General features: G+C 39.0%; 5 protein-coding genes across 20 annotated transcripts; 4 read left to right on the forward strand and 1 right to left on the reverse strand.

The window, feature by feature from the left end:
* The first annotated feature begins 14,863 nt into the window (after positions 1 to 14,863).
* On the forward strand, positions 14,864 to 50,103 carry TUT7 (terminal uridylyl transferase 7). Of its 2 annotated transcripts, none has more exons than XM_059873179.1 (29): positions 14,864 to 14,965; positions 16,841 to 17,367; positions 21,446 to 21,621; positions 22,165 to 22,281; positions 23,086 to 23,263; positions 23,756 to 23,844; positions 24,753 to 24,804; positions 26,493 to 26,562; positions 27,419 to 27,545; positions 28,271 to 28,390; positions 30,336 to 30,467; positions 31,243 to 31,423; positions 31,774 to 32,921; positions 33,031 to 33,181; positions 33,869 to 33,955; positions 36,392 to 36,492; positions 37,011 to 37,068; positions 37,780 to 37,883; positions 39,007 to 39,096; positions 39,186 to 39,299; positions 39,408 to 39,485; positions 40,720 to 40,897; positions 41,415 to 41,462; positions 41,580 to 41,671; positions 42,135 to 42,250; positions 44,983 to 45,302; positions 47,074 to 47,150; positions 47,320 to 47,383; positions 49,074 to 50,103. In XM_059873179.1, the coding sequence occupies exons 2-29, from the start codon at positions 16,872 to 16,874 to the stop codon at positions 49,139 to 49,141; spliced, it is 4,632 nt and encodes a 1,543-aa protein (XP_059729162.1). In that variant the 5' UTR covers positions 14,864 to 14,965; positions 16,841 to 16,871; the 3' UTR covers positions 49,142 to 50,103. The 2 variants fall into 2 exon arrangements, with proteins under 2 accessions (XP_059729162.1, XP_059729161.1); XM_059873178.1 differs by lacking the exon at positions 14,864 to 14,965 and adding an exon at positions 15,355 to 15,488.
* Positions 50,104 to 53,581: 3,478 nt separating this feature from the next.
* On the forward strand, positions 53,582 to 60,616 carry ISCA1 (iron-sulfur cluster assembly 1). The gene is made up of 4 exons (XM_059873706.1): positions 53,582 to 53,720; positions 55,848 to 55,901; positions 57,586 to 57,691; positions 58,156 to 60,616. Exons 1-4 carry the CDS (start codon positions 53,640 to 53,642, stop codon positions 58,302 to 58,304), a joined length of 390 nt encoding a protein of 129 aa, XP_059729689.1. The 5' UTR covers positions 53,582 to 53,639; the 3' UTR covers positions 58,305 to 60,616.
* Positions 60,617 to 80,500: 19,884 nt separating this feature from the next.
* On the forward strand, positions 80,501 to 116,613 carry GOLM1 (golgi membrane protein 1). 3 transcript variants are annotated; one of them, XM_059836789.1, is made up of 10 exons: positions 80,502 to 80,716; positions 86,846 to 87,019; positions 89,540 to 89,719; positions 99,092 to 99,146; positions 100,132 to 100,234; positions 107,216 to 107,342; positions 111,083 to 111,212; positions 112,459 to 112,566; positions 114,749 to 114,862; positions 115,201 to 116,613. In XM_059836789.1, the coding sequence occupies exons 2-10, from the start codon at positions 86,891 to 86,893 to the stop codon at positions 115,263 to 115,265; spliced, it is 1,011 nt and encodes a 336-aa protein (XP_059692772.1). In that variant the 5' UTR covers positions 80,502 to 80,716; positions 86,846 to 86,890; the 3' UTR covers positions 115,266 to 116,613. The 3 variants fall into 3 exon arrangements, with proteins under 3 accessions (XP_059692773.1, XP_059692772.1, XP_059692771.1); XM_059836788.1 differs by having other exon boundaries at positions 80,503 to 80,716; positions 112,459 to 112,746; XM_059836790.1 differs by lacking the exon at positions 112,459 to 112,566 and having other exon boundaries at positions 80,501 to 80,716.
* Positions 116,614 to 119,148: 2,535 nt separating this feature from the next.
* Positions 119,149 to 144,373, reverse strand: NAA35 (N-alpha-acetyltransferase 35, NatC auxiliary subunit). Of its 2 annotated transcripts, none has more exons than XM_059836785.1 (23): positions 144,237 to 144,373; positions 142,882 to 143,025; positions 140,084 to 140,117; positions 138,548 to 138,662; positions 137,383 to 137,457; positions 136,044 to 136,211; positions 135,119 to 135,185; positions 134,364 to 134,407; positions 133,725 to 133,775; positions 132,918 to 133,001; positions 131,998 to 132,112; positions 131,334 to 131,512; positions 130,192 to 130,251; positions 128,876 to 128,982; positions 128,589 to 128,655; positions 127,244 to 127,342; positions 125,810 to 125,988; positions 124,054 to 124,190; positions 123,012 to 123,079; positions 122,633 to 122,773; positions 121,070 to 121,192; positions 119,905 to 119,985; positions 119,149 to 119,419 (listed from the first exon to the last, which is right to left on the reverse strand). In XM_059836785.1, exons 2-23 carry the CDS (start codon positions 143,003 to 143,005, stop codon positions 119,360 to 119,362), a joined length of 2,178 nt encoding a protein of 725 aa, XP_059692768.1. In that variant the 5' UTR covers positions 143,006 to 143,025; positions 144,237 to 144,373; the 3' UTR covers positions 119,149 to 119,359. The 2 variants fall into 2 exon arrangements, with proteins under 2 accessions (XP_059692768.1, XP_059692770.1); XM_059836787.1 differs by lacking the exon at positions 144,237 to 144,373 and adding an exon at positions 143,547 to 143,686.
* Positions 144,374 to 147,410: 3,037 nt separating this feature from the next.
* Positions 147,411 to 218,925, forward strand: AGTPBP1 (ATP/GTP binding carboxypeptidase 1). 12 transcript variants are annotated; one of them, XM_059873123.1, is made up of 29 exons: positions 147,411 to 147,429; positions 161,633 to 161,763; positions 162,813 to 162,883; positions 170,028 to 170,158; positions 170,697 to 170,764; positions 171,186 to 171,249; positions 171,608 to 171,754; positions 172,020 to 172,151; positions 173,999 to 174,092; positions 175,716 to 175,753; positions 177,293 to 177,501; positions 177,909 to 178,086; positions 179,508 to 179,605; positions 180,642 to 180,758; positions 181,347 to 182,059; positions 185,135 to 185,218; positions 185,474 to 185,560; positions 185,647 to 185,795; positions 188,701 to 188,788; positions 189,509 to 189,653; positions 192,364 to 192,517; positions 193,272 to 193,452; positions 194,810 to 194,939; positions 195,301 to 195,432; positions 197,107 to 197,283; positions 202,480 to 202,640; positions 204,635 to 204,758; positions 208,638 to 208,692; positions 215,451 to 218,925. In XM_059873123.1, exons 3-29 carry the CDS (start codon positions 162,852 to 162,854, stop codon positions 215,540 to 215,542), a joined length of 3,780 nt encoding a protein of 1,259 aa, XP_059729106.1. In that variant the 5' UTR covers positions 147,411 to 147,429; positions 161,633 to 161,763; positions 162,813 to 162,851; the 3' UTR covers positions 215,543 to 218,925. The 12 variants fall into 12 exon arrangements, 11 of the variants coding, with proteins under 11 accessions (XP_059729106.1, XP_059729103.1, XP_059729107.1 ...); XM_059873120.1 differs by lacking the exon at positions 147,411 to 147,429 and adding an exon at positions 152,563 to 152,679; XM_059873124.1 differs by lacking the exon at positions 147,411 to 147,429 and adding an exon at positions 152,819 to 152,969 and having other exon boundaries at positions 162,793 to 162,883.
* Positions 218,926 to 288,358: the final 69,433 nt, after the last annotated feature.

Here is a 288,358-nt window from a genome sequence, read left to right on the forward strand (position 1 = left end):
TGAAGTGTTGACATCCATTAGTACTGGTCACTTCTTAAACATCACTTCTTTTAAGAGTCATTCCCAACTGTCACCAGTCAAGCTAAAGAGGGAGAAAACCAGCTTGGCTAAGCAAGAATGGTCTCTTGGGAATAAGGCAAAAAAGGAAATATGCCCAGTGGAAGCAAGGTCAGGTAACATAGGAAGAACAGAGTGGCTGCTTGCCACTGCAGGGAGAAAATTCATGCGGCCAAAAATCAGCTGGAGTTGAACCTGCCAAAACTGTGGGGAACAGTAAAAAGAGTTTCTTTCAAATATATTAGTGGCAATAAGCAGTATAAAAAAGCATCAGCCCATTACAGGATGAGGATGGTCACCTCACAAACAGGGACATGGACAATGCAAGAGTATGTAATGCATTCTTTGCCTCTTGTCTTCGACACAGATGGACTGTTCTGGATTAGGTTTCTCAGGGAATTTCTTCCCATTTGTTGTCAGAGAAATGGTGAATGAATAGCGTTTAAGAGACAAAACAAGTAGCCTTGACACACTGCTGAAATGGCTCTAGAGAGGGAGGGAATGGGGGTTTGGCAGTTCTCTGCTGGGGGGAGGCAGTATTTGCCCAGCTTGGAGGGGTGATGGTTGTGGTTCTGGGTGCTCAACTGCTTCTGCTCAGGGGCTCGGTGCTGCTGGGGAATTCTCCTTGCTGCCTGTCCATGAGACCACTGTTTGCAGGAGCTGCTAGTTGACTGGGGCCTGCCATTGCCAGGAGACGCTCACCATCTGTGTGAGTGTTTCAGTGGAAGACTGGACCCTCCCCTTCCTCTCTCTGTCCAGAGACAGGGTCCCTGCTGCTGGCCGACTGGGATGCCAGTGGCTGCCTTTGCTACGATACCCACACTGTACACATGGGAATTTCTGTCATTGCTTTGTTGTTGTTGTTGCTTGCTCTGTCTTCTTACATACATATATATATTTTTAGTAAAGAACTGCTATTCCTTTTCCCATATTTTTTACCTGGAAGCTCCATAATTTTGAAATTATAATAATAACTTGGAGGGAGGGGATCATCTTTCAATTCCAAGAAGGTTCCTGCCTTCCTTGGCAGATACCTGTCTTTCAAACCAAGACACAGACCAAGAGAGGTCTCAGTGCCCTGAGATGGAGGACCATAACTGCAAGAATGATGAACTCCTAGTCAACCCTGAAATTCTGCAGGGAGTCCTACTCCAGTTGTATCCCTACAAATCTATGGGGACTGTTGAAATTCATCCAAGAGTCCTCAAAGAGCTGGCTGATGCAATTACAAAATCTCTCTGGATGATTTTTGAGTGGTCTTGGGAAACCAGAGGGGTCCCAAATGACTGGAAGCTGGAGAACACTGCTCTGATTTTCAAGAAGGGCAAGGAAACGACAGGCCTGTCAGTCTCACTCATGTGCCTGACAAAGTTATGGAGAAGTTTATTCTGGGGGTACTGAAAAATCCCTGAAAGACAACACAGTTATCAGTCACAGCCAGCACAGCTTCATGAGAGGGAAGTCCTTCTTATAACCTGGTTTCCTTTCATGACTACGTAGCCCACCCAGATGGCCAAGGAAAGCCAGTAAAGTTTTTGATACTGTCTCACAGGATCCTTCTGGACCTAATGTGCAGCCCACAGCTGGATAAACACATCATGGGGTGGGTGAGCAGCTGGCTCATGGGCCAGGCACAAAGGTTACAGTGAATGGGGTGACATCAGACTGGGAACCTGTCACTGGAGGGGTTCCACAGGACCCCATCCTCAGCCCTCTGCTCTTCAGCAGCTTCATAAATGACCTGGACACAGGACTGGAAGGGATACTGAGCAAGTTTGCAGATGATACAAAACTGGGAGGAGCTGTTGACTCCCTCCAAGGCAGGGAGAGGCCCTGCAGAGAGACCTCCACAAATCAGAGGTCTGGGCAATCACCAGCCATATGAAGCTCAGCAGGGGAAAGTGCTGGATTCTGCATCTGGGATAGGGCAACCCTGGATGTATGGACAGACTGGGAATGAGATGCTGTAAGCAGTGCCATGGAAAGGGACCTGGGGGTCCTGGCAAGTTAAACATGGGTCAGCAGTGCCCTGGCAGCCAGGAGGGCCAATCCTGTCCTGGGGTGCACCGGGCACAGCATCGCCAGCTGGGCAAGGGAGGGGATTGTCCTGCTCTGCTCTGAGCTGGGGCAGCCTCACCTCCAGGGCTGGGGGCAGTTCTGGGCACCACAATATGAGAAAGATAGTAAACTGTTAGAGGGTGTCCAAAAGAGGGCAACAAACATGGTGAAAGGCCTTGAGAGGAAGCCAAGGCCACTTGATCTGTTCAGCCTGGAGAAGAGGAGACTGAGGATAGACTCTTTGCAGTTGCAATTTCCTCAGGAGGGAAAGAGGAGGGGCAGATACTGATCTCTCCTCTGTGTTGATCAGTGACAGGACCCAAGAGAGTGGCCCGAAACTGTATTTGGGGAGGTTTAGGTTGGATATCAGAAAAAGGTTCTTCACCCAGAGGGTGGCTGTGCACTGGAACAGGCTCCCCGGGGAAGTGGTCACAGCACCAGCCTGACAGAGTTCAAGAAGAATTCAGAAAATGTTACCAGGCACATGGTGTGACTCTTGGAGATGGTGCAGTGCAGGGCCAGGAGCTGGACTTGATGATTCTTGTGGGACCCTTCCAATTCAGCTTATTCTGTAATTCTGTAAAAAGGACTTGTGACCTCCAAAACACGCTTTCTTCAATTTTCTTAGCTATGTCCTCTTGCCCAATCTGAAATCTTTTTGGGGAAGAGTTGGGGGATTTTGCATATTTACATTACATTTTCAGGCATCCAAGAGCCTCAGCAGAAAGCAGTGCTTGTTCACACTGGACACTACTGAAAACCCCCGACATCCCATGAGGGCACAAGGAGGGCATCCATCCTCCAAGAGGTCTGCAGCAAAAATCCCATCTTTCCCTCTTTTTCCAGAGTGGCCAGAGACAGAAGCTACACCTGTAGGGGCACAGGGAGTGTGCTGTCCCACAGAGGCTGAGTGCAACATGACAAAGCACAGGTCCTTCTGTGATCCCATGGGCATCACTTCCAACACAGCTCTGTTCATATACACCTGCACTGTGCAGCTACACGACATACTAACGATACTGTCTAGAACTGGGTAATTTTCTGGGTCTTGTCCTACCGTGTAACTGTCATTGTCAGTGCTTCGAAAGTGACTTTGGAGGTAAAACATGGGAAACTTTCCTCCAGAAAGAATATTATAAAATCATATTCTCTCTCATCTGCCTGTAGCTTTTCACTTTTAACAACTCATATTACAAAAGCACAACTGTAACTAGTTTACCTTAAAAGTTAAGCAAACATTTTCAGTTTAAATACAAAAAGATAACACATGGGTCTAAAGATAACACATAGGCAGCCTGATTTTAGGCTGAATCCCAGAATCCCATCACTGAATTGCAGAAGTACTGAATTAAAGGAAGATCAATATTTCTGATTACACAGAGTGCACAACTTTGAATTTTACTGCCCAGTTGTTACAGGCAAGCAACTTGAGAAAATCTTGGTGTAAAAGGGACTTTGGCCCATGCTGTTTGCTGTATCATGGCTGTTTACTATTTTTAAAGTCAATAGAAACACACCTGTTCTAAAGAACTGAGTATCTGACTCCTCATGTTTACATATTCATATATATACACAGACATGCAAGTACATGTACGTAGGCTGTATTTACTGAAAGCATTTAATTCTTTTTACAAAGTAATGCTTCCTATGCACAGTAAATTAGATAAGTCAATACTATCTATACAACAAGAAATTTGCACAATGAGCAATTTGTCATGTTCTGTACTTATAATTTATTATAATATTCAAAAAATCCATTAACCTGGGAACTAAAACACATGACGGGGTTGTAAAACTACTACTTAATAAAAGACTTATAATGTTTTTAGCTAACTGAGGAACTGGGATTTAGGTTGATGGAAAGGATTATTGCTTAATATTTTCCGTAACGTCAGCGATCTTTTCAAAATCCCGTGGTTGCTCTGAGAGTAGGAGACATCTGTTTTACGGGGTGAGCACATATCCGGGAATGTCTGCCATCAGACAGCATCACAAACAGCCTTCATTATCCCTTCACATCTTGAGCCTGGTTTACACTTCACAATGGCATGGAAAAATCACATAGTCTGCTTATGCCAGCAGAAGCTTTGTTGTAGACACAGTCTTACAGATTACTAAGTCCCCTTGCCAGTATCCTTTAACTTATATGGTGAAAAATTGCAGGCTGTACCAGCACATGAACCATTTTGCCTTTCCATGCACTACATGGTTTGACATAGGTTTGACATGTAACTTCCATCAGGAGGAAATGTGTAGCTGTCTGTGTAGCTGTCTCTCCTGTTCTAGCTTGAAAGTTGTAATCAGTGGTGCAGTCCAGTTGTCAGGCCCTATGGTTTCATATGGGAGCCACTACTGTTTGATATTGTCACAAATGACTGGGACACTGGTATACAGTGTGCCCTCACCAAGTCTGCAGACAGTATAAAGCTGTGAGGAGAGGCTAATATGCCAGAAGGTCTTGGACAGCCTGGAGAAACTGGGTCACAGGAACCTCAATAAGTTCAACAAACAAAGTGCAAAGTCTTTACCCTGGGGAGAAACAACATCAGGGGCAGGTACATGCCAGGTTCTAAACTGGCGGAAAACCAGGTCTGCAGAAAAGGGACTGGTGGTCTTACACACACCAAATTGACTACGAACCAACAATTTGAAGAAAAACATGTCAGCAGCTTCTGGAAAGGACATTGCATGCAGGCTGAGGGGTGTGATCCTTTCCCTCTACTGAGGCTTGGTGAGATATATCAAGGTTTGGCCCAGTTCTGGGCTTCTCAAAACAAAAAGAAGCATGAGCAGATTGAAGCCAGTCCTACAAAGGGACATAAAGATGATGAAGGCACTGCAGCATCTTTCATACAGGAAGAGGGTGAGAGAGCTGGCCTCCTCATCTGTGGAAGACTCAAGGGTATTTCATCAGTGTACATAAGTACACAATGTGAGAGTGCAGAGATGACAGAGCCAGGCTCTACTCAGTGATGCCCACCAAGAGGACAAGGACATGAGCAAAAATCAAAATACTAATTTCCATCTGAAAGCATTTTTTACTGTGAAGACAGTTAAAGTCTGACAAGACAGATTGCCCAGAGAGGCCACAGCATCTCAATCCTTTGAGATATTCAAAATCCAACTGGATGTGTTCCTCTGTAACTTGCTCCAGTTTACTCTGTTTGACAGAGGTTTATAGACTAGGAAATCTCAAGATGTCCCCTCCAAACTCAGCCCTTTTGCAATTCTGCAATAGTAGTATTGACAAACCTTTGGAACTATACTGAAGTTTACAGATCCATGTTCCTGGACAGAGATGTCTTCTAACTCTACCCACATGAAGGTAGAAGGTATTACCCATTCAATTTATGAGATTTTTCATCAGGACTTTTATTTCTCAAATTCTTAATTTTATAACAGATATAGGCATGTGTTCTGTCTGAGGGAAGTAACTCACTTCTGAGGAAAAGATCAGATATCTAGATCTAGTCTTCTAGAGCTTTTGAAGATCATGATAGTTAGCTAAATATGTTTCACCTGCCTCTCATACAGTCTCCATAATTCAGAGTAAAGAAATTATTCAGGTGAAACACCATTAGAATGAGAAAGTCTTTCACAAATGGAATATATTCTCTTAGATTCTACTGACATGGAGCTCTTGAATGTGGCACATGCTAGCTGTAATCTAGTGATCCAGAGGAATGGCAGAAATCTCAGCCTGGAAGGGCAGGCAAAGCAGAGATTGCACAGAAATTGTGGCAAGACTCTACTTACTGGACCAGTCTGAAGCCTGTGCTTCCATTTTCCCCAGTCATGCACTGTCCTTATCCAGACCAGCTAAATTTTTAGTCATGTTTTATTATTGCACTTTTATTTCACTGCAAAAGCATGTCTTTACGTATTCATGAGTGGTTTGAGCTGTAATTTTTCAGCAATGTTTTCGAATCTGCTGCCATCTAGCGAGCAGATATCAATTTGAAATGCGTGGGCTTTGCAGACAGCAGTGGTTTTAACTTCTAGGACATGCAGGATTTTGTTCTGCTCTCCCTCCATATTAAGGTGTAGCTTGACCAACCTGATCTCCTTCTATGAAGAGGTGATGCACTTAAGATGAGGGAAGAGCTGCGGCTATCTATGGACTTTACTAAAGACTTTAACACCATTTCCCAAAGCATTCTGGCTGATGTCTTAGTGCACTGTTCTCTGCATTAAAAACTGCCCGGGCCCACAGGGTGTTTGTGAGTAGAGTCATATTCAGCTGGTATCCTGTCACTGTTGGGCTCCTCAAGGCTCAGCATCAGGGTCAGTCCTATTTAATGTTTTAGTCAATTATTTGGATGAGGAGATTAGGTGCACCCTCAGTCAGTTCCCAGATGACACCAAGGGGGGTGGGGCAGCTGACCTGCTGAAAGGGTGGAAGTATCTGGATAGGCTGGATCATGGGCTGAGGTAAACTGTATGAGGTTCAATAACGCAAAGTATCAGGTCACAACAACTGTATTCACTGCTACAGGCTTGGGGCAGAAAGGCTTGAAAGCTGCCTGGTGGAAAAGAATCTAGGGCTCCTGGTCAACAGCTGGCTAAACATGAGCCAGCCCATGCCCAGGTGGGTAAGAAGTAATGGTACCATTGGCCAAGAAGGCCAATGGTACCATGACTTGCATCAGGAATAGGGTGGCCAGCAAGACCAAGGCAGTTATTGTCCCTCTGTACTGACACTGGTGATGCTGCACCTTGGGTACTCTGTTCACTTTTGGGCCCCTCACTGCAAGAAAGATATTGAGGAGCTGCAACTTGTCCAGAGAAGGGCAAAGGAGCTTATGAAGGGTCCATAGCACAAGTCCTATGAGGACCTGAGCAGCTGAGGGAGCTGGGGTTCTTTAGCTTGGAGAAAAGGAGGGTCAAAGTAGACCTTATGACTCTCTACATCTGCCTGAGAGGAGGGAGTAGCCAGATAAAAGTTGGTCTTCTTTCCCAGGTAACAATGGGATAGGATAAGAGGAAATGGATTCAAGTTGCACCAGAAGAGGTTTAGATTGGATAGCAGGAAAAATTGCTTCACTGAAAGGGTGGTCAAGCATTGGAATGGGCTGCCCAGGGAAGTGGTGGAGTGACCATCCCCAGAAATATCTAAAATACATGTAGACGTGACATGACTTAGTGGTGAGCACAGTGGTACTGGGTTAACAATTGGACTTGATGATCTGAAAGGTATTTTCCAAATACAAGGATCTATGGATTCTGAGATTCTTTTCTTGTGCAAGGGAGAAGGTGTGGTGATGTACTCACATCATAAACACAAAGCGCGCAACCCTGTAGATCTTCCTGCATGATAAAGAGAGAGGACATGTGGAAGTGAGATACCAAACCTACTTGGAGACTAGGGGTACTGGAAGGAAAAGCAACAGCCAAAAAGCATTCGCCCAGAACAATTACTATACCTGTGTCTGTTGAGCCAAGTAGAAGGGTTGATGGTACTTTTGACCCTGATTAAGGGACTTCCACTTTGCAGTTCCAAAAATCAAGCAATAAAGACCCCAGCCAGGAATAGAGGGGCCTTGCCTTCAGCCAGACTGAGGACAACTGTTTTTACTGGACTGTATGCATTCAATGGCCTGTAACATCAGCCCCACAGGAGTCTAAAGCTCTAGTGGACACTGGTGCACAGTATACACCAAAACCACCAGTTACAAAGAGGCAGAACCCATTTCTGCTTCTGGAGTGATGCATGAGAACTGTCCATGCTGGAGGCTGAGGTAACCCTATCTTACAAACATCAACTGTGACAAGCCCAGAGATCCATGTGTCCTTGTCATAGAATAATGCAGGAGAGAATATTTAAGGACCCAAAAAGGTACCAGCGAGCTTTTGGTATAGCTGCTTTGAGTACAGAGAGGATTAAACAGCTGTCTAGTTTGCCTGGTCATTCAGACGATCCTTCCACTGTGGGATTGCTGTAGGTTAGAGAACAGCAGGTGTTAGGGCAATGCATCAGCTAAAGTACAGAACCAATAGAGATTCTGTGGTTCCCATACATAACCCAATCCAGTGACTGGAGAGTCAAGGAATCATCAGTAAGACTCATTCACCTTTTAATAAGTCCCTCTAGGTCAGAGCAAAAATGTAACAGAAAGTAGAGGCTAACAGTGGACTGCCCTGTCTTAAATGATGCCACCCTGCCACTGTGTGGTGTCCTATCAGACAGACTAGAATTCCAATGGGAACTGGGGCCAAAGGCAGCCAAATGGTTTGCAACCACTGATATCACTAATCCATTTTGCTTGATCCTTTTGACAGCAGAGTGCAGGCCACAGGTTTTTTTCACAGGGAGGACTATCTAATACATTTAGAATCAACTGCTCCAAGGGTAGAAACATAGGCCTACCAGTTGATACAGACAGATCCAGCCTGGACTCAAACAAAGTGAGGCTCCTGAAGACTTGCAATATATTAGTGATGTAATTGTGTGAGGCAACACAGACGAGGAAAAGCATGAGAAGGAGAAAACATAAATGCCAATTCTCTTGAAAGCAGGTTTTGCTATGAAACAAGGTACAGTCAAACTACTTGCACAGAAAATCTAGTTTGCAGGACTAAAATGGCAAGATAGGCATTCTCATGTCTCAATGGATGTGATCAATAACATAACAGCTATGTTTTCATCAACTAACAAAAAAGAAACACAAGCTCTTGGGTGTTGGAGGTTTCTGGAGAATGCATATTCTGGGTTACAGTCTGATTACAAGCCTCTCTATCACATGACCCATAAGAAAAACAACTTTGAATGGTGTCCTGGGTAGCAGTAAGCCTTTGAACAAATCCAGTAGGAGACAGTTCATGCATTAGCACTTGGGCCAGTCTGAAGAGAACAAGATGTTAAAAACAGGCTTTATACCTCAGCCATGACTAATGGCCGTACGTGGAGGCTCTGGCAGAAAGCTCTCAGAGAGACTCAGAGTTGACCCCTAGGGTTTTGAAGCCAGGGATATAGAGGATGTGAAGGCCATTGCACTCCAGCTGAAAAAGAAATACCAGCAGTCTGTAAAGCAATTTGAGCCTCCAGTTACTAAAGAAGTACAGTACCTTCTAGTGCAATTTTGATAGCCCATGCTCTTCTGAATGTTCAAAAGAAGCTCTACACATCATGCAACTGATGTGATGACTAAGTAGGTCACACTGATAATCCAATGAGTTCACATGGGAAGCCTTAACCAGCCAGGAATCCTGGAAGTGTCCATGGAATGCACAGAGGGACAAAATTTTGCAGGGTCACTAGAGGAGGTGACTCATGCTTAAGAGACCCCACTGTATAAGAAGTTGTCAGAAAATGAACTAATATGCCTTGTTTACAGACAGATCCTGTCATGTTATGGGAAAGTAGTAAAGGTGGAAAGCTGCTGTGCTATATATTAAGTTGCAGAAACTGCTGATGGACAAGGTAAACTGAGTCAGTCTGCAGAAGAGAAAGCTGGCTTTAGACACTGCTGAAAGAAAAACGACCAGTACTTTATCTCTGCACTGACTCATGGATTGTGGCAAATGCTCCATGGGTGGCTATAGCAATTCTGCTCTGCCACCAGAGCAGGTGGCAGAGCAGAATTAAACCCATCTGGGCTGTTGAATTGCAGTGAGTTATTGCTGCTCATGTGGTGAGCCTGGTTGTAAAAGTAGATCACATAAGGATTTACATAGCAAAGAGTCTGCCGCTGAAGAACATCAAAACAATGAGCAGGTGGACCAAGCTGCTAAAATGGAAGTAACTCAGGTGTATCTGGACTGGGAATATAAGGGTGAACTATCACATATATCTGCTATGATATATCAAAACATGTACAAAGAGCGAGAACATACAAATGGGCCCATGATCAAGGAATGGATTTGATCAATGATGCTATAGCAGAGGCTATCAATGAATGCAAAGAGCGTGCCATAATTAAACAGGGCAGGAGCTAAAAACTTTTTGATATTAGACGGCTGAAATATCAATACAGGGAAGACTATCAGACTACCATAAACCTACTATGGAAAGCACCATCTGCTTACAGTGATGAAAGTGACTATTGAATTGTTAGAAAAATACCCCACGATCCATGCCACTGCCGGGATTATAGTTTCAGGCCTTAAAGAGCAACTTTGGTGGTAACTGAAATAATTCAATCAGACAAAAGGACTCATTCCGAAGCAAACTCGTAGCCTAGTCAAGAGGCATGACATCAACCAGGTGATCACGTTCCCATTTATGCACCAGCCTCCAAGAAAGCTGAATGGCAGTTAAAAACTACACTGAGAGTAATAGGTGCTGGGACATTGGGCTGGTATGAAAGCAAACCAGTGGGAGAAATCAAGACCACCCAATTACCTTAAGAGAGATTTCAAGTCAGAGTTACAATTTAATAGAAAGATTACAGTAATGCAATAATACACATTAAAACTGGCTTAGGCCCATAAAGTTAGACTACAACCTGGAATCCTTTTGGCCAAGGTAGTGATCGCAGTCCTATCAAGTGGTGATTGCAGTCCTGTTGAAGTGATGGCTGCAGTCAAAAGTGGTGGTCCTCCTTGGGATCCATCCACGACCCCCAGTGGTCCCAAGTCCCCAAACACCAAAATTATACATAGCCAGGTTCAGATGGGAATGCTCAGTACCTCCCCCAGAGCAGGCAGCTTCACAATGGAATGATGTAATACTTTGAGTCATTGCAGCTGCCTATTCTGCTAGTGCCATTGAGTCCACTATGGGCCATTGGCAGAGATGACCCCTTCAGGATCAGTGGGACAGTGCTGGTATTTCCCCAGAAGGAGTTAGCACTGCAGAGTCATATGTGAAGAAAAAGAAACACTCCCCTTCTCACAGAGTTTAGCTCTTCCCCCTTACCTCATTTAATACCCATCTTGTAACCTGAGGTGTCAGCTGGGCATCTACTGGACATCTACTGCAAATGACCCATCACTAACAGTTTGTCAGAAATGGTGTAGAGGGCAGTAGAATACTCAGTTTGGTAACACCCATATAGTGCTGAATTGGAATTCTTCTCCAGTAACCAGGACATTCATTCAAGCATTGTGAAATACATTTAGCAGAAACCACTTGGCTAGTTAACATAAGAGCATCTGCCACTTGACCTGGCCCTGCTGAATCAAGGTCTCTGCACACTGAGGAAGAAGAAAAGATCAAACTGTTCATGGGATGGTTTTTGCTCAGGGACCTGGCTGGACTCGGTAGAAGCATCAGATGGGTAAGTGCAATGTGCACCTCAAGGTGATTTAATCCTGAGTGGAAATAATTCACCATTTGAGTAGTAAGATGGCAGTGTTACTCAACACTGTATATCATCACTGCTATGGCTGCAACCTATTGAAGATATTATAGCACAAACCTCTTGCTGCTAGCAAAGCTAGAGACAAGAGCAGGAATTCATTATCTTTACAGCCTAGTACAAAGGGACCAGGGCTGGAGAATGTAATGGATGTACTTTTAAATTTTTGTAAAATGTGATTTGAGCTGGGTGTTACAGAAAGCCCTACAGCAGAAACTACTCAAAGGATGATGAAGGAATGAAAACAACGAAGGATGAACATTATAAGAAGTAGTTGACAGGAAAAGATATGTGCTAATATCTTTACAAATAATTTGATGGCTGAGGATATGGTTGTTAATGTCTTTGAAATGGGTCTCAATGTCTCTACCATTATCTGTCAAGCAGCGGGCTTGTTGCATAACCCAGACTGACTCTTGAATTTTAGGGTAACAGACAAATAGGTCCGGACCAAGTGTACTGCAGAACCCAGAAAACTTGAAATTCTGAATTTTGGAGGAAAATCACAGGTTCAAGGGGGGGAATATGTGGTAAGTGGTTCAGGAAACCTGTTCCTCAGCCAATGGGGATGGGAAGAGGGCAACATGCAGATGGAAATTTAGGATAAAAGGAGGCTTCATCCCCTAAAACCTCTAGAGAGAAATCTGATGGGGGTATGCCTCAGTAGACCCTTTCCCTTTATAAAATAAAGTTGCAGGACTCCTCTTTCTCCTTTGTGGACACTGGCTTTCCATAGTGTGATTTTCCACACACAGTGTGAGTGTAGCAGTGACGTGACCAGAGCTGCCTTCGGTGCCAAATGACTCCATGCCACACACTACTTCTCCCATCCTGAGTGACCACCATAACAGATGGAGCACAAAGTCAAACAACAAATAAACACAGCGAGCATTTTGCAGATAATTATGGACATTTCACAAACATTTTAAGGGGAAGCAAGTATTTGATAAGATGGGATCTTAACATGACATAAATGATATGGAATAACTAGTGGAGAATGTTCTAGTTTGGGCTGGGATAGAGTTAGATTTTTTCATGGTAGCTGTTATGGGGTCAATGTTTTAGATATATGCTGGAAAAAGTTTTGGTAGTACAGAGATCTTTTAGTTACTGCTGAATAACACTTAGCATCAAGGCCTTTTCTGCTCCTCATACTATGCCACCAGCAAGTAGTCTGGAGACACACAAGGAAATGGACACCGTATTTGGCCAAGTTCTTTCTGGGTGTAAATGGCCATATCCACTGTCTTCCAGAAAATCTCACCATAAAATATCTAGCAGAGAGGTTTTCTGATTTATCTGCAAGTGACACAATCAATCACTGATGATGACAAAGAGCAATATTGTCAGTGCTTCTAGTAGCTTAGTAGCTTTTCAAGATGGACAGCATTCCAAAATGAAATGCTGAGGTGACAAAGCAGATATGGGGTGAGGCTCTAAGAGCTGTCTGAGTCACAGTCAAAAGAGGAGCCTACCTCTGCTTCCTACCAGCTCTGTGCCCAGGCAATCCCATCCACAATAGCACAAGTATGGCAAAAGTATAATCCCAAACTGGCCCAGTTTGTCTCACAAAGCCACACAAAAATGCAATTCTTTATTCCCTGGTGAACAAGCTTTCATAAAGGAAAACAGTATCTTCTCTACAACAGCAAAATAAAACCTATTTAAAGGATATATTAAATACTTGCTTTCTCAAACTGTAGAACAAAATGTCTGCAGCAGATTCAAGATCAGTACTCAAAAAATTCCAGAGACTACATTTCTTAAAAAAAAAATTTTGATGCCCAATTCTATGTTTGTTCTTTAAGCTCAGTCTTATAATGTATATGCATCTGGCTGATCTTACTTGATCTAGTGAGTTGTACTCTTTTACTATTGCTCAATTTCTCTCTCTTATTTTATTACTGATGAATTTCGAAAGAGCTGTTGGTTATCTTTCTCATTTCAGTATATTTATATTTCGCATGCTAAGTTTACTTTTTCTCACAAAAACTGACTAATTGCATCTTCATGCTACCTATTTAGTAAAAAATCTCAGTGGATCAAAATTTAGGCTGTCCAAGCAAGCAGCATGTGTGTTTAGGACATATGACACTTTTAGCACATTTCCTCTTATTTTTGTCTGACCATAGAAAATGCTAGTACTTGAGTATACAATAATCCATCTAATTGAAATTTAAATGCGAATCACTGACTTTTATAAAAACCATAGGAATTTTAGTTTCATTAAAATGACAGAAATTTTAGACAGTCTTGCATGGCTGCATTTGGGAGAAGCTTTCATCAGACCACTATGATATGACACAGGCTGAGCCTGCAGCCACTGAACAAGTTTACAAAAGAAGGAGGCAAGACAGGGTTCAGAAATGTTTTCATGTTTGGTATCCCAGCCACACCTGCTTACAGCAATTGTTTTGGTAAGATATGCTATCCTTCCATGCCAGGCCCTTTCCAAAAAGCATCTTACCAGGAAAGGGTAATAGAAGGGAAGTCAAAAGTATATTTTGACTGTTAATGCAAAGCACTAGGCTGCAAGTTCCTGTCTTGGAAAGGTACATAAATTATTCTGGAAAGTCTCTGCTGCTTACCTATCTTCAAAACCTATATGCTTGTACATATTTTGCTAAGGAAATTTGAATTGGAATGGGAAGGTGAATTCTCAGGGGGACCACCTCATCAGGCTTCTTAAGAGTCCCTCTTTTCCATAAATATGAAAGCAAAAGCATAGTAGAAAGAGACCCTTCTCAACAAGCCAGTAAATCAGGTAGTTGTTTTCTGGGAGATAACTGCAATGCACATTATTCACCTCTTCAATCACCAGGAAGATCAATGGCTTCCCGGTCTGGATCAGGAATAGCGCGGCCAGCAGGACCAGGGCAGTGATTGTCCCCCTGTACTCTGCACTGGTGAGACCACCCCTCAAATCTTGCGTTGATATCTGAGCTCCTCACTGCAAGGGCATTGAGGCACAGGAGCCTGTCCAGAGAAGGGCAATGGAGCTGGTCAGGCCGGAGGCAGCAGGGTCTGGAGCACAAGTCCTGTGAGGAACGGCTGAGGGAGCTGTGGGTGTTTAGCCTGGAGCAGGCTCAGGGGAGACCTGTTTGGAGTCTACAACTGCCTGAAAGGAGGGTGCAGCCAGATGGGGGTCGGCGTCTTTCCACAGGCACCAGATGACAGGACAAGAGGGCAGAGCCCCAGGCTGAGGTAGGGGAGGCTCAGCTTGTACATCAGCAGTTATTTCTTCACAGAAAGGGTAATTAGACGTGGCAACGGCCTGGGAGGTGGTGGAGTCACCATGACAAGAGGTTCGAAGAAAGACCGGACGCAACACGGCCAGGCACGCTTTCGATGCCCACCGGACCAGCCCTACCTCCGCGCCCTGCCCGGCCCTGCCCGGTCCCGCTCCGCTCCGCTCCGCCCCGCCGGGCGCGGAGGGCGGGCCCTCACTACCGGAAGACACACGCGTATCGGGCGCGCCGAGGGAGCAGCGCCGCTTCCGTCGCGCCACAATGGCGAGCTTTGGGCGGCGGGCGGGCCGGCGGTAGCGGGCGGTGAGTGCCCTTCTCTTGGAGGCCGGTGGCAGGGCGAGGCCTTTCCCGGCGGCGGGGGGTGTCCACCGGCGGCCTGTGCCCCTCGCCCGCCCCTTTGCCTCTCTCTCTCCCTCCCTACATCTCTCGGTCCCCCGTGCCTGGCCTGCCGCGGCCCCTCTGCTCGCGGGCTGTGTCCGGCTGTGGCGGCAGGTTTGGGTTATGCTGCGCCACAGTCCCTCCACCGGAGTCGGGGGTCGACAGGAGGGGGCTGGGGACCTTCGTTGGCCTGTGGGAGGCCGAGGAGGAGCGAGCCGGGAGCTGCAGCGTGGCGGCAAGGGAGCCCTGGCCCACCTTGTGTGTTGTCTGCGCCGGTGTCTTAACACCTGCGCCTGGGTCCCGCTGGCAACTCGGGCGGCGCTACCTGACGCTGCAGGCCCCGCAGGCAGCTGTGTCCTGCCCATCTGCGGCGCCGCTGGGCCCCAGGGCAGCCCCCTGCCCTCACCCAGCTCGCATCTTCAGTTGTGGTCGGGAGCCGGAGGCGAACGTAAACTTTGACTTTTCTTTTTCCTTTCCATGCAGGGAGGTGTCGCCGTCCAGCCTGGCGGCAGGGTGTGGGCGTTGCTTGTGGGGATGACTAAAACAGGCTGGGTTTAGGTCACTCTGAAATTCGGGTTTGACAGCGTTTCTTGCCTGAAATGGGAAGCAAGTGCACTTCGTGCATTTGAAACTTTTCTTTCCGCTCTTAGCTGGAGCAGCTGCATTTCCAGAGATGTACATAACTGGGTAAAATACTGTTCTTTAGGGCAGGAATCCTATTTGTTTTGTTGCTTGTGTGGGACCAAAAAAACCTCTTCATTTTAAGAGGAATATAAACACTAAAAGCCTCAGGCTTGTAAAATGCAGACACTGAGATTCTTAAGAGTGCGTTTGTGGCCTGCAGAACTTAAAAAGAAATGAAAAAGTGAAAAGTCACCCTACTTCCATATTAATGGCAACAGGCAGGCATTCTGTGATGTTTAGGTGTTTGAAAATGCTCTTTACATCTTTTTACAATTTTATCTGCATCCTTAAGCATCTACATGTATTTTGATAGAGAAAATCTTTTTTGTTTGGTCGTATGTGTCTATATTTAAATCATAAAATATTCAGTGTTGAGGAGACCACTGGCACTTAACATGTTTTACACAGTCTCTTCATGTAGTTACCCTTTCACAGTCCACATGGCTTGTTGACAACATTGGAGTTAGAGCTCTGTGGAACTATTTTACATTATGAAAATGGAGGTAACCAAAGAAAAGGGAATGGATGTGCAAGTAATTCAGTGGTCTAGATGTTTTAGACAATGCTAAAATAATATGAAATAGGAGTGCTTAATACTGAGTGGTGGTCTGGCTGAAATGTGCAGGGAGCACCTTGTTTCTAAGTCACTATGTCATATAGCCTGATAGCTAGATTGCAGCTTAGCTTCTTCATCTCTCTGTCCTCTGATGATCAGGGTTTTCATTCTTAACAAGGTGAACAGTGTCTACTGTGGGCAAAGAGGAATATTCTGATGTGTAGAATGGCCTTGGGGTCATCCTTACCTCCTTTTTTTGCCTCCTTCAGCCATTCTTCCAAAGCTTTTCTACTGAGCTGAGACTGATGTAGACTCTTAAAATTTTCTATCTGTCCTAAAGACCTTAGGGCCTGGAAAAGCCATAGGCCATCTCTGCGTTTTATAAACCACCCATAGGTGTTAAGACATACTAAGAGAAGAGACCTAGCTGAGTTTTGGCTGCCTTTTCTTGCCTTGGTTTAAGCAAGGGCTTTGATTGTTGAGATTTCCATAGCAGTTAATACCCAGTGTTCATTCCTTGATTGATTTTAAAATACCACTTTTAACTTTTTGATTTCTAGGTAGGAATCGCTAAATTGAACAGCAATAACCATGGGAGATGCTGCAAAACCTTGCTTTGCCAAACAAAATAAGGATCAGGAAGTTTTGCATCCAGAAGAATTAAAAGAAAGTTCCTTGCAGATAGACTACCAAGTCATGGATGAATATGGAAGTGGCTGTAGCAATAAAAGAGATACCAGCCTGCAAAAGAAAAAGGGAGCTCCAGGTCATTACGGAAGCAGTCCCAGGCGAGGGCCTCGAAGTGTTTTGAGTAGCCCAAATTCACTTAAAAACACAGCTTGCAGTCAAGGGTCAAAGTTAAATGATATTCAAAGAGACCAAATGAAGAAGTGGGTATCTGATGATCACCATGGTATTTCTGACACCTGGAGAGAGTACCGCTCTGCTGCCTGGATTCCTGGGCATGGCAGGACAAGAAAGGATTCTTTTCACGAGCTGGAGGGTACTGGAAACAGAAATGTAAGACGACAACTTCAGGAAGATTTAATGAGCAAAGATGTGCCAGACATGCAGAAAGGAAGTTCTGGTAATCACATGTTTCTTTGTTTTTGCATAGCTATCCAGTAAATTAGCTTACTACATGTGTTACTGAAAAGTAAAATTTCAAGATTCACTATTAAAGCAAAAAAAGTAGTTTTGTTCTCTCATGTATTGCAAACTGTTGACTGCTCTGTATTTGTAGCACTTCAGACAAATGGTTACAGCAAATAATACAGAACTTGCTTTATAGATTGTGTTGTCTTTGTAGTTTAGCCTGTGAGTGATAGGAGTAAGTAGGTTGCAGTGTCTGTGTAGTCCTGTTTGTTGTTTTCCCTGTACAATTTGATGGAATCTGTCAAGGATGGTAAGAGATCTTTCAATTAAGCTGATAACACGTTAAGATTTTTGGAGCTACCAATGAGATCTTTAACAATGTGTCTTAATGAAGGTTGAAAGCAATGCCGTGTCAGTATTGTGAGAACTAGTACAGCAATAACACAAGTCTAGTTCTTCATACATATTTTACTTCCCTGTTGGCAGTTGGTACTAGTAATCAGAGTACAAGCCCAAAGCATTGAAATGTCAGGAACAACAGCCAAAGGCAGGGTGAAGTGATCAATACAATAGTATTTTCATTGAATGCAAGTAGAAAAAGGAAGCTTAAAAGAATATAGAGAATATAACTTGTGTGTGATGCTGCTAACACGGAATGCCAGTTGACAAGAAACATGTCTTATTTTATTTAAGAGTGGGAGCGAAAGACAGTAGTGATATGCTGAGAAGAAGAGCTATTGCTGGTTGACACTAGAAGTCCAGCAATTAAATGTCCTTTCCCGTGATACTAGCTGTCACTAAACAGAAAAACTGCAAACAGGTGCCTTTGTTAAAAGTAAGCTGCACACTGCTCAAACTCACATGAGGAGAGAGCAGAGTGTTTTCACAAGTTTTTTCTTCAGTTATAGTTTACTTTAGTTTCTTCTTTTACTTGATGTGATGAACTTTTTTCTGTGAAACTTCAGGAACTCACTGAAATAGATTTTTCGAACCACTGGCAGTCATACTTGAGAACTTAAGGGAAGTGAGCTACTGATTACAGGAATGGGCAAGTGTCTCTTAAAAGAGGAATTAAAATAATTCGTGTGCAGCTTAAATCTTGGCTGTCAGTTTTGGAGCAAATCATATACTGTAAATATTTGAAAGGTAACAAAGTAGTAGTAAGTATGCATTTGTTAAGGAGAAAGTATGCCAAGCCCTAATTGATTTATTTAAAATAGGCATCAGTCCCCTATGGACATGGGAAAGGCAGTTGGTAGGTATTGCTTTTACTAGTACTGTACTATTTTGGATACTCTTATGTGACAGTTCTGTAAGTAAACTAGTGGAAAATTGTCTGGATTAAATTAATGTATGAGACTCGCAGAGCTACTTAGGTAACTATACTCAGAAACTAGTAAAGATTTTGTCAGTTAAAGAAAGTAGTGAGTGAACATCTAGTGAGTGAGGATTCTATTCCATTCAGTGTTTGTTATACTACTCTGATGATGAATGAAGACAGCAGACCTATTAATTGTGTGCTCTGAAAATTGAATGTGCTGTGGAGCTGGTAGGAATGGAATGCAGAAAAGCAGGAAGGTCAATTAAAATAACTTTGCACAGTTGGAGAAATGACCTACATGTAGGATGGAATACAAAGGCTATGTAAATGCCATTGTTTATGGAGGAATATCAGCTCTGCAAATAAAGTTACTATAATTTTTTTTTTTTTTTGAGAAGGATCTGAAATTATAATGAATCAGAAGATGATAATGAGTAGTCATTATCATGGGTTTGTGAGGCATGAAAAAAGACTCACAGTCTGAAGTACCCCTTTTTCTGAGTAGTACTCTGTCCAGTTTTGGCACCCCACTTGTATGAATAAAGTGGAGGCTGTGCAAAGAAAAGAAAGAAGGTTGTCAAGATATGTAGGAAACAAAAGCTATTCAAACTGTAAACAATGCCCAAAATTTCTGCAAAAGGAAGAGGGTAGGGAGGCATAGTAACAATCTTCTGTGTAGCAAGCTGTAAAAAGCTGATGTAGTAAACAATATTGTTTCTTTCCAATAGATGGGACACAAAGCAGTGGATGTAAAATTAAGCAAGAAAGATTCAGATGAGGAATAAAGGTCTAGTTTCTAAAGGTAAAGCTAGGGAGGTTCTGGAGAAGTTGTCTGGGCAGCTCATGGAAAAGGTACTTGAAGGCCTTTAAGAACAGCTGAGCATTGCTCAGATTTGACAGAGTTCATTTCATCCTGCTTTGAAGCACAGGCGTAGCATAACTCACCTCTTGAGGTCCCTTCAGAAGTGCTGTGTCGAGTAGCAAAATTATTAGAAATGTTTCTTCTAGCATTTACTTGAAATATTTTGTGCAGTTGTCCTTTTCATTGCCTTCATGTCTTTTTTATTGTAGCTCATAAGGAAGTTTACCAAATCTCTGAGACACTGTTCTTTAGTACGTTATTTAATTATTAACCTATAATTAGATTGTCACTGTTGTACCTATGAAATATTAGAAGTATTTATTTAGTTTGAAAAATTTTTTTAAGTTTCTTGTTGGCTACTGAAACAATTGAGTAGGTAGTTGTCACAGGCTTTTCTGTGAAAACATTGATATTCCTCCAGGTTCTATCCATACTGATTAGTTTAAAAATGTAGTGAAACAGATGTGGCACTTCTTAGGAATTTGAGCAGAAGTGTTGATGCAAAAATGAAGGATGTGAAGAAGGTTCAGAAGCTCAGACTTCTATTTCTGCTCCCTGGAGATCCTTTGGAGTACTGCTTCTACAGCCTGTTAGGACTAAATTCTCTTTATTGTGGCTTAAACTTGTGCTGCTGCTGAAAGAAAGGAATTATATTACCATCTTTGCCCTGATACTCTTTACACCACTAATACATGCATGCTGTGTAGTGGACTGAACCAAATAACTGGTCACAAATACGCAACTCTGTTGCTACCCTTTTGCCAATTGTTAGAGGCAAAAATGTGGTCATGGGAAAGAAATTTTTTAAATGTATTTGTAAGAGGAGTTTATCTGGTTGTGGGGTTTTTTTGCCTTTTTAATTACTACAAATTAAAGCTCCATGCTATGATAAAAGTTTGGGAGTCTGAGGAAGTTGCATAAACTTTCTTAAAAGAAGGGAACTTCAGAAATTCCAGGCATTGTGGCATCCTGTATAGCTGTACAAGTGAAAGGCAAGGTGTGAAAATCTGATGTGTATATTTATTCCTGAGATGATTTTTTACATGTATTGGCTTTGGGCCAATAGCAGCTTCTCCTTCAAAATGATGATAAAATTAGCTTAAAACTAGTAGTGGTATTTAGATTAATTTGTTCCAGAGCTTTTGCTGTAAACGCAACAAGCTTTTTAAGCATTATTATTACTATTATTATTTTTACAGTTTTACAGCTTTATTAAAGCAATGTGCACATACTTAGCACATACTTAGCAAGTCCATTCTTTAGTCTCTCTAGCCAGCAGTGGTGCTTACTTTTGTTTATTTAATATTGTGAAGGTAGTACTGATCCATATACTTTTTTAGCTGAAAGGCAAATTACATTATCACTGGTAGTAATCCTTGGTTAATAAATTGTCATATATGAGCTAAACCACAACAGTGCCATATCAGAGTGCTGCTAGGTCTTATAAATCACTCAGATTGGACTATGCTTTTTAATTCTGTCATGTAGTCTAGCTTATTTGTCTACCAAAACTTAGCCAGGCATCCCAAAATCTTTGGACATATTCTGTATTTTTGGCATAATGAAATACAGGTATATCTATTGCATTTAGTTCTATTTTTTTTGGCCAGTTTTAAAAAAGGTATCTAAATCAGGTAATTTTCTTCAGTGGAACAAATTAATTGATTTATTTGTAGTTTGGGCAAAGGCACTGTAGGTTGTGATACTAATATACACTAATTATTATCCAACTTGCACAGGACAAATTGTTAAACCAAACCAGGTAGGTGAATTTTGTTTTCTTTAACTCTTATGTAAGTAGAATGTTAATTAAAGAAAAAAAAAATTTAAATTCTGTGTGGCACTCTGCAGCTATTTGACGTGTTTGCTCTCATAATTCTTTATAAGAAATGAAGAAGCTTAGAAAACCCAAAAGACTGAAAAGAAGTAGAAAAGATGAGTGTGATCATGATGAAGTGGAAGGTCCAGTCATAGATGAATCTGTGCTGTCAGCAAAAGAACTTCTGGGACTGCAGCAAGCTGAAGAACGATTGAAGCGAGACTACATTTATAGACTGAAGAAGGTGCCACTGTCTTTACTCTTATAGACTTCTCCTATTTTTGTGCATATAAATATATTCTAGATGGTACACTTTGAGCTATATCTGTGATTGTAGCTAGAAAGTTTAGTTACAGAATTTAAGTAACGTTATTGCTGTTAATGAATGGTAAAAAGAAGAGGGTTTATCTTTTGGGGTTTTTTGCTACAACATTGATAACAGTTCAAGCTCAAAAAAATTGCTCTCCTTCTTGGAATAACAACAGATCTTAATTAAAATGCTGGAGTAGTTATGGAGTAGTTATTTCTTCAATTAATGTATTCTTCCATGGGCATTGGGTATTTACTCCTCTAAAAGATAAGGTGTTGGGTGTGATTGACATGGTATCATTCTTCTGACATTATATTTGATGTGCAAACTTTTTGATGGCAAATAAGAGGTGAAGGAAGCTAAAGTGAGTGGGTGTAGGTTTCAGAGTTAGTCCATTGAACTTAGCAAGAGTACTGAATGAAGTGAAAATAATACTTTTATATATTTTAAGGGGTGTTTTTACTATCTTTATTTTAGCAACCTCGAAACTACCCATCAGCAAAATATACCTGCAAGTTGTGTGATGTTCTGATTGAGTCAGTGGCTTTTGCTCATAAGCATATTAAAGAAAAAAGACACAAGAAAAGCTTAAAGGTGAGTTTAGCACAAGAAAAAAGTATAAACTGTAGTTTAATGAAATCTTCCTTACCCCCCTAAAAATTATGAAACTGCACTGCTTTGAAAACCATTCCACATTTAGTTTTTACCATGATTCAATATTTTTTAAAACTGTTGCATAGTGATACTAATGAAAACAGTAATCTTGCAACCTGGACTTTGCAATAAGCAGTAGGAATAAGCAAAAACAGTTGGTATGGCAGTATTAGAAGTTATAACCTGCATATCAGAATGAATATTTCAGGTCAGAAATACTGCAAAAATTAAACACCTGTGGAGTATTACAGATTTATTTATATGTAAAGGAAATAGGTTTATTTTGAGCATAAGCATTAAAATAACTTCCAGCATAGCATCAATTTTACTTAAACATCTTCTACTTTCTCTGCTTGAAGTGGACAAAAATATGTCTTATGCAGATTTTCTGTTTCTTCCTCTTTAACTCCTGCCTTTTCACACTCCATAGGTGATGAAAGAATTGGTGGTGTTTTTTTTTTGGTTTGTTTTTTTTTTTGTTTGTTTGTTTTTTTTTTTTTTTTTTTGGTTTTTTTTTGCATGCCAAATACATGTGTATATATCTCAGAATGTTACTTCAGTAACATTCTGGCGTTACTGAAGTAACTCCTCCTGGAGTATCAGATTCTTTATTGCTTCGAATTATCTGTATTACCTGGAAAATTTGTGGTGGTGATGGTATTACATGGGATGAGTTGTTTGCATTGATTTTAGCATATAAAGCAACTCAAGAAACATATTAAAACATTGGTCTTGTCTTGAAAGGAAAAGCAAGAAGAGCAACTGCTGACTGCTCTTCCTCCTCCAACGCCTTCCCAGATACAAGCTATCGGTGTTGCTATTGAAAATGTTGTGCAGGAGTTTGGCTTAAATAATGAAGATCTAGAAGAAAGGCTTAACATTAAAGCAATGATGGAAAACTTGCTGCGTCAAAAATTGCCAGGTAATATTTGCAATTTAAGTGCTAGCTATGTCAACTTATTAAAAACAAAATAACAACAAAAACTGAACAAACAGAAAAAGAAATCAATCAAAAAAAAAAATTCCCAACAGCTTATGAAATGAAAACTGAATTAAAAATCTTGGCTCTCTAAATTCTAAACAGCATGTGTAGTTACTAGCCTGTTGAACTTGATGTAGCAATATAAACCTGTTCCAGAATTAAAGTACAATGGTGTTTATGACCCAAAGAGGCCCGTAATAAAAAGTGAAGATAAAAAGGATGTGGGAAGAATTTGACTTTCATGATAAGCCTTTACCAACAACAGCATGTGAGGCAGGATTTAGTAACAATTCTGAGCTGTTGAAGACCTTTTTTCTTTTCCTGTGCTTACCAAAACCAGGTGTAGGTATAAGATCTATTAACAATGCTGTAAGTAGCTACAGACTTAGAGTTAGGCATAGTGTAAATGAAGCATAATTTTTTTTGTTGCAGAGTGTTCATTAAGATTGTATGGCTCCTCCTATAGCAGATTTGGCTTCAAAACTTCAGACTTAAACATAGATACCCAGTTTCCTGCCAATGTAAGTAAGGCCACTTTATTAAGTATGTGTTAGTGGTTTTGAATGTGGTTTTTTTGGTTTTTTGCATCTTCATGTGTAGATTATATTGTAAATATATTCTATAATGTGGTAGTAACACTTTTTACAAAAGTCCATTGGGTAAAACAGAGGCAGTCTGGTCTTAAAATAACATTTTTCATGGAACTGTAGTCATCAGGCAGTGTAATACATCTTTGTTTTGTTGAAACTTCTTCTGAAAACACTTAAAACATCTGTACTCTAGCAGTCCTCTGAGACAGATGATTATTTATATTCTCTAACAGCTGGAATAAATGACACTTCTGTGATCTTGTTTCAGTACTGATCCTCTTAGTGTATTAATATATTCTGACAAGTAGGTTATATTTGAGCTGTGAAACCTCATGGTTATATGTGGAGTAATTTAAGGTCTTTATTTGTCATGCTAATTGTTTTTATGCTTCTTTGTGCTTGAACATTGAAAAGGAATTAAGGACGTGATTCCATACTTTAATTTACTTCTTCTGTAGCTGATTTGGCAGTCACATTGTTAGAATTTAACATTTCTTTTAGGAAACCAAGAATGATCTAAGTTCATAAAGTGCATAGAATTTTAAAAAGCCATAATTCCAGTCTTTAACATGATGTAAGTCCACTGTGTCAGAACGCAGTCATATTTAAGCACACTTAAACAATAATTCTGTTGGTGGGGTTTTTCTTACCATAACCAAGTTTTTGACAGAGGTAAAAATAACTTCAGGTACAATTTCCTTCAAAGCAAGCAGAGCTCCTGTTCCTTTTGAAGCAACTTAATAATAGTGAAGTACACATAGAGGTGGTTTTGAGTTGTAGAAAATCACTTTCCTGACAGGTGGTTGATACAAAAACAGCTTTATTCCTTTTATTGACAGATGACTCAACCAGATGTTCTATTACTTGTGCAAGAAAGTCTCCAGAACAGTGGTAAGAAAAAATTTCTGCCTTCTCAATTTCATTAAACTATTACTGCTTAGTATTGTTGAATTTCAGTTCTGCTGAACAGGTACATCACATGCTATTCTTTTTTTAGAAACATATGACACTGAATAATACTGCAGTAAAGAATACATTAGGAAAACTACTTTTGGATTGGCATTCAGTGTTACAAGGGCTGAAGTCCTCTTATTTTTGATGATTTGAGAAATTCCTAGTGGGATGCTTTTTTCTACATTATGAGTGAAGATGTCATTACACATCAGGTAGACTCTGCTGCCCTCCCCAGCCTGTTCTGTTAGCCATGCATAGTACAGAAAGCAGCCTAAGTTCTTTATCATGTAACAGAAACCCAGTAATGTACTTTCACATTTTGGTCTCTTATCCTGTTATTACCTGCACATGTCTGTCTGTGCAGGTGATGGCCGTGATGACTGGATACAGGCACATGGGGTATTTTACAGATAATTTAGCTCTGTGCATTAATACAAGTTTAAGACCCTTTAAAAGGCTGCACGTACTCAAATCAATTCAAGCATATGCAGACAAGAAAAAATGAAAATATTGGGCAGGGCACATGGGAACTCAATTCTTTTTCATGCAAATTGCAAAATGTTGCTTCCCTGTTTTCTTGCCTTGCTTTATGCCCACAGTTTGGGAACGACACCATGTAGTTCAAAACATGTATGTTTACTGACCTAAATTTTCTCTGTGATGGCACCCCCACCATCATTGTATTTGCGTTTTATTGTTTGTACCATTATGGTCTTTGAGAATGGGGTTATTTTTAAGTTAGATTAGAGGAAGAAGACCCAGATCTTGTAAGAAGGTAGGATTGCCATTGTATCACAAAAGCAAGTAATATTTGCATTAACATGTTGTGCAGAGTCTTCTCTGTGAGTGAGAAGATCCAGGGATAGAGTATTAAGTGTTTGAGGTACCTCAGTGGCAAAAGCAAGATAATTTTCGGTGAAATTAGGTATCAAGTTGGCTAAGTAACATCACAAAAATCTTGTCTTTTCAGAATTTTTGAGTAAAGTATCTAAAATTGTTCGACAGTTTCCTCCCCTCCTGGCCCAGTGAAACTGTAGTTTTCAAAAGGTATCAAAAAATAAGTCTAGTTTGGATCAAATCAGCACCGCTAACAGAAGGGACTAGGGTGGCTGACAGCTGAATGATATAAAGAATAAGAAGAAAAAGAAGAGAAAAAGCATAGCAAAAGGACATGATGTAGGCAAGCCAGTTCTATATTTACATAAAAGATTGTCAGACAACCAGGGGAAAAAGTTTCTTTCTGTATAGTAGTGATATAACACTCTGGTATTTTTATTTTTCACACTAATATTGTTCCATAGGTGTTGTAGGTCTCTCTGCATGCCTCAAATACTGAAGCCAGCTCTTAAAAAAATATACCTCCTTAATTTTACCTACTGTTTATATATGAATTTTGAAAAGTTCTGGTTTTTCTCAGTATTTTCCTAACAGTCCTTATTGTATAGACCATATTCTTCCTATCACATGTGAAACGCATAAATCACATATACTTTATTTTTCTCAATATTAGTCATTATATTGGAAGCTGAAATTCTAGCTGCATTCTTCTAGTTGCCTCCAGGTCAACATATATTTTATCAACATCATGCTTAATGTGGCTTCTTCTTTTTCTTTTTCCCACTTAGAATCTTTTACGGAAGTTGATGCAGATTTCCATGCTAGAGTACCAGTGGTGGTGTGCAGAGAAAAGCAAAGGTCTCGGTTGTCACTTTGTGTGTTCTAATAGTATATATATAGCAATGTAAACTATATTACCACCTGATAAATGACGTTTCTGTACTAAATTATTACAGTTCCATGGATCTTGAAACACAAACTAACACTCATGGGCAAGTCATTCCTAGCCTAGAATAAGAGGGTAAGGGTTGTTCTGTCCTCAGCTGTATATTTCCCAACCCCTTCAACCATTATGGCTTCCAGCATGTACCCTTACCCTTCCATTTGGGATTATTGCTTAAGCAGAAAGTTTCCTTTCTTATAGGTAGTGTACATACCATATTAAATTCTAGATTTCTGTAAGGATAAGAACAGTGCTTAGCTTCGCTTGTATTTTGAGAAAAGTGGAAAATATTTTATTTTGCCCATTTGATGAATGTCAGTTAAGATTCATGAAACATTCTATAAACAGCTACTGATAAAGATATTACCAGTTATTTGGTGCTACCTTGATTTTTCACTGTTTAAAAATATTTTATGTTGTGTGAAAACAGCATAGAAACTGTTTGATGGTGGGTGTGGTGCGGGAAGACATTTTTGTTTCGTGAAGGAAATTAATACTGTAACTTTTTCAATTCGGTAAATTAATATTAGAAAAAAGACTTAAATTTGAATTGTATCTTAAAACACTTGTACAGAAAATTAAAATGCATATGTTCTCAACCTAACTATAAATCAAATAAGTATTGCATGCTGCTTTTCATGCAGAGATACTGTCTTTGAGAGGCTGCTGAGTCTTTCCTTACAGCCTTCTGCTACACTATTCTGTGAGGTGTTATCTGACCTATGGATGTTACAAAACCTTCAAGATCTTTCATTTCTTTTCGGATTTTAGTGGCCTTATTTGTAAAGTGAGTGCAGGGAATGAGAATGCTTGTCTGACAACAAACCATTTGGCTACACTTGGAAAGCTGGAACCTACTATCGTACCTTTAGTGATTGCCTTCAGGTACTGGGCAAAGGTGAGAGCTATTTGTATTCCCTTATCTGTGAATAAATCTTGAATTAACTTTGATATTATGCCTGTAGTTATGGTTTAGGAAATGGTTGTTGAAACAGCCCTTGGAAAAAGAGTTGAAATAAGGACATAAGTTTTTATAAATTGTACATTTATAAATTATATTATTATCATTTGTGTGTGATAATGTTCCTCTGAATGTCAAAAGTGGAATTTTAAGCTTCATTCTGTGGAATGCATGCTGTAAGTATCCTGCTCTGTTACCAAACTAGTCAGAGGAATGTATATGAGATGGAATTGCTAATTTCTCGTAAACTTAATCCATCATGAAAAAAAATGAAAAACTGTTTGTCCTTATTGTAGATGAAAACAATCTTGGAAATAACCGTGTAAAATTTGTGTCTGCAATTAAAATATTAATTAAAAATTGAAAAAGTCTGACTTGTACTGTATCTATGCAAAAGGAGTTATCATTTTTTGCAAATATGATCTATGCTGTCTGTTTTACCAGTCTGTGTCCTATGGTTTTTACACTGAAAATGTTATAGTAGTATGGTAGTAACTGCATTAAATATGCAGGCCTTGAGAAAATATTGCATCTGGTAAGAGCTCAAAGATATCTGAGTTTCTGTAGTATTCAAAGTGATGTCTGAACAGTAATTTAATTTAAAACAATATTTTTCATAGTATCACCTGAAGCTTTAATGGCTGCACAATTTATTTTTACAGTTATGCTGTGTTGATCGTCCTGAAGAGGGAGGCTTGTCACCTTATGTGTTCGCTTTAATGGTTGTTTTCTTTCTACAACAGAGGAAAGAGCCCTTTCTGCCAGTCTATTTGGGATCATGGGTATGTGTATTAATACACAGCGTAGTTTAAATGAGAGGACCAGTTCCTTGTGGTGGTATATAATCTGTCAGATTATGCTACTCTGAGCAAGCCATAAGTGAGCCATTTCTGCAGGAATTAAGAATGTGAATTCATTATCATTCCATGGCTACACTTAACGTTAGTATGCCTAGCTGCCTACTAAAGGTGGTATTTCAAAATCCTAGTCACTGAATTTAGTGCTCTGTTGCGCCTTCAGTGAATAAGGGGAGGTGGGCATTGAATAATGCATTTTGCAACAATTTACTTCCTCATTTTTTTCAGCCTTTCCTCCAGACTGTTGAGAACTCAATCCACATGGCTACATCCCAAAACAACATCTTTGAATTTGCCATCTAATTCTGGAAAAAATAGACTATGGTTGGGGAGCACACTGGTGCACTGATACCATCATGAGGGATCACATCAGGAGTTTACAGCACATATTTCTTTGGTTTAGAAACCAAAATGCATCTTGATATAAGGAGTTGTATGATGGATGCCAGTCAAGAATCCAGTTCTGGATTGGCATGCATAATGCAACTCAGTTAGTTCAATTCCAGTTCAATTATATTCATTGCACCCATTTTTGTACTTACAGTCTGTTATGTTTAGCACACATTCCAGTTCCTAATTAATTCTTGTAACTAATTACAAGAACCTTGCAGTTAGCAATTTTTTCTACTACATTGCTGACTCATTCGAAAGCACATGCACTTTCTGAACTGGATGAGAAAAATGTCCTGTTGTATATGGCCATGTAATTATAAGATAAATATTTATGCTTGTCTAATGTGCAAAGAAAAGGTTGCATGACAGACACTGCATTACAGAATTTTCTGGGCAATCAGTTTCAATGTTTGGTCACCCTCACAGTATATTGACAAAATTCTTCCTCATACTCAGGTGGGACATCTTGCATCAGTTTCTGCCCATTGCCTCTTGTCCTATTGCTCAGCACCACCTGGATCCATCCTCTTGATACCCTTCCTTCAGATATTCAAACATTGATGAGATCCTCTCTCAGTTGCCTCTACTCAAGGCTGAACAAGCCCAGTTTCCTCAGCCATTCCTCATAAGTGATGTGCTCCAGTTGTTTAACTATCTTTGTAGCCCTTTGCTTTATACACTTCAGGAGCTCCATGTCTCTCTCATCCTGAGGAGCCCAGAACAGGAGGCAGCACTCCAGATGTGCCTCACCAGGGCTGAGTAGAAAGACAGGATCACTCCCCACACCCTGCTGGCAATGCTCTTCCCAATGCACCTCAGGACAACTTTCTTGGCCACCATGGCACACTGCTGGCTCATGGACAGCTTGTTGTTCACTAGGATCCCAAGCTCCTTCTCCACAGGGCTGCTTTCCAGCAGATCCACCCCCAGCCTGTGCTGGTGCCTGGGCTTATTCCTCCCCAGAGCAGGACCCTGCTTTTGCCTTTGTTGAATTTCAGACCGTTCTTTTCTGCCCATCTCTCCATCCTGTCAAGGCTGCACTCTGGGGTATTCGCTGCTGCTCCCAGCTTTGTGTAATCATGACCTGCTGAGGAGGCCTCTGTCTCTTTGTCCAAATCACTGCTGAACAAATTAAACAACACTGGGCCCTGTATTGACCACCCAGTATTGACCCTTGTGGGACACTCCTAATGATGAGCCTATGTTTAGACCCCGTGCCACTGATGACAACCCTCTGGGATCTGCCATTCATCCAGTACCTCACTGTCTCTGTTTCCTTAGTGTGGACACCAGGACACCCTTCCAAGAGCACTTGGGAGTTTTTTGTAGAGACCTATTGAGACAAGAGAGAAAAAGGTTGGGGCATATTCTAGATGTGGAACAGCTGTTTTTAAACTTTGGTCTACTGCAGTGTGGGGACTAAAATTTAAAGTTCACATGATGTTTAGCTCTATGTTTCTTTTTTTGTTTCCTCTAGATTGGAGGATTCTCATTAAACAAATTAACTAATTTTCATCTGAGAGAAGTCAAGAACGATGCTGTGGTTTGGGAACATAACCCCACTGATGATTCTGATTTGCCCCAAGAAACTTCCCCTAGAAGGGGCAAGGTCTGAACTTTTAAATTTTTTTCGTAGTAGTCTAGCAGACATTGCTGTTCTCAAAATAAAACAATCTTCTATTTCAGTTTTGTGCTTATGTTTCAAAACCATGAGCTGATCTAAGAGATTGCGCAACTGCTTGCTTTAAGGTCTGTTGTGCTCAGGTCTTGGTGCTAGGGAGCTGGCAGGAAAATAGGTATAATTTCAAACTCTTTGATAAGACCCTGAATTTTAATCTGTCTGGGATAGTATAGTTTACAGAGTTGGAGCAGTTTTATCTTGGAATTAGATTAAGCCATATGAAAAATATTTTGTATTTGCTTTGAACTGTTCTTACAAATTATTCCTATTATAAAAACTTTGTAAGAATCACTATCACAATGTGATTGCATGTTGTGGAAGTTAACAATTCAGCCTAGACTTTGGTAAAAAATTGGCTGTATAATCCATTCTGTCCTGTGACATGAGATATGCATTTTTTCTTTGAAATTTTTAAATTACAGCATAAACCCTTAAAGAAGCAATTGTTATTAATCACTAATGCTACTCTTTACCATTGCTGCATTCTTTCACTTTGAAGCTTTATAGTATGTCTTCCAACTTTTTAATTGCAGTTTTTATTGCAATTGCAGGACTTGAGAACCAATGATAAATTCTGCCACAGTAGATTACAGATGACATAAAGGAAGCATAGCAGTAAAACAATTAAACACTAAATACTAAATATTATTTAAGGTTTTCTAAGTACTAAATATTATTTAAGGTTTTCTTCTGTAACTGACAGGTTCCCTTAGTATTTGGTGAAGGTCAGCAGTGTTCAGCACCTGTTGGTCAGCTCTGGCTTGAACTGCTTCGTTTCTATGCTTTGGAGTTCAATATGGCTGATTTGGTTATTAGCATACGACTCAAGGAACCAGTGTCTCGTGAATTAAAGGACTGGCCTAAAAAGCGCATTGCTGTGGAAGGTATATAAATATCTCTCAACAAACTTCAAAGAACTGCAACTTTTTAATTTTTATAAGGTGCTGACTTGGCTGCTAATATTGGGTGTTACAACTTAGAAATTTTTGATATTAGACAAGTAATAGTAGAATATTTTTTTAAAAATCAATTTGATATTTCTATTGGGTATTATTGTAAACATTGTCAGAAATAATTAGATGAACTAAAAAATTGGTTTCAGCACAATTTGTAGATCTAGTCTCTACACAATGTTTAAGAGTTCCTAGCAATTCAGATTCTGTAAGGATGTAAGTGTATTCTTTTTTTAAGAAATTAACTCTTTCACTGCTGGCTCACTTCTTCTTTCTACTAGACCCATATTCAATCAAAAGGAATGTGGCAAGAACTCTGAACAGCCAGCTTGTGTATGTGTATGTTCTTCACTGTCTGAGAGCAACTTATAAGTATTTTGCCTTGCCTCACAAAAAAAATGCAAAATGGAGCAAAATACCCTCTTCAAATGCAAATGAGGAGAAATCCCAAATGCTGGACGATGGAAGAGATGGTATAAAGCATGAAGATTCTGACTTGCAAAACTCGGATGGTAGAACAAACACAGCCATAGTAGATGATAGCATAACAGAGGATACATGTATTGCCAAGGAACATAAAATTGTTCCTTCAAAACTGTATGATGGCTCAGAAAGTTTCACAGAAGAAGAATTGGCTGATGATATAAATCATCTGGGAATTACCCATGAAGACTCAGACTGCATAATTGAGGAAGTTATTTCTGGAGATAATGAGGATTTTAAACCTAGTTGTGAAGAGACAGAGAGTGAAAATGAAGAGGAAGAAGAGGAAGAAGAGGAAGAACATGAACAACAACAAAGACAATGGGATACTATTTTGGCTGCTGAGCAGACAATCGATGAAGACAGTGACAGTGGAGAACTCCCTGTTATGGTGAATGAGCATGAAGTAGAGACATGTAGGATTTCAGACTTAGAAGGTTTTCAACACACTGCACTTACAGAGAGTGATGAATTTGGCTTGGAGTGCAGTGGTATAACAGATGATAAGATCGACATTGATGAGTATAGTAGCACTGAAGGTACTGATGAATTGGATGAATCCCCACAAAAATTCCTATGTTCAGCACAGACTCAGATATCCCAAATGATTAACTCAGATGATGAAGAGGAAGAAGAGGAAGCACCAGCTCTTCTAAATCAGAGAGAATGCAATGCAACCATCAGAGCTGGAGGTGAACTAGATAACACATGTACTGGATCTGGAGATGATGATACACTGTCAGAGGAAGAAGATGATTTTTCAATCCCCAGTAAATATGAAAAAAAACAATTCAAAGAAAGTGTAGGTGGACCTCTGAGGAACAATTTGAGTCAAGAATATCTTACTGAGAAGGGAAGCCATTCTGAAGAGACCACAGCAGTAGAACAATGCTTAGAATCTGAACTTCTTTATGAATTCAGTAAACAAGCATTTACAAAGGGCAAGGTAAGTAAGCTGTATCAGAACATAAACAGATTGCTTGTGTTCTGTTAGAAGTTAGATTAAAGTGTTGCTCCAGTTTATTTAAAAGTAATCTTGCTTTTTGTTCATGCAGTCTCCTACAGTAGTATGTAGCTTGTGCAAACGGGAAGGTCATTTAAAGAATGATTGTCCAGAAGACTTCAAGAAAATTGAGCTTGACCCACTGCCACCACTGCCACCCAAGTTTTCAGTTATTCTAGATCAAGTTTGTGTCCAGTGTTACCGTAAGTTTTTTCCTTTGAATATTGTGCCATAGAAAAAGAATCTGAAAAAAATCCCATAATACCAACAGACTAATGGTGTTATAAGGTGACAGTTTATTTCCTACATTGCCTCCAACTCTTAGATACAATTCTACGATTTGGCTTAATGGTAATGGCTCTTATAGAACTGCTGAGTAGTTTTTATCTAGAAAGCTAGAAAGTGTAGATTATTCTTCCAACTGGCTGATTGATTACTCATACAGGAAAATACATTTTCTGAGAATCTAATTTTGGGTGGAGTTTTTGACTGATGCTTCTGCAGTTGTCTGATTTGAATTATGCTAACTGTTCTTTAACTTGTAGTTTTCATTAAAAAAAAGCTTCAGTATTCTAGAAAAAATAGTGAAAAAATGTCGTTTTGTAACATTTCTCCACTTTTGTTCTTTTCAGAGTGACCCAACTTTCCTCCTTTCTCTCTCGCCATTTCTGACCAGACAAAATGCATTATTTGTCTAATTAATGTTTTTCTTTGAGCAGGTATTTCTCTTCTACTTCATCCTTGCCTTCTTTCCTTCACATGTGAATTTTCTCTTTCCCTTCCCCTGCCCCACTGTAAACTCCTCTCTATTTTTACTTGAATCTTTGCTCTTTGCTCTTCCTAAAGAATAGTTGCCTAAATTGTTGTCTTTTTTTCTTCTTTTTTTAAAGATGATTTTGCTCCAAATATAGTAGAAGATCATGCTCGGGAACATATAAGACAAAGCTTGGAAATCTTCATTAGACAGGATTTCCCAGGTAATTAGGCCATTCTAACTACATATTTATATTTTTGATTGTTCATACTTGAGTGTTTTCCAAGAAAACATAAATTCAGTATAATAAACACTTTCGTTTTGAATATTTAGCCCATATTGTTGCTCAGCATTGGAATACTTCCTTACATTAATTTTTGTTCTAAATCTTTTCAGGCTTTTTTAAATTTGGAATTTTTTATTTATTCATAAATAGTGCACATTAGTAGGAAGGAACAATGGCAAGTTAAGGAAGAAACAATCAAAGCAGAATTGGAATAGTTTTACATTTGTTATTTTAACTTTATTAATCAGACTAATTTTTGTAACTGCTCTTACAAATAACAAGGTTTTTTTAGTACTTCCTACTGAAACTTACTGGGCTTGGAATATCTTAAAATATAGGCACAAGTTATGGTCTATTCACAGAACCTAGGCATTTGATTTTTTTTTTTCCTTTTTTGTTTCTGGAGTTCTTACCTGCAATAGATGGACTTCAGTTCATGGTCTTTTAAAATTAGAAAAAATTTTTTTTGGCTGGAGCCACGTATATCCCTTACCCCAAGAATCTCTGTACAAAGCATTTTTCAGTCAGATGTCAGCTTGAACCTACATGCTGATTATTTAATTAAATCAAATCTATAAATCCATGGGACCAGATGGGATCCATCCTAGGGTGATGAGGGAACTTGCAGATGAGCTTGCGAAGCTGCTCTCCATCATTTATCAAGAGTCGTGGCTCACTGGTGAGCTTCCAGATGATTGGAAAATGGCCATTGTGACACCCATTCACACAAAAGATAGGAAGGAGGATCCTGGTAATTACAGGCCAGTTAGCCTGACCTCAGAACCAGGTAAGATAATGGAGCACTTCATACTGAGTGCTATCACACAGCATCTTCAGGATGGCCAGGGTATCAGACCCAGTCAGCACGGGTTTACAAAGGGTAGGTCATATCTGACCTACCCTGCCAATCTGGTCTCCTTTTATGACCAGGTGACCCATCTGGTGGACACAGGAAAGGCTGTCCATGTTGTCTGTTTAGATTTCAGCAAGGCCTTTGACACTGTCTCCCACAGCACATTCCTGGAAAAGTTGGCAGCCCATGGCTTGGACAGGAGCACCCTTTGCTGGGTTCAGAACTGGCTGGATGGCCGGGCCCAGAGAGTGGTGGTGAACAGTGCTGCATCCAGCTGGGGGCCAGTCATCAGTGGTGTCCCTCAGGGGTCTGTGTTGGGACCAGTTCTATTTAATATTTTTAGAGATGACATGGATGAGGGCATCGAGTCTTTCATTAGTAAATTTGCAGACAACACTAAGATGGGAGCTTGTGTTGATCTATTGGAAGGAAGGAGGGCTCTGCAGAGAGACTTAGATTGGTTGTATGGATGGGCAGAGTCCAACAGCATGAAGTTTAATAACTCCAAGTGCTGTGTTCTACATTTTGGCCACAGAAATCCCCTAAAACATTACAATCTGGGGACAGTGTGGCTGGACAGTGCCCAGGCAGAAAGGGACCTGGGGGTGCTGGTCCACAGCCTGTTGAATATGAGCCAGCAATGTGCCCTGGTGGCCAAGAAGACCAATGGTATCCTGGTCTGCGTTAGGAATTGTGTGGCCACCAGGAGCAAGGAGGTCATTCTTCCCCTGTACTCAGCACTGGTGAGGCCACACCTTGAGTGCTGTGTCCCGTTCTGGCCCTCAGTTTGGGAAGGACGTTGAGATGCTTGAGCGCATCCAGAGGAGTGCAAGAAGGCTGGTGAGGGGCTTGGAACACAAGCCCTATGAGGAATGTCTGAAGGAGTTGGGGCTGTTTAGCCTGGAGAAGTGACCTTAGAAGTGACCCTTAGAAGTGACCTTATTGCTCTCTACAACTTCTTGAAGGGAGGTTGTAGACAGGTGGGGGTCGGTCTCTTCCACCAGGCAGCAACTGACAGAAGACGACACAGTCTCAAGCTACATCAGGGAAGGTATATGTTGGATATTAGGAAGAAATTTTTCACTGAAAGAATAAAAAAGCACTGGAATGCTCTTCCCAGGGAGGTGGTAGAATCACCATCTCTGGATGTGTTTAAAAAAAGACTGGACATGGCACTTGCTGCTGGAGTCTAGTTGAGGTGTTAGGGCATAGGTTGGACTCGATGATCTTAGAGGTCTCTTCCAACCTCATTATTATGTGATTCTGTGTAATTGCTGGAAAACCTAACTTGTTTCTGGATTTGTCAGACTGCTTGTTTGAATCAATAATAGTAGAGATTCTTTTCTCATAAGCAAAGTTGATCAGAAAATTTCATGTACTACAGAAATGCAATCATGTTTTCCTGCCTGTATTAGAAGACATGCAGTGGTTTGCAGCTACATACAATTTGAGATTCTATGTTATATATAATTTGGTAATTTTTGTTGATATATGGCTGTGATACAACCCATGCCTTACAGGAACGAAGCTGGATTTGTTTGGCTCCTCAAAAAATGGCTTTGGCTTCAAACAAAGTGATCTTGATATCTGTATGACAATAGATGGTCTGGAAACTGCTGAGGTAGGTTGAGAAGTTTTTGGTTTTGTGGTTAAATAAATGCAGAATTTTCTTACATTCTGTATCTAGCATAACAAATTCATTATTTTATAAAAGTTTTTAATATTAGAAGGAAATACTAACGTGCCACTGAGGCAGATTGTTTTGGAGGTGTTTACTGTTGCCCTAGGGATGAGTATAAGAATGAAGTAGCCAGTTTTCTCACAAATTCTGCATTTCTAGCTTTATTTGTGCAGATAAGTAACATTCTTGATTGCATAAATAACAGGGAATGGGAAACAATGGAAAAGAATATCTGTCTCCTTTTATGCGTAATATCAGCTTTTAAAAAGTTTCCATTATTACATTATCAGCTCTTGATTTTACATAAGCCATTTTGAAAGAATTTCCTGTATTCGCATAATTCTGTATAACATGAAACATTTGATAATACGGCTTTAAGCTTAAGGGCACATAGTAAAAAGTTTGTGTAAAATATTTGCACCAGATACATCTTTCAGCTTTTTTTCTTAATGTCTTAGGGACTTGATTGCATCAGAATCATTGAAGATTTAGCAAAAGTTCTCAAGAAACAGTCAGGTAATTTTTTGGAAAATTAAAATAAGTCATTCTGATTTTGTTACTTTGTTTGCTGTAGTGACGGTGTTCTGCGGCACTGTAAGCGAAAATCATTAAGATACAACTAACATAAAAGAGCTTATGTTAGTAAGGGTGAGGTGGAATATTGTGAATGTTTGGATTTATTTTTGTTTGTATATATAGGTATTCAAGGTTATAATGTTATTGGACCACATCTGATCTGGACAGATAGTATATTTATAACTTACACGCATAAAAACAATGATTTAAGACTCGAGGCTTCAGTTTAATAATTATGTACTTGTATATGAAGTTGATAGTAAAAAATACTCTGATACAAGTCTGCAATGTGAATCCTGGTTTTTTCTACAAGAAATCATGAATTTTATAGTGCTCGTTTTGGTGTATCTCCAATGAGTTGTAATGAACTGTCATTTATGTCTTAAGCTTATTTCTCTATAAAGAAATTCTATACTCTTATTTAGACTGCTATTTATTTTTTGAGGGGGCTAAACATGCATTTATATAAACTATGTTTATCAGTTTGATCATGTTTGACAAATTCCTAAAATTGGTGTTAAAATGTAACTGAAATACAAATTTGCTGTCAACTAAGATTTTATTTTGTAGCCTTTTGGCTACAGTTGGAAGTTAAGTGATACTGTGTAGGACTGTATTGTAGCCATTCAGTAATAAAACATTTCATCCTAGGTTTAAGAAATGTCTTGCCTATAACAACTGCTAAAGTCCCAATTGTCAAATTTTTCCATGTCAGAAGTGGTCTTGAAGTAGACATCAGTTTATATAATACTCTGGTAAGGTTATCTCCTTTTTTATTTTATGTTTTGTAACAAAAAAACTGAGAATCTGTTTCTTGAGACTGAAGTGATTGTTTAGATGAGGTTCAAAAAGTAACTGTTTCCAATTACCTGTTGCAGTTTTATGTTTCAAAGAAACCTTTTTGGTTTTGTTTGTTTGACTATGAGTGATTCATCTGCGCAGTTGTGACTTCAGAGTTGTCCTTCCTAAGAGTTGTCATTCCTAAGAAAATCTATTAGTTTTTCAGTAATGGTAAGAAACAGTGGTTTAAGCATTGTAAGTCTTTCTCAAATGAGAGTCAAAATAAATTAACTTAAGATTTTTTTAGACTCCTCTTAGTATCATGTCTGTTGCCTGGCCTTGAGACCTGAAATAGAGATTTTGAACCCAGCTTGCCTGAACTGTAACATATTAGAAAGTAAAAAAACCAAAGCAAACAAACAATAAAAAAAAAAAAAACACACACACACACAAAAAAACCCCAAAAAAAACCAAAAAGAAAAAAACAACCCCCCCCCCAAAAAAAACCAAAACCCCCTAAAAAACCAATCCATGTGTTCTTGGCCAAACTTCTTAAAAACAGTTTTAGTTTATTTTCAATGTTTCTAATTTTCAAAACCTTGTTCCTTGAAACAGCAGAGGAAAGTTAAGTTGTAGAGACAATTTTTAAGCTTTCTGAAGGTTTATTATGAGCTCAGGGGGTCTTGAGGAAGATACCTCAACCACTAAGTGTGAAAGTGTTCACCTTGAAGTTATGCTTTCATATGTATCCATTGGTAGCTCTTACAGATCCGGACTGAAATCTCTGGGTTCAAGTAGTTACCTTCTACCAAATATTTTGAAACTGTAGTACAAGATTAATGCTTCTTGTTTTGAAGTATTGTTCTGTGAATGCTGCTTTGTACTACTTCCATACAGATTAAGAATGTTGATTGGCTTTTAAAAGAGCAGGTGATAACCTCATTGTTGAGTGCTTCCTTTCTCAATGTATATTCCTACTACACAGGGCTTCACATATGTATTTCTTGAGGACACAACTTAGAGTTTTTCTTTTTCATGTTTTCAGCTTATTTCCTTCAGAGCTTCTTTATTTTCTACATTAATTTCTTATTTTTGTAGGCCTTGCATAACACCAGACTTCTGTCATCATACGCAGCTATCGATCCTAGAGTAAAATATCTATGTTACACAATGAAAGTCTTTACAAAGGTAAGTATGTTTCAGGCATTCTAGAAGCTGTAGTTCCTTCAGCAAGGGATGATCACCATGAAAGACAAAAATCATGTTTCTTTTTCTAGATATGTGACATTGGAGATGCGTCTCGAGGTAGCCTGTCATCTTATGCATATACTCTTATGGTGCTTTATTTCCTTCAACAGAGAAATCCACCAGTCATCCCTGTTCTTCAAGAGGTATGGTATATCGGAAAGAAATTAGTAACTGTACACGCTATTGATCAGAAGAATGTCAGTGCTGAATGTGAAAGGCTCTTCTAATGAATTTTAATACTACTCTTTCAGATCTACAAAGAACCGAAAAAGCCTGAAATTTTGGTTGATGGCTGGAATGTATATTTCTTTGATAAGCTAGAGGAGTTGGTGAGTAAATCAGGCTAATTGGAAATGTTATCTGTGGCTTGGCAAATGAATAGAAATTCCTTTTAAAGACAGTGTTCCCAAATATAGAGGTTGAATATTGTGGTTTAACCCCAGCTGGCAATTAAGCACCACACTGCCATTCTTGCATTCCCCCAGCCCCCTCCCTGGTGGGAAAGCTAGTTTAAAAAAAAAGTAAAATTTGGGGTAGGAATAAAAACACTTTATTAATTGGAAAAAAAAATAATAATCCTCATACTTTTAATTGTTACAATGACGTTAATAATAATAGTAGTAGCAGTAGTAGTAATAATGGTAGTAATTAAAAGAGAGAGAATGGACTAAAATGCAGAAGAAACAAGAGACGCTCAATACAACTGCTCAGCAGCTGCTGACTGATGTCCAGCCCGTCCCTCAGCAGCACTCCCCCTGAGTTCATGTACATATGGAATATCCCTTTAGCCAATTTGGGTCAGCTGTCCTGATAGTGCTCCCTCTTGGCTTTTTGTGCACCTGCTGGCTGGCAGAGCATGGGAAACTGGAAAGGCCTTGACTTAGGGTAGGTATACTGAGCTGCGACTAAAATATTAGTGGGTTATCAATGTTATCAACATTATTCTTATGCTAAATGCACAACACAGACTATATTGAGAACAGCTATTGAGAACAAAATTAATTCTATCCAGAACAAATGCAGGAGTGGAAGTGAAGTAGCTCCTGTTTTGAAAATCCCATTCCTGTGTTGTAAAGCGTTTAGAATATGGTCGGTTGTAATTAATCTGTGAAAAAATAAACTCCAAAATCTGACAAAATAGATCACAAAATTATTTTAACCGGTAATGATGATTAATTGTTCTTTATCTCTTTGGATGAAGATAACTACTACCACCTGTATATCTGGTCATATTTGGTTAATTCCCTTGAATAATTCTGTTTTATACAGACTCAGAAAGTGAATTGATAAATTCAGAGGTGAATTGATAAATTAAACTCAGAAAGTGAATTGATAAATTAAGAGGTAAAACCTAGTACCAGAAGTTCTCTTAATTGTCCTCTTTGGTTGTTAATAGACAAAAAAATATACTGTTTAAAATCAATATTGGATTATCAATATAAATTATTAAAGGAAGTATTCTAGTGTAACTCCATTGTTTTTCTGTATAAAATAAATGGAGAAAATATATAATGAAAATGCTTAATGTAATCACTGAATGTAACAATATTTTTGCCATTTTAGTCAGCTGTTTGGCCAGACTATGGGAAAAACACTGAATCTGCTGGGCAGCTGTGGCTGGGACTTCTCCGATTCTACACAGAAGAATTTGATTTTAAAGAGCATGTCATCTGCATCAGGAGAAAAAATCTGCTTACAACTTTCAAGAAGCAGTGGACTTCCAAATATATAGTAATTGAAGGTAAAACCATATAAAATACAGGAATATACAGAACTTCTTTAACATGAAAATTTTGCTTTTTTCACAAGACTTATTTATTTTTCTAGTACTAGATTATAAATTGTTAAATGCCCATGTTTTGAAAGAGTCTCAAAATTGCCATTGTGTTTCAATAGTGTTAACATTATTTTTAAGGGGTTTTTTGGCTGTAGAAAAGTTGCAAAGCAAACTTCACACTTTTCATTATGAAGTAAATGGCAGAAAAATAGATTTAACAAATCCTTTGGCAAAGAAATTCGGTATAATGCTATTGAGGTGTTCTCAAAAATACTAGGTTTTGCTGAGCCCGTATTTACTTAAATGATTGAACTCTGCATGATTACTGATTATTATCACTGTGATCTCAGACAGAGAAAATGCAGTGGCATATTTTAGAAATAATCTGTAACCTGTTTTCTGGCCCATTTCATTTTCGTGGAAAGAATTTCTACTCTTTTGTTTGCACATTGAGGAATGCCTATCATGTTATTTTCTACAGATCCCTTTGATTTGAACCACAATCTTGGAGCTGGATTGTCAAGAAAGAGTAAGTCTTCTCTTAACAATTTCAGTTACAAAGTGAAGATCTTGTCTTGGATATTATTTGACATTCTAATTTGATATTTAAATGATGACTTTGGTTTGGGTTTTTTTTCTTCCACAGTGACAAATTTTATAATGAAGGCTTTTATCAATGGCAGAAGGGTATTTGGTACCCCTATAAAAATATTTCCTAAAGAATACCCATCAAAAATGGTGAGTTACTTCTAAGAGGAGTATGTGTGAGCTCTTTGGCATACAACTTAGCCTTTGCAGGATTATGGCTACACTCACTCACTCACTGTAAACTCTTTCTCTTAAATTTCCACACTGCTCTAAAAATCGTGAGAGTTACCACTGAATACTGTTTTGATGTTACTTGCATGTGAAATATTTTGGTGTGCAGGATACTAGTCAAGACAGAGTTTCATTGTACAGATTTATGTATTTTAATCCAAACCAAAACCTCCTTAGTATTTCTTAAAACTGCAGTTTTATAACAGTGCGCAGACCTGGTGGTGAGTATGCTGTCTGTCAAATTCATTAGGTCTTTCAGGGTTCAGCTACAGACCCCAAGAGTATTCCTTTCTGTAACTCTTACTGCTGTTTAAACACTTTTGTATCTGTCTTGGTTCCAGGTGTTTGGATTTTCATTTTAAATATATGATTTCTTTTACAGGAATACTTTTTTGATCCTGAGGTTCTAACAGAAGGAGAATTGGCACCAAATGACAGATGCTGCAGAACTTGTGGTAAAATTGGCCATTTCATGAAAGATTGTCCCATGAGACGAAAGTGAGTATAGTATTGGCGTCTGTGTGTAACTTCTTTCCTTAGGTTTGTTTAGAAAAGATTTGGATAGTAATACTAAACAAAACATGTACCTGCTGCAGATTATTTCATAACCTGAATTAAATTCAAAATGTGTCAGTACCTCTTTTTGCAATGGTGGATATTGTTGCTGCAGAACTGTTAAAGTATCAATACTGACTTTCCACTTTGTTATAAAGGAAAGGAGTAGTCAAAGAGAATCTAAATATTCAGCAAGCTGAATAACTGTGTGCTGTGAAAAGTATACTCATGTATACATTCTATATTTTTATTTATTTAATATCTTCTACTAACAGAATTTTGCTGCTCCTAGCAAGGCATTATTTTGTCAAGTTCACAGAATCATGCAATTCCTATCAAAAGCAAGGCAAGAATGTCACAGCATTACTTTTCATAAGCACACATGTATGAGAACAATGTCCTGTTTTACATGCAGGAGAATGCTTCCTGTCCCTGAGTAGCCAAGTCCAATATTCTGGCAACAGATGAATGGCTACGCGGCTTTTGTCACTCTTCCTCTTATGAAATGCCTAAACTTAAAACTCATCCTTTAATTCTGATTTTAGTTAAGACAAAGCTCTTTAAAGACTTCATGTCTAAAAAACAGTGAAATCTTAAAAACCTTTATGCTCACTTGTAAGGTGGATGGAAAAATCTAACCATTGTTTAGAATCTATTTATGTTAAAAGCCATCATTAGAAATCATTTGCACTTTCCTGTAACTAAGTTTAAAAAAAAAAAAGCTACTAACATCATGTTGGATGAAGTGGCTGTTCCAATACACGTTAGAGATTTGTGAACTTACATTGTTGATGCTGTTAATTTACTCCGCTTTAGCAATTGCAAGCGCAGTAGCTGATGATAGTTTGAAATTAAAGAATGCTGAAGGTGGTATGAAAGTCTCCTCAGCATCCAAACTGCTGTCTAAGATCTATTCATTTTTAATCTTGCATTCTGAAGTGAAACACCAGTTCATTGCACATACTCAGCTACGTTCTATACAACATTAGAGGAAAAGTAAATGGGATTGTGTATCTAAGAACAGAAATGCCCTGTGGGATAAGACCACGGATACATTTGAATCCTCTGTTCAGCCATTTATTGCTAAAGGGAGTGCTGTCTGTGAAGGGTAAACTAGTTGTTTTCTGTAGTTTCTTCTCATGCATTCCCTCAGCATCTGCAATTGCTGTATAAGAGAGGTTAGAGCACATACCTGCCTTGCTTTGCTAATGCTCATTTGTAGACTGGACTTGTTTATGATTTTGTCCTTTTAGTTTTGGGGTCTTTTTCCCTGAATCTGATTCTCTTGGTGTCCTTAGCAGTCTTCTGTGGCATCCAGTTCCATAAGTGTTCTGACTGATATGTAAAACAGTGCTTTCCTGTATCTGTTTAAAGCTAATCCTAGTCATCCAATAACTTGTTGAGTGTGCACTTAAATCTGTTTGCCTATGTCCCTAACAAAGATGTTAAATAATATTGGTCCCAATACAGACCCCTGGAGAACACCATTCATCTCTGGTGTTGACACAGACATCAAGACATTGACCACAATGCTTGAAGTGAAACTATCCAGCAGATTCCATATCCACTGAGTGGTCCACCTATCAAATCCATGTCTTTCCATTTTATAGACAAAGATTTTGTGTAAGACAGTGTCAGATGCTTTGCAGAAGTCCAGGTACATGATGTCAGTCACTTTCTTTACCCACCATTTCAGTAACCCTTATTTATAGAAAGCTGCCAGATTTGTGAGGCATGATTTGCTCTTAGCAAAGTCATGCTGGCTGTCACCAGTTGCCTCTCTGTTTTTCACATGCTTTAGCATAGTTTTCAGGAGGATCTGCTCCATGATCTTACCAGGCAGAGGTGAGACTGAGCAGCCTGTAGTTCCCCAGACCTTCTTTTATGACTTTTTTTTTTTTTTTTAAAAGAAAAGAAGCTCACCTTGAAGCTCATGCCATTCTTTTGCCTTTGACTCAGTTTTGTGAAGTATTTTCTAGCCATTAGCAGTACATCCAACTTGCCAAAGGAGCCTGGTACCATCTTCAGATTTGGAGATTTCACTCCTGTCTCCTTCTCTAGTCATGTATGAAGTTGTTAGATGAAACAAGTCTGATAGTGGTAGTGTTTCTTCACTACTAGACCTTTAAGTCACATAGAATGTGAGAAGCTTCTCTCAACAGTAGAGACTTTTAGAGTGAATATGTAGTTTCAGAAGGAAAGAACTGAGTTCCTGTTTAGTCGTACAAACAGAAAAAAGTCCAGAACTGTAGCCCTGTTTTTTTTTTACTTCTTTAGCATTTTGATTGCTGTTTCTTCTCTTCCACTGTATGCAACTTGGGCAGCCAGATTTTCCATTGTTCTTATATTTTTTTTAGTTACCATTATTAGGATTTAGGACTGTATTATCATCTAATTGAAAATAATTTGCTTTTAATAATTTAATTTACAACTTTAATTGTAAATAATTTAAATTTAATAATTTAAATTATTAAATACATGTAACTTCATGAGTGATTAAATGGAGCACTGTTTGGTGGAAGAGTCAAAGGAAGAGTATGGCAATTCACTTTATTTATCCTACTGAAGAATTATTTTGTCAAAGGACAGCACATGCATTTTCTGTTTGGTTTTTTATTGACTCTGTGTGTAAATATAAGGCCTCTGAATTCTGCAGCACTTTTCTGCTCCTGCAGACTAAGACGGCGTCATGATTATGAAGGTACACAAAGGTATGGAGAAATCAAGGAGAAAAAAAGCAAAGAGGACAAAGAAATGCAGAATAAACCAACAGAAAAGGAGAACTTAATCAAGGAGGGAAAGTCGCACCTGTGTACACCTCAGAAGAGGAAACTAGCAAGGGTAATAGTGGAAACTGGGAGAGAGAAACCTCCCAGGCAATTGGCAGAGAAATGGAAGCGCCTGGAAGACAGAGATGTAAGAGAAAAACGTTGTTTTATCTGTGGAAGAGAAGGTCATATTAAAAAGGAATGCCCACAATATAAAGGAGTTGCAGGTATGAAACTGATCAAGCTGAGTAGTTTAAATAGCACTTATGGGGTTTTTTTTGTATTTTTAACATGATTGACTAACAGATAAGTTTTTTGCATCATGTAAATGTGGGCTTTTTTTTTAATGGAGTTACATTTAACCATTTTCCCTTCATCCTCACCTTCCTTTCAGAAATGTGCTGTATCCTGGGAGATTTGGCATAGTTTCTCTTAACAGATAAGATATTTGGAATAAAAAGGGTATGAGTATCAAATATGTTGAAATTGCTTTCATTGTCATCACAATATATGAGCCTGCCAACATTTCAAATTACTGAAGCTTCTCTTCCAGTTCATCATAATTGCAACAAAAGCTAGCGTTACAGCTGTTCACATTACCTAAACCAGAATGATTCTATACGACCCTGAAGTCAGTATGAAAAGAGATTTGCTCAGATTGAGTTTTGTAAGTAAAATAAAATGTTTTTGACAACTCAGCAGTTGAAGGGATACAGAAGTTCATCTTAGAGATCCTGACTGACAGACCTGAATGAAATACTGCTATGCAAAAGTATATACATCATCTAAGTCATCTTTCAAACACGATGAAGCGCAACACACATCATTTGTGTTGTGAAGGAATATCTTTCTAAGATAAAACTGAGACTTAAGACAGTAGGTGGTATTTGTAATTAGCTGCCAGAGGAGCAAAGTATCACTGTTTCCCTGTAGGTAAACCTGAGTGCACTTAAGTTCAGGCTGGAAAAAATTTGTTTTACAAATTAGTCATTACTTGACCTCTTAAAGGAACAGATTGGAGTCTTTTATATAAACATATTTTTCAAACCAGCTTTTCTCTACTTGCAAAAATATCCATCTGCCTTAGATCAGGAAACTCTTCATAGTCAGATGCATTTAGTGGAAGAGAGAGCATAAGACTGTGTTAAAATACTGGAAGAGGGAGGAAAATGGCACAAGAATATTGAAAATTGTGAATATATTTAGAAGTATTCTTACTTTGATAGACTACTAGAAGTACTAGAGGGACAGAAAAGTTGATTAAAAATTGAAACCATGCTTCATTCAGCTTCTGACCTTTTGAAGGTGTATATCAAGTCTAAATTTAACTTTTGAGTTTGTTCATCTTTGACCTTGTCTCACTAAACTTCTCTTCCAGCCATTCTGTTTGCTGTGATACTGAGTCTGCTAAGGTGGAGGGGAATATATCTGACTGTTTCATAGTCAATCATATTTAGCATTCATCACATGAGAACTATACTTAGGCTATACAGTATATATACTAAAATAGTATGTTCTGCAAGAGGTGTTTTTATCTATTATCTGTATTTTGGGAATTAATATGTTTCAATTTGAAAGAATTGCTGTAGGTTGGGCTTTGTCTTTTATTGCTTGCTTAGTGCCTCAAGTGTTCTCTCTAGTTGAATCAAGTACTACAAACAAATGGATCAAAGAGTTCAGACTTCACTCTTTGCATTGCTGCATTTCGTGAGACAACAGACACTTCACTTACCACCTTACCTTCATTAATTCTAAGTTCCCTGTCTCACGTTGATTCTGGAGGAGGATACAAAGATTAATTTATTGTAGGTTCCTAGCTTCAGTTTATGTCCCCACATTATGCAAGTTTTCCATGTGATAAAATTGAGGAAAATAACAATATCCTACATTCTCCATTTTCTGATTCTAGATAGAAAATGTTTTGGTGGTTTTCTGTTTTATGATAACTGAAATGGAAACTTGTTTCCAATTAGCAACTCCTTTTTATGATTTTTCCAGATGGCTCAAAGCCAGAAGTGTTGTGTGGGTCCCCTTCTTTACCTACTGCTGTCAAACATGCTGGTAGATTAAATCAGGTAAACACCAAGTTCCAGTTTGGTTTCATCTTTTACTTTTTATATGTTTTAAAGTCCATATAAAGTAATTAAGAAAAACTTTACCTAAGCTTTCAAAGAAAAACTTTTATGTTGTGAAATTAAATAATTCAGTTTTGTTGGTTTATTGATATGTTTCTGTTTTTTATAGGGAGTGCTTATGCATGAAGAAAAAAAGAAACAAAAAGGAAAAGTATTTTTGAGTCCCCAGTCAGGTTTGTATATCTTCAGTTCAATTCAGAAACTATGTGTAAAAGCCTGGCCAGCAGGGTAGGGGAGGGGATTCTGTCCTACTTGCTCTGCTCTGGTGAGACCCCACCTGGAGTCCTGCATCCAGCTCTGGGGTTCCCAGCACAGGAAGGACATGGACTGTGGGAGTGAGTCCAGAAGAGACTCACCAAGATGAGCAGAGGGATGGAGCACTTCTCCTAGGGAGAGGCTGAGAGAGTTGGGGTTGTTCAGGGTAGAGAAAAGGCTTCAAGGAAGGCTATTGTGGCCTTTCAGTTGTAAAAAGGGACCTTTAAGAAAGGCGGGAAGAAACTCTTTAGCAGGGATTGTTGCGATAGTAAGGGTAATGGTTAAAACCAGAAAGAGGGTCAATTTACATTACAATAAAGAAAAAAGTTTTTTACAACCAGGATGGTGAAACACAGGCACAGATTGCCCAGAGAGATGGTGGATGCTTCAGCCCTGAAAACATCCAAGGTCAGACTGGATGGGGCTCTGAGCAACTTGATATAGTTGAAGATGTCCCTGCGCACAGCAGCAGGAGGGTTGGACTAAAACCCAAACCCAACCCAGGAGGGTTGGACCTTTAACCCAAATCGTTCTGTAATTGTATGATTCTTCATCAGTCCTTATAGAAACTCTAGCTAACTTGCTGAACACAGTGGCAGCTTGAACAGGCTGAAGCCACCTATTTTTTTAGTCTGGAGAAGTGTACAAATTTTGAGTTTTGTGTTGAAAGCAAAACTTGGGCATAACAATTCTGTGCCTTTATATCACTGACTCTGGTGGATTTATTTTGCAGCAGGGTATGGTGGAGTTGTATCAATCTCTCCCGTTTTAGCTTAAATGGGGTAGGTTCTCTGATTCTTCAGGGACAAAACATGGAATGCTTTCCTGTGAAGGTTTCTTGCAGTAATTGTCTAGAATTATACATGATAAACTAACTTAGAGATTGTCAAACCACATCCTTGGTCTGAGCTGCTAAAATGCAAACAAGTTAAAATTACATTTAGAAGTAGCAGTAAGATTTTATTATAAAGGCCTTTATGTATTCTTTCTGAATCAGAAATTATTTGCTTTAAATGCATGATTAACAGTGTAGCTTCCTTACAGCAATTTCACACACTTATTAGCAAGTACAATGAAGATTTTAAGAATGGCTGCTTTTGTTTTAAATACAATTTCTAGTACAACTCTGCAAACCTTTCAGCACCCTGGGTATATAATACACTAATCTCTCTGCAGTTGGAGGGGGACCTAATTAGTTTTCTGAAGCGTGTGAAGACTTGACTGCAATTAAGAATCTCAAATTAAATTATCGGGTTTGTTGGGAGGACACATTGGATTTTTTTGTCTTCACTGGAAGGCTTTTTCAAATCTAAATTTGGGGATTTTGTAACCCAAAGTGGTTTGTCATTAGGTGTTTAGTTCAAGAAAATGCTAGTTCTCAATTTTGTGTCTAATTATTTCCTACTGTTCTTTAGCAAGTAATGCTCTTAAGTTGATCTGTGTGTCCTTTCATTGTAGTTTGACTTGACAGTAATTTTCTTCTGTCTTATTGTTCAGTTGATTTATGTCTTTCTGGGTTTTTTGTAGGTTTGTTTTTGTTTGGTTTTGTTTTTTAAAAACCAATAAATAATACCTTTAAAGCGTTATGCTTTTTTCCTCCCAATTTAGGCAGCCTTTCCAATAAATACATGACTCAGGGAAAAGCCTCACAGAAGAGGACCCAGCAAGAATCATGAGGGATATTAAGCACTGATAAATTGCAACACAGGCCCGTCGTTCACTTAAAGAAATTCTTTGGCTAAAGCCTCTGAATTCACAGGACAGCAGCACAGACAACCTACAGCTTAAGTTCAATGAAAATATGGGTGTTTTCTTTTAGATTGCTAGTACAAGCAACTGTGGATTTAATACAGACCCCTGCTCTTTATAATAAATTGTTTGAGCATTTTAATAGAAAGCCATGATGTTTTGTATTTGTTTACTAGGTAATGCATTTAGAAAAGGGTAGGTACTAAAAATGAATTGTTTTCAGGATTTTGTTTCTCCACCTGACCATTTTAAACTGCACTAAAACTATGTGCTAGCCAAATAAATTATATTTTCTTCAAAAATGAATCTTTTGAAGGAGCAAATGATATTTATTAATGTTGATTGTTTACTGAATCCTTGTGTAAGTGTTTGAGATGTTTGTAGACTGCTATATTCTTTTTTATTTTTCCAGAGAACTAAAAACATAGACACTAGTCATCATATGTTAAACAATCTCTGGACAAACAGTGCCACTGAGATTTTGTGGGGTTGTTTTCTGTTCTGTGATTTAATGGGAGTTTATTTGCTGCTGTGCTCGTGTTCAAGAAAAAAAGAAAGAAAGACTAGGTAACAGGTCAGTCCTGTTTTGTTGCTGCTAAGAATTTTTTAAAGGCCTTGGGGATACAGACAAAAATGCTTTAAGAAATAGAGGTATTATATTTGGCAACTAGGGAAAAATACATGTCCGTTTTCATAGAATATGAAGAGGATCCTTGTACCAGTCGAGAATTTACATTCATTAGTAGTACAAACTTGAGTTTTACTTGAAGTCCTTCCAGAGGTGGTAATGTACCATCTTACCTTGTTCAGAAGAAAATTAGTTATGTGTTAAAATTGAAACCACTGTTAATTTATGAATCTGAAATAAATTTTAAAAAAAAAGTGAAAATCAGACTTAAGTTTCTCTTTTTTTCTGAGGTTGTAGTTTTCAATATATCTGACATAAATGTAGAATTAATGCTAATTTATTATAATTATCTAGATTTAGAACCATCACGTTCAATTTTTTTCCCCTACCTATTTTTATGGAAGTTGAAAGATAGAATTTCAAAGGGGTCTTCAGGAATAAGCATCCTTAGTCTTGTTTTGGTTTTCACCTCTCTGAAGCCAGCTATCTATGAACTCCCAGATGTGTTGCTTCCGCAAATAATTTCTTCTGTGTTCTTTCCTAAACACATTTTCAAACATATTACTTTTTTGCTTTATTTAGTTTTCTGTTCAGAGCTACTTCCAAATTTGCTGGTTGGAATGACGTGTATAAATCTCTTCTGAACCAGGTGCATCCTTCTGTCCTTCTTAATGATATGGAGGAACAGGCAGTTGTTTATTTATGCTGCCTTTTTTTATTGGGAAAAAAATGCTGTCATCATATTTCACAGGAATTTCAAATGCTTTTGATGTTTCCAAAGCTGGAATATATTTTATGCTGTGAATAGTAAGTTATCAGTGCTGAGAAATTTAGAAATATGAAGGTTTTTCAGGTTTGCAACACAGTTAACTGTCTTAAACAGGTAAGTCAGTGTCATCTATCTGTTTAACTACTAGGTCACACACATCCGTTTTCCCTAATGTAATTGTTTTGGTAAGGTTTGTTTCCTAGCTATATTTAAAACTGTTTCCCCGTCTGTTAAAATTTTACTTAAAGTTTCCAGGGCTTGAAATAGCTGCTTAGAATGGGAGTTTTCTAGAATGGAAAGCTGTTGACTTTTTCTTCCACACTCATAACTTAGCAATATTTCTTGTTACTCACTTGAAATAGTTAAAATTTAAAACTGATTTTTGCATTTATCTTTTTCTGAGAGAAGGCTGTTTTTCTAGCCCAGGCGCAGTCTTCCATGTGGAGATTGATTCAGCAGGCAAGGGACTAAGGATTGATGATTGGAAGCATCCTGAGGAAAATTGTGCCTGCATGGTCAAGTGCAAATGATGAAGGAGGTATTAGCTGCATTTGTACACAAGCTTCCCCCCTTCAAGTGTACTGACTTCAGCTTTCAGCCCAGTAGTGCATTAACACCCCCCTCCACCACACTCCTAAGGAGGAGTAGTTTAGTTGAGATGCATGCTCAAGGTCCATGAATTACGTGTGAAAAGACACGCTCTTTGTAGCTAAAGAAAATACAACTTCTTTTACACCTGCTATCTTTATATTTGAAGTAGTAGTACTGTGCCTCAGTAAAGAGCATAATTATGTATGTAAAAAACATGTAAAACATCTTACGTACTACCAAGCTCTTCAGAACTAGAACTACTAAGCCCAGAATAAGGGAAGTGAGGTGATGACACCCAAATGTGTTTCTTGTCCTTGGACTTCATTAACGGGGATTTAAAGTATTATCTAGCATATTTAAGGATGCTGGAATGTGGAAATTAAAAATGAGTACTTGTTTACATTCTGGCATAGCCATCATTCAATTTAAAATAATGGCATGGGTCTCCCTTTACCAAGGCTGTTGGGGTTTCTTCAAAGTCAAATTGCTGCAGCCACCAAGAGTTGGGGAATGGCAGCTCAGTTCATCCAGCAGCTTTCACAGTCTCCTCCCGCAATGCCTCTGCACCAGGCAGGGATCAAGAAGGGCAGCTGGGCCCTGACCCCTGCAAGGCCATTCTCTCACTTGGCCCCAGACCAGCATGAACCCAGAGGAAAGGGGCAGGATCCTGCTCAGCAGGAGGGCAGACGCAATGTGTTGTCTGTGATGGATCATAGCAGTCACTGGTTCCAGGTCTTCTGCACTTTGCTCATATATTTGTCCAAACTGAATTGCTCTACAGATGGGTTTTGCCTTCTGAGACAAAGCTTCCTTTTGAATAGCCATATGCATTATTTTAAAATGCTTGTCAGTATGACAATAAATATTCACATTCTGTGCCTGTATTTTGTAGGTGGGAAACTATGCACTCATGGGCCTCCGTTGTTCTCTGGTGTGGGAAAATGTCTGGGGGTAAAAAGATAATGGTACGGAAAAAGTAGAGGAAAATAGGATTGCTACTCCCTGGATGGAATGTGGCCAGCATACCTGACTTCCTACTCTCTGTACATGCTAAAAGTGGGTGCAGTAGAGAACACTCTAGCCAGGCTCTTGCAGAGGCTTGAACTTAGTGGTCCTCTCTGGCTGATAAGCCACACAGCAGCTGAAAACCAAGGGAGATAAAGGAAGATGTCCTGTTTGATGAATCAGCAATTGTGGTGGAATCATTCTCCTTAAGCTGATGCACTATACATTCTGAGATACCCTGTGGGGAATGGTTGTACTTTGGGAGTGGGTAAGCTCTATGACTACAGCCATTCAAGCTCCATCTAAACATAAGAAAATAGTACAAAAGTGAATTCAGAAGGGTGAGAAGTTAGGAAAGACTCCATTGTAACTTCTGGAATCAGCTGACAGGCTCAACCTGTCCTTGTCTCTGTGGGGACAACTATGAGGTAAGAACAGTGCTCTGTGAATGGTAAATTATTGTCTGAGCGGACTTTTGTTAGGGATTAGAGTTTTGTAGTACATTGCTTTGAATAAATATATTGCTCTGATTATGTTTTTGCTGTCAGGTACGGTCACCAGCAATCCTTGAACCATAACATGTCAGAATTCTATGCTGCGTCCAAAGCAGCAGGACCAGGGAGGGGATTCTGTCCCTCCTCCTTGCCTCTTGTGAGACACCAGTTGCAATGCTGCATCCAGCTCTGGGGCCCCAGCTTCAGAACTGTTCAAGTGTGTGGCCTCTGCAGTAAGCTGATAAAAGGACTGCAGCCACCTCCCTTATGAAGACAGGCTCAGGAGGCTGGGGCTGTCACTTGAAGAGAAAGTTAATTGGAGACTTTATGGCAACCTTCCTGTATCTGCAGGGGACTCTTTGTCAGGACCTGTAGTGATAAGACAAGGGGGAGATTTAAATGATGTATTAGAAGAAATTGTTACTGTGAGGCAAGTGAGGAACTGGATGGGAAGTTCTGGACAAGGCCTTGACCAACCTAGTCTAGTGGGAGGTGTCCCTGCCCACGGCAAAAGGGTTGGGACTAGATGATCTTTAAGCTCCATTACAACCCCCTAGCACTCTAAACTAATAAAGATTGTTATTCCGTAACCTGTTAACTTGAACCTTCAACGGAGCTGACAGACTAATGAATCATTAAAGGGTTTCAGGAAAAACCTCCCTTTCCACGTGACACCTGGGCGGCTGTTTTTCCGCGGCCTCCGCCAGGGCAGCTGAAGGGCAGGGCGTCCTGGCCCTCGTCGCCGCTTATCGCGCCGCGCAGCCCCGCTGCCTGCGGTGCCCCGCCCTCCTGCAGCCGGAGCCGCAGCCGCAGCCGGAGCGGGAGCGGGCGCCGCTCCGGGGGGTGGAGCCGCCGCCGCCGCCCGTCCCGCCCGCGGCCCGTGCGCGGTGGCGTCACAGCGTGCGGGCGGCGCTGCCCGTGGCCGAGGGCGCCGGGCCATGGCCTCGTCCGTGGTGCGCGCCACGGTGCGCGCCGTCAGCAAGCGCAGGATCCAGGCGACCCGCGCCGCCCTCACGCTGGTCAGTGCCGCGGGCGGGCAGCGGGCGGGACGCGGGGACCGCGGCACCTCGCGAGTGCGGGAGCTGCGCCACGGGCAGTGAGGCGGCCCTTGGCGACAGCGGGGCGGGCACAAGGACGGGGACGGGCCGCCGCGCCGAGCTGTGCCCGCTCGGCCACGGGCAGCCCCGGGCAGCCCCGGGCTGGCGTCGGTAGCCCCAGCGGGGCGGCTGCGGCGGGCGGGCTGCAGGGGGCTCTTCTTCCCCCTGCCGAGTTGGGAGGCCGCGGCTCCGCGCCAGTCCCGCTGAGAGGAGGCCCCGCGCTCCGCCACTCCGTCGGCGGAACCGCAGAGTTCCGGGGCTGCACCGGGGCGGCCCCTGCGGGCGCGAGGCCCTGTCGCATTGACACCCCAAAAACAAGTATTTGGTTAAATTTTTTTGGAAGAGGGTAATACGTTACCTACCGAGGCTGACGAGTAGGTTCTTTCCAAGTTGGCTTTACATCCCGTTGTTGGTAATAGAGTGCGTACATTCTGTACTAGCGGCCGTGCTGGAGAGGCCAAACTTCAAAACATGGTGTTTGGTCGTAGGGTGGACTCGGTGATCTCAGAGGTCTTTTCCAACCTCTGATTCTGAGACCACTGCAGAGAAGTACAGTCAGTTCCCCGCAGGAACAGAGGCAGATCGAGTGCACAGAGCTCAGTCGTTTGTCAGAGCAGGTAATTCCTGCTCAGTAGTGGGTCTCTAACAAGAGTGGTAGTGGTAATTAGAAAGGATTTTCTACTTCAAGTCTACTTGAAGCTTGCTTTGTGTGTTTAATTCAGCTCATGGTAAGAATTTAACATTACTAATGCTTTTCTCAGTGTCTTAGAAACTTGTGGGAATGTAATGGAAATTTTGACGTTTGCATTTTGTTCTTGGATATCTGCATCAACTAGAGCTGTATGAATGGTGAATTTTATCTGCTGTTAAGTCACGGGTTCCCTTAAGGTTAATGGGGAGAGAGAAGTAAGCTATAAGCCCTCTATATCTAACTGATTTTTGTCTGTAATGGGTATGTGACAAAATTTTTACAAAAAAGAGCTACTTCATTGAATTATGGTAGTGATTTTGGAGGAAAAAGTTGCAAGTAAATAATATGGATCTTGACAGGCTTGAGAGGTGGACTGATACAAACTTCATAAAGTTCACCTGGGTTGAAACTTCATAAACACCTGGGTTGGAGCAGTCCCAGGCACACCAACAGATTAGGTGGAGAATGGATTGACAGCAGCCGTATCAAGAAGGACTTGGGTGTGATGGTTGATGAGAGGCTGGATGTGACCCAGCAATGAGCACTTGTAGTCCAGAAAGCCAAACATGTCCTGGGCTGTACCCAAAGCAGTGTGGGCAGCAGGGCCAGGGAGGAGATTCTGCCCCTCTGCTCTGCTCTGGTCAGAGCCCGCCTGGAACCCTGCATCCAGCTCTGGGGTCCCAGCACAGGAAGGAATGGAGCAAGTCAACAGGAGGCCAGAAAGTTGCTAAGAGGACTCCTTTGTGAAGACAGGTTGAGAACATTGGGTCTGTCCAGCTTGAAGAAAAGGTTGTCTGGAGACCTCAAGGCAAACTTCCAGTATCTGCAGGAGGCCTGCAGGGAAGCTGGAGAGGGACTTTTCATCAGGAACTTTAGTGATAAGACAAGGGGGAGATTTAAATCAGGTATTAGGAAGAAATTAGTTACTGTGAGGGAGGTGTGACAATGGAATGGGTTGCCCAGGGAAGTTCTGGGTGTGTTCAAGCCAAATTTGAGCTTGAACCTACCTGGCCTATGTCCAAGGCCTTGACCAACCTGGCCTACTGTCCCTACTATGGCAGGGGTGTTGGAACTAGGTTATCTTTAAGGTTCTCTTCCAACCCAAGCCATTCTGATATTCTAACAGCCAAAACCCCCAGTGTTAAGGATTAAGGATTGAATTTTTGAGGTATCTGTTTGTTGGCAGTGCAGATGAGGAGAGAAGAGGTGGTGTGCTCTGTGTCAATTAGGCTGACGAGACATCTGTTTTACAGCAGTGTGTATCTTACAGGCATCAGCTTTAATACATGCAAGCATTCATTCCAAATATACAAATAAACAAAAAAAGTCAAATTTATATGTGTTCTTTTGTCTTTCAGACCCCTTCTGCTGTCCAGAAGATAAAAGAGCTTCTGAAAGATAAACCTGACCATGTAAGTGTAGATAGGGTCAGTCTGTAGGGTATGCTAACGTATTAGCACAGCTCATGATTGTGAAGCATTTCTGGCTAACTTAGAAGTTTGAACTGAACACTAAGGTGTTTGTTAGAGATGTTGACATACTTTTTTGGTGGAAAATGCATAAGCTTATTTGTATATCCAGCTTTGTTTTGTTATAAAATGAAATGCAGGAAACAACTGACTGTAATGACAATTCACTGTACAGTTACTGTTGAGATTAATAAAGTTGGAAAAACTTTAAGCTTCAGATATTTTTGAGCTACATTTTAATGAAACCCTTTAGTATGGCGTAATAATGATTTCTGATGGGGAGAGAACTCTTCAGCTGTTATTATTTAAGTTCTTGTAGGAATTCTCATTGTAAAGAATGCAGTAATAAAGTTATATGCATTGGAGAATATCTAATTCTTAGGAAACTTGCCAGACAATGTGTTTTTTTTAAGTAACCAGTGTTTCATCAAATGATGAGTTTGTCATCTTTTGTTCTTGAGGGAAAGACACAGAGGCTTCTTTTATAATCATTGTAAAAACAAACATTAGCTTTTTTTTTTACAGTAAGTATTGTTCCAAGAAGAATATTGCTTTTATTAACCAAGACCATTGTTTGTTTTGTTTCCTGCATATCTGCAACTAACTAGACTTATTTTTCTAATATTTTAAACCACCCTAAGGAAGCCCTGGGCCTACACTTTATATGGTCAGTCGTTTCCTGGCTTTAAATGGTGTTTGCATTTTCCAACCCATTATTTGTCGCAGTTCCTGTAGAGAAAGGTATTTCATTTGAAGGGATCAGATGCAGTTTGTCTTGAGAGCCCATTTGATGAGAAGTGTTACATTTTGATACATTTTTGTCACAACATATGGACATAGATAATAAAATTTGGCTCTTCAGTTGTGAAGCACTGTTGCATAGAAGGTAATATAGATATTTCTTTAAGATTCTTACGCACAAATAGTTTTCTACTTTGTTAAAACTTCTTGATTTTCTCCTTACATGGATGCTCTTCTTGTCAGACTTGTTGAATGCTGTGAATGTTACAAACAGTGACTAAGTTGCCTTTTAAGGCCAGTTAAGCCAGTACACATATACATTCACTTGATTTAGGGAGGGGTTTGCTTCTTGGCAATAGAGGTAATGAAAAATCAAAGCATGTTTTCCAGAACTTTGGTTTAAAGTAAGTTTTCTGATGGTGTCATTACAAGAGTTCTGTGATAATCTAGTAACTGCCCTTACTTTGGCCTCACAGCTTCATGATTATGTTACTGTCATACTACCTGAATTAGCATCTGAGTAAACTGTAATTTGAAGTCACAAAATTCCTGCCTTTGAAATTTGACTGTCTTTTTGAGACCTGGTTCCTATAGGAGTGCCCATGGTTTATTACTTCAAAAATTTAACATACTGTAGGGCATGATCCACTCCAGCAAGGGTCAGATGGGTTTTTTACCTTGGCAGTCAAATTTATAAAACTAAAAAAAAAAAAAAAAAACATTACCTCTTATCTGTTGCAGTAATTCACTTTTGCATTTAGGCAGTGGAGAAAAATAAATGGCAGCACTTCATTGTTCTGCATACTTTTTAACTTGATGTTCTGAATAAGTTTTAAAAAGGAAGTTGTGCATGTGGTGATGTTTTTTGTTCTTTCTTTTTCTTTAGGTAGGTGTGAAAGTAGGTGTTCGTACAAGGGGATGCAATGGACTTTCTTACACATTAGAATACACAAAATCGAAAGGAGACTCTGATGAAGAAGTAGTTCAAGATGGTGAGTTTCTGGTGCAATGGCACAAGCTTCTGTTGGGAGGGGTATAAAACCTCGTCATTTTGAGAGAAGAAATCTATGTTGTCAAAGTTTTGTGTCTTGTTAGATTTATTGACTTTAGGAAGGGTATGAAATGGGTTACCGTCTGCTATCCGTGGGAATTGTGTACTCAAGCTGAGATTTGTTGCCAAGTTCTACACCTTATTCCCTCAGCATCATTTTTTTGTCCCCTGTCAAAAAAAAAGACATTCATGTGCACACATAAGTAACAGTTCCAGACTTCTGCCAGACTTCTAATGGTAGAAAGAAAACAGTGATTGAAGTGCCCCACATTAGGCCAGGGAAACAAAGTTGTACTGGTAGTCTTTACACTTAGCTTCCTCTTTTTTTATTACTGGTCAAAAGAGAATTTCAAAGTGAGTGATGGTTTTGCTGTAAGTTATTTCTGGTTTTCTGTTCTTTTCAAGGGGTTAGAGTGTTTATTGAAAAGAAGGCACAGCTGACACTTCTAGGAACTGAAATGGACTATGTAGAAGACAAACTGTCCAGTGAATTTGTCTTCAATAATCCAAACATCAAAGGAACATGTGGCTGTGGAGAAAGCTTTAACATCTGAAATCTCAGGATTACTTCTTTGACTTTGAGCAGCCCACAACACTTACTATTACGACTTTCAGAAGCAAATGCATTTTCTTCAGGTTTGTAGGCTGCGTAAAGTGGGGATACTATTAAGAAAAATAAAGTTACATATTTGAAAATATAAGCTGTGTGTTAAATTCCACCCTGATGTAGTTACACTGTAGTTTCTGATGAATTGGGATCTAACAGGTAAGAACAGTAAGTGCTACAGTAATATATCTCTGTACTTCCACTTGCCAATGAAATAAAATTCCACTGTTCTTTTCCTCTGTCATTTTCTTTGTCAATCCTACTCATACTTCCCCATTCAAAACCCATTTGAAAGAATACATTGTGTTCTACTTTGATTTGGGGAAAACAAAACAATTAACAAAAAATCATAACCATTTCTGTGTAAGTATTTATAAAGATCTATAAATACAAGCACACAGTCCTTGCTTACTTTGTACTTTCCAATGCTTTCATGTTTTTACAAGTGCATTTTCTGGTGGTTTATTTTCCCTTAAATTCAGGGAAATAAAAATGTTCATGTATTAATATAGTGATAGGCTGTTGTAGCGCCTGTTGTAGAAATGTTTGGAAGAGGGCTAGCCAAATTTTAATTATTTTTCTTTCTTTGTTGAAGGCAAAGAAAGAGTCCCTGCTGTTCTTGGTCATTTTCAAAGCATGAAGTATCTGGGTATTGGAGGGCTAAAAAGTGATACACAGGCCTTGTTTTTCACATTTCAGTTTTTTATCGCCTCAGTTAATTTGCAAAGGTGGTAAAACGGCTTCCACATTCTTATTCCCCATGTTCAGAGAATGTGCTGTGTTTGCACCAAAATTTATGAAAATTTATTGAGTGACAAATCTCAGATTTCTCGTTACTTGGTTTTTTTCTGTAATCATGTATGCTACTAATTTTGTTAGAGTTCAAACTCTTTTTCATAACTCTTAAGTAGTAGAATTTTTTCACCAAAGTTTGTGGTCCCCTGTGTTTAACTCCTGTCTTGGATTTAACTTGATAACAGGAGAAAAATAATTTTTAATAAGAAAAAACCCTTAGTATTTCATACTACTTTTAAATTAATCTAGGCAATAATTAAAATACTATGAGGCCATTTTTTCTTTGAAATTTACTTAATCAGAATTTTGGTTTTGTAAACAAGTGTCTTTCAAGCTTATACAGTCAGTAGCAGTTCTTCACTGGTGCTGTTACAGAAGTGTAAATGTCTCTCGAGACCTTCCCAAAACCTGGTATGAGAGAGAAACTGTTCCACCCTTTTATCTCCTCATTGTCCAGAGATGACATTGTGCAGCTCAGGTGCTCACTTGTGCAGAATAGAATGTAACATGTCTGCTTGAGCAACAGATTTGAACAGTTGGTGGAAATGGTGCAAATAAAAAGTAGGGGGACAGCAGGAGTCTTGTAGGTGTTGAGATGGGAATGATCTGAGAGCCTTAAGGCTGCATGTTGAAAATCCAGAGGTTATCTTGATGTGGACAGTTGTATCCCACATACCTGTTACCAACTGCTGTAGATGTAGGATTGCACCTACATTTTGGTTCTTCCCTCTGCACCTTTTCCCAGGGTAAAGAGAAGAATGAAAATGAAAAAATAAAAAATTACACTTCATCTGCTTTATGTAGTGCACCGGAACAGAAGATCAGAATTACTTACAGTCTAATAGTAAATACTTGAATTTTGGTTGTATATCACCTTTTGATGTAAAGACACTATTTCCTTCAACAGTCAACTGTTGCACACAGTTATTTAATATAGTGATTCAGGAATTAGTGGTAATACACTGGTGAAGTGCTTCTGTAGTAACTCCTTCACTCTTGCCAAACAAAAAATGGAGTTCATGTGACATAGTTGCATTACATCTAAAACTCCAAGCTAAGGGCATTTCTTCAGATTTCATTTCTCTGCTTCTTGCTAGAGATAAGACTTTGAAAGTGGTAAGACTGGTGGTTGCTAAGAGTGCTGGTACTTACTCATTTAACTTGTTTTGGGGTGGAGAGCATTGGTTTGAGGTTTATTTAGACCTGTGGCATGTCTAGTAATCCTTTTTGTGTTTGTGTATATCTTGAATGAAAGTTTGCACTTTTGTACTGCTGTGAAGTAATCATCTGAAGTTGTCACCTTACTAAGACAACTAATGCACAATGTGTTAAACTTCTGCTAAAGTGCTATTTACAGTTGCATACAAACTATATGGTTTTGTTGATTGGTCCATTATAATTTTGTGCAACAATGTATGTAGAGTCCTCAATTATAATAAATATAGCCTGTTGCTAACCATGAAATATTACTATCTTGAATGATTTTTTAAAGTAATAAAAAAGCACTGGAGGAAAGAACAGGTTTGTGTGCTGGGGTTACAAAGTAGATACAATGCTATTGTTACCTGATTTAGTATTTCCCCAAATTATTAAACATTTCCAGTGATGAACAGCTTTGAAATAGCATAGAAACATATGGCAAAAAAATTGTTTAACTATGTACACAAGATATTTATGTATCAGGGAGAGTGTGCTGTTAATGCATAGCCTTCTATTAAAATTCATTACACACTATTCTCAGGGTGAAAATTCTAGCAGAGAAGATGAATATATCTTGAAGGCTTTCACATACCAAAAATCATTATGGTATGTTTCAATGCAGGATAATGATTTTGATTAAAGTAACTGTTGGCATAAAATGTTTTTAAAACTGGCTAGGCGTTTCCAAGATGAGAGTCAAAGGGTATTCTTCACTGTTCCACTTCAGTGCTGTATCATGGCAATCATATGCTGTAGCATGCTATGTCCGCAACACATTTGTGGTTTTCTCTTAGATTCAGTCTTTGCACATCTAAAGGTTCCTTTTGCTGTTAGGTGAAGATTCTGAACAATAGAAGGTGAAGTAATGAATTCTGGAAAAATGTGAGAGGTCATTGATACAATTGCATATTCATGATTCCAGAGAGAGGAAATCCTTTATACAGTCAGGAGTCTGGAAAGTCTTTCTGTTGGGAGTTCTTACAGAACTTGTGAAAAACCATTTGCTTGTTCAACCAGGTTGGTATCCCTGTTCAATCAAGTTTTATAGCTCTTTTTGGATGGCTCAGGAAGAATTTGTTTAGGAAAAACTGAGTAGCTCAATATGCAAGTCAGCTGGACAAGAGGTGATGGAACAAAATTAATAGGAGCTACAAAATAAAGCAGGGACTGACTTTTTCATGCAAAAGAAACTTCTTCCTTTTTTTTAACTGAATTACTATATGCTGTATGTTGCTTCTATTGGTTTTGTTGAGGATTTTTTTGTTGTTTTGGGGGGGTTTTTTAATAATTGTAATTATTATTAGCCCTGTTTCTTTAAATCAGTACCTTCACTGGTGGAAAAAATCTCCACCTATACCACTATTGTGCTTAACACTGACTGCCTGGCTGTTCATGACCCAAATTTTTTATGATGCTAAAATTTTGCAGTTTCTTACGGAAGAATTCCGTACTTTTCTGATGTGTCAGAGTGTGCACCTCAGTCTTCAACCCAAAATAACCCTCAAAAGAGTGCTTAAATTTTAAAATAAAAGCACACTTTGAAATTACTTTTTCTCATGACCCATACAGCTTTTTGTCTGTGAAGTAATCTGCCAGAGTAATCTCCACAGTTCGGACTGCTGTGCATGTTACTGCCACTTTTAACACCTAAGAGATATCCTGCTTCAACATGGTGAGGAAAATATATGTACTTAGTGCAATTCCACATGCATTTGGGCTTGAACAACATTTGAATAGCAAAATATGTATGCAATGTCTGGCATTTTTCTTAAAGAGAGGTACAGCAAGGGAAGGTTAACCACTCAATTTTAGCAGGGTTTTAATCTCACTTTTTATGCTCCCTTTCAGTGGGCTGTGCCTCATTCTGTCCGTGCCTTAGCCAGCAGCTGTGCACCCCAAGATCCTCACATGAGACCCCAGGGGTCCCAGTCCCTGTCTGTCTAGGGACAGGGTGGAATTCCAAGATCTAGTTCATGGAAACAGATACCTACTGACACTGGGTGGCAGCAAGTTTCCAGGCCACACATTTCAAGAGGCAAATCGCCTCTTTTCTTATGTCTGTGTTCCAAGATTCCTACTTGATTTCCCAAATACCAGAGTACTTCTGCTGATACAGGTGGCAAGCATCAGCTTGCTCAGCTCTGCTGTTTGTCTTTCTTGCATTCTGTTCTGTCCTTTATATCTGTTCCTGACACCTGGCAAATGATCACAGAAATCCAAATTGCCAAACCATTTCCAAGATGGAAAGAAAAGCAGAGGAGCTTTCTGACTAGCTTTAGCTTTTGAAGCATTGGGTTTTTTCACCATTCATCCTCATTTTCACAACTTCCTACTAAGAGATAGGTTGACATTTGGCCGACTTTGGGTTCTGGACATAAACTCAGCAGAGATATACACACTGTTACATCTTCCTGAAGCTCGCTCTCTTCTTCTTAGTGATCTGTTTTATACATGTACTGTAACACAGAGTTCCAGGCAAACTACATTTTTAAACTACTTTTGGGCAATTTTATTAACCAAGGCATAATGCAGATTTTTTTTTTTTTTCCATGGGGCAGTTGACATCTGCAGTCTATTACAAATATTTTAAGATATGCATATTACATGTAAGTTCAAAGGAAATGTACTTGTCATTATTGTGGACTGTTTGGAAACATGGTTTGGGAACATGTCTCTTCTGTGATTTATTTTCATACTCAGCCTGTGATTTTTTTTTATACTCCGTTTAGATTTTACAGGGTTTTTTTCCAAAGATTATTTGTTTGTGTTGTATGATGATCAGTTGCTACTGAACTGCAACTTTTATAAAACTTTTAGTCCTCAAAAAATTTAAGCAACAACAGAAAAATTCAAAGTCATCCAAGTAATATATTTTTACAGTCCTGCACCACCAATGTGAAGATTTTCCAATATGCTTTTCAAGAACTGACATCATCCCTCACAAATGCTAAAAATCAGCAGCAAGGTACCCAAGTTTTCTGGGGCAAGCACACATCTCTCTTCTATGCTATGCTGTTAGCACTAAGATCTAACAATTGGAATGCTACAGCATGTAACAAATACAGTTTGCTTTCTAATGAGCCTATTATTAGCAACTGTTCACACATTGATGCTGAAGAGCAGAATGCTGAATCAATGAGATCCATAAGAGCAGGAATAAGAATCTCACACTGTTCCATATTTGAAGGTGTCAATCATTTCTCTAAATCAAAGTGAAAAGTACCTGTTGCTGGAGGACATAGAGAGGTTGGTCTGTGAGCCATTGCAAAAACTTATCCTTCCTTATGTGTTACTGTCAGTTTCTTTGACCCAAGAAAGGTATTTCAGGGGAAGAGAAGGGAAAGAAATGTTGTGCAAAATAAAACACTTTAGGAAAGAGAAAAGGCTCCAGTCAGCATTCAAGACTTCATCCATGTCTACATTACACAATTCTGATGCTGAGCAGTCTGTATTGACAATTATTTATGGATGTTTCAGAGTACTACAAATTGAATTATTCAGGAACCACAGAATGAAAATTAAAAGAAGGAAAAGTCTGAATTCCAAGAGCCAGTTGCTGGATATAGGAATTCAGACATTAGACTCCAAAACAATTTGTAAGTAATAGAAGCATGAATACCTGGGATATGAACAAAGATATTTGTCAAAGCAGAAGTAGGCAATCTGTCACGTTTATTTACACAAACCAAGATTTTTCCATAAAATCATGACAAATATTAAAAACATATACAAGCCCTGCAGGCATTTGGGAGCACTTTCAGATCCATGTGCATAGAGGTTGTTGATTTCTACAAAAAAAGCTTGTTACAAGCTTGTGAGTTGCTCCTGATGTTGAATTCAGTGGGAAACCTGTGTTGGCTTTTGGTGCGATTTGGATTAACCTACACAATTTTCTCCTCTTAAAATCATGACACAGTACACCTAGTCTAAAATGTATTAACAGGCTGGTTTTTATGAATCTGCTATAGCTAATCACTTGCATATACTGTGACCATTTTGTGCAGAGGTTACCATACCAGTGCATCTTTAGTTCTACTTGAAAAACAAAGGGAGAATCAGAGCCAAAACAATACTTTCCATATATTTTCCCTCCTCTCCACCTTCATTACTTCAAAGTACTTCAGGGTTGCATATGAATTTTTCATCTATTACCCTCTCTGTGTGTGTATGTCTGTGTGCATGCATGTCTAAGCAAAACACCATGGGCCTGAGTGGCTTTCCTGCATCGCTTGGGAAAAACTAAACTGTTTTAGGTCTTGGCTTCTCAGCTACAACATCAAATCTTCAAGGAATGATTTGGTGGAGGCTGTATATTTTCCACTGTTGCAATATATTTGTGTAGGTGAGTCACCACCTGAAGACTGCCATAGCACCCACTTCCTTACATCTCCCAAGGAGCTGACAACTGTTCATGTAGCTGGTTTCAGTTGGTTCTCACACTGTCTCTGCCTAGATGTTCCTCAGAGGCCAACAGCAGCAAAATCAATACCTAGATGACAAAGAGGGCTTTAACATGGGGATAGACTGAAACAAGTTGAAATAAGATCTGGTTTTTGCTTCAAATAGCCCATGCAACATAGGCAGCATCAGTTCAAATCTGTCTTCTTGGACCTGTCAGCAACACACTCTTGTAGGAGCATGCAGTTGTCAAGTCCTGACATCTAGCCATTGGCTTTGTGACTGAGACTGGCAAGATGAGTCCCAAGCAGTAAAATAATAAATACATCCCAAGCATGTATTAATTATTTTACATAATGACTTTATAATCAGTAAAAATCACTCCATTCACTCCAGCGAGAGCAGAAGTAGGACTGCTTTTTCTTTTCTTTTTTTTTCTTCGGTTTTTTCCTTCTAAAAAATAACAATAATGAGCAATGTAGGCATTTATCAAGTGTAGATATCTCACTGAAAGTGTTGGGTCCTGAGCACTGGTTTAAATTTTAACATACAGAGGTCAGTGTTCTGCCTTGTTACAATGTATTCCCATTTATTCTAGGGAAAATGTTGTACTATATGTATGTGTTAAAATAATTTTTTTTTTTTGCCAATGTCAGAAATACTTATGTGATCTTCCACAGTCTGAGGAGATTGCAGGAGATTCAATCATTTTTTCTGTTCATCCTTCATATCCTTTTCTGCATCATGGATTTAAATGCAAAATACTGCAGTTCAGCAGAGAAATCAAATAAAGCTGAAGTGGTGGAGGCAATTTATAAAGTTACCATTATTTTTAACTATTCTTCAGACTGGAGTAGTAGCTGGAAATTGAGTGGGAAGCATGACCTTCTCATGCTATACAAACACAGCAGAATAATATGACTCTCCCAAGTGTTTTAGTGTTCCTCAATGTGGAGCAGCTGGAGGGAAACATAAGCCTTCAGAAAAACAATATGTTTATACTTCTTTGTCTCTGCTGGAAAATAGTATAAATAAAATGTCGTATGTCTTTTTCTGTTCAATGTAATTCCTAGTCTAGAGAGACTAGCTCAGTTCACTGCTGTCTCAGATGCGGTCCTGAGAGTAGGCGTGTTCTACAGCAACCATCCCACTTAACTAAATAGGTTGTGCCCTGCCCAGACTAAGGAACTCAAGTCTGCCCTTCCTCTTCTCTCATCTTTTCATTTCTCTCTCTTCTTACATTTTTATATTCAGCTCTCTCTGTGTATTTATCCATTGTCTTCTACCCTCTTCACAGACAATGTCTTAGTCTTTTTTTGATCACTCTTCCTGTCAGTCTACTCTTACCGGTCATGAAGAAGTCCTTGTGTTCAATGCCCAGGGAACAGTCCTTTTCTTTTTTTCGGGAGTACATATTCCAGTTGTATTCCTCCTTTCTCTTCAATTTTCCTTTAACTCATCAGATTCTCCTGTTTTATGACAGAATTCTCTCAGTCCTGATTACAAAGGAGGTCTCTCTGTCTGATCCACAATATGTCTCCAAGTTTAGCAACACCTTTGGATTTCCTGGTTGCCACAGCTAATCAATGTGTCCAGTAGTGTTGCCTCAGCAGACTCTCTTCTTGCTAGAAACAACTTCAGGCTACCGGAAGGTTGATCCATTGCTGGGAGCTTCCTGGTAAAGAGCTTCCTGTGCTCTTTATCTGTCTACACCATGCAAACAAAATTTTCCTTGGAGGCATATATGCAGACTGTTCAGCACAGTGGTGAAAGCAGTTATTACAGCAAGCATGGTCCTGCTGGTGTTTATGGAGATACCTGAGAAAAGAATGCTGAGCTGCCTTAGCTGCCATCACTAGCTGTTGTCTCAGAAATCCCACTTGGTGAGAGCTGTGTAGGAACTTCTCCAGAGAATTACTATAAAGCTGTAAAGCATTCTTCTCAGATGCATAAGTGGTGTGGTACAAAGCAGAGTGAAAACCTCAGCTGGTTCTACTTTGCTCAATTTCAATTCTATCCCCACACAGAGACTGGCAGCTAGGTGGTGAAGTGTTGCTTTTGATATTTTTGTTTAGGTTTTTTTTTTTCTTATTAATGATCAGATCTCAGACTCCTAAAAGTTGATGAAAGCCCCAAGGCTTCTGTGAACTTTAGGATTATGACCATGAAGTGTGGAATTCCTTCTGACCTAGAAGTGAGTAACTATTCAGTGAGTATTCTGGCTATTTTCTGATAATAGTTGTTTTACAATTATAGTTTGTAAGGACACATAGCTTTATTTGCCAGATATGTGTCCTCGCCAGAGATGAGAAGGAGCTTCCTGCAAAAAAATAAATGTACAAGAGAGTTCTAGCTGCAAGACAGTTATATACATTTGCTGTACAAAATACTTATTTTAAAGAAGGAGGTGTTTTATTGCTGCCCAAAGGAAAGGCTGTTCCTTAGCTTCTGCAGACTCGTCTCTCCCTGATATTGGTGTAACACTGGAGAGTACTTCCCTTGTAAAGCAATCTAGTGAATCATAAAGCAAAAAACTTCTGCTTCCTTCTGTACATAAAGCCACACTCAAAACATGAATCTTACATCTCTTTACATGGATTCATACTGCTGGACTGAAATATGTAACACAAATTAAAGTTTGTGTAGATCTTTGAGACAAGTGCTTATAAAACAAAAGAAAACCAGTGCTTGTGGTTCAGTGGTAGCACTCTCATACTTGATTACAGTCTGTAATTTGTAGGAAAGCCTTCCTAGTATAAAACTGAGATTGTGTAACTTCCAGGAGATCAGCTTAAACTGTCTTTGTTAATTATGTTTAAAATTCACAGACAAGCTAAACAAAATAAGTCTTTGGAGAAGCTCCTGGAGGGAAAACAAATGAGAATTAGGAATGCACTCTAACTGTGCTTTGTATGAATGTTTTCATTCATGTAGTAGTTCTTATAGTAAGGAATTTAATACAAATTATTATAACATTTTTGCTGAAACTGAGGAATTAAAATTTTGTAGGAGAAATACAGTCTATTTTCAAATTTTCAGTATCTACTACATATTGAGGAACAATAAGAGCTATTACTCCTCACCTTAGCTACCTTTGTTAACAGACGTGAGACTTCAACTTTCAGTGATGGTTGTGATGCTCAACGTTTAATTCTGAAGTGCTTTATACCACACAGGGTATTGGATCTGGCTGAATGCACTCTGCCTATTCACTGCAGAGAAATCTTTCTGTCTAACGTGAGTCTGAATTCTGCTATGCAGCAAGATGATTAAAGATGATGTCTTAAATCTCTCCCCTCTGTTCCCTCTCCTCCTGCAACTAGCTCCAGTCAGGTTTTCTTTTGCTTTCTAAAATTTCAAGAGACTCACAAGGGTGTGAGTCTCATGAAACAAATAGATTCTGTTAAAAAAAGGGGTGTGTGGAGGGGAGGTGGTTTCTGTCCTTTTATGGCTGCCACTATCTCTAATCCAACAATGCAGTCACACCAGTTTTATTTGCTTTGTGATCAGTACCGTAACAACTTGAGTTGCTAGAAATGGCTGGGTTTCAGTGGGTTGTTTTTTCTCTCATCCGAAGCGCAGCTTCACTGTGCAATTACCATGGAGTGAACTGACCAGGCTCTTTTGTGAATTATTTATAAAACACAAAGAATCACGGGCATTTCTTACATTAGAAAAAAGTGGTCCATCCCCACCAGGAGTTTATAATCCTCACTGATGTCTTTCTTTATCATTATGTTTTAAGAGTAAGGTGTAGCAATGGTGTGATGCAGCTGGAGTTTCACTCTGCACAGACCAGAGCAATGGAGCCAATGGAGGGTCTGGAGCACAAGTCTGATGAGGAGCAGGTGAGGGAACTGTGGTTGTTTAGCCTGGAAAAAAGAAGGCTCAGGGATGACTTTATGACTTTTTACAACCACCTGTAAGGAGGGTGTAGCCAAATGGGGATTGACCTCTTATTCCAAGCAGCAAGTGGCAGGGCATGAGGAAATAGCCTCAGGCTGCACCAGGAGAGGTTCAGGCTGAACATCAGGAGGAATTCCTTCATAAATGAGATTGTTAAGCATTGAAATGGGCTGCTGAGGGAGGTGGTGGAGTCACCATCCCTGGAGATGTACAAGAAATGACTGGACTTAGTGCCATGGTATAGTTGACAAGGTGCTGATCAGTCAAAAGTTAGTTGTGATGATCTTAGAGGCCTTTTCCAGCTTAAAAGATTCTGCAATTCTGTGATTTTTATGTGGTGGAATAATTATTTGCCTAGTACAGATTTGCTAAAATGTCTATCAAGTTACAGTATGCAACGATTTGTCCTAACATATAACAAATTTCTACTTTTTGTCAGTTTGTGTGCCTGGTTCTAAGGTAAGGCTTGGCTATGGCAGTGCCTAACAGTGTTCCCATACATTCATGCATGGATTTAGAAATCTGAGTGGGTGGTTCACTGGCTGTCCCCAAGCTCTTGAAAACAGACACTTGGTGACTCAAGCTGTCATCATGAAAAGGGCAGAGTAAGAGAAAGTTTCAAAAATTTTTACAAGGTAATATCTCTTTGTTGTTGTTGTTATTGTTTTTTGTTGTTGTTGTTGTTTTTATTTTCCCACTCAACATTCCTGTCTTGTTCTTTTAAGCTTGTGAATTTGGGGTTTCTTCTAGGATGTAGCTTGATGTTTCTGTTGTGTCATATGTTTAGTGTACATACACACACTGGACAACTACCAGTTTAAAAGGATCAGAGCCATTGTAAGGAAAAAATACATGCATGGAAGCTCAAATATAGATACTGCTATCCTGAAGTCATATAGATGAAGTAACACAGCTGGAAATAACATTCAAGAGCTATTAGCTTTAGTCTCTTTATTTTTGCCTTGTAAATAATTCATGCATAGTTCCAAAGGAAACACAAATTTTCCTTCTCCTGTATTTTGATTCTGAAGTCCCTGTGCATTGCCAAAGTAGCAGGAGCAGAACTATATGTAAATGACTGTCAGAATTCACAGTTGTAAATTCTATGTAATGCAGGTGCCAGACCTTGACTGTGGTTTCCCAAGGTACTGCAGAGAACAGATTGAGGGTGCAGCCTGTTTAAAGAAGCATGAAGAAAAAGTCAGGACTTGGAGATGTGGCATAAACTACAGCAGATACACTGAGATGTGACAAAGCACAACTGCTAGGCAAGCACTTCAAATTGCTTCATGGGGTTTATCTAGAGTGGACTGACTAAATTTGATTCAAGAGACCTCAAGACAGTCTGTATTTTCCTTCCCATGTCAAATGGCAATCTCTCAGTAAGCAGACACAGAAAAATGTTACAAGTCTGTCTAGGAAATACCTATTTTCTCTAAAGTTTGCGATTTTTTTTTTTTTCCTGACAAGGTGGTTTTGTTATAAGAGAAGATTGTGAAAATATCCTTCTTTCTGTGATGGCAATGTAATATTAGCAGCATGAATAGCACACAGATCCTGCTAAGCAGTAAGGCCGAAGGCTTGGAGTACTGCTGAGCAGCCATTGTGGGGGGAGTGGGGGAAAAGTGAGAACCTGTTTGTGCTCTCCCTTTGTCCCAGAGTATACTGGAACAGGCAAAATTCTGTTGGCAGCAACAGCTTGGGAAATGGTTCTCAAGTCTGTAATTGCTTGTACATGCAGCTGATACCAGGGTCTTAAAAATCAAATTCACACAATTAGGGAAGAGAAACAATCAAGGCAATTAGTTCCTGCTTACTGTTCCTCAGGCAGCAAAAGAAACTGTCTGTACTGAGCTATGCTCCAGTGGGTTGTCACAGTCTTAGTTGAAGTATATTATTCCAAACACATTATTTTTAGACCCTTCAAGTCTATAAAGGCCTATGGATGTTGTCTCAGAGCCAAGTCTGACTGCACTTCTAAAAGTGGTATCCACAAAGAGCTATTCAGGGTAGCACAGTGGGTGACATGCAGATCTGATGCAGCTCTAGTCTATTTTGGGCCAGCTGTGCTTTTCTGTGCTGCAGAGCTGCTAGCTCATGAAAGGTGCTTGTTTATTGCTGGACCTAAGGCAGTCCATGGCTGTCCAGAGGACTGTGAATTTACTTCAGGAATTATCCTTGGCATGCCATAAACAGGCAAAAGGTTAGAGATCATGTACACATAGTTATGTTTCAAAAGTTGCACAGATTTCTCTTCCAATATACAGCAGCAGGATTGCATCACTGTGCCATGGGTGATAAAATTATGTCACTGCTGCTCCAAATAGTCTTTTGCTGTCTGTTTCCTATACAAATTCAATAATGGGATTACCACCGCTAGCATTACACTTTCCACTACTTCTACTGTCTGTATAATTAGTCCCCGTGAAATAATTTACTCTTCTAGAAATATGATGGAACATAATACTAAAGAGGACATCTTCTCCAGGAAAATGGCAGCCACCAGTGAAGAGGAAGGTGCAGATACCTGTTAATTTCTGTCATCACAAGGAAGGTTGTAGAAGCAGGAGCAAAGGATTATCTGTAATAAAGTTACATCTTTCCAGCTCTCAAAAAACAACAAAGCAATCCAGACAGAACATTATTTAATGTAGAGGCTTTGATGAGATCTTGTTATGGTGGATGCATACTTGCCCAACAGATCTGCTGGCTGCCTCTGGAGCATCAAGGGAGGAGGTACAAAAAAGACATCCAAAAGAGCATAAGGACCAAAAAAGAACTTGGCAACAGTAAATTTGAAACAATTTATCCATATATAAATATAACCCCAAACTGTTGTTTTCACATGTTTTAAAAGCAAAGGATCCAAAACCATATCCCATGGTTCTGATACAAAGTTTTTTAGAGGCCAGACACAGCTGGAAAGTGAAGTAGCATTAATATCCTTTGTGCAGAGATGACAGATGATATTGCAAGCTCTACAAAACCTATCATCCTCTTTCCTGTCAATATCTCAATTCTTGAATCAGAGAGTTCTACAAACAAAATAGTAGTAATTTTGTGGTGGTGATGGCATAGACTGGAGTGGGGTTTTCTTGTTTGTTTTGGTTTTTGTTTGTTGGTTTGGTATTTTTGCTTTGGTTTGCTTGTGTGTTTGTTTGTTCACATCTGGTGGTGATAACCCCAGCAGATGTAAGCTTTGGCACTTCACCCAGAAACAAAAGGCAAAGGAAGCTCCCAAAAGGCCTCAAACAATCTCCCTTATACATACACTCAGCTTTGGAAAGACTGGTTTCCTAAATGTTATGTTGTCTTTATGTCTAGGGAGATTGTGACCACAGATGTATCATGCAGTCCCTATAGCTGTGTGAATCAGGGTCAGAAGAAATGCAATGAACTACCATTTTTGATCAGGAGGTCAGTGTTTATTTTTCTATGAGAAAGGGTAAATTTTTATATTTTTCTAGAACAGTCTAGAGCCTAGGGTCTCACTGCTACTTTGGTGAACAGATGGTATTAGCATAGAGTAGTGTTTGAAGATCCTGAAAAGGTTTTTTTTCATTGTACATTATTCACTTCTATGACCTTTATGCAGAAGCTGTTAGGCAGTTTAGTAAGCACTGGAGTCTTCTTGACTTTAGACTGAGGACAAAATTTGACAATTCAACAACCAGTTGTCTGAAGACTACTGTCAATCATTCTGCTGAATTTTGCAATCATTTTTTGTCTCACTGGTTTGTCAGAAGGGACACTAAGGATATGGTCTGTTAACAGTAGCAAAGTAACCATGAAGAATATAACTAAATGGTGGGTTTTGATGTAGACAATTTTGAATGGTTGCTCAAAATTTCATTTGTATTTTTATAGATCAGCTTGTTGAACTCAAATGTTTAAACAAGTACATGAGTGTTTTCTCTTTCAAGAAATTCAGTATAATTTAAAACATCTGACAGATATCTACACTACGTGTTTGCTACCATCTTGTGGCTATCTCCACACACTGTATTTTTATTTGCTAATTGTTTCTGTCTCTACAGGTAACAGTAGCGCAAAATTTATTTTTAATGTGCCTATTGTACAGTAATACTTGTGTGTTTGCACAAGGAAAAGACTGTCACAGAGGCTGTGTCTAATCTGAAACTTCAGGATTTGCTGTGGTACCCATATTTTTGGGTGCAAAAGGTGCAAATGCTGTTGATGTGATGTATTTCAGAGGTGACCTACTCTTATTCCTGCTTCTTATTCCTGTTGGAAGTATAGAAACACCACTTGTTCAATTGCAGTGGCATCCTGTACATACCATCTTTGAAGTGCTGACAAAAGGAGATTTGACACAGGTAACCAGGGAGTTAAAGCTGGCAGCAGTCTCGGCCCAAGAGTGATCAATTAGCTAGCAGCCCTGGTGGAAATACATTGCTTTGTCTTGGTGCTAAATCACTGGTAAGGCTGTCACTCAGTACTACCTTCCTGTTGTGACCCATAAGGTGACAGATCTGTTTCACACACAGACACTTGTGGCTCTCCGGCACCAGTCCCAGAAAACACAGCATTACCTTCACATAAACAAATACCACTGTATGAAGTTATGCTTTGAGCCTCTATAAATTCAACAGGTTATGTCCCCCATTCCAGGCTGCAGGGCGGTCTAAGAAATGTTTGTTAGGCTTCAGCCTTGGAAACAGCACCTGGGCTCAGCTCTTCCTGAGCTTACCAGAAACATGGTCTGCTCCAGGAACTGTTGTCTAAGAAGCTCCTTTTTTCCTTATGAATAATCTTGGAATGTATTTTTCTTGCCTCAATGGCACAACATTCCTGTTCTCATACATTCAAAGAAAGAGCCGATCCAAACTGTGGCCAGGATGAAAGGTTATGACTAAAGCCTACTGTCTTAAGACTATAAACAGCAGTCAAAACGAAACCCTTTGAGCTCTCCTGGACCTCACTGGGCTGTGACCAGCAGTCTCCCTCTGAGAGGGACGTCTTTCTGAGACAGCAAATCTCAAGTTTGCTATACTTGGAGGATCGCCGAACAGCAACAGTGGGGTCTGATGCCCCCACTCCTCGAGGCCTGCTCCTTCACCTGTTAGGAAATGCAAAAGCATGTCAAGTGAGTTTTTCACTGATCTCCAAGGGGAATTTTTCACAGGTACCTTGCTTGCACTGACTCTTTCTGCCTATGTTGCATGCATGTGCACATATGCATCATCTAGCATCATATATATGCATAATATATATAATATATACCATATATTATCTATATATGCTATATATCTATTATCTATATTATATATATTTTTTTATATATATCACATATATACATCATATAGCACATCTGAGAGAAATGATGGTTTCTTAGATGTTTAAGTACCTTGTAAGTTAGGCCTGTAAGTAAGCTTGTGACTTAAGACTTAACCTTACTTAAATGCTGCTAAGTGTTGTTCTTTTGCTAAGTTGCTAAGTATAACTTTGAAGCTATAAATTAGGTTAAATGCTGCTAAGACCTATTCCTCTGTTAAATTCTTAAGGTTACATTATGAATTAAGTTTAAGGTATTATTTAAGTCAGGTATAATTGAAGTGTTGTTCCTTTGTTAAATTATTAAGTTTAAGATATAAGTTAAGTTAAATTACTTTTAAGTTTGAATGCTGTTAAGGTTTTTGGCTGTGTACCTTTTTATCCTTGCCCTCACTGTCCTTTATCACACAGATCTAAACACACCCACACACCCACCCCCACACACACCTACACACCCACCCCCCTGCCCACATATACACCCTTGGACAGTTCTCCATTCATTTCTCTTTTGATTTTGGATTTTGTATGGTTTTGCTGTTGCTTGTTTTTCCTTGCTGTGCCTTAACTATCCTGTAAGTAGTAGAGTGAATCTTGCCAATGAACTTTGTCATGATGTCACTTAATATTAAATCTGGCTTTTGATGATACCCTCGCCAATGATTTTTTAAGTGATCTCAAACATTTGTTTGTAACAACACCAGTGCCCTGTACCAAGGTGCACCACTGGAGCTAGAATACTGTGGCTCTCAGGTAATTTCACATACAGTCTATCATTACACCACCATATCCTCTTATATAATGTGAACTCTGGCACTAAGAAGTTAAAAAATAATCTTTATATGCTTTAACTTCCTATAAGCTAAGTGAGGCGAGTTAGGCAAAATTGCATTCAGTTACCATGTCAGTTAACACTACCCTTTGCTGCAGAATTGCAGTTTTGTATCACTGACAGTTTTTCTAGAAAATACCACTGTTTCCTGGGTAGACATTCAAGACCCAGAGAGAATTTTTTCATCCTTTTGAACCCCATTTTATGTATTGGACTAGCCGTGTGCTATCCCTAATAATTTAAGCCTCTCAGTGCCGTCATTAGGTAAAAACAACATTATTGTTCTGACTCACTGAAGAAAAGAGAAGACTGATTTGCTCTGTAATTGCACAGCAGAGGTCAGGCTATATCCTTCACCTTATGAATTCCAGTCAAATAGTCCTAAGTTTTAAGAATATCAGCCCATGTTCTAGGAAAACCAGGTTTAGCCTATAACCTGTGCATGGGACTGTACACATAAACACAAGGTTGCAGCAAATGCTTGCAAATCTGGCATCCTTAATTGCATACGCAACTGATATCACAGAAGGCTGTCCACCAATATAACAACTAGAGAAAATAATGTGCTCCATTCCTCTTACTGGCTTACCCATATGGAAGGCAAAAGAGCTTGAAGATAAGGGTCTCACTCTTTCATTTATCATTTTTGAAGAGAAAAGAATGACTTAATTCTGAATCCATAGGCATTCAAGGTGAACCACCAAGAGTGAATACAGCCATTTCCTGCAGGCAATACTTTTCCGAAGAAAATGGCATCAACCAATACAGAAGTTTAACATCAATCAGCAAACATCGTAAAGCAACATTTAGAGGCATCTTATGAATGAAAAGCCTATTTCCCAGAATAGGACAAGTAAGAATACCAAAGATACAGGGAAGCAAAAGAAGAAAAAGAAGCCAATCAGCGAAGCTGACAGGTCATCTGGTAAAGATCCAGCTCTCCAAGTCAACATGTTCTTTCCTAAGGTGGTGTTTTATTGCTCTTACAGTAGACGTTGATTTTGTCCTAGCAAGACCAGCCTGCCTAACTGTAACTCCTACAGCTGGTCTGGATTTTTCATGAAGCTCTTTGTTCGCACATCAGAGCACATTGGGCATTTTCTCTGAATGAGGCAGTGTGATTAAGCAAGAGAACTGACACTTTGAGGCAGACCTGAAGACCTGAAGAAGACATTCTGCAGACCTGAAGAAGCCAGAAAAATGTTGCCATTTGCACAAGTTAAGCCCAGGGGCACCACTGAGAATTGCTCAGAAAAAGCACACAGAATCTGTGACAGGAAAAGAAAACCCCTTATCATTGTCTGGGCTTCAGTAACATATGACTAGAGTAAGATTCCATTTGACAGCTTTTTATTCAGTGTTTCAACCTCCACTCATTTTACTTCAAGATTTTTTTTGAGATATATTTTCAAGGCCAAATGACATCACTAAGGTGCACATCCTGAAAAATGTAGGCCATAATTTGACATCCAGTAGGTGGGTGGCCTATAAGGTTTTTTTTTAATGATAGGTCAGACTCTGAATGTGCACAGAAGTCACCACACACTTACTAAAAATAGGTATGCACACACGTTGTGCTGAAGAAGAAAAATCCCATATATTACTTTTTGTCTGCTATTGAAAAAGTTGTTGCAGACGTGATCTTTCAGATCCTGTAATATGCTCAGTACCTCTGAAGAATGTAACATGGATTTCATGGATTTCCTTTGAAAGTAGAAGACAGGAGGCAGAAGATATCATCCATCTTTCAGCTGTTGTCTTCAGCATCTCAGCCCTCTTTTTTTTGGCGTTTAGCTCTGACTTAGTGAAATTTGAAAAAATCCAAAACACTGAAAAATCTCCACTGTCATTCTTTCATGATAATTCAAAGGCAGGATCCTCAAACTCTACAATGTATGACATTGCATGGATAAAGCAGGTCAACAGTAGACAAAGATGTATGGCAATTTAAGTTAATGGTATGTAGAAAAAAGCAAATATGTTAAACATTGAACTTCATTTTGCACTGTGGGAAGTTAGACTCCTGTTTCTTGGGCTCTTTAGAAGTAACAGTATAGTAAAGCACTTGACCATACTCTCACTGGCACATGACTAATGTCTTTCCTGAATAATTTGAATTTTTGTTCCTCTGGTATCTGAAAATGATTTTCTGAAATTAATTTTTACATGGGTGTCCGGAGGGTAATCTCACAACTGAAGAAGGCAGAAGCAGAGGCATAGTGCAGATCAATGTCTGGCTTCATGGTTGGTGCTATCAAGAAGGCTTTGGCTTTTTCAGCAATGGATTGAACTTCAATGACTGTAGCCTGCTAGGGAGAGGTGAGATCCACTTATCTAAAAAGGGAGAGAAAATCTTTGGCAGCAGACTGGTCAGTTTGGTGAGATGAGCCTTGCCCTGAATGGCTTGTGGGGTTCAAACTGGCAATGCTTATGCCTTTGCTTCTTCCTGGAGAGCAGGCCATGCCAACCAGTGCTAACTTGGCCTCCTCTCAAATGGGAATCACAGGGCTATCCACATCAAGGATGTGCATTGTTATGGGGAATCCTGTTACACCTCTTCTAGTGAAGCTGGATGCTAGATTACCTCCCTGATGTGCCTGTACACAAATGCAGAGAGCATGGGGAATAAGCAAGAACTAGAAATCACTGGAAATGTGTGGCAGCAGCTCTCTGGCCACAGAGAGCAACACACAACTTTCCCAGGCATTGTCCTGGGAAAGGCTGTGAGAAGATCAGAGAAATGAATTACAAACAATTCTTATCTTCACTTGTTGCACCTGTTGTTGCAAACATGTGAATGTGTTATGGAGATTTCTTTACCAAAGTGTGGTTTCTTAATTGGCCTATGGTGATGGTGTTTAGATTGAAGGATCAATAGGGTCCACTTAATTGTATTGTGACTGTCTGTAAGGGTGAGGGTTTCTTAATAAGTGTAGTATAATAAAATGATTGATCAGCCTTCTGAGAATCATGGAGTCAATGCTAATAATTACCTGGCTGGGGGCCTGAGGCAATGGGCATGTGCCAATGTAGAGCCATTATATCATTGCATTTACAGAGATACCGTGGGACAGCTCATGTGACTAGAATGTTGCTTAGATGCCTGTGTACTTTTTAGAAAGGAGAGGTCAGCGAGATGAGGTGGTGGAGTCATTCTTTGTGTGAGAGAGAAACTGGAATGTATTGAGGTTGACTCAGGGACATATAAACTATTTGAGAGCTTAAGGATAAAATTTAAGGACAGGCTAAAATGGATGACACAAGTATTATCAGCAGCAAAATGAAGACTGGGAAAATTTGGGGCCACTGCTGAATCAGATGGGTGTCCTGGTGATGGAAGACACAGAGAAGGCAGAATTATTGAATGCCTTTGTCTCAGTCTTTACTGGTGAGGCCAACCCTGAGGAGTCAGAGGCAAGAGAAGAAGGCTGGAGGAAGGAAGACTTTGCCCCGGTCACAGAGAGTTGGGTTAGAGATCAGCCAGAGACTTAACACACATAAATCCATGCTCTGATGGGATGCACCCATGGGAGCCCAGGGAGCTGGCAGATGTTGATAAGCCAGCCTCCATTATCTGTGCAAAAGCATGGAGAACAGCAGAGGTGCCCAATGACTGGAGCAAAGTCAACATTACTGCCTTCTCCAAAAAGGACAAGGAGGAGGACCTGGGAAGGTGCGTCCTGTCAGCCCCACCTCCATGCCTGAAAAGGGAACGGAACAGCCCATTCTGGAGGTCATGCCCAGGCATGTAGAGGACAATAAGGTCACTGGGAGTGGTCACCATATCTTAAAGGCAGATGTCAAGAGGATAGTGCCAGACTCTTTTCAGTGGTGCCCAGAGACAGGAGAAGTAATGGCCATAAACTAAAACACAAGAAGTTCCACCTTAACATGAGGAAAAACTTCTTTTACATTGAGTGTGGTAGAGCATCGGAACAGGCTGCCCAGGGATCTCATGGATTCTCCCTCTCTGGAGACACACAAAACCCACTTGAATGAGTTCTTTTGTAACTTGCTCTAGGTGATCCTGTCTTGTGCAGAGTTTGGGTTGAACTGGATGATATCCAGAGCTCTCATGATTCCGTGGTTCTGTGAACTGTTCTGACTATTATATTCTACCAGAAAGATGTCAGTAGTTTTGAGGGAAAATAAGAAGTACTGGATTTTCTAGTTAGATATGCTATTCAGTGAAGGAGTAACAAGAATTTAATTTGTTTAGCTTACCATTTTGAAAAAAAAAAAAAAAAGGCAGCATGTTATTAAATAAAATATAGTTCAAGGTAATCTATTTTTTCCACAAACTTTTGAGAGTTGCCCCTTCTCTTTCAGATATAAATTACTCAGGAGATACACCTCCATAAGACTTCTGCAAATTATTTTACTTTTAGAGTTTTCAGGCAGTAGTACATTGCTTCTAGTACTGGTTCCAAGAGATCGTGCTAAGATCCTCAATTTTTCTGCAGGGTAACATATGTAGATGTGCCCTTGTGTTTTTGTTAGTTCTTTGTTAAAATGCACAGCTATTTATTTTTTAAGATAATGATACCTTTTTTATTAATATTGCTGATCCCACTTGGAAATCAATTAATTCCCTAACTAGTGGCATGTGATCCATTGCGTACTTGAAAGAAAATTTTCCAGTTCTGGTCTAGACAAAGCTATTGTATGAGTTGTTTTAAAAAATAAATATATAATAACAAATATTCGTTCTGTCCCATGAAAAGGTTAAAGTACAGGTGTTACACTGATCAATTTTTAAACAGTCTCCAAAGATGGGAAGAAAATCTCTTCTTTGGCATTATGTTTTGACATGTGGAAGGTTGCTTTTGTTAAGTTTGTGGTCTTTGTTCACGTAGAAATTTACATATATATGTAAAGAAATTATTTTGCTTTTTTTAGCACCTACAATTGCTGCTTCACTAGATTTTCTATGCTGCTTTGATTCTGTTTTTTAAATTTCCACTTGCAAAAGCTAAAATGCAGAAACAACACGCAGTTGGATTGAAAAAGTTGGGGCTGTTCAGCCTGCAGGAAAAAAGAAAAAATTATATGGATGTCATAGCAGCCTTCCAGTATCCGAAGGAGGCCTACAGGGAAGCTGGAGAGGGTCTCCTCATTAGAAACTACATTGATGTGACAAAGAGGAATGGTTTCAAACTGAAAGAGGGGAAAATCAGAAAGGAAATCTTTACAAATCATAAAATTCTGAAAGAAATTATTTACTGTGGAGAGTGGTGAGGCACTGGAACAGGTTGCCCAAAGAAGTTGTGGATGCCCCACCCCTGCCAGTGTTCAAGGCTGTTTTGGAACATGGCTTCGCGCAACCTCGCCTAGCAGAAGATGTTCTAGGCCCACGGTCTAGAACTAGATCGTCTTTAAGGCTCCTAAACAATTCTATGATTCCATCTAGATGGTGGAAACTCCAGCTGAGTTAATGACAACCATGGAATAAACAGGTTGAATAACTTTTCTTTTTTTTAAATGAAGAAAATACCGGCATCATCCATTTGGCTGTCAAAAACAGGTATTGAAACAGCCTTCCTGAGTTTTCTGTCGCTCCGTCTCTGATTTCGGACACTCAGCTTCGCCTACGTGCCGCTTTCCAGAAACCGAAGCGCCTGTGGTCAAGACAGGAAATCTGCAACTCAGCAGAAATTCTGGTGAAGGAATGACTCTGCCGGCGCGGCTCGGGGGGAGGGTCAAGGTGGCACACGGCGGCGCACACAGTACTCCGCTCAGCCCAGGGCGTTTCTCGGCCAGAGACGCCAGCGGGCCGGCGAGGGGCTGGGAGGCGCGGGGCGGGATCTTCCCTGCGCCCCCGCCCTGCCCGCCTCCTGCCGCCGCTCTTCTTTGCCGCGGGCTACGGGGGCAACGAGAGGCGACTCGCCGGCCCTCGCTCTTCCTCTCGGCGGGGCTGCAGCCGGCGGCACGGTGAGGTGAGGCCGCCGGGCGGGGCGCGAGGGTGGCCGGGCCGCGGCTCTGCCGGCTGTGCTCCTCCGGGCTCGGCTCAGCCAGCGGCGGCGGGGGACGAGCGGCGGCCCCGGCGCGGGGCGTGCGCGGCGGGCGGTAGCCGTCCGTGAGGGCGTGAGGGGCGGCCCCGCGCGGGCTCCGTGCCGCGGGCACTTGCCGCTCGCCGCCGGGAGTGCTCGCGGAGGTACCGGGCCGGCGTGCCAGGGCTTCACTGGCGTGCTTGCCGGACACTGATAGCTTTTCCTTGTTTCTTCAGGCAGCCTTCCCTCTTAATGGTCTTGAGCCGGAAACATCTTTGAATATTCGCAGCGGAGGTAGAAATAATAATGTTAGAAATTACTGAAGGTGTGGGATACCTCCTCCCGACTACCTTTGCCGGGAAGGGTCGGACTAGGTGGCCTCCCCTTTTTTGTTGCAGCCGGGCTGGTGACCTGAGAGTGTTGACCATCCTCCTCTTCCTTCCGAGCTAGCCCTGCGGCAGTCTGATCCCCGCTTTGCTTCCCCGCGGGCAGAGCTGCGGAGGCCTTACCGCTGCTCCGGGGACTGATGGCTTTTCAAAAGTTCTTTACTCCAGAGGCCTTTCCGGCTCTGCTTGGGAAAGTGTTACCCCTGCCTCTTCAGAAATTTTGGTTCGGGTGTTGAGTGGGCGCTGTGTTTATCGCCTACACGCAGGAAGTTTGATTTGTTTTACTTCAATGGATTCCCTTGTCACCATGAAGATAGAAGGACTTGATCAGGTTTTTAGAAAATCTTGCTCTTGAATTGACTTTTTTTGAATGGCCTTTCATCTTACATCTTAACAGCACGTTGCTTTTAAAGAACTATTTATATAGTTGAAGGGTTTTTTTCACTCCTAGTGGGGGGATCTGCATGTTTTGCAGTCAAACTATATGTGTAGTTTTGTAGTGGTGGGGAAATGGTAGCAGTTTACTGAGTTTTTCATCACATTCTAAACTTACTGTAAGTCTGTTTCATAATCTTAATTTAAGATAAGTGGGTGTCCTATTAATTGTGATCTTAAGAGGCTGGTTCATGTTGTATGGGAAAAATACCAGCAACAAAATATATGCATAAGTGAGTGGTCTGACTTACTCTTATTTTAAGTTAACCATCTTCTGTCTTTGGGATAGATACCTACTTTAAATCTCTAGCTTCTGTTTTGCTACATACCTGTTTGGGAATTCTCTTTAATCAGATAAAGGGCTTTGAGGGTGTTTGATTGTTAGCTTCTTGTAAAGTAGTCATTTGAAAGACGAGAGACTTCTTGAGCTGGAGTACAATTAGTGAACAAGTGCTAACAGTGACCCACCCTGTCCTTGGACAGGTAGTGTATTTTTAGGGTTCTCATAGTTTTCAGATCTGTTACTTCTATTTTAAAATGTGTTAGGAAAGGAAGACCTGATGCCTGAATTGACTGTCAAATAAATGGTTATTCCTGAGCAGGATGAGAGTGGAGTTGCAGAATGTGTTGTGGTGAAAATGCCCTTCCCTTCCTGAACAGAATGTAGCTTGATAATTTTGGTAAATAGTGACTCTGTGACATTCATCCAAAGTATAAAAGTTTGGGTAGTGGCTATTGCTGAATGTTTCAGAAAGTTTTTTCTTTTCTTTTATCCCTGCAGTTTGTAAATCCTTGTGAAAGGCATATAGGAAGTTTGTGGTCAGCAGGCTTGAGTTCAGTGCACAAACTTTAAATCTCTGATAGAAAAATGTTTGTTTGACCTTTTTTGACTTGTAAATTTGAAAGGGAGAACCATCCTCAGTATTGCTGCAGAGGATGATAAAAAATCTGTATGCTCTGTTTTGTGACATTATACCTTGAGCCCTGTGTACAGTCTGCAACTTTGAGAGCATAAAGGTTGCTGCTGGCTATAGCTGGTTCTCACCATGGGGCTGTGAATAGTGGTACTTGTAAGTAAGATCCTGCTGTGAGTAAGAACCAACTGGATTTATCTTTCAAAGATAATCACTACTGTGTATTAACCATTTATAAAATGAAAACTGAAAAGTTTTGACTCGTTTTTTTCTGCACTACATTTCTGCCCACGCAAAAAATGGTCACCTTTATTTTTGGAAGACTAGGCACACAAATGTTTGCTCTCTGATTTGCTATTTTAAGAATTACTTATTTTTCCAATTTCATTTAATTATTTTTTAAAATAAAACTCAAGTTCTAGTACATTTTAGTCTGATTTAATTGTATCTTGGTGTACCTAACTAGCTTGTCAATGGAAGAAGTTTTGATTAACTTGTTTGGTTAATATACCGTGCTTTAATTCAAGCAGTCAGACATAGGAATTTCATGATAATATCTGAAAAAAAAAGCCCAGTGATTTCTTCCAGAAGCTCACTGTGAGGTTGGAAAAGAATCTGCAATAGGTGAGGAAAGCACCACTGTCTGAGGGACTGCTTTGATGGAGGAGGTTTCCCCATTCTGGCCCAGTTTGGTTGGGATGGGATTATGTGACCTCTGTGCTGTGCGTTAGCCCTTAGGTCCTTGTTGGGACTTTTTGATTTTTCTTTTTTTTGTCTCTTGTCTCTGGTTTTTGTAGGGGTTTTAGTAAGGCTTTGTCCTTACTCAAAGTTGCAAGTACTCAGACCTCCAAGAAGCTGTGCCTTCAATTTTCAGTGGCTGCTTCAGCTGTGGCCTGTCTTTAGATGCTGCTCTGGCTTATGCTGGTTTTGTAGCACGCGGTGGCTGAGTGGTGGAGGAGGTGGTTGGTAGGCAGGTATGCTGGCGAGGGATAAGGACACATTTTTCCTACACTTTCTGGTGTGTGTCTATTGAATTTTTCACCTTTTCTGGTTTTTTCTGCTCAGCAGGTCTTAAGGAAGTGCACAGAGCTGAACCCTATGAGCAGAGAGACTTAGTTTTCCTTCTGGGAGTCTGAAATGAACCATTTTGTTTTGTCTTTACAACTAGTGTATTGGTCTTGAGGCTTGGTTGGCAACGTTGTTGCTTATCTGTAGTGAAAGATTGCTGGATACCAGATATCCAACTTCAGCTGAGTACAGTAAAAACAAAGAATTACTTACTGTGGGAAGTAAACTATGCTGTGTGTCAATTTGCTTGAATATCTCAGTCTAAAACATCTCCTTCTCAATGAAGCACCACTAGGTTGGAAGAACAGAAGGATGAAATCTTCTGTTCAGAAGTCAGGAATTTTATGACTATGCGTATTCTTACATCTGCCATGGACATTGCTGAATTTCATCTTCAGTAAAATTACTTTCTTACCCATAAAATCAGAAACTTATTTTAAATCTGATTCAAATAACTATGCCAGACCAGATGTTTCCTGGAAAACAGCATGTGCAAACAGATTTTCATGTAAATGTGCTTATTGAGCTGATTTGCTTATCTCTCCTCCAAAATATGTGAGTATGTATATCCATGGAAGAAAGTTAAAAACACTAACATTTTTATTTTTTAAGCTAACAAGAGAGGGAATATCAATATTGCTGCTGAGGTAGAGTTTTGGCTCCGCAGTGGGAAACAGAAGAGACTTCTGTGTCTTTCATACCTTTCCTCTTCCTTTTGCTTTTCCTTCTGTTCAGTAGAAAAATATATTCCTAATTGATATAAATGATTTACAGGTAAACAATACTGCTCTTTTCTAGAAAGAGCAATGTACTGAAGTTGAACATGCTTTAGTGAAATCAGCACTTATTTGCCTGTTGGTTTTTAACAGGTGAAAACAACAGAAAAGCTGCTGATGCTGCCAGATTTGTCTGCTATCTAGGTGTATTGCAATTTTTTAGCATGGTTTTGTGCCTATGTTTTAACTTGCATGGTGAACTAATCATTCTTTCTTTGAACAATATAGTGGCTTTTCCTCTGAAAATTTTTGAGCTAAACAGCTAATCCCATATATTTATCTAGTAGATAAATTACAGTGCAAGCTGTTACTGCTGATAATGTGAACTGTTTTCTCTATTTCTGACAGCTATGAGGAAAATACCAGTTATTTTATTCAAGTCACACTTAGAATGAATCACTACATCATGCAGTGCTCTTCATAGTTTTTCCATGTGTCAAGTGTGCATACTATTACAACAAAGAACAAGATACAGATGACTTCATACTGGGTTCCAGCAGACCTTGTTTGAAATACAGTATTGTATTCTGGTATGCAAAAGTAAATAGATTCTCTTGTGCTTTGCTGAGATGGCAGTGCCAACTCCATCGAGCCCTTTGTGCTCTCATTTTGGCTACTCTGGGGATCAGGGGTTCTTGGTTTTCAGGGATCATGTGTAAGACATGGTCGCTCTGTTTCTCAGGTGCTCCTTTTAGGACGACACAGTAGGATGATAGTCTGTGCAAGATGTATGTGTTTCTGCAGTTCATAGCTTTCTACTGGAAATTTATGCCCTTCTCTGTGTGTGTTTTATTCTACTGCATGTTAATTTTTTGCATTACAAGAAAAAAACCCAAAAAAACATGGTTCCTTTCCTTGCCTTTGCTTCTTAGTGTTGACCTTACTTCATCTGTATATGGCCCTGTGGGTGTCAGCTGGAGCTGTGCTGCATGTGTCCCTTTGCACCTTAGCTGAGGTTTCCTTTAGGCAAGAAACTCAAGTATCAGGTGTTACACACACCACAAAACAATCCAAAGAAGTCTATGTTTATGAAGAGGCAACATTTTCAGGAAGCTACATTTTACTCTTATATCCTCTGTATGTTCAAATACAAATTAGGAAACTTTTCAAATGAACACATGGATTTGAAACTGTTGTGTATCTGGCAGTATTGTGCACTGTCTGCTGAGAAATGAGAAGTTATAATCTATCTTGACTGCAGAGGGGGAATTTTGCAGAGAATGCATGTGGACACTGAGGTATAGGTGAGCTGCTGAAAGACTTAAGTGCTGGTCGTACAGTAGAATTTGCATTTCTGGTGCCTGCGAAATGTTGGCATCACATTCTTCCCCTGTGTTTACCGTGTACATGCACAAGTAAATCCTTTGAGAGTTACTACCATTTATTATTTTTTAAAACATTGCCACCTGTGTATTGCAACAGTAGGGAAGAGGTTGCTTTGCTTAAAAACATGTATCTTGAGAGCATGTACAATGTATTACTAGTAAATGTACCCATTCTAGATTTAACTAGTGTTTTGAGCTGCATATATATTTGCTGCCTGCCTGGTCTTCTGTGCTTATTTTTGCTGTCTTTTGTCTGCAGGAGTGCAGAAAGAATAAAAGTTATTCTCAGTTTACAAGGGACCAATCTTCTACAAACGGCAGCCAAGATTCCCTGGAGTTTGAGGATTCATAAAGCTAGGTGCCATTAGGCTTATTAAGACCGGATTTCACCACACCATAAAATCAATGCAGCTTATTTCAAAGAGAATTGCAGCTACCCTTTGCCTCTGCCTATCTTTTAAGATAGTCTGTTTCACAGAAATAACGCAAATCTCAATAACAACCACTGGTGTCCCTGGTACTGCTGATTTGTTATTTATTTTGTGTGGGAGCAGAGAAAGCAGCTGAGGATCAAAATGGAGAACACTTAATGCAATGTAGCATGGAAATCAGTGGAGTGTCTGCTCATATTTATATTAATTGTTATTTTTAGATTCTCCTTTAAACAGTTTGGTTCAGTCTTATTTATGTATTTATTTACAAGCTTGGGAACAAGAAGTTAGAATAGTAGTGTCAGATGGAATAAGTTGAAACTGTCAAATTTTGGAAAGCAAAGTGTGAATTACTCCTCAAACAGCAAGACTAAATTAATTTTCTGTGTAAATCAGGCAAAGAAGCAATCTATTCTCTAGCCCAGTGATTTTTAAGTGGGTGTATGATAAAAGAATGGCTGATTCTGTTTATTGCAGATTTTCATTATATTGTTAGGAGTATTCAAGATGCCCTCCTCAAGAGCATATGAAGCTTTATGTACAAGCTAATAGTGTGTAATGACCTTTCTTTGTCTTTCAGGTGGAAATATCTAGACAGGTCAACACTAATACATTTACCGTCCTGGCAGGGTGTAAGCCTATCAGCTGATAGCTACTGTGTTACTCAAGGAAAGTTTTATTATATCTATAAAATAGCTGTAGTTGGGGATGCAGTATAATGTGCCCTTTTTAATTTGCAGGTTTCCATACTTGCTGTGATTCTTCAGATTTGTTCTTTTCTTGAAATGGTTGGACTAGGAAACAGCTGTCGCGGGATGAAGTCTCCACCACTCCTCGTGGCTGCGCTCGTGGCGTGCATAATTGTTTTGGGTTTCAATTACTGGGTTGCAAGTTCTCGCAGCATGGATCTACAGGTAATGTTCCTTTTGCTCTACATGTCGCTTTGTACTTCTGCAAGTAGTAAACATTGTTCACAAGAAGGATGATTCTCCTTCATGTGGCAAGTCAGGAACCTTGGCTTGTTGTAGGAACTTCCATAAAATTTACAGTCGTTGCTTATCAGTAGTGGGGGAATGGGATGAGTGCCTATTTGTACATGAGAGGAGCCCAAAACATGAACACACCTGCATGTGTGCTGCTTGTTACTTCTGCTTTCACAAAGCATTCAGCTGCCTTGTGCTGTTTCACATTAAAGATGTGACAACTGCCATCCTCTTTTGTCCCCTCCCAACCTCCCAAGCACCCTCAACTTCCTTGCCATTGTGGCAGTATGCAAAGCAGAAAAGACCTTGGCTTTTGCAAGCCCTGCTCAGCAATAGCAAAAACATCTTTATATTGTCAACCCTGTGTTCATCACAAATCCAAAACAGAGCCCCATACCAGTCACTGTGAAGAAAATTAGCTCTATCCCAGTTGAAACTAGCACACTGATATTCCTAGATTTGTCTTTGTACATGACCTATAACATTTTATGTATACTGTACAAGGAAATCTGGGTTGTTCAGAAAAAAAATCTGTATTTCTGTTTCTTAGTAATCTTTCTGAAGAAAGACATACAATCACGTGTAATAATTACCTTGTCTGATGATAACTATATTTTTCTGGTGAAAACTATATTTTTTGTTTCTTTTGAACTTAGGTTTTAATCCTTTCTGGACCATTTGTTCTGATATAGGATATGTGAGTCAAGTTTCTGATTTGTGACAATTCTCTGCAGAACAGTTCCTTTTTTTTGCCCCCTCTTTTTTTCTTTTTTTTTTTTTTTCTTTTCTTTTGTTATTGTTTTTAACAAGCTGACCTAGAAACTAAGAACTTGTTGATTAAACATGGCTCATGAGAGCTCCTTCCCAGTTTATCCAGTGAATTTGCATGCCCTATGTAACTTACCCAAATCTTAGTACTGAGTGAACTAAAGGAGTTGAAGAAGTTGAACTCCTGTTTCACCCCAGAGCAGGCACCTTTCAAACAGGGCACTTGTGTCTGGCCATGTGGTTCAGGGTATGTCTTATGACTTCTGAGTTCCTAGTCATCCCTTGCTTTCCCTTCAGTCAGTGGCCTCGGTATAGTGGCTACTAGTGGGTAGTAACTGTGTCAGTACTACTGAACTGTTGCTGCACAGCCATGAAGCAGCTGATAGTGAGAAAAATATGCCATTATGCAGATTTATCTTGGTATCAATAACCTAGAGCACAAGGTCCTCTGATATTACTGATGTACTGTACCATCTTACACATTTCTCCTAAAGTTAGCCTGAAAATTACTTCACTTTGGCATGGTCACACACTCTGAATGGAATAAGAGCATAGCTGAACATGGATGGAGCTTCTAAAGCACTCTGTAGACCCATTTGTTTTTTGGCAAGACTTTGCAGCTGTTATGACTGTAATGGAAGGAGTGTTTTTCCTTGCTATTCCAGCTAAACAACAAGTAATTTTCCTTTTTTTTCCTTCTGGCTCTTCTCCCTTTTCTTTCTTTCTGTGGCAGAGAGGCAGGGTAGGTGGGACATGATATGCTACATACTGTGGTGTAAGAAGATTTGGTACATTTTCTTGGAGTCTTGGAACATGCACAGTTTTTATAATATCTAATTTTTAGTGCACCTGGAATTACCAGATATTTTTTCATTTTTTTGATATCCCCAGCCCCCTGCATGTTTCTGTATTCCTAGTTGCAGTTTTAATCCAAAATCTTTAGAAACAACGTCCTGCAAAACTAAATTGGTACTTACAAAAAAGAAGTTTGGCGGGAAGGAAGAAAGAAAGTGAAAACATTAAGCATGATTCCTTAGCTTATGTCTCTGTCTTCATTATGTGCCGACAACCAAGATGTGATGGTTTTAAATTTTCTTCTGACTGTAGCTGTTCTTTGAGCAGTCTAGAAGAATGATGATTTTCTGTTTATGAATGAATGAATTTTTCTCATATATGTCTTTGTGTAATACCTATATGTGAATTGTTCATGTAAAAGCTGAGCAGTGTTGTCCTCGCTCTACTCTTTTCTAGCTCTTCCAAGAAATCAGATTGGTTTGAGAGCTGAGTTTTCACACTGAGTTAGTTTGGGGTCAACACTGGGAAGTGTAGAGCTGTCAGAATTGTACGGGCTAAATTAAAAAATTGTTTGACCTTTTACTTCAGAAAGATTGTAGTCTCTAATCTTTATGTTTATGGGGTATTTTTAAGCTCAAGTACTGAGCTTTTAATTTTTCTCATCTTTAACAGAAATTTTACAGTCTTTACAAAATATGCACTCCTGTTAATTTACGTGGAACTAGGGAGGTATGTGTCTGTGTGTATGACTAGTATCCCTGGCTGACACAGGACTTCCATATCTGCATTGTTAGTGCTGTAAAATTTGCTATTCCTTGAATATACTGGACAAGATTCTGGCAAGGAAGAAGCATTTCTGCTTGCTTTGACTAATCTGCTCTTCCTCAGGGTCGAGTCATGGATCTGGAAGGCAAAGTCCGCAGGGCGGCAGCGGAGAGGGGTGCTGTGGAACAAAAAAAGAATGAATTCCAAGGGGAGCTAGAGAAGCAGCGACAGCAGATTGACAAAATCCAGTCCTTGCACAGCTTTCAGATGGAGAATGCCAACAGAGTACATCAGGAAGAGAAGGTAGGGCTTTTCCTAGCCACAGTTTTCTGTGAGACTGTGGTTTACCAAGGCACACTCTGAAATGGGAAGTGGTGCTCATGTGTTGCTGCTTACAGTCGATGTTGGTGTGGCAAAACATTTTATATTGTATGATATTGAGAAAATGGACCTTGAATAGATATTTTAGCATTTGCTGTGTAATTTTGAAATACTAGAAGCTGCAAATAATAGCAGTTCTGAGTAAAACTCTTATCCTCTCTATAAATTGTTACCATACTTGGATTGTCCCTTGACTTTCTTTCCTGTGTACTAGTGTTTTAAAAATTAAGAAAAAGAGGAAGATGCACCAAGAAATATATTCCCAAATGTATTTGTAAGTATAAATGGTTGACGTCTATTTCTAAATGCATTCTAAATTTTGTAGCATCTTGGCTTTCTGCCTCCAAAACTCAATGGCACTGGGAAGATATGAGAAGGTGAGACTTTCAGAGCAGTGCTCCTGACAGTTGAACTTCAGTATGGGGATGGTGTTCCTTTGTGAAGAATGTGAACAAAGCTACTTAAATATCAGTGTGTATGATTCCTGCTGTGTAGTTTTTGCAGACTGGTTTGCTGTGTATTTTCCTTGTGTTGCTGATACCACTTTGATTGCAGTTGTTAGTCAGTAATATCGTTTTTCTCCCTATTAGCAGGAGTATTTAGTTGAGAGTATTCAATTGCTTCTCCCATAAAGTCTCTTGACTGAGGTTTATAGATCAGCTTTCCAGGACTATTACATTCAGCAGGCTGAACAGTCACATCTTGTGATGGTAATAGGTACTCTTCAGGTAGCAGGTTCACTGTAAGGGAATGGTTTGCTCCTGAAAATGTGTTGTCTGAGAAAAGTATCACCAGATTAATCGTTGAAGAGCTTGGAGGAACAAAAATTGATTAAAAATGGAAGGTAGAATGTGCACATCAATGTCATATATCATTAGTTTATTTTGAAATAATCTTTACCCAAAGTCTTCAAGAAAATAATAAACCAATTCTTTTTTGATACAAACATGTATACTTGATAATTTCTCTCTTCTCTATGTGTTCAGTCTTGGCATATACTTTAAAAAAGATGAAGTATAGTTTGTCTGTTTATTTTTTCTATGTGTGCATTTTTAAAAAAGATATCTCAGAATATTCAGACAGGATTCAAGTGAGTAATCAAAGATTGATTGTCACTTCTGCCTCCTGTTACTGGATGTTGCTACTGAATGCTGTGGTATTTTCTTGCTTTCCGCTTCAGTTGTACAGGGCGTGAAAACACATGCATGAGTGGAAAAAATAAAATTCAAAGGTAAGAAAAGGACAAATGTAATGGAGTATTATGCTTCCTTTCCATAAGCAGATATTGCCAGAGCTACTAAAAGATACTGAAAGAGCTGGCCAGAGAGTTTTCAGCACAGGCTAGCAAGAGGGGCGTTTGTTGAGAGATGGTGACAGGACCTCATCCAGGAAGTTTAGTGAATGAAGTGTTGCTTCTGCCAAGCATGATGTGCCATCTTTTTGCTTCAGATTTCTGGCATTAGTTGAGTGGTAGGTGGCAGCACACAATCCACTTTCCTTGTGGTATTTTTGAGCCCAGCAGACATACAGGAACTGTTCATAAAATGTGGCATCCATGCCAGAAGAAATAGTGATAGGTATTTTACAGAACTAGAACTGCTGTTGGACATGGGGTGGAATGTGGTGCCTGGGGAAGAGAGTCAATGTGGCTTCTGGAAAAGAAAGTCTTTCTTCTGAAGTACCTTGGAGTTTTCTCCTGAAAGAGTTGGTGATACAGGCGAGGGAGACAAGTGAACTCATTCACACCTGGAGTTGAAGCGGCTTGTAGAGATATTATGCAGCTGTGTGGTCAGACAGCGGTATTGCAAGGGTGAATGACAAGGCAAAAGTTACAAAGCAGCTTAGAAGTACACTGGGTTAATTGTTGTACTGTGGCGGGGGGGAGGGGGGAAAGGTCACCAGTGGAGTTTTGAAGTGCAGTGAAAGGCATAGAGAGGAGTGCAGAGGTCACCAAAGCTGTGCAATAGTTTCTCTGCAGTAATCTAGAGTGTGATTTACAGGCTGGACAAGGGTCAGCAGAGGAGAACCATCACAATCATCTTCAGGATTCCAAATGGTACAGAAAATGTTTGGCTGGGAGCGGGAAGTCAAGGTTGTCCTGCATTCACCGATGTGCTTCAAAGGCCATCATCAAGTTGTAGTTCAGACTGAGCAGATGGTAGTGCTCTTCATGCAATAGGCAGTGAAGCTGCAAGTGTGTGGCATCCATAACACCATCCAGCTGCAAACATGTGGCATCCATTACCTACACAATGGGTCTGTGTAGGTAATGAGCAGCTGGGTGACCTTGGACTAACACCTAACCCTCTTCCAAGATGTTTTTTCTGTCTCCAAGCGTTCCTCAGGCATGAAGCTGCTTTGAAAATACTGCGCTTTATGGCTGCCTTGGAATTCATTTGGCATTTCAGTGTTAGAGGTGGGATGCTGGGAAAGGTGGATTTTGGGGCCAATGTAGTAGAAATTCCTGCCTCTTAAGTGCTTTTCCCTCTATCACCCTAAAATACAGTTGTTCACTAATGGAATAGTCTATAAAGCTTGCTTTGAAACCCCAGGAAGTGATACCCTAGGAAGGTGGTGCATTGGACTAATTTCCTGACTTCTGCATTCTGTGACTGGAGAAGAGCATGTGTCTCACTCAGGAACCTGAAGTGGTAGGGTGAGCAGGTATGCGCCTGTGCACTTTTTTGCATTAAATTCAAATTTGCTTTTCTTGCGACACACAAATATTTTGCAGAGATGCTGTTTGTTTTCCACCTCTAGTTTAAGAGTAGGGAGAGCTGATTTGCTGGAAATCTGTGCATTTGTCAAAAGAAGACATCAGCCAAGTTGTTATGGATTCATCCACTGTAATTCAAGAATGCCTCTGATGTAGTGGCAGGAAAGAGAGGGAAAGGTTAATTCTCCTTACTAATGACCTTTATTGGAAGAAGCTGCCTAAGATCAGAGGTTATTCTACAGAGGGATATGGAAAGTAAGAAAAGACAGCTTCTGAGTGCTTGTTTGTTTGTGTGTATCTGTCCGTGTATAAATGTGTTTTATATGTTCATATCTTGTGTATATAAGACATGAAGGTATATACAGGATATAAACATAGAGCCTTGTTTTTTTTCTCCATGGATTGCAGTGTAATCTGGGATTCCTGGGAGGCAAGTAATGCATTCACCCTTTCTGATTGTGGGAAGCTTGCTCCTTGAACTGAACTTTTACTCTGTGAGGATTAGTGCCTAGTATTTACTTATTCAGGAAGAATAAATGCAAATCCAAATCCTGAGACTTAACCCATTTTACAAGCATTTTACAAACTCTATAACTAACTAGAGATCTTCAAGTCATAAATAAGATTTTGCTTAGTTCTTGCTGTTCTTAAAATGCTTTCAGTAGTTCTGTAGTAATGATTGGTCCCTCTCAAACCTCCCACTTTTTGAGGAAGAAATTACGGTTCTTTTGGCTGTAGAAGAAACTCACATATGAAGAATACTTACACAATCTGGACTTCTAATCAAGAGCAAGTCACAAGTAATATTTGAGACCCATCATAATTGCAGTTCATCTCTGCTCACTGTGTCTTATTACTCTGCTGATAAAATAGAGAATAATTACAGTACTGATTTACTTTCATATCAAGCCAAAACACCGGTAAGGTGTTTTGCCCCAGTCAAAGTCGTTGTCACTAGCAGTGCAGTAATCACTTTGAGTTAAATCTGCCTTCTTTTGTAGTAGAACTCTCTCTATGCTGCTTGAAGGATGAGGGTGTAGAATGTCAGTAGTCTGAGCCTGTTTATACTGTATGGGCTCACCATTCACTGGGACAGTGTAGTTCTGGAAAATTACTGTTGTAATTATTTTCTTAGGTCTGAGTGTATGAAACACTACTGTCACCAGTCTATTTTTTAAAAACCTGCTTGAATTTTTAAGGATTAGTGTAGATTTAGGAAATGGCTTGTGGAAGTCCGTACACAAGTAGAATGAGGAGATCAATTAGTCTTACATGAACACTTGATAACAAGAGTTCAGGAGTGCAAAATGGCTGTTTCTAATCTGTAGATTCTATATTCTTATAGGTTGTTATTCAGGACTTGTAGCTTCTGGGATGTACAGAGCCACAGAAGTCTCTTTGAAGAGCATAACAGGACAACAGTATGTTTAGTATCTCTGAAATGCATGAGTATGATTTTGCAGTTGGTAGGTTTCTTTGGATTTACATAAATCTTCTCTAATGCAAATCTTGTTTTACTGAGAAGGGCCAAGATTTGTATGTTCTATGTGACACATGTCACTGTCCTGTTGCTCGGTATCTTTTAACACTGGCCACAGTTGCTCTCTGGTCCCCTCCCTCTGGGAAAATTACAATTCCCAGCACAGTCTTCTGACGCAAAGCACCTATTGGTATGCAGGGAGTTGACTCCACTCAGAAGGAATTAGTGGTCTGTAGGAGAGAGTAGAAAGGTACCTTTTCCTTTTCACTGAAGGCTGTATATGTTTTGGTTTATGATTATTTTTTTTTCCAACCCAAACAGTGTTTGCATCTTCTAGCTTTGGAAAAGCTTTGAGGCAGGGAAGCACTGCCTCATGTCCCATATTTGCTGTAGCACAAGATTACCAAATTATCAAGTTAGATCAGTATGCTTCCTCATAACTGGTACAGCAGAAGTCTAGAAGATCACCTCTGTTCAAAATATATCTTCACATGGTGGTAAGAAAAAAAAAAAAGATGGTCTGAGGCTAGCTGAACTAGAGAGGAGGAATTTAGTGCATGTGTAATATGGAGTTAACTTTTGGAATGTTGCCACCTCTTCACAGCTAAATGAATGGACAGAAAGTCAGAAGATGCATTAGATATACCTGTGGAAGTTTTATATTAATATTCTCATACCATATGATTTTGCTTTGCTTTCATTGCCTACTATTTGGGTTTTAGGTAAACATAAAATGAGGGAAAGTGAGTAAAGTGAAGTGTAAGTCCTGTAGTTTCACAGGGCTTTTTTTCTCCAGTCTACTTGCTGTTGCCCAGTACCCGTAATAGTAATTTAGTATTCGTGTGTGTCAAATACCACCCACTTATACTTAAACATTAAGAAACTAACTTGGCAATTTTGGTGGTTTTGAAGGCGGAACTGCACCATGTCATGGTGTGCACGTCCTTGTGTCCTCTGTGACAAAACAGAACCTAGAATGCTTTTAGCACAGGCTGTGATACAAGATTGAGTCTCAGATTTTTGGCAGAACCACTCTGTAGAAACAGAGGAGGTTTTTTTGGGGTTTGGGTTTTGTTGGGTGTTTGCGTAGTTCATTTGTTTGGTTATGTGGTTTTTGATTGGAGTTCTTGTGTTGATTGGGTGGGGTTTTTTAAGTTTATTGAGGAAAAGTGCAATTTCTGAATGTAATTCCGTTTATTGGGAAATAGGTTTCAATGAACAATATCTCTTCCATTTTGAGCTTAAAATTTGTTGTAAGGCTTACTTAATTGGTGTGCCTCCACTGAAGTATAAGTGAATTTGCATCACAATGATCAACCTTAAAGAGAAATATTTCCTTTAAAACCTTATTGATGAACTTTTTCCCCACACACTAATACTTAATTTAGCTGTTAGTCTCTTGGCCTGGAACCAAAAAGCCTTTTTGTGGCAAGTTCTTGTGTTTTAACATCAGCTAAATATCATGCAGACACTTCCTCACTCTCCACATCTCCCCCTGGATTTTTGAAGAAAATTCTGTGTTGAGATAAGAACAGTTTGATAGCTGAGGAGAATAAAACCCAACAGAAACAAGACTTATACACAATCCAGTTGCTCAGCACCTGCTGTATGGTGCTGCTCAACTTGTCCCCCAGCAGCTATTGATGCCTCCTGGCCAGCTCCCCCACTTTATGTCCCAATGTTCCATGGTAAGGAATGTCCCTTTTGCCAGGTTGAGATGCCTGACAAAGCTTCCTTCTGGTTTCTTGTGCACCTGCTGGCTGGCAGGTCATGGGAAATGGGCAAATCCTTGCCTTAGTGTAAGTGCTGAGCAGTACCTAAAACATCAGTGTGTTGCCAGCATTATTCTCATGCTAATCCCAGAGTAGTGTGGGGAGTTGTGGGAGCATGCAAGACAGAACCGCTCTTTCTCTTTGCTGGAAGGACTTATTTCATTATTAACTCAAATTGATTTAAGTGCCCTGCTTTTCCTCGATTAATTATAAATGTCTTTTTCTGCATTTGTAAATCTTACCTTCCCATCTTGCTTTATTCACAGTTGGTTTTGTTCTTACCAGTTGAGTTACTGATCTTGTGGCTTATCTTTGTCTCCTTTGTGCTATATTTGTGTATGTAAAGCCCCTTTTTTCTTAAGTTTTAGTGTTTATGCTTATCAAACTATTTGCTTATTTCTGTTGCAGTTATGCTTTTATATACACGCTCATTATGCTTTTACATCCACCACATACAGTCAGTGTTAGAATATGTCAGTGCACAGTGGGTTAGCTTGGTTAGTTGTTAGTTCAGTGTACTTGGGTTAGCTTGGTTATTGATAGTAGCAAATGCTGGACGAGTTACTGTAGTAATTTCTCCAAGGAATGTGTGTATGGAGAATACTGTTTGGCATTATTCAGATCAAATGCATTTACATAGTCCAAAGTATGTGCTCAAAACAAATACTTCAAATAATTTATCTCAAAGCTTCCTCATCCATATTTCTGCATTATGCTTTATTATTTTTAAACAGTAACTTTAGCTTTGTGTCTCTTAAGTGGAATAATACTTATGTAGACATGTTCTGTGGTGAATAATAAACAAGTCTTCAGCTGCTATAATTAAAAAATTTGCTGTACAGCTGGAGCAATTTTTTTCACACACTACTGATGGAAGTGTGACTTTTGAGTTTTGGTGTCTGAAGCGCTGCTGTCTACAGCATTGTCTCCAATCAAAAGACTTGGTTTTTTCCTCTTTGGTAGTCATAAGGACTTCTGTGCAAACATGTTTACAAATAGAACAAGCTGATTCTATATTACAGATTTACTGTATCACAGAATATTAGATTGTGATATGGTGATAGGGGGATGTTCCAGAAGCTGGATTTTTTTGCTCCTGGGGAATATAGCCATTGTTTTGCGGGCTAAATGAAGTTTAAAATGTGAGTTTCTTCTAGAACTGAGTATTGGTATGTGTCTGCTGAGTACTTCCCAGCAGTTTTTATTCTTGATCAGCGTAAAACCCTAAAAGTAAGCAATGTTTGCTTAATTTACAGCCACAAGGTGAAAATTAGTTAACACTTGAATGATAGGAGGAAGAATGGAAGGCCTGATGTTATTGACTTAGTCTGATTGGAAGGTGGCAGTTGCAGTACTGTGCTGTAAATTATTAGACAGTATTTCCTGCTCAAGTTAAACAGCTAACTAGGATTTAACAGGTTTTTGCCTGGACTGTTGCCCACACATTCAAGCAGATAGGTGTGGCATTGCCAAAAGAAAGTTTTATATGCAATCCATAAAGACCAAGGCAGACTTTTTTTTTTCCCTGTTGTGATTCAAAGAGACTTTTTTTCATGTGGAAAGTAATTTTTCTTACATCAGCTAATCACAGTTACTATTGTCCTAGTGTTCAAAACATGTAACACTTGTATGTTTTACTGTCATATAAGTGATCCTGCCATTTAGGAGTTTAATTTTAAGGACACTCTCACCCCCCATTTTCTCCCACTCTTCCCCCCCAATAAATAGAAGCAAAACCAACAAAGCCCCACAAAAAACTGTATGAACATAAAATTATAAATTGCTTTATCATACTGATTTTTCTAGTCCACTGACAGTTTCTGGTAATGGCCAGTGCTGGATTATCCTGAAAGTGATAATCCTGGAACAACCTGACTACATTGTCCATACAATAGCAAAAATTGGAATTTCCAGTGAAACATTAATTTCCTTTTCCCAATAAACCAGTGAAAACAAATGAATTTCTTATTTACCTATCCTGTGAGAAAGGAGAGGGAGAGATGTTCAATGATCCTACATATAAGTCATTACTGTTTTTTGAGTTTCTTTTTGCTTGAGCATGATGTTTTTTTCTTGAGGTTTCACAGTGGTGTTCACAAAACAGCTGTACATGTAGAATGGTGTAGAAATACTTAGCAACAGCTGAATGCCCACCTCTTTGAAGTGTGACTGTTTAAAGGATTATTCAAAGACAAATCTACTACTCAGCTGGGTGCTATTCCACTCAGATTTATTGAATGCTGCACTCACGCAATCAACTGGCTCTTACTACTGTAGCCTTGGGAAGAAAGGCACCAACAATGCTGTCAGTGTTTCAGGGTGACTTGAGCAGACAGAGTGGATGCTGTAACTTCTTTTTGGGTGTAGACATACACACGCATCAATACTAGAGCAGAAACTTTGGGAAACAGGGGAGTTGATTTTCTGGGACCATTGAAGAACCCTGAAGTTTCCCAGGACAAGGATGATAGGGGAACTGACAATGAAGCCTGAGAAATACCTTCCTAAGACTGGACTGGGTAGTTTCTGAAGAGTCAGTGGATCTCTTTTTTGTGTTCTTAAGAACTCTTCTGCATCAGGCTTGCTAAATGTTGAATATGACTCTGAGTTATCCTGACATCTGGCTCAGGAATAATTTCACTTAACCGTGACTTGATTCAGTTTTCATGTGTTTTGGGGAATGTGTTTATATGAAATGGTAGATGGAGATTGATGAAAGAATAGATGAAACCTGTTCCTATGTTGACTACCTCTTCAGAATGAGAGGGAGAACAAAGTGAAGGAATGGAAGAAGGCCATTCCAACGTGAAAGCAATCAAGAAGATACATAGAAAAGGGATACGATGCAAGGGTTTCACATTGCTTTCATGGAGTTGCTTTATGCTGAATGATTACTGCTTTCATAGCTCATCTTTTCATGCCTGAATGCAGGTGTATTGACTCCTGAGTGAGAGGGTAATTGATAGTGAGCTGTGATGTTGTATTCTTCCTTCAAGAGATAAATATAGTAAGTCTGACTGTGACTCCAGTCATGAGATGAAGTTAGAATGAAGTGACAAGCAATTTTTGTATCTATAAATTCCTTTAAATTCTTCCTTTTTTGACTTGTGCAGTGGTGTCTTCCCCCACTCCCCTATACTGCAAAATGATTGGTTTTTGCAGTAGGAGATCTCTAAAGCAGCTGAAAGTTTTTATTCAACTGACACTGTCACAACTGTGACACACAAAAAGTAGATCTTGTTACAAGTGCTTTGGTAGGTGTTGTCTATAATGGTAATACAGGTCCTTTGCAATTAAAACACTGGGGTTTTTTCTGCTTCTTTCAGGCAGTGCTGATGAGTAACATCACAGTAAATGATCGATTGATTCAGAGTCTACGAGGTATGTTGTGGTACCACTGTGACTCTCTGTCGTATTGATTTTTAGGCCCCCTGTTTTTAAGACTTGCATTTTTGTGGTCTTTTGAGAATGCTGCCTTTCTTCAAGTCATAGGGGTGGTATAAGAGCTGCCATGACTAAGATACTTCATCTGCATAGCTCCAGTTAAGTGTCAGTCTTATCTTCCTCAATAATAGGAGGATTTGTCCATGTAGTGCTTGATGTAGTACTCCTGACTCTTATGATATAATATGAATAGAACTAAGTTATTACATTTTTTCTTCATTTTACCTGGCATCGTATTCTTACGTTCTTCCCTGAGGTGTGGGGTCATGCATTTTAGCACCAGAGGAATTCACAAATCCTATATTAAATAAAAAAGTCAGTCTAATTATTTTCTATTCATGGTAGTGCTTCAAAATTGTTGCTAGCAATATATTCTGGAGGTACTTGGGAATGAATCCTATAAAGAAGTATGTATGTCGTGGTATTGTCTTCTGATGCCATTTCACAGAGGTTTCTATCAGGAAGAAAACTCTAAATCATAGATACCTCTGTTACTAAGGAACATGGGTATAAATTATTATTCAGGGAAGCATTGCATGCTTGCCTGTATATGACTGATAAATGTGAATGCTGTTTCATATTGTGCTCTGATTATGATCTCACAGACGTAAAGATTTTCCAGACTGCAACTTAGCAGGGTTTGCAAATCAGTTCTGTGTATTCCTTAAGAGGAAAAGTAGGTAAAAATATGTATTATATTGTTTTGCCAATATATTATGCTCAAAGATTATTCTTACCAGATTCCACACACCCTTGTTGAATAAATTCGACAATTATCTCTGCATTTGTGTATGAAATGCAGTTTGCATGACAGATGAATTAATTTAGCACTGTTATTAGAGATTCATTTCTTGATGTTTCTGGTTTAGAATCTGTATGTATATGTCTATTTTAATGTGTATTTTAATCCTGCTTTGACCAGAACACTTGAAAGAGTTACAGACGGAATATGGAAAGCTACAGCTGGATGTTTACTGGTTTCAGAAGAACCAGACTAACCTTCAGAGGAAGTTCTCATATGACCTGTAAGTATGTTCTTTAGGAAAGATGACTTCCCAAGTTATAGATGACTTGGTTATAACCCAGAGTACTCTTGTGTTAGCTATAGCTCTGTTAGTAAAGTCATGTTTTTAAAGAGACGGTAACATCTGACTCATCTAAAATTGCTCCCAGTTGATCTTGGAGAAGAGCATTAACTTGCCATTGTTTTCCATCTCTGTGTCCAGACACTTTTTGATGTTCCTTCTGTTGCAAGAGGATAAAGGTAGCAATATTATCACTTAAGAATTGTGTGGGAAAATTGAAACATGAAGAGGTTAAGAGGTATGAAGAAGTTTGAATTAAGATAGGGGAATACCTGATGAGAAGCTGTATCTTACTGAGCTGACAGAGGTATTCTTGGGAATTTCTTGGTACCATCAGACTCATGTGTTCTGCTTTACATGACATACCTAGTCATGATTTTTTCTTGAGATTTCCCACTGAATTTTAAAGCTTGAATACCTGAACGAAAGTACTTATCAGTATCCTTACACTAAACACACATTTCTGGTATTTTCTAGGAATTTCTCCTCAGTTCTTTCTGCTCAGTAATATTCTTCTTTCTTCTAATTGCCTTCACAATCTGTAGTATCTTCCCCCTTGTGCATAGATATAAAAAACCAATGGGATTTGCTGTTTGCATGTTCTCATAATGATCTTCCATCAAGAATGTAATTGTTGTAGTGATAGGGTTTTTTGCAGCAGCCATTGTTTAGCCAGGTTTTGTAGGAATTATAACTGAAAGTGGAACATGACACTCAAGGAACTTGAGTTCTGCAGGCTACACTTGAAGTAAATATTTTCTTATTTTTATTTTTCCCTCCATCTTAGAATTAAAGATTAATGTTAGTGCTTCTGTGATACTTACTGATTACCAGTTGGTTTTCACCTTTTTTTGCTTTATTACTCATGTAATAAAGATTACCTAGATGAATTATATTTGTGGAGAATTTAAGACTTCTAACAGAAAAGTAGAAGGAAGTTGGAAACTTTAGTTTGTACCTGCCTTTCAGTAAGCTGTGTTGCTTATGTGTGTGTGTTGGGGATTGAGAGGAAGTGAGTTTTTTGGGATGCTGTGGTCAAACTAATAGGTGCTCCGATTTGAATATTGGCCCCTGGTGTGGTCACTGAGGACATGAATACGCCTCTGAGAACACAGTGGGGTTAAAAGCTGAGAACTCCCAGGGGGAAGCTCTCTCTTGAGTTCAGTCCATGGAGGGGAGGCCACGAGGTCTGGGTGAGGTAAGCTGGGCCTGGGACAGAGAAGGGAGGTGAAGGCCCCTGCAAGATTGAAGGGTGGAAGAGCACTGAGAGGCTTCGGGCAGCCCCCCACCCCTCCCACCTCACCCGAAGGAGAGAGAGAGAGAGCTGGTGTCTGTGCAACCTTGAAATTTGATAGCACGGCTGTGAAGGAGAAGGGGGGGTTGCAGTGAGGAGGTGCCCGGCTTTTAAGAGACTTTTAACCCTTTTCTTGGATGATGGAAACCTTGCAAATGCTGATTCCTCCTGGAGTTGAATGAGAAGAGAGACAGAGATGAGATAAGAGGAAATGGGCCATGGGAGAAGCTGAAAAGAATCTTAGGTGGGATGAGGTGATGGAATGGCCTTTGGCTGGACTTTTCTTGTATAGCCATGGACAAAACCATTTTTCCTGTGACACAGAGACTGCATTTAAGGGGAGGCCATGGCTTGGAGCCAAGAGAGTGCAGTGATGTGATGTGAAGGAGTGCGTGAACAGAGATGACGGGTGAGGAGGGTGGTGGTGGTGCCCTCCATCTTCAGGGAAGAAGAAGATGATCTCTGTTCTTGAGACCCCTCGGCCCCAGGGGGTGAAATCTGGGGAGGACAGGTGTCCCAAAAGTGAGAGACTGTTCTCTTTTTGGAACTGGGCAAAGCACCCTTAGAAGGAAAACCCTAGAAGCAGCTCTGGTCCATGCGCAGTGGTGAGAGCACTGGGCATGGAAGGAAGATGTCACGATGGCAGATGTTCCCCGGGTGTGTTCTCTCCACACTTCCACGTGTGACATGGAAACACAAGAGGTTTCAACTGTGTTTCCTGGGGAAACCTGTGGTACAAGAGGGACTCCTCTGATGAACTGAGAATTGATAATCTGAAGGGTGGTGATGGAATGAGAGTTGGTGATCTGAGGGGTGAATGTATTGGAAATTTGTGGGGGGAGGAGGAATGTTTTTGGAAGGTTTTCATCCTGAGTTCTGTGTGTTATCTTTTATAGTTGTAGGTTAATAAAGTTTTTTTTCCCTTTTATTCGTAAATAATAAATATTCCTGCTTTGCTCTCTTTCTCATCACGTCTCACAGCAGACACCAGAGAGGAGGCATTTTCATGGTGGCACTGGCATTGTGCTAGGCTCAAACTGTGACAGTGTGTTAAAGGGCCTCTTCTCCCCCTGTGTTTGATGTGTACCCTGGTTGTTAAGCACTGTGTGTTGGCTGTTTAGTTAAATGACAGGCCTGAGACCATGGATGTCTGTTGATTGTTCTGCACTGAACAGTCACTGAAGCTGTTTTCCAGTGTCTTCTTCTGAGATCAGCAGGAACTAATAGATCTGTATATAGCACAAATATATCAATCTGCTGGACAATCATGCTCCACATGAGAGATACACCTGTTAAGCACTGGATTAATATACATGTGCAGGGAAGTGATACATGGCAAATGTAGTTAGTCTGGCTTAGGAAAACTTGGAGGTTTATCACCCATGTCTGGTGAAGTGTTTACAAGCATGGCTGTGTTGAGGAAATCACTGACAGAGTACCCCTGCTTGTGGTTGTGTACCATAAAGAATCCCTCTTTGTTTAACAGAGGAAGGTTGTATTTAGACAGCATAGCTCCAAGGCGTGGGTTGGCTCAAGGTGAAGAGCTAAGCATGATACAGTAGTAAAGATGGGTTTGCTTTTATGAGGCTGAGTGTAGAGACAGGTGTGATGAATCAACCATGTGGTAGATGAACAGAGACTCAGCTAGCTGATCTGCTTCTGCTTGGTCTTGAGGTGCACCATTCCCTGCAGAGCCTCCATGGGAGTCTGTAAAGGCAGTTATCTCAGCCAAGGAGCAATGCTGTCTTCACTAGCTTTACTGCAAAATACTTAAATGTTTTCTATTTCTGTACTTTTTTCCTAAGAGTATCAGTGAGGAAAACAAACTTTGGACTCAAATTTTCATAAAATAATTTATAGCTTCAGTACTGTGCAGTATTCACACAGTTCTAGGAGGAACATGTATTTTTAAAATATTGCTTGTAAACCTTTAAGGGAGGATGTTGGAATGTTAATATTTCTCTGCTAAACTAATTTACACAACTAACTTTACATTGTGTTTAGGTAATTGCAGAAATGAATATTTGGTGGTGCTTGGCTACATATGTTCCTCTTTGCTATGTGCTCACTTAATACTGTTACTTTAAATGCTTACAAACAGCCTTTTCCCAATGTAATTGTGAGCTTAGAAAAATAAGAGTTATTGGAAAGACTCCAAATGTTATTTTTAATCTGTCTTGCTTCCTCCCCCCCCAATTAGGAATAAACTGCTGTGTTGCCTCTCTGTTCATCTGCCTTGCCAGGAAGTGGCATTAGACCTGATTATGTGCTTCTTCATTTTACCTGGATTTGCACGGATGAAGGTTTTGCACCTTAGGTAGCAAGTACACTATGCCCAGTGCAAAAATAGAGAGACCATATTATTTGTATAAAAATAGTGAAAATGTTATAAAAATATGACAGAAGTCAAATGTCTTTTTCAAATGGCACGTTGTAAATCACTCTTTTTAAACATTCAGTTACTATTCCATAGAAAACAGTGGTAAAAGCAGTTGTGCATATGGAATACATAGGAACAAAATCTGTGAACTTAGAAGAAAAAAATCATTTTTTCTTCTTGTACCAGAGTCTTGAAGCTTTATCTTCAGGCTTAGTGTTTTCCGTGCTGAAGTCAGCAGGAGGTATCTGGTCTTACTGGTGTTGTGTGCAAAAGGAGCATGCATTCCTCAGCAGTCAACTTCACAATGTACCCTTGGTGTACGTGCTGTGCCCAGTTCTGTCTGGTCATGGTTAGAGCTTCTTCAGCAAAGGCTCACACCAGCCCTTCTCTCCTGCAGCAGCCAGAGTGAAACAGAAGCCTCTAGACTCATCTTTTGAAATTGTTATTGAATACATTCCAATATTCAAATGCAGTTTTGTTCCTAAGAGCTTTGTTTGTTATATAACTGCATCTTTAGAAATCTCACTGTATGTAAAAAGTCTGATAATTAGTGTATAATATTTGCAGATCTGACAAGTGCAAGAGTGTGAGTGGAGGAGTAATCTCATTTGGTAGGGTTGAAAGGAGGAGATGGTAGATGCTTCTGGAGAGCAAAGGTACTCTGTTTCTCATGCTGGGCATAGGCAAATCCAGCAGCCCCGCAGGGGAGAGGCTACACATCTGTTCCTGTGCTTGCAGACCACATCTGTAGATGGCCAGGTATGCAGAACACATAAAGGATGAGTGAACACAACACTTTCCTGAGAGTGATTGTCTGCTAGTGCTAGTGCAAAACGTGCTGTGGGGTTGGTCTAGATGGGCTGTCCCTCCTTATGAGTTTGTAGTTTGGACTCTTCTCCATCTTTGTGCCTTTGTGCTCCTTCAGGCTCTTGGAGATGATCCTTGGATGGGCTGGTGGCTCCCTTGATAGGCCTGGGAGGAGCTGGGGAGGGTATTATTTGGGCTCCTTTGTGAGTGCACAGGTGAGCTCTGTGTCATAGAATTAACTATGTAGTAAAGGAGAAATCATGCCAAAGAGACTCAATTTAAGGACATTAGTTTTGCACATTTGAAATGCCATAGTGATGGGATGAGGTGGTGAAACTGAGGCTGTCCCTGTACTCTAGAAGTTGTTGTAAGCATGAGTAGAGTATTCAAATCTCCTTTTAAAAAAGAGAATTCTGTTACAGATAATAAGCTTAAAATGGTGAGGGTTTGTCACAGATGTTAAATGAACTTTATTTTCCTGTGCATTGTGGGATCAAAGTGCAAGCTTTCTCAAATGCTCTGTCTGACTTCAGGTTGTTGGCATCTTTTTCAAACTTGCAAATGGTTACACAATTAATATGTCCTTTTATTTTTTGGAAAATAGTGAATGTGAGTATAACTCAAGCCTATGCTGTTTTACTGTCTTTGATGTTCACCAGTTTAAGGCATGGCTTATTTGGTGACTCTTTAATGTATTAGCACTATCAAATCAGACTTCAGAATAATGTCTGGTCTACAAGAAAACACAATAAAGCTAGTAAGTCAGTCAGCATATCTGTCTGCTCTTGTTCTTCCTTTCTAGGTGTGAACTACATAAGAGGTTTTTTGCTTTTGAAAGGCAGGGCTGGAGAAAGGTGAAAGTGCAATAAAAATTAGTCACTTGCTGTGGTAGAATGCATGTAGCCTGGAAACTCCTTTGGATTACATATTAGTTTATTTTCAGCTTGAAAAACTGCAACATGCCTGTCTGAAACAGCTGCTGTTGCGCAGAGGGTATTGACACTCAGAATAACACTGGTCAGAGCCAGAATAAGGAGAAATTCACCCCTCTTCTTAGTCTTGGTGATGGGGATGAGAAACTTGCAGTATGTTGACCATGCTGTTGTACAAAGGTTGCTGGAAAATATTTTGAATGTAGAAAGACGTATTTGCAACGTCTATAGCTAATTCTATATGTGAAAACTGGAAGTAACCTTTGAGTGGAAAAACAAAGGAGAGAAAGAAAAGAGAAAAAGTTTAAAAATCCCATCAAACTTCTTTGTTGCTAGACCAGCATGGAAAAGAAAATGTGGTCCCCAGTCAAGAGCCTGCTCCTCCTTGGGCAGGCTCTCCAGGGCAGTGGATACTGACATTGACTGTGATTTTTCACTATATTTTCCCCTAGTGTGACACATTTGTTATTGGGATCCACTCAAACAATCTGCTGTCCCTGTTCATACTTGGGGACATATGATGACTAGTTTCTAAGACTTCTGTGTGTGTGTTATGGGGTAATGCTTGTCTTGGTTTGTTATTCACTAGGTCTTGTTCTTCCTCTGATATAAACTGAAAGCTGTAAAACGGCTAAAGAAGAGAGTGGGAGAGAAAGGATGATCTTGCCCTGACTGCAGCCACTTGTCTTGAAAAACATGTTAACAAAATCCTGGGCTTTGCACAGGATCCTCAGCACATGCACAGAAGGGGAGAACACTGCCCTGGCAGCTTTAGGAAAAACACTGCTGCAAACAGCAGACCTTACCTAGGAGTTAGGGAGCTGTGAGGGAAAGGCAGGCTGCATAGGTGCAGATAGAAGACTGCTGTCTCAAAGGTTGAGATCCTAATGCTGCTGTGTAACTATTAGAAGTTTGTAAAAGATATACAGCGCTTGCATCTTTAGAATATATTCCTTCTGGAGTACAGTAGCTACTAGTGAGCTCCATTTCTATAATACGTGTTTTGTTACATCTTGCAGCACTGCATTTTGCTGAAATATTGAGGAAGTGTGTTCAGTTTGCTAACAGTAGATTACATCTGTTTTCTATTTTAACTGGTACTTTTCTGTTTTGTCTTTCTGGCTAAAATCAAAATATAAATTTCTGTTATCATACTAGAAATGCTTCAAGGATCAAAAATTGATTTTAACTTACCTGGACTTGACTAGTTAGCAAAGACACAATGGAAAAATCATGTAGCTTGTTGAGTTGGTCAGACAAAAGTAGTTTAAATTAATTTCTTCCACTAGAACTTGCCTGAACTATGAATTTGTCATTAGGACTTAGATCAATGCTTCATTTTTTCCTAGTGACTTCTTGAATGTAAAACTATGTAGTAGAATTAAGGCAATAATAAAACATAAAGAAAAAAATAGATATATGAAGAAAAAAAAATAGATTGTTTTACAAAATTACACTATAGAAGAATCTAGATGAGACTTAATAGTCTTGTTCGTGGTTTTTTTCAGCTCACAGTGCATCAACCAGATGAAAGAATTAAAAGAACAATGTGAAGAAAGGATAGATGAACTTAGAAAAAAGAGTAGTGATGTACCACAAATCGAAGAAAACAAAGACTTCAGAGAAGATAGCCAGGTATGGTTTGGATAATTTCTTAAAAATACTTTTTTTGTAATTGTTAAGTGTTGCTTCACCTTTTTGCTGTCTCCTATTACCATTATCCCATCTCATTAAATTTTTCACCACTTCAGCATTTGTTGAATGTTTCTGATCTGTGGGAAATGGGGTGATTTCAAGGACAGAACAAGGAGATGTCCTGCAGGAGATTCCAAATCACTGTGTCTCTGAGATGGGCAGAATTTGAGAGGTGATGCCAGAAGTGGTGTGGGTTCCATTAAGGAATATTTACACAACTGAACTTTCCAATTTAGAAGATAATTTATCTGAGAGAGAACTTGAGAAGTTTTACTGAAGCCCCTCTGCAGGACAATTTCTGTCTCCTGCACAGAAGTGCATAGTTGGAGGCAATTTTTACTCAAAGCAGATTATCTGTGAGGCAGGGCAGGTTATCTCTTATCCTTTTTCTGTATTACTGGGATGGTCTCAAATGAGCTAACAGATAATATAGCTACTGCCTAAATAATTTCTGTCTGTTTGTGTTCCCTAATATCTGTGGTAGTGTTTCTTTGGCCAAGCTGTAACTTTCTCAGTTGTTTGCTTGTGCAAGAATTTCAACCTTTTGCTTTTATAAAACTATACTTAGTTTGGGTTACTGCAGGATGACCCTGACAAATCTATATATGCTTTTGTCCAGTGTTTTAAGCTGGAATAATTCCTATTTTTAAGATGTATTTGCTTATGTAATAGAAAAGTCTATCTTAAAACAGAAATAAAATTGAGTGTTGGTTGGTTAATAACTAAACAGCTTTACTTAGAGCTCTGTAATTTGAAGAATGATGTATACTTCTTGGCTGAAGAAAATACAACATGTTCAATTACTATCTTTTTATCCAACTACTTAAATTTTTAAAAAATCAGCATTTACTCTTTGAATCTATTTGACATTAAGAATTACTTAGCTAAAAATTTATTGTAAGTAAAGGGGTTTTGTGTGTGTAATTGAGATGACTTCTTGCTGTTAAGTCCAGCCTCAGTATTTTGCAGAAGAATTCATGCCCAGCAAAAAGTGAAAAATGGTCTTATGTTCAGTTTCTGATGGCTTCTGCTATAGAGAGTGATCTTAAGGAGCTGAATTATTTATAGAACAGAACCATGTTTAAATACAGCATTTTTGTTTTACTAATTGAAGGAAGATGGAGTTCTTTACTGCAATAACCAAATATTCTTCAGTAACATTTGCTTATCAAGTATTGGTAGGAGTTAATGCTAGATTTGTTGCTGATACTGGGCTTCATAGTGTTGACACAAAAAGATCTTGTTCTGCCTGGCTTTGATGGAAATTAAATGCTTTTCAAAACAGCCAAGTAGTAATGCTGCAACTCTGCCTTCTTGGTGACTTAGCTACTTCTTTCTGTGGGCATTTTTCCAAGTGACTGAATGAACATTTGACAACATAGTGTTTTACTGCCCTCCTTAGATAAATGGGAAGCTACAATCTTGACAGTACCAATGACAATTGGTAACAGAAAACAATTCTGTCAACTGTGAGACTTCCTATACCATGAGATTGCCCATTCATTTGTATGGTACCAGACACAAAGAGGTTTGTATCTCTCAATGTGCATATGCTTGTTCTTTCTCTGCTTTTGGCTTTTGAAATTTTTTCTTAATGGAACAAAACCAAAAATGCAGCAAAAAACCCCAGTAGAACAAATGGGTTCTTTTCACCAAACTGGTATGAGGTATAGAGCAGAATGGACTCCGTGTGTATTTCATGTTCAATGTTCAGTGTTTGTGTGAATTGAATTGACATAGTTCTCTGCCAGTTATAGAATCATGACATCATTAAGGTCAGAACAGACCTGTAAGATCCTCTTCTAAGTCCAACCATTAACCCAGCAACACTATGTTCACCGCACAGCTATGTCTCCAAGTGCCAAATTTTTGTGGCACACCTTTGGAAAACTTGCAGGAATGATGATTCCTCTGCTTGGACAACTTATTCCAATGCCTGACCATACTTTTAGTGAAGAAAATTTTCCTGATATCCAATCTAAACCTCTTCTGGTGCAACTTGGGGCCATTTCCCATTGTCCTGTCTCTTCTTACCTGGAAGAATCTGACCCCCACCTCAATACAACTACCTCCTTTGGGGTGGTTGTGGAGAGCAGTGATGGTAATGCGGTGAGTTGATGATGACTGGGAGTGCATTCTGGTTTCCAGTGACCATGGAAGCAGACATTTATTTGGAGCCATCAACTGTAGCTTCTTTGTCCCATTGAAGTCCCTGATGCAGGGCTGCCAGGCAGGTAATCCTATGTCTGAGCTTATCTTTCTGTTTTCTTTTTCTGTCTTTTTCCTCTCAAGTCTTCCTGTTTGCTTGTTCTCATAAATTAATCCACAAACAGCTCAGCTCTGCTGTTTCCCCTGTGGGCTTTACACCCTTATTTAGTGTTTCTAAGATGACAGTGGGGAAAGAATAACTCCATATATCAGGGCAAGCAGGGTCTTGACTGCTTGAGCAATGACCATGAAGAGAACAGCCTGAGTGCTACAAGGGGTACCATATGAACCACAGGGCTACGTTAGGGGAAGCATGGCCATCCCATCTTTTCAAACCTCTTCTGCCTCCACTCAACTTCAGAAACATGCTGTAGCTGGAGAATCACTATTCTCTACAGGCAGCTTCAGATTCCTCTCCTGGAGTATGGGTGTTCTTAATTTCACCTGTGTGAAAGTCCCTGGGTACATCCCTCAGTTCACTGACCATCTTACATTTTCACCTATAATTCATGGTGAATCATAAGTTGAGTTCTGTGTCTCTCAAGAGGGATAGTATAAACTTATACCCCCAAATACTTAATTCATGTAGTCTGGGAGTAATTTATGGAGAAGTGGTGACATGGCACCCTGTTCCTCATGCTGTAGATGAGGGGATTCACTGACAGGGACAGCACCAAGCGCAGGACTGCCAGCCACTAGATCCAGAGATGGGAAGGAGATGGAAGGGGGCCTCAGGTAGGCACACATGCCAACTCTGTCATACAGGACCATGTGAGGGAGCCAAGGCCAATGGAAATAAAAGTCATACATAAAATTTTAATTGCCCAGATGGAAGATCTTCAAGATGGTGTACATCTTAGGCTTGAAGTCTGCTATTAGCGTCTGACTCTAAGATGAGTCAGACGCTAATAGCAGTCTAGCACCAGAATGTAGTACATTCTTAAGAAAGCTCCATCGTGTTAAACAGGTATTATTTTCTAGTTGGTTAATTTACACTTTTCTTAATCCTGCATTTCATATAGTTTCAGACCAGTTATATACAAACCTTACTCAGCTGAAGTCTAATGATGACCAAATTCAGTTTTCTTGCCCTGTAGACTATTAATAGTAAATGGCATCTGTTTATGTGCTTTGCTGACCCTGACACAGTAGCAGAACAACAGTGGATAAATGTGTGGTGTTACTGTTCTGTAACGCTCTGAGAATAACCAAGGACAGTAATCTCATCATTAGCTGCAGTTAAATATGGTATGTTAAAATTCTCCTGATGTGCTGTGCTGTTCCATAGAAACACTACTGCGTATTCAGAATTGTACAGCACATCTATTACCAATAAAAATTTCAGTCCAAATATTTCCATGTGTGTTGGGATTTTTTTTCCCATGCAAAATTCTTACCAAAATTCTACTTCCCTTTCCAAATCTAGGTGCAGTTATATAGACCAGTGCTTATCTGCTGCACTCACTTTACAGGTTGATACTCAACTGCCAGCCTTGAAGCAAGCAGGGTTCAAGCAGGCTGACTTGGAACACCACAAAACCAATGAAGATGTTCCTAAAGCAGTACCTACAGTAAGAAAGATAGACCTGATGCAGGTTAAAGGTGAGATGGAAATCCTTGTCTCGCTAACAACTGTTGTTGAGAACAATTGTTTTTCAACTGAACATTTGGGAAAGTTTTTGTACACCAGATAAGGATGAAAAAAGTGACACCAACAGTCTGAACATCAGTCAGGTTTCCAGCTGAAGGAAAACTTGCTCGGATTTGTTGGTCCAGTTTTGTTGTAGTATGGTATGTTGTACATAACAGAAAATATAAATATTTACAATTCTGGAGTCATCTTCCAGATTTAATATGGAGAAAATACCCAACTTTGGAAGGAATAATTTTCAAATTTTAAATAATTTTTCAAACATACTTAAAATTTGCTTTCTTAGTAAGTTTCCTATTCAGATGTATTCAGTCTGGTACCCCTCCTCCCTGTGGAATAGCTGAAAGCTAGGCTTACAAGAAACACACATCCATACTTCCCATGTGTTGTCATTGAGCAAAGTGCAAGTAAGAGAAATTATGCACGTGGGTTTAGGTTAGTTAGCCTAATGGTTCCTTTTGGCACTAAACTTCAGAAACTATTAATTTGAATGGATGTATCCTTGTGTGTCTGTTTTGCATAGTAGTGTGTGTGATAGAAATTCAGTTCTTTAATTTAATTACTCTTACAAGCTATCTTAAATTACAGTCTTGTGAGCATGCAGCTCTCGTTTTAGAGAGCTAGCAGCTGAAGACAGTGTCTACATATAGCTTAATTGAGAAATTTCATGGGTTTTTTAATTAAAAATGCAGATACGTGAGAAAACATATATGTTAATGTCAACTAGAAATTATAGCACTCCTGTACTTAAACAAGAACAGGCTTGGATACTTGCAAATCTGCCTATGAGATGCTTTGTCCTGAGCTACTTTTGAACACCAAATCAGTTTTATTGTTGATAATTAGATGTAACACAGAAAAACCTAATGCTTATAGAGGACACCAAAATTTCTATTTAAACTGCTCTGTTTCACTTGCCCAGTTTATTAGCCTCACATACCAAAATTTTAAGAATAAAGAAGCATGAATCTGTTGGCAGTAAATAAAATTCCCTTATTTAGCTGTTCCCACTAGGAAAAACACAAGTTGTCTTCCTCTTATCTCTGGTACTGGTGTGATTGGATGATATTCTTTCAGAGGAAAACCAGTAATTTAGCGAGAAATATAAAGCATCCTTAATTAAAAGTTTTTAACTTGTGCCACACTGGAAGGCACAAGTTTATTTTTTAAACTCAGAATAATTTTTGTTGTTTTCAGGAAGAACAGACAGTCTAACTGGCATGAGAAAACAGGAGCTTAAGGCAGAAGAGGAGCAGCTTTCCAGTCAGTTGGAAAAACCTCAAGAGTCGCTCAAGGCTGCTGCAGGTCACAAGGAGATGCTGCCTGTGTCAGAGAAGGAGCCAAATCCACCTAAGGATGAGAACCATGTAGCTGGGCAAGATATGTCAGAGCCAGCAGCAGAGCAGGCTGCCAGTGAGGAAATTGAGAGGGAACAATTCCTAAATTACGATGATAAGCAGGATGACTTGCTCCCTGGAAAGGCTGGTTTGTAGCATGTCATGTATTGTTAAAAACAGTAACAAAATGAAAAATAAAGAAATGAAGGTGTGGAGTAGGGCATGATTTCTTCGACACTGGTGGAAGCTGGCCAGACTTAGTACAAGTTTTCACAGAGGTCCATGTGATGTGGAAGATGTCAGTCCTGTGCAGTCACCTACAATCCATGAATTAAAGATGGAGGCTTCTGATTGTGCAAAACAAAGCTGCCAGGCTGAGTTCCTCTGCATCACCATTACAGCCCTCCTGTCTCTCCAGTGGCTCTACAAAGGGAAAAAAATACCCCAAAACTTTTGGTATTGGGGCTTTAAAAGAGTATGATGCATCTGAAAAGAATAAAATGTGAATCATCCAAAGCACTGATGAGCAGAGCACTTAGGCATGAATGTTTTGCAGTTAGTCTTTTTACAATGTCAGTGTGTAAATACTAGCTCTTCCTATTTCAAAATAAGCTACCATGAGTAAAACTGGTAATTCAGACTTCAGGTATCTGCAGTTGACTGTTCTGAGTCTTCAAAAACATGGATCAGATATTGTAAAGGTGCTGGTTCCTGGCATCTGTCAAGTGACCCTGAGCTACACATCTCAACAGCACCAAGCAGCAGAGTATTGATGCTGTGGCTAAACCTGGCCACTGTCTAGACATTACTCTGTCTTGAGGGATTTGGTCTCAGTAGCCCAAAGTAATCAAAAGGCAGTGTTATGGCAGTCAGAGCAGGAATTGATGCCCACAAAAAACGCTGTTTATGCCTTTTTAGTAAACACACCCTTAGAATTTTAAGTTTCAGGGTTAATATTGTTGCTAACTTGGCAGAGATAAATAATCTCATCTGCATTGCTAAAGCAGTGTTTTTCCAACTGGTCCAAAAAATGCTGGCCAGAGCAGGCTATACCCCAAAGAGATGTAATTCCAAGTAACCTAAACTGTTTTCATTTTCATGGAAATAAATAGCAAAAAGATTAGATTTAAAAAAAAATCATCCAACAATTAGTGCAAGGAAAAATCTCTGCCACACAGCCCATGAAAGCTCAGTTTCAAAGGTCTGCATTTCTGTGAGCTAAAAAAGGCTAGGAGGATGTTCTTCAGGCTTTATTGTTCAGCCTTACTGCACAGGTTCCTTGTAGCCATAAGAGCTTAAGGTAGAAAGACTTCTTCAGTAGTCTATGGGCATTCTCTTTCAAGAAGAACTGCTTCTGAAATTTTTAGACCTTTAGGTCCATAACTATAAAAATCTATTGGATGTAGTGGTCTGAACATGAATGACATAAGGCTTAAAACTTTCAAGCCTCTTTCTTATCCACTTACTAACTTGAAGGTTTGTCTAAGAATAGTTAGAAGACAGGCTGTGATCCATCTTAAGTGAGGTTTGCTTACACCTCTCTGCTGTTACCTTTTTTTCTAGTTGATTATTTGAAAAATAAGGATAGTAGTTTGGCAATTAGAAATGTTTCCATTAATGTCTGAGTCCTCTGTCTGGAGAAATCTGATAGTTAATGTTGCTTAAGAGGAGTTCATGACTGGGTGAAGAAAATCTTCTGGGAGAAAAATACTTTTGTGACAGCATGGCACATCATATAACACTTTATGCTCTAGTTACAGCATTCCGCTTGCTGGACAAGCTAAAACAAGAAGGCGTTTTCAGCAATTACTTCAGATTTTGCCCTTCCTTAGGATGTCATTTAATGTATTCTGAAAATGTGTAATTTTTCTTTATATAAAATTATATAATTTTTCTTTATGTTCATCAGAGTGCTACCTGATTTTGCTATGCTTTCCAAATCCCAGAAGATTGTCTTTTATCTACTTCTTTTGACAGGATTTACAGACAAAGTTGCTCTGAAAATTAACACCTCAAAGAAAAAATAATATAAAAACCTACTCAGAACAGCCATTGATTCATCAGCAATGTAATTGTGTGGAAGATGTTTACAGTCACTCTTCTTGTGTGCAGATGGTATAGTATAAAATGACTTAATTTTAATCTTCCAGACAAACAGGAACATGAAGATGTGAACCAGGACAAGGATGTCGATTACAATTTAGATGTGAATGAAGCTGAATCAGAAACTGACAAGCAAGCAGCACTTGCTGGGATTGAAAATGGTAAAAAAAAGAAAAAAACTCAGTTTCAACATAAATGTCACATACTTAAAATGTTAAGATCGTATTTTGCATGGTATCCTGCAGCAAGCTGTACCTAGCTAATTTCTGTTTATTTTTTGAACTTTCCCTCATGTTTACAGTGTCACCTATTTTTCTCTTTAGCACCACTGAACTTACTGGTTAATGGGTGGTGAGGTATCTATAACTTTACTGTACTGCATAGTATTTAACAGTCCTTACAAAATTTCATCTTGTTTTCTAGACAGGACTTTCTATATGAAGAACTTCTGCCTCCTAAAAGAGATTTCTATACCTTTTCTTTTTTTCCTCCCCATTAGTTCAAAACCATGAAGATATGAAGAACCACTTACCTGACAATGGTGAAGGACGACAGAAGTTGTGAACAAAGGAAGTTCATGATACAACTGAGTCACCTCTTCCTCCAAATGCAGCAATGATCCAAGCAAAGTGATCTTAGAAGGTTTTGATTATCTTCTTAAAGCTTGACTAGAGGCCAAAATGAAGTAGTATTTTCTTGTGAACTTTTAGTACTGTTGCAGTGAGGGAAAGAGGTAAATCTCTGGACACTTGTTTCAAAGCAGTTTGGCCTCATCAATGACTTTTTCCTTCCTATCAGTTATAAAACTGTAATCAGGTAGCAATTAAGTTAATAACTTTGAAGTTGGCTACCTTGTATAGTCATCCTGCTGTAAGTGTATGTGTGGATTGGTCGTAATGATGAGCAATCCTCTGCCAAGGATGGATCTCTCTGTTGAGCAATGCACAGTAGAGAAATCGCCAGCTTAGTTTTAAGAATTTAAGAAGGGGCTGTGTTACTGTAACAAAACATAGGAGGGATGAAAACCAGTCCATGCTGCAATCTGCCCTTGTGTCTGTTCTGGCACTTTTTTGCTGCAACACAGACTAAGAAAGCACAACTGTAGTCCTCAGATACTGTGCAGAATGGTATATATACCTGGGCCTCTAAATTAAATTCTTAGAGTACACTGACAAGATGTGTTCTTAGCTTTAAAACTAAAAAAAAACCCAAAAGGATTTTGACAATAGAAGTTTCTTGCTTAAGAGATAAGCCAGGAAGATTTTTCTGAAAGCTTTGTTGGATTTCACAAGGCCAGTAGAACAGTTTGTTTTGCTTACCACTACTGGGCACAAGTTTAGTGTAAAAATTCAAACTCATAAACTTTTCATGACAGAAGCCCTCTGAAATGTGTACTACAACTACCCTTTACTCCACCCAGCCACGATCTTTTGTGAAAACAGGAGTGCAAATGCTTGCCTTGTACAACAGCAATCTCAGTTGTTCAATGTGACTTGTCTTCTCTGCTGGACTTCCGATGGAGGTAACCAAAGTATGCATTCAGAAGACAAGACATTGTCTTCCACAGGTGAAGCCTTAGTTGTTTTGAAGTTGTATGTTAATCACAATGTATCATCTTGTTAATGTTTTGCAGTCTTTTCTGTAACTTGTTAAATGTAAACTAAAAACTATTTCACTAGTTTACACCCTTAACTGCAGGCCAACCACCATGTATAGCCAGCTGGTTTGAAGAAATTTTTGTATTTGAGTCTGCTCCCAAGACCGACTCCTGTGTTTGGAGCATTGTTAGTATGAACCAACCTCTGTGAGACAGCACAGCTGCCAGACAGCTGTGACTAAGTTGCCAACCAGCATTCCATTTAAGAAAACACAAATTTGTCTTTGTTTTCCATTGCAGCACTTCACTTTGTAACTTCTTTTGTGGTGTGTCATTCTTCAGTGTACTAGCTTATAGCTCCTGTACCTTAAAATGAGGCTGGTTCTTTTGTGTATGAAAAGAGTATTAGTTGTCATCAAGTGAAGGTCAGAGTTGAAGTCAAAAGATGCCTGTTAAACCTAAACACAGAAACAGTTCACTAACAGTTTTCCACCATTTAAGTAAGACTTAACTGGTCTGGGCTACTACAGTCAACACAGCAGGGAAAACATGCTTGTAAACAGGAGAGAAGAGGAACGAACATCTGTTCTGACAAGTATTGGGAAACTCGAGTTACTGGAATTTTTGCAAATAATGACATGTTTGAACATCGAAGTGTTTACCCATAATTTGATAAAAAATATTTACTCATCTTCTGAGCATTTTCCTAGGACTTAATCTGTAAACAATTATGCAGCTGAGATTTAAGTTAATCAGGAATTTCATATTGATTGTTAAAAAGCATATATTCTAACAGTAAAAAATAGACAGTGAAACACTATAATCAAGTTGAATGAATAGCTTTACCAATATCAAGTTAAAAATTCCAAAGAATCAAACACTTAAGGGTAATTAATATATTGCCAGAGGATTATTTTAAAACTAATTGTTTTGGCTGTGCTTCTGTACACTTTTGGGCTTCTCCTAACCAACTGGATGTTGTCCTCCATAAACACGACCACCTCTGTACAAAGCACACTCGTAAACCTCTGAGGGCAAAGGGTCCGAAAACATGCATAAAAGCAGTGTTCAAACTGAAGGACTACAGTTTTATTCACAATGACTTCAAGTGCTTCAATCTAACTCGGGTGGTAGATTTCTAGTCGGCAAGAGGCCTGTATGTCTACTGTACAGAATTTTAGAATTAAAAGACCTTTAGTTGATAAGAGATTAATTTGGAACTGTGGTGTACAGTGTTGTCTCCACTAAAGTTTTTAGTTGTGTGAGGCCTTACTACTTTTCTCTAATCATCTTCGTGTTATATTAGCACTTTTGTTTGGTTTTCTTTACAACTAAACTTGATCCATTTTAGGTAAGCATTTAAAAGTAAACTTCTCTGTTATACTGATGTTATTTTGTACAATCGATCCAGTTCTAATTGTAATGAAAAGGGGAAATACTATTATTGCTATTTTCTTGGTTCCACAAATCACATGTAATTTGCGTTCTCTTTTCCTTGCTGCTTGCATTGGAGAAATAACAAAGGCTTGAGCTACTGTAGTTCAGGATCTTGAAGATAGGAAAGATTTTGTGACTATTTACAAGAAGCCTGATGAATGTTCTGTGCCATTTTACCTCTGCATATTCCAGGTTTTTTATTCCTTTGGCAGCTATATGGAAGCATTCAAGTATATTAATCACGATGATAAGCAAACATGTAATATGATATGCCATCTCTTTAGCAGAGAATTTGGAAAAAACATGTCTTCAGGACAGTACTTCTGCTTATTTCAGGAAGCTGCTGGAAGACAAGTGGGTGTTCCACTTCAGAGGTTACTCACTGTTTTCAAGCTCTAGCTCGGCAATGCTGCTGCTCAGGGGATGAAACTGAAGTGGTATCAATCCACAGTAAAATCAGGTGATAGGATTAACACCAAAAAATGTCTTGTATGGCCAGTATGGAGTTACAAGCTCATCCATACAGTGGAAGTCATTGTACACCAAAATGAAGAATTGTCGTGTCCAACAAGGAATTTGTTTGTATGGCCTAGGTATGATTTGGCCAGGGCAAGGCTTGCTTTTTGAACATTTTTTCCTTGCTTGTAGCAAAGGAAAAACATTTTTTCCTTGGTTGCTCCTCTACTACAACACAACAGCTTACCTCTATTACTTCACATCTGCAAGCCTGGAAGGCATAACTATTCCAGGAAGGCAGGGGTAGGTTTTGGGCTTCTCCTGTTTTGGAAATCTACCTAAAAATTACGACAGAAGACAACAGGATGCAGCAGCCCCATTGCAGTCGAAAATGGAGAATAAAGATCATGCAAATGTAGCAGTCTCTTGTTTGCACGAGCAAATACTGGGATTGTAACAAACTTGCAGAGTTAGTAAAATAGAGTCTTCAGTGTCTGGTGCTATTGCTAGTGACTACTGCAGTGTCTGCTGTGCAGATTCTCCAGCACCTGGAGAACAAAGACAAAGGAACAGATTCCAACTAGGAATCACTCACTCAGTTGCTCAATGAGTAATTTTCATCTGCTCTTGATCTCTATAGAGATCTTTTTACCTTGGAGGATGTGGTGAGAAAAAAACCCCAACAATTCTCTACTTTCAAAGTGAGCGATTCTGATACAAGTAAACAAAAATACAGAAACTCAAAATTTCTCCAAGTGACTTTGCAAATGCAGAATTGCAGTAGCTTAGCTGTGCACATCAGGCATGAGGCTCTGCTGCATGATTTTTATTCACTTCCTAATGCACCACTTTGTCAGAACGCAGTAATAAAAATTATTTATGATCAAAATCTGTAATAATATCAACTAAGATACAATGTTCTTTAAAAATACAGTTGATTAAAATCAGCTTCACGCATGAAATCCAATAAACTTTATACAAACCACTTTAAAACAGCAGTTGTCATTCAAATCACATAAAGGCAGCAGACTACAGATTATTCCATGTGATAGTATTTTTATCCTGGATGTCCCTCGTAGTCCGAGTGCAGCACTAGTTATTCCCTCTCCTAGAGCTGGTATCTGCTGCACAGATATTCTTCAGGCATTCCAAAAAAATGTCTTGTACTTCAAACAAGCTTCACAACTGGGAAGTATTTGTGAGGAGAGAAGTCGAATTCTGGAGGAACCTATAAAGAAAAGATTTAAGATTAGACATTAGACAGCAGTACACTGCATTTAATACTTATTATGAGAACAACCTGCAGACAGAAAAAAAATTAACAGATTGAAAAAACAATTCTTGTGGCAGCCAGCATTTTCATGACCTTGTTCACACAAGCTGCTGTTAAACTTACTTGTTCCTACTATTGAAGAATACCTTTATGTTGTCCAACATGCTTTTCCCAGTTTTTTTTTCTGAAAACATTTATAGGTTAGATTTTTCCATATTTAGTTAACTACAACAAACTATTTCCAGGGGAAGAATAAGTTACTTTCCCTGTTCTTAGAGGAACTACAGCTTCAGTGTTCTCATTTGGCTCTTAAGAGATCTGTGGTGGTTTTACATGGAATTAGGTGAACCATTCATGTTGGGAAATCTCCAGATCATTGAATCCAACCTTAATGTATGTATTACTACATTTTATGTTTAATTGGGCTGGCATTTCCTTACCTTAGAGTCTTTCTTGTGGCCTCCTGCCAGCAGCTTCATGACCACAATATTGGGTTTCGCAACTTTCAGAATTCGATTGACCTAAACATAAAACAGAAGTCTTCAAGTCAAAGCATTTGACCTCACAGTTATTTCAAAGATAATACTGTAATGTTGATATTCTATTATCAATACAGGAGGTTCTCTTACAGGATCAGTTTAACAGAGTGTTTTGGATTTGTTTTTAAATACAATAGCCGAATTAATTAAATTTAATTAAGGGTGCATTTATTTTAATAGTCACTTTTTAAAAAAATTCAACAGGCCACAGAAACCACAGCTTTAACAATTCTAGAACAAAAACATGGGAACTACAGCAAGGTCTGTGCCACTCACACATAAAGGTATTGATAGACTCTAAGCATCTAATCTTCAACATTGCAACACAATGGTAAGAGGAACTCATGTATGAAACTGGTAGCTTTTTGCAGGGAAGTGCTCTGGGTGTGCTCAAAACTACCTGTTAACCATCTTGGCCTCAAATAAATAGCTCAAGTGTGAGTACTACCATGATCCAGAGAGGAGAAAGTGAGTCCTAAATTCTAAGGAAGACCTAATCCTGCAACTATTCTTAATCTACTTAGATGTGACAGAAAAAGCATCCTCCTTGCTCCAAAATACAGTCACAGACATTTAAGGTTTTAAGCTAGGGACAAAGAGGGAGAAATGCCTACCCATGTTTACAGCTCAGTGCTGAGAAAACTGTTCCAGGGAACAAGTGCCAAACTCAATACTCTTTTCATCCCAATGATATTCAAACCTATTTTCCTCACCTCTCAGGAGTCCACCTGAATTACTAGATGTCGACTAAGTGTGACAGGCATGTTATCACTGTTTGGCTAAAAGTGCTGTGCTTTTAGAAAGGGGCTAGAAGGCAACATGCAAGGAAATAAGCTGCTATCCAGCATCTCAGGTCCTCAGCAGAGAGAGCTTTTTTTAACAGTGAGCACAACTTTATGCTAGCTGATGTACTGAAACAGACCACTGTCTAGCCCTTAATCAAAGCACTCAACTTTGCTCACCATTTTGATGAAGTACATTTTGGGTCTCAAGGAGATCCAGCCAAAAACCCACTTGCTTACTCTATTTTGAGCAAATACTCATTTTCCTAGTATTTCAGTCTTACCTCATTGTCTGGATTTGGAATATTCTCAAGAATCATTTTAGCTTGCTGGTAGTGCTTGCTAGCTGCCATGTAGAGATCTGATGACTGAGGAGGTGGGCTATACTTATTTAAATCAGACATTTCCTAGTGTGTTACAGAAATACATAAACGCACGTTAAAATACATAAAATTGAAATTTAAAATTGCCAGGAGATTGTTTCTATCACATTACTGTATTCAATAGAAGAGTTATGTCAACTAAATACTACTTAAAAAATCAAAACTGAAGTTGATAATACTTAAAATGGCAAAACCCAAGCAACACCACAGTGCTCAACTATTACACTGCTACAAAACATAGTGAAATTCTCACAATCTTTATAAAACAGCCTCTCTCTTGAACAAGTTGCCATTCATTTGCTTTAACAGTGGTACACAACAGGATATGATATTACAGGAAAAAAGTAGATAAGAAGGCAAAGCTACAGCATGTCAGATGCTGAAACTGTACAAAATTTCATTTTGATTAATTTTAATTATTCGATTTTGTTTTTGATTACAGATTTAAAAAAAACCTTTAATGACAAGACCATGGCAATTTCTTAATTTCCACTACAACAGTTCATAACACTTAACTGGGGAGAGTAACTGGAATAGAAAATAGCACTTTTTCAGTACAGACTAACCCCACAAGTGAGACTAATAACCAGCTGGGTGAGCAGCCAGGGGTACTGCAAACACCTAGTTCAATATGAGCCAACAAGGTGGTCTTACTACAAATTAGACAAGCCTCATATGGGATTATACAAGCAGAAGTATGGTCAGCATATCAAGGAAGGTTATCATCCTGAACTCAGTATTTGTGTTCTGTTATCTGAAATACTGCATCCAGGGCTGGATCCACTCAGTTCAAGAAAGATGTTGAGATGCGGAGATGGTTGGGGCCTAGAGCATATAAGCCACAAGGAGAGGTCAGTGGACCTGGACTTTTTCAGTTTTCTAGGAAGGATGCTAATGGGTAATTTTAATAGCAGCCTACAACTACTTGAAAGGTATCCTGTGACTTAAAGGACCAGAAAAAAGTAACTGGATCACGTTTAACCAAAGAGGATGGAAAATCTCCAACCTTGACTTTTTTAAGATTTGGCTAGACAGTGACACAGGTAATGAGATTTATAATGCTACTTCAAGAAGGAGGCTGGACAACACAAGCCTCCACTGGTCCCTTCTAAATACTACTCAAAATTAACTTTTTTATTTTTCCATTTGCTTGCTGCACTAATAAAAACATGCTGCTATAATTGACCACAGCCAAGAAGTCTGTTAATAGACTTCCAAGAGAAGTCTATTATTTTCATGCAACTCAACAGAGCCATCTTAAATTACCATATCAGACCAACTGCTAATCATCTAAGTTTATAAAGACTTCACTGCAACATATCTTGCACAAAACTAAAGCTAGAAGTCCTTCCCATTGTGACACAGCAACTCTGAGGTTCTGTTTACCGTGACAGTGATATTTAAGCAGGTTAGTAAATGACTTCTATAAAAGCATGGGCAGCATCATGTTTGAAGATTACTCACTTTAAATTGCAGGTAGTGCACTGGAGGTGGAGTTATAACACTGTTGAATGGAGCAAATCTGTGCTCATATCGAACTTGTTCACTATCCAGTTCAAACTTAGGTTTTCTTACTTTGCCATCCATGTCAAAGGCGATCATTGTCTAAAAGAAAAGGATAAATATAGTGAAAAGTATTAGCTTTATGTCATATTTTGCTGAGGAAGATCAAAATGATGATGTAGGTATAACTACAAGGACAGAAAAACTGTAGAGAATTTACCATAGAAAATTATAAATCTGAACTTAATTTCCAGCACCACTACAAAAAAAGAAGGTATGCAATGGATGTAGGATCCCTATTACAAAAAAATTTGAAACAAATAGAACACAAATGAGTTACCTTGTACATCCCAGCGCACATATTTTGGTATGCTTGACTCATAGTGATCTCTCTGCTCAGAGGGCGAACTGCAAATTTTACATAAAAATACATTTTCTTACTTCGGTGTTAAGTACATGTACTAATTTCAGATCAGAGGAGGTCTTCCAAATTTCCACAGAGTCATATAAGTGTTAATTTTATTTTAAAATAACTGAAATATACAAAGCCTAGACATGAATTTCTGCTCACCTGACTCTTGGTTACATAAAAAACTTCAGGATACACCTACTAGTGAGATGAACATAATTGTAACTCTCAGTGGAATAAACTGGTCAGTGGTATTCCCATGACATTATAAAACACTGAACAACAGCCTCAAACTTAGTCTGTATTCAAGAGGCCTAGTTCAGGGATCTTTTTGACTTCTAGGGCTAAGAAGTTAAAGCACTTTTTATCTTAATAATCCTGACAGCATTCTTTTAAGTTTCCCTTTAGTTTCCAGTGTTTAATTAGTGCCAAACTGCCCAACACTTGGCATCTCAAGTACATTAGTAATTTTCTGAACTTCTAGAGACAAGGGAATACAGTTGATATGATCCTGAGCTGTTCATATCCAATTGTTTGTTCGCCTTGAAAAGGTGGCAAGGAAAAGAAAGGGAAACTCACCATTGTATAATTAAGAAACATGCTTTAAGAACCTCTAAAACCAAATAGAAATTACAGAAATAGGCTGAAAGTCTAGTGTTTGAATCTAGTTACAGTCACTAAAAGCATAATTCTGCAGGAATTACAAACTCTGAGAAGGTCCAATACATAACACAACAGATGAAAATATATACAGTGAATATAAATGAGTTTGTGTTTTTTTGAAAGATCTATTTGAAAGTAAAAAACTAACTAAATAAATAGGAAATTCTTAGAAGTTTTACATTCAGCCTTCATAACCATTAGGATATTTTTCCTACCCATATCAGTTTTGGCTGTTTAAATTTTGAATTTTAATTCTACATGCTGCATGAAAGGAGAAAAAAAGACGTGTTAACACTCTACACCTAGGTACCTTTCTTCTTTTTCTTCGTTTTCTTACTACTACGGCCTTTCTGTTGTTCCTCCATTATCCTCTCCTCTGCCATTTGAGAGCTGTCGGCGCGGCTCAGCGTTGACATCAGCCAGGCATACAGGAACTCGGAGAGGTACCTGCACAGAAGCCATACGGAGCTATTACGGGCTGCAGCGCACCGCGCACTCAAGCTGCGCGCGTCCCACCGAGTACCAAGGCACTTGCTCCAAGAGGTAAAGGACATGTCCTAGCAAAGGACAATTCCTATGGGCCATGAAAACTCTGTTTTGCATGGCTGGAATCAACATGTTTGTCTACATTCATGTTCTGGTTCAGATTCAACCACAAACGGCTTAGTCAAGGTATGCAAGCTTCTTTACATTTACTAAGTGAAGTCTAAGCTTCTTATTTCAAAACTCCTTAAGGCCAAATTTTTCTAGAATCAAGTGGGGTTTTTTTAAAGATACTACGGTAATACCTTTTCTGCTTTTGCTATGGCTTGTTATTCTGAGAAACAATATAACTACTTTTTCAAGCATTAAAAAGCTGTGAATTATTACATAAAAGGCCCAAGCCCACAGACAAAACATCCATATGCAGTTCTTTCAGAGTTAAAGAGACAACTTTAAGAACATTTTTTAGAAAGTGGAAGCAACTCCAATAGGTATCTTACTTGACTTCAAATCAAAAGGAATAGCGGAAAAAGAATAGAAAAAAAATTACAGATTTGGAGCACAATAAAAATGTAGTAATAGTTATAAAAATGTTGTAATCAGAAGAAAAATTATGGAGAAATTTGAGTTTCATTTGCTCATTGCCTCTCAGACACTGCTTCTCCTTTTTTCTCCTCGAGTAAGAAAGCAGTTGACATGACAATTCCAACTAAGAGTGGTTTTATTAAATTGGTAGAGGGAATTATGGGCAGGTAGAAAAAATACTGTCTCATACAAAAGTTGCTACTACTTATTGAGTTACTAGTTGAAAAAGATTGCCATCTTCTATTAACTTCTGAAATATTACTTTTTTCACTTAATACTTAAACCACTGTTGAAACAACATAGAAATGCAATACATTGAAATTTGTGTCATTTGCATTGTTTTTATCTTTCAGTAAGAAGGCTTATAGCTTACATAGCAATCTCTAGGTAGTTTAAAAAAAAAAAAAATTCTCTTTTGGCACAAGCCATTAACTATGAAAAATAATTAATGTGAATGGAAGTGTAAAAATGAAAGTATTCTGTTTCCAGACAATGTGATCATGTTCACTAAAGGTGGAGGATGTTTCTTCAAATATACCCTAGATAAGAACTTAATTTTAGTTAGTCAACTTTCAGATTACAGTTATGACTTTAAACTTTGCAGAACTTTTCCAGAATACTAGAGATCAATAAGACTAGTGATCCTGATACTGCAAAGGTAGAAAAGAATAAAAGAAATTGCTTTTCTCCTGCATGCTTCTTGTCTACTAAAATCAGCACACATTTAATTCATTGTCAATAAAAGACTCTGCCAAAAAGCTAAACAGAGTGAGAATTACTATTTCAGGAAAAAAAGGTACACTATTTAGTAAGTTTAAAAAGCTAGAGACCAACAATTTTTTTCTCCACTTGTAATATTATAAATAGGTAAACCAAACTTAGTGTTGATAAGCTTGAGACCATAAAATCATATTTGAAGTCCCTCCTTCAAATATGTGTAATTATAGCTTTCTGGGAGCATCCCTCCTCAAAGAGTTGTCAATAAAGCATCTTCTTACCAATAGATGTAGTAATATTCATGCATACTGTAAAGTTCTAACTCAAAGCCACTGAGAAGATACTGTATCATAATACGAAGGTTGTGATATAGGACCCAGGTGCCCAAGCAAGCCAAATGTTGCCTTTGTGGTTCCTGCTTCAGTAACATGCTATGAAGTGCTGCATCTACTTTCTCTGCCTGTTGAAAAAAACAAAGGACCTCAAAGTAATAGACAGAGGAGAAAAAATATTTGACTGAAACAGCATCTGGAGCCAGAAATAAAATCTTAACAAACTGGGTTGGTAAGTTTATGCTCTGGATTAAAAGACAGCAATAAGTCCAGAACTGTCAGAAAACTGGAAAGATACTCACCTAAGTAAATTCTGCTGCACAGAACAAAAATATTCAACACAGTAATATAGCAAGAACATTAGATAGGTAAAATTTGAAATTTTTAAATATATTTGTATATAGATCATTAGCAGTCACATGAGCACAAACTCAGAACCCATTACATGCTGGTGTTCATTGTTCTATATTGGCAATAATTACTTCTTTTTTTTTTTAAAAAAAATCGAGCTGCATTGAAAAAATAAGTTTGTAAGCTTTATATGCAAGAATCACACTATGTTCCACCAGAATAACTAAAATATTGCCAAGAAAAATTTTGTCTTAAGCAGTAAGTTGTATGGAAGACAGTCTCTCACAGTTGGAATATCATGAGTAAGCCTAAACAATCCTTATAACCTGCTACAAAATGAAAAAAAACAGTGCCTCAGCTACAATATTGCAACAAACTCAAACCATCTTGAAGAAAGTTGGAGCGCACAAAATCTCTCTACAACTCCAAGTTCCTCAATTGTTCTCCTTGCCATATACATCTTGGGAAATATTTTATTATTATATGGCTCTCACTGCTGAAAAAATTACTTCCAGCAAGAGAGAATATATTTTTTCTTCTCATCTCTCCCCATCCTTGAGAAATGTCCAAAATCAGTCAGAGCACATATTTTTAAGAGTTATTTTTTACTTTCTTTTTAATAATCATAAAATTTTGCAGTTTACATCTTACATTGGTATAAGGCTGAATTTTCAAAGGTGTCTTGTAAGCACACCTTGTCTATCTCCCCCTGGTTGCATCCTGCAGATTGATAATCACAAGCAGGACAGACACTAAAAGCTGTGCAGTTACCATTAAATTACAACGCAACAGGTCATTCCGAAGTCTAGTTATTGGACAAAGTTCATCTTAAAAAATGTAGTATGTTTTTGTTCAATGTATCTAGCACAAAGTTTTTGGATGAATCCTAACAATTTCTTGTTAAAGTGCTAAATTTTAGGAGTCCTTGTTTTAAGGATTTTTCATCATTCATTTAGAATTTAGTACCATGCTTCACTCCGGCATTAATATACCTGGAAAGAAACTTTGCTGGCCTGCTGCCTAGGACATTACCTCATCTTGTAGTGTGGCAAATTCCTCAAGGATGTGACCTAGTTTATCTCTCTGACGAGCTCTGTTGTGTCCATGGATTTGAATCAGACTACAGAATGGCTGAAAGAAGCAAAGTGTAATTTTAAATTACCAATACAACTTTGAAACTATAGGAGAAGTACTATGATGACTATTTAGGCACCTGGTTTATACATCTATATTAGGAGGCAGGTTTCTTACTACTCCCTACAACGTGCAAGTTAGCAAGAAAGCAAACTCTATGGAGTGATGCAAGAGCCAAATTCTCTGCGCACAAGTTGATATGAGATTAAGTCAGCATCCTTTAGGAAGGTCACCAGAACAAAATGCCTGGGGCTAAAGAGGTATTTCTTATACCTATATCCATGTGCCCAGGTGGTTAAGGTGGCCAATGGCATCCTGGCCTGTATCAGAAACACTGTGTCCAGCAGGACCAAGGCAGTGGTTGTCCCTCTGTACTCAGTACTGGTGGGTGAGGCCTTGCCTCAAACCTTGTTTATTTCTGGGCCCCACACAACAAGAGAGACACTGAGAGAGCATGTCCACAGCAGAGCAATGGAGCTGGTGAAGGGTCTGTGTCACAAGCCCTGTGAGGAGTGGTTGAGGAAGCTAGGGGGTGTTTTTATTTTACCCTGCAGAAAAGGAGGCTCAGGGGAGGCCTTATCACTCTCTACAACCACTTGGAAGGAGGGTACAGCCAGGTGGGGCTCATTTCTTCTGTCAAGTGACAGGGCAAGAGGAAATGGCCTCAAGTTGTGCCAGGGGAGGTTTGTACTGAATATTAAGAAAAATTTCTTCACAATGAAGTTTGTCAAGCACTGGAACCAGCTTCTCAGGAAAGTGGTTGAGTCACCATCTCTGGAGGTATTTAAAGGATGGGTAGTCGTGGCACTTAGGGGTGTGGTTTAGTGATGGACTTGGCAGTGCTGGTTTGGACTCAATGAGCTTGGAGGTATTTTCCAACCTAAATAATTCTGATTTTGTTAAGATTTTCATCATGCCACATTCACAACAAAATCTTAAACTGAAACTGAACAGAATATTAAAATAATTTTGTTTTTATTAGTGATACGCATTTGTGACATGAAACTACTCTAAATAGGTGCAGATTTCTTATAAAATGAAATGCTAAATAAAAATATGGAAGCAGAAGAAAACCAGCAATAATTACACCAGATTTTTAAAAGGCATTACCAATTTAAGATGGCCAACTTTCAATTTTGCCTTCATGTCATGTGTATAAAATAACTTGTCTTATTTTCAAATGTACACAAATCTGCCAAGTTCTCACACACACATATGTGTTATAATTGGAAAGAACACTTACCCGAACACAATGTGTGACAAAGGAATCAATATAGTCTTTTGCCTGGTGGTTATTATAAAGACAACACCTAAAAAGGAAATATCCATTTATATACAGATTTTTTATAAATGCCACCAGTCTATGTAGCACAAAAAAGAAACATGAGTGTAGCAACAGCAACTGAGTCCTTCATATGTAAGCACTATGTATAAAATGTATGTTTTTTGTACAATTGTCCCTGCTCTTGTAAGCAGAAATATCATTTCATCAGACGTAAACACATCCAAGTACACTCAAGATCCACTTACTTTGGAGAAAGTACTGGAGGACTGACGAAAGATCTTAAGGCATCTTTTACCATGTCTTGCATGAGATGAGTGCCAAACACCTTCTTGTTATCTACTAGGAAAGTTGTCTAAAAGTAAAGATGTGTTTTTAGAAACATGCTTTAACTCAAAAGTAATGCTCTAGAATTACTAATAGAAAGCTCTGGCAGTACCTTTTTTATATAATAAAACTGTAAGATTACTTTAAGAATTAAAATGGTTCAACAAGGTCCAAGGTTAAAGACTCAGAAATACCGAGACCTGACGCTTCTGTGGTATTCCCATGACACCAAATACAGCCCTATTACTTGCATAATAGAGTGCATGCAAAATTGTTTAATTTCTTGGATAATAAATCGGACATTTCTGAAGATTAGCAAAAAATATGTGCCTTCTCTGGACACAGATAAGGATGTATCTCCAGACCTCTGTTGATGTTTTTCTATCCCTCTGGATGCTACGTACATCAGTCATGTCTGATACTCATTTAACTTCCCTCCATGAGTGCTATGTCCCTTTTTTACATGGTTCTTCAGCAGCAGAAGAAAAAACTCTGCTGTAAGGCACTGACAGGGATTACACATGTAGTGGAAGGTGAGAACACACACACTAGGAACACATTTTACTTGCCTACAGTTTTAGTCCATTGGCTCTACACATTAACAGGGATCAAATGTAAAGAAGTTCTGGCAGCTAGGGGCACCCTATTATTCTGCACCAACCATCAGTTTTACTATTGCAGCAATAGAAGCAGTCTGTACATTAAGTTCTGTCCAAACAGGGAGAGGAATACAAATACCAGCCCCAAAATGGCAAAGCACATGGAGAGCAGCATAAAAATGTGTGTACAGGCACAGCTTTATGGTGGAGAAAAAAAAAATTAAATGCCTTCTCTGTTTTAATTAGCATGTACTAAAATGATCAAAGCAACAGCGTTTAAAAATTATTTTAAAAAATAGATCAAAACATAAGCCTCCATATATAAAATCACAGAATGGTTTGCAGTGGAATGGTCACTAAAGATCATCTAGTTCCAAACTTCCAGCCATAGGCAGGGACACCTTCCTGGCCTTGAATGCTAGGTGGAACATCCACAACTTCTCTGAGCAGCCTCTTCCAATGCCTCATCATCCTCATAGCAAAGCATTTCTTCCATAATACTTAATACTTAAATATCACCAGAATATATTTACCACTTAACTATTATTAACTTACATACAAATTATTGAAATACTTAAAGAACAGGAATTTATAATGAATACAGAAGTATTTTATTAATAGACATAATTGGGACTTGCCTGTAACAGGGATCTTGAAAGAACACATGGTGACTGCTCACTAAACTCACAGAAAAAGTCCTAACATATATGTAGGAAAAGAAAAAAAGAAAAATCAGGGTAATATACTAATTCATATATGTATAAATATACACCCAATCATTTTTACACACACACATGCACCTTTCCTAAACAAACATATACAGCTGTGCAAATACACCCATATTTTGTTTCAAAGCATACACAAACAGCATAGCTTACATAACTTAAGAACAGACCATGAATAGTTGGAACAAAACAAAATACATTATTTGTAATAGATTTGTAATTGCAGAAGTTTTTCTGCAATTACTCATTACCTAACCTAAAAGGTTTCCGAATTTTCAAATGCTACAACTAGAGAGATGATAATACAGGAAAAAAAAAGTACTGTGAGATTGTTAAGATCATGATGTAACTATACTAGGTATTGAACAAAACTGAGAATTGATTTTAAAAAAATGATTGAAACCCAGGCAAGGTTTAACTGGTACCAGGTGCTTCATGCAAACACTCCTTTCATTAATTAAACGGGAAATAGGAAGATGTGAGGTTTGTTGTAACTGTATCTCTTTTATCAGTCAATGAATGCATGGATACCAAAAAATATTTCAAGCATTTAAGTGTCTTCTAATAAATGTAGGCAGTAACTAAGAGTAACATCAGTTACTCAGGAAAGAATATAAGCAGGTGCTCAACTTTATCCTATTTACGGAACACTTATTTAGTGCCCTCTTGTGTTATAGGCACATGTGCAGAATACTGCTTAATGAACTTGAAAAAAAATCAGACATATAGCAAACAATTATGTTCAATTATGTAGAAACAGCTGTTCAAGCAAAGAAACTTGCTTGGCCTTGGCCAGTAAGACACAAGTATTCAATGAATTATGGGAAAAGTGAGATGTTTGAAAGAAAAGATCTTTATCAAAAGAAGAAAAGCAGTAACTGTCAGGAAGGATAGTAAATTTTGAAATTGGGCCTAACAGTTAAAAACACTGAATACATACAAAGTGCTCAGTTTTCTCTCCAGTGATCAAGAGCATGAATATATGGAATGATTTTTTTGCAAGTCACATTTTCAGATCTTATTTCTGGCAATAAATAAGAAATATTCATGCTTACCAGTATACAGTGCAAGTTACTTAAGTTGACTACTTCACATACAGTTTTTATTCGGTCTATAAGTTTGGAAAAATAATTGACCATTTCTTCCCTTTTAATAATTTTTGCATATCGAGGAAAAGTTGGTGGCAGCAATCTCTGATTAACAAGTGGCTCAAACCCCATCATAATAGGATGATCTAAAGAAAGAGGGGAGAGAGACACAGAAAAGCTGCATATAAGTTGTGTTTTCAGAACCCCCTTCAATAATACAAATTATTCAGTTAGCCAAAATGAATTCTTTAAGTGACAGTTAACTTCCTGAGACTTCAACAACCCAACTACGACAATGATTACTCTTTAAAAAACCTGAGTCGTCATGTAAAACAATGAAGTACTGTTCCCTATTTTAAAATGGCATATACACTGATTCCAAGTGCAATGCACCTAATCAAAAGTTCACATTATCTCTGGCTTTGAAATGACAGTGTTGCTCTCAGGACAACAACCACCTGGTAAAATAAAATTAATATCAAGCAATGGAAATCTGTAACGACTTGCATAACAAGTGTTTTAGTTCAAAATAAATAGTGATTTCAACTTTTTTTTTAAATACACAAAAATATTTGTGTTTATAAAGGGATCATATCCTAGAAAGGAAAAAATGGTGTAATTTGATACATACCTCCTTTAGTGGTATCATTTTGTGCCTGCATACCATGATGAAGTGAATTGTGTATGGCAGAGAGCAAGTCAGCTGCCTGAGTCATTAGTTTCTGAGCTTCTGCAACTGCACTCGTCTGAAAGGCAGGAAAAAATTATTATCATTATTCTGACTATCTAATTAATGTTAGTATAAAAAAGAAGGAAGTGCCTTAAAATTCTGATATTCTTACATAACCAGTTATGAAAAAAACCCAAACAACCCAACATTTTTGTGTGGTAGCGTATTTTATGCATCTGTACATAAATTCAATGCTGTATATTTTGCTGTGTAAGACTTTACAATAGTTAAAACTGAAAGTCTTGTACACAATGCATGAGAGTCTGCTTTGGGGGGGGGGCATGTAGTTCTAGCCCTTTGCCTTAAAACATGAAGTTCCTTCCCCCCTCAACAATTAGGAAATCTTATATTCAAAAAACAGGCAAATTGTAGGGAATGCTATTAAATTCCTCTTCTCAGACCAAAGATATCTAGATATACATTCCATATCACACGGAAAGAAAAGCATACAGTTCTGCTGATATGGACAAAATACTATCCAGCACCAGGTAACTCCACAGGAGGGAACTGAACTCAAACAGGAAGTTTTGCTCATGTGTGAAAAGAGTAATTAGAAATCCATAAATATTTTTAAACGTTTTCTAATAAATATTCTCCTTTTCTGCAAGGCCATAATAATGCCAGCTACTAGCCTTCCCTATCTTTCTGACTTTGAACAACAACCGAGTATTTGCCACTGTAAGGCTTTAGTCAAAGCTTTACCTCCATCCACATCAATTCAAATCTCCTGAATCTACACAGTAATTACCTGATCTTAAAGAATGAAAAATGAGTATTTCACAGGATCCCAAAGCAAACACAGAAACGCCAAATGAACATACCTCTTTTTTCGTAAAAGCTATTAGGACGGTGAGTAAGACGCGGGTAAACTTGACTCTGCTGAAGACAGCTAAACATTGTTGATGCTGTAATAAAGTAATACTGCTAATTAGTAAGCAGTAGTTATTAGATTATAGAATCATAGAATATCCTGTGTTGGAAGGGACCCAGAAGGATCATCCAGCCCAACTGCTGGCCCACCCCAAGTGCTTGAGTGTGGTCCAAATTTTCCTGAATTCAAGAGTTTTGGTGCTGTCACCACCTCCCTAGGGAGCCTGTTGCAGTGCCCAACCACTCCCTGGGTGAAAACTCTGTTTCTAATACCCAACCTAAACCTCACCTGACACAACTTCAGGCCTTTCCCTCAAGTCCTGTCACTGGTCACCACCAAGGAAGGGATCAGTGCCTGCCCCTCTTCCTCTCCTCACTAGGAAGTTAACTTCCTTAACTGCAAAAGGTCTCCCCTCAGTCTCCTCATCTCCAGGCTGAACAGAGCAAGTGATCTCACCTGCTCCTCATACAGCTTCCCCTCAAGGCCATTCATCATCTTCATGGCCCTTCTTTGGACACTCTCTAATACCTTAATGGCTTTCTTGTACTGTGGTGTGCAGAACTCCCAGAGGACTCCAGCCCTCCCTGCACAAACTGCCACACAAAAAGCCTTGGCATGGCCAGCTGTTTGTCAGCTCTTCCCCATGATCCTGGGTGGTCACACTTCCTGCTTCTTATATGCATAGGTGTGGTTATGCCATATTTAAATCTCCCATTTACATCCACGAAATCCAGGAAAAAAGCAAACAATTTATTACTTCAAGTTCAACTTCTGGATCTCTCTCTTCTCCTTGTCGACTTCGGGTGCTCTGCAAGGTAAAGAAGTGTAAAATAATTTACTAAAAATTGCAAAGGGAAGCTACTAATAAAATCCCTTTGCCTTCTCTAAAACATCCACCTGTTAAATAACCCAAAAAATCAGTTTTCAAATTAAAAATTTCTTAAAATATAATCCAGATAACACAAATGACTGTCCTACAGTAATATGAACTATCTCAGCAAATTCTGCAAATAAGCAAGAAAAATGCACTAACACGTTACATTGTAAGCTGTGGTAAAGGAAAATTAAGTAACTTCTTTAACATGACATAGTATATCTGCCTAAAACCTGGAAGTTAAATACCTACTTTCTATGTCCCAGCCCAGTGTTATCTTCTGCACCATGATTCCAGCTTCAACTACTACTGAAGCAACTACCAAGGAGTTTACAAATAAAGTCTGAAGATTTAGCTAGAGGGCAAACTAAAATCACATCACAGAAACCATTATAGCAGTCCTTCAAAAACCCCACCATAATGACACAAACCTCCTTCATTCCACATAATCCAACTCCCTACCCCAAACCTATGTTAAGAACACCTGAAATAAAATTGACAAGACAAACATGAAAACAATACCTTCACTCGTCTTTGCATGTCATCTTCTACATCTTTCAGCATACCTGGAAAAAAATCACAGCACAATTAAAAGCTGAGAAGCATTTCTAGGCACACTACACTGCTCAGGGGAAAAGAAGTTTTACAGGGAAAATCAAACTTAAAAGTGCTTTATATATCCATTAGCCAAAGACTAGACAAAAAAATAATCTTGTGAAGAATGGTGGGGATGTCTTGGAACAATCAAAAATCAGAATATAGACCAACTGATGCAAAGCTAAAGTGTGCACAAGCTTTTAAAAAGTAAATCAATGGAAAGCTCAAATACACATGAAAAAACAGTGTATCAAAAGATTAATGTACATACTTATGTATGTACTTAATAGCATATGTATACATAGCTGTAAAAATACTAGATTGCTTTTTTTTCTAAAGCAGCCTATTTAAAGGACAACAAATTATGAGGCAAAAAAGCAGAATTCAAGCAATGTACTTTCCATTGGTCTGTATCTTTACCCTGTTGAGCTCATGCCAAGCCACTTCACTGGCACATCTAAAAGTACTTCTGTTTCTCAGAGACTTCACAAGACAACTGAACCATTTTTTCAAGGAAAAATAATTTGATCTCTTTTTCACCAAGTCAGCAATTTCCACAATACAAATAAAAAACTTAACAGCTGAAACTCCAAGCAATTAATCAGATGTGTCTGAAAGCAATCACATGCTCAAAAGAGTAAGAGGCTGCTGGACAGATACAAAGAAAGTACAAACTGTACCTGTAACTCTAAGATCTGTCACACTGTTGGCCATTTTAAATCCGTAAGTCATTGACTGAAAATCTTCCTAAAAAACAAAAATCAAAGAAGCAATATGTAGCGAAATATAAAAGCTGTAGTTATATTTTCAGGTTGGGGTTTGAGGTTTTCCTTTTGGTTTAGATTTTTCTGGGAGTTGTTTCCTTATTAGGTTTTGGGTCTTTTTGCTCTTTTTTCTCTTTTGTAAGAGTGATTGGGGGTGTGCATGGGGTTTGCTTTGATTTAATTCCATCAAGTAGAGAAGTCCAGACTTACTCTACACAGCTGAATGCACTCAGAATGAATACACTGAATGACTTTCCCAACCAAATCTAACTTCCGGTAATTATTTTCTGCATAAATCCTTAATACCAACATGCCCTTCACATTTTCATAAACTGACATCCTCCTACCAATATGTTACAAGAACTATAGCTGCAAAGTAGTATTTGATCTGTTTTAGATATAGTCAGCAAGAGTGACTTGTCCAAGCTCAGAGGAAACAGATTGCTCTGAGCACAGAAAACAGGACTCTGATCCCATTGCCAGATGTACACTTTAGACAAAACAGAATCATCACTATCTAACATAGAAAAATTTTTAAAAATTAAACAGTTTCACAACTGAAACACATTTCAAATGGTTAACCACAAGACTTGCACTGCTTCTTGATTAAAATATTTATGTGGCTCCAGTATTCAAGGAAAATACAGAAGAGAGCATGAAACACCTTCATTGGGGGAAAGTGCACTTTAAAGGTATCCAGTCTAATACTTCTAAGATGATGAACTGCTATTCCTACAGTATTCTCGAAATAAACACTAACAAATGTCACTAATACATTGTTTTACTTGCATTATGGTATAATGTTGCATATTTAACCCCACAGGAGATGGGAAACACATACCTCCTCAAAAACAGCTGCTTTGTTAACCTTTTCTCTGGCAATATCACAGATTTTTAGGATTCCAAGAGCAAAAGCCTTCATAGCAGGATCTTCTATAAAGTCTGGATTATGAATATAAAGGCAAGTGAATACTGTCTGTGCCAAGGAATGTCCTTCTAACCATGTTATCTAGGGAAAAGGAAATGAAATATTTAACTCATGAGAGCCAAGTCCTCATTTTTACAGATCCATTCTTACTCCATTTTACTGTGCTTCAAAGACTCATTAAGAAACTAAACCTTAAAATTAAAGTTGCCTTATCAAGGCAACCTTCCAAGTACCAAGTAAGAGCAAGTGAAGGTGTTTCAAGCCTAGAATTCTGGCACCGGATAACCTCTTCTATGAAGAGATTTAGACTGTGATTTATACATGGCATTACGTTAAGAGAACTTCACATTTATAAACCTTCTCTGAATAAATAGTGAATGGAAAATGCAAATGACTACGAGACAAGCCACTAATGTTCTTCACATTCTTTCTCTTTTACCACATAAAAACTTCTTGTCACAATCCCCTCCTCTCTACCAATTTCATGTTTCTTTAAGCAACAGGGAAAGATTCAGTAACTTAAATTTCTATTTGAAATAGCAAAAAATTAAGTAGAACCATATTTTTAATATGGTCCCCTTTTGGGGACCAGGAATAGAAAACAAATGATGTTACAGTGAATCAGATACTAAAATTTTTACATATCATTCTGACTAAACTGATTGGAATTTTTTTTAAAAACAATATTTTTGATGTAATTTGAAAGAATAACTATAAATAATGAGTACCATTCACTTAGGAAATTAAAGCATATACACAGAAAAAATTGCAATTAATAAGTAACTGATATTCAACTGATATTCAACTTATTTTTACTAAATAGATTTATTTTCTTTGTTCAAAATGCTTCTGTAACCTCAGTCAATTCTGGCTGTACAGAAAGGAGCAACAGAGTGCTACCAGTTACTGCACACTCAGCTTCCAACAGAGTCAAACATCAATACACAGCAGACTATCAGATAACATGCATTTATAAAACCAGAAACTATAAAACCTTTTAAAGTTTTTAAGGTGCTACCAGCTATCTCCCATATTTCTTGTAGTGAAAAAATTAAAAATCAAAAGTAAGCCTTTCATTATAGATAATGCAAATAACCAAAAGGAAATTAAAATATAAGTATGTAATTTCTGCTTGGTAAATCTTTTTTTTTTTAGTTCTGCTGGTTTTTTTCTTTTTGTTTTCTTTAAGATGGATTAAAGGACTATATTTTGAAAGAAAACCATGTAACATAAAGAACAGAAAAATGCTTACCAAACAACAAAAACACGTGTCCATTATTCCTACCAGCTCAGGTGAAGTGAGATCCTTTATTTTAATGGTGCCATCCTTTGAAAACAAACAAAAAAAACAACCAACCAAAACGCTAAATACTATGAAAGCATACAGGCAAAATTCAACTTATTTGTACCAAAGCCAAAAAAGAAATTAAAATTTGTTTAAGATTTCAGAGTGATTGTACGCCACTGGCTTTACCGACCAGCTTTACAACTTGTCTCAAATTCTTAAAAACTTTCCATTCCCATCAGTTAACAATGACCAAAGATAAAACTACCCAAAGAAAAGACTAAACTAAGAATTATTACTAGCCAAGAAAAGTTTAAAACCAGTTAACTGCTAACACTAAAATCACAAAACTGTATCATCATCATCAGAAAGATTGAAGAATGAGTAATATGCAGGATCAATTCTTTGAAGACTGCTTTTTAAACTGGAAATACTTGTAGTATTTTACTGCCTTAAAGGTCAACACCAAAAAGGCTGCAAATTTGACCATTTAATTTGCCCAATGTATGCAATCCTGGATACATTCTACATGATTTAGCTAGCGTTTAATGGAGTTCTCTGACTCGATTCCAAATGTTCACCATAAAAGATACTTTTCCCTCTGAGTGCATTACTTTTTCTGAAATAACAGCAAGTCTTTCAACCTCTGTCCTCCAAGTTACCTCCAATCAAAAGTTAATCATTACTGTCAATGTTGGTAAATTAATCTGGCTTCCATTCAATGCTGATAAACTCAAAGAATGACAAAGCATTAATTTCCAGCTTTTTTAAAGAAGCTGGTTTCCATTCAGGTAAAACAGAAGCTAACCAATACATCTTCATATAAAAGAAACATTTTGGGTAAGCACAGAGTTACTTGCAAAACACTGCTGAGATATATTTACTTGAGGTATCAATAACCAATAATTTCATATTATTTTTCACTGGAAGAGTTAGAATCATTGTGATAATGCAGGTAACAATAAAGTTAAACATTACAAGCTATTTTTTACTTAATTTTCCAAAAGAAAAAGAAAAACGTATATTTCAACAGAAGATTGAAAACACTATTTATGCTGTATTGTGTTTAGGTGTAATTTGACAAAAATATTTCTACAGACAGTGTAGGCGAACCCAGGAAATTCACACAAACCTTAATAGCTTGCTCAAAGTTAAGAACCTTTCTGTTAACTTGGTTTCCAATCATACCAGCATCCATCTTGGGATCCATCATTTCAATGGCGGACATGGCTTCAAAAAGACCAAAACTAGGAACACAAATAAAATAAATGTGCTGAATGTAATTATTTTACATAAAATAATCTTTGCAAACTAATGAAAAAGAACATAGGATGACAAACCAAGTATACTATATTCTGACCACACTCAATAAGGTATGTGAGCATTAGTATTGATCTTCAGAGGTCATGGTTTTCAGGAAGTTGAGAATCTCTCAACAAATTCATAGAAAAAGAGATGGCTAAAAGTAAAAGAAAATTATTAGCCTTTCTCTAAGGATGAAGAACACTCCCGATTGAAATATCCCTCTACTATATCTTTGCACCCTTATTTCTATAAACTTCATAGCATCTTCTTAAACATCATGTAAAATCATAAACTGATATTAATAGAACAAGCTGTTCCTTAGTACGCCACACCCATAAAACCAAGTAAGATAGGTCCCCCACACACTAATGACAATATAAATAACATAGACTAATATATATTGAATATACCAGCTTTGTTTAAAATGAGCATGTTAACAAAACTGGTGTTAAAAAAAAAAACCCTTAGCATGTGACAATGTATTACTTGTAGTCAGGGCAGAAAAAAATCTTACAGAAGAGCCACACCAAAAGACTTGCCTACATATGAAGAGACACAGTGCTTCACTTTATCACAACATTTCTCAGAACTCCTGTGACAGGCTCTATAAAAAGTTTATTGCATGTGGCACAATTAAATTCTGAGAATTTAAATTCTGTATTTGCTGTATTTGCTACACATGACAATTTGCTTTGATTCCATTTAGTAACTAGCTGGTGACATACTTGCACACACTTTTAAGCAGGTTTTAATTTAACAGCATGCTTCTGTTTTCTGAGCTATTAGTTTCAAATATAACTTTTTTCTTTACTCAAGTAAACACCTTCACTAAGAAGAAGAATTTAATCTTTAAAATATTTAAATTATTTAAATTTATCATTCTTTAATAAATTCAGCAAGTCTTTACCACATGCTTTTCTTTGAAATATACTTCCAATGTAGAGTTCTCAATTTCTGCTTTAGCATGTTATTTATGTTGCATTAAGGCATACAGATTGGTCATCAAATACTTGATAGTGACGTTTGGGGCAACCAATTTAAAATCTTTCTGGCCTTTTTTCATAAAAGCAAGTCCCATAAGACAGTGCAGTAATGTAATCACCACAGATCATAAATTGTGCTATGAACTTCTGAAATACAATTTCAATCGCATTGAAAAATGTAATGTTATACTCAGAGCATCAGATATGTTCAGCATTCACACAGGTGCAGCATATACACACTGCTAAGAATGTATGATATTCTATGTACTTCAAATACTTTATTTAATGTAAAAGTCTAAAAAAGCTTAGCTATTAGGCAACATCAACATGTTTGCAGTAATCTTATCTAAAAGCCAGAACTCTCCCACACACATACTTACAGCTTGTCATGAAGCAGTTCTCCTAACTTCAGTTCTATAAAGGAACAGGACAAAACAAACAATTACAATCATCCTACTAGCACAACTTTTCCAGGGTAGTGTTGTCACGCACCAAACTGCCTTATGCCAAGACATAATAAGCTGCAGGAAGCAGATCAGGCATTTCTACTTGCATTGGATTTGCATGGTCTGGGTTTCGTAGCTTGTGGGGGCATGACTACAGGGATGGCTTTTGTGAGAAGCTGCTAGAAGCTTCTTCCATGTCCAGAAGAGCCAATCCCTGGTGGCTCCAGAGATGGATGTGCTGCTGGGCCAATTAGAAACAATAATACCTTGTGGTAACAGATTTAAGAAGAAAAACCAAAAAAACCAAATTGCAGAGTTTCAACTGCAGATGGAGAAGGGCTGAGAGAGAACATGGGAGAAGAAGAGCACTGCAGACACCAAGGTCAGTGAAGAAGGAAGGGGAGGAGGTGCTCCAGGTGCCAGACCTGAGATTCCTCTGCAGACCATGGCACAGACCATGGTGAAACAGCTGTGCCTCTGCAGCCCATGGAGACCCATGGGAATACAGAGCACCACCTGCAGCCCATGGAGGAGACCCATACTGGAGCAGGTGGATACCTGAGGAAGGGTTGTGAACCTATGGGAGACCTGCAGAAAGAGGGGCCCTGCTCCCACGCTGGAGCAGCCTGTACTTGGAGAACTGCATCCTGTAAAAGAGTGACCCACACTGCAGCAGGTTTGGGAGGACTGCTGCCCATGGGATGGACTCACATTGCAGCAGTTCACTGAGAGCTGCTGATCATGAGATGGGCCCATGTTGGAGAAGTTCATGGAGAACTGTCTCCTGTGGGAGGAGCCCCAGGGAAACACCTCCCCTCCCAGAGCAGCAGGAGAAGCCGGGGGTGATGAACTGGCCATAACCCCCATTCCCTGTCTCCCTGCACTGCTGGGGTAGGAGATACAGCTGGAAGGAAGGAGGGCTGGCAGGAAGCTGTTTTTAAGGGGTTATTTTACTTCTCATTGTCCTGCTCTGATTTTGTCAGTAATAAATTCCCTTCATATCTCTAAGTTGAGCCTGTTTTGCCCCGATGGTATTTGGTGAGTGATCCCTCCCAGCCCTCATCGCAACCAATGAACCTTCATTAAATTTTCTCTCCTTTGTCCAGCTGCAGAGGGGAGTGAGTGGCTTTGGTGTGTGCCTGGCATCTGGCCCAGGTCAACCCATGACACTACTGCTTTTACTTACGAAGCACTTTCAAGACTGAAAGACTTAAAAAAACCCCAGTGGTTAATGGTGTACCCTCACCCCTCTGTTATTCTAGGAATTAAAGTCTTAGAATTACTAAGCACACAGCGCACTCATAGCACAAAGAAATTATATACTGGGCTGCAGGTCAAGGGAGGGGATTCTGGCCCTCTGCTCTAATGAGACCCCACCTGGAACACTGCATCCAGGTCTGGGGTTAAAGCACAGGAAGGACATGGATCTGTTGGTGCAAGTTCAGAAGAGGCTAACAAAAATGAATGGAAAGCTAAAGCACCTTTCCTGTGAAGACAGGCTGAATGAGTTGGGGCTGTTCAGCCTGGAGAAGAAAAAGGTCTATGGAGACCATCTAGCATCCTTCCAGTTCATAAAGGAAGGCTAGAAAACAGCTGGAGATTGACCTTTTACAAGGGCATGTACTGACAGGACAAGGGGAAATGCTGTTAAACTGAAAGAGACATTTAGATTAGATACTGGGAGAAATTCTTTACTGTGAGGATGCTGAGTCACTGGAACAGGTTGCCCAGAGAAGCTGTGGATCCCCCCCCATCCCTGTCACTGTTCAAGGCCAGGCTGGATGGGCTTTGAGCAACACAGTCTAGTGAAAGGTGTCCCTGTCCATGGCAGGGGAGTTGGAATGAGAGGCTCCTTAATGTCCCTTTCAGTACAAATCATTCTGTGATGATTATTCTGTGAAACAGTAGCATCTGAATAGCCTGGAATACAGCTGTTCCTCTGCTCCTTTATTCAGGTGTCTTAGTCTTTTCCAGGAGAGACTACTGAAAGATTTCCTTTCCCTCATAACTTTTAATGGAGTTTTTAGATATATTTGATGGGTGCAGATATAAGTAATCTATTACAGATATAAGTAATATAGAGGAATAATTATTTATAAGTAATTTAGAGTAATATAGAGAAATAATACACAGAAATTGTGTTTATCACTATGTAATATTCTGAGTGGTAAGATGCAGGTTTTATATTTATTTTTCCCTAGTGTCATCATAAAATCAGTTGAAAAAACTGTAAACTAGCAGTAGCACCCAACAGTAATAAAGGTACTGTTTAAAAGCAGCAACAGCTTTCCCATTACTGAGATGCATTGCATCACTTCAAAAACTCAGACTTGTTTCAAACATGAAAAATGATGCACTGATGAATTAAATAAATTACTGGACCCTGGAGATCCAAAAATATGCAGGAAACAGAGTGTTTACTCTGCATGCAGGAATGACATTTCCACAAGGTAGAAGAGACAGTAAGAAATCTTTGGAATGGAAAAAAAGCAAATGTGAAAATGCAGAAGATGAAAAAACTTCCATTAAAGAGGTATTTATGTAATCTGGAAGAGGAAATAAAGTGAGGTGGTCATGAAAATTCCAACCCCAAGAGTTAACACAGAATCAATGTAGCTTGTTCATCTGAAGCCTGAACCTGGGTCAAACTATAGCTCAAAAGAGTTCAAAGAACTCTGCTCAGGCCTCCAAAGGATTCCAAGATTTCTCAGAATGAAAGGACTACAACTCACCTCTACAAGCTTCTTCAAAATCCTGGGTTATATCTATCCAGCTGGTATTACTCTTTTCCATCTTGTCAGGCATACCGAGTTCCCATCCTGAATCATCATCTTCTAGTGTAGCTTTCATAACCATGATGCTGCACCTTTAAATTCCTGTCAGAGACACCATGTATTTGCACAAATTAGAGAAGGTGCTTTGTGGGAATAATTTTTTTTCTTTTCAATAATCAGGAATAGGAAATGAACTAACATTTTATTTACACATCTACTGTTACACAAGAAAAACAGAAAAACCCTTATCAATAAAAACTCTTTACAAAAAAGCTTTTCTTATGCATAATTTCTTTACAAGTAGCTTGTATGCTGTGAAACCTCAAAAACTAGGGACACCAGAACACCAACTGTACAGTCCCATACTAAAGTGCCTATTGTCAAATTAGAAATAAAATCAGACGCATAACAACAGATGCAGACATCACAATTTTCTATAAGTTCTTTTATACTGTTAGACTATACGTCCTCCTACTACTCTACAAGAGGAATTAAAAAGATGGTACTGTAAAACTGAAAAAAGACTTATTTACTACGATTTCTTCAGCAGAAAGCAGTATCAAGATTGCAGCCCTTAAGTTAAGCAAGTTCAGACTGGATTATAAGTTTTAAACTCCACCGACCAGCTACTTCGAACTGGTTCTGTTCTTTCGCAACCTCCCGACACGCGGGCACCCCTGAGGACTTGCACGCTTTCACGATCAGCCTGCCCGTGAGGTATGAGCAGTGCTCAACTCCCCTCTGCTGACCGAGCTCCCGCAAGAGACAGCTGCGAGCTCGGCAAGCTCTGAGCAGCTTAACCACGGCCGCCACGGAAGCTTCAAACAAAGGCCCCAGTGGCACAAGACCTCCAGGGCATCGGGAATTAACAAAAACAAAGGGGAGGATCAAAAGGCTTTCGAACAGCAGCCCGGGGGTCCCCTCGGCCGAGCCAGGCTCATTTCCCATCGGGGGCCGTCAGGCTGTCACCACTCCTCAAACGACCGCAGGGACTGCCAGGTTCAGTGGGCCGTGGTGAGGAAGTACGTGGGAAATCAGTAGAAATAAATTAAATCCCCCCTTGCATTCCGGGACAAACAGGTCACCCCAGCTCCGGCGCTGCTCAGCGGGCCCCGCGCAGCCTCCCGGGGACGCCGGGCACCGCCGCCTGCCCGCACGGCCCCTCCGCCCCGCCGCAGAGGAGGGGCCAGCGCGCCGCCCGCCCCGCAGCGGGGCAGCAGTACCGCCGCGGGCTCCCCCTTCCTCCGCCCCTCCCTCGGTGACCCTGCGGGCTCTGCCCGCGCCCCTCGCCCCGCACCCTCCCCGGGCCTCACCGCTGCGTCCCACGCCGCCGCCCGCCCGCCGCTCCTGGCTGGGCCGCCGCCGCACACGCGCAGACCCACAGCTGCTGCTGCTGCCGCCACCAGCCCGCGGCCCCCGCGTGAGCGCCCCGGCGCAGCCGCACACAGGAGGCTCCGCCGCCCCACCCCGTACGCGGCCGCCGCTCACCATGAGCGGCGAGGCGGGGCGAAAGCAGCCGGGGCGGCGGCGCTCGGCACCCGCTGCGCCCGCGAGGAACGTGGGGCGGGGTGGGCGGGGCTGCGGCGGCTCCGCCCAGCGCGGCGCAGGCTCGGGCGCCATGAGGCTCCCGAGTGTGGGTGGGGATAGCGCTGAGCCGGGCCTGGCGGGCGGTACGGGTGACTCGGGCGGCGGGGCCCTGCCGCACAGCAGGAACAGAGCCTGTCTCCGGATCTGTTGTGAACGCTGTATAAATATCTAAAAGGCGTGTGTCGACAGGACGGAGCCAGGTTTTTCTCAGTGGCGCCCAGCATTAGGACAAAAGGCAACGGGCACAAACTGATGCACAGGAAGTTCCACCTGAAGAACTTCCTCGAGGAAGAACTTCTTTACCGTGCAGGTGACCGAGCATTGAAACAGATTGCCCAGAGAGGTTGTGGAGTCTCCCTCATGGGAGATACTCAAGAACTGTATAGACACAAGCCTGTGCCCCCTGCTCCTGGATGATTCTGCTTGAGCAGACAGGCTGGACCAAATGATCTCGTGTCTTGTAGCCTGACCCATTCTGTGACTGAGTTGCTGCCAGCGGGGTCCCGGCGCGGCCCCTGTGTTCCCAGCCGAGCCCGCACGCCGGGGCTGCCGCTGCCCGCCCGGGGCGCGGTGCAGGTGCGGCGCTGGCGCCGTGGGCTGAGCGGGCGGCGGCTGAACTGAAAGCAGACTCGAAACAGGTTTTTTTTGTCCCTGTCAGACGTTCTCTCCCCTTCCTTTCGCACTCCGTTTTAATGAACGTCATGTGCTAGAGAGTACGTAACTCTGTGTTCTGTACAGGGTCTACGGAGGTGTGCTGATTATCTCTGCTGAGAGAGATGCCATGTGACGTGAGATGATGTCTTAGGGAGTTACGGTTTTAGTATGACTGAATGCTTGCAGTTTCAGGCCAAGATCACCAACGTAAAAGGCAGCGGCTGATTGCTTTGCTGACCTGGTAGAGGCTATAATAAGTAGATTTTATGTCCAAAGTTTTGGGGAAAAAAGAGATTAAAATAAAAGCACTAACTTTTTTTATTGTCCTTTCTATTCAACATGCAAAGTACAGAGCATTTGTGCTTGGTGGGAAGCAAGAAGAGAAATTTCAGTGAGAGCTCCTGCTAAACCAATGACAGCAACCTACTTTATCTGAAAGAATAAGTTATCTTTATTTAATGGCTGTTGAAATGTCTGATGGCTCACAGCTGCACGGTACTTATATGGAATTCCAGGGGGGATATACAACAATATAGCAGACATCTTGTAATGATCCCAGTGTTATGATAGAAAGAACAGATCATTATTATTTAACCTGATGTTGGTTAAAACATCTGTATGTGAAACCTAACTGGCTTTAATACAGAAGATAGTGATAGCTTGACCACCACTCTCTTCTGTAGTTGATTTTCAGGGGAATTCTATTTTTAGTTTCAAGACAGAAGGGCTGTAGTCCCTATAATAATAATTTCACTATGAAAGTATCTTTTTTTAAAACCACAATATTTAACAAAAATACTTTCTGAAAAGGTTTGAAGTTTGTCAGAGAGTATTCCATTTGCAAATACCTGTTTGTGGTTCTGTGCAGCTCTTATGGCTGAAATTATAAGCTGACTTTTGTGAAGTAATCATGGCTATGGATTCATCCTAAGTGAATGTGAGCAATTATCACTTCCCTTGACAAAAATACCAAGCATCAAAAATGAACAGCAGGTTGCTTATGTGTGTGTGAAATGACCATAGCAGTTAAAAAAGGTAATACATGTTCACTGCAGCAACTTCCCCGGTGAGATGCTCTGCTTTGAGAACATCAAAGTACTTCCACCTGAAATGATACAATGAAGTGCCTTGACAAAATGCTGTGAAGGGGTAATCTAATTTCTGGTAAATGTGATATGCACACGGGAAAATCCAGAGAAATAAAACCAGGTTTTATTTCTTTTTAGATTACACACATAATTATTATTTGTGGGGATAGTTTACCAATATCACTAGTATTTAAAATGCCTTCGAGTTATTACAAAATATCCCTTGCTTCCTTACTGCACTACACCACAAAGTAGTCCACAACGTTAAGCAAGACAGAAGAAAAAAGCAACCTTCATATAATATTTGCTGGTTATGTCCAACGTGTGTTTTGTGCTTCTGTCTTGGTGAAGTGGGAGTAAATCAAGGATTATGAGGAACTTGCTTCAGTATTAATTATGGAGTACCTTTGTTCCTGTAATACAGTTACAACATGTCATCATATACTTGACTTAAATACGCTGCTTTGTTTAAGAAAACTTCAGCTAACCATGTGACAGTTTAAGGTGCAGTCATTTGACTGACTGCTATTTTTGTCTTTTTGAAATGATGTTACATTAATTTTGAAAGTACTGATGTATTTTTTATGAGTTTGTAACAAAGGGTGTCTATTTTTACATTGCAGAAACTCATACTAAAGCATTATGAATTTTTTAGGGATACTTAAGAAGTGAGCAAACTTGTCCTCTACTATTTGGCTTTAAAAAAAATTTTGTAAAAGAAATTTTGACTGGCATAAGCAAAAAGGCATTTCCAGTCTTTCAAGTACTGTGTGAAATTAATATCAGATTTAAGAGATGTCTGTTTTGTTTGCACCAAAGAATTTGAAGTGTATAGAATTACTTATTGACCTGTTGTACAAAATTGCAATTGTTTATCATTTTCTAAATAGCAGAGATCTGTCCTCTCCCTCAACAGGTGTTGTTAGTCCATTGTGGAAATGGTCATCTCCTGCAGGATATCTTCATAGACTTGCCCCAAGAAGGAGGCATCTCATACTTGTTTCTGAAGATTATTCTTTACCTTTTGCCTTGCCTAAAGTACTGCTGATTTTTCAGGAACTTATCATTGCTTTAGACGTCCTTCTGAATGGAAGTAATTGGCGCACGGAGAAAAGGGAAAGTGAGAGATCTCAAAGTATGCAAATACCTTCATAAACAGAAAGAAGGTGACCTTGAGGTAGGCTGAAAATTATACACATTTAATTTTTTTTTTTACACTGTGAGTATGGAGGTTCTTGATAGACTGAAACAGATGAGATTCACTTTTGGTCTTGGTTGGGTCATGGAGAGGGAATTATGTTAATATTCTGCATGTATAAATTAAATGTGATTGTCAGTAGGCATATGGAAAAAAGTGGCTGACTTGGTATGAACCTGTGAAACAGTGCATCACTTTAGAAACTTGTCCTCTTCATGCCCTGAAAACTCCTACTACTCCTTCCCACCCCCAGTCCCCAGAACCTTAGATGAAAGTATCCACCAAAACTATACATTTTGAATTCTCTGTGAAGAATATTGATGTATTACTGCTTTTGTAGTATTACAAAGGCTAAAGTAGCTGAATGAAGCACCGATGTGAAGTTGAACTAAAATGCTTTTTTATGCTCTGAAATACATGCATAACAGAGCACAAAAGATAATCTCAAAAAAAGTGTTCTAACTGATAAGATACATTAGAGATGAAGAGTCAAAAACAAATTCTGCAATGTGCATGTAGGCAAGCGTTGGTTTTCAAATGAAGGAGTGATTGCTTTTAAGAGTGATGGAGAGTTGTTAGCTTCATTATCTGGAACTGACTGAATCTGTTCAGTAATACACGTATAGCAAGGCAGATTTAACTAGTAGAGGTTAAGTTTTAATAGGAAACAATGATTATCTAGTTGATAATTACAGGGAACAGGGTACAATCTAGAGATGCTTGTATGTTGCTACCCACTAAGTTATTCTGAAGAGCTTTTTCTTATTCTCCTTGCTCTTATCATAGAATCAGAGAATTTTTAAGGTTGGAAAAGTACCTCAAGTCCAGCCATCAACTCCACACCACCACCATGTTCACCATTACATCACCTCCTCAAGTGCCATATCCACACACTTTTTTGAACACTTCCAGAGGGAGTGACTCCACCACTTTCTTGGGCAGTGTTTTAATGCTTTACAATCCTTTCCTGCTTCCAGAGGGACTAACCATTATATTTTTAATTTTTTTGTGATTATTTTAATTGTATGGTCTGATCCTGGAAATCATGCTGTACAGCGTACTTAGTAGTAGATACTTTTTTAGTAGCCTGTAAAAATGCAGGACTGAGGAGCCCATCTTTGTCTGAAAACTTTTGTCTCCGCATAAACATCAGTAATCTGTGACTCAGTTTGTTGCTTGTATTGCCTTGCCAACAGTACTAAATGAACCCAACATGATTTATGTAAACTTATAAACTTCTTTATTTAGCTTATGACACTTCTGATGTGCTTGCCTTTCCACACAGTGTGTAGATTGGTATATATTTGTTACCTTCTCTAAGTCCCTGGATTGCCTTATTAAAAGGTATATTCCTATGACTGAATTTCCTACAAATCATAAAGTTATTAAAGTTGGAAAAGACCTGTACGTCTAACCTTTGGGTAATCACCACCATCTCAATTAAACCATAGCCCCAAATTGCACGTATAGTTGTTTATTGAACACTTCCGGGGATGGTGACACCACCACCTCCCTGGTTAGCTTGTTTCAATGCTTAACCACTCTTTCAGTGACAAAATTTTTTCTCATGTCCAGCCTGAACCTGCCCTAGCCCATCTTGAGGCTGTGTAGTTCTCCAGTTGCTAATTGCCTGGGAGAAGAGGCAATTGCCTGCTACACTCTCAGGTAGTTTTAAGAGAGGGATAAGGTCACTCCTGACCATCCTTTTCTCCAGGCTAAACACCTCCAGCTCCCTCAGCTGCTCCTCATAAGACTTATGCTCCGGACCCTTCATCAGCTTCATTGCCCTTCTCTGGACACACTCCACACTCCTCAATGTCCGGTGTTGACCCCTAGTTCTTTTTCAGCTGAGCAGCTTTCCAGTCTTTCTGCCCCAAGCCTGTAGCAGTGAATAGGGTTGTTGAGACTCAAGGGCAGGACCCAGCACCTGACCTTAATGAACCTCATACCACCAGCCTCAGCCCATCGATCCAGCCTGTCCAGATCCCTCTGCAGAGCCTTCCTGCTCTCCAGCAGATCAACACTCTCACCCAACTTAGTGTCGTCTGCAAATTGAGGTGGTACTCCAAATAATTGATAAAGACATTAAACAGGGCCAGCCCCAGTAGTGAGCCCTAGAAAACTGCAGTGGTGACTGACTGTCAGCTAGATAACTCCATTCACCAACACCCTCAGCCCAGCCGTCCATCCAGTTTTTAACCCAGCAAACTGCACCTGTCTAAGTCATGAGCAGCCAATTTCAACAGGAATAAGCTGTGGGAGAGAGAGTATCAAAGGCTTTACTGAAGTTCAGGTAGACAATGTCCACGTCATTATATTAACTTTTTATAAAAAAATCAATGGATAAACAATTCACTTTTGCACACAGTATTGTTTGAAAACAAATAAAGCTAGGGCATATTCCTGCTGTCTCATATAAGTAAAATGCATCCAAATTGGTAAGAATTGTTATGTAAATAAGACCAGCAATGGCTTGCTACTCCATTTGTACACCAGAGCCTTTTCTAAAGGTAAAGTTGTTCTCCTTAGAAATAAACCCTAAACTTGGAACCAGTTTACCAGCCAAAAAAAACCAATTCTAGGTTCAGTTGTTCAGTGACCTATAACTTCCATAAATGAGTGTTTAGCTTGTAATAATAGGAGTTCTGCATAGAAGAGTCTTTTGGGGGAAATAATCAAGATGAATGCAGCACTTATATTCAATTATGTTCTGCATTTTTTGTTTACATTGAGTGAAAAAAGTTAATAGATTTCTGTAACTGATACGAGTTTTTAATTAGGCCCATTACTATAATTCATTTTTTCTTAAATGAGATCACACTTTTTGCCAGCCTTAAATTAATGGAGCTACTGCTGGGTCCTCTTTTTTCAGTAGAAAATTCTCATCTTTTTAATTGATTTATTTTTGTCATGTGCCAGGACACATACAGAGCTGTTTTAAAACATTATTTTCATAACTAACTTAAATAAACCGACTCTGACTTCAACTTCAAAACATTTGAGAGATTTTTATCTACACCCCCTTTATTTGTCCTTTACTTGCCAGAGCCTGCCTGATACTATTTTTGTCTTTGCCTGAGTCATATTTTAGTACTTCCATGTCTTCTGCTTTGCTTTAGACAGAACTATGCATTTAAAATCATTCCATTAATAGAATTCACAGACAACTTGTAGCTGTACTGAATTCTGCTTTACGTATTCTCTTACCCATTTCCCAGTTTGACCAGTATCAGAGAACAAGTGACACTGTTCCTACCTGTTGCCAATGCACTGGCAAAGTTCTCTGTTCTGGTAACGTGCTCTTTTCGTTCATGCTAGATTCCTTGAAGAACTTGTAAGAGAGGGAGAAAGGTCCTTCCCAATACACGTATGTTTTGTGATTATAGCCCATGGGTTTACAAGTTCTAGGAAGCATAATTAATGTTGAATTATTTTCTGGAGAAAGACCATGTGAATAACTGAATAAATGGACATCTAACTATCCATTTTTGTTAATAAGGTGGGATGAGGACTTAAAATGTATATAAGCAGTTTTGCGCAAATAGGGGGTAGGAGGACCAGGATCTCCCATCTGTCATACCTCAACAAAATTAGTTCACTGCTCCTCACTTGCATTGGTTTCTGCTGACTTGCCAGTGAAGTAGCTTTGTTCTGTGTACATAAGGTATGGATGTGTATGCATGCTGTGCAGATCATCTGTGTACCATGGGTGATAAGCAGAATTCACCCTTCTAACACTGTAACCCAAGTTAAAGGACTAACAAACAGTAACTATAAACCACCCTTCAGGTAAATCAGCCCTATGGAAGAGTTGCAGACTGTCACATAAAATGCACAGCTACCTCCTAGACAGTAGAAAAGTCATGGCTATCTTTACTTTTGCCTTTGTGAGTAGATTGAATGATGTGTGTAGGACAGGAGTTGTAAGAGCTGTAGCCAGGTAACTGTACTTTGAAAGGGAAGATGAATAAAAGTGTAAATTTAAAGGATCCAGAATCTGCTTTTTACTGAACAAGAATTAGAATGGGTAACTCCATGGATACACAATGTTATTGGGAAATTAACGTTACATCATTCTAGTAAGGATTGTGCCTTTAAGTGTAAGTGGGATTTGAACTTGATTTCAGTTTACCAGCCTTTAATAAAAGGGTTGCTTTTCTCATGTCAGATTTGTAAACTCAGTATAAAGATTTGGCCACAGATTCTTAGTAGTTTCTTCATTTGAGGAACTTAATGAGAAAGGAAATACCTAGTTGTTCCGGTTTAACAAGTGTCAGGAAGATTAAATTACCAACTTCTAGAGGTCATCAAGCGATACTAATGCACGGTTCAAAACCAGGTGCTAGGCACATGGAGGTTAATTTGCCATAAAATGTTTTGTGAAGCGTATGAGGTGTTACTTTTCTTTTGCAAAGATTCTCAGGGGAAAGGGCTGGGGGGCATGTGAGGAGGCATAAAAAGTCTTTGATTAATGAATCACTATGAATTTTCTTACTTGCTGCTGTGGTACCTCAGTGCCCTGGGCAGTAGCATTCTTTGAGTTCACGTACTTACCTGCCACAACAAACTGTGTATAAAGGTTGGGCTGGGGGGAAGTGCCCCACGAAGGTATTGCAGAATCACAGAATCAGTCAGGTTGGAAGGGACGACAGTGGTCCAACCAATCTGGTCCAACCTCCCTGCTTGAGCAGCGTCATTCTCGAGCACGCCACAGGATGATGGCCAGAGGGTTCTTAAGTACCTCCAGTGAGGGAGACTCCACAACCTTTCTGGACAATCTGTGCCAGTGCTTGGTCACCCGCACAGCAAAGTTGTTTTTCCTCGTGTTCAGGTGGAACTTCCTGTGCATCAGTTTGTTCCCATTGCATCTTGTCGTACTGTCTCCGAACCACCGAGAAAAGCCTGCTTTCGTGCTCTTTGCTACCCCCACCTGCCAGTAGATACTTGTGTATCTGACAGAAGTACGGACTGTTCCGGCGAGAGTGGTCCCCCGGGGTGCGGGGGGCGGACAGCCAGGAAATTCAGACCCCTCGTGCGGTGCTGCTCCACCCGTGCGCTCCGGACGGGCCGGGCATCGCGCTCCCCGCGGAGGCGGCGGCGCTTGCGCGCGGGCGGGGCGCGGCGGGGCCGGTGACGCGCTGCGGTGCGGGCAGCTCCTGCCGCCGCCGCATGAGCACGGCGGGGCGCAGCGCGGAGCCGCCGCCGCCGCCCCCGCGAGAGCTCCGCGGGGTGAGTGACCGCCTACGCGAAGGTGAAGCCCGGCGAGCGGGCATCGCCTTGGGCAGGGCGGAGCGGGCCGTAGCGGGGGCAGGGCCGCGGCCGGGACCGGTGTCGGGATCGGGACTGGGGCGGGGAGGGGCGGGGCGAGGCGAGGCTCCTCTGTGCCCGGCTCTCCGGGGCTGCCGGGCGCGTCCCTGCGGGCACCGGTGGATGCGTGGGGGGCCGCTCGGGCACGGCTGGTCTCTGCGGGAGCCGCGCCCTGCGCGCTCTCGCCCGCGGAGATGGTCTCAGGCCCTACGGTAGGAGCGGTCCTGGTTTCCGGGCCTGGCCGCGGTCGGGTCTGCCCGTGGCACGGGGTGGAGCCGCCGGTGGCACGGAGCCCCGCGCCGGGCGCGGGACGATCTTGTCCCCGCGCTCCGTGCGGTGCACAGCCGGCCCGTGCGCGCCTCCCGCTCTGCCGGGCGGCCCTGCACCAGCGAGGCTGCGGTGAGCCCTGGCCCTGCCGGCCGCCGAACGCTGCGGCTGTGCCACCGCTGCCCCGCCGGAGGAGTAACGCAGCATGGGCATTGGGTGGAAAATACGGCGGTTGGGATAACATTTGCCCTGTGTGCCGTGCGACTTGGCCTGCTCAACGTCTGTTTGTCTTAACGCTCCGTGGGTAGGAGTTTGTTAACATGGGTTTGGTTTTTCTTTTTCTTTCGTCTTCTTTTTTTTTCCTTTTCCTGCCTTTTCTTTTCTTTTTTTTTTTTTTTTTTCTTTTTTCTTTTCGTGGTGGAGATCTAGCACAGTAAGTGTTTCTTTGTAGGTACTGGTTCAAATGCTCTGAAGAGGTTCGAGAAATAGGTTGCACATCAGGGCGGGGTGGTGTTTTTCATCAGTGTAAACTGCTTTCAGGCACCGAGCTTTGTGTGAGATGTTTAGAAGTCCTCAGCTGGGCGAACTGTTATGGTTACTTAGAGCAATAATCTTTCAATAGTATGTATAGACAGAAAGTGAATTCCTTTGTACCTGTATGGTATAAAACCACCGTGAAACTTCTGTATAGCCTTGTGGTGTGAATGTTGATTTTTGTGTATTAGTTTTCCCAGCATTAGGAAATTGGCTCTCCAATGAGTGTATTCCCATGAATGATGTTTCTTTAAAGAAATACATGTCTGCATTACCTTTATAGGTTATATTTTGTGAAAAGGCTTCTCTGTTTTGCAGGTAGCTTTCAGTGTGTATTTTGTGAAACCCTGAGTGAGTGGAAGTTGTTGATGGGACAGCCCCACCTTTTGGTTAATCTTTCATTGAAATTATACTTATGACCTTAGAGTTTTTCTGGAAATCATACCTCATGCTGTGTGTTGTGAGTGCAAGTCTGTGTTGGAATATCTTTTAATGTCCTGGGCTGGGGAGTGACAAAATAATCTCCCTTCCTGAAGACTTTCCTATTTAATGTCAAGATCATTTTATCACATAGTTTCTGATGTTTCAGTTCACTACTGTGATTTTTTTTTTATGCTAGTATAAATTAAGCAAAATACCTTTATATTAAAAAAAAGTTTCATTTAAAAAAAGGATTCTGTCTTTATTCTTTTTTCAAAAAGGGTGGAAATTGTCTTAAACCAAGGAGTAGTCGTGGTGTGTGAAGTGACACCTGATATATGTTTGTGTGAAGCGATACCTGATCTCAGGGTTAATTTTCATTTCAGGTGTTGGAGGTGGCAGTGCTGATATTTTAGTTTTCATGTTGAAGAACTTCACAGATTATTTTCCAAATTTAAGGTTTTGAGCTTGAAAAATATTAAGTATTCAGTTGTCTTGGCAGAAGATTTGTAATAGTTATCTTACTGCCGCTAGGAGCAACTTCCCTGGAATTACATGTAAGAAGCTACATGTAAAGAGAAAAAAGGTGAAGGGGTCTCTGAAGCCCTTTTAGCTTACAGAAGGAGTTTGCTATTTCACATTGCGTGTAGGTTTTAGTTTAGGAAAGACATTCAACTTTTCACTCAACAGCTTGTCAGCAGTGAGTCACATGATTAGAAACTTTGCAGTCTTTAAAATTCATGGTGATACTCTGCTAGACACAGTTAGGGATCACCTGTTTTTTGGCTCTCAGTATGTTATTTGAAACGTCTCCTTGAATTCCAGTATCTGTGAGCTGCTTGCTCTTAGGAGATTGCTCCCGTGGTACGAATTGCTAATGTTCAAAAGCACTGAGTGCTAATCAAGTTGCCCTGGCTCTGGAGTATGACTGTCATAATTGAAGTGTTGAAACTCCTTAAAGAACTTAGAGGGGAAGTCAGGTTTCTTGGAGTGAGTGTGAGAGTGCTGAACAAGGCAGCTGCTTGTGTGAGTGCTTAGGAGAGATTTATAACAGCAGTGTATCTCTGGGTATGTTTTCAGGCCCTGCCACTATCTACAGCTTAACTGTCCAGTATCCTGTGCTAAGCATCAAGAAGATTATGAACTATCCAGTGTGTGTCCTGGATACGTGGATGATTCAGCATGGTTTCCATTTGGAAATGCAGTAACCGTAAAAAGACTGGAAGTAGCAGAGAGGAGGGATCACCCAAACATCCTTCCTTTCTTTTTCAATAGCTGAAGAGACAGCAGTCCTGAAAATGTCACCCTAAAACATTTAGTATATTACAAGGCACATAAAAACTTCCACTGCATCCTTTATAAAATTTAAAATTACTGAGAAACAGGATGCCCAGGGGTTGCATACTGGAAGTAGGTAATACTGTTTTAATTGTTCCAAGTGTACTTCATAAGCTAAATGGTACAAATCAAGATTTTGAAAGGGATAGCAGTTGCTGGGAGTATTATGTGTTGTTATGATTGTGTTTCTGGACATCAGGTTTTAAGGGTTTGAGGTAGGTTTGAGTAGATAAATCAAAAGGGTTTGAGTAGATAAATCTGCAACATGGAGCCATGGATTTTTTCCTTTCCTTTTTTTTTTTTTTTAAATATGGATTAAAACCAGGATTGCGGGTTTGCTTTGTTAAGTTAGTGAACTAGGAAGTTTAGATCTTTGAGTTGATTTTTTTACAGACTGACCTTAACCATCAAGGCAGTGACCCAAAGGAGCAATCACTGGGTTAGGTGCTAGAAAACACTTCTGAAATTTATCACTGTATTAAGCTTTTCCAAGAGATGGCAAAAGTTCCTAGGTTTCCAGTTCATGTTCAGTTCTTGGTGTAGGGAAATACCTAGTTTCTGCTGTGGTTGTCCTTTTCCTTCTGGCTATTTTTATTGCTCCCTTCTCCCTCCCTGTGCCATTCACCTTCTACCTGATAAAAGGGTTATGCTGGCTGGGCAAGAAGTAGCTGACTTTTGCAGTATTTCTGTCAGCTTAAATCATGTAAGCTTTGAACGTGATACTATGTGACCCTGATGACAGCAAGTTTGTCATGTCTTGAAGTAACCCTATGCCTGCAATGCTAGTAACTTTCTAGGAGCTTCTTTCCAGGCAAGAAATAAAGTACTGGTGTTTTATTCTGCTCCTTTCCCAGCAAATGCTTTTCCTGCTTGCTTGCTTAGCTTTTTTGGCTACTTCTGTCAGACTTTGTTTTTGCAGTCATGTGGACTGGTGCTAATGGCTGCATGACATAGTTGGCAGCTTGCTGTACAGGACTTCGGTGCTTCAGTCGTCTGTGAAGTTTTATGTATGTCATTTTGAATGTCTGATTATATGCTGCAGTTTATGTAGTCACGTCAAAAAGTCTGCACTTTTCTATAATGCAGCAATGGGTTAGCTAATCACCTGACTTTTTTGCTGCCTCCTATAAATATTTATATTAAATGGCATAAGGGAAAGGCAGTAACTGGTTTTCAGAAGTATTTTTTCTTAACAACCAAGTAAAGGTTGTTAGCCTTTTCATTTTGTTTTAGATTTACAAATTAGGCTCTCTTCCACCAAAAACTTTTTTTTTTTTTTTTTTTTTCTGCTTAGAGGACTTGGGTAGTCATTAGGTAAGGGATTATTTTCTGCCATTTCCACATAAAGTCTTAAAATTATATCTGGAAGAAATAGTTTTTCTACTATCTTGAACAAACCTTTTCTCATGGAAGAAACACTTCTAAGGTACTTTTAGGTACATTATAATACTTTGATGGCACTAAAACTTTTTGTACTGCTGCATATTAAGGCTTAGGAAGAGATAGCTGTTCAGTGTGTACTCAGTGCCATTCCATCCTATTTTATAATTCAATTTAAAAAAACAGCTGGTCCTGATAATTGGCTCTCTCTGGGCTATTGACTAGGACTTTAATTCCTATGAAACACAGCATAAGATTCGGCATGATGCAGGGGGCGTCTCTGTTTTTGTTTTCCAGTGCTTCTAAAGGTTCAGGAACTGGGCTAGGAATAGTCAACTTCAGGAAACAGATTCTCAGTACTACATTAGTTATCATTCTTTATGTATATGATTCTTTTTACTGGATTGTGTACAATGTAGTGTTTGCCAACTTGAAACTTAATTGTAAAGCTTGAAGGATTTCCCCAGATTTTTAGTATGGTTTGTAGGTAACCAATGCTTGTATGGGTTGTTCTGTGAATTGACCTTTTAGAATATAAAACAGTTTGTACAAATAACTCTGCCATCTCCAAAGAGCTTGTGAGATTTTTTACCTAACATTAAGTATTACATTTTTATTGAAGAAATGGTTCATGTGCAGTAACTTTGCTAGTTTGTATGACATTAAAATAGATCTGCATTCTTGGAAAAAAAACCAAAAAACAACCCACAACTAACCATTTTTTCAAAAAGATAGTTGTGTAAGTTGTCATTTGAGACACTGAACTTGAAAACAATATGTTAGATATGAAAGAGTGAAGGATTAAATAGAGGAAGGAGCTACTTAAGGTGCAATTGCTGGGACTTTTGCAAATGCACAGTCTTCCTTATGATGCAAGAGGATGAGAAGGGGAGAAACAGCACACTGTGTTAATAGCAGTGGCCATTTCTTACTGCTGTCAAAGGAAGAGTATTCTGCTGTCCTGGTGAATAATTATTTTGTGTAATGCTAGGTATACTAGCCCATTTCTGTATGGTGTGTTATTTGTGTAGTTTTGCCATATTTAGAATGCTGGTTATCATGGTGTTTACCTGCTCTCTACAAGCTTTTTGGGTAGGTTGCTGTTGCTACAGAGACCATGACTCTTGCTGCCATGTGTTGCTGGTTATCCTAAATTTTTAACAGAGTGTATTCCTACAAGTGAATTCACTTAGGTAAATAGTCTCTTCTTGCAAACAATTTACTTCAATGTTTAAAAATGTAAACCACAAGTGGTATTTTGGAATTAAGATTGCCTAGAGCACAAAGAATGCAGAAGTCATTTTATATGGTTCTGTTTAAACAGACTTATAAGTACTTTGAAAAAGAATATTTTGACCCATAAACAGCCTCTGAGACTTCGGGATACATGAAGTAAGATAATATGAAAAGTGCATTTGCTTGTGATTTAATCTGCACCAAACTGGGGGAACTCATATGTACTTCTATGAGAGGTAGAAATGCTTTTGGAAGCCCAGAATGTAACCAAATTCAGGGTTTCAATATAGGTGCTCTTCTGCCTAGCATTTGTGACCTTTTAAATAATTATGTGTTTTCTCAGTTCATACTTATAGTTCTTCTGTTTAATTTTTAATGTGTTGCATTTTGACACTATTGTGTCACCTGAGATTTTGTACTCCTTCCCTTTTTTGTGTACTAGTTTGCCTTTTTTTTTCTACTGTAGCATTTACCAAAGATTTTGTTCAGCTATTTTTTACTTGCACTATCTGATGAGTCAGTACACATCAAAGTAATGACTTAGTTGCTGCAGACTTGTTACTTTTTTTTCCCTTTCAAATCAATAGCTCCGTGATAGGAAAAAAGTGAAGTCTGAGCTTTGGCTTTGAAAATATTTTGGGTTGCACCAAGCTTTGGATACAAAGAAAAGCATGGAAATGTATAGATGAACAGTCTTACAGGTTTTGCAGAGCTATTGTGGTAGACAGACATAAAAAACTTAAATTTTAGTTTTTCTCTTGAAATGTATAATTTGATATATGATTTTTGCAACTCCTGGGTTTATAATAATAAGATACCATGTTTTAATACATGCTTAACAGACTCAAAAATATACATTTCTATATAATATTTTTAAAGAACAGATGTTTTTGAAAAATAAAAACTTAATAGAATATAGTGCAAGTAGAACAGATTCAGTAGCATTGATAAACTTTGTATATCCATACTTGGTGTTGGTTTTTTGGGTTTCCCTTGGAGAGAACTGTGTTTTTGGAATGTAATTACAAAGCACTTTGCAGGAAGATCCTAGTATTAGCCATGGAAAATTTCAGACATCTCTGGCTCTTTGAAGTAGTCTGTTTTCTGGTTGTGGGGGTTTTTATTGTTGTTTTTGGGATTTTGTGGTGGGGTTTTTTAATTATTATTTGGGTGGTTTTCTTGAATATGGTAGTTTGGTCTTGCTGGTCTCTTGAGGGGTGAGAGGTTATTAAGTAAATAGAATGCAAAGATTCTTTAAATTTTATTAAAATCACATTTATTTTTCCAGGGCAGGCATGTTCTGTGTTATTTTGGTCAATTGAATATGTAAATTCTGTTTATGTAAACTGAGAATGTCCTTCAGCTTCAGCATCAGAGAGATTATCCTTGTTTCCTGTAAGAGAAGTTTTAATAGCAGGATTTTAGCATGAAAACTCTCCATGGTTTTGAGAGGTAGGACTTCTGCCAATGAGAAAGAAAAACCTAACATGAAAGTAGAGCTGCTATTGGTTAAAATAAAAATTTTGAGCCTCAGATGTGACATTATTGTGTGTTTATTTTATGACAATTTCTTTCAAATATGATGTTATTAAAATGACAACAGAAATGCTCAGCACTAAATTGTTGTAATAGTGACTATGTGTTTTTTCTTCCTAGTGTCTAACCTAAACCTTCCTCCTTTCAGTTTAAAGCCATTGTATTGCCTCTTGACATATCACTGCACGCCTTTGAAAAAAGTACCTATCCAGCTTCCTGGCAGGCTCTCTCTTGCTGCAGGAAGGCTGCTCTAAGGTCTCCCCAGAGCCTTCTCGTCTCCAGGGTGAAGAGTCCCAGCTCTTTCAGCCTTACTTTGTATAGGAGAATTTTACCATCACTCCAGTCATTTTTATTGCCCCCTTCTGGACTTGCTGAAGCAAGTCCACATCCTTTTGCTATATTGGGATCCCCAGGACTTATGTCAGTAAAATCTCCTCTGAATCCTGTTATGACATCTGACCAGAGTTATTGCTGCCTTAGAGTGGCTGAGCATCTTACTGTTCTTCTAGTACATATATATACATACATATACATACATACATACATATATATATATACATATACATACATATACATACATATACATACATATACATACATATACATACATATACATACATACATACATACATACATATATATATATATATATATATATATATATATATATAAAACTTAGTATTCCGGAGGATGGAGTTTGTAAAAGTCCTCTGTAGGCACTCCCAGTAATGCCTAATAGACACATCTGAGCATGAGGTCTGAACGAAACAGTGCAAGTTCATTTCTTTAGCCATTGTTTTGAGCAAAAGAAAATTGCTTTGTGATGGTCCTTGCCCTTTGGTCGTTTTGTGGTTAGAGTATTTATCCAGGATCTAGGAGTTCCATGGATTCCATGTTATTCTTAAATTTCGATTTTGGCAAAACTTTCATACGAAAGGTAAATACTGGAGGGAGTGTTCTCTTTGCTTTTGCATGAACTTTGTCAGTGAGTGTCATATTTTCAGGGTATTGAAAATCTGGATCAGCAGAGAAGGTGACTCAGCGACAAAGAATTCACCTAGGACAGAGGCAAATATGTGCTTTTCGGAGGAGAAAGGAAAATGTGAAAATTACATGTAACTTCATGCAGGCCATTTAATTTATTGCACTGTTATTGCACTGCATTATTAAAGCAATTATTACAGTGCAACTTTCTGATCTTGTGAAGACTGCCTGTTTCCCCTGTCTAGATAGGAGAGTGAAAGAGATAACATTTCACAGGCAAGGGGGAAAGGCAAAGGGAGATTGCAGAGAATCCAGCATTTATTGGGTTGGAGTTCTACTTAGTCATCATTTCTTACTCTCCTCTGCTTCCCTCCAAATTGAAGTGCTTTCATTCAGTTGTTGTTGGTCCTTTACAAGCAGAACTAATGCTAATTTTTTATCTGCTCTGCTACCACTGAAATGCAAGTGGCAAGTTGTTTAAGATATGTGTAAATTCATTCACCATCTGCCTTTAGCTTTCTACTAAGTGTTTATTCAAAATAAGGATAATATTAAAAGTTTTAAATTATTTTGGAAGGGGGTTTTTTTGCATTACCTAGTCAAATATTAAAGATAATTCTTTTTTTCTTTAGTATGCATAGATGTCCCACCCCATCTCTCTGGATTGCTGCTGTGTGCATTTCTTTCTTCATTTTTTCCTTGCTTCTTCTCAGCTGTTGTTAGGTTTGTTGGGGGTTTTTTGGGGTTTTTTTTTTAAGTTGTTTTTTTTTTTGGTTGGTTGGTTGGTTTTGTGCTTTTTCTTTTTTGCTTGACTTCTCCCCTTGACCTGGAGCATCAGTAAGCACTTTAATGATAACTGACATACTTTGTGGTGAATTTAGACAAACAAAATAAGACCTTTCAGTTCAAGATGGTTCAGCTCAGTAGGTGGCTCCACTTGTACAGCAGTTCAGTACACAATAATATATAGACACTATTGGCACTGGCAGACTGTTCATCATCTGCACGACAGCGGGTCCTACTTTTGCTGGAAGCAAAACAGCTCTGATTTCCAAGGGTCTGATTTCCACGCAGTAAGACCTGCAACCTGGTTGGAATAATCCAGACCTTGTAATTCATGAAATTGTCAGTAATGGGGTGGACACAGCTCTTCTCTTGTAACTTCTTATTTTGTTTAAAGGATTTCAAGATAGTGTACACCTGAAGGCTGCTGGGGCAAAGCTAAGACACCTGTTAACTCAACTCAAGCTGGAATTCTTGTGAAAAGTTAAGCATTTTCTTCCTGGCTGTTGGGAAAAGATTCTGCTTTCAGTAAGTCTGGAAATAAGCCTGTTTCATACTACATCTGCTTTAGGCTTTTAGCAGTGTAGTGTTATTTACCAGTGATAAAAACCTGATTATTTTTATGTGCTGAGCAACTAGGATTTTTGAGAGGTTTTACAAGTTTCTTTGGGGAGAAGGGGATGGGGGGGCAGGGCGAGGAGGAGGGAGTGGTGGGCAGCTGTTTTTCTGTAGTTGGCTGAATTTCTTGCCTGCATTTCCCAAAAAAGAGTGCTTTATCTTACTCATTCACGGGACCCATATCTTTGAACATCCATTTTCTCCTTTTCTGTCTTCTACCTTTAAATTAACCACTGAGCTCTGCGAGCTCTTTTTTCATAGCAGGAGTATTTGTCTGTCATTCATAGTACATCTCAGATGGAAGTACTGGTGCTCAGTTAAGGGTCCTGTAGGCTGCAACCTTAATTGCTTGGAGGCACCATTTGAGGAAGCGGTGTGCCCTGAGGACACTATGTCCTTAGATGGATAGGAAAATTGAGTCCTTGGCATGATATGGTTTCTGTCCAAGGAATGTATTGAGGTCTTGCTTAAATAAGAACACCAAATACTCCATGTTTCTTACTGTGCCTCTAGCCTTAGTTATTCTATAGATACATAAAATCGGAGTCAGAAATCGGTATGTTGTGGCATCTCATAATATTGTCAAGTCAGTTTAAGAAATGTATTTACTGGCTTCAGCAAAAAATTTACTGGATAAAATTCTGCCATTGGCAGGAAAATAATGTCTAGTAAATGACTGATACTGAAAAGTCTCTGTTTTATTGTAATCAGACTTTCTGAACCTTGGTAGGCCTGAATTATAATGCAGAATCATACTCCATACTTAAAAAGCAATAGTTTATTTTAAAAGCTGGATCAAATAGTGTGAAGGGAGAAGACCTTCTGACAGTGTGGAGAAACGCAATCACTGTGAGTTAATTTAGCATTTCTAGTGAAGGGATATTCAGTATGGTGTCAGCATTTCTTCTTTAAAGAGCAAAAGATGCGAATAATATGTAGTTTTTTTTAATATCTTACAGGTTGTCAGAGATGGTGATTTGAAGAATCATACTTCCGATATGAACAAAGCAAAAGCATCATCTGAAAAAAGGTAAATTTAAAACTACAGTTACCTCTTAACATCAAGGTACTTGAGATTTGTGAAAAAACAATCTTTATCTTAGTAAGAATATCTTTATCTTCTTAGTAAGAGGATGTGCAAGTTGGTGTCCTGAAACACTGAGGGAGTCAGTATTGATTAACACAAAGTATCTTCACATTTAATAAATAATTCTTCAAATCTAAATTTTCAGTTAATGTTAGATGTTCAAATATATAATATGTGCTAAATTTAATTGAAAATTTAATTAATTTAATAGTTTTATGCACGTACTGGTAAAACAAAAAGTTTTTTTCTGCTGAAGGAATTAAAGAAGTTTACAATACTGTGAAAGAAGCCATGAATTTGTCATAAGATGTATGTCATCCTGCAACAATCTTGCAATTCAACACATAGCTAGGACGAACCAAAGTGGGTTGCAGAAGATGTCAGGTTGAAAAGCTTGTTTGTTATTTTCACGTGAACTTCTCTTAGCTAGCATTTGAGAAATGTGTGAGATTCTCTGGAAGGCTGTTAAGCATCAGGAAACTATTTAAAGGCTTTCAATCTTACTATTTTCTTAAGGTAGCACAGATTAAACCACCTTGTTAAATCAAACCATCTAATCAGATTAAAAAAAAAGTAAAGTCAGCAAAATTGGGAATTCTGGCTTCAGTCTTAGTTTTCTGAAGTACTAGTTATTTTATGTGTGAGGAGGTGAATTTTAATGAAGAGCATGCTCTACTGTGAATTATGTTTGCATGTTGGGATCTATTCAAAATTTGACTTTAAATTCTTGTATGTAAAATCATCCTTACTTTTGTTGACTTTGGATGAAGCAGGGCTGGAGTTTATATCAGGCTGGTTTTTCCTGGTTTTGTGAGGGGTAGATCAAAAGAAATGGTAAAAAAACTCTTATATTTTGTTCTTGAGGTAGACTAGCCCCTTAGGCATTATGATAAGCAAAGCAAGGTCTCTGTCAGCAATGAGTATTCTTGAAAATTCTAATGCATAAAATATACTATCACAAAGAATATTAGATGTTTGCAGGGTTGCTACTTAAGTGCCATTTATTCTTCTTTGCTTAGAGACAAAATGAAAGTTTCCGTCCCTGCAATTCAAAACAGTTGTTCCCTAAGTCGTGAATAAGTTATGGTGACTGTGTACAGATATAGCGATGAATAATCAGAAGTGTCAGCTCTCTAACCATTACTCGATAACTGTGGAAGTGGCTGAGGAGAAAAACCAAAGCCATAGTTTGAAATTGTTTGCATTGGAATAAAATCTAAATAACTCATGAGAAGCCTGCCTGTTTAAAAGGCTCATGGTAACGTGCCAGGATGCAGATCTGTTTACTGTGGGGGACTCCCTTATACATCTGTGTGCTGGCTGACTGCAAACAGCAGTTTCAGGGGAAGTGGGTATAACTGAGAAACCTATGACATCCCTCATTTGACTATTATATTGCAAGGTCAATAGCTAAAAACCATTCTAAGATAATTGAATTTTTATGAGCAGCTGTGGCTTAGAGTTATCTTTCTGATTGTGGGTAGACATGTAGAAAGCTACAATGATGTGTTTTAGCATTTGCGTAGTGAAAGTGGCATACAGTGAGTAATGGAGGATTGTGAATCTATCACTTCGTTATCAGAGTTAAAATGCTTAAATCTTTTGGGAGTGAAAGAAGTGTCCCTGTAATGAGGAATCTCTCTTTGAGAAGATGTTTTCTTGTTGAGGAAGTTCTCTTTCAAATGTGAACCCCTTGTAGAGGTAGTTCCCTTTCAAGTGTGGAGCCCTGAAGTCCTCAGTTCTTCACTTTCTGGGCCTGCTTCCTTATTATCCACTTGTGGCTTTCCTGACCAGTGAAAGAGGAAATCCGCAAAGCTTCCTGGTTAGCTGGAGTCATGTTCTAAGTTTTGGTAACACTTGACATAAGGACAGGGGTGCTTCCTTTGTACAGGCAAAGCAGTGGTGTGAGGGGCATTTTTAACTGTAGCATTTGAATGTGGGATGAAGAGTTTTTTGCCTGTGGAGACATGAACTGTACCAGATCAACTAAGCTTGGTAAACTTCACCTCAAGATGCTTAAAGAAAGCGTAAATCTGTCAGAGAATAATAATTATTGGTTGTCTTTGGACAGAGTAGAGCACTGACTGGATACAAGATCAGTGGTAGCTGATGACTATCGGAAGGAAATGGTGCACAATTTACTTCTGGATGTGCTCTCTCTCTTTCTCTCACCATTACAGCTAATGGTGGCAAATATTCTGGTTTTTTACTAATGATCTGCAAGAGAGGGAAATTGTTGAAATTATGGACAACTTGAAGCTTGAAAGATCTGCAAAACTACTGGAGGACCAAATTATTTCAAAATACTCTTGTAAAATGCAGAAAATGGTTAAGAATATTTGGAAATGGAAATATGTGCAAGATACTGTGCTTAGAGAGGTATGTCAATGCAAAAGATAAAGGACAGTTGCGTTTATAGTAAGAAGTGCCTGAAATGGCAATATTAAACTTCAGGGAGAAAGCCTTTCAAATAAAGGGATACAAAGAATGAAGTTACGTTTGGTTATTGAATCATTTTTGCAGGTCATCAGGGACTGGTTTGGCATATATGTGTCATGAAGAGCAGCTCTGGTGTTTATGCAGATCTGAAGAGAATAGTTTTTATGGTGCTATGAAGTTTCTTCTGGTGCTCTTTAGTCAGGTTTTTTAGGAATTAAAGATAATAGAGACTCTGTGTAACCCTCAGTGACAGAGAAGGCTTTAGAATAGATGGGGTGAAAAATGTCACTCCTAATAACAAGAAAGGTTCTTCCCCTTGTGGGAAAACCAGTCTCATATTGTTTCTGTGCCCCTCCAGCAGCAGTGACAAGCTCAGGTACTGAGCTCTGGAGAGCTGCATGTTGATGTGTCAGGTCAGTCTGAGTCATCCCATTCTTTCTGACAATGGCTTTTGACTGAGTAGAAACCATAGTTAGTCTTCTTCTAGTTTGATGGGTGATGATTCAAATTCATGTTGGATACTCCAGTCAGAATTCTTGAGACTGGTCTGCATTGCATTTGTACCAGTTTGACCCCAGGTTTCTCTTAGCAAAGTCTCCAATGTCTCATTCTACAAACCAGTTTACTCATGGTGCAGTAACATAACTGGTGCCTCCTAGGAGCGACCACCAATAAAGGAAGCCCTGGGCTTTTATGCCTTCACAGTCCAAGAACAGGAAAGCCTCAGCTCTTCCCCCCGAGTCTTTGGCTTCTGCTGTGTCTCTCTCTGGTCACCACAAAAGTCTGGCCACAGTCCTCAGGGTATTCATTTGAGGTTCTGCAATGTTGGTAGCTTGAGAGGAAGCATACCTTGGACAGGACAGAGTTCATTCTGACTGTTTCTTGTTGTGTATTGAAAATTCAGAATTCCATGGTGCCTCAACATTTTGGAGATCTATTTTCTAGATTTGGATGCTGAAGGGCTCATTGGTCAACACATACGTGTTTACATTACAAATAGGAGAGAGTCTCATTACAACCTGTGCTTTCATTTTGTCCTGAGGTCAGTGGGTGGTCGCAGCAATATTACCGACTCTGCTGCTATATATCTGTCTGGCTGCTGTAATTCCTGTCCTATGGTCTTTTTGATGTACTGTGCAGGCATTGAAAATTGTCAAATAGTTTTATAAACACTGTGTAGATTAGTGTAGAATATTGGTAAATAAGAGTATAATTCTTGTTTTAAGAAGAAAACTCAGCCATAACTAAGAGGAAATCAAGACTTTATTTGCAATTCACTGTTGGCTGGTGTTAATTTTTAGGGATGCTTTATTGTGTATGCTGAAGACATGAAATGCAGATAGCTGTATTTATGTTGGAAGACTTTATACAAGGTGAATAGCCTAAAGCCATTTTAAAGATATCTCTGCTGTAATAAGTTGTTATTGCTGTTGGTAGAAACTCTGTCCCCTGGAGGAGATTATAACTCTAACTCTTAGAACTTAAGTTGTTATACTGCCCAGTACTGAGAATTATTTACCCTACCTAAACCTTTTAAAGCTTTTATTAACTATGGAGGAATTGTGTTAGATGTAAGCTTCTTGTACATGGTAAATTGTTTCCTTGTGTCAGTGTTGCTTGAGTTTTCCAGGCTGCAGCAGTCAAAAACCTCATTTGCTCTGACATTTTAATGCCTATAAGTGAATTCTATCTTTGCAAAAATTTTTTCTTTAATTTGTTGTTGTTGTTGTTGTTATTATTATTATTATTAATTATAATTCCTGAGCATCAGCTTTGCTTTCTTGGATTTTTTTCATCTTTCAAACAACATTAATTTCATTGTGGGACCACTGGTGTACCACAATGGAAGTGATATGCGCACACACACACACAAGTTGAAGCAGCAGTTCTCTTACATGTCGGCTTGTATGTGGATTGGCTGGACTCTTACTTCTTTTGCTTGTGGAGCTGGTGAAGATAACATCCTGTATAATTTGGTCGGTTTGTATATTGGATCAATAGAGCTTGTGGATTTCATTACAATCTTGTGTCAATTTTGGAGCATTTCATGGTAGGTGGATAAATGGAGAAGCAGAGATAAGCAAAACAAAGCTTATGCAAATAATAATGGCTTTATACTATTCAGCAAGGTGTTAGATGATGAGAAAGGATTGGCATGATTATGCTTCACTTACACAAGAAAATTAATGTTTCAGCACCCAAGACAGATTTAATTTAGATTAAAAAATAATTACATTTTAATAATTAAAATTTTTAATAATTAAATTTTTAAAAAATCAAAGTCTATCAAACACCTGAGAAGGTGATAGGCTTACTTCACAATATAAAATGACTCCTATTTAAGAGCTATAATTAATATAACCATTTCTTGTTCTTACCACCTTGTAAGTATCATCTGTAATCTGAAATTGATTTTTGGCTATGCTTCTCATTTAGATGTCTGTGTGGAAAAGTGAGAGTGGTGGAAGCGGTTTCCTGTGCAGCTCTCACATCTGTTTGCCTTCATGGCAGTGTAACGTTTGCCTTCAACTAACTTTTTCCCATAATTTTAACATTTTAGTAGAGTTAACTGTAAATGTGAAACCTTTATGCAGATGCAAGATATAAATCAAGGAGTAATAATTCCTCACTGTTATAAACAAAACTGACTAACAATTCATAAAGCTAGTATCGTAGACTTTAATTTTATTGTAGATAGAGCAATGTGTGTGTAAAATTAATTATTGTTGATTATTGGAGGACTCTAATGTTATGAATGAAAAGCCAAGGTAGTTAATGCATGAAAGTCATAGTTTCCTGTAGTTAATTGCATGACTACAATTAAAATGTCAAACACCTGTTTAAAAATTACTGTCATGTAGGAATGTGAATCTCAAAACTATTCTGAATAATTTTTATGATTTAAAAGTATAGAACAAATGAAACAGTTTCAAATGAAACTGCTTAGAATCAACACTTGGAGCAATTCTTTCTTTCTGTTTATCTATATAAATGCCTGGACTGAAGTGGTGTCTTACCCTACAATACATTTTTGTTGGCAGGACTATTGGGTTTGCTGGTTTGGATAGCGGGGGGGGGGCCTGCAGGAGTGGTTTCTGTGGAAGGCGGCTGGAAGCTTCCTCCATGTCCAGAAGAGCCAGTCCCTGGTGGCTGCAATACAGTTGTGCCACTGGCCAAGGCTGGGCCAGTCAGAAATGGTGATAACACTGCTGTGATAGCAGATTTAAGATGGAAGGGAAAAAAATTATTATGCAGATGTAGTTGCAGCCAGAGAAGAGTAGGGTGAGAACACATGAGAGGAACAACTCTGCAGAAACCAAGGTCAGTGGAGAAGGAGGAGGTGCTCCAGGCACCAGAGCTGAGGTTCTGCTGCAGCCCCTGGTGCAAACCATGGCTGAGACAGCTGAGGCTCCCTGCAGCACATGAAGGTCCATGGGGATACAGAGAAGCACCTGCAGCTGGTGGAGGGGACCCACACCAGAGCAGGTGGATGCACAAAGGAGTCTGTGAACCCAAGGGAGGCCCCATGCTGGAGCAGCCTGTACTTAAGGACTGCATCCTGTAAAAGAGTGACCCACACTGCAGCAGGTTTGGGAGGACTGCTGCCCATGGGATGGACTCACATTGCAGCAGTTCACTGAGAGCTGCTGCTCGTGAGATGGGCCCATGTTGGAGAAGTTCATGGAGAACTGTCTTCTGTGGGAGGAACCCCAGGGAAACACCTCCCCTCCCGGAGCAGCAGGAGAAGCCGGGGGTGATGAACTGGCCATAACCCCCATTCCCTGTCTCCCTGCACTGCTGGGGTTGGAGATACAGCTGGAAGGAAGGAGGGCTGGCAGGAAGCTGTTTTTAAGGGGCTATTTTACTTCTCATTGTGCTGCTCTGATTTTGTCAGTAATAAATTCCCTTCATATCTCTGAGTTGAGCCTGTTTTGCCCCGATGGTATTTGGTGAGTGATCCCTCCCAGCCCTCATCACAGCCAATGAACCTTCATTAAATTTTCTCTCCTTTGTCCAGCTGCAGAGGGGAGTGAGTGAGTGAGTGGCTTTGCTGGGTGCCTGGCCTGTGGCCAGCATAAACCCACAACAGCAGGCCAAAATGCCCTTGTAGTCAAAATGGATCCAAAATTGGATGATAACTTTAGAAACCTTCCTAAGTTTTTTTTTCTTCAAAATTGTGTTCTTTTTCTTCAGCTGGTGTGTGCTAGTTTGCTCACTTCACGAATGACATTATTTTCTTCCTTTTCTGAAATGCCATCCTGTGAGACAAGCTGTCTTTCAGTCTGTTTGTAGCCAGGTTTTTCTTGAATGGCAGGTCTGATAGGGTATCCTGTCACTTAAATTATTAAATATAAGTCACTCTAGATAGCATAGATGAAGAAGATTTGCACCTATTGCTGCATTTGACTTGCTGCAACTGATTTCCCTGTTCACAGTTGCTTTTGGAGATGCTGTTACATACAATTAGTCTGTTACAATGCAGGCTTTGCAAAATCTGTAAATTTGCCAAAATTGAGAATTAAGATTGTTTTCCAATCCAGATAAAATATGAAAGTGACTTAGCCACACCCTTTACTCTAGCATCAAGTTTCTGTTTTCAGGAGCTTTTTTCTCTGATGTAGGTGGAAAAATCACATCTTTTTTTTAGTGTTTCTGCCAGTTCTCGGACTATATCCCTGCTGTCACAGCTGGAGAAGATAAATTCAGGCTCTGCGTTAGGAGAATCAGATAGTGCCAGATATGTTACCTCAAAGATCCTTCATCTGGTCCAGAGTCAAGGTAATTATCTAAGATGTGTGGTTTTAGTAGTTTCCCTTTTCACCCTTGCTTCTTGTATCTCCCTTGCTGGAATTAAATTTTGATTTAGTGAGTTTGATTATGCATCTGTGTCACTGATTATTGAAAACATCTGTTTGAGACCATGTTTAATGTATCTAGTATAGTATTGGTAGTGCTGAGTCCATTTTGTGTTGTCACATAGCTGTAATTTAAGTAATAATTTGCTTCATATGTATATATGTCTGTGTGTTATATATATGTAAAGAGTAGAAGTATCTGGAAGGCAGCTTTCTTCTTCACTTTTTTTTCTAGGCCATATTTTTCTTCACTTTTTTTTTCTAGGCCATGACAAGATTGTTGAACAATTGAAAACAAAAATTAGTTTTAAAATTTCTTAAGTCTTTTACATAGTTCTTACTATATACATATATGCATTTTTAATAAGTTTTATTATTTGCACTGTAAATTTTCTTGTCAATTTGTAGATGGTAGCTTATATTTTTTACTACAAGCCAATGTTGGTCTTTTTCTCTGACAGAAAAAACCAGGAAGGAGATGACTTCTAAGGGCTCCACTGGAATTGAAGTTATCCTGTCAACCCTAGAGGTAAAATCTTTTAATTTTTTTGGTATGGGTTCGTAGTTTTGCATTTTATCATCATGAAATGTATATATTTATTATTATATTTGTATTATGAAATATGTTGTTATCCTATAGAGTCTTCAAAACTTGTGTGGGTGTGTTATGAATAGCTGCTGTCTTTAAGTAACCTACTTGTGACTTTCTCTCCATTATATTTAGATATTTTAAGAAATTACTTGTCACATATCAGTTCTAATTGATGTACCATACTACAAAGTGTGTTTTAATTGGTTTTGTGGTTAATTTGGGCTGCATAGTGGGATGGTTGCTATTTGGGTACATCCAAAGTTCTATTTAATTTTGTGGTGGCAATTCCTCCTATCTTTAAGTATCCAAACCATTATTAGACTGCATGTTAAACACAGATTTTTTTTTTTTATTGCAGAATACAAGGGATCCTCAAACTATTCTAAATATATTGAATATTCTCATTGAGATAGTCTCAGTGGGTAAGTTTTCATTAAGGAGTAATATATGATTATATTTATGCTTGCTTTTTCAGATATCTTTTGTTTGTTTTCTCTAGTTACTTTTTATTGTTGTTGGGTTTTTCATAATGTGTCAATATTTTGGTTTTTGTTGTTGACTGCTGAAGCATATGCAGAATTAAAAGAATGTAAAGACTGAAGTTACCTTTCTAATAATCCTACACAATAGTTTGTTGCTGTAAGTCTAGCATGCTCTTGCAGAGTGCTGTCATATATAAAGAAAATACTGATGTTCTAAAGACTAACCTCATTATATCTGTATCTTAGATATTTAATTGTTCTTTGGCTTTAGATGTATCAGTTCAGTTTTAATTTCTAGGTGGCGGTCGAAGAGCAAGTGTCTTAGTCACCAAAGGAGGAACACAGATCTTGTTGCAGCTGCTTTTGACTGCCAGCAAAGACTCTCCACCAAATGAAGAATTAATGGTGCTTCTTCATACTCTTCTTGCAAAAATTGGTCCAAAAGGTGATATTATGGCTTAATAACTACAGTTTTATAATTGAAACGTAATAATTTTTTTCTGTTATTGTGTAAGCATCTACATACTCAGAACTGGTAAAGAAGAAAAAAATTAAAGTGAAGTAAATTAGAGGGGAGGAAAGAATGGTGGAAAGAGTTAAGTAGATAAGAGAGTAGATAAACATTGGTAGAAAGAGTTCAGTAATTTAACTTCGATTTTTTTAACAATTTCAAAATCAGTGTTATTGGTCTTGTATTTCTTTGATGCCAGACAAGAAGATTGGCATGAAAGCAAGAATAAATGGTGTCCTAAACATATCATTGAATTTAGTGAAGCATAATTTGCAGAACCACAGGCTAGTATTGCCATGTCTTCAACTATTAAGAGTTTATTCAACCAACTGTAAGTATTGCAGAAAATTATTTTCTTTCCTATGTGAATAAAGCTTTTTATCTAGATAAGGTTAAAATATCAACTCTGAGTGCTTGTTTAATGTTTGTTATTTAAACTGTTTTTTTCTGAGAATTTTCTCCTTTTATCCTGAAAATGCTTAAATTCTAGAAAGAAATATTTTTTTGATCAGTGCTATTTGGTGTGTGGAATTTTGAGCCATCTAATTTGCATAAATGCTGATATTTAAAGCTCTAAACCAGAAATGTTAACAGTTTGCTTGCAGAAGCACTTAGAGACAAATAATTACTCTCTTTATTATTCATTCTCATGTTTTTTATTTCTGATGTTATATTTATTTCTTTATTACCAATTTAAAACTTGATTAACACAGAAAATGTTTCAATTTAACCTAATTATTTCTTAATTTAACATTTTTCTTAATTTACTTCTTTTTGTTCAAGAGCTCCACTCTCCACTATTGGACTTCTTCCACAAACAGCCTAGTTGTTTGGGCAGGCAGTAAGAAATTGATGAAAATAGTGAGGTTCTTTCTGTTCCTCTACTGTCAGTTAGATGCTCTTAATTTTTTTCACTTGAGCTTGAAATGGTTGTTATTTATGTGCAAGAAATATAAAACATGGCCATGTTCCCCCCCCCACCCCCCAGAGAACTGATTTGATAATCTGTAAGATTATGTTTTCAGGTCATTCACATGAGCAGCAATAATTCATAAAGCCTTAATATTTTCAAGACATGGAAGCTTTTTTTCTGCTGAGACAATGAGGTGAAGCACTCCTAAAATGAAAAGTCTAATACAGATATTTACATTGCTTTTACATCTGAAAACTTGTTTCATCCTGAAAATGGGACTGAGTCTCTAATTTGACTTCTTGAATCAGTTCTGTTTTTCTGTATTTCTCACTCTTTATGATAAGAAAAGGTAGTAGTTTGTAATTTTGTGATGAGTAGTCGTTCTTCAAGTTTTGTGTACAGTTACTCTCAGAGTAAGTCCTAACTTGACTTAGAGTCTGGTCTGCTGCTGCTGCTGGTAATGATGATGAAATTACCACTTAGGTTCACAAACTAAATTCTACAGTGATAACAGTGTTTATTTTACTGAAGTAAATTCTTAGCTGCTCTCTTCCTAGTTTGTTAGGAGAGCATATTGCTAAACTCAGTCAGGAATGGAATTTGTGTCTGTGTCAGCAGTTTGTATTTTCAGTTGGCTGTTGTACTTCAAACATACTTTAAGCACATATTTCTCTAACACGATTCTTAGCATAATTTCTTTTCATTTGCTCCCGTTCACATAGATTACTTATATATTTTTTTTTTTTCTGAGAACGTGTATTCAGAACATGTAGTTCAGGAAAGCTATACCAATTGGCATTTTAAAATTTTGTAGCAGACTCTTGGATTTCAAATCCTGATGAATATACCTGTTTGTGCAAAAACTGAAGGGTCATAGTTATCTTCTATGACAGCAAGTCATAGAACCTGAAATTTTAGAATACCTGTTGTTTCAGTAGACTGTGAATTTCTATAAAGAAAATTGTTTTTGTATTGTATCTTAGTAACAAAAAAAGCAGAAGCTTGTATTGGAAGTAGTATGTGGTTTTATTTGTAAAGTAATGATTAAGTTTTCTTCTTTTCCAAATTTTATCAGGATTGGGTCGTCATGCTAATTATGTGTAGAATAGTGTCTGCTTGTCACTGTATGTCTTAAAGGATTAAAATGTCTAGTATTTTTTGTACTTCAAAATTAACTTGTTTGAATTTTAATTTTGAGTATATGGATCTTTTTCTTTTGCCTTTATTACTACATTATGTAAAAATGGATTGCTTTTAACTTCCAGCTGTAAATGCAGTATCTCTGGGAAAGAATGGAGTAGTAGAACTGATGTTTAAGATTATTGGCCCTTTTAGTAAAAGGAACACTAGCCTCATGAAGTAAGTAAGATTTCTTTAATATACTATATGGTAAAACCCTGTACGTTTTTTCAAAACTTACTTGTAAAAGGAAAAATAATGTTGGAGAAATCAAATGCAATTAATATTTGAAGATTAAAGTGAAGGGTGATGGGAAGGAGTATCACATATATGAGAAATTTAAATTTTTCCCAGTAGAGTAACACAAAATACTTGAATGTCTAATTGCAGTACTGGTAAAATAATACACCTTATTTTTTATCTGTAATATTCCTGCATGGAAACTGTACAGTAGTTAATCTCAAATCATAACAAGTAGATCAAGACAATCCCATCATTTTTTAGTTTGTTTCTACAGCACCAAGGTGACAGAGTTCGAGAGCATTTAGACAATGCTTAGAGGCACAGGATGTGACTCTTGGGAGTGGTGCTGTGCAGGGCCAGGAGTTGGACTTGATGATCCTTGTGTGCCTCTTCCAGTTCAGCTTATTCTATCATCTGCTTTGTGCTTTTAGTGTGACACTATCCCTTTTGTTTGATAATAGAATTTTTTTCCATTTTTCTGCAAAGCAAATAGACATCCGGAGCAAGAACATAAGACATAGAATAGGAAGCCCCAACAATTACTGTCTTGTGGGCTATTATGTTAAAAAAATAAAAATTCACTGTGTCGGTGAAAGCAGTGGCTTTAGATTCCCACTCTGGTGGTGGTTGTAGATTTTGGGCTTTTTTGTTTGGTTGGGTTTTTTTGATTTGGATTGGGTTTTTTGGGTGAATGTAGGGTTAAAATGTAGCCAAGTGGATGTAGCTGAAGATAATCCTTTCTTTATATACTCCTCCTTTTTGAAGTACGTACCAGTGGAAAACTGTATTTTTCATCTGATTAGCAAGGTATTAATCTCATATTGTGCATATTCTAGCTTTGTTACAAAACCAAATAGCGTTATGTGATCAAAGTCTGGTGTTTGTGATCACAGGAGTAGGGGTCAAAAAACATGTCCCGTTCCTTTAAGGCTCAGCTAAAATTCCAAATATTAATTCCTATTTTTTGATGTGACTAATCATGATATCCCTCTTTATGGTATAAGATCAGTTACATCAAGTCTATCTTAACAAAGAAGTGAAAAATAAGTATATATGTTTTGTAGTTCCATAGCTGAATTGAGGGAAGATCTTTGGGGTACAAGAAAAATCTCATGCTGACCATCTTGTGTTGTAGTACAGATGGATGGGCATTGTTTCTCAGTATATTCACATGCTGTCTGCTGGTATTGACCTACAGTTTTCTAAAATAATGTCCAATGCTTTGTGGAAGTACTTGTTCTGCTGCTAACAAAGACATGAATTTCAGAATATCACAACCAGTGAGTGTTGGTCATAAACATTACATTGTCACAGCATTTCTGCAAAAGCTGGAAGTTTGTATAGATGTTGCATTGATATTTTTAAGTTTTGTCATCAGACTTCAAATACATGATCTTGTAGTAATATAGAAGTGAAGTCTGTGTTACAGTGCAACCAGAAAAACATGAAGTTAGACTCTTTATAAGTCTGTAAGCAGTAAATATTTTGTATAGTTTTACAGTGTTGTAGATTAAGCTTACCAGTTGGTTGCTGTTTTGACTTTTCTTGTTATGTTGACAGGGTTGCTTTAGACACACTTGCTGCATTGCTAAAATCAAGTAAGTGTTTGACTACAAGAAAATGTCTACTTGAGCTATAATGGGTGTGTGTGTATATATAGACAGAGTAAAACTAAGCATTAAGTTCATAGCCAAAACAAAAATAAGGCTAGGAAACCTATAAATAAGTTTCATCTGTGGTTTCTGATGCTTTATTTATTTTGTATATACATGAGTGTTTAATACTTGGTTAGTGTTTTGTCAGTTTTGCAGCAGAAAGGCTGCACTGCTTCTGCAGAGCTGATCTAGGTCCAAAGTGGACAAATATATTTTTACATTCACTCACCTCAGCCATTCAGTAATAGATGTCTATAGCTTAACTCCCATGCCTCTTTTTTACACATACATCTGCAAATATCTGTTGGATGCATAGGGAAAATACAGGTATTCTTCACTACCTTCCTGAATAATTAGGACTTGGGTCCCAATGACGAATCTGTCAGTGATACTCATGAAGTGGAATTAAAGGTAACAAAACCCATGGCGTGTTTCCAGACATGGACTGTCTCAGCCAGCAGCAATTGATCCCCACAATGTCATCTTTGCATATTTTGGACCAGCATTGTAACTAGCAAGGAATTAAAAACTCATTTTCTCCAAATAGTTGTGTTAAAGTGATGGCATTCACAGTAGTTTTAGTGGAGTTGAATAAGAATTGAGATGTGATGAGATTTGCAGAAAACCATTTCACACAAATGGTGAGAAATTTCTGTACCGACTATCACAGGGTGCTGAGTTTATTCAGTTTATTCAGTGTGATACCTTGGTCTTACAGGTTTATGTATTTACGAATTTTGCAATTTCTCCTTGGGAAGTTTAGGGAGAGAAATATTTCCAAATTGTTGTCAGTATTCCATTCTGTAAATTGGCATTTAAACTTTAATATTGGGGAGGAAAATAATGTGTTCAAAAGGTGTGTTTTTAAAACAGGAGGTCTTATTCATTTATTTAGGGATATCTTCTCCTTAGTGGTTTTAACTTGTAACTTCATATACTTTATATAATTAAATATTTTCATAACAACATTAGTCTGCTCTATATTGGAATACTCTACATATTCCAGCTGTCATATTGATTACCCAGTATTTGGGGTAGAAGTATTTTTAGCTTATGGAAGTTGAGTGATAGTTGTGAAACTATATGGATTGCAAGTGAAAAAAAGTTTGTTTCAAATCTTGTATTTGGACAGTGTGTGTAGATAGTGATAGATATGCTTTGTAGAAATATGTTTGGTATTTAATTTACTGGGGGACAGCATCTTACAATTGCCTTTTAAGTGTAATGCATGCTGTTCTAGTGAACTATGAAAATTATGTGAAATGTTCCAAGAATGATGTTTAGGCTACTGGTCTTAGTTTTCCAGTCATTTCTGTTTAGGTGGATGTAAAACTCTCCTAAGTGTGGCTAAAATACTATTCAAACTGAAACAACTCAGTTACTTGGATAAAAATAGTAATTTAAACATTGAAAGTAAAATTTGAAAGTAATATCGAAGTCACTGGGCAATTTTAATTTTCTTTCCTAACTTTTTTTGCAAAGAAACTAATGCCAGGAGAGCAGTAGACAGAGGATATGTGCAGGTGCTTATAACGATTTATGTTGATTGGCACCGTCACGATAGTCGGCACAGATACATGCTGATACGTAAAGGAGTGTTACAGTGCATTAAAAGTGTTACGAACATCAAACTGGGAAGAAAAGCATTTATTGATGCCAATGGGATGAAAATTCTTTACAACACTTCACAGGTAAGTTTATCCTGATAGGTTTTTTTTAAGTTGTTGGTTTTGCCTTTTTGGCTATGACCTCAAGTTTGTCATATCTCTTATGAGATTGAAGGTCATTCCTGATTATGGGAATAAGGGTTATATTCTGTACCCCACTGAGACATTGAAAGAGTATAGAATTAAATTTGTATTTGCTATTATTTTGCTGTGGCTATCTCTGGGAGGGGTGGTTGAACTTAGTTTTCAAAAAGCGGGAGTGAAAATACCTTTCTGTGGTGAAGTTTGGATTTTTAAAGAAGGTGAATTTGAGTTGGCAGAAGTTTTTCTGTCCTTTGAAGAAGACATGAACCAAATTTTTTGTAAATAGTATATAAATGCAGTTTGACTTTCAATTTGAGAAATACTTTTCTTTATTTTGCTGTTAACAGGAGTGCCTTGCAGTAAGAACTCTTGATCCTCTTGTCAATACATCCAGCCTAATAATGAGAAAATGTTTTCCCAAAAATCGTCTTCCTTTACCAACTATTAAAAGTGCTTTCCATTTTCAACTCCCAGTTATCCCAGCCAGTGGTCCTGTGGCTCAGCTGTACAATTTGCCTCCTGATGGTATGGTGATTTTTGCAGTACTTTGTCTTTGAGTGTGTCTAATTTTGCTTTATGGAAAGTGAAATCAATTACACTTATTTGTGTTCTCTGCTAAAAGGACTCTGAGACACTTCTCAACAAGAAAAGGGTCTGTGACTGTTGGTGTGGAGCACCAATTTCTAATGTTAAGTTTAAAGTGATAGAAATTTTGTCCAGACACATGTGGTTATGAAATAAATAAACAAGGACTGAAAGGTGATGTTCACCAAACTCTGAAGAGCAAAGAACAGGCTGTATTCAAACTTAAATCGTCTCTCCTTTCAACTCATGCAGTGTATACATTCTCCTATGTGGAATGTGTTGTAGTGTACATCCTGTCTTACAGGAGCTTGTATCCCTTCCTTTCTTTTTGTTACTTTGATAAGTTAGGATGTGATGAATTTAGATTAATGTTTGCCTTTTGAAGCACTGGCTTTTATATGTTATTGGGGTTATTCCTTCATTTGCATGATGAGAAAGTAGAGCTGCTTTTTTGGACTGTTGCAGCCTCTTAGAAAACACTGTACTGCAAAGCATTTATATGGTTCTTTGTAGAAAATCGATTCATCCCATTGTGAACACCTTTCATTATTTTCAGGTAATTAGTACACATTCCAAAAAGGTGTAGTATCTGACCTGGTAAGCAACTAATGAAGTTGCTCTCAGAAAGTTAATCTGAAATGAAGGGTCAGAGTAAACTTATTAATATCTTTTATTCATGGTATCTCCTGAAACAAAATGTGATTGGAGTCTGAAAGTAAGCTATCCTGTTGGGGCTCATGTGGGTCAGATTCCAGTAGTTCAAAGATTGTTTATGTTTTGTCTTCAAAGTAGGAAATAGATTTAGAAGTGTATTTCAAAACCCACAGAAATTAAATCTCTGCTTGATACAGTAAATTGGTACTGTATAATACCTGTTTAGAAATGTCCTAGTTTACTAAAGTGAAGTAATGATATGACTTTTTAATAGGTTTGTTACCTGTTACAAAAAGAAGTGAAAAACCTAAAGGAAATAGCATACATAGTGCTTTAAAAGGAAGAAGTTCTATATTAAAAGGCATGGGGAATGTTGGGGGATGGGTAGAGGTCTGGGTTTATTAAAAGTATAATCTTATATAGTCAATATTGTAAAAGCAGTACACGTAGTCATTTTGAGTACACTAAAAATCAGCATAATTTGTAAACCTCTGAATGAGCCTTTTAAGGACAATCAGCAAATTTTCTGTGTGGAAAGCACTATGTGAAAACTTAACTCCCCAGCACTAGTTTACTAGTTGGTTTTCACATTTTTTTCAAGGAGTACATGAAAAAGAAAATAAACCTGGAACATCAAAAATCTTCTTTGAGCATGTATAATTGGATTAAATGTATAATCTGTCTTACAAAACCTTTTTGTGTTGTAGTGGATGATGTAGTAGATGAAAGTGATGATAACGATGATGCTGAAACAGAATCAGAACTTGAAACTGAAATTGATGATGACAAGGACCAGCATTTTGAGGTTGGTAGAGACAAAATTAATAGGCAAAAGTCAGGTATAGCAATTTTTTAAGTTTCTTGAATATGATGAATAAGTGCATTTTAAGTGTTAGAAGCAGTTTTTCTGAAATTAAAAAAGCTTCAGAAACTTAAAGAAGGTGGGTGCTGCTTGAACATATCAATCATTCTTGTTCAGATTGCTTCAAGATTTTTGTCAAAATTTGTTTGCTTCACACTTGATGTGTCTGGAGTGCAGTGGAACAGAACCACAGACTCTTTTAGCAGTGTTCTCTTCCCAACTTATACTTCTCTCAGCCTGCTTTTCTCACATAAGCTGGTCCATATGTAGGAGCTGCTCAAACCTTTTCCAGCATTCTGGGCTGGGGTTGACTAGATCAGTGTTTCAGCAAGGTAGCTGAAGTTCAGCCAGCTGTAGAGGTAGACATCATACCACTAACTGTTGTACCACTTAGGGGAGATATTCTCCTGTTCTCTAGCTGCCAGCTGGGACATGGATGAGTATTTAGTCAGAACTGCCTTATTTTGTATTTTTATGTTATGTGTATTTAGGAGTTAATAGAATTGTCTGTCCATGAACTGGAAAAACATATTCAAGGATCTCATGAGCCCTGATGGAGGGAGTATCTTCCATAGAAGAAGTATTGCTTAGTCACTGCAATCAGATGAAGTCTTCACATTCCAAGTTCTGTGCTGGGAATATGCATGGATTTCATGTAAAATCTGATATCTGTGTATAATAAGTTTGGATGAAAGCAAGAAAATTGAGATATTTGTAATACTGCTGTTGAAATGGAGGCTTAGGCATACTAAGCCTCCATATTTGTAATACTGCTGTTGAAATGGAGGCTTAGGCATAGGATAATACTGAGTAGTCTAAATCTTCATGGTGAAGGCTGCAGTTCAGCTACTTTTGAAATAGTGGTATTTTATCTTTTAAAGCATGGCTGTATCAGGAGTAAAGGTGAATGTTTCAAATTGATGTTGTAGAACATCATTAATTTTGGATGCAAGATTAATTTGTTCTCGTGACCTTTCAGAATGATGATATTGAGACTGATATTAATAAACTGAAACCTAAGCAGGAGCTGGGAAGATCCATAGAAGAACTGAAAATGTATGAGCAATTTTTCCCAGAACTTTCAGAAAACTTTCAGGTAAAGTATATTGTTCCCAGGACATTTCTAGCCATGTCAGGCTGATTCTGGAATGTACTTTGATGTTCTTTTTTGGGTGGATAGTTCCTCTAGCCAAGTATCATGGGTCTGCAGTTCAGGCCCTACATATGTGAGTAGTTTATCCTAGGTTGTTTAGTTAGGTGTTATGGTTGCTTCAGTTTTACTGAGGAGGGGGTACTGTGGGTAGGTATAAAGGAAAATTGTTTTATGATGTCTGATTATTGTATACAGCTGAAAGTAAAACAGTGAAGAAGGATGTGAGATTTCTGAGAGTCCTTAATTGTATTAGGCATTTCCTCGAATGCTGTTCCCCTACTTAAAATAGGTAGTTAAAATATCTGGGCAATTGCATTGACTTTATTCTTTGTTTTTAATGAACTGCTGGTTATTGCTTGAAGGCCTTCTTGTAAGAGACAGACTTCATTGCTCTGATGCTTTATAACAGCTGTCACCTTTTAAATTACATTTAAAACAAGGAAAGACAAGTGTTTCTAATATACATGAAACTTGGGAACTGTTTAATTTTTAATAAGTTTTAAAATTATTTTTTCACCCTTGTTTTTAAAGGAATGGGACTTAGTTTCCAAGGAACCAAAGCCTTTTGTACCTGATGCAAATTTGAGTGGACCTATTGTTGTTCCTACAGCCAGTGAGGAGCACTCTGCTGAAGCAAACCCGTCAACAAAAGGAGCTACTTTAAAGGAGTGCAGTCTTTTATTGACAGAGGAATACAATAGAAGGCCAGCGTTTCTGGAACTACCAAAGAAAGATAACGTGAAAGGCAGTAGTTTACATCAGCAAAATGATCAAAGAAATATGCTTCCATCATGCCAGTGTCTAAGCCAAGACATTGTGAAAGGCTTGGACAGAATCAGTCTCCAGAACAGTGCAAAAAATGATCAAATGATCAGTACAGGGTGTGGAGCTGAGAAGGAAAGCAAAGCTAGCATTACCACACCTGCTTGTAGTAAACCCTGTGAGCATGTTTCACCCTGTGGAGGTAGTCTCTTTGAAGGATCATCTGTCCAGCTGGGAAAACTCTGCTGCACTGGAGTGGATTCAGAGGAGGAGGAGGATTCCAGATCTAGTTCATCAGGAGAACATGCCATGCTTCAAGTTTCTGATATATCACCAGTTCATGACTGTGATCTTTATCTTGAAATGGTGAAGGACACGAAGTCTATTCCAGAATACTCAGAAGTGGCCTATCCAGATTATTTTGGCCATATTCCACCCCCATTCAGGGAACCTATTCTGGAAAGGCGGTATGGAGTGCAGAGGTGAGTTACCATACTCCATTTTTTGTTGCTTCCTTTGAGAAACAGTGTTTAGGATGAGATTAACCTGATGATCTCCAGAGGTCCCTCCCAGGGGAGGGAGGGATCCCTCCCTAACTGTGGTTCTAATTAACAATCAATGTTACACTGTATGCTTGGGCATCTAGAACTGTTTCCAGTGAAAAGCAGTTTGAAGGTAGGTGAGTATGCATTGATCAGTGAAGAGCCATACAGAGGAACACAGTCTGATTCTGTTGTTGCCAATTCTGGAATTCAATTTCTAAATATGAATTTCAGTTCATATTTTCCCTTTCTGTCCTCCCATCATTTTCCATGTAGTTTGCAAAATAACAAACCAACCTACAAAACCCACCAGAAACCAAACTAAAAAATCCTCACCTGAATGCTCCTTTCAGGACTTAGCAAAGATAAGACACTTAATAATTGAAAGATTCTTCACCTCCTTTCCATGCTGAACTAAAAATCTGTCTTTCAGGGAAATGTAGTGGAAAAAGTTAAAAAATTAATGCACTAAAGTGTTTGGCTTTAGTGTTCACAGTATAGAAGAATTTAGAGTTAACAAATGCAGAAGATACACTTTGTGTTAGGTCCTGCAGAATGACATACAACAAAAACATATCAACACTATTATATTTCTTCACTGAAATATAATAGAAGATGATGAAGAGTTATGATATTCTTCAGAATAATTTGCAGAAGTGGTATGAAGAGCTGGCTAATATTACATAGTGAGTTACTGTAAAGACATGTGAGTACACTAGCAGAACATGTAGAGCTATGAGACCTTGCCACTTGCCTAATTATGAGACTGAATGCCTTCACCTTTATACTCATAACTATAACCAACTTAATGAGTTTCTTTGTATTTATATTTAGATATTAAAATGAATAAGAGATTAAGGGTCTTTAGCTGGTTGAATGAAAATCCTTCAGCTGTTTCACACAAGTAATGAAAAAGTGATCTTTGTAGTGAAATGACAAGTGCTGGAACACTAATGACAAAATGAACATATTATTCAGTGTTGAAGGAGGAGAATCTTCCCTAGCAGGTTATTTATTAGCTAGATTCAGCTGATTTAGAAGGGAGATAGTCTTGAGTCAGGAATCATCTAAGAACTGCATATAAGCAAATCTTGCAAACCCTTATGTATGTTTTTGTATAATTAATAATTCTGAATTTCCTTGAATAAAAAAAATTGAGTGAAGTCAGATACAGTTTGTCTCATTGTTAGATATAAAGTACTGGAAAATAAACAGTGTGATTTATGTTTTCTGTCCTGTAAGGGCTTAGTTACTGCTTATTTGGTAGGTCTTACTTAGAAATAAATAGTTGCTTTAATCCATCATGTAATCTGACAAAATATTTGTGGGGTCTAAGGTGTGACCTAATGGATTTTCTTCTTATTTTTATTTTAGAGCAATGTAGGATTTGGAATTTTTTTTTTTTTTTTTAGTCTTGCAATGTGCCAGGAGATTAAATATTTTTGAATTTGTGCTTTGGAGTGCTTTTTCTTTCTCGTTTAAATTTAGTAGCGTGTAATTATCACCAAATATCTCACTAATGGATTACTGTTAGGATAATTGAAATTGATTATAGTTGAAGTGTTTTATGCTACTCTTTTTAAGAAGAAAATTACAATATATTATATTTTACTATATTTACTATTATATTACTATATATTATGTTTTACTATATTTACAATATATTAAAATAGCCTATAAATTTGGTTATTTCTATTTCTTAAAAATTTAGTTGGGTTGGGGTTTTTTTCTGTGTACTTTAGTGTTTTCTAATCATCAGGATCCACAAAGGAGTAATCTCTAAGCACAGGGCTCAAATCAACAGTGTTGGTTCTATATTTCTTTTTCCTTTTAATTTCCTTTAAATAGTTTATCTTTGGGGTTTGGAACATGAAAATGTCTGCTGCTACTTCTCATGAGCATCTTGAATACTATTTCTTCTTTGCTTTCATCTACACTGGTTGTGATAACGGTATTTAAATGATGGTATTATTTATAAAATACTTACAATGGATTTTCATTGATGCATTTTGTCTTGGCAAAACTCCTGTGATATTAGGAATTGTTATGGCATTGTAGAGCTGAGGCATGCCAAGTTCAAATGAGTTTTCTAAGATCAAGTGTAAGGTTAAAAATCTGTAATTCTGTCCTGAGCTGAACCTATTCAGATGGATTCTGGTGAGTCAGCCTTGTCACAATCTTGTCAGTTGGACTTGAACTTGTGACTTCTTTTTCAGTTAATTTCAATTTAATACAATGTCCTAGAGTTGTGCACTTACCTTCTGTTTCTCATTTGTTAAGAGTATTTATTTTAATTAAATTGAGAATTTCCGGCCTGAATGTACTTTACCATTCTGTTTCTGTATTCTTCATTGTTAATCTGCCTCCTTTTCTTCTTATTGCAGGTGCTGTGCAAGCTTTTCCACACAGCTCTGCCACTATTTTTCATTCTTGAACTGCAGCACATTCTTACTTTTCCAAGCCAGGACCTAGATACTGCTAGTTGTGCAATGGTTTTATGCTCTGGATAGGCATTTGGCTGACATCACCAAATTCCTTCTTATTTGTTACGTAGTCGATAAATGAACCTGATCTCCAGAGGTGAAAAGCTGGTTCACTAACACACTCACTGTACAAGCTACTCCCTAAAACTCTTTAATTTTGGTAATGGTAGGATTCATTTAAGTTACTAATGTTATCAAGTGTTAAAACATTAACATGAATAATGTTTGAGTAATTTCTGCTTCTTTTATAAAGTATGAAACTGCAATTTTTCCTTCAGATAAAATCCAGTGAGGTGTGTGAATGAAAAGTGAGTTCCCTCACACAGATACTGGATTCAGGCAGCTCTGAATGCAAGTGTTTAAACTTAGCCTTGACTTTGTACACATAAGTGGGGGTGAAACTGAGGTCTGTCTGAACTATACCACTGTATTCATGTCAACTTCATTAGTTTTCCTGTATGAAGCAATTCCTCTTTTGTGATTGGAAACAGTAAGTGACAATTTAAGTGAGAACTCTGCTTTTCTTTTTTAGGACAAAAATCTGTCAAGACATTGAAAGGCTGATTTATCAAAATGACATTATAGATAGAGTTGTGTATGACCTTGATAATTCGAGGTAAGTTTTTACCTTTCTGTAAACAATATTCAAGTAATAATCTAAGCCAGTTCTACTTTCTCTGTGATGTGACTCATAATATTTGCAGCAGATTTCATACAAAGTTTGATCTGACATAACAGTGATTTTGCTCTCTAGGCTGTATTTGGAGGAAGGATCAAAATAGTTTCTGAATTGACAAGTGAGGACTAAAATAAAGCTATTTGATTTAGCTATGTTTGTTTTATTCATTTTGGTCCCTTTTTCCACTCACAGTTGCTCTATACCAGAGGAGGCAGATCTTTTGAAGTTTAATTCCAAATTTGAATCTGGAAACCTGCGCAAAGTTATTCAGATCAGAAAGTAAGATATTTCAACTCTACTTTTCATGGTTTAGGCCTTTTATTTCTGCTTCTTACGATCACTGATCTGTTTTTGTTAATTTTCAGAAATGAGTATGATCTAATTCTGAACTCAGATATAAATAGCAATCATTATCATCAGTGGTTCTACTTTGAAGTCAGTGGAATGAAAACTGGCATTGCTTACCGGTTTAACATCATCAACTGTGAAAAGTCAAACAGTCAGTTCAACTATGGTAAGATATGTTTCCCATTCTTTGAGAAGAAATATGTAAAAAAATACCTGTGGTAGTCACCTCAGCTGTTTCCTTCCCTCCTCCACAGGATTAGCAGTATTCATGTTGTCAGTTGAAATCCTTTATTTTAATAGTATTGCTAGAAAATGTTTTGATAGCTGTGGTTAACAAGAAGAAATGCAACTTAAACCAAAGGCTGTCAGTTTTTTAAATGAAGTTTTGTTATAAGTGAGGCCGAAGCAGAAGAAATCTACTGGTAAATGCAACTACAATTGCCTTAGGACCATTGGGCAGGGGAGGACAGCAACAAAACCTGTTGATTCACTCAGATCAAGAATTAATCCATTTTTGCATCGGGATAGATGTGAATGTTAGTGGCGACTTTCCAAAACAGTTTTGTCTTATTGATGGTAAGGAAAAATAAGTCTACTTTGAAATACTGGGGTTCTTAAGTGAACATTGCTGTCTCTAGTAAGTAGTGTTTGCACTGTGTGCCTCATTCAAATGTTTAGAAATGGCTGAAAATACCTTTCTTCCTCTTGTCTGGGGGTATGTATGTACTGTATGTCACTCAGCTTAAAACTATTTGAATTTTTCCTGATTTATATTATGAAATTTGTCCTTTAAGAAGGAAGAAATTCCTCCTCCCACCTCAGAAAAGCTTCAAACTTTTGTTACTGAGTAATATTGTATTCTCCTTTGTCATACACTTTCATCCCCATTGATAAAGTCCAAGAACACCAGGTAGTTTGACCAGTAGTAAGATGCTTTTCAGTTACTTACTAATCTTCATCAGTCAGTTTAGATTTTTTTTTATGTTGTGCATACTTAATAATTTCTAATTTTTTTCTAATTTTTAGATTTTTTTTTAACACACTGATTGAATCAGTCAGTGTGGTTGGCTGATAATCTAATAAATAATTATACTCAATTAGTATGCATTTTTTTCTCCTCTAACTTCATATTAAGTATTCAATGTAAGTATACTACCAAAAAATAGACTTTAAAGAGTTACTTGTTAAAAAATTGTCCTGAAACTTCAGTTATTTTTCAGTTATTTACATGAATAGATGATAGCATCAATTTTTTGTGTACTCTGTGAAACCTTTTCATAGTAGGAGCTGGATGGAGCGGAACTGAACACTGCTTGTAGTCTACCATTCATGCAAACTGTCCTGGTTTGAGAGGAAGTGAGTTTTTGGGATGCTGTGGTCAAACCAATAGGTGCTCAGATTTGAATATTGGCACCTGGCGTGGCCACTGAGGACATGGATACACCTCTGAGAACACAGCGGGGTTAAAAGCTGAGAACTCCCAGGGGGAAGCTCTCTCGGGTTCTGTCCGTGGAAGAGAACAGAGCTGCCCTGCCCGGCTGCGGGCTGGGCCGGGGAGGGGAAGCCACGAGGGCTGAGTGAGGTAGGCGGGCCTGGGACAGAGAGGGGAGGTGAAGGTCCCTGCAGGATGGAAGGGTGGAGGAGCCCTGTGAGACATCGGGCAGCCCTCCAGCCCCGAGGGAGAGAGGGAGGGAGGGAGCCTGTGCCTGTGCCACCTTGAAATTTGATAGCACGGCCTGGCCTGGCCAGAAGGAGGAAGGAGGTAGTGGGAGGGGGGCAGCGGCAGGGCAGCGTGGGAGTTCTGGACGGGCAGAGCCTGATATTTTAACCCTTTTCTTGGATGATGGAAACCTTACAAATGCTGATCCTCCTCGAGCTGAATGAGGAGAGAGATAGAGGTGGAATAGCAGGAACTGGGCAAGTGTGATGCAAGTTTGTGCAAGTGAAAGATGTCCGAGAGAAGCTGAGAAGAATCCTAGGTGGGAGGAGATGATGGAGTGGCCTTTGGCTGGACTTTTCTTGTATGGCCATGGACAGAACCATTTTTCCTGTGACACAGAGACTGCATTTAGGGGGAGGCAATGGCTCGGAGCCAAGAGAGCGCAGTGATGTGATGTGAAGGAGAGCGTGAACAGAGACGACGGGTGAGGAGGGTGGTGGTGCCCTCGATCTTTGGTGAAGGAGAAGAAGATGATCTCTGTTCTCGAGGCCCCTCGGCCCCAGGGGGTGAATTTGGGGGGGACAGATGTCCTGAAAGTGAGAGACTGTGCTCTTTTTGGAACTGGGCAAAGCACCCTTAAAAGGAAAACCCTCGAAGCAGCTCTGGTCCATGCGCAGTGGTGAGAGCACTGGGAAGATGTCACGATGGCAAATGTTCTCCGGGCGGTGCCACGTGTGGCGTGGAAACACAAGAGGTTTCAACTGTGTTTCCTGGGGAAGCCCATGGTGCAAGAGGGACTACTGTCTTGATGAACTGAGAATTGATTATCTGAAGGGTAGAGATGGACTGAGAGTTAGTGATCTGAGGGGTGGTAACTGAATTGAGAATCCAAGGCTTTGTCCTGCTGTGATGTATTGGGAATTTGGTGGGAGGAGGAGGAATGTTTGGAAGGTTTTCATTCTGAGTTCTGTGTGTGTTTCTTTTTTTAAATATAGTCGTAGGTTAATAAAGTTTTTGTTCCCTTTATTCCTAAGCTGGAGCCTGCTTTGCTCTATTTCTGGTCACATCTCACAGTAGACACCAGAGAGAATGTATTTTCATGGGGGCGCTGGCATTGCACCAGCCTCAAACCGTGACAAAACCTCACCTTTCATTTAAACGTTCAATTTTGGATTTTGGTCTTCCACAAATCTTACTCTTTTCTTTAGTTGTTATTTTCTGAAAATTAGCAATCTTTGTCTGGTTTAAAAAGCACACAGTACACTACCCAGACATTAATGAAAATGCGCTCTGATAGTGAGTGATTAAATAGAGGTAATTTGTAGACTTGTGTGTAAGTGTTGATGTGGTCCATTACTGCTAATATGTTTCTGTTTAATGGTGTTAAAATGAGATGCATTTCTTTTTTCAGGTATGCAGCCCCTCATGTATTCTGTTCAGGAAGCACTACTTTGTCGACCATGTTGGACTCGTGTTGGGACAGATATTTGTTACTACAAGTAAGTACACACACAGATCAAACATACAGCAAATCTTACACTGAAGATTAACATGAGGTACAGTTTTTGAGCAGAAATTCTTTTTTCTGCATTTGATAGTTCTGTTATTCTGTTGTGAAAAGGGGTTTTTTCTGAGTCACTACGGAGAGTAATATATGTGATAGAAATATACAAGGTCTCATTTTGTAAGCCTACTACTAATATTTAAGCTGTTAATATTTTATACTTTTCTTGGAAATTGGACACTGTTTCTGGGAAGCTTTTAAGGGAATGTATATATGCATGCTTACTTTAAATCCTATTAGTAACTTCCAGTAATACTGGTCTCATGGTCCTTGTGATGAGCCTTCTGTAATCTGTGGTGGAATTATTGTAGAGGAGTTCTAAAACACAGGATCAGATGGTGCAGCATATCAATATGTAATCCTTCTTGGTTGGTAGCTCTTTGCTTACTTTTTCTGTTTTTGGGGTTTTTTTTATTATTATTTTTTACTTGCTTTTGTTTGCTCACCTTTTATCAATGTAAATGAATGTGTGTATCACTGTTATAATAAAGTATCTTTAAAGCTGGTGGGAGCCTGTATTTAACCTGTATGTACATAGAAAAGAAATACAGTCACTAAAAGTCCTTCTGACTCTTAGAATGAGTGTTCAGAAATAATCAATAGTATGGAAAAAAATTGCTCTAATATGTGTATTACCTTAATTTTTTTGATTTAGGAATCACTTTTCAAGAAGTTCAATTGCTGCTGGGGGCCAGAAAGGAAAATCCTATTACACAATTACATTCACGGTGACTTTCCAGCACAAAGATGATGTGTGCTACTTTGCTTACCATTATCCATATACATATTCAACTTTAAAGGTGAGAAGCTGTATCTGTTACATAAATGAATATTTATAATATTAGTATAATATATCGCATTAGTGACTGAATTAATTTTGTTTCTTTTTATGAAGTTCAGAATGCGCCTCTCAAGGGAGAATTTTAATAATATTAGTATTCAGATTGACAAAATGTGTAGGTTGTTCTAATGAACAGTCCCGGGAAAAAGAAAATTGATGCTTACAGGCTTAATGGGTTTCCTGGGTATCACAAAGATGATTATGTGACTGGAGCATCTCTCTTATGAGGAAGGACCTTGAGCAGAGATGACTGAGAGGAGGCCTCATAATGTCTGGAAGTATCTGAAGCAGGGGGTGTTGAGAGGATGGAGCCAGGCTCTCTTTGGTGGTGCTAAGAACTGGGGCCAGAGGGAACTGGCACACACTAATGCGCAGGAAATTCCACCTGAACATGAGAACGAACTTCATTACTGTGCAGGTGACCAAGCCTGGAAACAGATTGCAAGGAGAGTTTGGGGAATACCCATCCCTGGGGAGTTCAGGCATTGTCTGGACACAGTACTGTGCAATATGCTATAAGATGGCCCTGCTTGAAACAGGGAAGTTGGACCAGATGGCCCAGTCTCGTCCCTTTCAAACTTGTGCATTCTTTTATTCTGTAATAATTGACTGGAAGCTGTGCTTCCAGTAGAATTTGAATTTGATGGAGTGTTTGTGTTTGAGTTAAATGACTTGTATCCTGCATACATATATCCTACATATACTTTTTGATAACTAAAGCTGCTGTACCTAAGATAATAGATCTTTTTAGATTTATGAATTGTCTAAAGAAGTCTTCTGAGGCTTTTAAGACTAAGCAAAAGTCATTTGGCTAGAGTGTCTCTTGTTTGCCTCTTTCACAGCAATAAAAGCAAAGCAGAGGATTCAGTGGGCAGTGTATAGCAGCTTTAAATGAAGCTTTTCACTAAACTATGCCGGCTTTTGACAGAAGTACCTGTTAAGAGCTGTTATAAGTAACTGCTGCTTCCAGCAGCTCCTGGTCCTGGAGGTTCCTCCTGCCCACCTGGTGCAGGACAGCCAAGGTACCTGGGGGTCTCTGTCCCAGGCTGATGGACATGGCTCCTGCTTTCCTGTTTGCTTATATATTCACTAGCAAGTCTGAGTATGTATCCCAAGGAGACAAAGAGACTTATGCACACATACTTGTGCATGCCCACTCCTGCTGGGCAGGGCTGGCTCCACAGACTGGCACAGACAAGGCACACCCTGTGTAACAGTACTGTGACTTGAATAACAGGTGCAGACACCCCATCCTCCTCTGCAGTTGGTGTGGATTGCTGTTCACTAGTAAAAGTATAAGCCGGCCTACTCTGTAGAATCAGAAGCAGGTTGTGGAGCACTGGCATGGCCCATCCATGCCACAGGTCTGCCTCGATCCCAGGTCTCTCTTACCTGCTGTGCAGGCCTCCAGTTTGCAGTCTAGTCCAGCCTGATGCTCACTAGCAAACAGATGTGTGCACTTGTGCACTCATCTCAGAGGCACTCTGCAGTTGTGGCTCTGCCCAGATGCCAGCATGGACTGTCTGCCTGCTCGATACCCCTCGCTTGACCTGGGGCCCATACTATCTGGGTAGTTTACCTTGAAGTTTACTAGCAAGTTTCATGTGTACCCCCACACACATCGGCTGCAGGGAAAATGCATATGCTTACCCCCCACCCAATCCTTAGCAGCTGTTACCAGGCACATGGTCTTGGAACCTGTGTTCCTGCTTCAGGTTTTGTCACTGAGAAACTCAACCCTTATGGTCCCACCAGATGTGTTTTGATGGACACACTGTCCTTGCCTCAGAGGCTGGCAGTGAGACATCCCCTTGCTTCTCTGCTGACACCACTGAGTGAAGAGTGCTTACAGCTCCAACTGCTGAAATTTGCTTTGATTCCAACAGTAGCTGGGACTTGGGACACATAGCCTGTGGTACCCACAAAGATGCTCCCAAGAGGTTGGCTTCTCCAGCTACTGATGCTGAGACCCTTGTGCATTCCAGCTGTTGACCCCAAATTGACTTACACCTGTCCTTTTAGTTGCACTAGTCCACACAGCATTTGGATGCACAGGGTAGAGAATAAGGCTGCGCAGAGATGGCTAAGGGCATACTGTAGGAATAAGGTGTTTGAGTTTTGAATGGTACCACAGCCCCCTCTTGACTGTCCCAAATTACACCGTTCTGCTTGTTTATCAGGTGACTCTCAGGTTCCTACTTGTTTATCAGGTGACTCTCTCCAGGTCTTTGTCTGTAGGTTCTTAATGGCCTGTTCAAAGAGAGACTGGTGACTTTGGTCTTTGCTATGGTTTCCGTTACATCTCAGCTCTCTGTTCCCAGTCTTCAATTCCTTATTACCTCTTTTTGCAGCAAAAAAGGTCCCTGATCAGATAACCTTAATGAAACAGAGGTTCTTACCTTCCATATACCCTTATAGTACCATCTGTGTACAATAATTTACCCTCTTTTCCTTCCTCTTTCTCAAAGCAGTTGGAAAACCAGACTCTGTAAAGAGAAGTCATCAATCAGTCAATAGAAAATGGTATTTCATGGTCAAAATTATCCTGGAAACTTGAACATTGTTTAGAATATCTAAAAGAAAGATCTGTTAAATAGTACCTTTGAAATACGCTGTCATATGTGACTGCAAAGAATTTGAAGTATTTTTTCATTATTTTTGGTATGAAGATGCATCTTAGGAAGCTGGAATCTATGCACAACCCTCAACAGATATATTTTCGGCATGATGTTCTCTGTAAGACCCTGGCAGGCAACAGCTGTCCATTAGTCACTATTACAGCCATGCCAGAGTCCAGTTACTATGAACATATCTGTCAGTTCAGTAAGTATAATTCTTCTTTCTTATCAACTGAAAATAATGTAAAACTAGGTATTTATAGAAAAAATTTAGTCATAGTCTTAACCACTATGCATTGTAAAAATACCGATGTAAAATAAGAGTAATGAATTTCGTGAAACTGAGAGGCATCAGTATTCAGGATTTGTTTTGTATTTAATAAATACTTACTTGTGGTAGTGAAACAAAGGTATTTATGTCTTTAAGAGTAAGAGTATATATAGTGTATATATATATGTAAGAGTTATATTAATGTATTTTAAATTTTTGCTGTATTTTTAAATTTTTGCTGCTGGGTTTGTACATTGCATTTTGCAGACGGCACTTCTTGGAAAAGAATAGCTTTTTTCTTAAAATGCTGAGGTTATTAGCTTGTCAAGAAAATCTTTCATAAAGCTAACATCTAGCTACTGTGATTTGAAGTGAGCTTGTGCTGTTTTCTGATTTGTTTGTCCACCTCAGTATTTTTCTTGGCTATTGGGGAAAAAAGTAATGACATTGGAATCATAACTGCCAGCTGATCAAATTTTAAGCTGCATGGTGATAGTTCTGTAATTAGCAGTCCTTTCAAAAATGTTGTGGCAAGCTCTATCAAAAATACCCATACTCAGTAATACTCAACTTACAAATGTTTTTTGTATTGTTAAAAATGCAGTGGGCTATTGGCTCTTTTTCTAATCAACAAACTGTTTACTTAGCTTAAAACATACTTTGCAATTTCTGTGGATATCTCTTTTAGGGAATCGTCCTTATATATTCCTGTCTGCTCGTGTGCATCCTGGAGAGACTAATGCAAGCTGGGTTATGAAGGGAACACTGGAATACCTTATGAGCAATAGTCCAAATGCACAGTCTTTACGGGAATCTTATATTTTCAAGATTATTCCCATGCTCAATCCAGATGGTGTCATCAATGGGAAGTAAGCATATATTTAATCACAAATATTTAACCTGTACTCTAATTCTTTGCATCAATATTTAACAATAAACAATCTAAACTAATCCTGCAAAGGTGCAAATGCAATACGTAATGTGATAAAAAAGCAACTGACTCTTGCATTATTGCTAGGATTTTTGGCTTCTTAAAAGGCAGTTACATTCCTTCACAAATTTCAGTTTTACAATAATGTTTCCAGTTGTTCATGGATGATAATCATTCCTATGTGATTTGACATGAAATTTTAATTTGTGGATTTTTGTAAGAAGGTTATATGAGACCACACCTGCATTTAGAAAAAGCTAAACAAGTTAATGGTCTACATGAAAAAAGAAAGGGCTTTATGTTTGAGAAAGCCTTTTACATAATTTTTTTTAAAAGCTGGGAAGTTAATAGGTGTGCAAGAGAAAGGGTAATAGAGTATCCTGGTTTGGTTGAAGTTATTAACAGTAATTATTTCAACATTTTTCTCCATAAATTTAAGGAATATTTCAGGCTTGTTGAAACTGCTATGAGTAAACATTGAGCAGTTTACATTTACTTGGTTGCAGGGAATTCATGTGAAATGGAAATTTTGCTATGTTGAAGTTACAGTTTCTATTCATCTGCTATAGGTACTATTTTAAAAGGTTTTGTGAACAAATTAATAAAAGTAAAACTAATTACAGATTTCAGTAGAACCTTGTCTTTATATATGTAAAAGAATGCTTATACTAGAATACCTGTAATTAAATAATTCAGGATACAGGGACAATTAAGAAGGCTGTCCCAGCAGACACAGTCTAAAGGTAAATGCAGTGAAAATGACTGCATGATCATGAAATCCTGCAAATTTTGAAGTTCTTGCTGGTAGCTGACTGAATACAGAGGTGATCTTTTTGTTTCCTGGGTTGTTTCAGGTTTTTTTGTTCTTGTTTTTCTCACATCTCCTTGCCTTCTAACAAATTCATCATTTCAAGTATTAGATTTCTAGTTGACATTAGTCTCTAAATTACCAAAGACACCAAAATTGTAAAGATACCATATGTTTGAAATTACTGATTTTGAACTAGAATTTGGATGGAATTGTAAGTCTTCAGTTTCAACAGCAAATAAGTAATATTACAGTTGGCTTTACCTAAGAGGCTACTTCTATTTTATTTTTTTATTTTCTGTAACATAGCTTAAAACACCCCAACTATTTCTATTATTTGGCATGTAAGAAAATTGAAGTTTGTTTCTTGCCAGACTCCTTCCAAAGAAGCACTGTTGATGAGGAAAACTTGAGGTGGGGGGGAGGCTTATTTAAAAGTATGATAATACAGACTACATCATGCGTTTTTCCACCCCCCCCACAATAGCCACCGTTGCTCTTTAAGTGGAGAAGATTTAAACAGACAGTGGCAAAATCCAAATCCAGATCTGCATCCCACTATTTACCATGCTAAAGGGTTACTGCAATATCTGGCTGCTATAAAACGTTTGCCTTTGGTAAGTATGTGTGTGTAAGCAATTCTGAATCTTTTTAACTTTGTCTATGTAGCTAGTCTATAAATTAAACATTTTGATATGGTTGTGTAAACAATGTCACACTTAAATTTTACTTGGAGAACTGGTCTTCTGCAAACCTGAAGATGTAAATCTGTTACATTGGCTAGGCTAGAAGGTTAAATCTTCCTTAGATGAATCACACACTTCTTGTTTTAATGAGAGTTAATTATAGAAGGGCAACAGTTGTTGCCTAATTCTTTGGAACATTCAACAGTGCTAATAAAAAAATGTCTTTCTATTACTTTCTTAAAATTTTGATTCCATATGCCTTGAGTTTATTTTGCCAAATGATTTCTTATAGGTCTACTGTGATTATCATGGTCATTCTCGCAAAAAGAATGTATTTATGTATGGCTGCAGTGTCAAAGAGACAATGTGGCATACAAGTCTTAGTGCTGCCTCTTGCGACCTGATGGAGGACCCTGCTTACAGGGTGAGTTTGGCATTTGTACCTTTTATTTGGCATGGGTGTGGAACATCCTTTTCAAATAGTATCCTGATCCTATCCTATGCAAATAATGACTCTCTAGCATAGGCAGACTTATTTAAAATCACCTACTATTTTTAGTTTGTGAGTGTACTTCAAAGTACACTTCATGAAGCTTTAAATATTATACATAGAGTGCTTTTTTTTTTTTTTTGCTTCTTTACACCAATATTTACTTTTTTGTTTGTTTGTTTAATATTACTTTTATGGAAATTGATGGAAAATATGCTTGTATGCTTTTATAATTACCAGATTAAAAAATAAGTCATTGAGGCATGGCGAGCAGTCTTCTAGCAACAAGGCAAAAAAGAAACTGAATTGTTCTGAGAAGTACTTATTTTTGTGTATGGAAATATGCAAGATTCCTTTTTATTTATTCCTTTATAAAAAGATGTGTAGTTAAGACATGTGCCCCTAATTAGGTATATATAATAAACTTGCACAAACACATCCTCTGCATTGTATAAGCTTTCAAAAATGCAAAAAATTTAGAGAATTATGTGTTTCTTGGAGTGTTACCTGTTTCTTCTGTGTGTCCCCCTCACATTGCTGCCTCATGGGAACTGCAAGCCTGTGTGATCTATAGGTGTGCAGGCTCTATGTTTTTTGAAAAGATTCAGAATTAAACTTCCAAAGCATGTGAATGCATGTTAAAACACTTGTTATGCATCCTTGAGTACAGGTGCTTTCTGGGTTTTTTTTTCCTCTTTAAATCTCCCTCACAAAAAAAAAAAAAAAATCTTTGGCTTCTTGATTTTCTTGTGTGATTTCCTGGATGTTGAGCCAGATGCCAATCATGTCTGCTACTCTAACACATTTATGTGGGGTTTTGGCACTTCAGCATGCGCTACTGTAGAGTGCAAAAGACAGTAGTCAATAAAGACTGTTGGAAGAAGTCTTTCATTTTCAAAAAGGTGGACTGAAATGTTTGGGCAAGCTTGCACTAATGGGTTATGCATTACTACTGAAATAATAAATTTGAAGCAGTCATGTGTTTCGTCTTAACTGACACAAAAAAAAAAAGATTGGAAAGAATAGTCATTTTGCAATAGTCAAATATGTATGTTTGCATGACCTTTTCACTGAAACTGTCATGTAAACAGAACTGAACTGTGATTCACATGCTTGAAGTGAAACATGCACCTAGTGCTTTGCTGAATACAAATGAATTTTATGTGTTAATAAAATACTGCTTTTGTTCGGTCTGTAAATGAGATTTCTGAAACAGTCTTCAGTTGAATTAAATACTTATGTGGAGTATGTGGTACGCTTAATTTGAGCAAACTTAGCTTGGTGAGTTAGGAGGGATGGTGATCAGCTGAAGAATTCTCCTGTATCCTGATCCTTATTTGCATGACTAACAATTTCAGTGACTGAACCTGAAAAAAGGGATTTTAAAAACCAGGAAAAGACCCAAAGACACTGTTACTTGAACACACTGACTTTTGAAAACTCAAGATGGAGAATTGTTTCTTTCTTATTTTTTTAATGCAAACATTAAAAAAATAACTGCACCAAATTTTCTGGTAATGGTTTGTGATTACATGGTCCCTTTTCACCTCCATCCATATGGGAAATAAAAGAAACACTTTTGGTTTTTTTCAAATTGCTGTCCTGCAGGCACTCCCCAAGATCCTGAGTCAGACTGCCCCTGCATTCTGCATGGGCAGCTGCAGCTTTGTAGTGGAAAAGTCCAAGGAATCTACAGCACGAGTTGTTGTCTGGAGAGAGATAGGAGTACAAAGAAGCTACACAATGGAAAGCACATTATGTGGATGTGACCAGGGCAAGTATAAAGTAAGATGACTCATCAGTTAATATTTCTTTCTTTTTAATTTCTTCCCTTTGCATTGGTATCTTCTTCTGTAATCCTGCTTGCTCAATTCTTGCTTGCTTTAAGCTTTCGAAGCCTTTTAACGTCTGTGTAGGCTTACGTTAGGATGAAATGATACCATTTTCAACTTTGTAGGTTGCATAGCAGTTATGCTTATGGGCTGTTTTAACAATATTAATATTAATCATTGCTTGTAACACATGTGTATGCATGCAGTTAAAAAAAACCAGAACTGTTCTGCCCAACAGATTATTAGGATTGCGTAGTAGTATATGCCAATAGTATAATAATAATAATTTCCTTTACATATGGCAATTTCAGACTTCACCATGGCAGATCATGGTTCTTCAACAGATATTTAACAATGTCCCTTACAGAATTTTCCAATATAGCTGGGGAAGAAGGCTTACAAATCAAAACACTTTCATACCAGCTTACCAGCACTACAAATTGCGCATCATCTCTGATCTCACATAGTTGTGTAGCTTCTTGACTTACAATTTGTTTTAATTTCCTCTCCTTGAAAAGTGTTAACAGGGCTGCATATCTGAAAACAAAAGGTGACTGTGTTGGTAGTGTGTCACTACTAGACAGTGTGCATAGAAGGAGTAGATTTCCTCTGCTTGAAAGTTGAGTTTAGGCATGCTAATCAAGAAAATAATCACAAGCCTCAAATCAGGTGCTTGATGGAAAGGGATCAGAAGGCTGGGTGAGACAGAAACAAAAAAAAAGAGTTGAACAAGATATATTTAGTATATTAATGTATGCTCCAACATCTGTGCTTATATCCCTATAGAGTAGGAAGACATGTATTTTGTTGAACATTTCAGTAGGCCTGTAAGTACTACATTTTGTCAATTAACAACAGATGCATTCCTGCTGTTTTCAGAGTATTCCTAAGATGATAAATCTCATTATGGAGCTTTAAAAAAGATAACTCATCCAACTTGCTTATTTTGAAATTTTGCAAATATTCTTAGACATGGACCTGTGTGGCTTTAGCAGTGTTGATACAGGAAGTACTTAAGAAAAGTGAATTGAAGATGCTTTGTGGACAAACTTTCAAGATGCTTAAACCTCCAAAGCTATTCTTCCGTAAGGAAAGAAAAAAAGGCTGAATTTTGAGGACGAATCATTTACTCAAGGGAAAAGCATTCTTTAAGGTCATATAAACTAACTGATGAGACTAAATTACTCTTTTGCCATTCATTTTATGGAGTAAAGCAATTTGTGAGCTCTTAGTCATCCTCTAAATATACAAGAAGATTCTTAATTTTTTCTTCATTATGATAATGCTCAGAGTTATTAAGAAAATATATCTAAAAAGTCAAGGTGACTGGACTTATCAAAGAGCTGCATTTCTCCAGTGAGAAAATTAAAAAGATGAAGAGGCTTAAGCCCAGGGGTTTTATGGGGGCTTTTGTTGTGTTGTTTCGTTTATTTTAGATTTATTTGGTTTATTTGAGATTTATTTTGTGGAAGGAGTAGGGCCAGTAAGTCTGTCAATAAACTTACAGTATAAATTAGATTACATATGTCATAATATGTTATTTCAAAACAGAGAGAAGTTGAACTACAGAAATTCCCTTCCCTCCTACTTCCCATCCCAAAGACATTAGAGTTCAGATCTGAGGGATGGACACATAAAGGTCTGAAACACTTTGCTAGTCTTATTCTGGTTTGGCATCCTTGCTGAATTTTATTCAAAGCATTAAGAGGATTACCTAACAATTTGGTTCTTTGTGGAAGAAATACTGAGAGTTTGCCAAGCTGAACATACTTTTTCTTTTTATTCTAATGTATTTTATTTGGACAATGATGAATCTAGACTATTTCCAACCAGGAAGCTGTTGAGCTGAAGTTAGCTGATCTTAACCTCTATTTAGGATCTCTGGTAACAGAGTTGTCTCTGGAAGCAAATTTTTTTGAGCTGATCATATAGAATCTTTGTAGTCTTTTGACAGTAAGTGCTGCAAATATAGGTTAGTAAACTGTGATTCAGGATATGGAAAAACAAACTTTCAGGTGAAAGAATTCTCCAGGATCTACTATGGAGCGTAATTAAGATGCCAGACAAAAGAACAATGTCTTCAATGATTCATGCCAAAATAGAAATCAATGTTTTTGCTGATTGAAGATTAATACATTTGGAAGTATTGCTTGACTTTCAAGTTAATGGAAAAGATTTTGTTATGTGGCAATCTTATGACGCACATAAAGAGAAGCCTTCAGGAAATAAAGATTTGATTAACAAATTTCTCAGTAACTATGATTTTTCAGTCTCTAGAATTCGAGTTCTCAGAAATTATTATGTCTTTGTAACCTCTGCTGAATAAGAAATCAGAAGATCTACATGATATTTTACTGACCAATTGACTTCTACGAATCTTTATGTGGCTGTTTTCCTTTTATTAAGTATGTATTATAGGAATATTCTTCTCTGCTTGAGGTCATAGTCTGCTGTGCCTTTGTTTTTTATCTTTGCTTTCAAGTGACAAATTTAATCACTGAGATACTCTATTGATATGAAGGCACCTTCATGATATGCTTAGTAAGGAAGACTTCAACCCTCCATCTAAAATTTTACTGTCTAGAAGAAAGATGGTTGTATAAGATGTAGAGAAAAAAGAAATTAAATTTAGTTTTAAAAAAAAGAAGCTACATCGAGTTGGCTTGAATTTAAATGCAATGCCTATAGCACGTAAGTAACAGCCTCAGTTAAAGGTACTAGAACAACAGTTGAAGATCGTTAGAAGATAAAGAAAAGGAATGTAATCAAGGCTTCAGTGAAAATGAACTTGACCTCAGGTCCCTTAGTAAGGGCACTGATGATGGTTATGATGACTTCCAGAACCAGGCTTTGAATCTTGTTTCATGGAAATGAAGCGGTTTGGCTGATGGAAGAATCAGTTAAGATATTTGGTATTTCACATTTGTGTGATATTACATTCTCCCTTATGATTAAAAGAAATGAAAGAGGCAAATCAAGGTTTGGTATGAGGCTTTTATTACAATTGTGTAGAACCTTCAGTGTAGTAAGTTCAAAATTTATCCTTCAGGTGTTTCCCAGTTATCCACCTCCAATCTGCTCCATTTAGGTTTCCTCTTTCTGCTGTGCTAAAAATAGCAGCCACAGAACATGCGCACGCTATTTATCTTTATAACAATTATCTTTGCACTTTTCTTCATGCTGTACTCTTGTCCTTCTTCAACTTAGAGACACTCTGTTAGACATACCTTGTCTATAAGGAACCTGTCAACTAACGATAAATTCTTCAGCAACAAATGCAGACGATAACTGGAAAAGTTTCTGAACCATCAAGTTGTGCACATTAGTAACCTGTGTAACAGTGAGATTACTGTTACCTTTCTCCTTCCTCTTCTACATACTTTGTTGCCTCTTGACCTTAATGTTATTTTAATCTCTTTGGGGCAGGGACTGTGTCTTCCTGTGATTAGCGTAGTGGAGCCCCAGCTATGACTGGGGTCTTCGAAAGTTAATGATGTGCAAACAAATACAAAACAAAGCCAAAAAATTGGTCTCTGTGGATAAGGTACTGCACTGAGTGAGGAGAACTGATTTCTATTCCCAGCGGGGTCAGTGACATGCTGTGAGACACTGTGCAAATCGCTTCAACCCTCTCTGCCTCCATTTCTCCATCAGTACAGTGAGGATAATTCTTCCTTTATTAATAACTGCTTTGAAACCTACAGCACAAAAGCATTATAAAAGAGGTAAGTAGTATTACTATTAAGAATTAATACTCAACTATTCAACTCTTGTTCACTGCTAACAGGTTTCAGTACCATTTGGCCGGAGGATGGCACTGTTCAGAGTCATGGATATAGATTTATCTTTCTTGTTACTAAAAAGCACCTTGTTCATGAGTACTACCAAGGCAAAAAAAGAATTCAGAAGAAAATCAAACTTTTCTTCTATTAAGTATGTTCAAAACAGCACATGGAGAATGTATGGGCTGTACCATTTCTGGAGCAACATACTTTCTTTTAAACCTTGCATTTTAAAACACAGTGTTAGTGTGGCAACACATACAAAGTTTGTGTGTTTTTTCCCTGGCTTTTGGTAAAAAAAATCCTGCTTCATTCTTTTTTGCTTCTTTCATACTAGATGACTTATCACCAATTCCTGGCTCTTCTGTTTCCCTATTTGTACTGTCAAAGCTTCTTTTTAATCTGTATGTTAAGGGGTCAATAATATCCAAGCTAAAGTCCTTTTAGATTCTCCAGAGGTACAGAAATTGCAAAGGGAGAAATTGAGTGGAGTTGTGCCACTGAATTTGCTAGTGTATATACAGTTAGTTCTAGCCAATTACATAACTGTTGAGGCTCAGTCTAGGTTACACTCTTTTTATAAAGTAGTTGAGGTCAGAGGTTATATCCCTATATACTGCACTTCTGGCTAAATTAAAAATGTAGAATTACCTGTTGGGAGGATTTATTAGATACGTAAACTTGGAGAGCATTACGTAAGTTCTAACTTCTAAATAGTCTTTGCAGAGGAAAATGCCTGGCTATGTAATTCAAGATAGAAAAGAACTATAGCTTTTGAGAATTTGTTAGTTAGTTTTAATTACTAAGTACGTGAATAAATGCTTTCAGAATTAACACATGTAGCCTCTAACTTATAGGCTGGGAAGAGACATCTGTCTCTTGGAGTAACTGCTGCCTTAGGTAGTCTTACCTATGTGTCAAAGCATAGCAATGAATTTGATCCCAGCTATGATATTAATTCTCTCCTTTTTAAAATTCTGTTTGATGGAATTCATATTGAGGAATCTTGTACTTTAAATTCTTATTTTAAAATAATTTATACATATGAACATAGACATTATCTCTGTCTCTTTTCCAATACTACTGGGAAAAGATTTGTTAATTTTGAGACGCTAGTACTGTAGACTAGGAAGCTCCAAAAAATGTGAATGTGTCTGTCCAGCATTGAAGGAAACATGTAGGTATTCCTGAGTGTTCTCTGATACTGTAAGTGTTTATTCTATGAATCTGATTTCTTCTGTCTTTAAAAGCAAGAGAATGTATTAAATAAAGTAAAAAAAACATTAACCTAAAGAGCTATTCTGCAGTATGTGTCCGTCCGTCTGCCTGTACCTATTTTGTATTTTTAAATCTTATTTTCAAATTAGGGATTGCAGATAGGTACAAGAGAACTGGAGGAGATGGGAGCAAAGTTCTGTGTTGGCTTGCTACGTTTAAAAAGAATGTCCTCACCTTTGGAATACAGTCTGCCTTCTAGTCTGTTGGATATTGAAAATGAACTTATTGAGTCAAGCTGTAAAGTGACAAGGTAATACACTTTTATTATATTCTCTTTTTCTTTTGGGAAAAAAATTGCTGTTTCTCAAGTGGTGTAAAGATTCTTTCAAAAATGTTCTTCAAAAACAATGCTGATGTGTTGTGACGTTACAGTAACAATAATCTGAATGTGTTGGAGACCTATTGTGCTAATTTAATTGCTTCAGTGTCTGAAAGAAAACAATACAGACAGAATTAGACTCTATTTCACATTTGCTGCTGGGATAAACACTAGCAATTTTAATGTCATTTGGTAGTTATTGCAGGCCATAAAATTCAGTAGTAGGTCTTAGGTCTCAATTGTCTCTTTCAAAGTGGGTTTGGGTGTTTTTATTTTTTGTTGGGTTTTGGTTGGGTTTTTTTTTTTTTTTGGTGGTTTTTTTTTTTTTTTGCTGTAGTAGTAAAAATATGTTTAAACAGACTTAAAGTATGTGAGGTAAAGCAGTAAGAACTGTAAGTATTTCTTCCTAACTTTCTTTTTCTTATTTCTCTTCTGGTAGAGATATATAGTAAGACTTGAAGAATTTAAAATACATGAAATAGTTTGGGTCACAAAAGAAATTTGTATGCTCAGTAGCCAGGTTACTAAGTTGCCAGTTCTTAAAGCTGCAGATGGGCTTGCAAATGTAGACATATGTTGCATTTTTCCATTCATGCAACTCATCACTGAAGTATCCACATGTATGTGGTAAATAAGGATGCCCAGCAAATTAATGATTTTGAATGTACAAACGTATTTTTCTGAAAATGTGGTTGACAGACTAATAAAGCTGAGTTCCACACTTGGAAAAAAAAAAAAAAACATTGGAAAGGAGTAAGATTTACATGGTATAATATTTCTACTCGTGTTGTCTGTAGCTCAAGTTTACCTAAGGTAATGGAGTAGAAATTTGGGAAAAAATGAAATTTGTTACTGCTTTTGGACAGCTGAAACAAGTACTTGACACTAAGACTTACACTGGATGTAAGATTAATAAGCAATTTGTTTGCAGAACATGGAAACCTACCAGAGCTATGGGAGGGCATCTGTGACACCCTGTGACAGGGAAATAATGTTTATTTCCCCCATTCAGACCCATCAGTGTTCTTGGAATGTTGAGTATTGAGAGAAACTGGAGCTTGTTCATCCTTACCATTTACAGATAATAATGAAAAGCAAAGCATAAGTTAGAAGGTGATAAAAACAATAGGAGTAACAATAGGAGGATGTCTTAGGAAAGTGGTTAAAAGTGTGTGAATAGTAGTGGTGATAGGCTGGTTCCAGTGATGGTTGGATCTCCCCAGTATCATTTGCTCACTAGCTGAATGTCAGATGTTTGTAATGACTAAAATTTTACAGTCAGAACAAGTTTCATGCTTGGTTAAAGCTAAGTTAGTGATTCCTGGAAAAGATAGTGTCAGAAAGTGGGTTTGGGGTAATCAAAGAACTTCTCTAAGTGTGTAAGTAGTAAAAGAAATTTTAGGGGAAATATGGACCCACAGGTGAATGGGACAGGAGCCCTGGTGACACAGGACATGTAAAAGGCTGAGGTACTGACTGCCTTCTTCATCTTAGTGTTTACTAGAAAGATCAGCTCTTGGTGTGCTAAGGATCCAGACACTGGGGAAGGATTGGAATAAGGAAGGCCTACCAGTGGTGGGAGGGGAACAGATTGGAGAATATTTAAGCAAACTAGTCTTACCTAGGCCCAGAAGTTCTGATAAGATGTGCCCACAAGTACTAAGGGAGCTCACTGATGTCACTGTGAAGCCACTCAATAATTTTTGAAGGATCATAGTGATTGGAACAGGTGCTTTCAAAGGTAATCAGATGTCCTGCCTGTCTTCGGGAAGAACAAGGAGGAGATCCAGGGAATTACAGGCTGATCAGTCTCACTGTAATCCCTGATAAGGTGATCAAACAACTAATCCTGGGAAGTATTTGCAGCTGTTTGAAGGAGGGGCTGTTCTTAAGTAGTCAACATGGGATTCTTCCCCTCTCCTCAGCACTGGCAAGGCCTGCGCACCGGGAGAACTGTGTTGCTCAGTAAATGAGTGTCATGGACCTACTGGAGATAGTTCAGTGAGGACTCCTAGGATGTTGAAGGGACCGATGTTCCTCTCACAGGAGGTAATGCCATTGCTGCTTCCAGTAAATTGTTCTGATCTCCACCTTTTGTGATCTCTGCCTTTTGTCCTTCCAGCTGGCAGGGAGGGGAAGTGGCACATGGTTTTGCGGGAGTACCGAATTGAAGAATACTGTTCTTAGACCATGACATATGCTGTAATGATTTTTAAAATAGTAATTCTTCCATAAATACTGCTTAACAGCAGTTTTACTTGATAGCTATTGTGGATAGCCTCTAAATGATAGCCTTTCAGCCAGCACATATGTTTCTTGAGTTCCTCATGTGCAGCGTGTTTAACTTGGAAATTTTGCCTACATGTTACACCTGTTTATCATACTTTCTTTTTCATTTGCAGCTACAATTATATGTTAATAAGACTATAATATTTTTCTCATTTGTGTTATATCACTGTCAATTTTATTGTAACTGGAGCTTCAGCATAAATATGTCTCTTTGAAATATTAAACTTCAGTTACAGCATTTTGAATCAAGATATGTTTATGAGCAATTAATCCATGAGAGTGACATTGAAAAACAGCCCCAGATTCCCATGTAACTTTATATTACTGGCTGCCTCAGGCATGGGATCTCAATTTTCTATTGTGTCTTGGGTTTGAGTTAGAATCCTTGTTCACAGGTAGTGGCTATTCTTTGGAAAAATGTTCTGTGCTGGATTTCTTTTTGTTAATATTACTTAGGGTGGATTTTCCATACAAGAGCATCTATTGAATTGAAGAAAGTCATATCATGCACAAGTCACCCCCCTTAGTATCTGCTAGGAAGCTAAAGACACATCAAAACCACTTTAGTATCAGAATGGGATAAAAAAGGGTGAGATGGCATGTTTGCTTTCTCTTTGATAGCTAACTTCAGTAATGCTAGATGAGAAGACAAACAAATGGAAACACATAGCTTGTTTTAATGTTATGAAATACAGCAACTCCTGGTGTATTAATGGATGCGCATAGTTTGAGCTTCCTTTACCAGCTAAAATACCTCATTGATCCAGCTATCTCTAAAAAATTATTATGCATGAAAACTAATTGCATGTGAAGTACAGCCATGCTGGGGACAGGGGAAAATTGCCTCTGACCTGGTTTACATTTCATTGCTGGGAAATGAGTGGCAGAGGGACTGTTCTAGCCTGGATTTTCAGATATCACTGATAAAAGACTTAGTCCTACATAAACATAATGTTGTTGGCTTCATATGAGCACAGGTAAAATTTAACATTAGGCTTATAATAAGCTTACTATTACTGAGACTCTGTGTGGAAATATTTATAATCCTGATCTGTGAAGAAAGTAACCAGTACTCTGGAACTTAAAAAAAAACCCACCATGTTCAATTTCATCCAAAAGACTAGATCATGAAAATAACAAAAATAATTGTACTGGAAGATGAAATTTTAAATTGGAGAGAGATTATTAAATAACTTCATTCAGTGTATTAAAAGTGAATTTATACCTAGAATTTTTTTTTAATGGTTTCCCCTAACATGACCTTTGGGTGTTACACAGCTACAGATGGTGAAGGGTGATAACCAAGTGCTTCTGCACTAAAGAAATTAGGAGAGTGGGGGAAAAAATTAGATTCTGTGCATGTAAGAGTTAATATTTTTAATCTCTATGGAACATTAACATAAGAAATGTTGAAGTTTATTGGAGGACTCAGTTATCATCTGTTTAATTTTGAAGTCCTGATGGCTTTATTTCTTAAAGTCATTAAATGTAAATCTAAGAACACTAAAACCAAAACACTAAAACAGAAAAATACTCAGCATGAAGTGATAAAATAGGTACATTGCTCTCAGTGTTCACCTAGCAATACTGTATAACTATGTGAGAATCTGTGATGGAAAAACTGAATGTGTGAAACTACTGAATGTGTCAAAGTATTTCTTTTAAAATATGGCATTAAGACTGAAATGTGTTGTGTATTTGTACCTGGGTTTCTGAGCAATCTGATGTCCCTGCCCACAGCAGGGGGGTTGGAACTAGATGATTGTTAAGGTCTATTCCAACTCAAGCCATTCTATGATAAATAAGAAACTACAATTTTGCTCACCTCCAATATTAGGAATAAAAGTGCCATATATTATTCAAGTTTGCACATTATCTTCTTTTATTCTTTGCCAAAGGGATCAATATTGGCATAGGTGAAGTTAAGAGATGATCTCATTCTTTTGTTGCCAGAGGTTCAGAAGCAGAATTCTGCTGTATACCTTAGGCCATATTTAAAAAATCTTTTCAGCCAAGGTGTGCATTTATTATACACTTGAGTGGTAGAAATATACAAAGAACCTCTGTCAAGAAAAGTTTAAAAAGCTTTTTTCTATTCCTCTTCAGAGACAATCATGGGTCAGAATACAGTCACACAGTTTGTTGTTTTATATGCCCAAACTTCAATTCTCACTTTTCTATTACAACAAAAGAACTGCTTATACTTTCTTTATGATTTGCTGCTTTTTACTTGCTATTACAGACAAAAGGGAAGCTACCTACAGGAAAAGCAGGTAAAAAGTTCATCAATAGGAAGTATAAAGCAGAGTATTTTTACACAGCTGTAGCATTCCTGTAGAGTTACTGTAGAACAATTACCAAGATTGTGGTTATTTCCTTTATTTTTGGATATTACTGGTATTACTTTTTACCAAAGCACAGTTTTAATGCTTTCAAGACCAAGCAGGCAAGTTTAAACACAGAAGCACTGATTTTATGTTTTGCAAATGATTTTGAGGGTTTCTCAAATTCTTTTTTGTTTTCTAGGTTGTAATTATAATGACCAAGCACATCTTAATATTTTAGAATATATTGCTAGTATTTCATTACACATAGGCTGACTTTGCATGAGTTCATTTTAAGCCATATCTGAAACAAGAAAGATAAAGCAATAAGTATATTTATTTCCCTCTGGCAGTGAACTTTAACCTTTTATGTGATGAATAAAACACTTAGTTTTTCTTTAGTTATTTCCAACCCATTTGACAATGTTTTCATCCCAGTTCCAAATGGAAAAGATTAGACTAAATGTAATACTGGTCTTGTACTGAGAATTGTAGTTGTTGTGCTGACAGGTTTGATAGGGTCTATATGCAATGAAACAAAAACATATGACCGCATTCATAACTGTTACAATTTACTAGACTTATCCACTGCTCAAAACCTTGACCACTTTTTGGAAATTCTAGTTCATTTCAATGATTCTTTTGGGGCTCATTGGTGTGTTCTAGAACATGGTGTAGTTGTGTTTGTTAATTTGATTTAATTATAGCAGAGAAGCAGACTGAGCTTTGGGACCCAGCATGTCTAGAAAATGGTAGAAAAAGCAGACAGCCAAAAGGAGCTGTGGGAAGGGAAAAACTTGATGAAAAATTCATTTCCTGCACTTAGTCCTACACTTGAGAAAAAACATCAGACTGGTTAGGCAAGGAGTGAGGGGTATGCAATGGGGGTGTGTACAAAGTCTTACAAGGGATTTCTGTCTAGGCTGTCAGATAGAAGCTGGTTTTGCCCAATTTTATTTCCCCCCCCCCTTAATAACTCTTTGCCCAGATATTTGTGTATTCCTAATCTTCTTCACCTGGGGCGAAAGGTGCTTACTCTCCTGCAGCATTGAAGCTTTGCTTGGCCCTTCTTCCAGTACCTTAAGAGTACCTTAGGAGCTTTGTTAAAAAGAAGGCATCTTATACTGCAGCTTTTGTCCAGTCTGTCCCATTCTGAATGTTGGAAGAAAAAGCTATTAAAAATCAGATTCAGAATTCCACTTGTGGGCCTAGTAGCAGTGCCCATGCACCAGGCCCCTGCTCTGGCCTCAGTGAAAGTGATTGCTTTTAATTCTGTGTAGACTGTAGTATTCAGAGTACTGTTTGTCTTCTCTAGGGCAAAATGAGGAAACTAGTAATCAAGAGAAAAAACCCTGAACAAACAAAAATCAGTAAGTGTGATGAACTGCTTATATGTTCTTCATATCTTTCTTTAAGCTTTCTTCCACTCTTGATGGTATGATCCAAATACTACTATGGCCCACAGTAAATGATTGCTGAATCCCACCTGTTTTGATTCAGTTTTGAATTTTGTAAAACATATTTCAGGGTGAGAACACATAGAATGTGCTGATGTTACTTGTGATTAAGCTGTGGAGTAAAATTTTGTAATTCTAAATGTGAAGATACCTAAAAAAAAAATAATTAAAGAGGATTTGGATGTCCAGCTTCTTATGGCTTGGAAGAGTGTTGGATACATCCCACTGAGCCTTGGAAATTCCCTTGAGAAAATTTCCTTATTGCTTACAAAAACTACATAGATTAAGAGCCGCTGAACTGGACAGCACGTGAAGTTGTATGCGAATGTTGCCTCCTGCAGCAGGGTTGCTAATCTCCAGAAGAGAATATAGAACTAAAGGGAAATTAGAAGGGGAAGAATGGAGAAGCAATTCCTTTGTGATACTTTCATATAAGATTTTTTTTTTTTTTCCTCCCATGACAGAGCAGTTTTAAAAAAAATTAGTACTTCAGAATTCTCTCTCCTTCCTACTCCCCAGGTAGCTTCAGCTCTCCATACTTTGATAGGGAATATTTCTTGATTTTTATTCTGAAGCTGTAAAATGTATACACATCCCCTGGAGTGTCAAAAAACTGCTGATCTCCATGGGGTTCAAATTGGTAATGCTTACGTCTACCTTGTGGCTTAATTTATCTGTAATTGAGTCTTGTGGATAATAAAAAATCCCAAGTATATCTTTTATGGGACAATAAAAATATTATTCTGAAAAAATATACCATGTTCGTGACAAGGTTTATTAAATTTTAATATGTTTTGAGCATTAATGTAAATGAAAAACACAGAGTAAGGTACTATCATTTTAAAAAATAATAGAGTCATAGCATGGCTTGGATGGGAAGGGACATTAAAGATCATCTTGTTCCAACCCCCTCCGACATGGACAAGGATGCCACCCCCTGGATTAGGTTTCTTACAGCCCTATCCAATCTGGCCTTGAACACTTCCAGGGATGGGGCATCCACAAGTTCTTTGGTCATCTGTTCTAGTGCCTCACCACCCTCACAGTAAATAATTTCTTCCTAGTATCTAATCTAAATATCTTCTCTTTTAGTTTAATAACATTACTTCTTGTCATATCCCTTTCTGACTGTGTGAAAAGTCATCCTTCCTCTCTCTTCTTAGTCCTTTTTAGGTAATGGAAAACCACAGTGAGGTATCACTGGAGCCTTCTGTTCTTAAGGCTGAAGAACTCTAGCTCTCTTAGCCTGTCATCATAGGAGAGATGCTTCATCCCTCTGAGCAGCTTAGTAGCTTCCTCAAAACTCACTCCAACAGGTTCTTGTGCTGGGGACCTCAGAGCTAAATGCAGCACTCCAGTTGGGATCTCACCAGAGTAGAGCAGAGGGGCAGAATACCCTCCATCACTTTGCTGACCACGCTTCTTTGGATGCAGCTCAGGACATGGTTGGCTTTCTGGGCTGCAAGCTCACACTAGTGGCTCATGTCCAGCTTTTCATCCACAGGGCTTTGCAGGGCTGCTCTCAATGACTTCTTTTTCCAGTCTGTGCTTATGTCTGGGATTGCCCTGATCCAGCTACAGAACCTTGCACTTGAACTTGTTGGACTTCATGAGATGGTTTTCTTGGGCCCAGTTCTTAAGCTTGTCCATTTGGATGGCATCCTGTCCTTCTGTTATGTCAACTGCTCTGCTCACCTTTGTGTCATCTGCAAACTTGCTGTAGGAGCTCTTGACTTCACTGCCAGTGTCATTGAGGAAGGTCTTAAAGGGCACTGGTCCCATGACAGAGCCCTGAGGAGCCCCACTTGTCACCAGCCCCCCATGTGGATGTGGAGCCTTTGACCGAAACTCTCTGGCTGCATCCATCCAGGCAATTCCTTGCCTATCAAACAGTCCACTCATCAAATCCACGTCTCTCCAATTTGGAGATAAGCATGTCATGTGGGACAGTGAAGACCTTACAGAAGTCTAGGTTGTTGATGTACGCTGATCTTCCCATGCTGACTGTTGTAGTCATCCCATCCTAGAAGGCCATCAGATGGTTAAGGCATGATTTGCTCTTAGTCCCCAGGTGTGGAGAGAGCACTGTGTTCCTGATCCCTTCAATGTCTTTCCAAGAGACATGAAATCCCTTTTGGTATTTCACAGTCTCACAGTTGCCACCTTATTCAACCCTAGGTCAAAGAGTAGGAGTGGTTGATAACCCTCTGGTTTTACCAGTTTTGGTAACCTCTTTGTGACATGATGAATGTGGCCCTAATAGGCAGCAAATCTTGCTGGAGAGGCTGGAGGGTAAATGGCAGCTTCCATGTGTCTCACTGAGAATTCTCCAGTAATTACCATGCTTCCTACACTTTTGGTGGCACTCATTCTCATATGAATGGTTGATTGTACCAGTTTTGTAGCATTCTCCTTTTCTTGCTCTCAACTACTTATTGTGGAGTTTTCTCCTCTGGGCCTCATACTGTCATATTTATTAGGTGGGGGCAATTTGGTAGCAAGGGGGAGACTCTTTCTTTTGCTCCAAGCAGAGATGAGAGTCCAGTCTTCCTTGCCTTACAAATCAAACAAGCCTGTCTCAGGGTTGGATGCTAATGTACTTTCTGTTTCCAAGGTCTTAAAGCAGCAGCTGCCTCTCTACTTGTCAGTGCATAATCCCATACCTCAGTTTCCTGCTTGGATTCCCAGATCGTATGCTGCCTGATGAGCTTCTCACACAACATGGCAACCTGGACAAAAGGCTGGTTGGGTCTAGACATATACCCAAGGTAGCTGTGGTCTCTCTTGGTTTTAGTCTGACAGCTGTGATGTGTAGATGCCATTTTTGTTAGTGAAGAAGTCTGCTTCGTCTTCTTCCCAAGCAGAATTAAGTGGCCTTTTCTGCGTGCCCTTCCTGGAGATCTGCTGTGCCTGTCCTGACCACGGCACCACACCCTGGTCACTCGCACTCTCTGGGGCCATTTAAATCTGCTGGCAACACTCATGCCATGTCAGCCTCACTCATGAGAGCTGATGGTTCCTGCTGGGTCTCTCAGCTCTTCCTCATGTTTCTCTGACTTTGGAGGCCCTGCCCATCTGGTTCAGCCCCCAGAACTTGCCGTGGCTGCCACTGCTGTTGCTGCTATCACTGCTGTGTGTGCCTGCCTGCCCTTAATTATTAAAGTATGCTTTAATTAATAATTAAAATAAATTTTAGAAAAATATTGTATTAATTCCTAAATACAGTGTATTTAATGGCAGGTGATAAAGAAAATATTCTATTAAATGAAAGAGATATTCTTAAAGTTCGTCATAAACTTGAAGACCATAGTATTATATCAGGTGTATTAATCAGGCATTTAGGAATTCATCTTTTTACCCATAAAATGTTGTTTAGGTAAGATATGCAGAACTTCAGAATTTCATATAGTATTCTCTTTCAACAGCCATGACTTCAAAGAAAATACACAGATCATGGCATCCTTTGCATTACAGTACTGTAGGTGTGGGATAAACAACCTCTGCTAGCCTGAGCAAAATAATAGTTTCCTTTTAAAAGAAAAAGCAGGAGGTGTAGGAGTAGAGGAAGAAGGATTATTGTGCAAAGTTAATTAGAAGGAGCCCAAGGGAAAAGTTAGGAAATTAAAACCCATAGAATCAGCATGACAGCAGCCAAAAACATATCGCTACAAGATACGCTGAGGGTGGGGAGCAGCAGGGAGGCAAATAAAGAATTTGATTAAACAGTAAGACATTTTTTCAGGTATTTGATTTCTATATTTCTTGTGATCCAACCTCAGTAAAACAGTGGAATACTAATTACACTTCTCAGATTCATGCTAAACTTTAGAACAGAGATTACTGAAAAGTTAAATATTCAAGGCTAACATTTGCTACCTCAAAAGACAACATCTCATGGGAAAGCAAACATACAAGTAGTATGTGACACAGTAGGGATACAGTTTTATGAGGAATGAAAACTTAGAAAGGAAAGTGGAAAAAATAACCTTAGTAATATTATAGTATTATTTGAGTAATACACAATTGAGAAGTCGTGGTGTGTTGCTCTGGATGGTGGTAGAAATCAAAGACTATTATGCAGCAGATTTCAGAGACAGTTTTTAATTTAAAGGTTTATGTAGCTTTCTAAGTAACATCTGTTCTAATCTTTGATCTATTTTAATGGTACTTCTCTTGAATAGAGAAAAATAACATATAATGTTGATTTTTGCTTTATTAAATGTGAAACATATCCCTCAGTTCTGGATGTACATGTGCCAGAGCAAATGTCTAAAATGTGTAAGAGCAAACAGATTGGCTTTTTATGACTGCTCACAGTGCCTGAATTTTCAGAAGTTAGTGGCATGCCTACATGTTTACACATACATGAGCAGGAAAAATAAATGGATACAACTATAAAAAAAAGTGTATTGAATAAGTGTACTTGTGTATACTTTTTTTCAAGACGATATAACACAGGACATATTATGTGAAATGACAAGACACTTTGAATAGCTGAACTATGTGGTTTCCTTGTGTGTCCAGTTCTGTGGGTTTTTTCCATAAGGTAGGCTTTGTTGGTTGCATTCTCTTAACAGGATGAACTATGTTAGTTTAGTATTCAAATAATGACATTAACTAAAAAAAGTGGATAGAATTTTTCAGAGCTTTACTGTTCTATATACCTCACTAAGATGAATTTTTATAAGTGATTACTCTAATACTTTAAACCGTTTTAATACCTAAAACCTTCAACCATTGTCACTGGTTGAATATTTCTCCTTGACGTAGCTCATTGTAGTTTTCTGTCAGTGTTCAGAATTATGACATAATATTGGGTCAACATTCAGATTTAATGGCTCCATTTCGTGTGAATTACACACTCTATTCTGATATCAACTGAAATGTGGATTCCTTGTGTACAAAAATTAATTAATTGGTATCTGTGTTAAGTGATGAGAAGCACAAATTGAAAAAAATCTGTGGATTTGTCAGAATGTGATGCACCTGGTGAAGTCCCTTTCATTTGTTTCTTTAAATAAATGAAACATTTAAATTTTTTCTTTCCCCAGCTTCTTCTTTCCTTAAAGGACTTGTTGGTAGATGGTGACTTCCTAGGGTAGAAAGCATCACAGGATGAAAGAACAAAAAATTTGTATTCCTTTGCTGGTTTTCCCACAGGTGCTTCATGCAAAACATGTATCCTTATTGTATGTCCAGTTCCCCATATGTGAAATGAAAGAGACTTCTTAGCAAAGATCCTGGTTATTTTCTTCACTCTTTGTCTCTCCTAAATGGAAACAATTTTGTTTTAAACCCCCAGTTCATTAGCCAACACTAGGTTATTGCCCTAATTACAGCATAAATAACTTATGAAGTATTTTTATTTGTGGAGCTTTCTGTTTTCCATAGCTAATAGAGTACAGGCTTGTTTAGTGAACCATGATACAGATAGTTTTGAATGTAAATATTTTTTTTCCCCGCTAAGCTAGGGAACAGTTTTTCTCCTAGTATTTGAATTAACTGTCAGCAGTACAAAATGCTACAGTGTGGCATGTCATTGAGGTTACAGGTAGAGGAGGAATACTGTGAAATTTATTTATCTTGAATAGAGATAGCATTTCAGATTTGAAGTGGTACAGCTGAGCTCCTAAAAGGTCTTTAGATAGAAGCAGTGGTTTGTCCTTTGAATTATAAAGCCACAGCCAAGCTAGGTTTTGTGTATCTTCAGAGAAAATTAATCAAAATGAATATGCAAATATTTCTACAAGTTCTTTATGATGTCTCTCAATAAAAACATTCTCACTGTTTTGTATGAGTTATGTGTGATTTGATTATTAGGTAAAATGCATTACAAAATCTTTTTTGGCCTTAAAATTAACGTAAAAGTACTTATGAAATATTTAGGAGTGCATATAAGCAGATAGCTTTTTATGTCCCATGTAAAAGTGGTCTGGAAAACACTTTTCTGCCTCCCCCATCATCCCTTTCTCTGTTCTAGGGAGGTGAGAGGATTAGAAAGTTGTATTTTAACCTTTTTCCAGTTAACACTAAAGGTGTTAATCCTCTTATTCTTTGACTCTATTAGTTAGGGGCATTGACCATTCTGTGGGCAGAGCATCAGTTCACCAAGTGCATTGCCTCAGAGTTGCAATGATTGACAAATTTGAAGTTTTAGCAGGATACAAATGTGTGAGAATCTGATGGGAGTTAAGTGATTCGTGTGAGAACTTAATTGTAGGTGTAACCCTGATCCCTTGTTCTGATATGTGTAAAGTAATTGGTTACAGTGCTTTTCAGTAAAGTATGTGTTTCAATAAAACTCAGGGGTTTATTTGTACCCTGCCGCAATGGCTGTGTCCTTAGGTAGCTGGGTTCTTCAGCAATTTCTGATACTGCTGTATTTGCATTAAGTTCTTACGGGCCATTAGTGTAGCAGATTTGTCATGGTACATTTGGATAATGAGTTGTATATGGCTAATTAATTAGTAGAATGGCATTACAAGCATGGGTTTGTCTCTCAGTTGTTTTACAAGCAACTAAAAAGCCAGTCCCGTTTCAGGTAAGCTACCCCTTTCTTGAGGTAATTTTTGGATTACTGTACGTCAGGAGAGGGACAGGGCACATGGTCTGAATGTGTTAATCCAAACAATACTTTTCACATGCTTCATGGAGCTTCTTGTTTCTTATAGCCCCACTACATATGTCTTGGATGAAGATGAGCCTCGCTTCCTTGAAGAAGTTGATTACAGCGCAGAGAGTAATGATGAAGACGTTGAATTAGCTGATAATGTGGGTGATTATGAGGCAACTAATCAAGATGATGGACTTTCAGACCCAGATTCAACAAGGATACTCCTTTCTTGAACCAACTTTGCTGCCAGTAACAGAAAATAAAGTATCCTGAATTTCCAGTCATATACTTCCTTGCTGTTTTCTACAAAGGGGATAAGCTTCAGTTAACACAATTAACTGGGGCCTGCATAGCTCAAGGACAGTAAATATTTCTGATAAATTTGCATTTGTTTTATTTAAGGAGTTCTGTGTATTCTTTAAGCCGTAAATAGATAAATTTATTTACCAGTTTATTTTCTACTAAATAGTACTGCATGGCATTTTGTGTCCTTAAACCCTATCTTCAGAGAAATGGATTATAATTTTTAGTGTGTCAGAGTACAGAAAATAATTTTTTGTGGTACAGTTCTTTGAGTTGCTTCCTGAAAAATACATATGTACAGATTTTCTAAATTAATTTGTGTATGTCTGTGTATATGCGCGTGTGTATACCGAGGTGAAGAGGTTATTTTTTGACATTATTTCAATGATACTTGATTGTGTTTGAAGCAATGCAGTGCCTGCTCTGAAACAATTCAATAAGTACTAAATTAAAAATGAGAACATGATGTATTAATTTTTGCACTTGTTTCTTGCTTCTTATGATTATGTGGTTTTGCCACAGTATTAAGTGAAAATTCTTACTAATGTCTGTTCAGAGTTCAGGAATTTTGCACAGTGACCAATGCAGCCTGTGCTTAGAAGAACTAGACTCCTGTATAAAACTCACCCTTAAGATAGGCATGATTTAATTTGAAGTTCTCTTGTTAAGTGTACTTGTCTTCAGGAAGAGGTCAGGTATGTACACTCTATGTATATTCAACTACCCAGCTGCTCCATTTTTCTTCTTGAATATGCACGTAGTTAAAAACTGTTCACTTTACTGGAGGCACATTTACTATATACCCAATTCAACTGCTTTAAGGGGGATAGTGCATTTCAGTTTAAACTGTTTTTCCTGATTGCAGCCTTGTGCTAACTCTGCTCTGATAAGGAGATTGGACTGCAACCTCCTGAGTCTGTTCCAGGCTGAATAATTATTCTGTGGTTCTGTATTCTTCATGTTTAAAGTCAAGCTGTCAGGTATGGGATTTACACTTCATCTTCTCCTATTGTCTTCTAATTCTTATTGCCTTTTGCCTCTGCTTAAAATAAGATCTAATAGAAAAATTAAGAGAATTGTAGTCCGTGGTTTACAGAATTGACTAGTTTTGCAATGAAAAATAATTTTCAAAAATTATATTTTTACTTAATGTGACCCAGTTGTGGCATTCATTTTCTTCTGTGTGTGCAAGGGCTTTAAGAACATGAAGAATAACATTTCTAACTTATACCAGGTTTTTAACTGATGGGGATTTTCTCTGTTGTTCCAAATAAAACTGTATTTTGGAGTGGAAGGGCATCTTCAGTAGAGGGATTAAAAAATAATAAAATTTATGAGAATCAACTGTATCAGTGTTTTTCAGCCAGGAGTTGGTTTTGCATCAGGATCTGTTCTTTCAAATTCAGCAGTGTTTGGTAATGCCTGTCCATACTATCCTGATTCTGAAACTGGGGAAGGGTTTTGATCCCTTGTTATATGTGACTGTATTTTTGTTTGAAGACTTAAATTTATATTAATAAACATATAGAGAGAGGTAGAGATGGAAAAGTTGGAAACATTTAGAGTCTTGTTCCTTTATAAGTGTTTCTCTGTAGTGAAAGTTATCTTTCCTTGTGTTCTGTGAACTACATACTGTAAATAAGAATATTTATTTATTACCCTGTTGAAGAGGAGTCCTATGCATTGAAAGTAGAGGAATTTGGGAACCTGTCAAATGGAAGAATTAACTTTGCCACAGAATTTGAATTATTTTTCTGTCCAATGACAGCAGTTCAAAATGCTCATATTGCCCTGTCAGTCTTATACTGTTATCTGCATAAATAGATTTTCATCCTTAAGAACTCCTGCTTCAGTGGGAGTAGTATTAATAAATAAAATGATTCATAAACAATTTCAGTTAAATTTCAGAGAATACAGGATGCCACATGTTTGTTAACTGCATTGTGTATGTCTTCTTAGGTTTCATTTGAATTTGTATTAATCTTGGAAAGCTATTTTTATACTACTGGCAAGACTTCATCCATGTAGAAAGAATTGTGGCTTAGTAGTACAAAATTGTCCTTTTCTCCTGAGCACGAATCTATGTTTGTTCTTCTCATGACTCCTACAACTTTAAATCTGTGCAAAAAGAGTTGTCAGCTATATAATGTCTCAGGATAACATTGTTTATACATTAGATTGTAATGCAGTTATGCATTAGATGTCACTTAGGTGTTGGATGTCACTCTGGCAGCTGTTGGTCTGAACTTCTGCCAGTGTAATTCTAATGCAAGAGGTGAAACTTTGTCCCTATCTTACACATTGTTGAAAATGCAAAGGTACCTCAAACATTTTCCAGTACTTGCCTTTTGAAAGGTAAAGTCTCCATTTGTGCTCATGGGCATGCCAGTTCATGGGCAGAACTGCTGCAGTGAAAACTGCTCCATACTGTTTATCCCTTCTCCAGTACCTATTGCCGTTGTTGCCGTGGTGTTGACAGACATGCTGGTGCCCCCATTATGCGTTTTGGTGGGAAGTCTGGTGTTTGGCTGAAAAAGGAAAAGCTAACACTCAGCACACATTCCATTCTGTTACTGTGGCATTTGCCCTGAAGAAATGGGCAGAATGATAGCAAAGAATGGCAGCATCTTGGACTGTCACAAGCCTTGCAGATTGGGCATGGTCTGTCCCAGACAATTGACTGTCTTTACTCTATGCATTGGCATTTCAATGTGGCTTTGGTTTTAAATGATGGTGTTTGCTATAAGCATGACTGGTTCTGTATAGGCAAAGAAGATATCCCTAGATCTTCCTCCAGTAATAACAACAAATAAGACTATAAAAACAATTACATCTGGATTATTTACTGTCTTGCTTCTAAGTAATTGCTGGACGATGAATCACTCTATTCCCTTTTCAGAAATAATTCAAGCTGCATCACAAATTTTGGTACTGTGTCTTCACTGGTGGCATCCCCTGGTGTAATATAACTTAAAGCAATTTGTGCCAAAATCTTGCCTGGTCATTTTTTGAGGTGGATATCTTTGTCAGCCTGACTTACCAGGGAGTTTGGTTTGAATCTCAAATAAGACTGCAGAAGCAGTAAACACTGTTCACGAAATGCAAAAATACAAGGTTTCAGATAATTTCTGTTTTAATCCTGTAATAGATATAATTGTTGCAGTGTTAGTATGCATGCCCCAAATGTCAATACTTACTAATAAAAATGCGTAATAAAGGATTACTTACAACCTTTTGCTTCCCTGTTATTGGTTAGTGATAATTAAGGATTCCTCATCCTAGCATTTGCGCGCATGTTCTTACCTGTAAGAACAGCAGTGTGCGTAGCATTTTAAAAAGCATATTTTGTTTTCTGTGAAATTAAACTCAGCGGGCTACAGGCTTAGAGTAGTATTTGCATATTAATTGACTGAATTATAACTACCTAAAATTTTTTGAGATTCAGCAATGTTTGTGAAACTTATGAAGACTGGATGAATCACAATGAAGGTCTTTGCAGAGCACACAGAAGAGCCTTCTGATGAGACTCTTTCCCTCCCACACAGTTAATAGGATATTAATCTGATCAAGGAAAGGCACAAGATTATTCCTCAATAAGTCATCCTTTTACAATTCAACTCAGACTACAGTTGAGTTATTTTTACTATATATGTTTTTGCAGCACAAATTTTAAGGTTTCAGCAATTTTTTGAGGGAAAGCCTCAGATAAAATGAGCTAATTAGTTTCATGCCGCTGTCTGGAAAGAGCAAGTGATTACTAGGAGTCATCAATGTAACTTTTGTAATACATTTGCAGTTTATTTAACTACACCTGTCATGTTACTTTAAGTTGAACAGCTTCACAAACTTTGTTGTCTTAATAATTTTAAGGATCTACAATAGTCACAGTGTCAAATTAGTCTTAGGATATTTTTCTTTTATCAGTGTTTCTAAGGGCATCAGGATGCAAGTCCTTCGAGATGTGAGCTCACAACTTGTTTGTTTAAGTAAACTAAATCTAGGTTGCTTTTGAAGTAGGGCTTTAAATACAAAATGCCAAACAACTGTGACACCTAGTAAAGAATACATTGTGTTGGCTGTTTTTAACAATATCATATAAAGAACTCATCTAGTCCCTAACAATACTTCATAACTATGAAAGACACTCCCTTATTTCTTGTTATAGAAAAAGCTAGGTGCTGTATTTCTTTTTGCCTTTTTTAAAACAAACAAACAAAAAATCCCCAAAACACCAAATAAAGAAACAAAAACCCCCCACCAAAATACTGTAGTGTTAGTACACTCAGTACAGCTCTTATTTGAGCTCTTGTAGAAAGAGTCATTGGTACAAAATATGGGTTTATCATCAAAGGAAACGACACACTTAGGATTTGCTGATCCAGATTATGTGGTTATGAAATGTCAGCCAGATTCTGCCTCTTGTTGTCCTTGTGACATTCTTACCACAAGATGTTTGTGCTTAGAGCATGCCCTTCTTTCTGGCATGAGATTATTTCTCATGCAGCTTTTTCCATGGTAGATTGGAAGAATATATACTAGCAGCACCTCATTATTGCATAACGACTCTCAATTTTCACTGGGCTGAATGCTAACAAATGAAAGAATCTGACTAACAAAATTGTACTAACAATAGTACTTCCATACATGATATGCTGCTGTTAACATAGAGGATAGTCACTTTAAATGACCTGAAATAGGACTTTTCTTTACACTGTCCCTCCAGACAAATAAAGATAATAAATTACTGTGATAGCATAAAGTGCTCTTAGCTGATAGCATTGCATTCATGCTCATTTTGTTCCCAAAAGAAAATAGACATGAAAAGATTTCAGTACAAACACGACATGAAGCACAGAGTAAGGAAGACAAATGATCTTTAATACCCTGTATAGTATTTGCTTAATGGTACTGCATTTACATAAACCTTAACAATAGTCCAGCTGACCCCTCAGATTAAAATTGTTCAGCTGTACATTTTATGAAGACAAACTGAGAAGTGCTGCTCAGACCTTCAGCCCACAGGCTGCCTCAATATTTGGCCTTGATCATCATCCCACACAATTTACTACTTTATACTGCCAAATGAAAGGCCCTAAACTGGGTCAGACAGTATTCCAAATTAATAAATGCTTTGGGGTTTTGGCCTGTGAAGATTGTTGCAAAATTTTCAGATTCTCTGCAACAATCATCCTCCTGTTCTGTCTTTTGTGTAAGCACAAAAGACACAAGTCCAATTTAAAAGTACATTGTGCTTGTGTACACTTTTACACCCGTCCATGTCTGCTCTAGGTTACTTTCCTCTTCTGAAGCATCCAGTCCAGTCAAGTCAGTCCTTTAGCTTAAGTGATGAGCCAGTGACATCATCCTCTTCTTTTGGGTCTGATCTCACTGTTGACAAAAGCTTTCTGTTGTGAATCCCATCAGTCAGTATAGCTTGAGAATGCTGCTGTTATCAAATGCACACCCAATTGTGTTCCAGAATGAGACTCCCTAAATCATCTATTTAAGTGCAATAGTTTATTTGTCAGTATGTCAGGTACTTGTTCCTTTTGTCCAAAGACAAAATTTTTAGAACATAAGTAGACAGAAATTTGGAAGAGTAATTTTTCAGGCCTATGGGTAAATTCAGAGACATATTAACTTTAAAAATGCCTTCTTGTTAAGCACCTGACCCCAAAATCTAATAGGGAGATGGGTCAAATCTGATGTACTCATGCAGGGGGCTTTCTGGTCAGCTAATTCTATCAGGAAGCCAAGTCACTTAGTGTTCCTTCTCATGCAGTTTCCCGTATTTAGGAGAAAATGCTGGCAGTCACAGCAGAGGAAGAGGTCTTCATTGTTCACCTCACTGTGTCTGCTTCACAAACTCTAGAGATTGGTGGACGCATTTTCTTTTGCCTCTCAGCTGTGCTCTATGGTAGAGTGAGAGGGACAGAAAGATAAATTACAACTAGTGATTGTTAAGGGTCACATCGACTAGTGCTTAAGAAGATCCATGCTCCTCCATGACTTGTCCACCAGGCAAGGTGGCTATCGGGTGAAGTCCCCCTGTCAATGAAAGAAAATGTAATAAGATAGCCACAGTACCTTTTGGGTTGTAGATGTGAACAGCAAAGGCATATGGGTCCTGAGTAATGACTTGGCAAACTGTGAAACTCTCTTTCCACAGTCTTTGGATGAGCTTCCCACCACACCGTGAAGCCCTGATGGGACATTGCTTGCTGACCTGAGCCCTGGCTGTTGGCACAGCTGTGGGAACATCCCCAAAGTGGTATGAAAGGTAATGCTGGAGGTGTGAGTAGGGTTGTCGAGATGGGATAATTCACCAAGCAAGGATTTAAGAAAGAAAACAGCAGCACAGAAATATTAGGGAAGACCAGGAAGCAGCTGGATAGGAGTCATTGGCTGAGCCACTGGTGCCAATGTGTGCCAGTGGGTGGGAGGTGTTGCTCTGTGGGGCTGAACATTTCATGGAAGCCCACCCTGCATGTAGGACCAATGCCCAACAGAGCCTTCGTGAAGTGATCAGCAGACTTGGACTTCAAATAGCAGATCACAACATCCCAGCTGCCTTTTGTCCATGACAGGCAGTGAGTAAAAACACAGAATCATAGAATTGTTTCACTGGTAAAAGATACCTAAGATCTTTAGCCATTAACCTAACAATGCCAAGTCCACCACTAGAGCACATCCTGTACCACATCCGAACACTTTTTAAATTGCTCCAAGGATAGTGACTCAAGCGCCTTCCTGGACAGACCACTCCGATACTTGGTAATCCTCTCAGTGAAAAAATCTTTCCTGGTATCCTGTCTAAAAACTCCCCTGGTGCAACTTGACGTCATTTCCTCTTGTCCTGTCACTTGTTACTTACGAAAAGACATTGACCCCCACCTGGCTACAGCCTCCTTTCAAGTATTTGAAACCTGGATATAACTACAACATCATCCTTGTGAAATTTAGTGACTCACATCCCAAGGATTTATGTTCACCCTTAGTAGGTGCTCATACAAATGGAATAACATAATTGGAGTCCAACAACAAAATTTTAGAAGTATTTTCCAATTTGAGAGTGGAAAGAATTGTGTCTGAGATCCCACCTTTATGTGTAGGAAGCCTTATGTGTTAATGGAACTCTGGGGTTTGCAGGAAGAGATATTTAAGCCAAATGTGTCTGCTGGAGACTGATTAACTCTCAGGAAATTTGAAAAGACATTTTCTCATTCCCAGCTGAAAGGTTTGATATGTCTCTAAGTGCTAAGGATTTAAATTATTCCAAAGGAGGAAGAGAAGAGGTTATGGTATGGCAAAGTAAGGATATGGAAAAGGGATTTCAGAAGCTTATGTGTGCTTATTTTTAATGCATAAAAACAAGAGGGAGATGGGGACATGACACAGTTCAGGTAAAACAGATTCAGTTTACTTTCTGTGATCACTAAAAACTCTGTTTCTAAAATTCAGTTACTCAGAGAATTTTAAAGTTAATTAAATTTTGGTATTGTCTTGACTGGAATAAAGAAATTTCCTGGTATGCAGGGAGAAGAAGCAGTACAGTACTGTTTCCTGCAAAAGACCACTTAGCACTTCAAGGCTACAGCCATGTACAGCATGAACCCTAGCTTGTTCTGTTTTCTTCTTTCTAGTGATATCCTTGAAACCTTCTTTCATAATGTAGGTCAATGCACTTTCCAGACTGAGGTTTGTAAGATGGGATGGGACACAATTATTGATTGCTATAATGAAAGCTATGATAACTGGTAGTACACTTAGAATGCATTGCCTGATAGTATAATATATGCAAAATAGTCACATGCCCACATCATGCCAGTTATTAAAATAATCCCCTTAGGAATTATGAAACTGTGAAAAAACAGCCCACGTGGCATTTTGAGGAGTGTAGCATGTTTCAGAGCTGCAAGACTGATCTGAGGAGAATCTATGTCATATTTTTATGCAGTGTTCCTGTTTGTGCATCTGAAATTTCATTATTTTCACCATACCCCTGGCTACCAGTAAATATGTTATAACAAAATAAACAGCAGAAGGTTGCACACCAGTGCTGTGGAAGTGCTGGAGGAGAAAGCCATTTTTGTGGACAGGAGACTTTCCAGGCAGCACTGAGTGGCAACCAAATGTCATATTTACATTGTGTTTCCCTGGCGGTTCTCCTTTTGAAAGGGTCTTTAATGATGAGGCAAGCCTTGGCCTAATGGAGTGGTCAAGGAGGTGTCTTTCAATAAGTATTGACCATGAAATGCCAGCCAGAATCATTAAATAATACTTAACCTTCTTTCTCTGGTTTGTTTAATTTACTCTGTTGTATTGAATAGTCAGCAATTAACCCATAAATGAGGTGATACCAGAGGTATCTATATGATAGCAAAAATATCCAGTGTGTTGCTTTATACTGAGACAATTTCCATGTTAATATATTTCTTTTCTCACAGCCTAGGAAAGGTCTAGGACTTGTGCTACTGAACCAGGGAAAGAGTTTGTAACCTCACTTAGCACATGTCGACAGATCTAGGAAAGATATGAGGAGCTATTTAACCTAGCCACAACATACTCGCCTCTAGCAGAAGCAGATTGTTTAAAAGCCTGCAGCAAAATAAGCTTGTATTATTTCCCTTCATTAATGGACCATATTTACTCTGTGTGTGGATTTGTTGCTGTTTGCAGTATTGTTTAATATCTTCAGTTAAATGAAGTGCTGTGGAAGTTTTATCCCAGGGAAAGTCCTGTGCTACAGTTTTTCTGTCCTATTAAATATTCTCTGTTTGCTGTGTCTGAGATTATAGGTGGCCACAATCCTCTTGTGTTTTTAGGTGGAAAGGGCTACAGACACAAGCCCGTGAAAACCCACGATGCCTGTTAAGACTTAATCGGTGTGCTAATGATGTGTTGCAGTATTATTGTGAGGTCAACATTAACAGGTCACAATCTAAACAAAGGAAGGCAGGACAGGAGCTCTCCATTACTTTGACCTTGTTAAATAAAAATACAGTAGTGAATGTCACTGTATTAAAAAAAAAAAGTTTCTAAGAGTCCTGCAAGGAACTGGAGGATTTTGGTTTCAGAATAACTTGAACAGTGTGAAGTTAAGAAGGCAGGAGATCCTTCACTGAACAATAGGTACAAAGCAGCATATCAAATACATTCATTGAGTGTACAGAGTCTCTTTCATGCAGTGAACAAGGCACAGATGTAAGGGGAAAAAAGTTTATATCTGAAGATTGCATCATACTTTATAAGAATATGAGGCCTGAAGAGACTCTGTACAGGCAACTTTCAAGTGGCGAAATGCAGGTTTACACTAGTGCAATTTTTTATGGAGCACACAGTTAGGTCTTTCACTGCACTACAAGAACCAGTAAATGCTATTTCAGTCTCACTATCTTCAAATTATTTCATCAAGTTATATGGGTTGAAAAAAGAAGAAAAAATCTGACAAGAGCTTTTTCATCTCTGTACTAACACATGTAGAGCACAGAGACATTTTGACAGGGTAACTGCAAAATACTCTTAATTTATTTACATAATAAGAAAGCTCAACATTCCATAAGATATCCTCACACAAGAATTCAAACTTCTTTTTTTATCTTGTGCTTATTTTGATAGGAAAGAATGCAAAAGAATCAGGTTTATAGCAGAACGAGAAATAGTAACTTGAAAAAAACAAACTTATCTCCATTGTTAGATCCTCCACTTCTTCAGATTATAAATTGCTTTTATTTTAAGTTTTTTTAAAAGGGCTGTTATTCATGCTTTTGTTCACTCTTTGTGTTATGGCAAAAAGGGATAATTGCTTTTCCATTCTATAGACCTTGAGAGACACAAAGTTCCAAAAAGCAGAAGGAGGATTGCAGATTTGAAGTCTGTGATGTTTGGGATCCTAATCGAAATTATGAAAGTAACTCTCTTTAATGTCACAAAGAGATTAAAAAAAGATATCATTCATGTACTCATTAGCCTAAAAATGGACCAAAGAAAGAATTAATTTTGAGATGTTTGTAATGTCAACATGCAAAAGAAAATTCCTGTCTGCCATTTAGTTTTTCCCTGCAGCAATTGCTAAAAATTGCCAGAGAATTACAGAATATATACAAATATGAAACACAACATTTTGGTGATTCAGCAAAAAGAAAAAAAGCTTAAAAAAAAAAAAGACTGGATTAATTAGTAGTTTTATAAGAAAAAGCCACAATAATTGCTGTCTTCAACTTTCCTCAGTTTTGCAGGGGGTACAACATCCTATTACCTGTGTTCTGAGTGGAAACAGAATAAACCATTTGCCCGTAGGTTTAGGTCCTGGCCAGACATTAAAAATTCTGTTTTAAAAGTTGCTCTTACTTTACTTATGCTGTCTTCCAAGACCTAATGGATTTTAATATGGGGATTAAACTAAGAGAGAGGAAGATTTAGAATAGATGATAGGAAGAAAGTCTTTACCGTGATGGTGGTGAGGCACTGGAACAGGATGCTCAGAGAGCATTCCCATCCTTTGAATTGTTTGAGGCGAGGCTGGATGGGGCTTTGAGCAGCCTGGTTTAGTGGGAGGTGAACCTCCCCATGGTAGGGGGTTTGGAACTACATCATCTTTAAGACCTTTTCTGACTCAGAACATGCAATGATACTATACACAACCTAATATACAAGGTGAGAATTGAAATAATGGAATTTGCGAAACTATCAGCCTCTGTTTCAGAGTGTAGATGTTCACTTGATCAAGTTCCCTCTTTTAAGATATTTCATTAACTTTTCCTTTTATTAAAAAAAATAAGAAAAAAGAAAAAAACAAGAATGGAGATTGCCTTGGTTGAAAGATGGCAGTCACACACTGAGCTTGTTTTCGCAGCCTTTCTCTCTTCTGCAGACCCTGAAGATGCACTCTGTACCCTGCCATCCCTCCTGGGAGAGGACACAACAGCTGTGGGCTGTGATGTGCAGGGGCATAGCACAACAGGCAAGTGCTGTCTGCCCACAGACAGGTCCAATGCACAGCAAACTGCATGTGTGGAGAGAGAGAGAAGTATTGGGAAAGCATATTCTGGGGGCTGGGACAGGATAGGAACATTGGAGATGGCACGATTCCCATGCCAAGGCCAGAGATGATCCCAGACGGCCCCAGGTGTGCAGCTGGAATGGATGGGAGAGCAGAATAGGGTGAGTTTCTGTGGGCAGGCAGAAAGCTGCAAGGGCAGGCCAGGCAGAACCACTCTGGGACTGCACAGAGGAACTGGAGGAGAGTTCACAAGGCACAGGATCTTCTAGAGACCCCACAATGCATGAGAACAGCCTCACTCTGGGGATCTCATAAGTTCATACCATGCTCCTCAGGCTCAGGAAGATTCATATTCACTCTCATGCAATCTGCTTCAGCATTCTGACACAAAAATTACCTGTTGGGGGGGATCGGTGTGTCTTCTCTTTCCTTTATGCTTGTGTAATATGAGAAAACAATATTCCCTGACTCATGCACACCTTTACAAAAGTACTGAGCTCTTAAGACCTTATTGTAGAGAAGTATGGGGAGAAGAGAGAAGCAGATTGAGGCATATTCTAGGCCTGGAACAACTATTTTTAAGCTTTGTTCTCTCTTTGTTTGCTCTGTTCTCATTTGGCTTACTACCATGGGGGAAGAGGGATAAGATTTAAAATTCACATGATGTTTAGCTCTACATTTTTTTTTCCCTTTCTTTGAGATTGGAGAATTCTCATTAAACAAATTAACTGATTTTCATCTGAGAGAAGTCAAGAACGATGCTGTGGTTTGGAAACATAACCCCACTGATGATTCTGATTTGCCACAAGAAACCTCTCCTAGAAGGGGCAAGGTCTGAACTTTTAATTTTTTTTCTGTAGTAGTCTAGCAGACATTGCTGTTCTCAAAAAAGAACAATCTTCTATTTCAGTTTTGTGCTTATGTTTCAAAACCATGAGCTGAACTAAGAGATTACACAACTGTTGTGCTCAGCTCTTGATGCTAAGGAGCTGGCAGGAAAATAGATGTAATTTCAAACTCTTTGATTAGACCCTGAATTTTAATCTGTTGGGGAGAATATAGTTTACAGAGTTGGAGCAGTTTTATCTTGGAATTCAATTTAACATATATAAAATATTTTGTCTTTGCTTTGAACTGTTCTTACAAATTATTCCTATTATAACAGCTTTGTAAAAAACAGTATCACAATGTGATTGCATGTTGTGAGAGTTAACAATTCAGCCTAGACTTTGGTAAAAAAATGGCTGTATAATCCATTCTGTCCTGTGACATGAGATACATTTATTTCTTTGAAATCCATGAATTATGGCATTAACACTTAAGGAAGCAATTTTTATTAATTATTGATTCTATTTTTTATCAGTGCTGTAGTCTTTAGTTTTTAAGTTTTATAATCTCAGTTTATACAATCTCCTCCAATTTTTTAACTGCAGATTTTATTGCAATTGCAGGAGAAGAGAAGCATGACAGCATTCTGTCATACTACACTCCAGATGAAATACAAGGAAATGTTACAGCTAACCTGTTGTTAAATATTACTGTGTGTTATATATTACTTAACAACAACCTGTGTGTTAAATAATACTTTAGCACTTTTTTTTTTAATATACAGGTTCCTTCTGTACTTGATTCAGGACAACAGTGCCCAGCATCTGCTGGACTTAGCATTGTAATGGGGAGAAAAGCACAGTGAAACCTGTGCTCAGGTAATGCCTGAACAATACCATGACCCGTAACAAAGGCAGATGATAAAAATTTCAGTGTCTCAAATTGACCAGAAAGGACAGTGTTGAAAGATTTTGGTTATTGTAGTAAACTGCCAGGTCTACTAACTGAGAAATAAGCCCTATTTCAAATGCTTGATAATAGGGCATATGAAGAAAATTTAGGGGTTTGAAGATGATTATATTGCATGGAGGAAGATACCCTGGGCCTAAGCAATATCCTGTAACCCTACTCTGCTACATTAAGCTTTCTCATAGAAGCAAAACTTATTTTAATGTGAATTAACAGGCATTGTACCACCTCAGTAACAATTCATGAAACAACTCCACACAGCAAGGAAAACAGCATCAGTTTGCAATGTACTACTGCAAATAGAGAATTTCTTCATTTTGCTCCAGCCACTAAGGAAATATGTTTCTCAGGACCTGCTGAAAGTATTTTTAGTTTGAAAAAGATTATCAAGGTTCCCACAGCTTTTGTAGGTCTATGGAATCTTATTTCCTCTATTTCATAAACATTCATAAGCACTACCTATAGATTGAAACACTGAGGTTACGTATCTTTTCATTAACTTCTCTGTCTTCGCTTTCTTTAATTCTGGCAGCATGTATTTAATAGTTTCTTTAATAATGTTTCTCCTTCTGACTGGCTGTGCCTAAATATAGGAAAGTCAGAGATGCAGGTTGAGACATTGCAGCTGTAATGCATTTCTATGAAAAAGAGAAAAATCTTATTCATCTGCAGACAACTTTGTACTTGTCTGTGGTGTAATGTGAGTGGATGAAAAGGCTCTGTCCCTCATTTAGCAGCTACTTGAATATGGCCTTGGGATAGGGGATTCCAGAACAAACTACATATGATGCCAGGAAGGAGAGACTCTCATAAAGTAGTTTTCAAGCAGAGATTGGCTTTTGCACCCAACCACTTGCAGGATATAAGTACCTAGGTGCAGTACATATCAATAAGTGATCCATTCTGACTAAAACTGGCCGTGCAATTACAGTGTTGATTACCATCTGACATTCAGGCAAATCACTATCCCTTTTTGATGTTTCCCTGTCAGCTCTTTAACTGAACCTAATGATTCACTCTTCTTAGCTATGCAAATCCAACTGAAAAAACTGCAAGACTGAGGGGCAGGTTAAAATTTGTGTGATGATAGCTATAGCCTGTGAGTCAAAATTTATCCCTTGAACTATTTTATTTTACAGCAAATGAAAGCCAAACATTCTCCCAAATGCTTGGGAAAAAAGTGCCTATGGCTCGCATATATGTGATGATTAACCATCTCTTCAGAGACCAACAGCAGCTTTTCCCTCTCCCCATGTTCACAAAGGTGAGTCAAGAGTCTGAGCCTTGATCTTTTGCGGTGGATATGATTCTGACACTGTTCCCCAAATCAAAGAATCATTATTGTTGGGTTCAAATGCCAGCATTAAGCTTGCTCTGCCTCAGGACTCTCGATCTTGTCAACCAAGAAGACTTGAAAAATGTCTGCAGCCCCTTTTTTCTGTGTAGGTGTGTTTGGATGTGCACAGATGTGAGGAGAGACAATAACAAGAGCATCTGGCCAATAAAACAAATTCAGAAGTTTGAGATCCCAGGTGCAGCTGGCTATCAATCTACCTGACACATTCACCAGCACAAAACCACAAGCTTTTGTCATATAACCTTTTCTCTCAGACATCCCTCAATTTTTCTCTCTTTTTAGTTAATATCATGCATTCATCACTGCCTATTTTAAATAAATAGAATCAAGTAGTGTAGCATATATTTGCTTAGGAAAGTAAATAAATCTAGTTTTAAGACTTACAACTGTACATACAAGAGAAAGCAGAAAGAAAACTAAGTCTGTAAAGAGAATCTGACACCCCTTTAACTGCACCTGTGTGACTTTCTTCCCCATGTTCTTCAGAGACTGTTTTGCCTGTTTTACCAAATCAATGAACAAAAACCATCCTTCTGTGCAAATACTCTGTTTTAAAGTGCTGCTGAGGAGTACCTTAGATATTCCAAGCAGTACATCTTTTTGACCTCACAATTTTTATAGATATCTAGTTTCTCTCCAGGTTCCTATTATTCTGTTCTTCAAGCATATTCACAGAAGCAGCCCTTTAACTCACTGGGATGGATCACAGACCTAGACTACCATACTAATTTGATTCTATGAGATACAGCTACAATTAACATATTTGCAGAATTTTATAAATAAAGCGAAAAAAAAAAATTCAATCACAGGTGTTTGCATCTAACATAAAAGTAGTTATGTTATCACATTAACACAGTGTTTGTAGGATATTTATGTTCCTTTATCTATGTCTTTCCAGCCATGGATTGAAATCCAGTGAAATTGCAATTCACTCCTTCATAGGACAGACACCTTGAACAGCAGAAAATGGACTTGGTGACAGTGTACAGGAACCAGACTTTCCAATTGGCAGCAAATGTTACAAATTTAACAGTAAATGTCGAAAAAAACTCTCATGAATTTTGTGGTAATCAAAATGAGATGCCAAAAATCTGGAAAAAATTTTAAAGTAAGGTTAAAACTAAATGACCCCGTCCTTGATTTGTTCAACAAGTTAATGGAAATTCTTTCCCTTTCTTCATGAGAACTGACTGAAGTGTCAGTACTGTGGTGTCCATACTAAATATTTCTATAAAATGTTGTTTTAATGATTGATAACTTCAGGGTGGGGAAACATAGTTGGTAAATTTCTGATCTTCTCTGAACAGATGGATCTGCACATGAGAAGTAGCAGCTTGTGGGGTACAATGTAAATCTATACCAGCTGAAAGAAGAATTTTGATTCAGGTGTGGTTTGAAGAGAAGATTTGGTCCAGATTTTACTTTACTAATTATTTTACTTAATTGCTAGTTAATTCATGTTGATTTTCTACTCAGTCTTCTCTATTGTAATACTGAGTAGCTTTTTAGGCCAAGGAAAGTTTTGTTTGCCAATGCCATACAACAGCTACAGTTTTTCCTAGGCAAGCGAGCTGTATCAGTGCAGGGAAGCATTACAACATCCTTCATTACAAATCAACAGTGTCACATTGTTGTGTGAGCTGTGTCACCTTTCCACAAGTTCCAGCACGCCAGAAGAAGCTGTATGGGTAGTTCAAGGATTTGTTAATGGATAAATCCCTTTTTATGTAGTTCATTGGTTTGGAAAGCTGGCTCTTTCCAGGAATTATATATGATAAGTTGATATGACACATTGGCTTGCTTGTAATCCCCTTCTGGGAAGCAAATTGGTGGTCTCAAGTCAAAGGCCAGTTTGAAGGGCTGCAGTATCAAAATCCACCAGACAACCAGCAATACCCTGGCACCTGCAGCTAAGGGAGTTGCAAGCAGGCCAGAGGACCCACTACTTGAATGAGGGGGCCCCACTTTCCTGGTGAGCTGCTGCTAACCAAGCTGTGTTGGGAGATGCACTTGCTGCACAGCAGCACTGCCATCACAGGGCTGTCTGTAGGGAAGGACAGCAAAGTGCAAGTGTCTTCCAAGAAGGTGCTGCGGCAGCTGACCCCCAGGAGATTGCGGGAGAGCCAGGTGAAGTACCCCTGGGGTCAGCTTGGATGGTGTAGGAAGCTGAAAGGTTTGGGAGCTGCTCTGCCTTGCTCTCACAAAAATTGATCGCAGAAGCAGAGAAACATCCCATGCCTGAAATATGGGGCTCCAGGGGAAGTTTGAGGGTTTGTTTTTTCCATAAAACTAAACTAATGTTCACCCAGACTTGGTACAATTTATTTCACTTCCTCCCTGCTAAATGTTGACTTTTGCCCATTTAAAGTATTTTGGTTTTCTTTTTTTTTTTTTTTTAACATTTTCAGTCAGAAGTAATGCAAAATGTATCTATGACTATTGCACAGCATTGACAAAAGTGCAGTTTTCTACTTCCCTTTTGTTCTAAAGCATGTAGGAGGATTGATTTTCTGTATTCATGTCCTACAGCAAATTTTCTAAGTATGTAGTACAAATCTAAAAGGCTAGCTTGGAAAATTTCTGACTTAAAGATAAAAAATGTAGAATGCCTTGTATAGCTGAAAGAAAAGGTTTATTACAAAAATAGTTCAATAAGCTTAATTCTTTATGTTGTGGCCCTTGGAGGTTCACCAGTAATGCAGTCCTCATGTTGTACTCCATCCCATTCCTGGGCCACTTGGATAAGAAATCATAGATACAATGTTACAGCTGTCTGCATATCTCACATAAAACACATGTGATTCATCACAAATGAATGAATCCCTAGGATTATGACTGGGAATTAAACAAGTTAATTAGTTCTCCTCTCCATCTCGGCTGGAAGTTGCATGTTCTTAAGCACTTAGTTTATCCTCCTGTTTATCATCCACTGCACTCTGAGTGCAGTGTGGGTGCTATCTTCACGCGACAGAAGGAGAATGGGAGCCTTGTGTCTGCCACAGAAACCTGTGCATGATCCCTCTTGTTTATGGGCTAGGTGTATGGAAGACAAATTGCAGCCTGGTTTCAGATACCTTAAGGGAAAAACCTGGGATCTGAATCTAAAGCAGACATTCAAGAAAAAAGGCATTTTAAGGATCTTGTTGCCAGGCAAAATTATTTGATTCAGAAATTGGAGCTTTAATGAGGTTTGCAACAGTATACTCAATGAACTAACCTTCAGAAAACAGGCAATAAACTTCTTGGACTGCTTAACTGTAACACATCTCTTGTGAACCTATGGCTGCAATGCTTATTCCACCCTTTATTAACCTAGAGGTGAGTGAGAAGTTTTTAATGGGTTCTGTGGGTGCTTTTCCTCAGAATGCAGATAAAATTACTTTTGTTTTCATCTTGAATGAGATGCACCACAGTTTTCCAAATGTTTGACTCTTCTTTTTTTTGACAAAAAAACCCCATTATTTAAGTTGTCCCAGCCATGAATAGAAATATTGACAATAAAACACTTTTTGCTGAAAACTGTCCATCAAAATGAATCCTACATCTTTATCCATATATCCTGTAGTTTGTTTTGTTTAATGGCGTGAAATTGGACCCAAATTCCCTAATGCAACCCATATATTTTTAGGTTTTTTGAAAAAGTTGTTATTTGCAAACTAATACTTCAAGCTACATTTCTATAGTGCTATCCACAGGAACTTCCCATTTCATTTTCTATGTTAATTGTGTGGCTAATATTTCTCCTATTTTCTAGGAGAACTATGACAGTAACTGATTGTTTTTTGTATTCCTGCTAGTGATACTGGAGTAAAAATCCCTGTGTACCTGTTGGAAGAAGGAATGTGAGGAAGCTATGCTTGCTTTTTAACCTGTTGATTAGCCATGATTTGATGTTTCTAGAAGGCCAGATGAACAAGTTGGATCTGCTTTAGGAGAAACTGACGTTTTCTTTGTTTTCTTGCACCTCAAACTCAAAAAGACGTGGAAAATTGTACATGGAAAAAACATACTTTCATGTTTCTTGTCAAATGATTCCTTGAAGAAAGGGTTTCTTAGGCTGTTGTAATTTCAAAACCACCCACAGAGAGAAACAGAATGTTTATGAAAGAAAGCAGTGCATCAGGGCTGAGTTAAACAGAAAGGTCCTAAAAAGAAAAGATAATTAAAAAACTTACTGAAAAGTGCCACTAGTTCATTTGCCTTCAAATGAAAATATCTTGCAAAATCAAGATGTTTTCTTTGCTTTCTGCTTATAAAAAACTAATTAAAAGACAAAGAAAAACAAAAGAAGCTAAATTAGCAAATCACGCAAAAGGTAATCCAAGACATAGAGAACAAAGTTTCATCCCTTTGTTACAGACTGATTGATTTAGCTTCTGATGATTTATATGAAAAGCAATTGGAAACATGACTTTCATTACTGCCTTGTGCCTTTGATTTCTCTTCTCAACTGTTACTTGTTTATTTGTTCAAGCTATTATGACTCTGAGTCACTTGCAATGTGTGGAGCAACACAGCTGAGCTGACTGGAAATAGATCCTAAGAGGTTTCCCCTAGATGAAATCCGAATATGTTTCTCCTGACCATAGCATTCCTTGTGTGGGATCAGCAGAAAACCTGCATTTTAGGGGACATGTTTTTTATGTTGATTCCCACAGAGAGCCAGCTGAACAGACAGATCAGATTACTCCTCAGGAAATACTAGTTTCTATTGGTTTGGCCCTGTGGGATTTTCTGCCAAGCAAGGATCGTGATTTCCCTCCTTCCCTCCTTCCTCTGTATCATCATCTATCTGTCCCTTTCTCCTTTTCCCACTATAGATTCTCCTGGTATAGTACTTGGCTTTTCTCTGCAAGTAGGATACCTGTCCTCTGCCTGCCACACTTCGAAAATTGCACCATGGCAAGCTCAATGTCTTTTTCCTAATGTCTTTGCTACTCTGTGTTGTGGGTAAGGGATGTCTATCACTGAACTTTTTAATAACTAGTTAATAAAACAACTGATTATTCATGCTTAATATAGAAAGGACACCAAATATTATAATATCAGGCAATATTTCTGTTGGAAAAAAAAATTATAGCTGGCAACCCCTCAGATTATTTCTTCCAGCAGGTAGGAGGATGATGGCTCATATGGTACCAGATCAGTTTTTCCCTCTGACTGCAGAGAACTGAAGTAGTCCTTCCTACCTGATGTTTATTGATCACTCCAAAGGCTGGCTGCTGGCAGTCAAGTCGCGGTTGTTACTACCAGCAATCCTGCCCATGGACATGGTAACAGAAATCACAGAAGGAGAAAACAGGGCAATTTCAGTAAATCAGCAAAAAATTTAAAGCTATGGTGATAGTTAAAAACTAAGGGGAGTGAGGCAAATTGGGAACTACTGGAAAGGGAAAGTAGGATTCTGGCTGCAGTGTGTGCAGCCCCGCACAGAGAAAGCTATCTAGATTGGAAAGACTGGAGATGAGGGAAAACGGTGTTCCTCTGGGTGCTCTGGAAATAGCAGAGGTCTGACATCTGCTGGTAAGAGAGTTCTGTATCAACTTCTGGCTTTCTGCCCTGAATTTCTGCTATTTTAAATAAAGTCTGAATTTCATTTTCGTTTCGCAAATCCTGCAGAATAAGTGGTGGGAGGTTTCTCACTTAGTAAAAGGTATGAATGCCTGGTAGCTATGAAGAAGTGAGAGAGACCATTCCGTTGTAGAAAATACCCCATATTTTTCCACCTTGAGCTGTCATCTTTCTGACTGAGAAGCAGCTGGAGATATCCTTCCTGACATCCTCTCTGACATGTTCTTTGGGAGAAAGAGATAGTGCATCTCCTTGATAACTGCTTCATAAGAGCTTCATGGAAGGGAAATTCTGTTTGGCTGCATGTGGCTTGACTAGAGTGGGGGAAAAGTCTCCCTCTTCTCTTTCACCTAAAGTCTGAGGGACAGGCATATTCCAGGAAAAAGAGAAGCATGTTCTTATGAGGATAGCAGAGCCTACCCCTTTCACTGGGTAAGTGTGTGATCCTTGCAATGACATCTTAAAACAGACGTGAACATTTAATAGTAAGGGTTAGTAATGCATATCTACCTCATGCAAGTGTTGCTATTAGAGACGGTCTAAAAAATTTCTTCAAATTTATTGGTGCCCCTATATGCAAAGGAATAGAAAACAACTGCTCCAAACAAGAAAATCTGGATACTGTGTTTGCTACAGGATTTCTGAGCACCGACAAGGTTGAAATTCTGAGGCCAGACCCCTTTCCCTTCATAATTTAACTTAAATTGCTATCCCTTTGAATGATGACAGATACAAGCTTATTCTGTATTATTTTATGATAGTATTTAGTGGCAAGTTCAGAGACATATCATTTTCCCAAAGATTTTTAACAATTTCCTGCTTCTTGGGACAAGTGCCTTATTACTGCATACATTAAAACATCAGAGGGCCTAGCATCTGAGAACAGATGTTTAATAGAAACAAAACCAACACTGTGATAATCTCTTCTTTTCACTGTCTGAAAATCAGTGACAGACAAATAAAGATAAAAAATTTAAATTATGAGATATGTTTTTCCACATTTGGAAACATGGACTTCAACATATTGCTGGATGTCTGTGAGTAATGACATAAATTGGAATACAACCTGCCAATCTAAAAGGAAAAGCTGACAATGAAAATAAGGTAAAAATAAATCAGATTATTCTCTTTTCAAAATTGCTTTAACAGTAAGATTACTTTTTGTAATAAATGCATGATCATTCACTTCTTTGCTTAAGAAGATAAAACTGGTTCTGAAATTTTTAACTATGATTTTGTCTTTTGGCTTGTAGACCAAAATAATTCTCTTAAAATGATTAAACTTAAAAAGTCATAAGCTGAATATGTTGAAATCAGTGGGAAGCTTTCTTGATTTTAATTGTGTACCAATTTCTTTAATGTGATCCTCCTTTTTTTTTTCTCCTTTCCTTTCCTTCTATTTTCAATATACACATAGGAATAGAAGGAGAAATAGGAGGAAGTCTTAGGAGGTATGGCATGGATACCACATGTTCCCATGCTCTACCTTCCTTCTGAAATATGAATTTCTGTTCAGATACCTCAAAGAAAAAATAACATTGAGTTATAATACTTCTGACTTTGCATTCAAATAATAACATACAGATACTTATGTCCAGCAGATCACAGTATATCTTCTCTAACAACAGAAAGGAAGTGGTGATGGCATTTCAAAAACCAGTATTTGTGGCTTTGTACACAAAAAAGTGTATCTTACTTCTCACAGCAATTTAAAAATAGCTGATTCTCTGTATATAGAGACGGGGAAACAGAAACACAGGAGGACTGAAGGATTTGTCAGAGAGATTTCTATCCACAGCAGATCTGAAAACAAAACACTTCTTGACTAAGTACTCTGTTATAACCAAAATGTATAACCTCCCATTTTTGAATGCTGATGTTTCTGAACTGACATGCTAAAATCACCATCAGAGAACACTGCAATACATACATCAGGGTCAGTGGTGAAGGCCGTGCCCTTTTGAAAAAAAGTTTCACCAAATGAAAGTAACTAGAATGAATTTTGGCTTCTAATGCAGTATTTGGGAATGCACCTGGGCAGTTCTTTTTATGTATTTCTCACAAAATAACCTACTTATGATCTCCTCCACACCCAAACAGTAACTTCTAAGACCAATGGGAGCAGTATTCCACATTTAAGTATACATATATCAGATTTAGTTATTTATTAGTAAAATAAATGCAGAGATGATCTCTCTTAGTAGGATGTGCTGTCTGCTTGGTGTTTTTTCTGATGGTTGGGCTTTTTCTTTTATTGTGTCTATTTCCTCAACTTTTATTTTTCATAATCACAAGAATAGCTGTTCTGTTTTCTCAGCTGAGAAGCAGACTTGCTTGTCTCAACTGCAAAACAGCAAACTGGGGGTAGTACGTTTCTTGCAGACTTAACATGGTCACTGCATTGAATGTGATTTCCTGTTGGCTGATCTCTTCCCCAGGCATGGGAACCTCTCCGGGCTGGATGCAAAGACAGAATGCTGATAAGTGGCAGGGGTCTGTGTGCTGGGTCAGTGATGAGGAACAACAGGCCTTCACAACCAGCCCTGCAGCACCAGCAGTCACAAACAGGAAGGAGGCCCACTTTGGGAAGACACTTGCAGTGACAGAAAGTCTGTCTATTTGGAAAGCCTTTATACAGAAGGTTTTCCACAAAAGGCAGAAGGGACAAAGAGAATCACTGATCCTTTCCCAGGTAGTGAATGGCAAGACACAAAACATGTCCCAGCATTCTTTATCCCCCATTTCACAGCCTCGACTGCAGATCTGAGCAGTATGTCTGTGCCTCTGGGGTGAGACGAGGCGCTAAGGCACATGCACCTGCCTCATGTGCACGCAGCCAGTGCAACATAAGCGTTACTTATAAATCCAGATTTGCTTGTACCACGAAAGAGCAAAACAAAAATATAAGATGTAAGGCAGAAGTGGTAGGCCATTGGAAGACCAGAAAATCCCCTGGGACCTGGTTTTGCAGATGGACTGTGAGATGCCCAAACATGGGTGGGCTGTCTACCTGGGTGCCTAGTTTTTGTGCTTTGCATGCAAGTAGTGATGCTTATTAAACAAGCCTTACTTCTTACTAATTTTTTTTTTTTTTTTACTTAGAATATTGGGGGTTTTATTGTTAGTATTCTTCTTTAAGTACTAAAAATAAATCAGTTAAATATTAGAAACATGTTTATTTTCCCTTTTGTCAGTACATGCACATCCCTGCTCTCTGGTGCTCTCTCTTCCTCTTTCGCATTTGTGTTTACATCCTCCCAGACAATCCTTGTGCTCACAGCTTTCTTTAACAGGACTGTTTTATTCTTCGTAAAATTGAGACTTATAAAAGAAATAAATCTTGCTATTGTTCTCTTGGGGTGCAGCTGTGCTAAACTGCAGTCATGGGAGTTGAAACAGGTTTCCTCTCACAATAACACTCACCCATTTCCTGACACTCTTTCTTAATAACATGAGTGTCATCAGCTGACCAAGGGGAACAAGAGCTCTCTGCTCAGCACTTCTGAAGCTAAAATAACACTTGTGTAGCACAGAACAGTTACTCTTATATTACAGTATTTAAGTGGGTTTTTTTTGCATTGGATAAAGATCCACTAGATCTCTAATTTCTGAGTTAATACTTCCATTTCCCCCTGTTCCTTCTCTGCCTGAAGTTTCTCATACTACTGAGACATATTTTTGCATGAAGAACTAATCTAAGCCTTACCACTTACATCACCTTCTTTGTCTTTTTCCTCAAAGATGAACACAAAAAAGTAGATCAAAACATCTGAGAAAGATGCAAAATTGAGCTTGTCAAGTCTCATGAGGATGGAAAAACATGACACTTTAGCATATTGAGGCACTTCCTCTGACCTCTGCAAGGAACAGTGAAATGGGTATCTTTGCATTTCAGATTTTTCACTTGTAAAAGTTACTGGAGTAGTAGAATGGTGTTAACCATATCTCCTCTCTGTGTCCAGACCTTTAGATAAAAAATGTGGCTAGATATAAATCTGATTTTTATCAGTGATATATACACAAATGTGATGCTCTCACTTTGGAGGACAGATTCTAGTGATTGATACCTTAGTGGCTGACAAAAAGATGTCTTTTCCTCTTTTTCTTTTCCTGACATGAATAAATGATGTTTACAGAGCAGCCAAGATTTTACAAATATTGTTGAAAACAGGAAGGAGTGAGTTCTTCTCATTTTTATTTCAGAAGATGTCGCTACGGAAAGCAATATCTGCTTTAGATAAGTGTGAAAAGCTGTACAGGAAATGAATCTTTTTTATGTTAATAGTTTTAACCAATAAATTTTCTTTCTTTGTATATAACAAGGACTTTCAAGCCCTTCAGGAAAACCTGTTTTATAAACACAAAACTGCCTCATGTTGTGTTTGCATCTTCCATGTCTGCCCTGCAAGATCCTATTATTATAACCCCTTTTTCAGGGTAACAAGGTAATGAAAATGACAATCTGCAGGATGCAATGCCGGGATAAAGTGCTGGTGTGGAAGGAGCTGCCAATTGGAAGAACACCTGTAAAGGGCTCTGCACTATCTCATCCTCACTGTGTCTCTCTTACTATACACAAAGAGCACTTTTTGTCAAGTGCTGTCACAGACCTTGGTTGCCTGTAATTCTTAAGGGCAACAAAACAGATCCAGGCAGAGAGAGTGGGAAGACTGTTCCTCTGATGTCCATGGCACCATTTGCCTGCTCTAGAGTATTCACAAATGTTGCTATTTATTTAGGCATAGCATTACATGGATTTCAGAGCCTGATTTCAGGAAACTTGGATGTCTCCTTGATACACAAAATTTATCCTGCTCAAAAACAATAACCAACAGTGTTTTGAAGGGCTATGACATACTGGAGAAAAATGCCTGGCACTGGAAATCATATGGCCTGACTTCAACTCTTTGTAAAGCTAACTATGAGGTCTTGGGAAAGACATTGAATGTACATTTAATGTGTGTCAAGTTCTTCAGCATGAATAATTGTTTTTAACATCTGTGAACTTCTATGAGATCTACAGTGGAAAAGCACTAGGGAAGCTTGATCTATAACCCTATTCAGAGCCCTCCCACCAGTCATCCACATGTTTCTGGCATGACTCACTCCTAGCTTTGTCCCCCTTCTACCAGCCTTAAGCAAAGCTGTGTGCATGGGTTTTGCCTGAGGTTGAATTGTTTGTGAAAGGTTGAGGAGAAAAACGTATAGCCACCCTGTGCTGAAATGTGAGATGAGAGGAAGGAGGAAGAGCCCTAAACAAACAAAAATGAGCAAATGAGTCCTGAGGTTTTTATGTGAACATCTGGTAGTACCAAAGCCACAGGAGGCCAAAGGCTGAATTTCTGATTCTAAGAAAGGACTTAATGAATATAATAAGCAGTACTGATAGTTTCAATGAAAGATTGCTAGGATTTAGCAAAAATGAACATTTGAAAGCCATCATTTTAGTAGTTCTGACCATAGCAATGTTTTCAATCATGATTTGCCTACTTTGTTCATATGCTTTGTTCTTGTCTGGATGGCTGATTAGTATCCTTATTAAAAATACACAAAGCTAAAATTTCTGCCAATGGTTCCACAAAGCCTCTTGCTGCTATTTTAACTTTGTCCCTAACCTTTACCAAAACGTAAGGACGGGGTCACTTATATTACAATTATCTGAAAAAGGGTAAGAAGGTGTTTGTAGGTTTACAGGAAGGTTTGAACCTTTAATTGGTTATTCAATTACTAGCTAATTACTGATTACTTAATGACAGAGAGTTCACTCTCTACCTATGATTTACAAAGGAAATGTCTCATTTTAGCATAAAGGTGATGTAATACTTTCTCTCCCTTCAAACCACAGAAAAACAGTTTATCTGATTTGGACTTAAAATGAAAACAAAAAAAATTGTCTAAAGGTCAAAACCTGCCCTTGGATGCAAACATAACTCCTGAAGTCATATGGAGAAGTATGTCAGTATCTAAAATAGAATATAGCTCCCAGTTTGGGTTAAAATTCAGCATTGCTATGCTGCATATTAAGGTGCTCTCCTGAAGTCATATGGAGAAGTATGTCTGTTTCTAAAATAGAATATAGCTCCCAGTTTGAGTTAAAATTCAGCATTGCTATGCTGCATATTAAGGTGCTCTCACAGGTTAAACCCAGTGATGATCTTCTTTGTCAACATTGATTTAAAAGGCTGAAATCACCCTCATCCCTGTACCCTGAATCTATATGGAAAACTGTATTCTGAGGAGTACAGTAGATTTGGACTTAGTAAATCAAACTTGAAAGAAGGTATTTCTTGTGGTAGTTACAATATACTTAATAGGAAATGCTTCTCTGGTTAGAGAAGTACAGAGAAAGTTATCACATTAACACTAATGCAAACAGATTGCCTGAACACTCTAAAAGCTGTGGTTTTTCCCTGTCTATGCACTCATCCTGCAAAATGTCAACATAACTTATGCCTCCTTAATTTGAACCTATCTATCTGGATTGATACCTGCCATCAGTTCTTTTGATGATTATCCATTTTGTGCCAGGACATTTTCCAAATAAAGAACAAATAAGCCAAAACGAAATATTAAAAGGTACCTTTTTTTTTGGTGCTTATGCTGGGCAACAGTTAAATATTTCCAGAGAACTCTGCCTAGTATGTTGCCAACATTTTTCTGAAATAAAAATGTAAACTCTAGTGTTGTTTCCTTCTCAAAACATTTTCTGCATTCTACAGCTTTTCTATGACTGTAAAATAGAGCTCCAAGGATATAAAATATTCAGTCTGCTTTTATTTAATTTTTTTTTTTTTTTTGCATATGTGCACTGGCAACTTAGCTGAAAGGCAATATATAAAATACATAGTGGTAGGAGAAAGGTTCATTTTTCAAAATTTGTCTTTTAGCTTTGTAACAATACAGTTAAACACTCATGGGAAACATATACTAACAATCGGTAGCATATGGTTAATCTGATATATGAGTAAGTAAGTATCTTCACTGATTGAATTTTTCAGTGGATTTATACTGGTTTAACAAAAGATAGAAGTTTCTTAAGTATTGAAGGTATATTTGAGGCATGTTTATTTGATACAGTGTGCTAAATATGGCTGTCTTGGAAACAATTTGGACAGAATTACAGGGTTTCTTAGTAAAAGCTATCAGAAGGCCACATTTTGGTTCAGATTGCATCATTGATGGGAAAAAATCTGGAAGGGAGAACTTCACTTTTGCCAATGTGCTTCTCTAGTAGATATCCTACCTCCCAAGTATTTGGGAGTGGCATAATTTTATGTGATCTCTTGAATTTATTTCATATTCAGCAGCTTAGGATCAAGATAATACACAGAAAAACAGAACAAAAACTAACCAACCCCCCAAAAAACAACAATCCACCCCAAAATCTCCAAAAAACAAGGCCTCAAAAAGTCAGCACATAGGAGTTCTTTCAACACTAGTTTTCTGGAGTTTTGTTAGTGGCAAAAAGCTACTGCACAGCAAAAGTTTTCCACTGTCTGCAATAATGCTTCTAATCATACTACTTTTAGGCATCATGGGCATATAAACTGATTAAATTATTGGCATTTAACATGACACTTGTGTTCTTTGCAGCTGTTTAGTGGCATATACACAGAGAAAAAGGCACAAACACAGATACTTAGATATTATTGACAGCTGGAGAGGGGCTGTCCACAGCAAGTTAGCCACACACTAGCTAAATAAATGCAATCTTTAAATTTATATGAGGTTTTCTTCCCACTACACAAAAAATAGAGATTGAAGGATATTTATTTGTCTATTGATTGCTTTTGTTAAGGCAAAACATAGAACACAAAAAGATCACAAGAAGGTAATCAGGAGTAGCCAGCATGGATTCATTAAAGATAAAATATGCTAGAACAACCTGATTGTCTTGTATAATGAAACCAGTATGGCTGAAGAGAGAGCAGTAGATACTATTTATCTTGAGTTCAGCAGTGCTTTACATGGTTTCTCACACAACATGCTCATAGACAAACTCAGGAAGTGTGAGTTAAATGACTGGACAAAGAGATGGATTGAGAATGGGCTGTACAGCAGATCCCAGAAGGTTGTAATGAGTGACACAGAGTCTGGTTGGAGGCCTGTCAGTAGTGATTTCCCCAAGGGTCAGTATGGGCTCCATGTTGTTTAACTTGTTCATCAGTGATTTGGACAAAGAGACAAATGCTTCCTCACCAGGTCACTCATACACAAAGCTGGGAGCAGTGGCTAATACCCCAGAGTGCTGTGCAGCCCTTCAGAAGGGCCTAAACAGGGTGGAGAGAGGGGCAGTGAGGGACCTTCTGAAATTCAGTAAAGGCAAATGCAGGGTCCTGAACTGAGGAGGAATAACCCTTGGCACCAGCACAGGCTGGGGTGGATCTGCTGGAAAGCAGCTCTGCGAAGAAGGACCTTGGGGTCCTAGTGGACAACAAGCTGTCCATGAGCCAGCAGTGTGTCTTGGTGACCAAGAATGCCAATGGTGTTTTGGGGTGCATTGGGAAGAGCAGTGCCAGCAGGCTGGGGGAGATGATCCTGCCCCTCTAATCAGCCCAGGCACATTTGGAGTTCTGTGTCCAATTTTGGGCTCCTCAGTACAAGACAGAGACAAAGCTCCTGGAAAGAGTCCAGTGGACAAAGAGGCTTGAGGGACTGGAACAACTCTCTTGCAAGGAAAGGCTGAGAGAGGTGGGCCTTTTCAGCCTTGAGCAGAGATGGCTGAGAGAGGACCTCATCAATATCTGAAAGTATCTGAAGGGAGGGTGTCAAGAGGATGGAACCAGGCTCTTCTTTGTGGTGCTGAGCAATAGGACATGAGGCAATAGGCAGAAACTGATGCACAGGAAATTTCACCTGAATACAAGAACTTTACTATGTGAGAGACGGAGCATTGGAATAAATTGCCCAGAGAGTTTAGGGAGTCTCCTTCATGGGAGAAGTTCAAGAATTGTGTGGACAGAATTTTGTGCCACATCTCATATGACCCTGGCTTGAGTAGGGAGGTTGGACCAGATGACCCACTGCGGTCTCTTCCCTGTAATTCTCTGAAACCAAAGGTCTTAGTCTTTTTGCTCTTTGTGAATAGTTCAATGCAAAATCCCTACTTGAATTAGAAAGAAAAGACTGCAGCCAAAACTATTACTGAAAGCTACCACCTGGACTATGATGCTGATTTATACAAGCACCACATTTTATAGTTTCCAGATTTTTTCCAGAACCTAGCACCATGTTACCTGCAATCCAAATAGGCAACTATGTGAAGGAAACAAGCTTAGAAAGAAGAAGTGACTTTTCCACTGATGCTTGGAGAAACACCCTAGCTGCCAGATTCCAACAGAATAGTTATATTCCTGCTGACCTCTGCCTGGCCAAAAACCACCTTGATTTTCTGTCAAATTTGAAGTTAGAATGGATATGTCTCAGGTAACACATAACCTGCATGTTTTACAGCAATAAAACTTAGTATGCACCATCTCACATCAGTAATGTATGTTTCCTTGCACAGTGTTAGAATAGAGATTCTCAAGCCATTCTTCATTAGGTATGCACTGAACCCTCCATCCTACTGCTGACCAGCTGTTGAAGTGGTTCAAATACCGTTAAGCAGATAAACAGCATAAATCTTCCTGTGTGACAACACAATTACATGCATAATCTTATACTGACGTTACTTGTTTCTAGATCCCAAACACTGCCATCATTGCAAACTCTAGTGCTCTTGTTCTTTATTTAGGTAGCCATCATTTGTCCGCCAGACAAGGAGATGGTGCTTTGTGCTAGGCAATGTATAAATCTTCTATAAGCTTACTTAAGAAGCTTAAAAATAATTTCTAAAATTTGGGTATACTCTGACTTCTCACTGGAACAGGTTTCCCAGAAAGGTGGTAGAATCTTCATCCTTGGAGATCTTCAGAAGCTCTCTGGATATGGATCTGGAAACTTGCTGTAGATAGCCCTGTTTGAGTATCAATGTTGGACCTCCAGTGGTTCCTTCCAACTTTAACCATCTTGTGATTCTCTGAAACTTTCCAAGAAAAGAAATTAGATTTGTCCTTCCTTAGAAGCATATGAGACACAGAAGCAAGACAGAGAAGAAGGCAAGGTAGAAAAAACATGAAGAAAGCAATTTAATTTCTCTTGTGTTTACAGAATAATGATTCATTTAAGGTAACTACACAACACACAAGAAATTCTAAGATGTTGAACTTAGATTTCTTGAAATATCATGACAGAGATCAGTCTGATTCTGATTTCCTAAGCTAGAGATTTTGTCTTCTGTCAAAGCAGAAGTTCTACCATCCAACTTACAGTTTTAGCTTCCTACCCAAATTCATCTCTGCCTATGTGACCAAGAAAATATTTGACCTCACAAGATGCTGGACTCTTTACCAGCCATTGAAACTGAAACTGAATTCAGCAGCAGTGTGAACATTAATGAATGGGGAAAGGCTCTTAACTGTCTCACAGAATCAGACTCAATGACCAAAACCAAATAACTAATTAATAATAAAATCAAATAACTGAGATCTCAATTTTTCATTCCTTCTGCTGCAATTTTTTAGCTGAATTTGGACATTAAATAAGTGATTCGTGTGAAGGGATAATTTCTTTCACAGTAGGAGAAGAATAACCAGGAGACCAACAGTAGCTGAAGGAATTAGAACTGGAATCTGGAAACTATAAAATGTGGTGCTTGTATAAATCAGACAGTTACAGATCCTTTAATCAGAAGTAGAGCATGAAGAATTCTGTTGGAAGCAGACACAAGGAAGCTATGTTTAAAACTATGTTCGAATGCTCCTGAAAATTTTTCCCTGAAGCAGATTTGAAAAGGAAGAGCAGAAAATGACAAGTGATTCCATATGACTTTCTTTTAGAAATTACTTTTTTTCCCAAGATCATCTCTGCTGAAATCAATTTCCCTTAATGGAGCTGACCCAACCACTGTTCTATATTAAGGAGCCAGGTGTTCTGCTTGGTCTGTTTTGAATAAATGGCACAGTGTATCTGAAAGACAATTTTTCATTTCTGCTTTGTCATATTTATTTGGCTTGTTCCTGTTTTAAATTGATGACTTGGCTAATCTAGAATAAAAAGGCCTACACTAAGCACTCTCAGCTCTTGTTTGCTTTAATTAGAATTTCAACGTGATGTTATCTTTCCAGTAAAAGTTGATTTTTATAGCACTTGAAATATACTCAAGAGCAAGAAAAGGACAGATTCTTCTCAGTCAAAGAAGCTAGTCAGGATTTTTAAATGGTTTTACAATATGAAGTGTAGTTTCTAAAAAATTACACTGCATCATGAAGTTTTCCATTTGTCTCAGATATGACATGTTAATATTTCATGTAAGGTCAGCCCAGTTGGCTTTGAAGTATTTTGTTTTGTTCAAACAACCCCAAATATTTCTAGTCTTATAAAGTAAATTAGGATGAGTCTCCCTACTGTGGCAAACTGCTGCTAGGGAATATTGCTCTGTTCTGCTCTCCTGATGCAGTGTTGTCCTTCCCTCAGCTAATAGCCCACTGCTGTCTGACTGTAGATTTCATGGGAAATGCAATCTGGCCCATAAGGACTTCTGGGAGAATCTAATAAGCCACAACTCATGTGGTCAATGATGCAACACATCTACCCCATGAGTGTCTGCACAAGTGTCTGAGAGTGTGAGTAACTGTCCAAATAAAAACAGGATGAGGTAAATATTCTTGGCATTAGCAGGACTTCTGCATTTCTACAGCAACGTGTACACTGAATACACTGTGGGCTTGTAACATACTGGAAACAGAGGGCTAATGTTGGAACTAATTGTCTCACATTGCCTGATGCTGCTTAGGTAGTGCTGTACTCTTACTGAGACAACTGCTGCAGTAATTTCAGTGCAGCTTTCTTTTAAAAAATTGGATATAAACTGCTACCACTAAGGAGACTTTCTAGTGTTTTTAGAAAAAAAAAAAAAAAGGCCTATCTTCTCTAAAATCAAATTTATGATGACCACTTAAGTGGTCTATCTTAATGTTATTCAGATGAGCAGTAGAAAAACAGAAGTATTTGACGTTCATCACTGTATAACATAAAATCCACACTCTTTCAATGTAATATGGTCCTGGATTCCTGCTGTGACAAAAGAAGTAGGAAAATTAATCTAGGTTAGAAATTACTCTACGTAGGAAAAAGTAGGAAATTACTTTACATGGTTCTTTGTCAAACCAAATCTAGAGGCTAGTACAAGACACTTTAGGTTTAGCCAAGTTAGAATATTTGTGAGCTGCTACTTTTGCAAGTTATTTCTCAAAGACAGTTGGAAGATGTCCAAGGACTTCCCTGAACAAAAAAAACCAGGTGTTTTACCTGCCCTGTATCTAAACACCAACAGTATTTTTCTGGTGGTTCAGGTAAGGAGTAAATACATGCTCTGATGAGCTGACATCTGCTTCTCCATGGTCTTCACCCTGCTCCACCATCTGGACCACTTCCTCCCTCTCCTTCTGGACTGACCTTGGTGTCTGCAGGGCTGTTGCTGTCACATATTTCTCACTCTCCTCTCTCAAAACTAGTATGAGATGCTTTGTACCCTTTCTTACATATATTTTTCCAAAGGCACTACTAGCTGACTAATGAACTGCTCACCTCTGGCCAGTGGGGGTGCTATTTTAGCATTGACTGGAACAATCCATGTTGGGCATGGGACAGTCCCTGAGCTCTCCTCATGGAATCCACCCCTGAATTCCCTGCTGCCAATCCCTGGCAGCATTTTAGCATAGCTCATTTTATAGAGAGGCTCTTCCTTTGTTTGTGTTGGCTGTAGCGGTGAAGAGCAATAATCCTTCTTCAGTGCAATATCCCTTCAGTTCACATGAGAATTTCTCTTCAGACCCAAGGGATGCTAGTCCCCTACACCTCAGCTCATATCTTTGCTCCCCATGTGAAACTGCCAGAGGTCTTGCTGGGACTCTCTGGTTCTCCATGTCATGATCCATGCTGTGTGTCCAAGCCCTCCAGCTGTGACTAGCACTGTGCATTGTTTTGTTCCAAGTGGCAGCAGTGACAAGGTATGCAAGCCGTGTTTTATGTGGCACACACAGATTAGACGGCATGGTTTTGAGATAAGGATGAAGGAATTCAGTGAGTGCTAAGCTTCTTGAGGTAGAGAAGACAAATGCAGAAACAGTGTCAGAAAAGGTATTTCCCAGGGCATTGTAAGAGCCTGACAATGAGCTCTCACATTGTGAAATAAGGACACATTCTACTGTTCCTGTGATTCACACTTTTTAGAAAACTATCCTTTTCTGGGCAAGTTTTGTGTAAGAAAGAGAGGACCTTCTGCAGTGGGATAACATGGATAAGTGGCTTACTTGCTTGCTGCCCATTCCCAGAGCACTAGAAATCCAACAGTTCCGCACTGGGTTGCAGAGCACTGGCTGTGGGCAACTGAAAGAGAAACTTCCTTGTGGAGAACAAACCTATTATGGAGTAACTACATCAGTGGGCAAGGGAAAAGCCATTAATATCATCCATCTGGATTTCTGTATGGCCTTTGACATGGTTTTCATAATACCCTTCTCCCGCAATTGAGCAGATACGGATTTGATGGGTAGCCTATTCAGTGAATGAAGAATTGGTTGGATAGTTGCATCTAGAGGTCAGTGGCTCAATGGATGGAGATCAGTGATAAGTGAGGTCCCTCAGGGGTTTGTATTGGGAATAGTGTTGTTTAATGTCTTCATCAATGACACAGACAAAGTGATCAAGTACACCCTTAGCAAATTTGCAGATGACATCAAGCAGAGTGTTGCTGTTGACATTCCTGGGGACAGGATGCTATCCAGAGGGACGTGGTCAACCTCAAGAAGTGAACCCACAAGATTCTCTTGAGATTTATCAGGGCCAAGTTTAAGGTGTTGCATCTGGGTTGGGGCAACACAGACATAAATACAGACTGGGAGAAGAACTCCCTGAGAGCAGCTCTGCAAAAGAGGACATGGGAGTGCTGGTGAGTGAAAAGCTGGACATGACCTGATAATGTGCACCTTCAGCCCAGAAATCCAACTATATCATGGGCTGCAACAAAAGCAGAGTGGCCAGCAGACTGAGTTATTCTGTCTTTCTGATCCACTGTGATGAGACCCATCCTGAGTGCTTTTCCAGCTCTGGCGTCCTCAGCACAGGAAAGAGATGAACCAGTTGGAACAGGTCCATAGCACAGCTACCAAGATGTTTGAGGGCTGGAGCACCTCTCCTGTGAAGACAGCCTGAGAGAGCTTGGGCTGTTCAGCCAGGGGAAGTGACAACTCCAGCGAGACTTCGTTGCAGCCTGTCAATAACTGAAAGAGGCCTACAAGTAATATGGGGATGACACTTTCGGCAGAATCTGTTGTGATAGAACAACGGGTGATAGTTTAAACTGAAAGGGGGTCAATTTACATTATGTTATAGAGGAGTAATGAGATGGTTGACTCTTACAATTAAGGGGTGAACATTACATGTATGTTAAGAGAAGTTTTATGAATGTATGGTTATGTTACTGCAATGTGTTCCCCCCCAGTATTGTTATATGGAATGGTCTTAGTAATCCAGGCATTTGGTACGGTTGGCTTGTTACTGTGGTAACACCTGACCTCCAATCAGAATGTAAGAAAGTGACCTCTACCACTGGACAGCAAGGAAGGAGTGGACTGACAAACCTCTAGGAGGGGCTAGAGATATGAAAGGTGAAACATCCATCTTGAAGAGGAGCCATGTAGCTGACAGCCACGGGGCAGGGGGTGGCTCCCAGTGCTGTAATTTTTCCTTATTTAGTACTTTTGTTGTATTTTTTGTTAAGGTGTAATAAACCTCTAAAAATTTAAAAAGCAAGCGGTCGTTTCTCACAATTAGATATAGTAAATTTTTACAATGAAGATGATAAAACACTGGCACAGGTTGTCCAGAGAGCTAGTAGATACCCCATGCCTGGCAATATTCAAGGTCAGACCCCTGACCAACCTGATCTAGTTGAAAATGTCCCTGCTAACTGCGGAAATGTTGGACTTGTGATCTCTGGAGGTCCATTCCAACATAAACAATTCTATGATTCTGTGATTTATCTGTTTACCTATAGATACATGCAAACAGTGCATTGGTAAAATCAAGGGCATATTAAATCAGGTTATTTTCAGGTAATATGCTTTCTTCATATTATGCCATGGTAAATCAAAGTGCCTAGATTTGTTGAGATCATATTCATGGATGCCAGCATGCATTAAAAAAGATTGGGGGTGGCTGGACTAAATCCCCAAATCCTATTTAACATTTCTTAAAGATGGGAGGGTGTTGGGGTTTAGGATTTTTCCTTTTGCTTCTTTCTGTCATGGAATTTTGTCCCATCTGTCACTAAGAAACCATAACAGTTGGTACTTAGAAGAGACAAAAGAAGCTGCCCAACACAGGGGAGGAGGGCACCTGGTTGTACTTCTCTCATCTGAGGGGTTTCTCTTGGAGCAGCAGAGATACCTGGAGGTTTGGGCTGGGGGATGGGATTGGGTGCAGCTCCTAGCTCTCTTCCCTGTTGGTTTCGGAGGGGAGGGAGAGACAGGCTGCATTTGCTGTGGGGAGAATTCAGCACCACTGCAGGGTTCCATCTCCTGTTTTCTTCTACCGTGAGTGGAGCTCTGCTCGCAGGAGCTGCCATTACACTGAGACCTTATTAATACGCTACCTCATTAAAAAAAGAGCTTTCATCACCTGTTTGGGAGCCTCAGGGAAAGCTCTGGGATCCTGATCCCCTGCCCCCTCCAAGGGAGCCTCTCCTGGCTGTGTTTGGGAGCCGGGCTGCCAGTACCCAACCCCGCCGTTCCTCTGCCACAGCTCCGGTTTTTTGCCACACCCTAGCTCCACATCCCCTGCCTGCCGGGACACCCCGCGGTTCCAGCTACAGCTGCAGAGTTTCTGCTGCCTCTTGCTCCCTGCCCCAGGTGAACCCATCCTGGCATTCCAGCCGCTGCTCAGAGGTTCCTGCTGGGCCCGTTTTTGCCAGCCCGTCCGCCATTACGGCGTGAGGGAGCCTTGGTGGGCCCGCGCACAGCGCCCCCTGCAGGTGCGGGGGAATCACCGCGCCCGCCCGGCCCGCCGGGAGCCAGCAGCGCCCCCTGCCGGCTGCCACCGGAACCGCACCCAAAGTGCTCAAAGAGCGGGAAGAGCCTTCCCTGGGATTTCGGCTCTCTTTCCTTGTGCCAGCAGTGGCATTGCTTGCTTGCCTGGTTACACAGACACACACTGGTACACACACTTGTACACACACACTAGCAAAGAACTGATATTCCTTTCCCCATATCTTTGCCTTAATTTCAAAGCTATAATAATTTGGGGGGAAGGGTTTCAAATTTTCCATTCCAAGGGAGGCTTCTTCTTTCCTTAAATGACATCTTTCTTTCAGAGAACATCAACACTCTTAATAAAGAAAACACTGGGCAGTGAGATTTCTTAACCTTGGCTTACTCAGTCGATATCTCTGGTGAATTTAGGTCATGCCATTTATTTTATTGTGTTTATAACTTCCCCCTTTTCCATCTGTTTGTGTTTCTTTTATAACACTTATTGGAGTAATTGTTTGTGCTATGCTGAAGACTGAACTTCAAAACAGAAAAAATATTTGTAAGGAATGGGCAAGCGCTATAGTTTTAGAAAAGTGTATTTAATAATTCCTAATATTTACCAGTTCACAGCTGTTCCTTTTCACATACTGTCTTAGAAGCTAGTTGCCATGAATTATCTACCACAAAGCAGAAATCCACTTTGGACTGCCATTATACAAAACTGTAGGTTACCATTTATTAAGAGAAAATAAATTCAAAACAATATGGGTGAAACCCATCTCAGTAGCCTTTGGACCCCTGCAACAGAAACACAGGACACACAGAGAGCTTTCATGTCTCCATTACCAGAAGACAAATAATGACCATTTAGTGGGATTCTATCATATTACAGGAAAACACCCCACAGTAACTTGAACCTCCACAGTCATTAAAACAAAATTCCTTGAAATATTAGTCCGTTTTTATTGTTTATGTGTTGACTTAACTCAGATTAGAAGGTCAGACTGCCCAGATTGATTTTCACTTCTGTCTTAGTGAAAGATAAATAGTTTCATTTTCTCACTAATATTTTCAGTTGCATGACCTGATGAAATAGCAGCAGGCTGTCCAACTCCCCCCTTAGCACTGCCTCTTTGTTGTATTAATTTCCTGGTCATTTCCTGGTGACCATTTACTATGTCACTTAACTCTCTTGTCTTTCCATTTTCTCATGCATGGTCTTTTTTAAACGCAGGGCGGTCATAACTTTTTTGGCTAAATGGTGGGTGATAGTTGATCTTTCCCAACCTCCCAATTACAGCAGTGATATTGGGAATGCTGGGCTGTGTTCCGGGACTGTAATTTCAGCTGTAAATACCTTCTTCAAGTCAGGCAGTTAAAAGACTACTGGAATAAATAAAAAGCTTGGATTTCTAATGCACTATAGCAAAAAACCTTTGGTTTTTTTTTTGTATCTATCTGAGGCATTTCTGTAGTGCTTCTTTCTGCTATGTACAAGGTACACGTCACAGAGAAACTGCATGTATTAATATCATCGAAGCAGGTCTTTTAGTTATACACAGCCATAAAACACAGGCATGGTTGCAGGGATTTAATTTCTGATATAAATAACACATATTAGAGAGCCTGGCTAAAGACATGCTAATTTCTCAGCAATAACAATCCCCTTGAAAATATGATCATGGCAGAAAATATAAGGTAAAAAGCCTGTCACATTGTCTTTTCACTTACCAGAATATAACAAAGCCTTTTCATTTTTTTCATTTTTTTATGCAGTATTTTTCTTCAGGGCTTGCTAGGTTCTTTGGACAGATACCAGTTTTACTAGCACATACTTGCTTTAACTGCACACCAGTGTTTTGTGGGGCTACCTATAGTGACCACACTGAATGTTTGGGCTTAACTAGGTTTTTGTGTGTGTAAAATTGCAGAGCATATTTCAAGGTATCTCTTCTCCCGTATGCTTTTTAGATGGCAAAAGATGAGTTAAAAAAAGAACAGCTGAAAAGTGAAAGAATCAAATACAAAACCATCTTTTCTCACCTAGAAAAATATTTGCAAGAAAGAAGAGATTTATTTCTAGGCTGAAATGATGTTCACACCATGTTTACTTGGAAACATCTTGCTCTTTCAATGGCATGCTCTGGTTGGTAAACAACCATTAAAATTCTGAGCAGATCTGCATAGCTTGCAGGAAAACCTCTCAAAACAGCTGCAGCCTCCTTTCAACAGATGGGAATTAATAATAGCCTTTGTTCTCCAGGCTCTTCCATTCTTACCGATAAAATGGGGTGAAAGTTGCTTTTCCTAGACTGCTGGTGGCCACTGGAATGTGGCCACTCCTAGAGTGGAAACTGTGGGATGTGGATGAGCACAGGAGGGTGTGCATAGCACCAACCTCTCTTCCCCTTCCCCCTTGCTGGCCCCTGCAGACAGCAATGCTGAATCCAGCTGATACAGTGAGATATAGATCTGGTCTCACACCCCACCTCCTTGGTCTCTCCATTCAGTGTGGGCAAACCCATTGAGGATGCTTTTGGTGCCTGCTGTGTCTCCAGGAGATGTGTGTTAGTGACTGAGAATACAGCTTGTTGTGGCAGAAGTGCCACTTGGTATTTCCAGCAATGATGATGGTGCATCACCAGGATGGATGAGAGGCTCATGTCTGATGGCAGAAAGAAGCTGACAAGCAGTGTGAAGCATTCCTGAGCCCTGGGCGTGAAGGCAACCTCTAGCCTCTGTAGGTGCCTGCACTGATGAGGGGTGTTGGCCTGTGCCAGTGGGTGAGTGTCACTTAGTTTCTCTTTACTGACCCAGAATGTATTGTTTTGACTGCCAGAGTTATAAATTTCTGCTAAAAGGACTGGCCGGGCCCCCTACCCTATGCTTGATAATTCTGCACTGAAACTTTTGTCTCTTATTGGGGAGAAATTGCCAAGTATGTCTCTTAAGTTGCTTTCATAAGGCCTAGAGGCTGACCTGGGCCAAAGTCTTGAACATCTGGAGTCACCCTTATCCATCCCTGCTGCCTGTACCCTCATGCCCTGGACTTCAGTCCTTACACTCGCTGTGGGTTGTGACCCGAGCTCCGTAAAAGCCGCCAGCCCCTTTGAGATGTCTCCAGGCAGCGCTGCCCCTCGAGACTGCACAGCATTGGAGGCAAGAGAGAAGTATGTGAGATGCAGAGACAAAATGTTCTTGGCTCCCTGAGGAAATGAGAACCTGCCAAAAATCCCTGGGAGACCACAGCATGCTGCAAAATCTTCCCGTTCAGCGGCACTTTCCCACCCTCCCTCCCTGTATGAGAGGATAAACAAGCACGGCTTGGAGAAGGCTGGGGCAGAACAGGCCTCGAGGTGTCTCCTGCTGCCGGGGCGGGGGCAGAGAGGAGCAGGGGTGTTTCGCTCAGCACAGGGGAGTGAGTGTCCCTCAGCACAGGGGAGAGTCCCTCAGCACAGGGGAGTGAGTGTCCCTCAGCACAGGGGAGTGAGTGTCCCTCAGCACAGGAGAGTGTCCCTCAGCACAGGGGAGTGAGTGTCCCTCAGCACAGGGGTGTGTCCCTCAGCACAGAGGAGTGTCCCTCAGCACAGGAGAGTGTCGCTCAGCACAAGGGAGTGTCCCTCAGCACAGGGGAGTGAGTGTCCCTCAGCACAGAGGAGTGTCCCTCAGCACAGAGGAGTGTCCCTCAGCACAGGGAAGTGTCCATCAGCACAGGGGAGTGAGTGTCCCTCAGCACAGGAGAGTGTCGCTCAGCACAGGGGAGTGTCCCTCAGCACAGGGGAGTGAATGTCCCTCAGCACAGGGGAGAGTCCCTCAGCACAGGAGAGCGTCCCTCAGCACAGGGGAGTGTCCCTCAGCACAGGGGAGTGTCCCTCAGCACAGGGGAGTGAGTGTCCCTCAGCACAGGGGAGTGAGTGTCCCTCAGCACAAGGGAGTGTCGCTCAGCGCAGGGGAGTGAGTGTCCCTCAGCACAGGGGGGTGTCCCTCAGCACAGTGGAATGTCCCTCAGCACAGGGGAGTGTCCCTCAGCACAGGGGAGTGTCCCTCAGCACAAGGGAGTGTCGCTCAGCGCAGGGGAGTGAGTGTCCCTCAGCATAGGGGAGTGAGTGTCCCTCAGCACAAGGGAGTGTCGCTCAGCGCATGGGAGTGAGTGTCCCTCAGCACAGGGGGGTGTCCCTCAGCACAGTGGAATGTCCCTCAGCACAGGGGAGTGTCCCTCAGCAGCAGGGCCCGCCGCGCCCGCATCCCGTGCCGCAGCCCCGCCGCAGCCCCCGCCGCGCCGGCGATCGCCGTTAGAGGGCGCTCCGCCGCCGCCTGTGTCGGGGCGCGGCCGCGCGGCGTCCCGGGCTCCCGCCGCTCGCTGCCGCGCTCCCGCTCCCGGCCAGCCCTGCCACAGCGGCGGTGCCGGCTGCGCCCGGCCGGGTAACAGGCGCAGCCCAGTGCGCTGTTACGACTTGTTAGGTGCCTTAAATATTGTTAATTTGCCTCTACTGCTGTGTTTAATTTCCGTTTTGGGAACCTGAAAGTGGTGCTTCAGTATTGTGATTCCCCCTTCTCTCCATTTTAATACAGAACAAACAAATCTTTATTGCTGACTAGTGGAATCTGGAGAACACATCCGTGAATGACAGATTTTCTGTAGTGTAAGCTGTAGAGGCCTGCTGAATTTCTTTTGCACTAACATTTGATTCAAGAAGTAGAATATATTTCTCAATCCTTTCTAATTTCAGTAATTTTCTTGCATTGTTTGGAATTGTTTAGGCCTTGTAATTTTTTATGTACATGTTGATGATGTGTGTGAAGTCTTTTTTCTCCAACTATTGTCAGATGACCAACTGCACAAGGATGTGAGGTTCTAACTCAGATGGCAGTATTAAAAGTGTTGCAGAGAAACAAGAAGACATTTTCTGCATACTAAAATCTGAAAGAGACTGAATTTTCTTTTCTTGTTCTCTTTGCCTACTACTGCTATGTTAGAATGCTATTCTTAATAAAAAAAAAAGCCATGGGATGTAATAATTACTGCCACATATATCTGTTCTTTTTTCCCTTTCATAGTGAGATGAAAGCAGAAAGACTACTTTTACTGTTTGATGGCAAGTGGATTGAACGATCAATTTAAGGACAATAGGAAACATTTTTATGTGGCAGCATGACATCTCTTGACATCTAGCAAAATTAGGTATATTCTGGACTAGCTAGGGATGTATCCTGTATTTTACTTAGAAGGCAGCCATCTCCACTTTTCGTTGCTAGCGTTTGATGTTTTGCAGTCAGCTAAGGAAAGACTGCAGCACTAGACTTGCAATGTTTTGGGAATGCAATCCTAGCTCTCAGATAAAACTGGTTTTGCTTCTGGTCTTATGAGCAGCAAGGCACCAAGTTTCCCAAACAAGTAAATCCCAGTTATCCTCCAAATGCCAAAGTTTCCAAGAGACTGGCAGGGGGGCAGTAAGCAATTCAAACTGATCACCATCAACAACCATGTACGACTGCTGACTGCTGCTGCTCTTTTCTGATGACTCACATAATAGCATTGTTTGGTTCCATTTTTTAGAGAACAAACATTGCCTCAGTGAAAGGAAAAAGGAAACAGAAGCAAGCTGATAATGATTGTACTTTCTAAAGGAAAAAAGTCAAGATGTCTTTCAAGGATGACTCCTCTTTGGGTACATTGGTTGAGATGCAATCAGTTAGTGCGTCTGAAGTGCACTCAAGATAAATTTAATAGAAGTTCACATCAGACCTCCTCAATTTTTTTCCAAATTTGTAAGCATTTACTCAGAGTTTAGACATATCTTGTCACACCTGAGTCAGACATAAATTAAGCAGAAGTCAAAGAAATAAAACTAAAATATTTGCAAATTCTATCACAAATTCACATCACTGTAAGTATGTATATAGTTTCCTTGAAATCAGTTTACTGAAGGGAGAAATATATATATATGGAAATACAAAGAAAAGTTAATTTTTTCCCTAACAGGAAAAGGATTAGTTTACTGGGCTACATATTCATATTAATTTTATTACGAATCGTTATATGTAAAGATACTCATAAGATGGTTGCTGCACAGGTCATATCTACGATATATAGCTTGTCAGGGGCTTACAGTTGTGAAAACTATTGCAAAACATCTGCTTCACTTTACTGGAAAAGTCTGTTCACTTTTCAGAGCAAAGTCCCAGAAGAAATGGTGAAAGAAGAAAAAAGTGCTTTTTCTTGGTGTGTTTTCCATTCTGCCTTAAAACTAAAGAGAAGAGTAAAACATATCCAAAAAGTTACCCTAGAAATAATTTTGTCATAAAATGGAAAGTCTTGAGTCTTGTGTTTCAGGATCAAGAATAATAAAATCAAATACCCTGAACCAGTGAATGGTTTGGGGCAGTACAGGAATCCATGTGTATAGGGTATTTCTGCAGCTGATAATTTCAGAGTGAAGAGGATAGTTAAGACAAAGTGGATTGCCTCTTTCAGATACATGAGAACAAATAGAAAGCGTTTTATCAGTGTGCTGGGGAAAGACAACTATTGGTAGTCAGTCCATCTGTTAATAAATCAGGAGGGAAATTATATTAAAAAGGACTTAGCATGGTTGAAACACTGAATTTCCTTTGTTTTCATCTGAAAAAAAATATACAAAATGGATGGAAAAAAAAATCTAGACATATAAAGATCACCTGGATTACACACATCCTTAGGTGTTAAAGATACTGTTTCCTGAATAATTTTCTTCCACTTACATCTATTTGAAAACTGTGGGCAAATGTGGAAGTGCTGAAAGATGGACAGAAAGGAAATATCACATTTCTTTTCTAAAACAAGAAGCAGACCAATTCCAGAATTCTACCCAGATCTACAAGTCCCAGCTCTTCCCAAAAGGTAGAGCCTATAGGAATACCCCCTCCCTCCTTTATGCTATTATGTCTGTCAGCTCAAGGGTGCACCTCAGCTCCTTAAGCCCAAATTTATCTTAAATTATACATAAGCTTAGGTGTAAATGCTTACTTGGATCTGCACCACTGAGAAGCAAATTTCTGAATATTTCTGAATATTCACACTGTCGGAATGGAAAATGAAACATGCAGATACACAGGAGATGCTGGAGAAAGAGATGAATGGGATATAAATACTATTTTCCTTGATATTAAACATCCAGGATTAGCACAGCAAAATGCAGATGATCTGAAAACTCATAGAGTGAAAATATATTCGTGCAACGCATCATAGTTTCAAGAGTAAAGCCAAAAATCTGCAGCAGTATTAAAAAAATACAAAAATAACACTATTCCTCAGGCAGGATGCTATTGATTTTGTCTTTTGTATGCTGAATAAACTGGGGAGGTACAAAAGAAATAATGAGATTCATTTGCTATTTTTAATATGCAGCAATCAATTTTAGTCCCTAAAGTGCCCCAGAGGGTGTAGATGTGATTGTGGAATAAAGAGATGCATGGAAATTCAAAATGATGAACAGCTCAAAAAAACTTGCAATCTACTGGCATTATGAAGAATATCAGTATATTATTAATTGTGGTAATTTTTTTCATTTTGAGAGAGAGCTCTTCTCTTTTGGGAATGTAAATATACTCACTGCAGCTTTATTAAAGGGTTTTCATAAACTAAGTTTCATTAAAGGGAAGATCTGCAGCATTTCATCATGCCTCTAATGTCTGATTTGGACAGATCAGCTCCTTGATCTAAGCTTCTGATACTTGTGTAGCCCTGATTCAGGGAAGCATTTATATTCAGGAGCAGCCCTTAGTATCAAACACAGACACAAGTGATTTTCTAAATGGGAAAGGCCTCAAAGACCTATTTAAATTCTTGCTTGGCTCAGGAGTTGCTTGCTGTCTTTTATGATGCTGTGAAACAGAAACAAATGTGACGATTACTGAAGTATGAGCTGTGAACAGCAGCAGTTCCAGCTGGAGAGCCCTCCTCTCTGACTCCAAGCGTCTGACTGCCCTTGCATGGCCTGATCCTAAAGTAAGTGGGACCATGATTTTACTAGGTTCATTTTTTTTCCTTCCTTCAGGATCTAGCTGTACATAAAAGAATCAAGATTAAGCCAAAACTAAACAAAAAGCTCACGACCAAAAACAAGGCCATATATGCAAATTTTGAGTTCTTGAGTAGAAAGGAGTATCTGGATGTTTGATGTAGGAGAAATTATGTCTTGTGGGAATGTTTTGTGTGAGGAGGCTTTTATTTGTTAGGGCTTTACTCCCATGAAATAACTCAGATGATGTTTGCAGAGTAAGATTTTCCTGCCTGGAAATTCAAAACTCCCTTCCTTCACTACAAACCAGGGTGAGACAAACAGGGCCCTTTCTGGTGGATTACGCTGGAGTCTGGCAAGGAGCACCCCAAAGCAGGAGGTTTGACTAGTTTTAGGACATGGGGCAGTACAGGGACATCCATGTGTGGTGCACAGAGATGCCCCACTGCTGAAGGCCCACAGGGGAGGGGTGCATGGGAGGGAAGACTTCTGCTTCTGCCTCTCCATTTTCCCTTATCTTGTCATCTTCTTTTCTCCTCAAAGTGTTTCTCCCTCAGCCCCCACAGCACCACAGGAAACCTCACCCACTCTACTTATTTTTGCCTGTTGGCATGTGGGCAGGTATACCTGCCCTGTGTGCTTTAGCTCAGCGCTGCATCACGGAGCAAGCACTTTTGTTCAGAGCTCTTTTTAAAGCTATTAAAATAAAAAAATAATAAAAAAAAAACCCAAAAAAGAGAAAGAAAAGAAAGAAAAAGGAAAAAAAAAGAAATACGTACCCTGAAGCCTGAATAGCAGCATTTCTATCATCTGTTGTCATGACACACAGCTGACGTGGGAACACGGCAATAAGGCTGACTGCTATATGGGTTTAATTTTGGTGCAGAAATTTGCTAGAAGAAGCTTTCAAAAATATCTCTGGGTGGGAGGAAAACAGGTGGGTGCTGGTTATGTGTATGAAGCAGGAGGAAATAGTTGTCAATCTTACCTAAGCATTACTCCACATCCATCAGCCCTTTGGTACTGGGCTCACTACTCAATAGGGGAAATAAATGATACTGTCTCTCTCTGCTCCTCTCTCCTATTACTTCTGGAGAAGATGCTGGTGAGCCATAGAGTACAGGGAAACTGAACATGGGATGACTGAGTAGAACCCTGGTTGTCTTGGTCATGCAGTTGTGGTAAAGATATCTATGCAGGAAGGGGATCACATATCAACCACTGGAGGGAAGCAACAGTGAGATCCACTCAGGACAGACTTCTGGGCCAGTATCATCTAAAATGACAACTGACATTGGAGATGGGTGGTGAGTAGTGTATGGTCTGTAGGGGCTCCTAGGCTAAACCCATTTTCTGTGGTTGTCCATGTAGGTGAGGGAGGACTCAAATCAGCCTGTTGTTCAAGAGGTATGTTCAGCAGTGTGTTCCTATGCAACATGGACACTTTTGTTTCAAAAGTGTCTCTTCTGTCCATGTCAGTGTACCTAGGTAAATCAGACCTAGTTTGATTTTTAGATACTTCTGAACTATCACAGCTTCTGCTGGATATGAAAGAGTGTAGGTGTTCAGAACTATTCTCTAAAAATCACTCTTCTAACCTGTTTCTTGCTCATTTTCTTTTACCGCAATTACTCTTTATTAGTACATTTCTCATCTGTTAGTCATCTTGACTAATGACTTTACTCATCTATACTAGTTTACTCACTCATTTCAATACTTTCCTAGATCACAGTAACATTTTGTGACTTAATTAAATAATAAATTAGAAGCTCGGAGGTCTTTGAATGAAAAGTATTATGTTTTATAAGAGCAAAATACTATGATTGGATGACTAAAAAACATAATTCAATGTAGGGAGTTCTCCACATTTGGTGTTTGGACATCTATTATAACTACCGTGGCAAAACTGGAACCCTCAGCATTGAGAAGCCTGAGGACATCCTGATTGTCACAAGTTGGTGGTCTTTACTGAGATTGAGGCAGAGGAAGAAAAGGAAGAGAGAAGGTGCATTGGAGTGGAAGGACATTTAAGCCTGTGTGAGTAGAGTAATTCAGAGTACCTCTTGCACAGAAAAGCTTGCACCTATTGTAGTCATAAAGCCAAGGAAACCATAGCATTTTATTTTATCCCCTTTTAATTGTATTTCAACATAGTTTGAAAATCTGGCTTTTCCCATACCAGTGCCTCTCTTTACCCAATGTGTGAAATTCTCCCTTCTGCAGTCCCAAAGTAGAAGCCTTGTTGAGTTGAAAATTTGATAGCAACAAATCCTTTGCATCTTTACTTAGCTTTTTGGGTTTGATCCTGTCTCTTTGTACTCCTCTGATTCTCCTGCAGCTTTTAGAGTTTCCAGCCTCTACAATGAATATCTCATAATGTGCTCAATAAAAATTGAATAGTTTTCACTTAGAATTCTAAAAATGGTTTGCCATTTCCAGAAAGTGACAGTATCAATATTATCGTCAGTCTCTTATGCAAATTGCCACCCTGTTGCTACTCACCGAAGTATCTCATATATCTCTGAAACTAGGCTCTACATTAATCCATTCAGATTCTCTGGAACTCCTGACCTTTCTTCTGGAAATGCCCAAACCACTGGCTGTCACCTCACTGCTGGCTAGAGAAGATCTTCATCATTTAAATGGCATGAACAGTCATCAGGTGGGAAACTGTTCTTGATACTGTCCCTTTGCACAAGAAGAGAAACAAAGAGAATCTAGGTGGCTTGTCTGAATTCTTATATCGTCCCTGTCCCTTTCCCTTTCCCTAAATTCTAGAGCGCTGGAAAAAAGAAATCAATTCTGAGTTTGCCTGTGGGGAAACATAACCATCTGGAAAAATATAAGCTCTTGCTGTAGGACTGATCTAGCTTCCCATGCTAAACAAAGACATTGATTTCCCCCTTCTTTTTAGTAATTGCACTTCACATTATTTTTTCAAGCCACCTTGAAAAGACAGTCTGGAATAGCATTCTTCCTATATAAACAACTCTTTTTTGTAGAAATGTTGCTTTCCTTTACATGAGTAGCAGCCGTGTGCTCTCAGTCAGAATACCCTGAGAGAGGACTCAATTACATTTTTAAGAAGCACATTTTCTTTGTAGATTCTCCACTGCCTGCTCCAGTCTGAAGACAAAATGACTGCCTGTCTGAAGACAGCAGATGTCTCAGAGATGTAAATGCTCACCAGCCCTGAATCAAAGCCCCAGCATAGCTGAATATCCCACTGTATAGGGACAATATTAACTGTCTTTGTGTTTGTTTGCTTTTTGTGTAAGGGTTTGAAAATGCTAGTGATGTTTAAACACCTCTTTAGAGTCATTACAAGATATTGTGCAAATACAGTTATTTTTCTCTGGTAAGCAGGCATGAAATGCACATTTGCTTATCGGAATGAAACAGTTCCTGGGGACGCCCTGATGTCTGTCAGGTGAATCATCTAATCTCCAGATTTAGTGTATTGAACAGGGTAAATAAGTCACTTTTTGGAAATGTCTAAATATACATTTCTCTGAGAGCTTTTTGAGTCTCCAGGGTAAAGAAGTCATCCTTATATAAAGGCGGAGGTATTGTTTAGAAGGTGATTACCTGAAAAAAAATTGTGATATAACCATGTAGTGCACACACTAAACAGACTTATTTGCAGCATTCATCCCCGTAAAAGGGCTTATTGCCAAGCTGCATCAGCCACTTAGGACTTAATAATCTGTCATAAGATATTTCCCCCTCCTACTTAGGAGAAAAGGAAAAGCAAAAATAAAACAGATACAAATTTTACAGTCAACAAAATTGCCATACCTCTTAGGAATGTTTAAGTTATATTATAACCTGACAAAAATCATGAAATTAAAATGCAAAACCAACCCTCTGTCCTTAATTCACCCCTTTATGCTTTTCCTTATTATCATGCAGAAGAACTGTGCCATTTCTGCTGTGAATCTTTGCGACACTAAGCTTCCTTGCTGCATTTTCAAGATGACTTATTCTGGCTGTTAGCTACCTCCAGAACTGTTACAGTAAGTCATCTAGTCCATCTCTGCCATAGTGCAATTAATCTTTACTGCACATTTGCAAGGGCTTATACCACCTAATGTAAACGTCCTGTATGACCTGGCTTTCTCTTTATCTTTGCTTTACTACTGCATTATTTTTCATCCTCAGAATATGTTAAAATATAGATTTAATCAGGATCTTTACCCTGACTTCAATAATTTTGTACATAAACAAGTGCTCCCTGCAGCTGCACAATGTTCTTCACTGTATTTTCCTTCCCAAAAACTGATGTCTGGAAGTATTGTCCTGGAAGGACTGCCCAGCCTTTGACCTCACATTTGGGAGTGGTCCTTTACCCCCATTTTCCCATTGCATTGTTGTGTTTTGATACCTGCTTGAGAATACCACGTCTTCAGTTTGTCTGCCTGGCTGGGCTCCTTCACTTCACAGCACTGAAAGGCTTAGTGTCAAAATCCAGCCAGAGTTTATTCTGAAAGTGATTTAAGGTTAGTCACTCTCCATTTCTTCCTGTTTTTATTTGCAACTTGAAGATCTTGGATGGACTTGAAAGCCCTTTGGATGACTTGACCTGAAAGCATGTGCCTTGGTGCATGTGTTTTGCTCTGAAAATAACATGCGGGCTATTTTACCTTTCCAATCTCTCACCAGGAAAGGGCATCAAAAGACCCAAACCAGCTTCCTCCACCGTGCCTCCTCAACCCCGGCAGCATTGTCCCTGCCTGGCTTTGGTTCTTCTCGTGAAGCACACAAGACAGAACTTGGTTATGATTTATGCTAGCAGGGTCTCCACAACAGGCTGGTGCCAGGGTTTACAGGCTCTGAGTAAGGCACAGGTGCTCAGCAAAGATGGAGCATGGCTGTCACATGTGGCCATGTCAGAGCAAGACTATGAGAAACTTCCTGCCTTTCCCATTTTGGTGTGTTACTTCTTGTCCAGGCCACTTGCTTCTCAATACGCAGGGGATTTGTCAGCTGGCTCTCGGTGTTCTCAGTGGTTTTTCCAGCCTACATTTAATTTTCCCTAAGGCTGGACAGGAAAATAGATGGAAGAAGCAGAGAAAGTTTTTTCAGAACTTTTATTTTCATTAATGTATGATATGTAAATGATGAAGAACACTAGTGGGAATATAGTTATTAAAAGTAAGCAGTAGTATGACTTAATATAGCCAATCATCAAGAAAGAGATGGTAGGGCATCAATAGTAGAGGCCACTCTACTGTTATGAAGCTGGGAATAAAATGCAATATTTAGTTGCCATGTCAGGGGCGCGACAGATCCCCCTCACAAGCTCCTCCGCAAATCCCAGCTACCAGCAGTGATTCAGCACAGGAACAAAAGGCAGCAGCACGGGTCTTGGGGTCAAACAGGGATGGCTTTATTTACCCATGACTAGGATCCAAGATCTTAGGGCCCTAAGACCCAAAACAAGCACTTGGGGCAAACAAGGGCTTTTATAGCTTCACTCAGAAGGCGGTGTTTCGGGTAACGAGCCAATAGGGGTATGGTTGGGGAGGGGTTGAAGGCAGGACATTTTACACATAAACCAATAAGGGAGCAATAAGGAGGAACCTAACTTGGGTAAACCAATAGGGTGCTAAAAGACACAGGATAGACAGGGAGTTTTCCAGAAGGGAGCGCAGTTTCCAGAGGGGATTGACACTCTGGGGGAAGAAGGGACAAGAGGGATTGACAACTGGGGAGACTGGGGATTAACACTTGATAGGGAGTGGCTGGGTGGCAACCAAAGAGATTGACATCTAACTGAACAGAATAACAATAAGGGAGCAGGTCTAATTTTAGAAACACAAGATACAAAATGAGGAGCCTGTGCCACTCCAAAGGCAGGGGGAGGACAATACAGGGGGATATAACAAAACCCACAGATCAAACAATGAACAAAACCACAAATTAAGAAGTGAACCTGTCAAACAAAGAAAACACACTACAACATTTAGTGACAGCCTTTAGCACTTCCTGTATTTTATTTCCTGTCCTAGGATGAAGTTATGATGCTTACATTCCCAGTCGTGTGTTCTGTTTAAGCTGGATATTATATTCTGTGCCTTCAAGACTGGCTGAGGGTGAAGGATGCACAGAGTTTGTGAAGGGAGAAGAAGATGCACAGAGTTTGTTATCAGGAGCTGGCCTCACTCCTCCACAGTCTGCTGGCACACTGTTTTTTCTGGGCATGGATGGGGCAGAACACACTCATTTTGCTTTTTAGTTAGTTAGTTTAGCCAACTGAAGCAGTCCCAGCTTTCCCTGGACTGTTTTTCTTTCCCTCTTCTTTGGAACCATTCAAACCTGCTCCGGACTGGGACCCAGGGAAACACCTGGAGAGCTTGCCCTTTGCTGCCTGCTGGGGCCCACTCTGCGGCCTTTCCCAGTGCCCCAGGGACTGATAACAGAGTGACCACCCACCAGAGAGACTTTCTGAATTTGTCATCTCTTCAGAGCAGCGAATGAGTTTTGTCATCCAGAATTGTTCATTTTGCATGCTGGGGAGTGCTTTGCCTATTAAATAAAGAGGTTCTTTCCACTTCTCTCTGAGGAATCCTTCCCAAGCTCGTTGGTGGGAGGGATCGCGTGGGTTTGCTTTCTGGAGGAGCCCCCTTTTGGAGGTTTTCTCCCAAATTTGCCCTAAACCAGGACATTTCCTTAACCTTTAACTGTGATATGAAACTGAGCCAGGAAGGAACTGCTTATTAGCCTTGCTAAGTGTGTTGTTCATGGCAATTGTGAACAAGTCTGCTGGCATCAAGAGGACAGAACAAGGCACAGGCTGGTTTTGAAGACTGTGATGGAGCAGGGTCAAGTTCAAGTTCCTAAATATTGCCTGATTTTGAAAACAAGTTTCTTAAGCTCAAATTTTCCATTGTTTATATTTAAAGGGAATTTTGCTCAATTTCATTGATAGTATAAATATTTAAATGTTAAGCATAAACATTTATATTGTTATTAATTGTATAATGAGGAAAGGAAAGTAAAAGAACTGGCCTGCCTGTCCTTACATAGACAATTGAGCATGGGTTTTTTCTTTTTTTTAATTGTATAATGAGGAAAGGAAAGTAAAAGAACTGGCCTGCCTGTCCTTACTTAGACAATTGAGCATGGGTTTTTTCTGTTTATTCTTATATTTTTTAGTGCCGAACAGACATGAGTATTTCATAAACATTTTCTTCATCATTTATCCTTTCTAAAGAAAAGCAGCCCCCCATTCAGCAGGTGGCTGAACCAGAGATAGAGTCATTGTGCATTTGCCTAGCATTCAGACAGTAGAAACAGGAGCCAGGCTGCTTTCTGTGACACCGATGTGGAGCAGAACAAAAATTATTTCAGAAAACCAGTGCCAGAGAGCACGACAGGAGGCAGTATAACAATTTTCCAGCCACTTCTGTTTACACTTGCATTGTGATCTGGGGCTAGTTTGTGCCTGGACAAGAGTTGCAGGAAAGTTAATAGAATTTTATTTTAAATCTATTGGTAAAATTGCATTACCTCACTTAGGTGACTTTTAAAAAAAATTAAAATAGGCTTTAATTCTGTTTCTTTTAATTCTCTTTGCAATATAATGTGGTTTGCCTGATCCAATTTAAATCTACACCTTAAATTAGCTCAGCTTACCTTTCCTCAGCATCGCCACATAGCCAGGACCTAATTTTGTTTTCTAAGTCTTGAAGCCATATTCCCCTTGTAGGAAGGACCTAATCCTTTCTTCTAAGTCTTGAAGCCAAGTTCTACCATCTCTTCTCAGTGCAGCTGGGAGATTTCTTTTTTCTGCACTTCGCAGATTGCTCCCTGCCCTGCCATCACACAGTTAATATAACCAGCTCTTTAAAAGGTCAATGGCATTAACAGATTTTGTCGATACAGAGTTACTTTAAAAAACTGATGATTAAAAAGAAGGTGTGAAAGAACAGGCTGAGATAATAGTTCACAGAGTAAAAATGATGAAATGATGGACTAATTACAGCCTGTAAAATAAAAAAACCCAATATGACCAGCTGTGGGACTTGTGACAGTTTTATTAAGATGAGAGGCTGAAGAGAGGGTGTGAACAGGGGCTTTTAAAAACCATTTTCCTGGCACAAGGATGCGGAGGACCTGGGTTTGCACTTGGTGGCAGTGCTCTCCTGCCCTGTCAGCAGCCCTGCTGCCTGTGCTGTGCTGCTGCCTGCAGAAGACACAGAGAGAGAATGATGTCTTGCCACAACCCGGGGCTCATAACCTGCCTAATATTGTTTTCTTAGTTAATTTTAAATACTATTCCTCTACTCTGATTGAGCTCTCCTGCTTTAGAGCTTTTGTTGCTGTCTAAAGGACTCCCTAAAGAGAAAGGAAGGAAAGACATTTCTGGAAATGTATGAAAATGTTTGTAAATATTGTAGGAACAGTTATCTCTATTATCAAGAGTCCCTTAAGAGTAAGGATAGGGCAGAAGGAAAACAGTTGGTAGGTCTTAGGGGCATACTTGGTATTTAATTTTTGCCTGGGGAAGCACTGGCTTTCCTTCCTGGACTTTTCCTTCATGTATTGGCCCTATTTTTTGCTCTCTTCCTCCCCTTTCTTTCTCCTTTGTTTTTGCTTCTTTCCCTTCCTTTCTTCTTCTTCCTTCCCAAGCAGACTGTAAGGGAAATGCTGTACTTTCCCCACTCCTAGCAGGGACATGTTGAAAGTAAGGAAACAGACTAGCCTACAGCAAACACCCACTGTCCAAGGCATTAGACACCCACTGTCCTTCAGCTCTCCAAGAGGACAGCAGAATTGGTGCTCAAAGTCAGGTTAATTGCAAGGTTAGCTGTCAGTGACAGCACCAGAAACCACAGATTGCTCTCAAACAAAACTCTGGTCCTTCTGGGATTCACAAAATCATGAGGATTGTACTAGACCTGAGCTGTTGCCTCTCCTTCAACAAGGTATCCATAGCCCCACAGGTGTTAAGGGGGAAATAAAATGTCTTTCAAATGCCCTGTGCCTGTGTAATGGGAAATTATGTGGTGTCCTGACTGACTCTGTCGGTAACTGATGGGAGTCCTCTAGAACCTCTTTAAGGTGGGCTCACTGAAGATCTTGCAGCACATGATGACACAGACCTACTGACCACTCTGATCAAATAAAGTAGAATTAATGTGGTGTGGTCAAGTCTCACAATTTTATTATGAATTTCATAGGATTAGACGTTTTTCTTAGTGCTTCAGTCTTTATTCACCTAACATGCAGAGAAGCTAATTTCTCTTCTTTTTAAGGCAATGTGTGGTTTTCCTCTTTGTGTGGAACAGATTGAAAATGTGAAAGCAGAGGTTTGATTATAGGAAGCAAACTCCCTCCATTTGCCCAGGAAAATGCAAGGCACTTTAGTGTTATGATTTTTGCAAGCCTTAGATGACCAGTAGTCAAGATTAGTGGAGTGGTCTCTGCTTCAGCTTTACAGACTCATTTTTGCATAACAAAATAAAATATCTGAGACTCTGCATCTGTTCCCTCAAAGTTCATTGGTTGGTAGTGCACTGTGGTGGAAAGAACTGCGTAATCAGAAAGTAATATTGCTGGCATCAACAAAAGGTGGGCCAAATATGACCATGCAGGATGAAATAGGAAGCTTTGTAAAAATTACAGAGAATCTGGGGACATCCTTATTGAAGCAGCAGGAGAGGAAAATCATGTGGATTTTTAAATGAACTTGTCCCTGAGAAGTAGGTGAAGTTCGCCAGACCAGACACAGTGACACAGCAGACCTCTGTATTTACTCCAGTTCGGAGATTGGTTAGGCACCATGTGAGTTCATAGACCATTCTAGGTGCAGAGGTTAAATACTTGATGCTCAAATGGGCCCAAAGCACAGGAATCATCTCTACCATGACACACAGTGAAAGGTGAGGCTAATGTGGTTTCTGTGGCTGCCTGGGGCAGGTTGTTCAGCAGCAAACATTGTTCATGGATTTATCTATGAACAGCAGAGATGAGCCTCTTTGCTTTTAAAGTTCAGTAGAGCGCCTGATCGGCCCAATCTCGGTAATGAACAAAGGCTGTGAAATAATTTGTATCCTCTATTAGAGACAAACAAGCAAGAACACCACTTAAGGAACCAATATAAATAATGAATGAGTAGAGAAATATGGCCCTTTCTGACAGAAATGATGCTGGTTTTAATTTGTGTTTATGGCACCTAAAGTAATGGGCACATAAAATATGCATGGAGAGAAAGAACCAGGAAAAAATCCCTGCAGAACCTGACCGCAATCCCCTGGACTCTGACCAAAACTTGCAATGGGAAAAATGTAATGAGGCAAAAAGAAAGCTCCAGTAGGAAGAGAAAATAATAAACACAGGAAAGATACAGTGCGTATCTTTTTCTGATGCCTGCTACACTACAAGGAAATCAAAACATTTTTTAGGAAATGAGCTCAAAGTATAAGATTGCCTAGTGAGACAGTCTTTAGCATTTGGTATAATGAAGTCAAATCTTTATGGAGGGAAAGATAGTGTTTCTGTGTTGCTTGTGTATAGAAAGTCTGTTTAAAATATATGAATCTCTATTTCAAGAGTCATTCAGAGTGGTTTTCATCTACATTTAGGAATAGCATGCCATGACAGAAAATAAAATAAGAATGTAGCCCGTCATTGTGAGTCTTCCTCTGGAAAAACAGGTTCAGTGAAGTTTTTTCTTTGAAGAATATTTCAGAAATTTGTAAATAAGGACTAAAATGATTTTGGCATTCATAATTGAAATTACTTTTTCCTGGAGTTTTTAAAACCTAAAGAGTTTTCAGAGATGTTAATATGTCTGAATATGATGAGAAGGGCCCTATGTTTTTTTGATTGAGATGCTGAACAATAATGTCCCAAAACTGCAGTGATCAGAGAGATTACAGGATACTAGTTTTGTTCTAAAACAAGATTGAAAACATTTGGTTTGAGCTTGACCATAGAATCTGGTTTCCTAAAGTAGCACATATGATTTTCATCTCAGGAAACAACAGGCCAGCTCTTTCAGCAGTGCTTAGAATGGAATGGGATACAGGTGTTATATACTTGAATTTTAAATTCAGATTTTTCTAAATTAATTCTTCCACAAAAGTGAAATGGTATAATATATTTCATAACAGGACTTCTGCATATTGTAACAAGACTTTCTCTTCACAATTGCCTGAAGCCATGTGGCTAGAACTCTCCTGTACATGTGTAACCTACCTATCAAAATCACATTTCCAAAGACAGTGTCTTATCCATCAAAATGTTTTAACTGGGTATGCATGGCATGGTTTTGGTAGCAGAGGGACTACAGGGCTTCTGTGTGAAGCTGCTGGAAGCTTCCTCCATGTCCAATGGAGCAGAGCCAATCCCTGTTAGCTCCAAAGACATGTTCTGCTGACCAAGGCTTGGCCAATTAGAAATGGTGGTAATGCCTCCATGACAACAGATTTAAGAAGAAGAAAAAAAAAGTTATTGTGCAGATGTAATTGTGGCCAAGAAGAGCGGGGTGAGAACATGTGACAGAAACAACCTTGCAGCACCAGGGTCAGTGGAGAAGGAGGGGCAGGAGGTGCCAGGTGCCAAAGCTGATGTTCCCCTGCAGCCTGCAGTGCAGCCCATGGTGAAGCAGTCCTGAACCCTGCAGCCCATGGAGGTCCATGGATCCACCTGGATGCTGAAGCAGGTGGATGCCTAGAGAAAGTTATGAGCCTGTGAAAAACCTGTGGAGAGAGGGGCCCTGCTCCCATGCTGGAGTAGGCTGTCTTTGGAGGACTGCATCCTGTGAAAGAGTGACCCACACTGCAGCAGGTTTGGGAGGACTGTTGCCCATGGGATGGACTCACATTGCAGCAGTTCACTGAGAGCTGCTGCTCATGAGATGGACCCATGTTGGAGAAGTTCATGGAGATCTGTCTCCTGTGGGAGGGACCCCAGGGAAATGCCTCCCCTCCTGGAGCAGCAGGAGAAGCCGGGGGTGATGAACTGGCCATAACCCCCATTCCCTGTCTCCCTGCACTGCTGGGGTAGGAGATACAACTGGGAAAGAGGCAGGGGCAGGGAAGGAGGAAGGTATTTTTAAGAGCTTATTTACTTTCATTGTCCTGCTCCGATTTTGTCAGTAATAAATTCACTTTGTATCTCTAAGTTGGGCCTGGTTTGACCCTGATGGTATTTGATGCATGATCTCTCCCAGTCCTTACCTCAACCCATGAACCCTTAGTTATTTTTTTTAATTTATCCCCAGTCCAGTTCTGCAGGGGAGTAAGAGAGTGGCTTTGCTGGGTGTCTGGCATCTGGCCAGTGTCAACATACTACCATGCTATAGTTATGAATCCTGGAGAGGCTGTTCTGAAAATTGTTAGTCCCATACAAAGTGAAAGATAATAGTCTCTAGAAAGATGAAAGTTTACAGGGAAGGGAAAAAAAACCCACTCCATAACAAATACAAAGTCAGAGACAAAATTTTCTAAGGGTTAGGACAGCAAAGGTGTGGATGTTCTGATTGTTGAGTATCCATCTCTGAGATGCTACAAAAATGTCAGAGTGCATTTTCTGTCCAGCATGACTTTGGCACAGACAATTCTTCAGAATCATGGCATTAACAGGCATGTGGGCAGAAGATGAATGAGGAAGCTGCATGACGTCTCTTTCAGTTCTACTGGTTCAGTAAGGTAGTGAAATTATGTTATTTTTTGAGAGTTTATGGAAGTATTTAAGTTGTGGTATTGCTCTAGCAATACTCATCCGAATTAATAATACCTCTCAGTTAGAAGGGTACTGTAATGTGCAATGTCCAGCTTCCAGGATGTATAGGGGTCTTTGTACAAATCCTTGGTATATTTTCTTCCTCCATGGTTGAAAGATTTTGTCCATGACAAAGGGAAAATAATCAGTCAAGGGTGAGCAGAGCTGTGCTGGAAGCAAAAGAGCACAGGTGAGAGAAGGGTTTAAGCCTGAGCTTCACTGGGAACTTTGTCCTGGCAGGTGAAAGTGGAACAGTTCCTTTATGTTTTGTGTGCCTAAAAATGCATTTGAGAATGCAACTATCCTTTTTTTTTCCCTCATAGAAGTAACCTTAAGTATTCACAAACTATTGTGTCATTTTTTTTCAGCTGAAAGTCCTCTGCATGTCCCATCTGAATCTGCTGAGAAGTCTGGCCACTCAAAACATGAATTTTGGAGATAGTTTGTTGAAAAGAAAAAAAAAAAAAGGAAGAAGGCCCATGACTCTAATGACAGAATAATTTTTCCACAAGAACATCTCATAGATGACACAAGAATTTACTGTTAATGTCTTTGGGTCAGATCATTGCATAATACAAATTGGAATACACCTTTATGTAACTCAGTCTTTCTCTCTCAATTGATCCTTCAGGATTTTCTATGAAGTACCTCCATCTGCACAAAAAAAAAGTAGTGAGGCTAAGGCCGTGCCAAAATGTACCAACAGAATACAGGCTGGGATCTTCAGCAGGTGGAAGTCAGTCTATGTCCATGATTTAAATGGTTTACATAGGCCTTAGCTGGTGTGAACTGCATATGCATTTCAGCAAGGACAAAGGAAGAGTTCGTCATTCATTTGCAGGGACTGCCTGCCAGGTATTTCTCATTCTCACCTGTTCCTTTCTCCAAAACAGCCCACAAAAACCAATCCGTGGCATTCAGCAAGTACTGAATGACGAGAGTGGTAGCAGAAAAGCCTCAGCTAGCCTAAGACTCACTGGGCAGGTAAAGGAGGGCTGTATAGAAGTGCCTTTTCCAGGATTCTGATGGGAAGCATAAACAGACAAAACTGTTCTTTGCTCGCATGCTGACTTTTCACTGTGTATTTCCTACTCAAAGGCCTTCTGAATACAAGGAAGCATAAATGAAAATATACCAAACTACTGGTAGAAATCTACATGCCCCTTAGCAGTAATTCAGAAAGGTCTCTGTACAATGAGCAGGGATCAAACCTTACTATGGGAAATGCATATACCATGTACAAGTATACCTATTAATATCTCTTGGTGTGAAAAGCGAAACAAATGTGTTACATTCTATTGTCCAGAAAACCAAACACTGTCCCCCAGCAGGTAGGACCATAACTTTTGTTGCATTGGGTTCTACATTAATCCTGAGCTTCAAGCAAGCCATGAGAATTGTTTCTCAGCAAGTCCCAGGTTTACAGTAAAAGCAACAGAGCAAAGTGACAGAAAGAAAAAGTGCAGCTGTCATGGCAAAATGGACATTGTTTTCAAAAGAAAAGTAGCTTTCTCTGTTCCAGGGCTTGTGCTTTATTCTCATCTGTGCTGTAGTGCAAAATGGTAGACTCAAGATAAAAGGTGGTATTCAGCGCTGTAAGAACTCCTTTATCTTTGTTAGCAGCTAGTGATGAATTTGCAGAAACCTTCCAGAGCCTTTCCAAACAGGACCAGGTTTGTGCTAAATCTACTTTGAAAATTGTTGCAGTGCTACCTTGGTCCTTTTCATGTGCATTTAAAAAAAAGGTAGTCTGGGATTCATACCACTGGTCTGGTAAGTAAAACATTCTTAAGAAGCCCTTCTCTTAGACCTCTAGCTTTTCAAGTTGAACAACATCCTCAATAGCAATACATTTCCACTTTCCCACCCAATGCTGTGATGGGTCATGGTTTACTGAAGGTCTGTCTGTTTTGTGGTGCTGGAGTAATCCTGCCAAGGAAGAGAACAATTCTGGAGGGCCAAGACTAGTGACATCACTATGTCTTACAATATCTGGAGTGGATTCCATTTTCTTGCACAAGATGAATAGGCAGCATTGTAGATTTCATACTATTAATAAAAGTCAGCTTTGGAAGGAGGGTCTGATGTCTGCAAATTCTTAAATATTAACAGGACTTTGCATTAAAAAAAAAAAAACACCAAAAAAACACCCCACACATTTTGCAAATATATTTATGGGAAGAACTGCTTGACTAACTTTGAACTGTGCTTCAGATGAATACATTTCAGACAGAGCAAAGCAGTAAAGCACAAAGGAGGCTTGTAAAGCAACACCACAATCACAATTATGTCATACCCAGCTCTAAAATAAGCAGATTTTTCTTTGATAAGTCATTTAGATTATTTGAATGTTGACCAGGAAATTGAGTCTTCATGGAACAAATTACTTTTTCTATGCATTGTGAAGAAAAAATTTCCTGGAACATGGGCAGGGCAAGAACTGAAATCCCTGATGATTGTTATTTGTTATGAAATATAATGCTTTGTAGTTCTTTAGAGGAGGGATTTTCTTGCCACAAAGACTGTTCTATTTCAATAGTTATTTTAATAAAAACATGTCCAAATGCATTTGTTTAGCTGCTTTCTCTCCTCTTTTATGGAGCAAGAAGTTTCAGAATATGTGGTTTTTGAAAAGCCTATGTGGAAATTGCACCAAAAAGTCATGCTTTGAAGTAGTGGCATTCTTATTTTTTATCATACCGAAATGCTGAAATAGCAATTTGAAACGCAAGGTTTGCTTCCATATGTTGCTTCAACACATTTTTTTTCTTAAACATTTTGTCTACTATCACAAAAATTAGAATAGTGACCTCAGAAAATACCAGCATCGTACCCCAAAATATAGAATGTCTGTGTGATCCCATTATCACTAGAAAACTGTTCCAGTGGAAAATATTAGCTATTGTCAGAGTTCATGAAAAAATCCTTCTTATTGGCTTTAATTCTTTATTATTTGCCAGGAGGGGAAATTTTTCTACTTTATGTAATTTTTTTTTCATCACGGTGTAGAGGAACCGCAGTTCTTGCTTCAGTTGTGTGCACAGAAAATTGAAGATGGAAAAACATCCAGAATCTGCTGAGGTTCTGGAATCCAATGGGGAAGGCTGACTTTTTACATGCAGGATGGATATGTCACACAGAAGTTTCAGATCGGCACCAACCCCAGCACTGATTTTTTTCAGTTCAACTGCTGGTGGCCATGAGCTGCACCCAAGCTGCCAAATTCATTTCTCAAACAGGCCCAAGTGATTGGTCCTGACTCCATGCCACTGCAAAGATGTGAGGTGTGTGCGCAGCTGATTTGATCATGTCTTCTCCCTAGAAACTTGCCTGGCATTAGACAGCTTATGGCCATCCAATATTTATTATATTGTCAAAGGACAAAGCCAGAACTAATTGATGCTTTCTGTAGCAGAACCCAACATTGTAGGCTGTTTGATAAGCAGTGAGAGTTTCCTTGGCACTTCAAGGAGTGGAGCTTCTTAGCTGTGTCTTCTTCTTTTGCAAAATTCCCATTCATCTACACAAGGTTGCCAAGACATGAGAAGATATTTGCTGTGTGTTCTACAAATTGAAAAGAGAGGCTCACCATGCAGAGGAGCCACCATCATTGGCCAGACAGTGCAGGGACATACAGGTCTGGGAACAGGCACCAGAGATGCTCTGGATGGCTTCTGCTTGTGCAAGCACAATAGGAGGGGAAGGGACAATGTTTCTACCTGAGCCAAGGTAGAAAGCCACCTCAGTCTCTGGAGGGAGGATGCTACCACAAACTCTGGCTTAGGGCTGGGAAGAAAAGTGTTTTCCTCTGGTTGTCATGGTGTGATAGTACTTTTGATCCTGGGCAAGTCAGAGATCACACAAAAAGGAAAGAAACCCACAACAACCCACAAACCCAAAACAAACAAACCCACAAACAAACAAAACTCCACCTCCATATTAAATTAATGATCAGATTGTTCCTATTTTAGCTCTGTTGATTCATCTAATCAGATTCTTCTAATAAGATGCCTGCACAAAGAAATTGGGGCGTCTAAAGAACTAAGGGCATCGGGTCTGGAAATGCTTAGTTAAAATTCTGGCTCCTTCACTACCTTGTGCGGTTTCCAGCTGGCTAATTCATGTATCAGTGCTCCAGATAGTTCATCAGCCAGTCAGAGCGACAGCAGTGTCCCCATAGAAGTAGTGATCAGGGAATAAAACCATGTTCCTAAATATGTAGATTATTAACAATGAAAAAGAGAAAACACAAAGGAGAAAAATATGCTTGTTTTAATGATGTAGTAGCTATGTAAAGGATTGTGATCTCGGCTAGCTAGGAAATTTAGTTCCTAGTGATTTTGTGAGGTAAGATTTTAAATTAGTTGCAAGCTGACAGCTGTTGGTTATAGTCATCTGGGTATGTATATGTATATCTGAAGATTATGGTAAATTACTTGCATTTGATGTCTGTATTAAACAATATTTAAGGAGTGGGTTGACTGTTATGTGCAACAAAAAGGATAGAGTTTGTTCTGTCCACGGTAATATAACTCCAAATCTGTGGCCAGCTATTCTGAGGGGCCTTACAAAGCCATAAACAACTTAAAACTGCAGTTGAAGAGTTATTATTCTTGGTCATTGCTATGTGAAAGTTCATTGAAGGGCTGTGAGCACTATCCCTTACTCCTCAAGAAAGACCCCTGCCATCCTCATAGACATAAATCCTGTCTAACCTCAACAACACTTTGGGATTGCTTGTGCCTTTGGGCTAGACTTTTGCATGCAAAGGGTCTGGTTTTGTTTTTGCATTGACCTCCAAGGATGCTACATATGGATTTGTTTCCTTGTATAATATTTCCCACAATGTAAAAAATTACCTTAAAAATAAAAATGGTTTTGTTTTGCCATGAAGATAGATATAAATATTAAAAGCAGGCACAGATAAACTAATAAACTGAACTTTGAATTATTTTTTGTTTTGGAATACATTCTTCCAGCATGTGTGGATTTAGAGATATAAGACTTTCCCTTGGGACTGAAAACCAGGAGGATTTCCACGAGTCATCTGACCACACAGCGCAGTGTATGTTGTTGAAATGCTTGCCTGCACTATGCTCTCAGAAAAGGTTTCTCTCTCTCTCTGACACTTCAGTTGTTTTACAAGAACTAAGATCTGTAATTCCTGGGATGATTTCTGTTGCAAAGAAGTGATGGGGTGACTAACATCTGAGCACAGGGTCATGATTTAACAGGCTTGCAGGTTTGTCCCACTTTGAGGAAATGTCAGGAAAGCACATGGGCTTTGCATGTGTGTGTGTGTATGTGTGTGTGCGCGCATTTCTTTGTCCTGAATTGCTGTTGTGATGAGTCTGGCTCTGTCAAGCAAATCTTATCCTGATACTGAGCTGCTATTTCAAAGCCTTTTCTTGGTTTGCTCACGAGGAAGTTACAAAAGTTTACCATTGTGCTACTTGCCAGAACTTCTTCTGAAGATTTTTTTTCCTGTAGGATGATCTGCAACACAACTCTTGGTGTTCAAGCATGGCTTAAGGTCCAGCCATTCTGGGGGAAAATACTTGGTTATAAGACCAGGTACCTTTAGCACAAGGGTAAAATCTCAGTTTTACAGCTTTCTTAAACATGAATGTTTTTGTTTGGACTTGGAAGAACTACCTTTATTTCTCAGTGTTGTCATAAAATCGAAGGTACAGCAGTGTGCACCAATATATAGATGCAACATTTAGCCTAGTTGGGGTAAATTGGTATGAGCTTTTTACAAACAGTTGCATTTTTCTTTTTCCAGACAGAGCTGAAGACAAAAGAAATTAACAAAAGGTTCTTATATTAATTTGTAGATTATTTCACTCCCCATACTTTTAAGCAGAGGTGATTCCAGAGGGCAAAAAACCCATGTTCTTAGGGTATGTCTAGTAGGACTGATTTTGACATCATGAGTGGTGTTATTTAGAAATATACTTCCCACTCACCTCTGTAAGTATTTATTTATTTACTATAATTCCTCACGCACAAGAGAACTAAGTATATTCCAGTATCCACTCCACATGCTGTGTCCATTCTAAGCCAGTCTCTGCTTTTGTTTTGCACACAAGTTTGCAAGAGAGAAAAAGGTAGGAACACATCGCAATTTTGCTGGCCAAGAAAAGTCTCCCATAATTCCCATAATTTGTCTCCAAATTTTGTTTACCTAAGAAACCTGCTTTATTTTCCAAACTGTGTGAATCAGAAGCCCTGAGTGTCATGGCTTAGTAATGCTGTTCCCCAATTTGATGCCTTCTCCCACCACGCTGAGACTCCAAAACCACTTTACTGCTCACTGGCTTCCCCTTCCCCTACTTCCGCCTGAAGATGGCCTGAGAGGAGAATTGGAGACACAAAAGCAAAAACCATGGCCTAAGACAAGAATGATTTACAGGAAACTGCAATAAGATAAGAAAACAAACAGTAACAACAACAATATTAATAATAAAGGCGAAAAAAACCATGTAGAGAGCTCAAGCCAACAGCAGCCACACCACCCAAACTGATCCCTCTGGTCAGGACCAATGTTACCTCATCACTCCATCTGCCAGTCTTGCTCCCTTTGTTCTCAGATGTGAAAAAGAGTCCCTCTCCCCAGCTCCTAGCAGTAATAATGCAAAATTCCAAGGAATATCATTAGCGTCATAGCCACACCCAGACAGCTCCTGGCTCTGCTTCCTTACAGCTGATGTGGACCAAAACCAGTACACTAAATCAACAAGATTTTTGACATACCTGTTGAGAGGAAACCACTGCAAGAGTACACATGAAGGTTTACCGGGTGATAAGAAATCCTTATTGTATGTCAGATTAGCTTTAACAGGAAACTGTTTTCATGTTAAAACAGTAGACAGGAATGAAGAGACTATCTGTTGCAGTTTATGGTCTCTGCTATAAGATTCCACTGTAACTTTTGGGAAGTTAGCTCTATTCTTCACCTTAAAATGTCGAAAACTTGTCAGTTAGGCACCTTTTCCCTGTATATGGAATATAGGGAAGCATTTGCCCATAAATGCCTTTCAGAACATAAGAGAAGAGTTCTGTATTTGCTGTTTCTGAGCTCCTTTAAATACATTTCCAGTTTGCCTGGAAACATCACTGCTGTCACTGTAGGCAGCACAGGCTCAAATTTTTTAAGAGAGGCTGTATTTTAGAGCAGTGAGGTTCTTTTGGGATTTGACAGCATTAGACTGCTAGACTCTAATAACTTATAATTACATAACCTGTGAATTAGGAAAACATCCAGAGGTTTTCAGACTCTGTTGATGAATTTAATTACAATTTAAAATCTTTGTCGGATGAGTACAAAAAGGATTGTGCTGTGTAACACCCTTCTGCCCACTCAATATAGTTACTCTGTGTTCAAGTATTGTACCTGAATCAGCAATTTGAAACCCTTGAATTTTCCTGTTCCACCTAAAACCAACCCCAGGTTCCTGATGGTCCATAGGACCCCTCCTGGCAAGATACCGAGTAGTGAAAGAGGAAAAAAAAAAGAGAAGAAAAGAAAGAGCAAAAGGCTTTTAACTTGTGCCGCACATGATAATGATAGAGTGCCTTCAAAGAGCACTGGGGTTTTTGAAAATCACAGGAGTGCAAAGAGGTCACCCATAGATATTTGAATTATTAACATATGTTTAACCATTAAAGAAAGATGTATTGATAGAATATCAATGTGATTAATTATTTAGTTACACAAAGTACGACTTAGAAAACAAATTAAGTATTCCCCACAGTTTGGGAAAGACAAACCTTGAATAAATGCATCATAAAAGGGTTTGTTACCACAAGGCCTAGTAATAACAGATGATCTTAGTGTATCATGGAAAATGTGTTTATGTTGGTTGTATTCATTTTGGTTACAAGATGAGCCTTCATCTGTTGATCTGTGGTGAGATGGAATGGAGAAAACCACAAAGAAACAACTTTGTGCTTGAAGGGAAATGTGGCAGCTTTTCAGATTGTGGTTTTCAAACAATAGGTTTTTGACAGAGGTTTGTATGGCTGTTTGAGGAACAAAACCCACTTAATAAATACCTTACATATGCTGTCTTCTGTGTCTCTAGTAAGTACCTCTGACTCTATTGCTAATGCAGATCCTGTGGTAAGATCACAACATCTCTCTCCTAGTCTTTGTTGACAGGAGAAAAATACTATGCTCTTGGAACCTGTTGCTCTTTTTTTTTTTTTTGTCAGCCATGGCAAATAAAATCTTGAATCATTGCATATCTACTTTGTAATACACTTTTTGCCGAAATTCCTTCAGATTTTGGTTCCAGTGTATGATTATTGCATAGTTTCTTCAGTCATCAGTCAGCTATTCAAACAGTTCAAGACAATTTTTCATATAAAGTCTGCAGGAGTAGTACAAGATAAGTACTTTTTTTTTCCATGTATATGATACTAGCAACATTAAATTAGTAAGCATAGTTTTGGGCAAACATCCTAAGACTTATTTTATTTATGTATAGTTTATGGGCACTTGGCTGAGTTAGGTGCCCAATACTCAACAATGTTGTTCAGTCAGGCTACATGCACTTTTCTACCTTCCATATTGGAGGACTTGCTACAGCAGGCGAGGTTTGTGTTGGTGTTTTCCATGCCTAGAGACAGACAGGATAATGACCGCCAACATATGCATATCTGTATCTCCCTTGCCTGAGACAAACAGAAATAGTATATCCTCTTCCCAAGGGATGAGAGGGAGAGAGTCTGAAGCCAGCTAGAGTGTCTGTGGCACAAGTGAGAACCAGGAAAGTTTGGGTACCTCTGAGTATAACCTCAGGATTGAGCTGAACTGCAACGTGAATATTGAAGTATGCACACTGTGTTTGTGATGACTACAAGGTGGGAAAAATACTCTCAGCTATCCTTATATCATTGTACTTTTCTGATGCCAGAAAATATACTACTGTTTTAGTGTAAAGGTATAATGAGATACTGCTGAACATAGTCAACTTGAAAATTGAACAGGAAGGTTGGTATGCATGTGGAAGAAAGAAAAACAGGAAAATACAGGACTAAAAAAAAATAAATAATTGTAGCCAAGAATTGTGCAAGCAATTCTCATTGTGCCAGAAATTAAACAGCTGAACATTGATGTAGCACATGATATCTCTATTGTGTCTGAAGAGCCATATCAGGGACATTTTTGTTCTTTGTTTGGTTTTCTTTGTTGATTGAGGATTTTCACCTTGTCAATCATGTGCATAGTATTCCACCTAAGTATCAGTATTAAAACACACCAATTATTCTGTAATTCATATTGCAGTTTATTGCTCCACTCTGGCAATTACAGTTGTCTGGGATAGCAAACTCTGGGCTTCCTAGGAAAACCAGGCTCCAGGCCCTCTTGGAAACAGACGTCCCATGCATCTCACTCAGGAAAAGACAGTGAAAAAAGGTGTTTGTCTACAATTCAAATTGTAACCATGTCACAAATTAAAAATTTTTCTGTAACCCGGTGGGGCAGAGGCAACTCTCTCTTCACATCACTTTGGTCCAGGGCTCTAATGGATCTTGTCCTCCTGACTTGTCTTGGTGTGTAGTGGAAAGGGAACAAAGGCAATATTTATTCCATGGTCCTGGGGTGTGGATCATAGGAAGGCTGTGGAAGTGGGCTTCTGGTGTTTTTGAGTGAGAGGTCTTTGTCCCTTTTTTCATACTTTTAGGGAACTTGATGAATAATTTAGTCTTAATAGGCTGTAGGGACTTCACACGTGTAAGTCTTCTGCCAGTTAATAATACTTAGTACGTATATTACTCTTTGCATCTGCAAAGCACTTTACAGACATTAACTAATTAAGCCTCAGAACACTCTGGGGAGATAAATATAAGTAAGTTATTATTGTTACGTAAGGAAGGCTCTTGGCACTCCTCTCAGTGGAACTGTCAGGGGAAATCCTAATCCTCCACACTGCAGCCCTTTGTGATCTTCAGTCCCACTTGTGAGTTACATTTACACAGTGAATTCAGAAATGAAGCCATACTCCCACTCCTTGAGCATCCATAAGGAAATTTTGCATACTCTGCAATTGCTTACTTGTCTCTTGCACCAACTCTCAGTGCCAGCAGAGACATCTTTAGGGATCGCATAAGTCTTCTCTGCTTCTTCTCCTAGGTCTCTTTCCTTAGAATCCTGCATGTTGAAAGGCTGCAGTGATCACAAGTGTAATGATGGTTTTCTTGGAGAAGTCAGAAAGATTCTTGGAGAGGTCAGAAAAAAAGAAAGCTTGGGGGAAAAACCAAATAAACAACAACTATAAGAACACGGTATGGGGAAAATCACATGGATTTGTACTTAGAAAATGGAAGTTTCTACTTTAGAACTTCATCTCAGCTAGTGGTAAAGATTCTGTTGATGTCAGTCGTGCAGGAACAGCCTGAACAAAATCATTAGGAATCCTTGTATTTTCTGCAGTACATGGATTTTTGGCATAGAATTTCCAGGAAAGCTAGTGGAAACTGTGCCCAAATCCTGAACATTGAAGTTGATAGCATTTTATTAAGAAAGTAATCCCCAAATGCAATGTCAGCAACATTAACCAAAACTGTTTTTTCCCAGCTGCCAGAAAAACTTTTCTGTAAAACTTGGACCATATTTTCTGAATTGCACAGAGGTTTCTTTCTCACAACGCCTCATGCAAGGGTGCTGTGCAGGGAGGTCTGAAAACACTCTCAGCTGTGACCAGCTAAGACTTTGGTAAGTGCATATCAGAAGCAGAAAAGCATGCCCCAAGGTCGCATCATGAATTTCTGACAGGGGAATACTCTCTATGGCTCTGATGAAAACTGGCTGATGACTCTATTGAAAAAGGACATTCAAATCTCTGCTCAGCAGAGTTCCTTGTGAGTGTTTGGGGCTTTGCAGTCATAACAGTGCTGTTAATATACCACATAAAAGAGGAACTTTGAAGCTCTGACAAGGGCAGTGAGAGAAAGCGGGATGGCAGCTGCTCTGTCAGTCACTTACTTTTCTATGGGAACCGCTGGTTGTTGTTGTCGCTTATTATTTATCATTTAAGCCAGACTTGTTACAAAAAAAAAAAAAAAAAAAAAAAAAAAAGAGAAACAAGAACCCAAAAAAATACCTCCAAAATGGCCAAAAGAAGTGGTCTGTGGGGACTTTGGATGTTGTCTGTGGGGACTTTCTGTGGTTTGATACATATTTAGGCTGATGGATTTTCAATACACCACTTCCTCTCCAACCACCTTAGCTGCCATATTAAAGTGATCAAGTTGACCACAGATTTACTAAAGAGAAATATGCTGTTCACTTAGTCTTTAAACCACATAAATACCAAAGAGGGATTTCTCTAGTTTCCAGCATTCATCTTGAAACTACTGCTTAATATTAAATCACTAGACCTCAGGCAGGTTTGGTTTTTTTTTTGCACAACCTACAAGCAGGCACTTAAAATCTCAGTCATCTCCCATTAAAAGTGAAACAAGCATGTCCTGTGCAGTAGAACACAAGGACAAGTGTCACCATTAGGCCGGACGTGACATATACATGTGACCAAGGTCCAGGAAGAGAAAAAAGTTTTTATTCTGCATATTCTCCACTTTATATACCCTTAACAAAGCGTGATCTTAAGTCATTAACTGCATCACAATAACTTATGATATTCATTGGTGCAAAGCAATCAGCGTCAATATATTTGGCAAAAGTTTTACAGAAATTTAATAAGGCACGTATACACATCTACTTAGGCACATAGTCTAGCTTGCAAAAATTCTCATGCATCTTTTCTAATCGGTTTCCATGCTGACAGCTTTGTCTTCTTCCTTGCTATGGATACACCCGAAAATCATCTAGTGTTATTTCTTCTATTGACTCAACTTTGCTTGCAGGCCAGCTGTCAAGCCCCTCCATAGACAAGTTTCTAGTGAGGCTGAAGAACCTTGAAAATGTTATCTAGTTGAATAAAAGTGCAACATGCTTGAAGATAATTTGACTTCTTGGAGATCCTTGTTTTTCAACAGCTGCTTGTGACTACTTAAGTATGTGTTTTCAAGGGAACAAGCCTAGGTGCACTTCACTGAGGCACGTATTGACTTCTATGCTTTAACTCTCTTGTCTTTGCTATTGTTTGAAGGGGATGTACATCTGCACATTTGTGTGTGTGTGTGTGCATTTATTTACCTAGGTGTTCTCTGCAGGGGAAACCAAGGTGAAACACTCTTTAATAAAGATTCATACATGTAAAATTTTCTAGATGTTGAAAAAAAAAATGTAGAGACACACTTGACTGCCATTCACACTGAGCAACCAAGTAGCAGAGCACTAGCATAGCCATCAGCAGACACCACCCTAGGCTTTATCCCAGGCACTTCATGCATGGAGCATGCTCCTTCAAAGAGAACCCCATTCCATGCTTCTCTTTCCAGGCCCCTCCTTAAGACTGCTCTCCATTGTGACCCCTATAGCAGACATGACAGGACTGAGCAAATGGTTGGCATGGGGTAACCACTGTGCTTTATTGTGCTTATCTGTGTTGGCTTGCCAGGACATTCTGCTCATCTCATCTGCTCATAATATCCACCTACTATCTATTGTGTCCTGACTTAAATCAGGCCCTGAATAGATGTGTGTGGAAGGATGGAAATCAATTTTTGTGCAGTAGTACAATATCTAGCTGGACAGTATCCATGGACAGCACTGCAGGACAGCCAAATTATAACAATCAATATGTCAGAGAATTGGAGAAACAAAGAGAGAAAAGAGGTAATAGGCCTTTTTGCTTTAGCTGAGGCCCCAGAAGTATTTGGAGCATATATCTCATTGCCAGGGAGTGACAATTTACCACCGAGCAAGGGATAACCAAACTAGACCAGATGAGCTATGAGATGAGATTTTGAGGTTCCTCCAAGATTATTAAGGTGCTGTCATTTGGATGGCTCCAGGAGAAACACAGAGGAAAGCCTTTTTCCATGCCCAGTGGAACGAGATGCTGCCAGGTGTTGCTGCCTGCCCCAAGGTGCCGTGAGAGCACCTTGAATTGCCTTGCAAGCATCTGGCTCAGCAGGATTTGTCAAGGATACCCACACCAGTCAGTACAAGTTTGCCACACATGTTTCTTAGTGGCATTTGAAATTCTTTCAGTTGTGTTTTTTGTTGCCTTATTTTAAGTTCTGTCCCAAAGTACATAATGGCAGCAGTCTGCCCTCATTCTCCTGGACTTCAGGAAAATTAGGAAAGGAGATCCACAGAATTTTTTTTGCATTAGAAAAAATGTAATTTTTCTCCTGCCAAAATATTTGTTTAAGAGCCTGGTTCACTATGTAATCTTTTATAAACTTTTCCATTTTTGTTTCCTAGGTACAATCAAGTGCAAGTTTATACCTGCTCATGCATCTTTTCCTACATATACACCATACTTCAACGTCCAATATTTTTGCATTGTTCAGCTACCTGCAGAGTCATTCTTCTTTATTCCTTGTTTTGATAAACAAAAAGCCTTCCTCCTGCCTCAGTTCAGGAGAGCTTTAAACAATCACAATTTTTGACCTTTAAGTCAAATTGTATTCTTACCTGCTTGTGCATGATTTCTGTAAGTATATACATATATTGCATATACATTTCTGAGGGTAGAACTTGAGCAATCAACATCTTTCACCATGAGCCAACATGAGGGAAAATGAGTTTGTGTTGCAAAAGAAATTTATCTCAACACAGAGTGGGAGTGTTACACATACATCATTGATTTTTGTGATTCAATGTTTTCACTAAGAGGATGGTAATAATCTGCACAATTAATCTTCTTCTGAAAATCACTCTTCCAGCAAGAGTTCAGTGTTGGTGGGTGGTCAGTGTGAATATTTGTTTTTTAATGTCTTTGTTTCTCTTGGGAAGTGTGCTTCTGCCAGGACCTGTACCTTGCAGTCAGGCAGCATGCATGCAAGGAAAGGAAGTGCAGTTCAAGTGTGTGCTTGAATTTGAAGGGTTTCCAAAACTGGCTGTTTTATTCACACTCAGAAGTCATCATCTTTCAGTATCTTCTTCACATAAAAAAGGAGTTTTAGACTTAAGTTTTAGGAGAAATGGGTGTGTTTTCATGATGGACATGATGGTGATAGGGAGAAAATAGTAGGTTGAGATGAACCCTCCAAAGTAACCAGTTAACCATGAGTGGGAGATATGAAGGTCCTGCAAAGCACCCACATTATGGTGTGGGTCCTAGTTCCCCTTCAAGGTGAAATTCACAGGAAAGATTAGGTTTTTACCATTATTACCTGCAAAGCCTCAGCTGATGTTACAGTACTTGATGTTTGTGCCAGAACGGAATCCTTTGATTTCAGTGTTGATCCAGGACTGGGGGCTGTTGCTCAGCTGTGATGATAATGATGTTCTTCCAGAGCACAGCCACTGCACTTATTTTTCAGATTTTATTCAAATATTTCTTCTTTTTTAATAGAGACTTTATTTTAACATGGGAGCACTAAAAAGCGAAAGACCATATTTTGAACGCACCAAGTGAATTCTGGCAAATCATCCAGTGACTTCTTTTGGACTTGTTTTGGAGAGTTAAGTCCTGGGAACTGTGTCCTCCTCCTCATGCTAAGAAGCCCTGAGCCCACTGTGTCAGACATCTGTAATTCCTTTCTTACCTACAGATTTTGTGTTAAATATGGAGACAAAAGTGACAGGGGAAACAGTGTTTCGATGTATGTCAATTATGGTATTTGAGAGTTACAGTAAACTGTTATTTTAAACAAAGTAGCTCAAAACGTGGTGTGACAGAAAGAACAGGGAGACTTAAGTGCCCTCGATGAGCTGAGTAGCACACTACTCAAAAGTTAATATCTTCTCGGTGTTATGCCAGCCAAGTTCCCTGACATTCTAAAGCCCAAGTTGTTTGTAAGGTTATTATTAGAGATGTCTCACTTTCTGAAGCCAAGGGAGAAAAATAGTAACTGAGGTAAATGTTGCAAGGCCCCCAGACTGTGTTTTTGTTTGTGATTTATGATTCAGATGCAGACATCCTGTTCTGGTAGAAATAGCCTTGCTAGTGTGTTTGACACTGTGTTTCAAAAGGTACTTATTGAACAGAAAGTGGAAACAAGAAGGGGGTAGTTTAGCTTCTGAGGACTGAAAAACAAATCAGCCTGTCTGTGGTGTGAGGCACTCTCCTGTCCCCTGAGGAGAAAGCTCTTAGTGGATTTCGGCTCCTGCGATGACAGTGATGTTATGTTTCAAGCTTCTTACTGGACTGTAAATAGCATTATGTTATTTACATAACACCCAAAGTGTCTTTGGGTAGGAATACAAAAGCGGAGAAAATGCATTTAATTAGGAAAAACTCCTACTGTTTATTGTAAAATGGACAATGATTGCAAGCAGTATAACTACTGTCATTGCTACTCCCACCTGTTATTGCTTATATATTAGTTCATTTGATTTCCACCTTCTTGTTCTCTATAATGGACGTTAAAACCTATTCTGGCCTTTTTATTTATATACTAGTTGCCTCCCTCCGAACATGAAAAAAAAAAACCAACTTATTTAAACCGGATGTAAAAGTTTTGCCCAGATTTTCTCTCAGCCTTCCAGTGGCATGAGTCAAGTGAGCAGACCAGAGGTGATAACAAAGAACAATATCTGATAGCAGTCACAGAAATCCTGTAAGCTGATGGAGAGTAATGCAGCTCATTTTTAGCATACTGGTTTTCTATAAATACACTGAAGTGGGGAAGGAGTTCTTTAGGGCAGACTGTTTATCTGTGCTGAAAGGGAAAACTGGAAAGTTGAAAATCAGCTTGGGTAGTGACAAAAATATTCAACTGTATTATTTAACACTTTATTAAATTTGTTGCAATTCTAATCCCTTCTGATGACACTAGATAACATCTTGAATGAACTATGAACTCTGATACATAGTTTAAACACCAGCTGTATGGTGTCCAAAGGATGGAAGAGATTATTTGAAACCTTTTTCCATGTCTGAATTCCTGCTATGCAGTGTAGCTTGCAATGAACCTGAAATAACAGAACTACAAAGGGAAAAACATCGCTATGGCAACAAACTATTTCTAATTTAAGTGAGCTTGGTATAAGAAAAGAAGCAACAGTGTGATTTAAAAAGAAACGGACTTTGCCAAATAAAAAAT

Source organism: Haemorhous mexicanus, chromosome Z (assembly GCF_027477595.1).
Source record: "Haemorhous mexicanus isolate bHaeMex1 chromosome Z, bHaeMex1.pri, whole genome shotgun sequence".
Lineage (NCBI taxonomy): Eukaryota > Metazoa > Chordata > Aves > Passeriformes > Fringillidae > Haemorhous > Haemorhous mexicanus.

Bases quoted from the DNA above. Each gene is read 5' to 3' on its own strand.
- TUT7 (XM_059873179.1), top strand. From the start codon at position 16,872: ATGGGAGATGCTGCAAAACCTTGCTTTGCCAAACAAAATAAGGATCAG. The intron at 26,563-27,418 runs GTCTCGGTTGTC...TTCGGATTTTAG, and splicing joins GTGTGCAGAGAAAAGCAAAG to TGGCCTTATTTGTAAAGTGA. The intron at 40,898-41,414 runs GTAAAACCATAT...TATTTTCTACAG, and splicing joins CAAATATATAGTAATTGAAG to ATCCCTTTGATTTGAACCAC.
- ISCA1 (XM_059873706.1), top strand. From the start codon at position 53,640: ATGGCCTCGTCCGTGGTGCGCGCCACGGTGCGCGCCGTCAGCAAGCGC. The intron at 53,721-55,847 runs GTCAGTGCCGCG...TTTGTCTTTCAG, and splicing joins CCCGCGCCGCCCTCACGCTG to ACCCCTTCTGCTGTCCAGAA. The intron at 55,902-57,585 runs GTAAGTGTAGAT...CTTTTTCTTTAG, and splicing joins TGAAAGATAAACCTGACCAT to GTAGGTGTGAAAGTAGGTGT.
- GOLM1 (XM_059836788.1), top strand. From the start codon at position 86,891: ATGGTTGGACTAGGAAACAGCTGTCGCGGGATGAAGTCTCCACCACTC. The intron at 87,020-89,539 runs GTAATGTTCCTT...GCTCTTCCTCAG, and splicing joins CTCGCAGCATGGATCTACAG to GGTCGAGTCATGGATCTGGA. The intron at 114,863-115,200 runs GTAAAAAAAAGA...CCTCCCCATTAG, and splicing joins ACTTGCTGGGATTGAAAATG to TTCAAAACCATGAAGATATG.
- NAA35 (XM_059836785.1), bottom strand. From the start codon at position 143,005: ATGGTTATGAAAGCTACACTAGAAGATGATGATTCAGGATGGGAACTC. The intron at 133,002-133,724 runs GTAATAAATTGT...ACTTTATTACAG, and splicing joins ATCCAGAAGTTGAACTTGAA to CATCAACAATGTTTAGCTGT. The intron at 119,420-119,904 runs GTAAGGAAATGC...TTTTCTTTATAG, and splicing joins GCCACAAGAAAGACTCTAAG to GTTCCTCCAGAATTCGACTT.
- AGTPBP1 (XM_059873123.1), top strand. From the start codon at position 162,852: ATGAACAAAGCAAAAGCATCATCTGAAAAAAG. The intron at 180,759-181,346 runs GTAAAGTATATT...TTGTTTTTAAAG, and splicing joins AACTTTCAGAAAACTTTCAG to GAATGGGACTTAGTTTCCAA. The intron at 208,693-215,450 runs GTAAGTGTGATG...TGTTTCTTATAG, and splicing joins CCCTGAACAAACAAAAATCA to CCCCACTACATATGTCTTGG.